At 48.4% G+C, this 220,834-nt stretch overlaps 3 protein-coding genes, 1 long non-coding RNA gene and 3 other non-coding genes across 8 annotated transcripts; 5 read left to right on the forward strand and 2 right to left on the reverse strand.

Annotated features, from left to right (window-relative positions):
* Positions 1–7,567: 7,567 nt before the first annotated feature.
* Positions 7,568–154,421, forward strand: FCHSD2 (FCH and double SH3 domains 2). Of its 2 annotated transcripts, XM_061351398.1 has the most exons (21): positions 7,568–7,902; positions 10,404–10,501; positions 37,148–37,193; positions 78,580–78,656; positions 80,388–80,532; positions 85,076–85,209; positions 86,412–86,466; positions 86,865–86,993; positions 110,040–110,162; positions 114,517–114,612; positions 115,629–115,700; positions 125,553–125,669; positions 127,474–127,578; positions 141,491–141,652; positions 146,530–146,664; positions 147,557–147,640; positions 148,979–149,156; positions 149,864–150,084; positions 151,112–151,241; positions 151,658–151,740; positions 153,587–154,421. In XM_061351398.1, the coding sequence occupies exons 1-21, from the start codon at positions 7,882–7,884 to the stop codon at positions 153,668–153,670; spliced, it is 2,295 nt and encodes a 764-aa protein (XP_061207382.1). In that variant the 5' UTR covers positions 7,568–7,881; the 3' UTR covers positions 153,671–154,421. The 2 variants fall into 2 exon arrangements, with proteins under 2 accessions (XP_061207382.1, XP_061207383.1); XM_061351399.1 differs by lacking the exon at positions 115,629–115,700 and having other exon boundaries at positions 7,571–7,902.
* On the reverse strand, positions 105,005–110,840 carry LOC133211232 (uncharacterized). Its single transcript, XR_009725152.1, has 2 exons — positions 110,429–110,840; positions 105,005–105,469 (listed from the first exon to the last, which is right to left on the reverse strand). It is a non-coding gene; the product is annotated as an uncharacterized LOC133211232 (long non-coding RNA).
* An 18,198-nt stretch (positions 154,422–172,619) lies between the features above and the next one.
* Positions 172,620–179,370, forward strand: RPS3 (ribosomal protein S3). The gene is made up of 7 exons (XM_061351427.1): positions 172,620–172,772; positions 173,944–174,074; positions 174,300–174,393; positions 175,566–175,660; positions 176,321–176,508; positions 177,808–178,004; positions 179,302–179,370. Exons 1-6 carry the CDS (start codon positions 172,743–172,745, stop codon positions 177,999–178,001), a joined length of 732 nt encoding a protein of 243 aa, XP_061207411.1. The 5' UTR covers positions 172,620–172,742; the 3' UTR covers positions 178,002–178,004; positions 179,302–179,370.
* Positions 175,841–175,987, forward strand: LOC133211234 (small nucleolar RNA SNORD15). Its single transcript, XR_009725153.1, has one exon. It is a non-coding gene; the product is annotated as a small nucleolar RNA SNORD15 (small nucleolar RNA).
* LOC133211235 (small nucleolar RNA SNORD15) lies at positions 177,212–177,359 on the forward strand. The gene has a single exon (XR_009725154.1). It is a non-coding gene; the product is annotated as a small nucleolar RNA SNORD15 (small nucleolar RNA).
* On the forward strand, positions 178,207–178,344 carry LOC133211236 (small nucleolar RNA SNORD15). Its single transcript, XR_009725155.1, has one exon. It is a non-coding gene; the product is annotated as a small nucleolar RNA SNORD15 (small nucleolar RNA).
* Positions 179,371–183,727: 4,357 nt separating the features above from the next.
* On the reverse strand, positions 183,728–189,158 carry SERPINH1 (serpin family H member 1). The gene is made up of 5 exons (XM_061351415.1): positions 189,002–189,158; positions 185,286–185,899; positions 185,012–185,110; positions 184,272–184,504; positions 183,728–184,111 (listed from the first exon to the last, which is right to left on the reverse strand). The coding sequence occupies exons 2-5, from the start codon at positions 185,866–185,868 to the stop codon at positions 183,809–183,811; spliced, it is 1,218 nt and encodes a 405-aa protein (XP_061207399.1). The 5' UTR covers positions 185,869–185,899; positions 189,002–189,158; the 3' UTR covers positions 183,728–183,808.
* Between the last annotated feature and the right edge of the window lie 31,676 nt (positions 189,159–220,834).

A 220,834-nucleotide genomic window follows, 5' to 3' on the forward strand; every position in this document is an offset into this window, starting at 1 on the left:
GGAAAGCACCAAGGAGCACCTCTTGGGTAGAGTTGGGAACAGTCACAGTCCAACGCTGGGATGGGACAAAGGACAAAGAGTGGGTCCTGCTCTAAACGGGCAGATGCCTCCTGCTTCCACTGCCCCTGATGCTCACGTCTGGTCATGAGCAACCAGCAAAAGAGCAGGAAAGCTGCCAACCCTTGGAGGAAATCAAACCCCACGAACCTGCCAAGCGTCCCTGCTCCGAGATATTTACTCTTTCAACGTGTTCTCATGGAAATTAATCCCAGTCTCACCCCTTCAGGTATGGCAAACATGAGAAGGGAGGAATGGGGAGAGGCCAGGACAGCAGAGCGCGGGGAACAAAGCGCTTTGGGTGTACCAGCCTGCACCGAAATGTGGTGGAACAGGCCCAAGCAGGACGTGGCAGGGCTCTATGGGCTCTCCTCCAGCTCGGCTGGACCTCCATCCCCCTGCAGCCATCCCCGTGCAGGATGAGTCCTTCCGCCCATGTTTAACCTGGAGGAGGCTGATTCATCCCCTGGGCTCCTGAAGAGCTACTTCAAGGTTCCTTCAATTCACACCAGGTTACAACAAGCTCCAGAAAAGGATGTGTTTCTTCCACTGGGGAATGCCAAACCATGCGAAAAGCAAGAAATAACGTGGACGGGGAAAAATAAGACCTTATTTGGTCTTATTTGGTCTTATTTTAGGTCTTGTTTTTCCCCATCCACATTATTTCTTGCTTTTCTCATGCTTTGTGAATCTTATTCTTCTCTATCTATTTATTTTCCTTTCTTTATGGCAAAAAATGAGAGCAATCTCCGTGCTTAAGTGTCTCCTTTTGCCTTGCCATGGCTGTAGGACGTGCGCATCATTCCCATTCGCATCCGCATGGCACCCCCATGTGGGGAAAGGCCGGAGGCTCCATCACCAGCCTGATAACTTTCCTTCAGATGGATGTGCAGAGATTTATGGGTGAAAGAAGGAAGAAGTGGACATAAAGATCCAATAATTAGGGGGAAATCCAAGGGTAACAGTGTTTGTGATGGAAAAGCAGCGCAAGCATCATTGCTTGAGCACATGGGCTGTTTTATCAACCAAGGTGGGACCAGGACTCAGCATCCCTTGTGTTTCACCGCATCCTAGGAAGCAAAGGGGTGTGAGGAGCACCCACAACAGATGCTGGGATACCCCCAGCCTGGGATGTGCTCATGGAAAGGCATCAAAAACCTGTCCCCATCTTAATGGAGCAGTGGCAAGGGCTGGATGAGCTGGAAACATCTGGAGGCACAACATGTGGAAGCTGGAAACATCTGGTTCTTGCACCATGACCTTTGAAGCCCTGGGAGAAACACTCAGAGCAAAACCATGGCTCTGAGAACCCCAAGCTCAATGTATGGCTTTACCTGTTCCTTGAAGCAGTTGGCTCCCACACTGGCTAAGACACAAGTAGGGAAGGGAAAGACTGTGCCACCCCCAAGTACATCATTGTTCATTATTATGGGTTATTTTGTTCTTTCATTATTTTGCTTTAATACACTTCCATTCATTTTTTCATTCTTTAGTTCTTATCTATTTGTCTGACTACCCATCTACTCGTCTACCTACCTGCCTATCCATCTATCATAAGCTTTTTATTTCTTATGAATTCCCATTTAATATAAAATATATATCCCTATATATTCCTTTTTAATGTAAAATATATTCCTATATATATTCCCATTTATTATAAAATGTATTCTATATATTCTTATTTAATATGAAATACATTGAATTCTAGAATTACAGAATCCAGACTGGTTTGGGTTGGGAAGGGACCTTAAAGCTCATCCAGTTCCAACCCCTGCCATGGACAGGGACCCCTTCCACTGGAGCAGCTTGCTCCAAGCCCCTGTGTCCAACCTGGCCTTGAACACTACCAGGGATGGGATATATATATATGTATTCTATATATTTCTATATATTCCTATTTAATATAAGTTATATATTCTTATTTAGCATCAATTACATATGCCTATTTAATATAAAAAACAGATTCTATATAATAGAAAATATACATTTTATACATTCCTATTCCATATAAAAATATCTCTGTCTCTCTCTATATAAATATATATACACCTATATATCCCTATTTAATATAACAAGCCAGCTTCCCAGTGGAATCAGTTCCTGTATCATCTCTGAAGGCCAAGGTAGGCCTCCCAGACCAGCAGCTCCTCTGTCACAGCCCCCTCCCGCTGTGGTTCCTATTGGAGAGCAGATCCTTCTGCCAGGAAACTCCTGCCAGTTCCATGGGCAAAACCTGATCCATCCTGGATCCGCTGATGGAAACGCAGCCAGAGCTGCCTCTTGCGTTCAGCACCTCCCTGGGATGCAGCAATGGGGCAAACCGCGCATGGTTTTGATCCCAAGAGCATCCTGGCAACCCAGAGTGCTTAAACGCAATGGGTTTTCCACACTCAACATGAGCTCTTTGTACTTGATGAGCTTTACATCCAGGAATGACGTTCAATGTGAAGGATAAAGAGGCACACGGGAAAGAGGTTGCATGGGAGCTGGCTCCGGAGATAGAATCATAGAACCAACTAAGCTGAAAAAGACCTTTAAGATCATCAAGTCCAGCTCTTAAATCAGATGCCTTTACATGGGGGTTGGCACTAAATCATCTTAAAGTCCTTTCCAACCGGAACTATTCTATTCGCTGTGTACACAATGAGAGCAGCATGAAGATGGACCCAAGTGGGGCTCTATCCCTTGGGATTCATCAGTAAATTTGGCTTTTATGGACATATTCTGCTTTTTTGGGGTGAGGGAATACACTCCTTTTTTCAGGTGGGGTTGTTACTATCAGCTGGTATTTGGCTCTTGGGGTTTTCGTCCTTCATGTCTCACCTCTGTTGGGGTTCCCTGGGTGTTGTAGATCAATTTGGGATGGTATTTTGTGTCTTCTTTCAGATGTGAAAGGAAATGAAACAGAATTACATTAAATTATGTTTTAAAAATTAATAATATCATTCAATGAAGATGCATTAAGGTAAAATAAAACAAAATGGAATGAAATTAAACTAAACTAAACTATATAAATAATTGGACACTGTTAAGATTGGGCTGGACAGGGTGCTGGACCATCTAGTCTAGGTCATGCTTTGCCCAGAAAGATTGGACCAGATGATCCTTGAGGCACATCCAACCTGGGATCCTGGGACTCTGATTCCAAGAAAATGAAATCATGGAATCATGGAATGGTTTGGGTTAGAAAGGGCCTTAAGCTCATCCAGTTCCAACCCCCTGCCATGGGCAGGGACACCTCACACTAAACCATGGCACCCAAGGCTCTGTCCAACCTGGCCTTGAACACTGCCAGGGATGGAGCATTCACAACCTCCCTGGGCAACCCATTCCAGTGCCTCAGCACCCTCACAGGGAAGAACTTCTTCCATAGATCTAATCTAAACTTCCCCTGTTATAGTCTGAACCCATCACCCCTTGTCCTATCACTGCAGTCCCTAATGAAGGGTCCCTCCCCAGCATCCTTATAGGCCCCCATGAAAGGAAGTGAAATGAAATGAATATCTTTTTAGAAGCTGTTTACTCTGCCTGGCTCCTGCCTTTCTCAGTTCATTCAATGCTGATCTCCTGCAAAATCCCATCCCCCTCCTCACTCCATTGTGGACCCCAGGGAACCAGATCCCCATTCCCACCAGCGCATCCCAGGGAAAAATGGAATATTAATGCCCTGAGGATGCTCCCAAGGACTCGGTCCCTCCAGAAGCGGTTCCAGGGATGGGCTGAACCTTTGCAAACAGACAGATTTACCAAACACATTCCACAGGATTTAAATCAAGACGATGACAAATTGTTTCCTGAACCGCTGGGGCACCGTTGTGTTTTGTTTGTGTCCCTCTATTTATCCCCCTCTATGGATGTCCTCAGCATCAGAAGGACATGGAGCTGTTGGAACAAGTCCAGAGGAGGCCACGAGGATGCTCAGGGGCTGGAGCAGCTCCTGTATGGAGCCAGGCTGAGAACATTGGGGCTGTTGAGCCTGGAGAAGAGAAGCTGTGTGGAGACCTCAGGGCAAGTTTAAACTTGCTAATGGGCACAGGGCATGGTCCTGCAAGAGCACCTCCAGGGCTCTGCAGGTTGTGTAGCTCAAGCAGATGGATGATGCTCACATCATTCATTGAGGCACCACATCAAACCAATGATTTAGATGGACTCTTCCCCGGAGGAGGAGTTGGAGTAATTACCAGCACTAAATAAACTACTAGCTAGAGGAGAAAGGAGAATTCAAGTTGCGTTTGAAGGGGTTTTCAAGTGTTAAAAGATGGTTAAAGCATCTTTAAAGGCATCGGGTCGGTTTCTGGGAGCTGGAGTAAAGCTGTTCATCAATAATGAAGGAGCTGGAGCAGCAGCGATGCTGGAGCACTTGGGAAAATGCAATTACCATGATTGCCTTGTGCTCTGCAAACTGCCCCGGTGATTTGCTTCAAGGAAATGTCCAAATGCACTTAACAGCTCAAAGATCTCATTGCAGAAGATCTAATAAGCTGAGCCGAGCAACCTAAGTACTGGGAGGGGAAAGGAAAAAGCAAGTCTGACGAAGGGCTTTTAATTCATACCCGTCAAAACATGGCATTGCATGGCTGGGAACATCACTTCTGCCTCCTGGGCTCTCCTGCATCCCACCGGTGGCTGCAGTGCTCAAGGGTTCTGCTTTGGTTTATTCATCTTTAGTTAAAAGCAACCTCCTGCAAAAGGCTCGTGGGTTGTGGTGTGCTTGGGTGCTCTGCTGGTGGGGTGGCCTTGGGGTGCATCAGGATTTGGGTGCTCCAGCTGCTGTCTCCAGGCTCTGAGGACAGAATTGGGGCTGGGTCAGCCTGGAGAAGAGAAGGCTCCTGAAGGGGAGACCTTAGAGCAGCTCCAGTGCCTAAAGGGGCTGCAGGAAAGCTGGAGAGGGGTTTGGGACAAGGGCCTGTAGGGACAGGCCAAGGGGAATGGCTTGAACCTGCCCGAGGGGAGACTGAGCTGAGCTCTTAGGCAGAAGCTCTTCCCTGTGAGGGTGCTGAGGCGCTGGCACAGGGTGCCCAGAGAAGCTGTGGCTGCCCCATCCCTGGCAGTGCTCAAGGCCAGGTTGGACACAGGGGCTTGGAGCAAGCTGCTCCAGTGGAAGGGGTCCCTGCCCATGGCAGGGATTGGAGCTGGAGGAGCTTTAAGGTCCATTCCAACCCAAACCCGTCTGGATTCTATGACTATGAGGAGGACTGTCCTTTATAACGTGAACTCCAGCTCAACTCCACCTCTTCCTGCTCCACTTTGCTTGGGAAGGCTTAAAAGTGCTGGAAGAAAGGTGATGGCTGCTTTTCCTCTGGTGCAGAGCACTCCCAACACCATGTCTGCCTGGTGCTGGGGAGCACCTCCATGGCAGCACGGGTTTCATCCTGCACCCCAGTGTGTGTAGCCAGATCCTGCAGTGGACCCATGCTTTGGAAGCTGGATGAGGGTGCACATCCTTTGCACACCCCTGCTCACATCATGTAACTGAGACGTCCTTTGCACATCTCTGTATGTTCTGTGCATCCCCTGCTCTCACCCAGTGCTCAGCCTGCACCCCTCTTGTGCACACCCCTGCACCCCCTTGTGCACCCCCATGAACACCATCTGCACCCCTGTGCACCTCCTTTGCAAACTATTCCCCCCATGTCCACTCTGTGCACACCTCTGTACCCCCTTGCATGCTCCTGCACCCCCTTGTGCAGCTCTTGCACCCCTGTGCACACCCCTGAACACCCTCATGCAAACCCTGCACCCTCCATGTGCACCTCCTGTGCATCACCGTGCTCCTCCTTTGCACACCCCTGCACCCACTTTCTGTACACCCTGCACCCCGACGTGCACTCCCCATTGCTCGCCTCTTGCACCCCCTTGTGCACCCCCTACACTTTCCCTGTGTACCCCTGTGCACCCCTCTGTGCGTGCACCCTGAACCCCTGTGCATCCCCACTGCACATCACTGCACCCCTGCGTACACCCTGTGCACATCGCTGCACCTCCAAGCACACTCCTGCACTCCCTTGTGCATCCCTTGCACCCCTGAACCCCCTTATTCAAACCCGGCACCCTCCACTTGCACCCCCCTGCACCCCTCTGTGTACATCCCGCACCCCCCCGTGCAACACCCCTGCACCCCCCAGGCACACCCTGGTGCACCCCGTGCATCATTTGCACCCCCCTGTGCACCCCCTTGCGCACACCCTGCACCCCCGTGCAAGCCCCTGCACCCTCCTGTGCACGCACCTTGAACCCCTGCGCACCTCCTTTGTACACCCAGTACCCTCTGTGCACCCCCTTGTGCACCTCTTACCCCTCCTGCACCCCCTTCACCTGTTACACCCTCCGTGCTCCCCTTACCCCTCCTGCACCCCCTTGTACACCCCCATGCACCCACTTGTGCGCCCCCTGTACCCCCTTGTGCACCCCCGTGTGCACACCCATGCACTCCCTTGTGCATCCCCCCTGCACCTCGTTGCGCACCCCCTTACACCCCCCATGCACCCCCTGTACACCCCCATACACCCCCTTGCGTACCCCTTGCACCCCTACACCCCTGCCCCATGCACCCCCTGTACACCCCCATGCACCCCTGCACCCCCTTGTGCACCCCCCATGCACCCCCTTGCTCACTCCCCATGCACCCCCTTGTGCACCCACATGCACCCTCTTGCGCACCCCCTGCACCCCCCTTACACCCCCCATGCACCCCCTTTACTCCCTTATACACCCCCCATGCACCTCCTGCACCCCCTTGCGCACCCCCTTGCACCCACTGCACCCCCTGTACCCCCTGCACCCCCCTTGCACACCCATGCACCCCCTTGTACACCCCCCATGCACCCGTTGCGCACCCCCTTACACCCCCCATGCACCCCCTGTACACCCCCATACACCCCCTTGCGTACCCCTTGCACCCCCCTTACACCACCCATGCACCCCCTTGTACACCCCCCATGCACCCCGTCCACCCCATGCACCCCCTTCCGCACCCCCTGCGCCCCCCTTACATCCCCCATGCACCCCCTTGTACACCCCAATACACCCCCTGCACCCACTTGCGCACCCCCTGCACCCCCCTTACACCCCCCATGCACCCCCTTGTACACCCCATGCACCCCGTACACCCCCCATGCACCCCCTTGCGCACCCCCTGCACCCCCTTACACCCCCCATGCACCCCCTTGTACACCCCATACACCCCCTGCACCCTCTTGCGTACCCCCTGCACCCCCTTACACCCTCCGCACCCCCCTTACACCCCCCCTGCACCCCCTTGCGCACCCCTCACCCCCCTCTCCTTGCTCCCGCGCCGCCTCCCGCTCTGCCCACGGGCGCCCCCCAGCGGCCGCAGCGGAGCCTGCAGGGGGCGTTCCCCCCTCCCTCCCTCCCTCCCTCCCTCCCTCCCTCCCGCTCCTCTCCCCCCGCCCCGCTCCGTGGTGGCCGCTCCCGGCGCTGGAGGCCTCGCCTCAGGCGGGCTCGCGTTCCCTCAGCGGGGCGCTCCCGAGCCGCGCTCCCTCTGCTCCTTCTCCTCCTTCTCCTCCTTCGCCTCCCCTCAGCCTCGTCCCCGCCTTCCCGCCGCCGCCTCCTTTCCCTCCCCGCTCCCGAGGGCCGGGACTCGGGACGCTGCTCGGTCGCTGCCCGTGAGGAAGAGGCGGCCTTTCCCCCCCCCCCGTCCCCGCTCCCCATTCCCTCCCCTTTTCCCTCCTCCCGCCGACCGGGACTCGCCCTGCACCGGCAGGGAGACGATCGCTGCCCGCTCCTCCTTCTCCTCCTCCTGCAGCGGGGGCCGCATCCTGCTGCCGGGGGGAGGGAATTGATGTGGAGACCCAGCGCAGCACCATGCAGCCGCCGCCGAGGAAGGTGAGGGCCCTCCCGGGGTGTGTGGGGGGGCTCTGTGTGTGTATTAGGGGGGATAAGTGGGGCTTGGAGGCTGATTTGGGGGTGCTGGTAGCCATAGGATGTGTTTAGGGCAGAGTGCTGGGGTCTGGGGGTGTAAAGTGGGGTGGATGAGGGGGTTCGAGGGCGCCGGTGGGGAGGGGGGCCGCAGGTTGGGCTGTGCTATGGTGGAGCATGGAGGGAGGTCGGGTGAGGGAAAACAAGTGTTAGGAGGGACAAGGGGGGTGAACTGGGGGTTGTGGGGCTTTGGGGGGGTGTTGGAAAAGGGAAGGGGGGGGGTCTGGTGTGGAGGGGAGCTCTGTGGGTATGAGGAAGGCTGGTGAGGAAAGGGGGGGGCAGTGGGTTTTGGGGTACCCCCGATACCCGGTGCTTTAGCTCCAGATGGAGGAGAGCAATGGCTGGGCAGGGCTGGAAGGGGGGCAATGACTGCAGAGGTGGTCCGGCGGCTGTGGGGTGCTATGGGGCTGTGTTCGGGGGGCTCAGCTGCGTTGGGGTGCTACGGCGGCGATGGGGCGGTTGGCTTGGTGCAGGAGGTCACGCCTGGAGTTGATGCAAGGATGCGGGGTATCCCGGTATGGCTCAGGATCGACCAGAAACGGGCAACATCTGTGTGATGGGAACAACCTGCAGACGCACCGGGGGGGGCTTTTTTGTGTCCATGGGTGCTTTGCTTTATGGGGGGCTGGTGTGGGAAGGGATGTAAGAAGGAACGTAAGATTTGGTGCGGCTTCTCTGCATGCAGGTTGTTCTCTGTGCGACTTGAGCCGTGGTGGGGTCTTGAGCTATGTGCAAGTGCTGAGCCATGGAGATTTATTGGTTAGTTATGCAGTGGTGTGGGGAGAAAGGGAGAGCTGCAGCCGGAGGAGCAGGTCTCAGGATGGAGAAGCTGCTCTTTTACAGGCGCTGTGGAAGGGAGTTCTGTGGCTCTGAGCTTGGTGTGTGTTGGATATTCTCTGCTGCCTGATAAGGGCTGTAACCATTCACAGCCTGATTTGTTGTAGCTCGATGGGGTTGTTTGAGATCTCGGATGTGAAACTGAGGTTTCTTGGTGAAGGCATTGCAGGGGTTTGCCGGGTGGAGACCTGTATAATAGCGACTGGGAGAGCTTGGGAAGGGAGGAAAGCTTGAGACGGAGAATAGAGAAATCCCTTGTCATCCCCAGTAGCCCTGGCAGGCACTGCAGGGAGCATCTCCTTGGCTCATTCCTCCCTCTCGACCTCTTGTTTTGCGGGTGGACTCTGCTTTTGTTGAACCAGTTCTCATCTTTATTTCAGTTTGCATTTGGTGGCTTATTTATGCTACATGCGTGGCATTCTTTGCCTATATTATTCGAGATTATTTCCATTACATGGGTCATCTTGTGTGGGTTTATTTATTTTGAGTAGGGTTTTCTTTTTCATATACAGATAAAACCCCCAAATGCTCAAAGTTCATGTTAAAAATAGACATTTTTTTTTCCTGCTTGAAGTCACATACATGTGATTTTTAACTATTTTTGATATCGTGTGAAAAATGTGTCTTTATATAATGTTGGCTGAAGGGTGCTGGTTGCTGGGGCTTGTTTTCAGTGTTAAAATTGAGGAGGCTTTTGCTGGTTAATGAGATCTAAAGGCTTTTTGCCCTGCTACTGAAAAAGAGGGAATTTTGTGTCTTCTTCCTCTGTGAATTCTTCACCTCTTCCTGCATTACAGTAACTGCTTGGCATTTCTGCCCTCCCGAATGCATAATGTCTTCAGGTCATTTTTTAGGCCGATATATGGATTCCCTGTGATCACTAGAGGGCTTAAACACCAAGACCTCTTGTTCTATAAAACCAACAACAAAACAAGCCCCAGATTCCCTTCCAGAATCCAGTCATTCCCTGTACCTGTGCCAATGGTGCTGCCAGTTATCAGGTTGGTTCCCAAAGTACTGAAATCTTAGCTTTGTGATCACAAGGTTCAAAGGGAAATGACACCAATACGAAAAACAAAAGGTTGACCTTCTGGAGCCTTTTAGAGAGGCTCTTTTGATGTGATGCACAACCAAAATCCAGCTTGGTGTTTAAGCTCTCTTTAAATGATAGCAAGTGTAGGACAGTTCAGTACATTTCAAAATGGGCCTGACTTGCACTGTAGTGCTAAATATGTACATTATAATGTAATTCCCCCCCCATGGCCTATTTTTCCTGGTTTTGGTGGGCAAAACTCTTTTTAATGCACACAAGCTCCAAGGTTTTGGAATAAAATTGCACCTTTTGGTAATGGTTGGGTCCTAAGCATGAGGTTCTTGCCATGTGCAGTGTAAGCCTGCTGGGGTGACAGCACTTCTTGAAATCAGCCTTTTTGAATGTTAAACTGCGCTCTTAACTCTGTGTTTGAAATGTGCCATTTCAGAATAGGTAGAGGGCACAAACTGTGTCTTTTTCTTGTTGAAATCATTTAAACTCTCCAGCAAATATATGTGGTCTGTGGTTTGTTTTGTAGGTGAAAGTTACACAGGAGCTAAAAAACATTCAGGTTGAGCAGATGACAAAACTTCAGGCCAAGCATCAGGCAGAATGTGAGCTACTTGAAGATATCAGGTAAGGTTACAGCAAATGCTACCAAAAATTCCTTTAAGGTCCAGTTTTTAGAAGAACATTGGAGTTACAAAACTCCAGGAACTGACGATGGAATTTCCTCTTTGGATTTCCTGCTTTTAGGCTGTTAAAGTTTTGACACAGCTGGAAATTATAACTGGAGCTAACACAATGCAAACCATTTTTTCTCCTCTTCAATGGGGGAAATGGTAAAAAAAAAAAGCCCCTGTCACAAACAACATGTGAAAAACGTTGGTCTTTTCAGTAATATTTCTCTGTAAAATAGACCCAGATTTTGATTTACCAGTTGTAAGAGGCTGCTAAAATGATGGAAATATCTTAAACCCACTCATGATTTATGTCTCCTTTTAACCAACACTTTTAAATAGATTATATTTTCTGCCATAAGAAACTCAAATGAAGATATTTCCATATAGAATTTAAAACTCTTCCCAGGTGAAGATCAGTAGGGAAACAGGACATAATTGTGAGGGTTTTAGTCTTCATTTTACCTAATGTGGTTGCTCCTTTTGAAGTTAGAAGTTTGCTTTTAAGAAAACACAGTGGTTGGGGTATTGCTTTATGTGGAAGCTTAATCATTCCATTTGGAGAATCAATTTCTAGGATGGCTCTTCTGTCGAGTATTCTGCAGTAAGTCCTGTGCCATCCTGCTCTGTCTGGCAGTGTATAGTCCACCCATTACTTATTTAAACAAGATGCCTTGCTCTATATTTGTATATAAAATGCAAATGTGTTGCCTTTGACAGCTGCTGGGCTGTTTGTCTCGCTCTCCCAGTGTGCTCTCTTCATAAATCACACTGTGGAGGCTTGAACCTTCTCTCCCCTGTTTTTCTTCTGTGGGTGTTGAGACACTTTTTTGTCTGGGCAAGATCACAGCATTCATTTCCTTCGATTCAAATGAGTGGCTGTGCAGTGTTTAACTACCAAATGCTGAGTAATAAGTAACAGACTGAGCCAAGGAATTCTTTTCCCCCTGGATAGAAACATATTTTTAGAACATCCAGATCAGGTACTGCTGTTCTAGTCCAGGTTTTATTGGCATTTCCTATTTTTCAGGCGCTCATAATCACTTCAGTCTGTGTTCTGCTGAAAGATGTCACAGGCATTATTGGCCTGTGGTTACAAAGCCAGGAAAACATGTGAAAATGCCAACTGAAAAATAGTTTTCTTTCATGTAATTTAATTTTTCTACAGTTAATTTATAAATTTGGATGTTATGGATTAAGAAACTGGGTTAATATATTTAATTCACTACTACAGTCACTAGTGTGCCTAGTCTGTCCAGTAGTCTTGCTGCGAGCAATCTGCCTTTGTAGAATTGCTGCCTGGATTTACAGATTAAACATTCCTTAAACATGGAATGATGTGATAGGATAGGACAGCTCTGTTGTGTCAATGATTTATTCAAATATCAGATAACAGAATAAGAGAGAACAAGAGAATTTTTGCTTAAAATTAATGCAAACTTGCTTTGTGATGCAGAGCCCTTTTAATTGCGTCTTGCTGGGAAGGGGGAGCTGGGCTTTGAGGACTTGGTGGTGTTGGTGCTGTGCTGGCTGGTGTGTGACACTTGTGTGAGACGTTGGGTGTCAACCTCATCATCCCATTACTGGTGTGTTTATGACTGTATTCAGAATATGCAGCCACCGTGATTCCGGAATGTTCCAGAAAGCAATGCTCCCTGGAACCACACACAGGATCTTTTTGTCTCTGGAACAGAGAATGATTTTTGTGGAAAGCACCCTGCTGTTATCCCAAAGTATTAAATTCTAACTGAAAACTGTTTATTTATCAAGGCTTGGGAGAATTTGGGTCCTTTCATAACACTGTTGGAGCTTTTGGGCACTGCAGGAGTAGGACTTTATACTCTTTCAGTTGTACTGTTTGGAATTCTACAAACTCAACTGTTGCAGTGGCAGCAGGGAAGTCTGAATGCGTGGCTTGCAAGCTAGTGGTTAAGTATGCATTTAAAATTCACATTTAAAAGTGGTAAATAATTAAAACAATCTCTGTATTTATTAGCATATAAATGCAAGTATTCAAATCACACAGACAATCCTTAAACCATATGATTTGTATGGGATTTAAAACTCTTAATTACATTTTTTCTATCATTTTAGTTCAGTTTTGTATACAACTAAAAAGAAAGGACACAAGGCAAAGATCAGAAAGTTCTCTTATGAATCCTAGAAGAACACAACCATTATGTAGTGTATTAACAGATGATTTTTGGCAGCCCCCCAGATCATAAGCATACTTGCCATTCCAGTAGCTTTGATATCTTTATGCAAAACTGAGCACTGCTTTAAATGTTTGTAGTTTGAAGGCTTAAACTATGTCATTTGGAGAGGATGAAGACTCAACTACTGTTTATTCCAAACAGGATTCTTCTTGGTCAGGGTTGTGGCTTATCATAGAAGGCTCATCTTTATAGGTGTAACTACCTTTTCTCCAGCTCCTTTGCAGATATTTCATAGCCTCGAGGGCTGCACATAACCAAAACCACCCTGTTTATTTAAAATATATCATATTTTTGAGTGATAATACAGTGCTTTGTATGCAAGGGTGTAGATTTGACAGGCTGAGAAAGTTGGGGCTGTTCAGCCTGGAGAAGAGAAGCTGCATGGAGACCTCGGAGCAGCTTCCAGTGTCTGAAAGGGGCTACAAAGATGCTGGAGAGGGGCTTTTCATCAGGGACTGCAGTGATAGGACAAAGGGTGATGGGTTCAAACTGTAACAGGGAATATTTAGGTTAGATACAAGGAAGAAGTTCTTTACTGTGAGGATGCTGAGGCACTGGTACAGGTTGCCCAAAGAAGTGGTAAACGTGTGGCAGTATTCAAGGCCAGGTTGGACATAGCCTTCAGCAACATGTTCTAGTGTGAGGTGTCCCTGCCCATGGCAGGAGCTTGGAACTTGATGATCTTAATGTCTTTTCCAACCCAAACCAGTCTGTGATTCTATGATGTAGGTCCTGGAGGCTGGGAAGAAAAGGCAACATATTTTGCTTGTGGAAAGCATACCTGGGACTTGACACAACTGTGTGCTGGTTGAGTGGAAAGCTTTAGTGGGAGTTGGACAACTTTTGACACAACACAGTATCTATTTAAAAAGAAAAACAAATATCCATTGCGGTCTTAACAAACTCCGTTGTGTTTCTCTTCTTTGTGGAAGCTCAGTAGCAGTAATGCTGAATTATCTTTTCATGACTTGACAAGACTGTAATACAAAATGTGTTTTGAAATGTGTTAGCAAATCAGTTTAAAAATACATCTCTGTCTCTAGGATCTCCGTTTGGCTTTTGGTGTTACATTGCTTCAGACTTAGTGACTGGGGAATTTGTGGAACAAGTGATTCAGGATGCTTGTAGGCTCATTGGCTCCGTTTTAGGCATGACATATGTTTATCTTCTGGAGCTCACTGAAGCTCCCATCCCCTTTCATGTGGCAGATATGTACTGGCATTGCTATAACAAGGTTCCCTTTCTGCAACTGTGCTGCAAAAGGAGGTTTTTCCCCCCTGAAAGGTAAATGTAGGTTTTGTTGCTGTCCACCAGAAATCCTTCCAAGTTTCTCTATGTCTAGAAGTTACTACTTCACTCTCCACACCTGCCTGCTTTTAGGCAGCAAGTTATTACAGTATATTTCTTTTCCAGGGGCAAACTGTGTTCTGAATAGCTGAATTTAACAGAGGTGTTGGCATTTTTCATAGGTTTTCTTTTGGTTTTAAAGATTGCTTTGTATGATGGTAGCAAGTAAGTCACACATAGTAGTCTGAAGTTGCCCATGGTTTGCTGGGACATTGGCATGCTTTCCTTTTGGGTGTGTGCATGTGTCTGCAAAAGTGTAAAGCAGATAGCCCATATTTTAAAGCTGTACAATCTGTATTTTAATTAAATTTGGTATTTCTGTAATGTATTTGTATCTCTTATATGCCGTGGACTTTAGAAACTTGCTAGGTTGTAGTTGCTTTACCTTGAAGGGTATCTCAAGGTCTGTTTTGTGTGCCTTTACAGTTTTTGCTAGATTTAGATTAGATCTTAGGCAGAAGCTCTTCCCTGTGAGGGTGCTGAGGCCCTGGCACAGGGTGCCCAGAGAAGCTGTGGCTGCCCCATCCCTGGCAGTGTTCAAGGCCAGGTTGGACACAGGGGCTTGGAGCAAGCTGCTCTAGTTTAAAGGGTCCCTGCCCGTGGCAGGGGTTGGAACTGGATGAGCTTTAAGGTCCCTTCAACCCAAACCAGTCTGTGAATCTGTGAAATGGCTTTTTAAAAGCTTGCTTGCTTTCATGTTTTGCCAGACAGAGTGAGGGTGTAGTTTAATCTGTTCTGAAGCCTGGATTGCTGCTGAAGGGGCAGCTTTGCTTGCCAACTGTTTCTCCTGTCTCCCTGTAGCAGCACAAGGATGGATGAGCCATGTGGATTAGGGAGATCACCCACCTGAAGTCAAACCTTTCCTGACTTTTCTCTCCAAAAGGGGTATTCTTTGGATAAATCTGTTCCAGCTTCCTGTGTGGCTGCACAAGTGCTGCTGCTACCATGAGGGCTACGAGGAAGAGTACGTGAGGAAGGAGAGGGAAAGCAATGTTGTACAGTAGCATTGAAGTCACTGAGTAACCACAGCCTCCCGCTCCCAATTCCTGCTGCTGTTTTGGGAACTACAGAGCTGGAAAGGCCTCTTTATTTGAGTCTTGGCTATTTTTTGCTGTCTGGATGTGTTGAGCTAATGTTGCTTCATTATTTTAAGTCTGTTGACTGTGTAGTGTGTTGAAAATAGATGTGAAGATTCCGTGACTTCTGGCTGAGATGGATCAGCAGTACAGTCCTTGCATTCGTTGGGTCCTGAATTTAGCTTTTCAACATTCAACAAAATTCAGAGTGGAAAAGGAACTGCCAAAATGGTAAGCTCCTCACCTTTGTGTGCTCCTCATCTGGATGCATCAGAACATCTCTGTGGCCTCCTCTGCACTCATTCAAGAGCTCCACGTCCCTCTTGTGCTGCTGCCCCAGAACTGGATCAGGGCTGCAGGGGGGGTCTCCCCTTCACGCAGCAGAGGGGCAGGATCCCCTCCCTGAGCTGCTGCTCATGCTCTGGGGGTGCAGCCCAGCACACGGGGGGGTTCTGGGCTCAGGCACACACTGAAGCCGGGTCATGGGGAGCTTCTCGCCCAACACCCCAAGTCCTCAGGGCTGCTCCATCCAGTCTCTGCACAGCCTGTGTTTTCTGTCTTCCATCCTCTGATGATTGCATCCTCCTGCTGATTAGTCAACTTGTTGTTTTGTTTTTCCTCCCAGACACTTAATCTCTTCCCTGATCCTTTCTTGATCCAGTTCTTACTTTGTGAACTTCAGTTGTTGGGCATCACCTCTGTTTCCAAGGTGCTTTTGTGTGTCATGTTCAGCAGTACCACTTCTGCTTGCTAGGGCTGTTAAGCCTCAGTTTACTTTCTAAGATGGAAGAACTTCTTGGGTCTTCCTTAACAATCTCAGCCCTCTCTGATCTCAGAGGCTGTTTCCCTGTCAGCTGGGCTGTCACTTCCCTTTGCTCAGCTGAGGCATAGCAGGATAGATGTGAAATGTGTGTGTGAGGGAACAAGGAACTTACTGGGGGTTTGTGCTTATGTGTTCAGGATGAGGACAAAGTACTTCTTCAACGTCTCTGACTTGGTGTCTCATTCCTGTCATAACAAGCCTTAAATGAACAGTATAGATAAGGAAAAAGAAGTATGAATGAATATATATCTGCAGATAGCTGGTTACTGCTAGTTTTAACATGTCATTTTATGTATTGAGTTATGCTCCACTTAATAGTAAGCTTTTGGTATGAATAAACTTTGTACTCTCTGCTGGAATTCAGCTGTGCTTCTGTAACTTCACTGATGATGTTAGTAGGTTTGTGATAAGGTTTACAGCAACTCTGGCTGTGAGTCAAGCTACTGAAGTAGAAACTAACTGCAGTTCCAGTTTTAAATACAGCAAATCTAATAGAGCAGCGACAACACAGATCACTTAACAGGTAATTGTGTTAGGGAATAGTCTCGTCACCGTATGGATAGTGCTGCAGGAGGATCAGTAACTGGGAAATAAAACTGTAGAACATTTATTTAGATACGTATACAGCCGTACATATTAGGGTGCTGAAAATTGAGGAGAAAACTTTACTTTTCCTGCCCTGAGGCAAAGGGGTGGTGAGGAGTTTCCCTTTCTTCCTGTTCTTCCTCCAGCTGCAGGGAATGCAGTTTGTTTGGATGTTCTTGAACCCTGTACTGAGCTCTAGAGCATGTTTGCCTCAGGCTGGTATCTGACAGGGCCCTATTTTCCATGAGACCAGGTTGCTCCAAGCTGGATCCAATGTGGCCTTAAACACTGAGAGGGATGAGGCAGCCGCAGCTTCCATTGTCCTTTATACTGCTCAGAAGCTCCTCCTTCATCACCACAGTTCCTTTTTCCTTCAAGGTCATTCAGTCCATTCACAGATGCAGTGCTTGCCTCTGGTGTTGGTGGCTTTATTTCAGCAGGAGCAGAGGGATTTTTGTGTGCTTCCAGCTTCTGACACCTTCAACCTACCAAAGTGGAAAACAGAATTAGGGAGACTCATGGAAACTTATGTACAATGTTGTTTGAGTCAGGCTTGAAGAGGATGGCTTTGTACAAGCAGTGGATCTACAAGTTTAATATTTTACTTTAAAGCTTTCCATTTTCTTAGGAATTGGTGCTGTTTCTTCCCTCTTGGCTTGTTCTTTCTCACTACTAGTGAGTATTGTGAGTTCCTTATTTATCCCCCCTCCAAAGCTCAGTTCAATAGCTGAGCAGAGAGCATAACTCTTTGCTAGAACACTAAATATATATAAATCTCAGAACTCTGGAGAGAACTCAGTGGTGTTACTCTGAATAATATTCCATATAAAGCTACCACAGGCTCTGTGGTCTGGGCACGTTACCTATAATTAGGCAGCGCTTTAATGAGATGCTCACATTCTTGATGGAATTAAAATCTGGGGATGTTTTGACTGGAACTGTTTGAGGGAAGCTTGGAATGTACCTAAAAAAACTGTTGCTACTGGGTGTGGAAGTCCAAGTTTTGAGCAGAAAAACCCAGGTTTCAGTATAAACACAGCCCCAGTGTAATGCTTCAGGCCTGTCTTGGCACAGTGACATTGAGAAATGGGCCACACTCCTTCAGTATTTGTTTTATCCCTGACATATAAAATGCAATACATCTTCTGTTTCACTCTTTCCAAGTAGCTTTAGTGTCGGGTGAACTGATGAAGGGGAAATCATCAAAAGATGATTGTTCTGAGGTTTTATAATAGTGTAAAAACCCCCCAACAAACCATTTCTCACATCAGAAAGAAACGGAATTTCTTCTCTCCATTTTAGCTTCAAGGTTTGCATTTGAATGAGCTTTTGTTTATTAAAGCAGTTCCAGCACATGCCATGGCAGTCTGATTTCTTTAAGGGCTTGTGTTTTTTTTAGGAGCTTTCAGGAGAATTCAGGCTTCTTACATTAGCTGTGAGCACTGTGCTGTGGTGTGCATTTGTCGTGGAAGGCAGGAAAAGGAGGATTCTGGTTTGAAGTACAACACACACTTTCTTTGCCAAAAGTTGCATTTTCAGTGTTGCCTCTGCTCCCTTTTTAAGAATCAATTCTTTAGCTGCAGAGAGCTGTGCGGGATTTTATTTCTTTCTGATTCTGTTTTCTGAGTCCTGTGTCCAGCTCTGGGGCCCCAAACACAAGAGGGACGTGGAGCTGTTGGAGCGAGGCCAGAGGAGGCCATGGAGCTGCTGCGAGGGCTGGAGCAGCTCTGCTCTGGAGCCAGGCTGAGAGAGCTGGGCTGGGGCAGCCTGGAGAAGAGAAGGCTCCTGAAGGGGAGACCTTAGAGCAGCTCCAGTGCCTAAAGGGGCTGCAGGAAACCTGGAGAGGGGCTTGGGACAAGGGCCTGTAGGGCCAGGCCAAGGGGAATGGCTTGAACCTGCCCGAGGGGAGACTGAGCTGAGCTCTTAGGCAGAAGCTCTTCCCTGTGAGGGTGCTGAGGCGCTGGCACAGGGTGCCCAGAGAAGCTGTGGCTGCCCCATCCCTGGCAGTGCTCAAGGCCAGGTTGGACACAGGGGCTTGGAGCAAGCTGCTCCAGTGGAAGGTGGCTGGAGCTTGGGGTTGGAGCCTGATGAGCTTTAAGGTCCCTTCCAGCCCAAACCAGTCTGGCACTTTACGAGTCTGTTCCTCTGCTATTGAAGCTGATTCTGTTTTAGTCTGGTTCATGGTCCATTACATTCTGTCTTGCGGGCACAGATTCTCAGCTTTTGCCTCCGCGAGGAGGGTGTGGTGGATAGCAGAGACACTATTACACCACCAGACCTGGTTTCTTTCACTGGAGTGTTCTTGACCGCATGTCAAGCTGGCTCAGAACAAGTTCCATTTATGCCGTGCTGAAAATACCCTCTGGCATGCTGTGAACAGTGACTGTTGGCAATGCTGATGTTTGTGCCACAGAACTGGAGTTAAATCAGGAAGTAAAAACTTGTCTGTGGTCCCTCATGCGAGTGGTGTCACAGGCTGGTGTTTCTGAGGCATAGTAATATGAAAGAAGATGCTGTTCTTCATAGGAGATGATGTGACTTGGAGAAAATGATGGTTGTTGTTGTATCAAGTAGTTTTCATATTTTTACTTTAATGTTATAATTGAGACCTGTGTGTATTTTGCATCTCGTAAAGGTCACTTGAACCTCATAGAGAATCAGGATCCCAGACTGGTTTTGGTTGGAAGGGACCTTAAAGCTCATCAGTTCTAACCCCCTGCCACAGGCAGGGACCCCTTCCACTGGAGCAGCTTGCTCCAAGCCCCTGTGTCCAACCTGGCCTTGAGCACTGCCAGGGATGGGGCAGCCACAGCTTCTCTGGGCACCCTGTGCCAGCGCCTCAGCACCCTCACAGGGAAGAGCTTCTGCCTAAGAGCTCAGCTCAGTCTCCCCTTGGGCAGGTTCAAGCCATTCCCCTTGCCCTGTCACTGTTTGTTCTTACAAAAGGTATCTTCAGAAACACAATATATGTTAGAGACATCTTTGGCCAGTCCTCTGATGGTGCATTGTGCACAGTTCCTTTTAATATCCAATTTTCTGAGTTCAGGTCAAGTCTGGCTTCATGGTCAACAGCGGATGGCTGGTCTCATCTCCCGTCAGGAGACCTTGAGAACTTTGTGCCTTTTCAATGCTGGTGAGTGGGATTTTTGTCCTCACAAACGAGGGAAAGGACATTAGCAGATCACAGGTCATGTAAATACATTTCATCGGGGAGGCAGAGGTAAAACGGGGTTTGGGTGGGGTTTATAGAGGCCAGTGTAGTGTGGTTATCTGGCCTGCAGAGACCTGTGTTACTGTGTTGATCGTGGGGATGAGTTTCTCCTGCTTCTACTAGACTCTTAACCTGGCTGTCATCTTCTATTACAGTTGGTGATTTTCATTTTATGATCCATGTGCATCTGATTGAGCTGAGCTCTTAGGTGGAAGCTCTTCCCTGTGAGGGTGCTGAGGCGCTGGCACAGGGTGCCCAGAGAAGCTGTGGGTGCCCCATCCCTGGCAGTGCTCAAGGCCAGGTTGGACACAGGGGCTTGGAGCAAGCTGCTCCAGTGGAAGGGGTCCCTGCTCGTGGCAGGGGTTGGAACTGGAGGAGCTTTAAGCTCCCTTCCAACCCAAACCAGTGTACTTTTATCTTCTAAACTCAGTGAGCTTGTTGAATCTTCTTAGGCACTTACTTCATTAGGGAAGAATGCAAAAAAAGGGGGTTCTGCATTCATATGTTTAAAAAAGGGCAAAACCTAATCAACCCATAGTCATTCCAGTCAAGTACTTGCAGTAAACAGAAGTGGTGTGTAATAGCTGAATGTGGTGCTTTGCTGCTTGGGTATTTTTTTTTATTGCAGCCTTTAAAATTTTAATAACTTTTTTCCAGAACACATTATAGGAACCTGTTAAGTTAAAGGCTTTTTATTGGATTCATGTTTGTAAGTGGTTGTGTTTCTGTCTGAAATAAACAGAGATTTTCTAATCAATAATTGAGGAATGAGAGAAAAAGTAACTAAAGCCTAAGGTATCGAATTTTAATTTTCCCCTTTTGTCAGCATTGCAGATTCTATTCTGTTTTTAAACTTGTTCTTAATATTCACAGATGTCCCTTGTCACAGTCTATTGAGTTACCTGAAGTGTTCCATTCTTCGTGCTTGTGAGAACATGGTCAAATCCCATCTCCAGTGGCTCCAAGCAGGTTATTCATGTGCATCTCTGTCCCTGTGTACTTCCTCCCACAACCTCTGTTAATGAGGGGGACAGAACATGTTGGTGTCTGGCTTGATGAGAAGAGCTCAGTCATTTGTGAGGTTTTAAAGATTTATACTGGTAAAGTCACTAAATATAATTATTTAGAATCATAGAATCTTAGAATGGTTTGGATTGGAAGGGACCTTAAAGCTCATCAGTTCTAACCCACTGCCACAGGCAGGGACACCTTCCACTATAGCAGCTTGCTCCAGGCCCCTGTGTCCAACCTGGCCTTGAGCACTGCCAGGGATGGGGCAGCCACAGCTTCTCTGGGCACCCTGTGCCAGCACCTCAGCACCCTCACAGGGAAGAGCTTCTGCCTTATCTCCAACCTGAACTTCTGTTTCAGTTTGAACCCATCACCAGTTGTCCTGTTGATACAGTCCCTGATGAAGAGTCCCTCTCCAGCATCCTTACAGCCCCCTTCACACACTGGAAGCTGCTCTGAGGTCTCCACGCAGCTTCTTTTCTCCAGGCTCAACAGCCCCAATGTTCTCAGCCTGGCTCCATACAGGAGCTGCTCCAGCCCCTGAGCATCCTCGTGGCCTCTTCTGGACTTGTTCCAACAGTTCCATGTCCTTATGGTGAGGACACCAGAACTGCACACAGTGCTGCAGGTGGGGGCTCAGGAGAGCAGAATAGAGGGCAGGATCACCTCCATACAATATTGAGCATAAAGAAGTTAGTTTTTGGCCTCTGCTGTATTCTGTTTGCATGTTTAGAGGGGAGGAATTAAAGGGAGAAGGCAAAGAACCAAACAGTCCACATTTTTTCTTGAGGGTATGATACTCTAAGCTGGTCTTAGATCAAAAGGGCTTTTAAAGATGTTTGAATAGAAGAAGAAATTAATTTGTGCATTTCGTGAGACATTCCTGGCAGTATTTGGGAAGGCTGGAAATTTGAAGAATGACTTGGAATTACTTTCTAAGGGTAGAAAAGGCAGAAGAACTGTGGTTTGAATTGAGAGCTTGAGAATGACAGTGATGAGGGCCTGAATGTTTTATTAAATAAAATGGACCCAAATGCCCAAATATTTTTCAGACTTTTAACAACATAGTAAAATGGTTGTTTTAGTAATTGAGAATTCCTACCTTGAAACATCACCCTATGTTGAATTTCTGTTCATGTTGGATGTAAAATCAAAGTTTGTCCATCCTAAAACCAGGCAGAGGAGAGATGCTGGAATGGCTTGAGGCTGTTCACTCTGGGGAAGAGAAGCTGCGTGGAGACCAAGGAGCAGCTTCCAGCGTGTGAAGGGAGATGCAAGGATGCTGGAGAGGGACTCTTCATTAGGGACTGCAGTGATAGGACAAGGGGTGATGGGTTCACACTGAAACAGGGGAAGTTCAGGTTGGAGGTAAGGCAGAAGCTCTTCCCTGTGAGGGTGCTGAGGCGCTGGCACAGGGTGCCCAGAGAAGCTGTGGCTGCCCCATCCCTGGCAGTGCTCAAGGAAAGGTTGGACACAGGGGCTTGGAGCAAGCTGCTCCAGTGGAAGGGGTCCGTGCCTGTGGCAGGGGTTGAAGCTGGATGAGCTTTAAGGTCCTTTCCAACCCAAACCAGTCTGGATTTCTGTGAGGTGTGAATTAACCATAATCTTTATAAAAGCAGCAATAAGCAGAATGAGGGTGTGGAGTTCCAGCAGCTGCTTTTCATACCAGTGGTGTCTCCCCAGCCTGGTTTTAGCCAGTCTTATCTCTGCCTGTACTTTGCTCCCTTCCAGCTGTGTTGCCGCTTGTCAGAGAGGGTGTTGATGGCAGCTGCTTTACACCTTGTTGTAATGTAATTGGTTCTTAGAAAGTTTTCTTTCATCTTCATCGATTTTGTGTGATTGTTTCTATCTCTGTGAGATCTAAGCTGCCTAAAGAAAAGGACAAGCAAATATAGCTGCTTAGTAACACCTAACTTGAAACAGATCCTGCTTTTGAAGTTCCTCTTCTTCTTGCCCTGTTCTCAAGGCTGTTAGCCCACAGAACTGTGTGAGAGGTGCAGGGCACAAGTGTTCACATTTTCCATACAAGATCTGCTACAGTATTTTTATGTTTGTATGGGTGTTGGAATGCTGGAGAGGGGCTCTTCATCAGGGACTGTATCAATAGGACAAGGGGTGATGGGTTCAAAGTGAAACAGGGGAAGTTCAGGTTGGAGATAAGGAAGAAGCTCTTCCCTGTGGGGGTGCTGAGGCGCTGGTGCCCAGAGAAGCTGTGGCTGCCCCATCCCAGGCAGTGCTCAAGGCCAGGTTGGACACAGGGGCTTGGAGCAAGCTGCTCCAGTGGAAGGTGTTCCTGACCATGGCAGGGGTTGGGACTGGTTGATCTTCAAAGTCCATTCCAACCCAAACCATTCCATGATTCTATGATTTGAAGCTCAGGCTTTTCTGCTGAGGAGGAGAACATAATCCATGCTATTACATGAGTCTTTCACCTGTAAGCTTGCAGAATTTTTGAGGCCAGTATCCAAAGACTGGTTAAAGTTGGTGTTTAACCTACGTGTGGCAGGAATGAAGTGACTTCACTATCTCTAACGCAGGGGGATTAAGTCTTATGTTTTCCGTTGCTCTGTAGCCACTACTGGGCTGTAGGCACACAAGAAATAGTATAAGTCTACGGGAAGATAGATCTTGAGCATCATCTAGTGTGTGGCTGAAGCCTGATCAAAGTGATCTTTAATTCTTTCTTCTTCATGTGATTCCCATTTGTGCTTCCTTTTCTTTCGGTGAGAGATTGCTCTCTTCCTTTTTGCCTTTACAAATGCGCCTGAGTGCGAGTAGGAGTGAAGATATGTTTCCTTTACTTGACATCAAGGATGGTGATGTTGTTATTCCTGATTTCCTGCAGAGACTTGGACTTCTGACCACTTGTATTGTGTGTCCTGCAGCCAAGTCACCGTTACCGCAGAGCTCTGTGTGCCAGAGGAATGCGGCTGTTGACAGTGGTCTTTGTTCTGGGGTTTGGGGTAGTCTTTTAAACACCCCAGGCCAGGATTGTGGAGCACGTTGAGCTTTGATCTTTCCCAGAAAGTTCGATTCCCTTAGCAGGGGTGCTTTGATGTTCTCTACTTGCTGAAGCTGATGAATGCCAACTCCTTCGCCATGGAGGTGCTCCATCCAGTTCATAGCTGAGACCAGATCTTTTCCACCAAAGGAATGTTCTTATGAATCCAGGCACATCCAAATATTGCTCTCAAATGAGCAAATACACCTCTGTATTGTACAAATTTATCTGTTGAAAAGGTCAACAAGGGGATCTTGCCCCATTTGCTGTGCTCTGGGGAGAACCCCCCTGCAGTCCTGATGCAGGTCTGGAGCAACAGCACGAGAGGGATGTGGAGTTCTTGGAGCAAGGCCAGAGGAGGCCACGGAGCTGCTGTGAGGGCTGGAGCAGCTCTGCTCTGGAGCCAGGCTGAGAGAGCTGGGCTGGGTCAGCCTGGAGAAGAGAAGGCTCCTGAAGGGGAGATCTTAGAGCAGCTCCAGTGCCTAAAGGGGCTGCAGGAAAGCTGGAGAGGGGCTTGGGACAAGGGCCTGTAGGGACAGGGCAAGGGGAATGGCTTGAACCTGCCCGAGGGGAGACTGAGCTGAGCTCTTAGGCAGAAGCTCTTCCCTGTGAGGGTGCTGAGGCGCTGGCACAGGGTGCCCAGAGAAGCTGTGGCTGCCCCATCCCTGGCAGTGCTCAAGGCCAGGTTAGACACAGGGGCTTGGAGCAAGCTGCTCCAGTGGAAGGGGTCCCTGCCCATGGCAGGGGTTGGAACTGGAGGAGCTTTGAGGTCTCTTCCAGCCCAAACCAGTCTGGGGTTCTATGATTTTTAGACCTCTTTTCCCTCTACGTTCAGCAGGTCAGTTCAGTGTTAGGCTGGATGGGGCTGGGCTCTGTTTTGCTGACAGAGCTGGATAGATGTTAGAAATGTTATGCCTTATCTTCACCTCACTGTGCTAGTGAAGTGCCAGGGCAGAGGCAACCTGTGTCAGCAACTGTGTTCTGCTTTACTATAGCTTTTAGTTTCATTCAGGAAAAATAAGTCTTACTCTACAACACTTCTGCTCCCCCCTCCAAAAGTGCTGTTTTCATAAGTGAATTTCCAATTTAGTTGTATTAAAAACTGATTCTTAATTCCCAGTTAAGCAGCTGAGCTGTGTTTGCCCTTGGGGAAGATTATCCCCTGCTGGGTTTCCTGTTCCAAGGTGCTAGCAACAAATGGTGCTACTGCAGGTTGTGAGCAAGACCAAGAGAAGCTGGTGGCAAGCAGAAAAGACTTCTCTCATACTCCTTCAAGTCTCTTTTCCAGGAGGCTGGTTGGCAGTAGACTGAAGTTGCTGCTTTTTGGGAAAAGGTTGATGTGGGACTCTGGGTTTTCTCTCCCTGGGGTAGGAAATGATCAAAGCAGAATTGGAAATGATTGGTTGTACTGGAAGAACCTTTCCAGATGAAGTAGGTAGAGGTAAGGAATGCTACCATTCCAGAAGAAGCTGAAGGAGGTGATCCTGCCCCTCTACTCTGCTCTTATGAGACCTCACCTGCAGCACTGTGTGCAGTTCTGGTGTCTTCAACATCAGAATGACATGGAGCTGTTGGAGCAAGTCCAGAGGAGGCCACGAGGATGAGCAGGGGCTGGAGCAGCTCCTGTATGGAGCCAGGCTGAGAACATTGGGGCTGTTGAGCCTGGAGAAGAGAAGCTGCATGGAGACCTCAGAGCAGCTTCCAGTGTGTGAAGGGGGCTGCAAGGATGCTGGAGAGGGACTGTTCGTTAGGGACTGGAGTGATAGGACAAGGGGTGATGGGTTCAGAGTGAAACAGGGGAAGTTCAGGTTGGAGATAAGGAAGAAGTTCTTTCCTGTGAGTGTGCTGAGGCACTGGAATGGGTTGCCCAAGGAAGCTGTGGCTGGCCCATCCCTGGCAGTGTTCAAGGGCAGGTTGGACACAGGGGCTTGGAGCAAGCTGCTCCAGTGGAAGGTGTCCCTGCCCGTGGCAGGGGTTGGAGCTGGATGAGCTCTAAGGTCCTTTCAAACTGAAACCAGTGTATGATTCTGTGAGCTGAACTGGGAGAGAAACACTTCAAGGATTGGCAGTGCCCTGGTGACAAGTGGCAGGAATAGGAGAATATCAGAGTACTTTTCCTTCCTTTTTTCCACCCAGCAGAGGCTCTACCTAGAGAACTGAGCAGCCTTCACTCCTTTTCTCACTCTCTCAAGGACACCAGATTCAGGAAGCTTAATTCTGTTTTCAGTGTCTCCCCTGTTGCTTCGTCTTAGTCCCATCTGTCCTGGGCATCAGATATGTGAGCTGAATACCAGGGAATGGGGCAACCTTTCCATGGCTTGTTCAGAGGAGGCGTTTGTGGTGGTGGCACCACTTGGTTTTCTATAGTATGTGGACCACAACCTCTCATAACAACGTAGCACGGAGTTATTCTATCACTGAAATGATAAGATGGTGGTGGGAGAACATGTGTATTTCAAAGTTCTAGGTGATGAACAGATCCCATTCCTGCATGCAAGGTACAGAAATATCCTTTGGAGGAAACCTGTGAGCAGTATTGTTTAAAGAAAGCTCTATGGAGAGCAGGAATGTGCTTTCCTGTTAGCAGACCTGCGTGTTGAGTAAGCTGTAGGTAAGCAGATCGGTTATTTCACCTGGCTGGTGGGGTGACAACCATCCTTAAACAGCTTAAACCCACTTTGGCACAGTTAGGAGAGTTTGCACTGAAGTGGCTGAGGTGTGGGCACATTCCCACTGCCTGTTGGACGTGTGGTGGTGTCTGGAGAGATGTGCAACAAACAGCAGCTGTTCCTTAACCAGCAACAGCTTTTCCTGAAGGTACAAATGGATTGGGTTGATCTCAGAGTGCTGTGATTGGGGTGTAAATGGTGTGTTGAGGGAGGGGATCCTGCCCCTCTGCTGTGTGAAGGGGAGACCCCCCCTGCAGCCCTGATCCAGCTCTGGGGCAGCAGCACAAGAGGGACGTGGAGCTGTTGGAGCGAGGCCAGAGGAGGCCATGGAGCTGCTGCGAGGGCTGGAGCAGCTCTGCTCTGGAGCCAGGCTGAGAGAGCTGGGCTGGGGCAGCCTGGAGAAGAGAAGGCTCCTGAAGGGGAGACCTTAGAGCAGCTCCAGTGCCTAAAGGGGCTGCAGGAAAGCTGGAGAGGGGCTTGGGACAAGGGTCTGTAGGGCCAGGCCAAGGGGAATGGCTTGAACCTGCCCGAGGGGAGACTGAGCTGAGCTCTTAGGCGGAAGCTCTTCCCTGTGAGGGTGCTGAGGCGCTGGCACAGGGTGCCCAGAGAAGCTGTGGCTGCCCCATCCCTGGCAGTGTTCAAGGCCAGGTTGGACACAGGGGCTTGGAGCAAGCTGCTCTAGTGGAAGGGGTCCCTGCCCATGGCAGGGGTTGGAGCTGGATGTGATTTAAGGTGCTTTCGAGCCCAAACCAGTCTGGGAGTCTGTTATTCGGTGAAACCTGGGTGTCGCTGTTAAGATGCCTGAAATGCAGCAGATGAGTGAGGGAAAAGCTTGGAGGTTCTTTCCTGCTTCAAACCGTTTTGTTAGCTCCAGGATGAAAGAAGCTGTGTGAATGATGGAATGTGTCTTGGCTTCTTCAGAAGCAAATGGGGATCAAAGACCCTCCTTGTTTTCCTGTTTCCTAAATACTCCTGGTAGACTGCTTGAATTACCATGTGCTGGTGTGTTTCTAGATAGGAAATACCTTGAATATTTTGCATCTGGTTTGGCTAAGTACCATTGTTGTATCTCATAGAATCACAGAGTCCCAGACTGGTTTGTGTTGGAAAGGACCTTATGCTCATCCAGTTCCAACCCCCTGCCATGGGCAGGGACCCCTTCCACTGCAGCAGGTTGCTCCAAGCCCCTGTGTCCAACCTGGCCTTGAACACTGCCAGGGATGGGGCAGGCACAGCTTCTCTGGGCACCCTGTGCCTGTATTTGCTTGGTTTCCCATTTTAAAACAAAACCTGATTAGTGCTCATTTTAAATACACTTAAGCTTCAAACCCAATCTTCATATTGACAAATGATATAAAGATATATTTAATATTGAATGCCTTTGGTTTGGAAAGGGGCGATGAAACAATCACACTCCCTTGCAGCTTCCTGGTTTTGATTCCTTTTTGTATTCCTCTAAATGGAAACCCCTTGTTTCAGCATTGCTTTGGGTTAGGTTGTCATGTTTCTCTGCTCACATCCACAACTGCTTGTACTTTGCTGAGACAAATAGCTGAAAACATTGCCTAGGTTTGAGGTTACAGGAGTTCTCTCTCTGTAGTGACAGAATTGATTCCCTTTGGCTCTGTTGCTAGTGGCAACTCATCCTAATCCCAAACTGTTCAGTGCTGTGATTTATGGGGAGTTTATGTTGTCTGGAATTGTTTTCTCTGTGCGTTGCTGGAGGGTCATTGTTCAGGCACCAGGTAAAGGTACTTCATGGGTTACAATAGAAGTAGTTTATTGTAGGTGGTGTGGACTCAGTGTTTTTAATGATGTATAAAATCTGACCTCAAAAATATGCTTAAAAGTGAAATTTGGGAGAAAATCGCTTTGTCATTTATGAGAGGTTTGTGAAGGACAAGCTTTTGATTCACTGGAAGCTTGTGCTGATCCAAACCACAAATGTCTTCTGTTTCAACTCCAGATTCCATGTGGGTTTGCACTGTCACACAGAGTATTTTGCATATGTATTAACAATTTTCTTTAAATTAGATAAATTTTACTGTGTTTTACATATGGGCATCACAGGGCTGGGCACATGGGGATCAGGTCTCCCTGAGCCTTCTCCAGCTGAACAGTCCCATCTCTCTCAGCCTTTCCTCACTGCTGCCCAGTCCTTGGATCATCCTTATGGTCCCTTCTCTGGACCCTCTCCAGCCCGTCCACAGCAGGACCCAAACTGAACCCAATATTCCAGGAGTGGCCTGACCAGCACTGAGCACAGTGGGACAGTGACACCTTTATCCCTGTGGTGATGCCCTGGTTGATGTTCCCCAGCACCCTGGTGGGTTTCTTTGCTCACTGTTCACTCCTATGGAGCTGGTTCCTCCTGGTCCCTTTCCCAGAGCTGCTCCATCCGGGCACATCCCAGCCTGTGCTGCTCCGGGATTGGGTTTTTGCAGGGGGCAAAACCTGACACTTGTCCTGTTGAGCTCCATCAGGTTCTTCCCAGCCTGTCCAGGTCACCCTGCAGGGTGGCTTCACCTTCCCAAGTGTCCCCTTCCCCACTCAGTTTGGTAGCACTGGCAAACTGTGTCATGATACAGTTGATCCCATCACCCAGATCACTGGCGTAGGTCACTAGGATATTGTATCTTTTATTTCCTTGGGGAAAACTGCAGTTTGAAAATGATGTGTGTTGTAGTAAGCAGTTTACAGAGGAGGGAAGAGCTCTGATAGGTTGCAGGATGTATGTTTGAATTGTCCATGCTTTTCTGCAAGAACTTTAGGAAGCTCTATTCAGAACTGCTTTAAGACTAGAGATAGTACAAAGAGTCTGTAAATCAAAATCAGGTTTCAAGAAAGTCATCTTTTATACTTGCAGTGAGCTTCCCTATGGGAAAACCAGCTGAATTTCTTGACTCAGCAAGCAGAGAGCTTCTTGATGTTACAAATGCTTGTGCTTTAAGAGTTGTAAAGATGCCCTTCGCACATCTGCTGAGATCAGGCAAACGTGGAGCTGATTCACAAGCAGGAAATGGCACTGGTTTCTCATGGTGGCTCATAGAGCTCCATTGTGGGCAGGAGTTTAGGCTGTGGGTGACCTCAGGAGGGTGGTTTTGAGTTTGGCCTTCTGGCCTGTGTGCTTTCCCAGCTGATGGAGCTCGGCCTATATGAGTGTGCTCTTGTTCAAAGCCTTGGCCTGGAGGCCACATTCACACTGCATTGAGATGTTTGTGGTGTAAGAGCTGCAAACTATCCATACTTGTCGTGGGAGGAAGGCTGGGATTGCTCTTAGGAATCCTGTCCAGACTTGGGCTTCCGTGACCACAAATTGACTTCAGGACCTGCGGACATGCTGCCATGAGAGCAGAATCCAGCTTGTTCATGCAGTTGGTGGGCAGAATCTCCTGGGAAGCAGCCAGGAAGGGGAAATATGCCTGGATTAATGGCTTTAGCTTAGATTTTCTAAGGAGGAGAGGAGCAAATCATCCCATTGTGTGGGAAGATGAGGAGTGTCAGCAGAAGCCCCTCAAGGTTGAGCTAGGAGGGAAAAGACAGGATATGGTGAGTGAAAATGATGGGCAGCAAAGGAGTGTTAAAGCTTTGCTTCACTGCTGAAGGATATCAGTTACACCTACAGCTGGTCAGGGCCATACAGGGAGCAGTATGGGAATGGGGGCAGCAGAACACTTTCAGAGGCAATAGGCAAAGATGTGTGATGACCTTGAGGGAAATTATTGCAGTGCTCAACGTTAATTTCTTCTCCCCTTGGTCTTTGAAGCCAAAATCTTCAGTGTTTAACATAGCATGTGGAAAGAAGAGCCAAGATAATGCTCTGACATGAATGTTGACGAATGTATTTCTGCAAGACCTGAGGGGGAAGAATTGCACATAAATGTCTCCATGCAAAAGGGCATGGTTGAGGATCTTGTGCTAATCTATGAGACAGCAAGTTGAGCTCGAGAGCAGACAAATGAAGCCAACCCAAAATCTAAGCAGCAGAACTGTGGTTGAACAGTGCTATTAACTGCTCAACACAGAGCAGTAACTTACTGTAGAGTTGCAAAGTCACTGGAGCAGCTTGCTCCAAGCCCCTGCATCCAACCTGGCCTTGAGCACTGTCAGGGATGGGGCAGCCACAGCTTCTCTGGGCACCCTGTGCCAGCGCCTCAGCACCCTCACAGGGAAGAGCTTCTGCCTAAGAGCTCAGCTCAGTCTCCCCTCGGGCAGGTTCAAGCCATTCCCCTTGGCCTGTCCCTACAGGCCCTTGTCCCAAGCCCCTCTCCAGCTTTCCTGCAGCCCCTTTAGGCACTGGAGCTGCTCTAAGGTCTCCCCTTCAGGAGCCTTCTCTTCTCCAGGCTGAACCAACCCAGCTCTCTCAGCTGAATATAGCTCTTTTTTTCATGTTCATTGCTGGATCTACTGTGATTTTCATAGAAGTTATGAATAAAAGGAGTACCATAAACCTGAAGACAAATTGTAGAACACCACCAGTGCTGTATGGATTTTCTAGTTACAGTTCTTTATTCGAAAAGCCTGAGGACTTTGCAGCAGACAAACTATTGGGGTTTCCTCAAGGGGCTGGGAAATACACTGTTGAGGAGACGAAAAAGGACTGCATGACCATTTGCAGTGGTAGCACAAAGCCTGAACCAAAAACGAATGCTGGTTTCACTTCAGTTGTTTATAGAGTGAATTCTGGACTCTTAAGGCCACTTAACCCCCTCCCACTGGACATGGATATCGTTTCTGTTTTGCTGTAGGTGGAACTTTGGAAATGCAACAACTGAACTTGCTTCATCTCACCTTGAGCTGGATGGTGAGGAGGAGGAGACTCACAGTCGTAGAATCCCAGGCTGGTTTGAGTTGGAAGGGTCCTTAAAGATCCACCAGTCCCAGCCCCTGCCCTGGGCAGGGACCCCTTCCACTGGAGCAGCTTGCTCCAAGCCCCTGTGTCCAACCTGGCCTTGAGCACTGCCAGGGATGGGGCAGCCACAGCTTCTCTGGGCACCCTGTGCCAGCGCCTCAGCACCCTCACAGGGAAGAGCTTCTGCCTTATCTCCAACCTGAACTTCCCCTGTTTCAATTTGAACCCATCACCCCTTGTCCTATCACTACAGAAGAGTCTCTCCAGCATCACTGTATTCCCATTCAGATACTGGAAGCTTCTGTTCCTTTCCCTTTTTCCCTACCAATGCCGTGTTTGATGAGCTTAATATACACCTAAGGAAGCTTCGAAAGCTTTCCAGCTGCCTGTCAGCTACTTGTGTTGAACCACAGAGCTAATGGTGATGTTTTTACATCGTATAGGCAGTGAAATGGTTCAGTGACTGCATTCCAGGCAAGGCTATTGCATTATTACATTTTCTGTACTCACAGGAGTTGTGCTTGGCAAAGGAAAAGCCATTTTTTAGTGTAATTATGTCAACTCCCCAACCTGCAACAGGCCCTGAATTTGAAGCTGTGGCCGCTTTGTGATGAAAATCACTTCTGATCACTCAGCCTCTGTTGTTAGATCTATGTAGTGTTAAAATTGCCCCTTTGAAGTGGCACATTGCTTGCTCTTGCCTTTGAAGAGCCACATGTGTGCTTACCTGGTGGAAAGGAGCCAACAGGAGACCCCTTCTTGTTACAAGTGTTTCTAATTTTACTAACCTGGTTTGTTGTACTCCAGCTTCTGAAGGCTGTCTATGGATAACTGTAGAAATCAGCGCTTTCCTGTCCAATAACATCCTTTAGACACTCAGAATATTATGCTTATCTTTCAAAACGCTTTTCTAGGGGTGATTCTATTTAGGATAAACAGGAAAACACAAAGAGGAGCCTCTTACACACAGCCTTTGCCAGTCTTGTCCTGAGGGATCATTTCTGTGGATGAATTATTGTTCCAAGTAGGTTGTCTTTGTCTCTGCTGGACACGGAAAGGGAATATTAATGCAGGTTGTTCCTGTGTGTATGGGTGTTCCTGAAGTACCTAATTAGGCACAGAGCTGCTGCTGTGCTGTTAACTCTGCTTTTATTGCTAACCACTGGCCTACACCGAGCTACAGTGATGATTGATGTTAGCTAAGGTGCTTCTGAATTCAGGGTTCTGTCTATGTCAGTGTCATACGTGTCCTGGAGTTAAAAACCAGGTAGAAATTCGCTTGTATGATACAGATTCATGATGGTGCATTTTCAGGTTAGTGGGGAAAGTGGGATGAGCTGTGGCTGCCCCATCCCTGGCAGTGTTCAAGGCCAGGTTGCACACAGGGGCTTGGAGCAGCCTGCTCTAGTGTGAGGTGTCCCTGCCCATGGCAGGGGGTTGGAATGGGATGATCTTAAGGTCCTTTCCAACACAAACCATTCCATGATTTCTATGGGTGACGTGGGCTGGCAGGAACCTCATGAAGGTCAACAAAGGCAAATGCCAAGTCCAGCCCTGGAACACTCCAGCCTTGAGCAACAGGTCAGGCTGGGGCAGCCAGTTGGGAATTTCAATGCCATCTTGTACATGAATATTTCAGGAGTGAGCATTCACCATCAGGTGCCTCCCCTGCTGCTCATGGGTTAGAATCTCTTTCCCTTGCTTAGAATAAATCCATCTCGTCGCTGTAAAAGCCATTTCAGATCTGTTTGGCTGTTGAGGGAGGTGGGGAATTGATATTTAACACTGCATTTTAAGTTGCTGCATGCAGATTTTGGTTTCAAATGTAGGTTGGGATATTTTGGAGGGGGCTAAACTGTATCTGTGCATTTATTCCCTGATAGATAAATGGGGCTTAGGTTGTTCAGTCGTGATTTTTGTCTCGGAATGGGACAAAAAAGGATGAACAATCCCAGTCTGTGATACATGACGTTGGGGTTTGAGTGTTCTGGGATTACTCCCAGAAATGAGAGCTCTGTTTTAATGTTTTTAATGGAAGGTTGTGGAGTGAGTGTCTGATTCCATCATAAAGAAAACCAGTTTAGTATTAGCTTGGATATCCTCACACAGCGTGTGCGCTCCCAGTGTAGATCAGAAGCAGGAGTTGCAGTGTCATCATTTTCCACTGGCAGATGTTCCAGCTGTCAGGAATTATTCTTGATCTGCTTTATGGGAAGCTGGAAATTTGGGATATTTCCTAATTCACTGATTCACCTCCTTGAGTGCTGGGGGATTGAGTCACTTTAAAATCAGTCACAATCTGCTCTGCAATTCTGAAGTGGATTTACTTCAGGAATTCTTCATGGGGTGAGTTCATTTTTAGACTCAATTTTGAAATTACCTTAATAGCTCATAACATAAAACCAATGGAAAATTATCTAATTCCTACTCCTTTTCCCCTGTTCCTGTTCTCATGGCACTGGGGCTTTACAGATCTGCCGCACTTCATGTGGCTTTCACTTATGGGGATGTGCACAGTTGGTAAAGCAAAGAGAAAACTACACTGGCTGAATGATGCTGAGAAAATGATTCTGTTATGGATACAGGAGTATGTATTAAAAGGGTTTAAACAATGGGTTTAGTTACCATCACCATGCAGTGTGTGTATGTGAAATTCCCACCTCTCATCACCTGTCAGATAGCACTGAAAGCATTGGTTCTGTTGCTGTGTGTTCTGCTGATGTGGGAAATCCACTCTCTGTAGAGCTGAGTGTGTTGTTTGCTCATTTCCCTGCTCCTTGTTTTGTTAGTGTGGCAGTTGGGAATGCCTTAGGTCAAGGTCAGTTAAAACAGGTGCTTTTCTGTAGTGTAACATTTCCAGATGGTTTGGATTTTATATTGTTTTGTACATTTTCTGCTGCTTTGCACAGGTGTGTAATATTCTTTTAATTACACTTTCTAAGCAATTAGACTGAATGTCCATAGCCAAAAAAAAACATAGAACCATGGACTGGTTTGTGTTGGAAGGGTCCTTAAAGCTCCTCCAGTCCCAACCCCTGCCACAGGCAGGGACCCCTTCCACTGGAGCAGCTTGCTCCAAGCCCCTGTGTCCAACCTGGCCTTGAGCACTGCCAGGGATGGGGCAGCCACAGCTTCTCTGGGCACCCTGTGCCAGCGCCTCAGCACCCTCACAGGGAAGAGCTTCTGCCTAAGAGCTCAGCTCAGTCTCCCCTCGGGCAGGTTCAAGCCATTCCCCTTGGCCTGGCCCTACAGGCCCTTGTCCCAAGCCCCTCTCCAGCTTTCCTGCAGCCCCTTTAGGCACTGGAGCTGCTCTAAGGTCTCCCCTTCAGGAGCCTTCTCTTCTCCAGGCTGACCCAGCCCAGCTCTCTCAACTCCTGACATTTCAAAGGAAGAGTGCTGTCCTCTGCAGAGCTTCTCTAGCTGCTTGGCCTTCCCAACGAACATTCCTTTGTAATCCCTCCAGGATTAGGCTCATTCTAGTCACACGGAGCTGTGAGCCATGGAAGGAGCTGCAGGCAGCAGTGTGAGGAGATGCTGTGGGTGGCTTGAGTTAAATCACGTATGTTGAAACCATTGGAATAATTCTTCTGAGTGTGACTTTTCCTTCAGGCTCGTAGCAGACTGCCCTAACACCAGGGTCTGTTAAAGATAGGTGCTTGGTTGCTCATTGGATTGGCAATAAAGTAGAGTTCCTTTTACATGGCAGCTTTTTGCCCTGATGGTGAGAATAAGTTTATTTTTATTGGGTTTCTTAGTTTTGAAGAACTTAAGTCAGGATTTTTCTGCAGTTTGAGGATTGTGCAGAGTATTAGATGGAAAATGCTTACAACTTATAGACACCAAATATTGCTGAATATTTTCTTGACAGGCTGAGAACGCTGAGGCTGTTGAGCCTGGAGAAGAGAAGCTGCGTGGAGACCTCAGAGCAGCTTCCAGTGTCTGAAGGGGGCTGCAAGGATGCTGGGGAGGGACTCTTCATCAGGGACTGCAGTGACAGGACAAGGGGTGATGGGTTCAGACTGAAACAGGGGAAGTTCAGGTTATATATAAGGAAGAAGCTCTTCCCTGTGAGGGTGCTGAGGCGCTGGCACAGGGTGCCCAGAGAAGCTGTGGCTGCCCCATCCCTGGCAGTGCTCAAGGCCAGGTTGGACACAGGGGCTTGGAGCAAGCTGCTCCAGTAGAAGGTGTCCCTGCCCGTGGCAGGGGTTGGGACTGGATGAGCTCTAAGGTCCCTTCAACCCAAAGCAGTCTGGGATTCTGTGACTGTATTTATTCTTTCTCACCCTCTTTTTAAGCATTCAGAGTCTTTAAATGCTTTAAAATGATTTTTAGGGGGGAAAGGGAATTCATGGTTTGCAGGATAAAGCTGATGTTTAGGATCTGCTCTCCAGAAACAAACTATGATCCTTTTTTGGCTGTCCAGTTCTGTTGTTCTCTGCACTAACTAATGCTTAATCTGTGAAGGGCTGCAATAGCAGGTATTAATACTTCCTAATTTAAAGGATCCCTAAGTACCATTCCCGCTTTCCTGCAGAGCCACTAATTCATTTCTTACAAGCTTTTCAGTAGCAGTTAGAGAACATTTTATTAGCTCATGGAACCAAATGTTTCCTTATATGAATAAACTTGAAATTCCATCTGGAACAACAATAAGGTTAAGAATATCCCAGCTTTGCCCATAAAATCAGGATACCCATGAAAGTGTTCAGGTTTCCCAAGTTAAGGAACGATGATGCATTTCTTAGTCAGACTTTTGTTTTTAGCTCTCTGCTCCAAAGAATTTTCTCCTGAGAAATGTGGCTACTTGAGCCTCATATTTCATCATGTTTTGTAATATATTTATAGCTGTCATAAAAGGATTCCTGTCTAAACTGTCCCGAGGTTAAATCCAGCTTTGTGTTTGGCTAATGGAGGGAAATGCAGTCACAAAGCAGTGGAGAACACTGGCTTCAAGGGATGTGGCGCCTCATCCTGCTGCTCCTTCAGGATTTACCATTATATTAATTCACCAAAACACAGATCAAACACCAATTCAAGTATTGTATAAGTCAAATGCCTTGCCAGTTTTCATTCCAAACCCCCATTTAAAGCACAGAACAAACGTTTCTAATTGAGGGAGGTGCTACTGTACAAGACATGTTCTTCATGCTGGAGCTTGCAGTCCTGCCAGGTCCAAGAGCTTGGTTGGGTTTGCAAGCAGATTTGCTTTGCAGGGTGTTTTGCAGTTGTAGTAGTAGGGCCAGTTGGATGCTTTTGTTTCAATCCTCCAGTGTAAACCTTTCAATGTAGCAGGATTTTAGGGGATATCTCAGGCTTCCAGCTTGTGATATTTGTTGTTACGCTCTTAAATTAAGTGGAATTTGTTTTGCATGAGGAGGGGGGGAACCCTCAGAGCTCCATATCCAGGTTCAATGTAAACCAAGTATCCTAAATGTTCTGTGATTATATCATAGAATCACAAATGCTTTTTGTTGGAAAGGATGTTAAAGCCATTCCCCTTGGCCTGTCCCTACAGGCCCTTGTCCAAAGGCCCTCTCCAGGATTCCTGCAGCCCCTTTAGGCACTGGAGCTGCTCTCAGGTCTCCCCTTCACACAACAGAGGGGCAGGATCCCCTCCCTGAGCTGCTGCTCATGCTCTGGGGGTGCAGCCCAGCACAAGGGGGGCTTCTGGGCTCAAGCGCTCGCTGAAGCTGGGTCATGGGGAGCTTCTCCTCACCCAGCACCCCAGGTCCAAATCTTTCTAATTAAATAATTGAATTTTTAGTATTTTGATTTATGTATTAATGGATTTCTTTTTTCCTTCTTTTTCAGAGCATTCAGTCAGAAAAGAGCAGCAATCGAGAAGGAATATGCACAGGTAGGTTCTAGTGTAATTTTGTTATCTATGGCATTGTTCTCTTGATGTAATTTCTTCATTAGGTCTATAGGGTTTTTCATTTACCCTTTCTGTAAGTCACTATGAAAGTATGTCTTGAAGCTCCAATTCGGACAGTTTGGCCTATGCAGGACTTAGACTTGTTCTGTTTTTTTTCATGGATGTTTTGACTCGAGGAAGTTCCTGTGTACAGAAACCGTTTTTCATATTATTCTTTCAAAGTGTTACAAAGCCAGGGACCTCTTTGAGGTTTTCTCAGAAGTTAGTGTGAAACCTGAGTAAAAAAGTAAAATCAGGTCAATTGGAGGGAGAGGAAATGGGTTCTGGCATCCTCGGGCCAATATAAATTTACATTCCCATTCTTCAGGAGGAGCAGCTTCCCATTCATCTGCAATAAAAGCAGCCAGATTTGGCCTCGTGCTGGTGATAGGGAGTGGAATGAATTCTGATTTGTTTGGGAGAAAGGAGGGAGGATTGATTTTTTCCTCCCTGCTTCCAAAATTAGAAAGTATCTCATAAGGGTACAGCTGCCTCCTTCATTTACAGGGAAGGCTCTTGGAGCTTAAGTCCAAGTCCAACAGCTTAAAAAGACATTAATTTCTTCTAAAACAGATTAAAAGGTGGATGAAATAGAAGCAAAGGAGCTTGTGGAGTTTAGTGTACCAAAAATACAACTGGGGATGTGCCTGATGTTACAGTCGTTGGGGTTGGGGCAGTGACAGAAGTGATGTAAAAATGGAAGCTGTTGCTTGGGTGTCTCTACCTGTAGTTTGTGGCTTGTTGAGTTAAGCCTCCTAGCTGCATCACCCCTAGGTCTGCCCAGAACAAATGCTGCTGCTGGCCTGACTTTGCTTCTCTGCTCTTGTGAGACCTCACCTGGAGCACTGTGTGCAGTTCTGGTGTCCTCAACATCAGAAGGACATGGAGCTGTTGGAACAAGTCCAGAGGAGGCCACGAGGATGCTCAGGGGCTGGAGCAGCTCCTGTATGGAGCCAGGCTGAGAACATTGGGGCTGTTGAGCCTGGAGAAGAGAAGCTGCGTGGAGACCTCAGAGCAGCTTCCAGTGTCTGAAGGGGGCTACAAGGATGCTGGGGAGGGACTCTTCATTAGGGACTGGAGTGATAGGACAAGGGATGATGGGTTCAGACTGAAACAGGGGAAGTTCAGGTTGGATCAGGAAAGAAGTTCTTTATTGTGAGGGTGCTGAGGCACTGGAATGGGTTGCCCAGGGAGGTTGTGAATGCTCCATCCCTGGCAGTGTTCAAGGCCAGGTTGGATGAAGCCTTGGGTGCCATGGTTTAGTGTGAGGTGTCCCTGCCCATGGCAGGGGGTTGGAACTGGATGATCTTAAGGTCCTTTCCAACCCAAAGTGTTCTGTGATTCTATGATTCTATGATTCAAGAGGATTTTGGTGTCTGTGCTGAATGCATTTTCTAGCCCTACATCTCCTGCAGGGGGGCTGAGCCCTCAAACTCAGCTGAAACCACTTTGTAAATCACATGAAATTTGCACTGAATTCAATCCAGATGTTGACAATAGTGCTCTGAGGATCTGCAGTTATTGCTGCTCCCTCCTCTTCCTCCACTGTACATGGACTGACATTGGCATCTATAGATTCCATTGGCAGTTGCACTTGATTTGATTCAGAGCAACAGTTTTTCAGTGACAGAATCAATAGATGCCTCCTGAACCTTTGATTAAAAATATCTGTTCTTTAGTGATTTTTGTAAGGATTTTATGTAATGGCATTGAATTTAAGATCCATTCTTGACACATTTATCCATTCTACACTGGCAATGTTTTATATGCAGCAGTCATTGCTTTTAGGGAATAGTCTGGATAAGCTGGAAAAATAATTACATTCTCAGATTCAGAAGGCTCAGTGTTAACAACTGAGGCTTTCAGATCCTTTCATTTAAACACCCCCCCCCTCAGCTTTCCAGCAATCCAGCTGCATCATTTGACATCCCTTCAATGCCTCCTTCTATGAATGAGGGCTTTGGGCTCGCTTCCTTGGTTTGCTGATAAGTGCCCAGTTCAGGAACAACGTTGGATGTTTCTTCTTGGGCCTGTGAAAAGGATTTCTGTGTTGGTGATGGTAATAAAATTCCACATCGAGCCTTGGTTTTGGGGGCGGGGGGGGAGAGGAATTGTGCTGCAAAAGAAATGTGAAGTTGGATTCATCAATGGGGGAATCTTCCTTTTAAACCTGTTCTAAAGGAAACTGGAGGTTTCTTAAGCAGGGTTTTGACATCTTTTCACAGATTCTGTCCAAAAGCCTCTTGTCACTCTCAGAGGACTCGGAATATTCTTACTTAGGACTTTTTGGCAAGTGAAAGAGATAAATAGTGGTGGATAGTGAAACCCAATTGCCCAGAACTGAATGCTTTGTTGGTTCAAAGAAGTTGTGTTCTGCTGCCCAGTGCTTGGTGCCAAGTTTCACTGCACAAAGTGCTTTTGTTTGGAGTAATACCTATACAAATGCTCATGAAACACATGGGGCAGTACTGGTAATTTCCTCAGGTATCTTGAATGCATGTGATGTATCAGAACCTGTATGTAAGTTACGCTACGGCTCATTTTACCAAGGCAGTTGGTTTCACTCGGTCTCTTCATCATATTGTATCTGTTGAAGTGATTTCAAGCTGGTTTCAGTGCTTATTATCTGCCTCGGGTGGGTTCTTCCCTGGCTTTTGTGGCTGTGCCATGGTATAAATGGGAGAAGCATCTGATGTATCAGCCTTCCAGTTGTGAAGGCCTTTCTGGATCTGTTGTGGATATGCATGGAGTGGTTTCAATGGTATTTTCAGTAGTGCATCATTAAATAGATGTTTGAGGCTCACCTTAATATTCAGAATTGAGAGCTTGAACAGGCTTTCATTTCCCATTAGCAGGATTCCTAGTTAATAGCATTTAAATTGCAGTTTTACAGTAGTATTATTAGCTGTTCCCATGATTAATAAGCTGGCTGAAATCAGGAGGCAGGAATACTCTTTTGTTAGCTGAAAGAGCAACTTGGTGAATGCCTGGTAAAACACTGTTTTCCTGAGCTTGTGAAGGAGGTAAAATGGTGTTGCTATTTCATCTCAGGTTGTAATTGCACCTCTGCTGTACTTTGTGTTATTCTTTAACAGTTTTAACACAACAGGAGCCTTTCACGGTCTGTGTCCCACGCTGGGAACGCATAGAGGGGAGATGGAGCTGAGCTCTTAGGCAGAAGCTCTTCCCTGTGAGGGTGCTGAGGCACTGGCACAGGGTGCCCAGAGAAGCTGTGGCTGCCCCATCCCTGGCAGTGCTCAAGGCCAGGTTGGACACAGGGGCTTGGAGCAAGCTGCTCCAGTGGAAGGGGTCCCTGCCCATGGCAGGGGTTGGACTGGATGAGCTTTAAGGTTCCGTTAACCCACACCAGTCTCGGGTTCTATTCCTGTTTTATCATCCTTTGGTTTTCGTCCATCTTTGGCTCTCATTGTGTTGGAGTAAAACATAACTGCAGGGAATCAGCATGGTCCACCTCTGTGAGTCTGCAAGTCACCTCAAAGAGCTAGAGCTGTGAAACATGCTCCCTGTTTCAGTGCACGCTAATCGGTTGCTAACTGTAATACATTAGCTGAGGGCAGTGAGAAAACCAAGTGGGAAAGTCCATTATGTGAGCTATATTAGAGCTTTGAATTTGGGCTGAGGAGCAAGGAGTTTCTGTTGAGCTGAAAGAAAGGAAAAAGCCACTGACTTACGATTTCTTTTCCTGCCTGCCTTTCAGGTGGTCAGATGAATGTTGAAGAGATGTGTGAGCTTAGTAAAAGCAGCTATCTGATCTGTGATCTGAGAGTGGACAGGTCACTGGTGTTGGTTCTTGTTGCAGTGAAACTTGATATATTTAAACCACTTTAAAGTATGGAGAAATAGAAGGTGGTACAGTTTGTACCCACACATTCCTATTGGCAGCTGTGAGTGAAGTGCAGTGTTATCACAGGATCCCAGACTGGTTTGGGACCTTAAAGCTCCTCCAGCTCCAACCCCTGCAATGGGCAGGGACCCCTTCCACTGGAGCAGCTTGCTCCAAGCCCCTGTGTCCAACCTGGCCTTGAGCACTGCCAGGGATGGGGCAGCCACAGCTTCTCTGGGCACCCTCACAGGGAAGAGCTTCTGCCTAAGAGCTCAGCTCAGTCTCCCCTCGGGCAGGTTCAAGCCGTTCCCCTTGGCCTGTCCCTACAGGCCCTTGTCCCAAGCCCCTCTCCAGCTTTCCTGCAGCCCCTTTAGGTACTGGAGCTGCTCTAAGGTCTCCCCTTCACACAGCAGAGGGGCAGGATCCCCTCCCTGAGCTGCTGCTCACGCTCTGGGGGTGCAGCCCAGCACAGGGGGGGTTCTGGGCTCAAGCGCTCACTGAAGTCAGCTCATGGGGAGCTTCTCCTCAGCCAGCACCCCAAGTCCTTCTCCTCAGGCTGCTCCATCCAGTCTCCCCCAGCCTGGGTTTGTTCTTACTAGCTCATTCCGTGTCATCTGCACAGAAAGCTGGCGTTCTTTTCAGCCTGGAGGATACAGAAGGTTACTGTGGCCTCAGGGAGAGCAGGAAGAGATTGTGGACTTTAAGGGTGGGTCCCTGCCTTGGTGACAAACACAAGGCAGCCATAGGTTGACTGGTCAATAGGCTGTTTTGTTAACCCATGAACCTGACTGACTTCTTTCTTCCTTGGATGGGGCTGTTAGCTTTACTGCTGTGGCAAATCTCCCTCTAGAGTATTCCTGTACTACTGACGCTGTTTGTCTGGGGTTTGATTTGTGCGTGTAACCAGTGACTTCTCTAATCAACCAGCCAAGACTATCAGTGAAGCAAGCCCTAAGGGTGGGGAAAAGATGTATTTTTAGGACTTTATCTTTTAGAGAATTAAGAGACTTCTGTATTCCAGATCATGTGAGGAAGGATTTAGTTGGTAGTAAGCACACATACAGAAAGGAGTTATTTCTCAGGCTTATCTTTTGATGAAAGTTGGCTCTCATTCCGTGGTTCCTCTGCAGAGAAACTTCCTCTTGTAGTAAATGAGGAGACTATGTAGAGATTTCCGTGCTGGGCAGGGAGATGAATGATTGCTATATCTGGATGTACTTGATAGCAGTTGGTTTGGAGACAGCGAATGCCTTTGAAATCCAGCTCTGGATTTGTTGAATTTGCAAGCTATCTGTAGGGAATGTTAGGAGAAATCCAGAGGGAAACCTTTCTGTCCATGAGCTTCCTCATGTCTGCAGGTGGCAGCTTTATCTTTGCTGTCTAGTTTAAGAGGCAGACAAAAAATCATTAAAAAAAGCCCTTTATATCTCTGAAATCTCTCAGTATAGCCCTTCTCTTGACATTTTCAATGTTGTTACTGCACTGCTTTACATCTCTTTACAAAGCCACATCCAGCCTGGCTCCCACTGGCTTCCTGACCGATCCCTGATGCTTCAGAGGCTCGATGGGCATTACTCAAAAGTCTGTCAGTAGTTTGGAGCCAGCTTCATTCTATTTAATCAGTAGTATAGCACAGAACTTCAGTAGTAGTAGGATTCCAGCCTGGTTTGGGTTGAAGGGACCTTAGGGCTCCTCCAGCTCCAACCCCTGCCATAGACAGCAACCCCTTCCACTATAGCAGCTTGCTCCAAGCCCCTGTGTCCAACCTGGCCTTGAGCACTGCCAGGGATGGGGCAGCCACAGCTTCTCTGGGCACCCTGTGCCAGCGCCTCAGCACCCTCCCAGGGAAGAGCTTCTGCCTAAGAGCTCAGCTCAGTCTCCCCTCGGGCAGGTTCAAGCCATTCCCCTTGGCCTGTCCCTACAGGCCCTTGTCCCAAGCCCCTCTCCAGGTTCCCTGCAGCCCCTTTAGGCACTGGAGCTGCTCTAAGGTCTCCCCTTCAGGAGCCTTCTCTTCTCCAGGCTGCCCCAGCCCAGCTCTCTCAGCCTGGCTCCAGAGCAGAGCTGCTCCAGCCCTCGCAGCAGCTCCATGGCCTCCTCTGGCCTCGCTCCAACAGCTCCACATCCCTCTTGTGCTGCTGCCCCAGAGCTGGATCAGGGCTGCAGGGGGGTCTCCTCTTCACACAGCAGAGGGAGAGAATCACATCAGTCAGTGGTCATCTGTCAACAGAGGTTTGGATTCATGCAGTTAGGGTACAAAACTAAGAGGAAAACTTGTTTTTCAACCTGGATTATGGGAAATATGTATTCATTAATGAGTAATTGCTTTAAATAAGTGTCTTTATTCCTTTCCATTTTCCTAAATAATCTCCTCTTTGGCATGGAATGTGTGTACATGATGTCAGATACCTCTGGAGCCTGGACTGTTTTATTGGCTTGCTTGAAATCTCAGCTTGGCAGGCTTTCCCTTTTCCAGGAGAGGATCCATACAGCTTCCCAGTCACTGCCTGATGCAGAGATCATGCATATTGATGACCTGGCTTGGTCCTTTAAGCCATGATGCTGAAGAATAATACATCAGCAGAACTTACTGCTTCCAGAAAGCAAACACCTGCTTGATCCCACCTTTGTATTATCCTCTCCTATAGCCCAACACCATTCAGAACACCAGGATATCAAGCAGAGGTTGAAGAAAATGAAGTGTAAGACTTTAGGAGCTATTCACCCCATTCTTTCCAACAAAGCATGGAGAATCAGTGGCTCTGAATGCTACAAAGACATGATCTGCCTCATTTCATAAATGCTTAAATAGACTATTGTGGATTTTAGAATAACTTGTAGAGACAAGTTGGACAAATCAGGTGTTCTAATGGGATTATCGATACAATTCTGCACTTGTCACAGCTCAGCCCCTTAGTGCACATTTTCCTTTTTTCCCCCCAAACAAGAAGCTATTTAGAATTCTCTCTATGAAATGTCCCTGTAACATTTAATATAATATACTTGGCCTGGAACAAAGGCTGTGGGTCTTCATGTGACATTCCAAACAATATTATCAGTGCCCTTCTCTTTTTATGTAGATTTTGCATTCAGTTCTTGGTGTAGTTTTTCTTTCTCCAAGAAACCCATGTCAGCATTTAAAGCAGGGGTTGGGAAACACCAGGTATCTGATTTAGGGCCTGTCTCACTGACAACACGTTCTCTTAGGTGGAAAACGAAAATGCCTTCAACTGAAATACTTGTCCATTTAAAAGGCGTGTTCAAAGGCAGCCTTTACAAACTGTGCAGCTTTCTGCTGCAGGCTTTATGGAATTCTTTAGGTTAACATAATATTGCCCTAAGAACAGAGGTGGACTGTCAGCTTCTGTTTTCACTGAAAACATCGAGTTCCTTCGAAAGGGGTTGCTAAGCTTCAACTTACACTATTCCTACAAAGAAGGCCCTTCAGAAAGAAACTGCAGGTTTTGCTGAACTGATGCAAGCCAATTTCTCTTTGCCTGCTTTTAGCCCTTATTTTTCTTTCCAATTACTGCACTCATAAGCATCCACTGCTTGCAGTTTTGATGCATGTGAGTGGTTCTGCTTTCAGATGAGGTGCTTTAGTCTTAAAAGCTGTTCCATTTTTTTACTCAGTCGTTAAGATTTAGTGAGCTGGGCTGTGTATCCTTCAGTCTGTGGAGTTCATACAAGCATAGAAGGGTTTGGGTTGAAGGGACCTTAAAGCTCATCCAGCCCCAACCCCTGCCACAGGCAGGGACCCCTTCCACTGGAGCAGCTTGCTCCAAGCCCCTGTGTCCAACCTGGCCTTGAGCACTGCCAGGGATGGGGCAGCCACAGCTTCTCTGGGCACCCTGTGCCAGCGCCTCAGCACCCTCATATGCTCTTTATGTGCATTGTGTTTTGTTTTAAATCCCCAAAGCTTCTAGGAAGAGGCCACTATTTGGCAGATGAGCATCACCTGCATCCCTTCCTCCTACTTCCTAGCACACCATAAGAAGTTCAAAAGTCGTTTGTCTTTTAGCTTTCTTCTGGTTTCTTGTTGCATTTCTGAGCTTTCTGAGCCCTGCATTTATTCTGGAGCCATAAATTTGCAGTAAAATTGTTTGTATCCCAGCATAACACTGCTTCTTTCCCAAATGAGCCCCTTCTCTGCTACAATCCAAAGGCCACAATTTAGAGTACAACCAGCGATTCCTGCGGTGTCTGGGAAGGGTGCTCTGGAGAGTGGGATTATAAAGAAAAGGTTTGTTTAAAGGAAGTAAGTCATGGATAAATAAAGGGATGTAGAGTTGCATTCCTTGTTCTACCCTGAAGTTCAGGTAGCTAATTCAGCTGAGGAAGTTTTCTGCAGTTCAGCTGGGTTTTGACTCTTTGGCAGACCAAGGTAATCCATAAGAGGTGTTACTACTTTCTTCTGTGGGGGGCTATAAAGAAATGTTTGTTTGCACCTTCTATACAGCAGTTTTGGACTCTCTATGACTCCTTATATTATAGGCAGTGATATTTCTGAGCGGTTCTTCTCACTTTTCACACCTCTCATGTTATTATACCTTAATTTTAGGAAGGGTAAGGTCTCCAGTTCTCAGCAGTTGTGATCCCAGCGCTTCACTTGACACCTAGCAGCGTGTTAGATGGATGTCAAGTAAACTGGGCAGTGCTTCTTGGCTACTCATAGAAGGGTTTACTTGAAAGGGTACAGTAGACATGTTTTTACCAATTTTTAAAAGCTATAATTCCTTCTTCCCCTTTGCAACCCTGCAACCAGACCTCTACAAACCAGACCGTGTTGACAGCTAAAAAAACCCCACAGAGAGAGAATGTTTAAGTCAAATGTACCATGAATGATGATTCAGTGTAAGACCTTATATACACAGTAGGAGATTTGTTCAGTTTTAGACAGATAAAAGGCCTTTTATCAACCAGTTCTGCCTCTTCTCTCAAGGAAGGGATTGGAGAAGGGAAATGTGAGGTTACTGAGGCCAGTGCAGGAGAAGAATCCAAGTGGTAGCTGCAAAGTAGTAAAAGATGTGGTGCTAATGTGATAAATATATTCTACAAGCAAAGAAGTCTACATGAGCTAAGGGAGTGAGTGCTGCTGGTGTTTGTATGGCTTACTCCTTTGGTAAATACGTAACTAAATTGCTAGGATTTATCTCTCATATAGAGTGGAAATTATAGGATCCCAGACTGGTTTGGGTTGGAAGGGACCTTAAAGCTCCCCCAGCTCCAACCCCTGCCATAGGCAGGGACCCCTTCCACTGGAGCAGCTTGCTCCAAGCCCCTGTGTCCAACCTGGCCTTGAGCACTGCCAGGGATGGGGCAGCCACAGCTTCTCTGGGCACCCTGTGCCAGCGCCTCAGCACCCTCACAGGGAAGAGCTTCTGCCTAAGAGCTCAGCTCAGTCTCCCCTCGGGGAGGTTCAAGCCATTCCCCTTGGCCTGGCCCTACAGGCCCTTGTCCCAAGCCCCTCTCCAGCTTTCTTGAGGATGTCATGCTCCCCTTGCTTACTGGATTGGTTTTACCACTGAAATAATAAACCCTCCTCAAGTGTTTTCTAGAGCACTCCGTGAAATTTCAGTGTAATTCAACATTTGTTTGCTGCCAAGGTGAAAGTTTTCAACCAAATAATGAATTTTTGGGGAAATTCAGCAAAACTGTTCTTTCCAGGGGGTTGGAACTAGATGATTTCAAGGTCCTTTCCAACCCAAAGCATGCTATGATTCCCTTCGCTGTAAAACACTGGGAGAGATGCGAGTACAGTTCCAAAGTACAGTACTGAATTGAAGCCATAATGTGGAAGAAATTTATGTGATGGTATCCTTTATAATTCCCTAGAATTCATGCATGCAAATGACCGTCCTAATTACAAGTGTGAAATAGTCAAGACATACTTGGGCAGTTTGGGTATTGCAATTCCAATGTAAGTGGTCATGGTGGTTTGCCTTCTTGATCTCAGAAACTATTGCGACTTAATGTAGTAGCGTTCACAGGTTTGTATCCTATTGGTTGCATCTGAGCAACTGGATGATCGTTTTTCAGTGTTTCCCATTAAAAGTGAATCAGTCTGTTCAATGAGCTTTATGTTGGGAGATATCCATGTCTATTAAAAGGAATTAACTTTGGGGCTTGGAGCAAGCTGCTCTAGTGGAAGGTGTCCCAACCCATGGCAGGGGGTTGGAACTGGATGAGCTTTAAGGTCCCTTCCATCCGAACCAGGCTGGGATTCCATGGTTATATCATAAAATAGGGTTTGGTAAGTTAGGGACATCACCATCATGAATATCATCATCGACATGAACATCACACAGGAATTGGAAATCCAGGGTAAGTACAGTGTAGGAACAAACCCCCTGCATTGATTTGCATTTTAATTTCTCTATGTAAAACGTTCCTTTCAGTCACCAAAGTAGTTCTGATGAGTGTATGGACTTAATTCATTATCCTGTCTTTCCTGCCTGCTGTACTCCCACTGCTGTTTCTTTCACTGGCAATACACTCAATGTTCTGCCTTTTTGCAGTTTCGAGGGTAGTTTGTCATATTTTCAACCCAAAGAAAAGCAGATTCCATCCTGGTTGCAAACAGACACTAATTGAGTAGGAGGAAGGCTGGAGATTCATGAACACAACCCCCCCCCAGCTCTGGTTTTCTTAGCTCTGATTGTGTTCAAATGGGGCTTGAAGCCTTTCTTTTTTACCTTCACAAACCATAAAGAGGGAATTTAAATTACAAAGAACACTTAGTAAGGGCTGGTCACATATTTTCTGGGATGAGAAATATGGGAGGTCCCAGGTTTCCTGGATTTATTTCTGCTCAGGATGCCAAGTACATCTGTGTTCGCTTTTTGATTGTCTGTCCAAATAGCCTTTCCCCATCAAATCCTGCTCCTTCTCTTTATAGTAGTGTCTTGAAAGGCATTTTCAGTCTGGGGTTGGGTTCTGCTGGTAATTTCTGTTTGATCAAGGTAGAGCAGAGCATCAGTGTGAATATGGCTGGAGGTGGGATTTGGGAGCGGGAATTCTTCTGTGTGCTTATGGAAGAGTCGTCTTCTGGATAAGAAGGATCCCACCAGTGCTGGGGATGCATCAGGGATGTCAGACTGAAGGAGAGGGGCAACCATAATGGGCAAGGGGTCAGTCATGAGGAGCGAGGAGGAGTGGCTATGAGGGGTAAGGGGTAAGCTGTGAGGGGAGGTCCAGCCATGAGGGGAGATGGGTTTGCTCTTAGTGACATGGTTTAGGGATGGACTTGGCAGGCCTGGGGGAGCGGTTAGATTTGATGATCTTAAAGGTCTTTTCCAACCTGATTGATTCTATGAGAAGAAGGATAACGCACTATCTACCTATATAAAAATATGCAACTATAATCAGGTATAATGATGGTACAATTTTTACTTCCATAAGAGTCTTTTATGGAAAGTAAACTTCTGGGATGATGTGCCCATGTTTTAGGCCTTTGGTTTTGAAAACATGCTGTAAACCTGCACAGGCTGCTGTTAGATGGATTGAAAATGATAGAGTAGAAAGCTGAACAAATTCATCCAGGCTGCGGAGGCTGTGATGGAACATGAATGAAACTAGAATGGTGTGTACCTCTGTAAAGCTAACCTGAGCTTTCCCTAGAGCAGTTCATGTATGTAAAAGAGTAAATGAGCATCTCCTGTTTGAAAGATCATCGTTCACCTCTACTTTTATGTCTGAAGTCAGAGAAGTGAAGATCTACAGCAACTGAAGGTATCCCCCAACACAAGAGGGACGTGGAGCTCTTGGAGTGAGGCCAGAGGAGGCCATGGAGCTGCTGGGAGGGCTGGAGCAGCTCTGCTCTGGAGCCAGGCTGAGAGAGCTGGGCTGGGGCAGCCTGGAGAAGAGAAGGCTCCTGAAGGGGGGACCTTAGAGCAGCTCCAGTGCCTAAAGGGGCTGCAGGAAAGCTGGAGAGGGGCTTGGGACAAGGGCCTGTAGGGCCAGGCCAAGGGGAATGGCTTGAACCTGCCCGAGGGGAGACTGAGCTGAGCTCTTAGGCAGAAGCTCTTCCCTGTGAGGGTGCTGAGGCGCTGGCACAGGGTGCCCAGAGAAGCTGTGGCTGCCCCATCCCTGGCAGTGCTCAAGGCCAGGTTGGACACAGGGGCTTGGAGCAAGCTGCTCCAGTGGAAGGGGTCCCTGCCCGTGGCAGGGGTTGGAGCTGGATGAGCTTTAAGGTCCCTTCCAACCCAAACCGGTCTGGGATTCTTATCTTCAGAGCTGATTTCCTGCACTCCAGCGATAATTACATATCAATAAAAGGTAAAAGTTGCTGGGTTTGGTTGTGTGTTTGTAATAGCAGGGCTTTATAATGGTAGAAGACTTGAGCTGCCTCTTCTCCCATCCCCTTGTTTCAGTTGAAGCTGTGATTCCTCAAGTGTTTTTCCTTGGTTGGCCACTTTGTGGAAGGTATTTCTAGGAACTTAGAAGTGCATTTCTAGTGCTAGGTGGCTGTTAGGACCAGGGTTAGATCTGTTGATCTCCAGAGCTCCCTTTCAACCTCAGCCATTCTGTGGTTTTATTTCTAAGCAATTAAAATATTAGGGATTTAATAGAGAAGTGAGCTGTGTTATATTTTCCTGTCCCTCTTTCAAATAGCTTGAGCTATTGCAGAGCTTGAGTGAAGCTTCTGCCTGATAGGGTTTGTGCAGACATGTCTTACTGGCTCTTTTGGCATGTTCATAGGTTCAAGAAATGAGGCCATGTGTTTTTAATGCTTTAAAACTTGCCTTTTACAATTAGGAGGCTGACAAGTTGAGGTTGCGCAGGTCATCTATGGGAGTTGGCATGGACCCCCTGCTTTGTTCTATTATACAGTAGATTTAAATGGATCTGTTGAAGATAGTCAAGATTGCCATGATTCTGTGAAGATTCAGCTTCCCTTTTATTTTACAAAGCAGAATAGACAAGGAGAATTCAGCTGCCCTTTTATTTTCCCTGAGAGCAATATAAAATACAACCTATGATGTGGGATTGGATAGATCCTCCTTGCTTTACTTCATGCACTACAGCAAAATGTGCTTTCATGAAGCTTGCAGTGTTTCAAATGCCTCCCCCCCTTTTGTTTTCATATAAATGAATTATTCTGGTACTGTAATACCTCTAAATAAGCATTTTCACACTGCTGATGCAGTAAGATTTCATATAACCACCAAGGTGTTTTTGCAGGTGTGAAAACCAGGGGACACACACAGAGGTCTTTCTGTTTGGAGGCAAACCAGCTGCTCGCAAAGGGCTTCATCAGTGCTGCAGAATTAATTGCTGGTATTAGTGCTGATACTTTTGCCCTGGTCTCTATTCATTGCATCACCTTCAATTCACACCCTGTGCTCTTAAGCAAAGTCTTCCATTGCAGAGGAGGGTCATGCAACATTAGGCTCCGGAGAGAGGTAAAGGAGTTTGATTGCAAAGAGAGGTGATGTTACTTAACTGACTGCTGGAATAGGTGGGGACTGCTATGTAAAACCTAAGTATGAGCTTTTCACTTCCTTCTCTTCCAGCCTTTTGTTTCTCTGGAGCTGTTACTTCATATTATGAGTGATGGCAGTGGAAAAACTGACAAAGTGAAACCCTTTTAGATTGCCCATTGGGACATCTGTGAAGGAAGGGACAATAATGGCACCAGCTGTCAGGATAGATAAAGCATCAATTGTATAAGCATATTTTCTTCTGTATTTCAGTACAAACACAAATTACCTCTTCTTGATCCTTTCTCTAAAACTACAAATGGTGGAAGATGTTTGGGTCAGTTGTATTATCCTTCTTTGTTCCGTCTCCTTTCTATGTAGGCTGTCTCCATTAATGTCTCTGCTCCACGTTATGGATGAGAATACTTCTGTTCTGCGGTTGTACAGACACAGCTGGGTACCTGTGCTTTCAGAAATCATGGAATCACAGAGTGGTTTATGGTTGGAAGAGACCTTAAAGCTCATCCAGTTCCAATCCCCTGCCATGGACAGGAACACCTTCCACTAGAGCAGCTTGCTCCAAGCCATTTTATGATCCTGTTGGAGTGAGTGCAGAGGAGGGCATGGAGCTGCTGCAAGGGCTGGAGCAGCTCTGCTCTGGAGCCAGGCTGAGAGAGCTGGGCTGGGGCAGCCTGGAGAAGAGAAGGCTCCTGAAGGGGAGACCTTAGAGCAGCTCCAGTGCCTAAAGGGGCTATAGGAAACCAGTCTGTGATTCTGTGAAAAAACACTAAATATAGCTAAAGAATGGAATTTAGCATAGTGCCTATTCCTGCATCCCACAGTGCTGAACACACAAGCTGATACCGTCAGCCAGGCTACCCTCGTGCTCACACCAAGTCTAAATTCCAGCGATGCTTCCTCAGCACATCCAAATCCTACCATGAATCAGCAGCATTTCACCATCCCAAACCTGGATAAACTCCAAGAATAATCAGGGAGAAACTTTGTGAAACACAACATTAGATTTACTCATTGAAAGAGTAAATCCCATTTTATTCCTGTTACGTACAACCCTGTGAGGGCTGGAGGTGGAATTTTACAGCTTGCTTAGGAAATGGTTTTAGAATCACAGAATAGTTTGGGTTGGAAAAGACCTTAAGATCATCCAGTTCCAACCCCCTGCCATGGGCAGGGACACCTCACACTAAACCATGGCACCCAAGGCTCTGTCCAACCTGGCCTTGAACACTGCCAGGGATGGAGCATTCACAGCCTCCCTGGGCAACCCATTCCAGTGCCTCACCACCAGTAAAGAGCTTCTTCCTTACATCCAATCTAAACTTCCCCTGTTTTAACCCGTTACCCCTTGTCCTATCACTGCAGTCCCTAATAAACAGTCCCTCCCCAGCATCCCTATATCCCCCCTTCAGACACTGGAAGCTGTTCTGAGGTCCCCACACAGCTTCTCTTCTCCAGGCTCAACAGCCCCAGTGAAGTTTTAGTGAAGGAAATCTCATCACTGTTTAGTATAAAGAGAGATATGTAAGCCTGGGAGTGTTTCATTTGTAACAGTCTATAACTTGAATTTAGCTACATTTACTGTCTCAGTTTGGAAGTTAACACCTACCTTCAGCTCTGTGGCTTACCAGAAAGAGCACAAATATCAGAAACTGAAGAAGTATTTCAGGAGGTGGTTTTCAACACTTCTGCCTTACCCTGGTGTAACTTCCTAATGGCTGAGACACAGAAGGGAAGAAAGCAAACAAAAACCTGAGATAAGCTGTGCAAATCTGCAGAGCAAAGCACTAAGATAAGGCTGTGGGTTTGGCATCAAGATCAATTTACTCGCACACAGCAGCAGCCCTTCTCACCACGCGCTTAAAGAAACGAAGCAGTCATGGCATGAAGGTCACTGTAAAAGATAACTGGTTCCAAGATCCAAGCAGAGGGGTGGCTTGAGCTCCAGGGACAGGCAGGACTTTGCTCTGGGACTCAGCTGGTGGGGATGTGTATGAACTGCTCAGAGACAGTGAGGAGCAACGGGCTGGTATCTGCTGATGACAGTTATTCACAGGGGTGAATTTAAGGGCTGATATCAGGGAAAGAATTTTAATGAAACTGAGTCACAGGATTATAAGATAATAAAATCCTAGATTGGTTTGTGTTGGAAGGGACCTTAAAGCTCATCCAGCTCCAACCCCTGCCACGGGCAGGGACCCCTTCCACTGGAGCAGCTTGCTCCAAGCCCCTGTGTCCAACCTGGCCTTGAGCACTGCCAGGGATGGGGCAGCCACAGCTTCTCTGGGCACCCTGTGCCAGCGCCTCAGCACCCTCACAGGGAAGAGCTTCTGCCTAAGAGCTCAGCTCAGTCTCCCCTCGGGCAGGTTCAAGCCATTCCCCTTGGCCTGTCCCTACAGGCCCTTGTCCCAAGCCCCTCTCCAGCTTTCCTGCAGCCCCTTTAGGAACTGGAGCTGCTCTCAGGCCTCCCCTTCACACGGCAGAGGGGCAGGATCCCCTCCCTGAGCTGCTGCTCACGCTCTGGGGGTGCAGCCCAGCACACGGGGGGGTTCCGGGCTCAAGCGCTCTCTGAAGCCGGGTCATGGGGAGCTTCTCATTATGTGCAGTTTTAAAGCATTTGGTGTGTTTAAATGGAGAGTATTTTCCAGTAAAGATGGGAGAGCATCTGGGGTTGTTCTGGGTGCGTGTGTCCAGCCCTGCTCATGTAGTATTGTCTTCTTTCTTTGTAGTTAGGTTTGACAATGCAGTGTCAGCTCTTCTGTAGGTATCACCTGTATCGCTTCTCTTTATTTTGCTCAGGTTTCTGATATTGAAATCTACTTTTCCTTCCCAGTTTGGGCACAAACCACCAGTTGTCCTCAGGAGCTTGTCCTTCACTCCTGTGCTGAGAAACATCTGGAGTCAGTTTTTCCTCAGTGGTTATATGGGCTGGGTTATAAATGCTGCTCTATTCAGGTTATCAGAAAGGCCAGTAATGAGTTTGCTGAGGCTAAGATAGGATTTCAGCTCTTTAAACCCATGGCCAGAGGCTACTGATAGGATCACAGGTATTTTTCTACCATTTAAAATAGAATAAACCCAACCTCAATGTAAGAAGCCCTGGTGCATGCTTCAGCCAGCCGCTTTTATCCCTGTATTATCCAAGCCATGTTTATACATGCACTGGGGTGTATTCCTGTACAAGATGTGTTTAATCAGCCCTCTCTGACTGCAAGAGATGTAGTTGAAATCAAAGGTCCCTCTTTAACCCTTCTTTTTGATACCAGGCTTTAATGTAGGGATGGATCCTGCTTTGGCATCGGTGAGGTGCCTCTGTGCCAAAGAAATCAAGGGTTTGACATACCTTAAGGTATATTAAATAGTATGTGTACAGCATTAATATATATAATACTCCTTGATTCGGCCTTTTTCCTCTCTCAGGTGTTTTTACATTTCACCTTTGTGTGTGTTCTTAGAGCAAACTGCATCTCCAGCTGTCTCCCTGCTCAAAATCACACTGTCATCAGCTCTGGATATACAATAAAGCCCAGTTTTCTATGAATTTCCTTTCACTGCATAGATGGTCAATGGAGCTGGTATCCAAGGGACTAAAGAATCAGAAGCCAGAGCAGCTTTTAATTAAATATCATGTGGAGAGGTGCCCACAATTCACTGCAGTGGGAGCAGAGAATGAAAATCAAACTGAAGAACCACCACCACTGCCCTTCAGTGTGTCAGGGAGATGGCTTTGCTTTCATGTGCAGATAAAGTGCCTGATCCTGGTAAAAACACTAAGACTCAGAGCAGGGACAGTGTTGAGAAGCTTTTGTGTATGTGGGGTTTGTAATCTCAGTACCAGTGTGACCAAATACAGAAGGCCCATACTAGGGAAGAATTGGGGTACAAGAATACATGAAGAAAAGTTATGGCAGCTTTTAGGGTATGGTTTAAGCAGTTTGGTGCCATGAATTGCTCCTCATTTATATCAATATCACATGATAGAGATATTTTAATCATTCCTGTTTGCATGTGGACTCATTCAGTCATCTGTGTGCTGCCGTTAAGGATGTTTTATTGTATGTATTTAGCAGGTGGTTCTTATCAGACTTTGTCTTTATGGTGCTTGATTTATCTGAAGGCTTTTCCATAGGTGAGTCAGTTTTTGGTCCTCTCTGGGTTTGCTTGCCCACACATTGAATATCTCAGTGAGTGAGTGAGTGGTTTTAGTGAATCCTCTCTTGCTATATTGGAGCTATTCTTACTATATAGGGGGTTTGGAGCGACCTGCTCCAGTGGAAGGTGTCCCTGCCCATGGCAGGGGGTTGGAACTTGATAAGCTTTAAGGTGTCTTCCAACCCAAACCAGTCTGAGATTCTATGAAGCTATAATACCGCAGTGTGCAGTGCTGGGAATAAAGTCCCATCTTAGGTAGATCTTCTCTGCTGTGAACCAGCACAATATTTGCTTTTAATTTGCAAATCTGCTTTTTCATCTGTTTATCATACTAATAAAATTCTAATTCTAAAAGCAATGAGATACCGTCTTTCTCAATGATGTTTCCTTTATATTTCACATATGTCTTGATTCATTTTTGCCTCTTTATTACTGCCAGTGTGTCTTAGGCAGTCTTCGAAATACTGACATCCACTTGTATAGCAACTGAAGTGTCTTGAGCAAAGTCTTTCTTTCAGCAGTCATGGAATTATTTGATCCAGGTTCCCGTGCTTTCCTTGTGTGCACAAGTGCTTTTCTGTCCTTTGCTGTGTTAAAGTTTGGCTCCTTGTTTGTGAAGCTCTGAAGTGCTGCACCTTTGTGTGTTAAGCTTAAAGAGGGGAGACTGAGCTGAGCTCTTAGGCAGAAGCTCTTCCCTGTGAGGGTGCTGAGGCGCTGGCACAGGGTGCCCAGAGAAGCTGTGGCTGCCCCATCCCTGGCAGTGTTCAAGGCCAGGTTGGACACAGGGGCTTGGAGCAAGCTGCTCCAGTGGAAGGGGTCCCTGCCTATGGCAGGGGTTGGAGCTGGAGGAGCTTTAAGGTTCCTTCAACCCAAACCAGTCTGGGACTGTGTTATTCTGGTTTTATTCCGTTCTCCCTCTTGCCGTATTTTGCCTTCAGTGATCCCATTCCATGCCCCTGAAGCACTGCCGAATTCCTGCATCTGGCAGACCACAACCTATCTGTTTACCCTGGTTGTTGGTGTGTGTGTATTTGTGTTGCGAGTGCTTCCAGGTAGGAAATCTGTTTCCTTCTGTGTTTTCACAGCACTACGTAAATTTGCAACAATATCTAAATGCTTCCTAATGACCCAAACCCTGTGGAAGTCAATTGAGTCCCAGCAGAGCTGCCTTTGACATCTTGTGTTCAGAAACACACCGCTTATTCCACTGAGTCAAAGTGAAAGATGCGATAAAGGAAGGTTTGAGTGGAGAGATGAGACCAGACTGCAAATGGGAAGCTTGCCCTTGCCTGAAGAGAAGTTGTTCTGCTGCAAGCCATTATCTAGCAGTGCTGATTTCAATATGAATGCAGTTCACTTGGGTTCTGATTCTAGTTGAGATCTTTGAAAACCAGATTTTCTTGGCTTTCCTTCACCAAAAGTTGGTCTGGATGCAGTTGCTGAAAACAAGACTTTGCAAAACCCATCTGCGTCCCCCCACCTCTATAGACAGAGCTCTCTTCTTTTCCCCTCCGAGCATTCACGTGAAGAGCATTTTCCTTTACAGAAACATGGGATTTTAGGCACACATTGACCGCAGTGTGTGAGCTACAGTCCTAAATGAAGGTAGTTTTATTTCTCTTTAATTTCCCTGCTTCATCTCAATTTTAAAGCTCGATTCGCATCTTTGTGTCTGGGATTCATTTGCTTTGGCACGCTGCAATGTCTCTGTCTCCCAGGAGCAGCTGATTATTTACAATGCATTTCTTTTCCCTCTTCTCCCTGTGGCTCATAGGGAAAGCCTTTCTCCCTTTACACAACTCCAAATAATATCCAAAGAGGAAAAATATTTGAGGAACGAAGAGCTCGGTTACCTGTAATGACCTGAAACTCAAACATGACTCACCTCGTACCGAGTCCAACACTGGTATTCACTGGCACGTCTTTGGTTTGCAGCATAGACCTTTGCATAATGAAGAGTGGCACTATCTATTTAGCTGGGTAGAAAATACTGGGCTGGAGGCCTGCAGTGAAAGAAGGAGTTGACAAACATATGTTCATTATATGTTCAATTAATCATCTGGGGTTTGTATGCCAAAAAAGGGGGAAGTGTGTTTCCTTTCCTCTCAGGTATGTGGATAATGATGTGAATAAGAGAAAGTGGCTTTTTGGATCTCATTTTAAGAGGGAATTTTATATATTTATATATATATATGTGTATATATATATATATGTATATTTTATTAGCATGTCTTTACTATTTGTTTGAATACACTCCTACTAATTTTTCTCAGTCTGGAGAAGAGAAGGCTCCTGAAGGGGAGACCTTAGAGCAGCTCCAGTGCCTAAAGGGGCTGCAGGAAAGCTGGAGAGGGGCTTGGGACAAGGGCCTGTAGGGCCAGGCCAAGGGGAATGGCTTGAACCTGCCCGAGGGGAGACTGAGCTGAGCTCTTAGGCAGAAGCTCTTCCCTGTGAGGGTGCTGAGGCGCTGGCACAGGGTGCCCAGAGAAGCTGTGGCTGCCCCATCCCTGGCAGTGCTCAAGGCCAGGTTGGACACAGGGACTTGGAGCAAGCTGCTGCAGTGGAAGGGGTCCCTGCCCGTGGAAGGGGTCCCTGCCCGTGGAAGGGGTCCCTGCCGTGGAAGGGGTCCCTGCCCGTGGCAGGGGTTGGAGCTGGAGGAGCTTTAAGGTCCCTTCAACCCAAACCACTCTGGGATTTGATGATAACCTCTTTTTATATTCTGAATGCTTTTTGTCCCTTTGTCAACACATTTTCTGTATACCTAAAAAGCCCATAATAATTAATACATAAAATCTCCTAAATGAAAGATGGAGCAGAACTTTTAGTAAAATCCACTTCTGTGCAGTCAGATACTTGGAGCCGGTCGTGATATTCTCATATGCAGAATAACCCCCAAAGCAATGCAAGTGCTGCCATGACCTGCAGGCATGCTTTAATTACAACAGGGGACGTGTGTGATGGTTTAGCCAGGCTTGCACATATGGTTTTCACTCCGAAATTCCTGATTATTTCCATGTACAGAGGCAAGTCTCAGAATAATCCCTGTCCTGTAAAGAGTCAGTGAATTGCACATGGCACTGACCAAGAATTGATAACTCCAGGGGGAGTTTGCAGTAAATCACGGTAAGTTCCTAAGGCTGTTGAAGGTTTTCCTCTCTCTGCGGATTCCCTCCAGAGCTGCAGTTAGTGCTGGCATCAGTGATGCTAAATGCAACCAAAAAAGTGTCAAGAAAGAAGATCTACAGTAAGCACAGATGGAAAGAGCCAGATACAGGAAAGAAAACAAAGGAGTTGGGGGGTGAAAGAAGGAATGAATGGTGAAGAGCTGTGGAACAGCATAAAGAATGAGATTATAGGAATGGAATGGCTGATCAAGTTTAGTGTAACCAAGCCAAAGAAAAGAAATAGAAATGGGTAAGTGAGGAGTTGCTGAGCTGAGAAGTGTTAGAAAGGTGCAGGGGTAGAAGGAAAATGAGAATTAAAGGATGGATCAGATGGTGTTGAAGCTATAGAAATGTCTGATTTGGGGAAGAAGGGTCAGAAGAGTGAAGTGAGTTGTGTCAAAAAGAGAACTCGGAAGTGGAGCATTTGAATTAAAGATGGTGGTGAAAGACAAGCAGTAATGGAGCACAAGGAAGCACACCTAAAGAAGTAGTTGAAAGATCTTTGGAAGGTCTATAGAGTGTTCAGAAGCCCATAGGTAGGCTGGTCCTGGAGGAGCTTCCTACGAGGAAGAAGGAGAGAGAAGAGTGGAGTTACTGGAAACATAAAGCACTTGATAGACTGGGGAAAGGAAGAATTGGAGTTCTACTTTAGAGCGTCAAAATAACCAGTGAGTAATTCCAGACAGGCAGGAGACAATGGTGAAGGCAGCGTGCATCTGATGAACACATGGGCAAGAGCCTTTCCTTACCACTTGTGTCTGTGAAGTCTGTTGGGTGAGGAAAATAGGAATCGTATCAGTGACAAGGAGAATTTTACTCATTTCTTTAAAGCAGTGGCAGAAACTACCAAGGAATTCTGGATTGATGGTCAGTGTGAAGTCTTTCGGTTGTTGGGATGTGAATGGGGAAGGGGAAAGGGTTGGAAACAGAAGTAGAGCTTGCGTGCTTTGGAAACCTGGCTCAGGGATTAGGTAGTGTTGAGGTGAAGCAAAAAGCAGCCTACAAAATGAAGTTCTGGAAAGCTAGACTTCTGAAAGTGAATAAATTGAGCAGGAGACAACTTTTATCTTTAATAACTCAAATTCCAGGCTGAAAAGCTGTGTCACTTTACTACAAGTGGAAGAGGTATTGGCCTTTAAATCCCCAAATATGGGTTATCCTTAGCACTGCCTCTATCAATTATACTCAGCCAACTTCAAGGCTCAGTGTAACTCTGATTGCTGTGTCTTTTGGGGATGGAATGAAGGAAGATTTTAGTGTGTTTCATTTGAGCAAGGTTAACCAGATGATCATTTCTTCTTTGAGTCCCCTGATACCAGTTGTAGAAACCTGGTGCCTTTACAATAAGAAGAGTAAAGAATACTAGGTAATTGAAGGCAAAATAGTGATTATTAAATCAAGTAGCACAACCTGTGGTGGTTGCCCTGCTTGTATGAAACCAGTTAGTGCCGTATATCACAGTGGGTTGGCTCTGGTGGATGTGCTGGATGGGGAATCTGCCCCGATAACGCAGTTGCCCCTGTACCTGGTGCTTTGTTGGAAGGGACAGTCTTGCCCTTACAATTAGTTATGCCTAACTTACAATTAACATTGTAGCTGCTGGTTAGTTTCATCACATTCGTTTGCCTACAGCCTTTTTTGTGCCCTGCTGAATCCTCTAGGAGACAGTTAGCACCTAGGCAGAAGGGTAAGTGAATTATTTAGATGAGTACTTAGGTGGAAAATTGAAATGTGGGAGAGGTGAAAAGCATTTTATGTAGAAATGAGTGATTTAAAGCTTGGGTTTTGAAGAACTGTGTTGGAAATCTAAGAAACATTCTTGTGCTTTTTACCAATATGTTACATATACTGTTAACCTAGTCTATATTGTGGTACGCTGTAGATTACACACTGCAGCAAGGTGGTGTGCTTTAGTAAAACATGATTAGTTTAATAATCACTGAAGGAATGAAGTGAAACAAATGCCTTTACATTTGCTCTGTGATCAAGATGTGGAAGTAGGAATCGATCCCTCCACAGCATGAAGTGAGACAAAATTCAGCCTCCCAGATAAGGAGATGATCTGCTGCCCATCCTTTACAAACCTCCTCCTCCTCGTAGTAAAGCATCCCGCAGCCCCAGCATTCACATTGATGTATTACAACAAGGAGAGTTCCCACCTTTAAAGGGCTTTGTCCCTCGGTAGAATACAAGGGAAAATGTAGAATAGCTGTGTATGAAGAATACATTTCCTGGGCTCTGAACTCCATGTCTGACCCCTGGATCCGCGCTCCCGTATGGAAATCACGTTACCGTTGGGATCGTTTCAAGCGCTGCTCAGCCACACAGAGCAGAAGAGCAGCCTGGTGAGAGGGGATGTGTTGCTATCTCCCGTTCACATTCCCTCCCTTCTTTCTCTTGGTTTGTTTTCCACATGAGTGGGAAACAATTGCTTCTTCCACATGGAGCCCTTCTCCTATTCCTGGGAAAATAGCAGGGAATAGGGAACATTTGCATAATCGTCTTTAGTGCTATTGTGGGCGGGCTTTGGATGCCTGCACGGAGCTGCAGCCTGGCCACCTGTCCAGAACAAATGAACTTAGCTTTTGTGGAACCTTATCTGCTTCTCCACACTGTTACGTTTGGGTAATGAATAACTCAATTGAAATATTATAAACCCCCATCGTTCAGGGTGTGTTTGGTTTGGGTTTCATCCCCCCCTTTCCAGGAGCAAGGGAGGGGATTTCCTCTTTCTCTCTTAAGCACAAGTATATTTTCAGGCTGGCTCTGCCATAGTTTTATAACTGCTTTTGTGAAATGATCCTCATGAATATTAATCAGGGGGGTGGGAAGGAGGAAAAAAGCCCCCCCCAAACCTCAACATGATTTGCATTTGTCCTTGGGTAAATGATACGTTAAGTGTTGTCTCATGGTTTCTAATGGTGCGCTTCACCTATGTGAAAGGAGTGAGTTCTGAGCAAAGGAGGAAGAGGACGGAAGGGATGGTGCTGAGGACCCCACCAGAGCTTCATCACAAGAGTTAAGCTTGCTCACTGCACACATCTTCTTGACTTTTGCATGGATGAATGTTATTTCTTGATCTTTTGTACCTCTGTGACTAAAAACATATAGAATCACCATATGGTTTTAGACTATAGACTTTACTATAGATTGGCTTGAGTTGGAAGGGACCTTAAAGCTCCTCCAGCTCCAACCCCTGCCATGACCAGGGACCCCTTCCACTGGAGCAGCTTGCTCCAAGCCCCTGTGTCCAACCTGGCCTTGAACACTGCCAGGGATGGGGCAGCCACAGCTTCTCTGGGCACCCTATGCCAGGGCCTTACCACATGGTAACAAACCCATCTTAATTTCCCTTTTTAAGAGGTGAAATATACACTGAGTTATTTCACGTGGCGTTGGTGCTTCTGCCATCCATGGTGTTGGAAGCACAAACTCCTTGTGCCACGTTTTGTTATCCATCAACCTTTGCCCTGAGCATGTTTCAGTGTACAGAGATTGTGTTTTGATTGCTGCATTATAAAGCAAACCAAACCCTCCCATACTTTTTTTTGGCTATAAATGGCACATAGGTTTACCCAGGTAATAAGATTTCCATAGTGCTTATTTACTTGAAAACGTGGATCTTTTACTCCCGGATGCCTCATCCCTGGCAGTGTTCAAGGCCAGGTTGGACACAGGGGCTTGGAGCAAGCTGCTCCAGTGGAAGGGGTCCCTGCCCATGGCAGGGGTTGGAACTGAATGAGCTTTAAAGTCCCTTCCAACTCAAATCATTCTCTGATTCTGTGACATTTAGGCTAAGTGATGATTACTGAGTTACTTATAGGAAGGACATGAGTTTTTTCTTCTCTTTCTTTTTTTTTCCATTCCAGTAGCACTTGAAGGAGATGCACTGAACCAATAGAACATTACTGTCTCTCTCTTTTTGAGCCCTTACTCAACACTTTGCAGTATCCATGGTATTTCTGTTTGCTGTTTGCTGGCAGCAGATAAGAGGGCAGGAAGATTCTATTGATCAGCAGCTGCTCTTGCAGTTACGTCCTTGAGACACGATGTACACCACGTACATTTTACTACCTTGTTTGCTTCTGTCTTGTTCCTGATACACGTGTACCACTGTGTGGATGGCTGTAGAGCTGCTCCCACTCTTGTACTTCAGTTAGTAAATCATTTGGTAACCATTGGTACACTTCCAGTGGACACTGTACATTCCTATTTACAGGTGACTTCGTGTCGGTAGTATCAGCTGTGCAACGTGTGAGTTATGGTGGACTTTGGCATGAAATCTTGTACCTTTAGCTATGAGGGTGCTGAGGCGCTGGCACAGGGTGCCCAGAGAAGCTGTGGCTGCCCCATCCCTGGCAGTGTTCAAGGCCAGGTTGGACACAGGGGCTTGGAGCAAGCTGCTCCAGTGGAAGGGGTCCCTGCCCGTGGCAGGGGTTGGAGCTGGATGGGTTTTAACGTTGGGCTTCCAACCCAAAGTAGTGATTCTGTGATTACACGTTTCTTTCTTCAAGAGAGGATGCTAACATCACTCCACTGTGTTTTGCTTTGCTATAACCCAGTTTCATTACAGTGGAAGATCATAGAAACCCAGACTGGTTTGGGTTGAAGGGAGCTTAAAGCCCATCCAGCCCCAACCCCTGTCACGGGCAGGGACCCCTTCCACTGGAGCAGCTTGCTCCAAGCCCCTGTGTCCAACCTGGCCTTGAGCACTGCCAGGGAATGATGGCAGAAGGAAGGAATCAATATTTAACATCTGTAAAGTAAGACAACAGGGAGCTTCAATCCAGAATTTAACTGCTTCAGCAGTTCCAATTTACCTTTTGATTCTGTGTGAATGGATGATTTATTTATGTACTTTACAAACCCATGAATGCTGTTCCTTACTATTACCCAGTTAAAAAAAAAAAAGAGCTATTTTGTTTAATTTGCTGTAATTTGTAAATCCTGAGTCATTACACTGTGTTTTCTCTGCCTGAAATGTGTTATTTAAAACGAAGCAAACTAGTGAGTTGGAAAAGCTGCTGCTGTTGAATTGGACGTAATTCAGTTTAGACCTTGTGCTGTTCTTTCTTGCTTTGCCTATTCCATAGTACCTGGAAACTGCTTTCACCTTCTCTACCTCTGTCCTCTGAAGACCTCAAAGTTCTCTAATTCTTAGTTGAGGTTTCCACTTTACGGGGTTCAGAGCAGTGTTTAAAGGGAGCAGTTCTCCATCTATGACTCCATTTGGAGGATTTAAAACCTGCCTGTTCAGTGCAATCCAATTCCTTTCTCCAGCCCTTATTGATGAGGTTTCCTAGGTTTTCCAGTTGTCAGCTTGCTGATGGGGCTTCAAGATTTAGGATGTGATGCGGCTATGGGAATCTTGCTCTTTGTTTTCCTATTAGGAGCCTGACCTCTGGTACCTCGTTTTAACATTAGAGCGGACTCTGGTGAATAATGGGCTGTGGTGAAAGTGCATCCAGCTGGAATTGCGCCTTGGGATGGGGGGGAGGGAGAACTGGGATCTTTAGATGCCATCATGAAGCAATTAGACAAGCTACTTAATAATTTATAGCTCCCTGTCTGAAGAGTCCTCAGCAGTTTGACTGAAGGGGGTTTTGTTTAACCTTTCAGGGCTTTCTGTGAAGCCTTATCTTGAGGTTAGACGTGATTTCCCTTTGAAGAACAGCAGAGAATATAAAACCTGTTGACTTTTGGCATCTATTAATTAATCCTTTGTCTTCCCATCGAAATATAACAGTTTGCTCAGAGCTCATCGAGCTGCGGTGGATTGTGAATGCATAAAAACCGGATGAAGCAGGAAAGGAACAAGCAAATTGTGTCACATACACGTATTAAGCCCTCCAGTTGAATTTGCTTGGAATTTTGTGACGTTTCTCATGTTCCATAACCTTCAATATTACATTAAACTGGAAAAACATGTAATGCTGGGGAAGGGAGGAAAGGAGATGCCTATCTGGTAGGTCATAAATCCTGTATGTTGGTGTTTCTATAAGGGGTTGTTGTAGGAAGTGATACAGACACCTCATAGCAAAGTAATTTCTAGTAGTTTAATATTTAACAAAATGCTGATTCCAAACTTCTGCTGCATGGATGAAAGAAAAGCTCACGTGGGTGTTCAGGTGCAGGGAATGAAGCTGTTTAGCCCCAGTTGCCTGAAGATCATACGAAGGTGAAGAGAACCACAGGTACAACCTAATTGTATGCGATAAGTACAACCTAACAGCTAATTGTGTAAAATACCATTTGCAAACAACATCTCCGTCGTCGTAAGTAAAAGAGGTTTTCTGGGAGCTTCTTCCACGTCTAAAAATGCTATAAAACTAAAACCTTACAGTTTTCAATCATTTCTGTAGAGAAGAAATACTTACAAAGCGCATTGCTGATGTTCTTGGATGCGGTGGTTCCATCTGCAGTCGTTGTGTAGCTCATGATTGCTGCTGCTGTGACTCTGAAATCATACAGACATTGTGGTGACCATAATCAGTAGTTGTTTCTTTCACTTACTCCACTTGTTGCAAGGGTATTATTCAAGATGTAGATGTGTGTTTTATATGGGGGTGTTGGGTGAAGAGAAAGTCCCCATGACCCGGCTTCCGTGTGTGCTTGAGCCCAGAACCCCACCATGTGCTGGGCTGCACCCCCAGAGCGTGAGCAGCAGCTCAGGGAGGGGATCCTGCCCCTCTGCTGCTCTCTGTTGAGACACATGATTCATATAGGGGAGATTGAGGAAACTGAGCTGAGCTCTTAGGCAGAAGCTCTTCCCTGTGAGGGTGCTGAGGCGCTGGCACAGGGTGCCCAGAGAAGCTGTGGCTGCCCCATCCCTGGCAGTGCTCAAGGCCAGGTTGGACACAGGGGCTTGGGTGCCATGGTCTAGTGGCAGGCGGTTGGAACTGGATGATCTCAAGGTCCTTTCCAACCCAAACCATTCTATGATTCTATGATTCTATGAATATTGAGGGGTTGCAGAGAGTTTTGTCCTTTTCTTCCTACTACCTCTACTTCAGACTTACCCAAAGTGAAGCCCTCTGAGATTGTCTGTATTTTACTTCTCACTATGGGGAGACTTCCCACAAACTACACACGAGCTGTTCAGGGTCTGACACAAACTGAGAAAAGCCACAGAATGGCCCATTTTCTGGTGGAAAAGAGGAAAGGTGCCATATGCTTCCCAGTCCTTAGCTGCCAAACTCACTCCTTCCCTATTGTGTTGGTGCGGTAGAGACCAGATGGTTCCTTTCCCCCAGCACCAGGCATCTTCTTGCTATTCTTAGTTGTCCTGTTTGTCTGATAATACCAAATCCCTGAGTTTCATGTGTGACATCTAGAGAGAGATAGAAAAATACATAAAGATGCATAGATGAAAGGTCTTGTGAGTGGACCTGTGCTGTGCAGTGATTGAGACCGAAGGACTTCATGTTGTAAATACCCAAAGCGAAGCTTTCCCTCTCTTGGGGCTTTTTCCTCCTCTCCCGTTTGTTTTCTGTGCAGAGATTAACTTGGTGATTTTATTTACTCATTTTTTTTCGCTGTTCCTGTGAAATTCTTTCTTCAGTGAGCAGGAAGGAAATGATTTTTCTTTCATCTGAATGAAGTCCAACTGAGCTGGACTCGGATGCTCTTGGCAGCCCTTGTAAGACTTGGCTTGCTTTGTAACTTCAGAGCAAAACCGCTTTCTAATAGACTGTTTTTCCCCTCAGTGAGTGCTTTGGCACCTGTAGCCTGCGCTGTGGAAGAGGTTTTCTTGCTACAGATGTTTGAACATGAACACAACCTTTGACATCTCTGCAGTAATTGCAACTGCCGGCTCTTCTGTCCTGTGGAAAACAGAGATCCCTTGATTTAAGGCACCAGCATACATCAGGAGAGCAAATTTACCCTTGGAAAGCTTAAAACTAGTAAAGACAGTCGAAGGTTGTGCAAACCTTACTTAGAATTGCACATAGTTTGTATGTCTGTGTTCTAGAGCCTCTCATCGTGTCTCTGCTACTGTTTGATTGTAGAAAGGGCAAAACGAAACCACAGTAAACCCCCTGAAATACAAACTGGGGCTTTTAAAGAGCAGGTAAAGGAATGGAGGTGCCATCTGACATGGTTATTGCATGACCTGTAGGATGCTTGAGGGAAGTGTTGTAGGAGTGTGCTTTGCACTGAATAATGCAACTGTTAACTTGTATTCAGCTTCCACTCACAGTTGATAGGGAGTCTTTGGAAGGGAGGGAGTTTGATGTAAAGATCCTTCACTGTGAACCCTGAAAATCACTGTGCTCTTTAAGATCATACATCGGTTTGGGTTGGAAGGGACCTTCAAGCTCACCCACTTCCAACCCCCTGCCACAGGGAGGGACACCTTCCACTAGAGCAGCTTGCTTCGAGCCCATTCCAACTTTCTGGATACAAGCTTGGTGGGAGCTTTGGAGCCACCTCGCTTAGGGAATGCTGGGGTCAGTCATCTCCTTTAGACCTTACTTAATGATTTGCAATGGTGTTGACGTGATACATTCATCTGGGATCTTCTCACTGCAGACTTTCTGCCGCTTCACAAGTAATAAGAGTGCTGCTGCCTTTCCTGCTCTATGTCCAAAAGCCCCAAAGGTTTTTAGTGAGCAGGACACATGATTTTCATGGCCCTAAAGTGGATTTGTTTTAATTGCTTCTCTAAAAACACCCAGCACAAATCAATTCTGCCGTAACAAAAATCCCTGCCACAATTATTTGCAGGGATAGAGTGAGAGAGGTTGCAAAACACAATTGAACCTGTGCACTCAGACCTTTGCACCGTTGAACATACGTAAGTCTCCTTAGGGTAAACCAAAGAACTAACTGCCTAAAGCTGCACGTAGCTGGGACTGCAGAAACCCAGCAGTGTGCCCAGGCAGCCAAGAGGCCCCCAGCATCCTGGCCTGGATCAGCACCAGTGCGGCAGCAGGGCCAGGGCAGGGATTGTGCCCCTGCACTGGGCACTGGTGAGGCCTCACCTCGGATCCTGTGCTCAGCTCTGGGCCCCTCACTGCAAGAGAGACATTGAGGGGCTGGACCGGGGCCTAATGGAAAGGATCTTAAAGCCCATCCAGCTCCAGCCCCTGCCACAGGCAGGGACCCCTTCCACTGGAGCAGCTTGCTCCAAGCCCCTGTGTCCAACCTGGCCTTGAGCACTGCCAGGGATGGGGCAGCCACAGCTTCTCTGGGCACCCTGTGCCAGCGCCTCAGCACCCTCACAACAACCTCACCTAGAAATAGCTCCCCAGTCCCTTTCCCTGCATCGATTTTCAAACCTCAGTAACCAGCAGAAGAAAGGAGCCTTGGGGTCTGCTGGCCTCAGATGTTGAAGATAGTGCTGCGTATGACGGGACTCATTTTACCTCCTCCGTGTGCTGTCTGGATCACCCGGCTGTTTTCCTTTGGAAGTCTAAAGCTTTGTTTCCCATCATCAGGATGATGATGCCAGAGTTTCATTGCAGATGTCAGCCTGCAGAGTTGTCTTTCTCATTCCCAGCAAACAGTGGGGTTGTTTGTTCAGCTGACACAGTTGTGCAGCCAAGGTGAAGCATCTGACTTTGTAGGAATATGCAGGACTCTGTCTCTTTGTCTTCTACCCTTAACATTTATAGCAGTCTTTTTCATACAGACTTATTTGTTCAGAACATACCAAAACTATCAATCTGGAGACAAATCTACTGGCTGAAGCAGTGAATCTGTGCAGAACCAGACAAGCAGCGGCAAAACTTTTCTCCTTGGCTGTTGTATAAGTTGGAAGAGAATAAGCTGGGGGATGGAGGAAGGGAAGAGGATATGAGCAAGACTTGGAGATGACCACTGCGTCACTAGGGCTCTAGGTACTCCCATGGCATCCACACAGGCAAGATCAGCCTGGCTGATTGGATGAGAGGGGCTTGGGACAAGGGCCTGTAGGGGCAGGCCAAGGGGAATGGCTTGAACCTGCCCGAGGGGAGACTGAGCTGAGCTCTTAGGCAGAAGCTCTTCCCTGTGAGGGTGCTGAGGCGCTGGCACAGGGTGCCCAGAGAAGCTGTGGCTGCCCCATCCCTGGCAGTGCTCAAGGCCAGGTTGGACACAGGGGCTTGGAGCAAGCTGCTCCAGTGGAAGGGGTCCATGTCCATGGCAGGGGTTGGGGTTGGATGAGCTTTAAGGTCCCTCCAACGCAAACCAGGCTGGGATTCTGTAAGTTGTGTAGCTTTACAAGTCAATGTCGTGGCTGAGATGCTGTTGCTGCTGTCACTAAAGCCAGGGAGCTCCTCTTGGCACAGTCATGCTCCTGAAGTTACAGAAATAGCTTTATACAATCTTCACTGAGTTTATCTAGGGGAGGAAGAAGTTTTTTCCTGTGAGGGTGCTGAGGCACTGGAATGGGTGCCCAGGGAGGTTGTGAATGCTGCATCCCTGGCAGTGTTCAAGGCCAGGCTGGACAGAGCCTTGGGTGCCATGGTTTAGTGTGAGGTGTCCCGGCCCATGGCAGGGGGTTGGAACTGGATGATCTCAAGATCCTTTCCAACCCAAACCATTCTGTGATTCTATGATTCTGTGAGCTACAGTTTTTTATCCTCCTTGTTGATACTTCTACATTCTGTGTTCAGTGTTAACCCCATATACATTTGTGTAAGTCCTTCTGGCACTCCACTAAACACTTTCAGGCTGACCATTAACATTAACTTGTATCAGTGACAGCTACTGAATTAGAAGTGGTTTTAAGGACATTTTGTACTGTGTTTTGGCTTAAACTGGAGGACACTCTCGTGTTTAATTTGTCTCTGCCACCCTTTTACGTGTTGATATCTGTGGGGGTTTCAATACTTAACATCACATAACTTGCCTGTTGCTGGACATTTACTGTCTTCAGGTTGTAGATGCTGATTCTCTGGTGGCTTTCAGCTGTGTTTGCTAATGGAAATACGTAGTTTTAACGTACATTGTCATCCTCCATCTCCTATCCTGAGCCTTTTAAACTCTTTTCTTAATCCCTTTGCTCCTTCCATACACATCTGTTTTCCTTAAATAAACTGAAGATGAACACATTTAATTTGGTAGAGTTCTGACACTGCTCAGTTCATAATTCTGCCTTTATTAATACTCTCAATCAGTGCCTGCCGTTATTACAGTCTTCATTTTCTTGTGCCACTGCTGCATGTTTTTAAAGCTGGTTTTAATTTCAACTTCCCATTTCTTTAATTTCTTCCTAAAACTCTTATTTCAAACCATCAAAACTCAGCTGCATGTATTTATAACCTTGTGATCAAGTGGAAGTAACATTGGGCGGTGGAATTTTCTTTAACTGAGCATCCTCAGTTTAACATCCTCCTTCTGCTCTCATATCTGTTTTTCATGTTCTATTAAAATCCACTTTCATACCATCTCTGTTAATCTCTGGTTTGGAAGATCCTGATTTTATTGTCACTAATTCTGTCTTTGGAGGAGACTTATCTAATACATAATCTTATCTTTGTATTTTCAGACAATTTCCAGGTTGTATTTGGAGTTTACACTTTCTTTTCATAACTTTCTTCACTTTTCCACTGTCTGAAGGGGGCTACAAGGATGCTGGAGAGGGACTCTTCATCAGGGACTGCAGTGATAGGACAAGGGGTGATGGGTTCAGACTGAAACAGGGGAAGTTCAGGTTGGAGATAAGGCAGAAGCTCTTTCCTGTGAGGGTGCTGAGGCACTGGAATGGGTTGCCCAGGGAGGTTGTGAATGCTCCATTCCTGGCAGTGTTCAAGGCCAGGTTGGACAGAGCCTTGGGTGCCATGGTTTAGTGTGAGGTGTCCCTGCTCATGTTAGGGGGTTGGAACTTGATGATCTTAAGCTCCTTTCCAGCCCTAACTATTCTATGGTTCTGTCATTCTATGAAACTTCAGCAACCACCAGGCTCTGAATTCCAGGATGTTTGGAATTTACCACTGTTGTACATCCTAACACATCCCAAATCAGGGAAGTGCCAGGTTCTGGTTTCACTCAGCAAACCGGTACTTGTGGAGATAAAGATAGGAAAGTGAGAAGCTGTTGGTGTTGGGTGTTTTTGCTCCAGCCTGGTGCTTTGCTATTTCCCACAGCTCTGGCTCATCATCCTTGTCTGTCTTTCTCTCCACCAACATGGCTCTCCCACTTTGATGGTGGGAGGGAGATGCTCAGCATTTGAGGAGTTCATAGAGCCTGTTTTGACTTGTTGCAAGTGATATTTCTCAGCAGTTCAAAGAGAAAGGTGTGCAGAGAAGAAAAATACCTTGACCTGACAGCAACGTTAGCTCCAACCCCACATCTGATGCCTTCAAAGTCATCTTGTATTGGTGGTTTTAGCTTGTATCCCTCAACCCAGCAGAAAATGATGGTGAGGAAGTGATACAGATCTCTCCCATCTCCTCCTTCACCAGCACTCTGTGTTTGGGTACGCGTTGTGCACACAACCTGCTTGAGATGAAAGAAGGATGTGGTGTTTGTTTCACAGAGGCCGTGTGAGACTGGTGGGTCCAGCAAGTGTGCAGGTAGTTCCTTTGCTGACTGAATGATACAACTCCTTTCTTACTATCACTTTTACACATGGTATTTGGGTTATATTTCACATAGGTGCCCCATCTGTGTTCAAGGCCAGGCTGGACACAGGAGCTTGGAGCAAGCTGCTCTAGTGGAAGCTGTCCCTGCCCATGGCAGGGGTTGGAGCTGGAGGAGCTTTAAGCTCCTTTCCAACCCAAACCATTCCATGATTCTATTACTTCAAATTTGTTGAACTAATCTGTCAGAATACTCTTCATAAGAGAGATCTGCAGGTAAAGAAACTTCCAGCAGTTACTTTTTGCCAAGGGATGTAGAGCACGGTGGTAATCTTTGGGTTAGGTATCTATTTTGGCCTAATGAAAGATCAGGAATATAATAGGTTAGAGGATATTTTGCTGAATAAATCTGACTTGGCTCTGGGTCCAGCCAGCTTGGCTGCAAAGGATTTAGTCTCTGATGATTTCCCATCTTAAAGCTGTGCGTTTTGCCTTTGAAAACTCCAAAAACCTTTGAATAAAGGGGCAAATTTACTGCTAGTTTGTATAAAAAAGTGCTGAAAGAGGAAGAATTCAGTTACAGATCACTCAGGTTAGTTTAAATTCCTAGAAAAGCATCACAGCAATAAATAGGAGTGATAGGAAAAAGCACTTAACCCCAGTTGGGTTAAATTCTTTGACTTCTTCTTGCAATTACAGGGTAACAGGTCTGTAAATACAGAAGGTGCTGGGTATCTCCTCCTTAGGGAGGTTATTGACTCTTTTCTTGTGATGGTCCGAAATGCATCCTAGGGAAGTGTGGATTGGATAAAAGGACAAAACTATGATGAAAACCATAAGGGAAATCATGTAGATATCAACTAGTTCTTTGATAAAATGAATGAGGTTTCTTAGGTCGTGTCCTTAAGCTGGTAATAGTCGGTGTTATCACTACAAGGTGGGAGGAGGGAGTAAGGTGTATTCTCATTGGATTTACTGATAGTGACTGGGGATGGGCAGCAGGTGAGTGCCAGCAGTGTTCAAAATCAGCTGGAAAACGCAGTGTGCTGTCTTTCAAGTGCTGGCGGCTGTATTCCTAGTCAGTTTGGACCAACTGGAGAAATGCCAGAGGAGAGCAGTGGACATGAAGGGAAAGAGAACAAGCAGCTTGCAAACTAAGAGTGGAAAATTGGGCTTAGAGCAAATCACAGAATCCCAGGCTGGTTTGGGTTGGAAAGAACCTTAAAGCTCCTCCAGCTCCAACCCCTGCCATCCAGGGACCCCTTCCACTGGAGCAGCTTGCTCCAAGCCCCTGTGTCCAACCTGGCCTTGAGCACTGCCAGGGATGGGGCAGCCACAGCTTCTCTGGGCACCCTGTGCCAGCGCCTCAGCACCCTCACAGGGAAGAGCTTCTGCCTAAGAGCTCAGCTCAGTCTCCCCTCGGGCAGGTTCAAGCCATTCCCCTTGGCCTGTCCCTACAGGCCCTTGTCCCAAGCCCCTCTCCAGCTTTCCTGCAGCCCCTTTAGGCACTGGAGCTGCTCTAAGGTCTCCCTTTCAGGAGCCTTCTCTTCTCAACACACTTCCAATGAAGTAATGGTTTTAACTCCTAACCTTAAGTTAACAAATGAACAAAACCCATTAAGGAGCAGAGAGTTGACATTTCCTTTGCTAAACCTGATTGCAAGGATGTTGTAGGTAATATTTAACTGCTGTAAATTACTTTTTCAGCTTTTCCCTTTGTTTTCCTTTGCTGTCTTTTCATGCTTCATATATATAAAGCAAAGCAGCTTGGAAAGAAATGAAAGAATGTAATGGTGTTTTCTGGAACTGGAATCATCTAATGGTAGGGAGGAATACCCCATCTCCAGGAAGGAAAACCAACGTGATTAGAGATGCATCATTAGATGCAGCTTTTACATGCCCCATCCCTGGCAGTGCCCAAGGCCAGGTTGGACACTGGGGCTTGGAGCATCTTGCTGTAGTGGAAGGTATCCCTGCCCATGTCAAGGGATTGGAACTGGATGAGCTTTAAGGTCTCTTCAACACAAACCAGTCTGTGACTCCGTCATTCTCTGATAACCAACCTTTCAGGTTGTTTCTGGGGAGTTCTGCAGTTAATGCTGCAGGCACATGAAACCCTCTTTCATCCCTGGCTTAACCACGTTAGAGGCAATGCAGATAAACAGCCTCAGCATGAGTTTGATCTGCACCTTTTATTACGTGTTAGACTGAGCTGTAGAAGCCCATGTGCTGCCTGTTATATGGTTTGTTGGCAGTTGGATTTGTGCTGCAGCACCTCTGTAGTCCTGGTCTCGTTGCCTAAGGCCCTGTGTAAGCTCTGAGCAAACTGATTGTGTCCAACAGTGGTTTTGTCATCAGCCTCTAATGTAAATGGGAGCAAGTCGCATCCTACATGGAACCCCTGCGCTGGGCCCGTGCTGGGCTTCATTCACGTTAAACCATTAAAGGGTTTATTGCATGTAGCTCTAGTAAATAAAATACCACTTTCAATAATCCCTGTGAACACTTGATGACTATCTTGGAATTTAATACCGAGCCTAAATGGTTCTGCTGCATTCAGCAGCTGGATCCTGAGCTGCATCTCCTGCTCCCACACGTTCCCTGCTCCCTGTCCAAATGTTTGCAAGGGATTGGCAAGGGAGTGGAATATGTTCCACGTTCCTCTCCAGGCTTGGGAAATGAAACATCTGTATGATTGATCAAACTGTCTGCTGCAGGTTTGGCACCGAGCGTGTTGAGTTGCAGTGAGTCGGGCTCATTGAAGCAGCTGAAGACATGTAAAATCGCAGTGATTTCAAAGCATCAGGGAAGCAGGAGCATCCAAAATGACTTGTTTGGGTTCACCTCACTTATTTCTTCATTTTCACAGCAGAATCGTTGTTCAGCATGGAGAAATGTCACATTAGTCAGTTCCTTGGGGGATTTTTCTTCTCTTTTTGCAGGGTTCTCAGTGCATGGCAGTTTCTCTTCATTCTCAACCAGTCTTACTCTATTACAACTAAAGTCATAGAATCCCAGACTGGTCTGGGTTGAAGGGAGCTTAAAGCTCATCCAGTTCCAGCCCCTGCCACGGTCAGGGACCCCTTCCACTGGAGCAGCCTGCTCCAAGCCCCTGTCTCCAGCCTGGTCTTGAACACTGCCAGGGGTGGAAGTCAAGGAAAGAGAGAGATGCTAAAGAGATGCTAAAATCCTCTTCCCTGTGGAGGTTTCCCCTGCCAGGAGAGCACTTAGCAGACAGAATAATGTCACTTAGTAAAGAAAATACTGTCAGAAAGCTGCTGTGGTGGCACATACCACAGAGACAGTGATCTGGAGGGTCAGGGGTCTATGTTTCAGTACAGCAAAAGCAGAAGTGTTACTGAGAACAGAACAAGGAAGATCTCATAGAAACGAGTTACATCCAGCATGAAGTTTAAGAAACCTAGAGAGGGGCTTGGGACAAGGGCCTGCAGGGACAGGCCAAGGGGAATGGCTTGAACCTGCCCGAGGGGAGACTGAGCTGAGCTCTTAGGCAGAAGCTCTTCCCTGTGAGGGTGCTGAGGCGCTGGCACAGGGTGCCCAGAGAAGCTGTGGCTGCCCCATCCCTGGCAGTGCTCAAGGCCAGGTTGGACACAGGGGCTTGGAGCAAGCTGCTCCAGTGGAAGGGGTCCCTGCCTGTGGCAGGGGTTGGAGCTGGAGGAGCTTTAAGGTCCCTTCCAACCCAGACCAGTCTATGGATTCTCTGATTTCTCTGTCCTTTTCAATTCCAAGGTTTTTTAGTGCAACAACAATAGCAGAGTGTAGAATTATTTGTAGAAATGAAAGGTATAAGGAGGGTGCTTTTTACTCTGATAAAGAGAAGTGATCCAAATGATGCAAGATACTGAAAGCACCTAAATACGAAAGAACACTAAATCTGGCCAGTTGAGAGATCCTTTTCAAACCTCAGTGTTACATCACCTATGCCTACCATGCTTCCTCAACTGATAATAGGTTTATGGGGACCTGGCTGTTGTCAGTACCACTCAGTTATTAAAGATCTTCCTGACCATAGCGGAGGGCTTGGAGCTAGGTGAGCTTTAAGGTCCTTTCAACCCAAACCAGTCTGAGGTTCATAGGACTGCTTTGAAAACCGTCATTAATATGGTTTTTTTAAGCTACATGTTTTTTTTATCAGCCATCTTTCAGTTTGGGACATAGAATCATAGAATGGTTCAGGTTGGAAAGGACCTTAACATCATCCAGTTCCAAACCCCTTGCCACGGGCAGGGACACCTCACACTAAACCATGGCACCCAAGGCTCTGTCCAACCTGGCCTTGAACACTGCCAGGGATGGAGCATTCACAGCCTCCCTGGGCACCCATTCCAGTGCCTCAGCACCCTCACAGGAAAGAACTTCTCCTTATCTAAACTTCCCTTAGTTGAACCCATCACCCTTGTAAAAAAACCCCCCCACACAACCAAAACAAAAAAAAAAAAAAAAAACCAAAAACCACCAAAAAAAACACAAACAAAACAAAAAACCAAACACCAACCATCCAACCCCCTTCCATGGACAGGGACACCTCACATTAAACCGTGGCACCCAAGGCTCTGTCCAACCTGGCCTTTGAACACTGCCAGGGATGGAGCATTCACAGGATTCCTGGGGAACCCATTCCAGTGCCTCAGCACCCTCACAGGAAAGAACTTCTTCCTTATATACAATCTAAACTTCCCCTGTTTCAGTTGAACCCATCACCCCTTGTCCTATCACTGCAGTCCCTGATGAAGAGTCCATCCCCAGCATCCCTATAGGCCCCCTTCAGACACTGGAAGCTGCTCTGAGGTCTCCACACAGCTTCTCTTCTCCACAATTGTCTTCTCTTGCTCCAGGATTTGAGCACCCATGAAGCTTTGCTGCTCTTTTATGCTCCTTCCATTGAGCATAACTTCATCTGTAGCTGTTGATTCCTCATGTGATGGATTGCCACAGTTTTATGTCACAGACATCCATCTGCCAGGCAGATTTGCAAACAGTTATATCCCCATCAATGTCAAATACTCCTTTTTTTATAGTGCAGCAACACAACATGTGGTGTTTGGATGGAGGAAGGGAAAACCAAGACATGGAGGAGTCTTCACATGAGTTCCAGTTGGGTTTATACGACAGCCAAGCCTTTATTATGTATTTGCTTTTTCTAAGTCTCGCTTAATGTATTAATAATGAATGGAGTCAGGAAGTACATCTCTTTGACAACTGGAGAGCAGAGGTTGCAGAGTGCTTGAAGGGGTTTCCAGACATTTTTGACCTCTTCTTCCAATAAGAATTGATTAAAGGCAGTGTACTTTCAAATCAATGGATTGCTATTGCCATTTAGGAAGTATTTATTCAACTTCCTCTTCAATTCAGTGATGTACACCTCAGACTGAAGGGGAGAGGTAGATCCAGACCTGTTGTTTGACAGCCATCAGAGAGCAGACTCCTCTTGTAGTTCCGGTGAAGTGGGGTTTTGTGTATTTAGAGTAAAAATTGGTTTAGTGTTTGCTCACTTATCACAGGTTTGAATCATGGAATCACAGAATAGTTTGGGTTGGAAAGGACCTTAAGCTCATCCAGTTCCAACCCCCTGCCATGGGCAGGGACACCTCACACTAAACCATGGCACCCAAGGCTCTGTCCAACCTGGCCTTGAACACTGCCAGGGATGGAGCATTCACAACTTCCCTGGGCAACCCATTCCAGTGCCTCAGCACCCTCACAGTAAAGAACTTCTTCCTTATATCCAATCTAAACTTCCCCTGTTTCAGTTTGAACCCATCACCCCTTGTCCTATCACTGCAGTCCCTAATGAAGAGTCCCTCTCCAGCATCCTTGTAGCCCCCTTCAGACACTGGAAGCTGCTCTGAGGTCTCCACACAGCTTCTCTTCTCCAGGCTCAACAGCCCCAACTTTCTCAGCCTGTCTTCATAAGGCAGCTCCTTTCCTTTGCTTGGAACATGGAAGTGCCCAGCACAGTGGGGCACAAGGTTCATGGTGGCTGGGGTGCAGATGCACCCATCTCCCAGTATTGCTTCTCCTGAAATGGGATTTTGAGTCGTGACACTCCAGGTGTCAGTGAAACTGAGAGGAAGGAGAGGTTTTATGCATTTACTCAACTTGGGCTGGGGATTTATGTTGTAATTATTGGAAGTAAAGCTATCAGTAATTACTCAGTGAAGCTCTGTCGTGTTCTGTAGTATGCTTGATTATTTGCCTTGGAAGGGACCTTAAAGATCCTCCATCCCCAACCCCTGCCATGGGCAGGGACCCCTTCCACTGGAGCAGCTTGCTCCAAGCCCCTGTGTCCAACCTGGCCTTGAGCACTGCCAGGGATGGGGCAGCCACAGCTTCTCTGGGCACCCTGTGCCAGCTCCCCATCAAGTGATTTTCCAATGAGTATCAAGGAAACATGTCCTCAAACAGTATGGAAATCAGGAGAACATGTGCATGGAATTCCATTCTTGGCTCTGTAGAAATACGCTGCATTGAAACATCATCATCTCAAGCCTGTACAGCGCAATTGATGTGCACGGAAGGGATCGTGCTCCATTGCTGTGGATGGAGTCGGGCGCAGCCAAAGGTTAAACAACCAGTTGACTTCCCTGCCTGAGCCCGACAGTGGTGGCCTTTGTTTCGCTACAGCAAAACAAGAAGTGTTATTGAGAACAGAACAAGGAGGAGCTCACAGGAAAAAGTTACATTCAGCATCAAGCTTAAGAAAGCAAAGCTGCGGGGCTGGGCTGATGCAAAACCACCCGGTTGCCTCCGGAGGTCTGGTGTTAGATGGCAACACGTGGGTTGTGTGGTTTCATCTGCACATGCTAAATGGTAACACCTCTGGCACAGGGTGCCCAGAGAAGCTGTGGCTGCCCCATCCCTGGCAGTGCTCAAGGCCAGGTTGGACACAGGGGCTTGGGGCAAGCTGCTCCAGTGGAAGGGGTCCCTGCCCGTGGCAGGGGTTGGAGCTGGATGAGCTTTAAGGTCCCTTCAACCCAAACCACTCTGGGATTCAAATTCAATACCTGTGACAGCAACTCTCTCACCCTTGCAGGGCTTATGAATTAAATGCTGCTGCTCTCTAAGCTTCAGTATGAAACTATTGTCACTGATTTCCTGACAGCATGCAAAGAGAAACACAGGGACTAAAGAGCAGAATTAACATTAATAATTAAAAATGTGCTACATTTTTCAGTCTCATGGCTGCTGTGAGTAACTGCCTAATCCCAATGCAAGAGAACTTCTGTAGTTCACTGATGACCGTGAAACCTTGAATGATCAAAGTTGGGGATTCCATTGTGGGCATATAAGTGTCATTTCATGGCTTCACACAACTCATGTCCTTACTTATAGAATCATAGAATAGTTAGGGTTGGAAAGGACCTTAAGATCATCCAGTTCCAACCCCCTGCCATGGGCAGGGACACCTCACACTAAACCATGGCACCCAAGGCTCTGTCCAGCCTGGCCTTGAACACTGCCAGGGATGGAGCATTCACAGCTTCCCTGGGCAACCCATTCCAGTGCCTCAGCACCCTCACAGGAAAGAACTTCCTCCTTATCTCCAATCTAAACTTCCCCTGTTTCAGTCTGAACCCATCACCCCTTGTCCTATCACTGCAGTCCCTAATGAAGAGTCCCTCCCCAGCATCCTTGCAGCCCCCTTCACACACTGGAAGCTGCTCTGAGGTCTCCACGCAGCTTCTCTTCTCCAGGCTCAACAGCCCCAATGTTCTCAGCCTGGCTCCATACAGGAGCTGCTCCAGCCCCTGCTCATCCTCGTGGCCTCCTCTGGACTTGTTCTAACAGCTCCATGTCCTTCTGATGTTGAGGACACCAGAGCTGCACCCAGTGCTGCAAGTGGGGTCTCACCAGAGCAGAGCAGAGGGGCAGGATCACCTCCTTGGACCTGCTGGTCACGCTGCTTTTGGTGCAGCTTGCAGCCCAGAAAGCTGAGGTGTGCATCTTCTATGATTCTCTGTGTGGATCTCAGAGTCCTTCTGGTTTCAGCTATTAACCTGAAACTCCTTAATGGTTCTCAAGAGGAACTGAAGTCAAACAAAAGGGGGGGGGGGGGAATAACAACCTTGCACTGTATAGTTTGCTACTAATACAGATTGATCACCTCTTTATATGTTGTCATACGTATAAAGATATAGGAGCAGAATGTCTGATGCAAGAGCAAAAACATACCTCTTTTAAACTTGTTTTTCCTTCTTTTAACAGAGCATTCAGAAACTGGCCAGCCAATACTTGAAGAAGGACTGGCTTGGAATAAAAGCTGACGAGAGAAGTGATTATAGGTAATTTCACAGTTGGACATCTTGAAGCTACTCTTTATAATTTCCATTTGTGTAATTATTTTGCTTACCTATTTAACACTGCTCTGCTGTAGTTAAAGTCATTTCTTTTCTTTGTGGTAGAGCATTGTCAGTTAAAAATGAAGCTGTTTTCCCCTGAAGTACTGAGATTAGGCTTAAATGGATGCTTATTACTGGAATAAAAGCAGGGCTTGGAGCAAGCTGCTCCAGTGGAAGGCATCCCTGCCCATGGCAAGGGTTGGAACTGGATGAGCTTTAAGGTCCCTTCCAACCCAAACCAGCCTAGAAATAATTCAGGAAGATTGGAATAGTAAAATGGCACCACGGGGCAACTGTATTAGTGCACCCTGTTGGGTATTCATGCTTAAAACTGAATCTAGTGGTGGCTTAGTGCCATGGGTTAGTGGTGGCCTTGGCAGTGCTGGGGAACGGTTGGAATTGATGATCTTTAAGTTCTTTTCCAGCCTGGTTGATTCTGTGATTCTCTATATTCTAGCACATAGCTTTAAGGTTAGAGTGAGAAGTATGGGAACCTTCTCATAGGAAAAGGCAGCAAGGTATTCCTCTTTAGGAGAGCATTCTTCATGCAGATCCCATCTGACAGCAGGGAGGAGGCAGAGCAAGAACCACTTGTTTACAAAACTTAGTTCCATTAACATGAAAGGTGGATCAGAACATGAAAGCAGAAGTGACTCAGTTGCTGAAAGCCTCCCCCCTTTGAATGGGACTTCTTAAATCTTTTAAGATACTGGATTTGAATCTGTTCTTTGTGTTATTCTGACAAGTTTTATTGCAAACAGGAAGAAACTGTTGATGGAATTTGTGCTTTGGGCTGTCAGTACCTTCACACCACTTGCATGTGGAAGAAACAAACTGCATTATCAGTCTGAAGCAGATAGAAAATGCTCCCATATCACACAGATCCCTCCTACCTGCAGTTTGCTCCCCACTCACAGCCTTTCATGCCATCAAATACACCCATAATGCCCAGAGGTCTTCTTCAAGTACCTGCCACCCCCGTGCTCCTCACCACCAGGTGCTTGGGCTCTGTGAGCTCCACCAGCCTTTCCTTTCTGTGAGCCAGGGGGAGGTCTCACCCTCTTTCCCCTCTCACCCTGCACCACCCTCTTCTTGGGCACTTCTGAGCTTTAGTGGTGAGATACTGGGGCCATGCAAAGCTCACTACACACCTAGGGATGTTATCTTGTTACACATGATGAAGGGACTACAGGTAACCGAGATAAAGTGGATGAGCAGTCCGTGAATGTTTGCTTAATGGCAAGATGCCCAAATCACAAATTCCATGATCTTATAGAAGATTGTTAACGTGCTATCTGGCTTTGCTGCTGGGGTGTGTAGGGTCTGGTCCATTGCAGCACCAGCTTCGACCAAAAATCATAGAATCATGGAATGGTTTGGGTTGGAAGGGAGCTTAACGCTCCTCCAGGTCCAGCCCCTGCCATGGGCAGGGACCCCTTCCACTGGAGCAGCTTGCTCCAAGCCCCTGTGTCCAACCTGGCCTTGAGCACTGCCAGGGATGGGGCAGCCACAGGTCCTCTGGGCACCCTGTGCCAGCGCCTCAGCACCCTCACCCTATGCTCACTGTAACTTCCCCAGTCCTGCCCTTCTTTTTTCCCTCTTTTCTCCTTCCTCTTCTTTCTTCTCCTTCCCCTTCCCTTCTTCCCACAACCGTTCTGTGTTTCCTTCTTTCAGGAGCATGTACTCCGTATGGAAGTCCCTTTTAGAAGGCACGATGCAGGTGGCTCAATCCCGCCTCAATATCTGCGAGAACTATAAGAACCTGATTTCAGAGCCAGCCCGGACTGTGCGGTGCTTTAAGGAGCAGCAGTTGAAGAAGGTACTTGTGCTTTGATAACTCCTTTCACCTCCTGGCATTTCTACTTGGTGATTGGCAGTCTTTTCCTATGGCACTTCTGTAATGTGTTCTTTCAGTCTCTTCCTGTGCATGTTGTTACAGAAGGAAATACCAGTTTGTCAAAGAGGGATCACGATTCAGAGCAGAGATTAAAACTGCTTGGAAATGAGTCTTCTCAAATGGGGTACACCTTGGGTCAGAGCTATCGCTGCAAATCTAACATCCTGCTGTGGCAGTGGGGTTTGTAGTGACAATTCCAAGTGGGTTTTGTTAGAAAGGGTTCTGATTTTGAGGAAAGGCGTAGCTTAAACCTGAAGGAATGACTGGTGCAATCACAGAGTCATAGAACTGGAGGTATTCTGGCTCTTCTAACACAGAGAGCCCCTCTTTCAGATATCAGTTGACTACCAACTATTCACTATATGAGCTTCCATCATGCACAACTTGATCATACAATTTGTTTCGACTTATACACCGAATCTATTCTGCAATAGGGAACCTCACTTTTCCATGAATTCCTGTGTTTATAAAGAAAATTGCAATAGGACTCAAGTGCAGAGCAGCAGAGTTTTATCCCGTGCTTTTTAGGGGATGGTGACTAAAAGTTCTTAGGAAAGAAGTGAACCTGTAAGCTGCTTTCCTAAGAAATTCCTTAGCTAAATATACCCATGGAATTGCGTGGCATGTCCAGTGCATCAAGAAACAGGCCAGAGCTTTCCAAAGTGCCCATCAGAAGCTGAGGATGTCATACAGGGCCCAAGTGTGATGGGGAAGGGCTGAGGGACCTGGGGGGTTCAGATGGAGAAGAGAAGGCTCAGGGGGGACCTGATGGCTGCCTCCAACTGCCTGAGAGGAGGATGGAGCCAGGAGGGGCTGGGCTCTGCTCCCAAGGAACAAGGGATGGGACAAGAGGAACCGGCCTCAAGCTGCACCAGGGCAGGTTTAGATGGAGCTGAGGAGCAATTCCTGCCCCAGAGGGTGCTCAGGCATTGGAACAGGCTGCCCAGGGCAGGGCTGCAGGCACCGGCCCTGCAAGGGTTCACACCCCATGGAGATGAGGCCTCAGTGCCATGGGGCAGTGGTGGCCTTGGCACTGATGGGTTAATGGTTGGATCAGATGAACCACTTCTTGGGGACCCCTTCTTTAAATTTATGTAAATGATAGAAATTCCTGGTTTTCCTACAGTTTTCAATTAGCAGAACAAGTTATTGCAGTTACCAGAACACTACTTGTGGTCCAAAGGATTCTAACAGTGGTACAGTTTTCCTACAACATGGAATAACCATCCACTTGGTAGTATTCATTTTCCTCCACAAAAAGTATAGGTTTTTATACATTACTGTCTAAATTTCACCTTTCCTTTGAATTTCCAAAGGAATAAATAATACATTATGCTGACCTCTATCCAGACAAAAGCTTATCAGCACTGAATTGCTGAGTCAGTAAAATACTTGTCCCATTACACTGGAATGCCCATCTGAAATGAAGTTCCTGTTAAAAGCAATGTCTCCTTCCAAGGTTGCAGCAGGTATTGAGTTGCTCTCAATGAGATCCCATCTTCATTTTCAAGATGTTGCCATAAACCTTTCCATCCTCCACTTGGTAGGATATAGAAACTTCATTTTATCCCCCCTTTTTAATACTAAACTGGAACCAGTTCAGAAAACCTCATCGTAAGTGGCTGAAAAACATGGATGGATCACAGGGTGACTCTGGAGCAGGGTATGAATGTGTCTCCTGTGGACCACATCCGACCTTGTAAGAAAACTGATCCCCTGCCTCCCAGGATACAGACAAAAGGCTGTTTGAAGGGCAGCAGCCCACCCCCTGCCATTATCTTTCCCTAGAGACCTTGTCAGCTTATCCCATAAGTGATGTGTGATTTCAGATGTTGGCCTTGGAAGACGTTCTCTTCATCAGGTATCTCTATAAAGACGATGTGGCCACCACTGAAGACATTTACATGGATCTCTGTCAGAAGACTGAAGGCAAATAGAATAAAACCACTCTATGTGGAGGGAATGCAACAAGAAACCACCTCTGTCACCTCTGAAACAGCTTTTTACAGTGTCTGCACAACCCCAAACCCCTGAACACCATCCAGTCTCCTAACACCATCTTTGGAGATGCAGCAGCCAAGATGTTTTTATGCTTTTAAAACCATCATGTTAACAACTGGGGTTATTTGATACTTTCATTTCTTGGTGCCAGCAGGAGACTTCAGGGATCAAAATACCAACTGATGCAGCAACCCCCCCCTCGTTTTGCAGTGATTTTAGGTCTCTGTCAGCTCTCCAACATACACACATCTTTCTACCGTTCGTTTCTCTATCCTACACTTGGGGGTCTTCAGAAACCCCCCACCATTTCCCAAACCACCCACCACGGAGTTGCCTCATGGAGCCTGGTGCTTTATTGGTCTGCACACATCAAACACTGGGTTTAGTGTGAACCTACGTGAATTTGTATGGACTTTATAGCCAGAAAGGAATGTGACATTTTGAGTGAGAGCAGAATTGTGTGGTGAGGAGTGATTTCTGTTGCCTCAAACAGAAAGCTGCTTTCTTTATGGGCTGGATATTATTATTATTAACAATAGTTGAATGCTGTGAAATCAAAGTGATGATGTTGGATTACATCACCTTATTCTTCTCAAAATGCTTGTAAAAGAGGTTGCATGTGTTAATAAGTAGTGTAATGAAAAACCTGAGGTGTTTAGAGGGGGTGTTCAATAAGAGAACAATGTGAGGCACCTGGACTGGAAGAAGAATACAGTCACAGAATCCCAGGTTAAGGCACCTCAAGGATCATCTGCTCCAACCTTTCCAGGCACAGCATGACCTAGACTGGATGCCCAGCACCCTGTGCAGCCCAATCTTAACAGTGTCCAGCACTGGGGAGTCACCACTTCCGTGGGGACATTATTCCAATGGCCGAGTGTTCCCAGTGGGAAAAGTTTTCTTGTGTCCAGTGGGAATCCCCCAGCAGTAACTTGTGCCCATCACCCTTCAGCTCTCCCATGGGACTCCTTGTCCAAAGGGAGTCTCCATCTTCCCTGCATCCCCCCTTTACCTCCTGGCACATGGATCAGGTCTCCCTGCGCCTTCTCTTCTCCAGCTGAACAGTCCCAGCTCTCTCAGCCTTTCCTCACTGCTGCCCAGCCCTTGGAGCATCCTTGTGGCTCTTCTCTGGACCGTCTTCAGCCCTGCCACATCTCTTGTACAGCAGGACCAACACCAAACCCATATTCCAGGAGTGACCTGGCCAGCACTGAGCAGAATGGGACAGCGACACCTTTATCTCTGCTGCTCATGCCCTTGTTGATGTTCCCCAGAACCCTGTTGGGTTTCTCTGCTCCAGCCACTCCCTGTTGATTCCTATGGAGGTGGAGTCCCCCAGAACCTCCAGATCCACACAGCTGGGTATGTGATAATGGTGTGAAAAGAGGTGAGAGCATGGGTCTGGTCTTTGAAGGGCAAAAAAGGCAACTTGAAAGACAAATTGCTTTCCTTAAGCTCGCTTGAGGCTCTTCCTCTGAGTTTTGCCTGGAGCCTTCATTGACCACATCCAGTCTGTAACATCCATAATTAAATGTAAATGCATTGAACTATCACTCTTACATGTACTTAAGCTCATTTGGGTACAAGAAAATCTTTACAAATCTCTTTTAAAGATAGTCTAGTTCAAGACATTGATAATTCACATTTGGTTTGTGGGCAAGGTCCTTTCTGCTTACCACGGATCCCTTCCCAGATACATACTTGGAAGCTGATAGGAATCAGCTCAGCAATCACTAAAGCATCCCTGGGTTATTCCTGCAGTTCCGGTTCCAAATCCAACCCACAGCCCTGTACCAGCTCCTGCACTCAAAGTTCACATTCTCCCAGTTCAGAACCAGTATGGTATTTTTCTGCTATTCCTTTGACTATTCTATTGTGACATTAAAATGTGTCTTGTGACATTGCTTGGCTTGGATGGAAAAAGGTTGGGGATATTTTCCCTCCTTCACTCACCCATTCTGCATTTTAAGGCTCTAAGTGAATGACAGTGATTTCTGATACATCCCTATTTGTTAGAAACCCCTCAAAATAGAGAAAAATAGGCTCTTAAAATAACTTTTTCCAGATTATTCTTGTTGCTCTGATGTGTTTTATGGGGCAGCCTTTGTCTTACACTTTAGACTGCAGAGAAGGAAGGATTAACCATTTTCTTTATCACCTCTGATAGCTTGCCATTGGATTTTCCCCAATTGCATTCCACTTATTTCAACTCATCGCCTCACCCAAAGCTTTCACAAGTTGAATATTTCATTTGTGAGTTATCATTGCATTTCAGTAGTCAAAGAGCAACACAAAGAAAGAAACATGGGTTTATGCACTGATCAGCTTTAAAAACACCATGGAGTGACTTGGAGATGGTGTCGTGCCGTCTAAAATGTAATCAAGAGCAGTAAAACCATGATGATGGCATGATTTGGAATGCAAAAACCCATTAATGCTTTGTTTCCTGCCTGCTTTTTTCCAGTGTGTGGACCAGTTGACGAGGATCCAGGCTGAGTTACAGGAGACAGTCAAAGATTTAGCTAAAGGCAAGAAGAAATACTTTGAGACGGAGCAGATGGCTCAAGCGGTGCGGGAGAAAGCAGATATTGAGGCCAAGTAGGTTGTTCTAATAGCATATGTATCAATAATTGCATGCATATCAAGCAGATTGGGACTTGTATTAGTTTTAGAAGGTAATTGCTTTCAATGAGCTTGGGCCAGGTTGTTTGCTTTCTGCTTATATACATTTCTGGAAGCATTTCATAGAATCATGGAAACCCAGGTTGGAAGGACTTCGAGTATAATCTGGTCCAACCTTTCCAGGCAAAGCATGACCTAGACTGTATAGTCCAGCACCCTGTGCAGCCCAGTTTTAACAGTGTCCAACGTTAGGGAGTCACCACTTCCCTGGGGAGGTTATTCCAATGGCTGCTTGTTCTCACTGGAAAAACTTCACTCTGGTGTCCCCAGGGGTAATTTGTGCCCATCACTCCTTGGCTTTTCCATGGGACTCCTTGTAAAAAGGGAGTCTCCATCTTCTCTGTAGCCACCCCTTAAATACTGGAACATAGAATGATAGGATCCCAGACTGATTTGGTTTGGGAGGGAGTTTAAAGCTCATCCAGTCCCAACCCCTGCCACAGGCAGGGACACCTTCCTCTAGAGCAGCTTGCTCCAAGCCCCTGTGTCCAACCTGGCCTTGAACACTGCCAGGGATGGGGCAGCCACAGCTTCTCTGGGCACCCTGTGCCAGCGCCTCAGCACCCTCACAGGGAAGAGCTTCTGCCTTATCTCCAACCTGAACTTCCCCTGTTTGCATTTAAACTCCTTGCCCCTTATCCTGTTGCTCCAGTCCCTAATGAAGAGTCCCTCTCCAGCATCCTTATAGGCCCCCTTCAGACACTGGAAGCTGCTCTGAGGTCTCCACGCAGCTTCTCTTCTCCAGGCTCAACAGCCCCAATGTTCTCAGCCTGGCTCCATACAGGAGCTGCTCCAGGCCCTGAGCATCCTCGTGGCCTCCTCTGGACTTACTCCAACAGCTCTATGTCTTTCTGACATTGGGGACACCAGAACTGCACAGTGCTGCAAGTGGGGTCCCACCAGAGCAGAGCAAAGGGGTAGAATGCCCTTTATTGGTGTAGTTCAGTGTACTTCGTAATACTTTCTGTGGTACTCAAGCTCCACTTAAATCTATACAAATAAAAATGAAGGCTTAAAGAGTCATTTAAATTGGTATTTTAAGTGAGGTGCAGTGGTCGTTACTCCGGCACATTTGTAGAAATGATATTAGTAATATCCTGTCATCATTTCTGTTTCAGGTCCAAACTTAGTCTTTTTCAGTCAAGAATAAGCTTGCAGAAGGCAAGTGTAAAGGTGAGTAGAAGAAACAGTGGTTTTGCTGCTGATTTCACAAGTTGTGGGACCAAAGCTGTCTTGCATCTTAGATGACTGACTGTTTGGAAGGTATATCTTTAGAGAAGGTGATGAGAGAAGACTCTTTAAGCAGAGTGCAGAATTACCTATGTCCATAAGGACATTCTTTCTAGTGGGAGATGTAACTGTTCTTTACAGATCACATGTGCAAATACAACTGTATGAGGGCAAGATACATTAGAAATCCCATAACCATTAACAAAGCTGCTAAACTATCAGTCCTTTAAAGCTTTGACTTTATTAATACATACATATGCATGTTAATTTACTGTTCATACACGTTTGCTCATTTAGCTTCTCATTAATGCCTATCTTTTAACTTCTATTTCTTGTTGTAGTTAAAAGCACGGCGATCTGAGTGTAATTCCAAGGCGATCCATGCAAGGAATGATTATCTTCTCACATTAGCAGCTGCTAATGCACACCAAGATCGCTATTATCAAACAGACCTAGTAAACATTATGAAGGTAAGGAAGCTGATTTTTATATATGGGAGTTGGGAAGTGTGAAAATACAGAAAGCAAAATGGGTCTGGAAGTACAAACTCCTGGGTTGCTTTGTTGAGTTTTCCAGTATGCTGGAATAGATGAATGCAGTGCAGGAGATGGATCCTGCAGTAGTGTGCAGGGTATTTGGGTACCTGTTATCAAACCCAAAACTAAGCACTCACCTTTATATTGAATTCCTGAAAGCTCACTTGGATAAAGGAATCAGGTTTGTACAACTAAGAGCTGTATTTGCCTATTGTAGTTCACCTCAAATAAGCTGGAAATGGTTTAGTTGCTCAATAACATATCCCATAATCCTTTTAAATGTCCACATACCTGATCAGAACATTTCTTTATGGCATGATTAATGAAAATACAACCATTATATCTTGGTTTCAAACCATGAGTTGTAGAGAACAGCAAATCAAAAGTGATGGTGTCACAAAGTCAAGCCAAGATACTTGAACTCATAGGAAATTACATACTTAAAAAGCTCAAATATGATGGCTTACCCTTTCTTTTTTTAATATCATCCTAAAATTACTTAAATGTACATATCTTAAAATGAGATAGTGACAGAAAACCTGTAAAATCTACAAAATCAGCTCTTTAAATCCAGTTCACCCTCTCTGTAGTTGCACTTCATACATTGCCATTTGCAAAGTTGATTTCAGGTTGCTCTCTGCACACTATTTCCAGGTGATGCAATCAGACACAGCACCTTCAAAGCCTGTAATTTGCATTTCAAATTGCCTTATTGAGTAACCATCAGTGTGTTTTGACAAATCCCTGTATTATCAGCATCTTTCTGCATCCTGGGGGAAAAAATGGTGATGGGAAAAGCAGGTAACTGAAGGAGAAAATGAGAGCACCAAAAAGGAGCTTCCAAGGGACTTTTATATGTAATTCCATTATATCTTGACTAATTTAAGCAATGCCACCTAGAGTAAATCCTAGTGTTACAAATTCATTTATAAGCCTAGTACATGACTTCTTAGAAGGCTTAACCAGATCTGGGTATCACAGAGGCAATGCAGGGCTGGTAGTTCTTGAGGCATCATCCTGTCTTTGCTCGGTGTATATACGTGGTTGTTCTTTTCTCTTAGTAACCCATGAATATTTGTGCTGACTAAATGTTCAGTGCATGAAAATGGTTATAAAGTATTTCCTTATCACAGACAAGGTAAAGTTACTCATTGATGCCTACATAATTCCAGGCTTAGATGCATGGTTTGTTGTCATCCTTTAATGCTCTTATTTGGATGTAATGCCAGAAGTGAATTTAATATTTTCACAACAAAACAAGCAAAAAGGACATCTGACATAATAAAAAGGTGAGGAGATAGCCTGGGTAAAGTCCTGCCAGGCTCGGGTGGGTTATGGGTTGCTCTCATCTCAGGGCATTCCAAGATAATCCCTGCAAAGGCATTCCTGTTTCCTCTATGTCTGGCTACATTTTGTGTGCACTACAGACCAAGTGTGTAGTAAACTAGGTGGGATCTTCATCTCATTTGAGTTTCCATAAGCACTTGTGTCTTTTGGATGGTGTGAGCCCTCTGTAGTGTGACATTAGAAACCTGCAGGAACGTGGGGTTTTAATAAGCTGCTATAAAACATCAAACTAAAAATGACTGTTTCTGAAAGACTGAGAAATGCAATCATGGAAAACCAATGGGAAAAGTCATGCTGGTGCCATTCACCTGTGTACATGCTGTTGTCCATGTTCTGTATGCACTGGGTCCAGTTCGTGAAGTCAGTGCTGATCTGTGGTGGTTTCTTTACCCACTTGCTGCTTTCCCTCTTATCCAGTCCTTTCTTTTGTAGGACTTCTTTTGAAGCTTTATTCAAAGTGAACCTTTCTTTATTTCCAAAGGAAAGCAACCTGGTCTTCTGTATAAATAATTGTGGCTCACTGAAAAGCAAAGGTGCAAGTGCTTTCCTTGACCCATATTACTTTAGAAGGACCACGTTCAGGGGTCTTTTTCTACATCTCTCAGACGTTTCTAGTATCATGTCCTGTGGAAATGGGCTCCAGCTGCTTTCAGCCAAGAGCTTTAATGTAAGTTCAAGTGTAAACTGCTTGAATATAAACAGCAGTGTGTAATCTGGTGCTAAAACCCACCTCAATGTGGCCCAGCCTTTGAAAAGGGCTTCAGGAGGGGCCCTGGGTATTAGAGATGAAGAAACCCTATATCCCTATGAGGCTGATAAGACAAGTGCAGTGATGAATGGAGGCAATTCACACATAGACAGATATGATGTGGTGGGAATAATCAACATCATTTTCTCTCTAAGAGGGAAAATGTCCTTCAAAAGGAGGGGATAAGGGTGATTCATCTGCTTTAATGTCTTGGATTCACTGGGAGGCCTCAACAAGCTTCCCACTCAGTCTCTGCTTATGTAAAAGGACATTGCAGTGGGGTGGTGAGGGTTTTCTCCTAGGTTAATAACTGATGAAGAGATACAGAAGATGTGGGATTAAAGTAAATACTTGAGGTTTATCAGGGAAGGAGAATTGCTGGCGAGGTTCTGGTTTCTCTCCTCCTGAAATGTGTGTGGGAACCACCCTTCTCAAAGCACTGAGAGAGTGATTATGTTATTTACCATAATGATTTAACATAACATCTTCCAGCATCTCCCTTATGAGGAAAGACTGAGGGAGCTGGGTCTCTATAGTTTGGAGAAGAGGAGACTGAGGGGTGACTTTATTAGTGTATATAAATATATAAAGGGGGAGTGTCACGAGGATGGAGCCAGGCTCTTCTCAGTGGCAAACAATGATAGGACAAGGGGTAATGGGTACAAACTGGAACACAAGAGGTGCCACTTAAACTGGAGAAGAAACTTCTTCTCAGTGAGGTGACAGAACACTGGACCAGGCTGCCCAGGGAGGTTGTGGAGTCTCCTTCTCTGGAGCCATTCAAAACCCGCCTGGACACGTTCCTGTGTAACCTTATCTAGGTGTTCCTGCTCCGGCAGGGGGATTGGACTGGATGAGCTTTTGAGGTCCCTTCCAATCTCTAACATACTGTGATACTGTGAAAGAGTATGGAGAAGGAACTGAAGGGAGAGGTGGTGATTTGAAGACGGTGAAGAATCACAGTCTCAGAGTGGTTTGTATTGGAAAGGACCTTAAAGCCCATCCAGTCCCAACCCCTGCCACAGGCAGGGACCCCTTCCACTGGAGCAGCTTGCTCCAAGCCCCTGTGTCCAACCTGGCCTTGAGCACTGCCAGGGATGGGGCAGCCACAGCTTCTCTGGGCACCCTGTGCCAGCGCCTCAGCACCCTCACAGGGAAGAGCTTCTGCCTAAGAGCTCAGCTCAGTCTCCCCTCGGGCAGGTTCAAGCCATTCCCCTTGGCCTGGCCCTACAGGCCCTTGTCCCAAGCCCCTCTCCAGCTTTCCTGCAGCCCCTTTAGGCACTGGAGCTGCTCTCAGGTCTCCCCTTCACACAGCAGAGGGGCAGGATCCCCTCCCTGAGCTGCTGCTCATGCTCTGGGGGTGCAGCCCAGCACATGGGGGGGTTCTTGCTTCAAGCCTTTGCTGCCCGGTCATTCAGTGTCGTTCTCTGTAACCAAATACAAAGCTTATGAGCAAGAGACAGTGATGTCTCAACGAGTGTTGACCAGGCAAAAAAGTAGCACATGAAATTAATGTTAGAAGGAGAAAAGCAGTCAGCTGGGGAGGAAATTGCTGCCTACACAATAAAGACCACTGAATAGCCATTACCATTATGAAGGAGTTAGTAGAACTGGAAAATGGACCAAAGGATAAGGAAATGGACACTTTGTCTGTTAAATGTTTCTAATCCTTCCTCTAGGCAACATCACTAGGAATGAGGTATTTTGGAAGGGGATTAAACCTGTTCTGGGCAGCACAGTTCTTGTTTTAGTACCTTGAGTGGTGGTGACCTCATGCATGCTGTAATACGGTTGTATCCAAATGAAAGGTGTTCCTTTATGTATTAACAGTCTAAAAATGCACCTTTTATCTTCCTATTAGTAAGCCCTCAGGTATTCTTGTGGTAGTGGCCACCTTGCTATCTTTAAGTATCTCTCCATTTAGCTGCAGTGGAGCTGATACCTCTTCTCCTGTTGGAGCTCTGCAGGCCTCTCCACACCTTTACTTCATATCAAGTGTTTACATAAACTCCTCACATTTCATCTCCCTTCCAGCCCCTTTGGAGTTGTTGCTTTGTTGCAGATGCTCAACAGCTTCTCTTGGTTCTCTTTGAGTGAGGCTCTCAGACAGAGCTAAGCATTCCTGAAGCATTCCCTTCTCATACCAGCTGCCCCATGGAAAGCAGACTGGAAGATTGACTTAACCGTGCCAAGTGCAAGGTCCTGCACCTCGGTCGGGGCAATCCCAGGCACAGCTACAGGCTGGGCAGAGAAGAGATTCAGAGCAGCCCAAGGAGAAGGACTTGGGGCTGTTGGATGATCACAAACTGAACATGAGCCGGGTTCAGTGTGCGCTTGAGCCCAGAAAGCAACCGTATCCTGGGCTGCAGCAAAAGGAGCGTGACCAGCAGGGCAAAGGAGGTGATCCTGCCCCTTTATTCTTCTCTCGTGAGACCCCACTTGCAGCACTGTGTGCAGTTCTGGTGTCCTCAGCATCAGAAGGACATGGAGCTGTTGGAACAAGTCCAGAGGAGGCCATGAGGATGCTCAGGGGCTGGAGCAGCTCCTGTATGGAGCCAGGCTGAGAACATTGGGGCTGTTGAGCCTGGAGAAGAGAAGCTGTGTGGAGACCTCAGAGCAGCTTCCAGTGTCTGAAGGGGGCTGCAAGGATGCTGGAGAGGGACTCTTCATTAGGGACTGCAGTGATAGGACAAGGGGTGATGGGTTCAGACTGAAACAGGGGAAGTTTAGATTGGAGATAAGGCAGAAGTTCTTTACTGTGAGGGTGCTGAGGCACTGGAATGGGTTGCCCAGGGAGGTTGTGAATGCTCCATCCCTGACAGTGTTCAAGGCCAGGTTGGACAGAGCCTTGGGTGCCATGGTTTAGTGTGAGGTGTCCCTGCCCATGGCAGGGAGTTGGAACTGGATGACCTTAAGGTCCTTTCCAACCCAAACCATTCCATGATTCTGTTACTTCTGTACAGAGCAGGTCAGGATTGCTGAGTGGAATCAGCAGCATCTCAGACATCATAAGCCTTGGTTATTTGGTGTCTGCTCTTCCAGGATGGCTTCTGGGAAGTGGTGGTTAGCTCCACTCTGTAGACAAGGTGAGGTTTCTACAACCACCATCTCCAGAGCAAAATGAAGCTCGAGGTCCAGTTTCATTTCCAGTTGAGTTTGTTTGAAATCAGGTGCATTACCTCAACATTTAGATCAGGAAAACTGATGTTGTATGCGGCATATGTCTACATTTTAAATGATTTTTGGGCTGGTTTTCAGTTACTCAGTGACCTGCAGATAAACCCTTTCTCTAAACAATACTTCAGAAGGTTGCTTGTTTAATATAGTCACCTTCAGAGTGGAAAAAAAAGTATCCCACCTCCCTGCCTTCAAAAACTCCCTGCTCCTCACATTAAATGCCACTTCTAGCATAGAGCTGTTAGAAATCATGTGAAAAATGGGGAGATGGTAATGCTCTGCTTTCAAAGGCATCCTTCTGCATTGTGTTTTTACATCCTTTGTCTAGAGCAGTTGTTTAAATGGCATTTAGGTATAAAACAGTGGCTGGTTGGTTTGGTACTGCTGCTTCGGGGTGCATCAGTGTGGATTTCACTTTACTGAGTGTGCATTTCATTTTATTGAGGGGTGTCCTCAGGGGTTGGTGTTGGGACTGATCCTGTTCAACATCTTTGTTGGTGCCATGGACAGTGGGATCCAGCACCCTCAGCAGGTTTGCTGATGCCACCGAGCTGTGTGGTGCAGGGACACTGGAGGGAAGGGATGGGATCCAGAGGGACCTGGACAGGCTGGAGAGGTGGGACCGTGTGAACCTCATGGAGCTCAACCAGGCCAAGGGCAAGGTCCTGCCCCTGGGTCAGGGCAATCCCAGCACAGACACAGGATGGGGGAGATGGGATGGAGCAGCCTGAAGAGAAGGACTTGGGGTGCTGGGTGAGGAGCAGCTCCCCATGACCCAGCTTCAGTGAGTGCTTGAGCCCAGAACCCCCCCGTGTGCTGGGCTGCACCCCCAGAGCATGAGCACCAGGTCAGGGAGGGGATCCTGCCCCTCTGCTGCTATTTGTAAAGCTGCTGTTGGGAAAGCATTGAACTGTCAGTATCTCCCCTTTGGGTTCCTTCATGTTCAGGAGGAGCCAGCATTGGTTTTGTTCCTTGTATCTGATTAGGAAATACCGCATTGTGCTGTCCCGTGACAAATGAATCACAAATACACATTATGGACCAATGAAGTGTAGGCAACAACTAAACATTGTCATTGGCAGGGTTCCTGGTGACATACAGCTTCTGAGAGTTTTCACTCATTCAGAAGATGTTTATTTCAAAGCATTTTTATGCAGAGAAGAAGTAAATGATTCACTCTGCTGGGTTTGCAACTGTGAAGGCATCCCTCAAAACAGGGGTGCTTGGAAAGGAAACATTAAATCTTCCAGCATCTTAGAAAGAATTGCTTCTGTAGTGCCATCCTAGATTATTCATTACACAGGTAGATAAGAAAGAAAACCATTCTAGATCTCCCTTTAGGAAAGATTTTAATCCTACTGCCTTTCCCCCTATATATAGAACAATACAATCCCAGAGTGGTTTGGGTTGAAGGGAGCTTAAAGCTCATCCAGCTCCAACCCCTGCCACGGGCAGGGACCCCTTCCACTGGAGCAGCTTGCTCCAAGCCCCTGTGTCCAACCTGGCCTTGAGCACTGCCAGGGATGGGGCAGCCACAGCTTCTCTGGGCACCCTGTGCCAGCGCCTCAGCACCCTCACAGGGAAGAGCTTCTGCCTTATCTCCAACCTGACCTTCCCCTGTTTCAGTCTGAACCCATTACCCCTTGTCCTATCACTACAGTCCCTGATGAAGAGTCCCTCCCCAGCATCCTTGCAGCCCCCTTCACACACTGGAAGCTGCTCTGAGGTCTCCACACAGCTTCTCTTCTCCAGGCTCAACAGCCCCAATGTTCTCAGCCTATCTCCATACAGGAAAGACTCACATGGACAAGACTGTTCCAGGCTGAGCCTGGGGGTGTTTCTGAAGGCTGGAGGCAACCTAATTGAAACCGAGGTAATTCTGATTTAAATACAAGGAAGAAGTTGTGCCATGAAGGTGGGCAGAGAGAAATAGGGGCTTGGGGAGGGGAAGAATGTCCTACCTTGGAGACATTCAGAGCTTGACTGTACACAGCCCGATGTGCTTGGCCCTGCTCGGAGTAGCGGTTGAACCAGGTCTTTCTTCCAACCTAAATTATTCTCTGATTCTGTGAAATAACATTTCCTGTTAGGAAGATTCTGCTTGGGAACCCCTAACTTGGAATCACAGAACCCCAGGTTGAAGGGACCTCATGCATCATCTGCTCCAGCCTTTCCAGACAAAGCATGATGTAGACTGGAAGCCCAGCACCCTGTACAGTGGGACAGTGACACCTTTATCCCTGTGGTGATGCCCTTGTTGATGTTACCAGCACCCTGATGGCTTTCTTTGCTGCAGCCGCTCACTGTTCACTCCTATGGAGCTGGTTCCTCCTGGTCCCTTTCCCAGAGCTGCTCCAGTCAGGCACATCCCAGCCTGTGCTGCTCCAGGATTGGGTTTGCCCAAGGGCAGGACCTGACACTTGTCCTGTTGAGCTCCATCAGGTTCTTCCCAGCCTGTCCAGCTCACCCTGCAGGGTGGCTTCACCTTCCCAAGTGTCCCCTTCCCCACTCAGTTTGGTGCCATCAGCAAACTCCATCAGGAAGCTCTTGATCCCATCACCCAGATCACTTAAGAAGATACTGGGCCCAATATTGATCCCTGGGGGACTCCACTAATGCCGGGTGCACAGTTTCTGGTTGCTTTGTGCCATTAGCTGGAGTAACTGTATGAGCCAACAGCACCAGAATAGTTACGTTGTGATGAACCTTGTTTTCTCTGTATTAGCATTGTTGGGAGTTTTTATGAAGCCGAGATGACATCTGTGTTTTCAGCACCATCATCCATCACTTTTACCAAGCACTTTTAATGATCATTTAAAACAAATGTAACTACAGGCTCCAAACATGACTTGTACAAATGGGATTCAGCTGAAGCTGGCAGTGTTTGTAAGAGTCACAAATCCCAGGCTGTGGGATTTGGGTTGGAAGGGACATTAAAAGTCATCCAGCTCCAACCCTTATCTCCAACCTAAACTTCCCCTGTTTCAGTTTGAATCCATCACCCCTTGTCCTATCACTGCAGTCCCTGATGAAGAGTCCATCCCCAGCATCCTTGCAGCCCCCTTCACACACTGGAAGCTGCTCTGAGGTCTCCACGCAGCTTCTCTTCTCCAGGCTCAACAGCCCCAATGTTCTCAGCCTGGCTCCATACAGGAGCTGCTCCAGCCCCTGAGCATCCTCGTGGCCTCCTCTGGACTTGCTCCAACAGCTCCATGTCCTTCTTGTGTTGAGGACCCCAGAACTGCACACAGTGCTGCAAGTGGGGGCTCACCAGAGCAGAACAGAGCAGCAGGATCACCTCCTTCAACCTGCTGCTCCTGCTTCTTTTGTTGCAGCTCAAGTTACAGTTGATCCACGCTTAAGGACTAGGTGCTTTATAATAATAATTTGATTTATGCCCCGAAAATAATCAGGTGTGTATGGCAAATGGTTCTTTCCTTGGTGACTCTGACTTGAAGAGTAGCTTGACATGGTAGCTGAATGCCTTTGATGGTCTCAGGGATGTTATCCTAGCAATAGTTGGCCACTGTCCCCTATATAAATAAGAGGGTAACATTTGCATGACTCCGTATCTGTGTAGCCTCCAGACCAAGTAGAACCACCATCATCACTGTAAGAAAGCACTTGACGTACACGTTATTGTTTTCTGCTCTTTAGAGTGATTTAGAAGCACCCAGGGAATTACTTTGTTATAACAGAGATTCTGTCCCAAATAAGAAATAGCATTAAGAGAAAATAAGTTTGAAGTCACTGGAGGTTTCCATTTACTTCTATAAATCTCTTTTCTTAATTCAGCTATTCTTTTCAGATCCTGTCATGCTCCCTTTTAAAATGCAGGGGGAACTTCTGTAAGTGAAAGAACTATTGTTTCACTTCCCCTTCTTGTCAGCTGCAAGCCACAAATATACTGTAATTACAATTAAACCAGCCAGAGATTGCTTTATCTACAGTATCAGATGGGCCCAGCTACTTTCTTTTACAGTTGAGGAGCGTGTGTTTGCTTTCTCATGTTCATTCCAATGAATGGAGAATGAGTGAAGGGAGGCTGTGGCCCAACACCTGATATGAGTGATCCAGGAGATGCTCACTATGGGCTCCACAGCAGCTGATACCAGGCTCATTGCCCTGCCAGGACCATCAGTGTGTGTGCATACATACACATGCACATGAAGCCCTGGGGAGATTAAATCCTTTCATAAGGCTCTGTCTGTGGTATTATCATCCATCACTGTAAATTGTTGACTGATTAATACAAAATAGTGCTCTCTTGTTTAGGGCTTTTCTTAAATGCTTTTGTACCACACTTTTCAGTTGATAGCTAATATCTGCTTTGGAGAACTTTAGCTCCTTCATAGTCTGTTGAGTGTATGCTAACTGCACTTCTGACCATTTATATTCATAGCATCCCAAACTGGATTGGGTTTAAGGAACCTTAAAACCCATCCAGTTCCAACCCCTGCCATGGGCAGGGACCCCTTCCACTGGAGCAGCTTGCTCCAAGCCCCTGTGTCCAACCTGGCCTTGAGCACTGCCAGGGATGGGGCAGCCACAGCTTCTCTGGGCACCCTGTGCCAACGCCTCAGCACCCTCACAGGGAAGAGCTTCTGCCTAAGAGCTCAGCTCAGTCTCCCCTCGGGCAGGTTCAAGCCATTCCCCTTGGCCTGGCCCTACAGGCCCTTGTCCCAAGCCCCTCTCCAGCTTTCCTGCAGCCCCTTTAGGCACTGGAGCTGCTCTAAGGTCTCCCCTTCAGGAGCCTTCTCTTCTCCAGGCTGCCCCAGCCCAGCTCTCTCAGCCCAGCTCCAGAGCAGAGCTGCTCCAGCTCTTAGGGCATTTACCAGCTGGCTGTGAGGAAGCATTTACAGGGAAGTGAAGAGCAGCTTCCCAGCAGGATGACAACCACTTCTGGTGGTATTTTTGGTGCAACCACAAGCAGGGGAAGTTGAGATGCCCTGAACGAGAAGTGCCACTGCCACCTCTAGCTATGGAAGCGGTTCATATCATCATCCATCACGTTGCTTTTCCAAGCTAACTCAGGTTAAAAGACTGTGTCTGGATCAGAACTCTTTCTGTTGTACAGATGAAAACTGAATGATGTTCACGTTCCCCTGATGACGGTCTGCTCTATCTCACCTCATGTTTAACCACAGTTAAATGTGGTTTAACCAATTCCTTGTTTAAGCATTGGGTCCGAAAAGGCTGTTTATTTCCAGGGGGCTGAGTATTTGTTCCTCCATGGGTGGGGATTGTGTAGTGAAAGACAGAGCCTGATGCATAAATCAGGGCCACTTAATTATCCTAGAACGAGGATCATTTTTCATGGGATAATAAAGCTATTTCTTGATAATGCTTCTGCCTTGTCAGCGAGGTTTCTTTTGGCATTTGGACAGAAATAACTTCAGGAATGGCTTGATGGTGAAGAAATGTAGTGTGATTTCACAGATGCTCATGACAGGTATTTCCTGGCTAGGAAAGTCAGGGGTGTATTTACATGAGATGGGTCACAGGAGGCAGTGATTGGAGGAGACTTGGGAAGGGACAAAGGGAAATCATCAGGATGCTGGAGAGGGATTTCACCAGGGACTGTAGTGATAGGACAAGGGGTGATGGGTTCAAACTGAAACAGGGGAAGGTCAGGTTGGATCTAAGGAGGAAGTTCTTTACTCTGAGGGTGCTGAGGCACTGGAATGGGTTGCCCAGGGAGGTTGTGAATGCTCCATCCCTGGCAGTGTTCAAGGCCAGGCTGGACAGAGCCTTGGGTGCCATGGTTTAGTGCGAGGTGTCCCTGCCCATGGCAGGGGGGTTGGAACTGGATGATCTTAAGGTCCTTTCCGACCTTAACTGTACTATAATTGTATGATTCTATCAGTGATGGACGGTGGATGCAAAGCACAAGAACAAGGAGAATTAATGGAAAGCTAAAAGAAACCCAAAGTCACTGCTAGGAAGAGGGCACAAGGAAGGGTTAAGGGGATGGAGCTACTCCCAAATCCGGGCAGTCTCATTGAGAAACCTCATTGAAGCAGTTAATGGAAAACTTTATAACACTTTCATTTCGTTTCTTATTTCTTTGGGGCTCTTTAAGGACTTTATATCAAAGCTGTTGAGAGTTTGGATCAGGCTTTTTCTGTCCGGTGTCATAAACACGCTCGTTTAGAACAGGAAATGAAACTCTGCCATCGTGTTTCAAAGCCGCCCTCTAATACAATGAGAGCGGTTCCCGAAATACTTGGCTGTGGCAGAAGCAGCCGGCATGGCTCCGGGAGGCAAAGGCAAGCTCAGGAAGCACCTGGGGAGTGCTGGTGGGGAGGCAGGTGGAGCAACGTCAGAGGGTTTGAACTGGAAGCATGCGACATTCCAAGGTTAGCACTCATGGACACACGTCCAAAACAGATCATCACGAGGGTTTGTTTTTAGCAACTCCGCATTCGTTGAATCCCAAACTGGTTTGGGTTGGAAGGGACCTTAAAGCTCCTCCAGTCCCAACCCCTGCCACGGGCAGGGACCCCTTCCACTGGAGCAGCTTGCTCCAAACCCCTGTGTCCAACCTGGCCTTGAGCACTGCCAAGGATGGGGCAGCCACAGCTTCTCTGGGCACCCTGTGCCAGCGCCTCAGCACCCTCACAGGGAAGAGCTTTTCCCTTATCTCAAACCTGAACTTCTCCTCTTTCAGTTTGAACCCCAAATTGAGAGTGTTTTCATAGCATATGGCTGGCATAGGATGAGATGCTTTTTATTCTTCTAGCTTCAAAATCTTTGCTTTTCTTTCTCAATATAAGTTCCTTTGGTGACGGTGGAGGTCACAGCATAGGTGGATGGATGCAGGTTAGGAGCTGTCATCACTGTCAGCCTTGGGTAAAGGCTGTTTGAGCTGTATTTTTGGCACAGTCCTTAGAAAGCTTCCTTGCCTTAGAATTCCTTCCTGAAGTGGAATTCAGGGCTCGTGCTTATGAGCCTTTATGATACTGCGTGCTCCAAAGGCATCACACAACTTCGGGTTTCAGCTTCTTTGGGCAGGTCAGGCCTCCATCAGCAATAAATGGGTGTGCAACAAGTATCAGAAGAGAGAACTATTCCTTCAGTGTGAGCTTCACTGAAAGGAAATGGATGGAGCTGATCCATGTGGAATTAGGCCACAGAAGAGCGTTAGGAGCAAGAAATTCCTCTTCAGCGTTTACGGATTGCTAGAGAGACAAGTGATTGGAAAGATGGCTCAAAGCTCAGTCATTGAGGAGGAGGAGGAGGGGGGATCCTGCAGCATGATTCCTGCATCTACCTGCTGGTTTTCATAGAGAAGATAAATTCCCATCTGTTCAAGTTGTCATCTCTGCTAAAAAGGCTTTATAGCAGGATAAACATCCTTGTCATGCAAGGGATGCAGATATTCCCTACCAGATGAAGATGTCATTATCCCACTCTGCTCAGCGCTTGTCAGGCCACCCCTGGGATGCTGTGCTCAGGTTTGGTCCTGCTGTACAAAAGGATGTGGTTGGGCTGGAGAGGGGCCAGAGAAGGGCCACAAAGATGGTCCAAGGGCTGGGCAGCAGTGAGGAAAGGCTGAGAGAGCTGGGACTGTTCAGCTGGAGAAGAGAAGGTGCAGGGAGACCTGATCCACGTGCCAGGAGGTAAAGGGGGCTGCAGAGAAGATGGAGACTCCCTTTGGACAAGGAGTCCCATGGGAAAGCCCAGGGGTGATGGGCACAAGTTACTGCTGGGGGATTCCCACGGGACACAAGAGGAAAATGCTTCCCAATGAGAACACTTGGCCATTGGAAAAATGTCCCCAGGGAAGTGGTGACTCCACAGCTTCGGGCACTGTTGAGATTGGGCTTTCAAAACCTTCAGGAAGGTTTCAATGCTGATGTTCAAGGCTTTTAATCTCCCATAACTCAAAGTTATAGGACCTGAAAACGATGTAAGGATGCCTGAAGAAAATACATTTGAATGAATCAAGGCAATAAGCTGATTTTTCGGTGCCTCAGGTTAACTGGAGGAGCTCCTTTCGACTGAAGTATAGCAGTATGTATGTGGAGCTGGGCAGAAATCAGGTTTCTAATTCAAGCTAAGGAATATTAGAACTAAAGTTTCTTAATTGCTCCTATTAATCAAGTTGTTCAGTGCTTTATTAGACCCTAGAGTGGTTCAATTGAATAGATAAGAATTCAGTTTAATAAGAGATATTTAAAGGAGATAGAGTCCTAAGGAAGAGATGGATGAAAAAATGATGGCAAATCTGAGCGAAAAGCAGCTTTGTTCTGAGGACTTCTTCACAAGCATTCGTGGCTGTGTATGGCCAAATAATTCAAGTTTTAAGAAATGACCCACTTCTGTCATGTTTCACTCTTCCCCATGGGCATTTATGCAGAGACTTTGGACAAGGGCTCGTGTATGATGAGCTTTAAGGTCCCTTCCAACCCAAACCAGTCTAGGATTGTAGGATTTTCAGTTTAACAACAGTTATAGAATCATAGAATAGTTTGGGTTGGAAAGGGCCTTAAGCTCATCCAGCTCCAACCTCCTGCCGTGGGCAGGGACACCTCACACTAAACCATGGCACCCAAGCCCTGTCCAACCTGGCCTTGAACACTGCCAGGGATGGAGCATTCACAACCTCCCTGGGCAACCCATTCCAGTGCCTCAGCACCCTCACAGTAAAGAACTTCTTCCTTAGATCCAATCTAAGCTTCCCCTGTTTGAACCCATCACCCCTTGTCCTATCACTACAGTCCCTAATGCCCCCCCAGCATCCCTATAGCCCCCCTTGAGATACTGGAAGGCTGCTATAAGGTCTAGTGTGATTTTCATTTGCTTCATCAAATAAATCTGTTGACCGAACCCTTTCCTGCTCCAACACAGGCTGTTGTTCCCAGTTGCTCTTTGGATTTATCACTTCCATATGGTTTTCTTTTTCTTGACGTGGGTTTAAAGTTACCTTTCACTTCCAGCAACCTGTTCAGTGGCCAGGCTGTTCAAAGATGCTCACAGCACAGTTTTAGTGATGGCAATTCTAAAGACTTCAGTAAGCTCAATCTATAGCTGAGCACTGCCCAGGGAGGTTGTGAATGCTCCATCCCTGGCAGTGTTCAAGGCCAGGTTGGACAGAGCCTTGGGTGCCATGGTTTAGTGTGAGGTGTCCGTGCCCATGGCAGGGGGGTTGGAACTGGATGGTCTTAAAGTCCTTTCCAGCCCTATTCTATGATTCTATGGAAAGGCCAGAGCATGTTCCATAGAGTGAACCCTCCAATCCTAACAAGGCACTTTACTAAAGGATTACTAAGACTCTTTGCCAGTCATCCTCATATGTAATGCCCAAAACAAGTGAAACTATTTTCGGGCATTGTTGTCATCCACACCAATGAGCCCCATGTCCTGAAAAGGCGAATGGCTGCGAGTCACAGCGCTGTGATTATTGTCATCATTATAGAATCACACAACAATGAGAGAAAGCCTCTGGAACAATGAAGGGAAAAACATCACAGGACTGTGCCAAAGGTAGAGCAGCTGCATTGCAGCACTGAAGATTAATCCGTGCTTCCCAAATACCACTCGGGAATTCCACGTGCCAACTGTGCTTTATGACTTTAGTCGTCTGTTCTTATTGGTTCCCAGAGGAATCGTGCTGATGGTTTATGGATGCAGTCCTATTAGCACCAATGGGGGAGGAGAAGGATGGGTTTTAGTCTGAATTCTGTAATTAAAAATACTCTGGAAGGTTTGTTCCTTTTAAACAGATTCCCCCCACCCTTGGCACAAAGCTTGGCACCAAACCCCCCACATTCCAAGCAGTATTCCTGAACGAGCATCAGTGGGTTTATGGATTGTATCGTTCTCACCAGAAGCTGGCAGCAGTTAAGAAGCTCCTACTATTGATACATGACAGTGATGAGTAAAAAGAATCAACAGAAAAGTGAACACAATGGACTCTGGTGATGTTAAACTGGCTTTTAATTAAATCACTTCTTGAGCTTGGCCTCATTACTTTCCCCTCCTCTCCCCCCATTATATCATGATTAAACAGGGGAAGTTCAGCTTGGATACAAGGCAGAAGCTGTTCCCTGTGAGGGTGCTGAGGCGCTGGCACAGGGTGCCCAGAGAAGCTGTGGCTGCCCCATCCCTGGCAGTGCTCAAGGCCAGGTTGGACACAGGGGCTTGGAGCACCCTGCTCTAGTGGAAGGGGTCACTGTCCATGGCAGGGGTTGGGACTGGAGCGGCTTTAAGGTCCCTTCCAACACAGCTCTATTACTCTATGATTCTGTTAATATTGTCATTAATTGTACTAATCCTGTTTTTAAAGGGACTTTGGATTGGGAGAGGGTGATGGCCATCTCCTGGTGGCCATTCTGTAGTCTTCTGTGTTCAGAGTAGGCTTCAGTTCACCAGCAACAAAGGTTTTGTCATTAAAAACAATGACCCTGCCCTAATGGAAAGGAACAAAATGATGTGCAGAACAATCACCAAGGGACTAATGAGACCAAACAAAGGACTTGCAAACAAGCCCAAAACCATTGCCACTAGAAAATACAAAGCTCTGGGGTAGGGTAAAGTGCAGAGTGTGTTTATGAGCCCCAAATGGCAATGTGAGCAAACAGAAGGCAGGGCCCTTGCTGCCTTCTAGTGTTTATTGTTCCCATGTTTGCTGTGATGAAAGCTCCTTCCCCAGGTTTGGGGAGGAGGAAACTTGCAGAGTTTATTCAAGCATTGTGCTTTCAAATGGACACTTTGCACATCTTGAAGCCTCTTTCCTTGTGTTACAAGGGCTTTGGACAACGGACTGTAAGGACAGGCCAAGGGGAATGGCTTGAACCTGCCCGAGGGGAGACTGAGCTGAGCTCTTAGGCAGAAGCTCTTCCCTGTGAGGGTGCTGAGGCGCTGGCACAGGGTGCCCAGAGAAGCTGTGGCTGCCCCATCCCTGGCAGTGCTCAAGGCCAGGTTGGACACAGGGGCTTGGAGCAAGCTGCTCCAGTGGAAGGGGTCCCTGCCCGTGGCAGGGGTTGGGACTGGAGGAGTTTTAAGCTCCCTTCAACCCAAACCAATCTGGGATTCCTTAACTTCCTACTTCAGTGTTGTCATCTCTGCAGGCACTACAGAGTTGTTCCTACAGAGCTACAGTGACTGAGAAATGCAGAAGCTTGCACTAGGTTCCTGTCAGCAGAGAGGTGCTTGCTGCAGGGCTGATGTTTGGGGATGCTTCTGGTGCTTTGATCTCGGGTTTGGTGGTGATTTATATATAGTAGTCGCATTTTGTTGACAAAATCAGACCTGATTCATGTTACGATGTTCTAATGGAGAAAGCAAGGTTGTTCAGCAGCGACAAGAGCTGCAGTGATGGGAGGATTTAAACAGAAAAAGACTTAAAGGCAGCAAGCTCTTCCTCTCGATTCAGACATACTGATACCTAGGATGAATTACTACCAGGAGTCAGCATTTTGAAGGGAAAATGACTACGGCACGTAACTGTTAACTGGAAAGGATGGGTTTTCCTGACCTTCCTTCCTTTCTTTCCCGATGTCCTTGGGAAATGCAGTTCTGTATCACTGATCTGAATACTGCTGAGTTTGGCAAAGCCAGCTGACTGGAGCTGTTGACTTTATTACTTCTGGGGTTTAGATGAGTTTTTAGAGTGCTCCATCCTTCATTGTCAAATAACATGAGATGATTCTTGCTCTCTGCTCACTCTTTTGAGACCCCCCCTGCAGCCCTGATCCAGCTCTGGGGCAGCAGCACAAGAGGGACCTGGAGCTGTTGGAGCGAGGCCAGAGGAGGCCATGGAGCTGCTGCGAGGGCTGGAGCAGCTCTGCTCTGGAGCCAGGCTGAGAGAGCTGGGCTGGGGCAGCCTGGAGAAGAGAAGGCTCCTGAAGGGGAGACCTTAGAGCAGCTCCAGTGCCTAAAGGGGCTGCAGGAAAGCTGGAGAGGGGCTTGGGACAAGGGCCTGTAGGGCCAGGCCAAGGGGAATGGCTTGAACCTGCCCGAGGGGAGACTGAGCTGAGCTCTTAGGCAGAAGCTCTTCCCTGTGAGGGTGCTGAGGCGCTGGCACAGGGTGCCCAGAGAAGCTGTGGCTGCCCCATCCCTGGCAGTGCTCAAGGCCAGGTTGGACACAGGGGCTTGGAGCAAGCTGCTCCAGTGGAAGGGGTCCCTGCCCGTGGCAGGGGTTGGAGCTGGAGGAGCTTTAAGGTCCCTTCCAACCCAAACCATTCCATGACTCTATGATCTGTTGCTATGCTTGGGATAAAATGCATGTAAACTTATATTCTTCGCCTCTCCTACATCCAGAAGGATGTCTTAAGAGTAAGAATTCCTATTAAAAATATACCTGTTACTCTTTGTACCCCAACCTTTCCTTTTTCATTCCTTTTCATATGCTGAAGCTTTTGCATATAAAAATTCAAACATTTGGAGTCTCATTTCCCAAAATCATCCAACTGAATATTCGCAGACTGTCCCATCTGTGGGCTCATGTTGTTTAATTAATGGATTATAGGGGTAAGTTTTAAACACAACCACTCCAAAAGCTCCTCTCACCATGCTTCATATCTGCTTTCTGTTTAGAGTACTGTTAAAGAAATACAGGGTAGAATATTGAGTCCCTGTTGCAACTGGGTTACAGGTTGATTTCAAACCACCAGAGATCAGGGATAGATAAACCAGGGTTTCTGGTGCAAATGAGAACAGGGTGGTATAAGAATGTAATATTCATTTTTAATAAGATGAAATAGAAGGTAACATCTGTGACAGGGATCTCCCTTCTCATATAGGGATTTGCTTTGATTGAAGAGGGAAATAAGTCCCATTACCCTCATGCAGTGCCATTGACTGCACAGCACTGTTATCACTCCCCAGACACAATGATTTTTGTTCACTTCAGTTAAAACCTCTCCTTATCTTCCCCGTTTCAGGCTCTGGACCGGGTAGGGTAAGGGCAGCTCTAATTTTGTTACGTGACCTCCACCCATGTAAGGAAATTCTTTGCCATCAACATCAGCTCTATTGTTTCCGGCAGAGCCGTGGCAGCTTAGGAAGCAGTTTCCAAGGTTCTTCATGCTCAGCACAGGCAACATCGGCTCAGGTGAACTGTTGAGTTGAAGCAGCCCATGCAAGGAAGGGTGTTTTCACATGGATGCTTGATTTCATCCATGCTGGTTGTCTCATGGAAGGTTCCACAGAGGGTTAGGGAGTTTAAAAACATACATGAACATAAATACCTGTGTTTGAATATATAAAATATATTGACTATAGAAATATATATATATTTCTAGATATCTATCTCTATATATATTTTATATATATATTTGTATTTTATATATATTTCTAGATCTATTCTATATATAATCATTATAATATATAATGTATAATGTAATATATAATACATAATCTATTGTAAATATATTTATTATATATAAGTATATATTTTATATATAAAGATCTATTTTATATCTAAAATATATAAATGTACATTAATATAAATATATATTTCTGCATATGTTTCTAGAAAAATATATTTTTTTCTAGGCAATATGTATTGCAAAATATATATATTGCAAAATATATATAGGCAGTAAATATATATATATATATTTCTAGGCAATCATAGCATCAGAGAATGGTTTGGGTTGAAGGGACCTTAATGCTCATCCAGTTCCAAGCCCTGTCCAACCTGGCCTTGAGCACTGCCAGGGATGGGGCAGCCACAGCTTCTCTGGGCACCCTGTGCCAGCACCTCAGCATCCTCCCAGGTCCAATTTGAGTTAATGTGTAGGGTTTCCTATAGAAATACACTTTAGTTTGCTTGTGTATCCACTGCTGTTAAGTATCACTTCTTCCCAATCCTGATTTCATCCATTACCTTGTAAAGCTTGCACTCAGGTGTGGGAAGGATTTTTGCACCTTTAACTCGACAGTTCCATTGTAAAGACATTATTTGCTATAAATCATTGACTTTTATCTACCCTTGGAAGTTGTAATTGTGTGGTGCTTTGTATTGTCTTAGTACTGATGTCAGAGCTGGCTTTTAATAAAGAAGAAAACCTTGATTTCCTTCTGAGGTTGAAAAATAGACAGGTTTTCAGTGTGATTGTAACCCAGTGAGTGATTTACTAATCTTTGGGGATTCAGAGAGAGAACAAAAGCCATTGTAGAGGAATAATATGGGCTGGGCTTCTTGAAACCCTTCTTTTTCCAGTTCCCCCTTCAAAGCTGTTTGATCAGAAAACCTGAAAAGGCTTTGTGTTTCCAACGTGAATGGTGATGTTGAGAGGTTTGGGTCAGGTGTTTGTAAGTGAATGAGATTCAGGCGATGAAATCCCAGAGGAAATGTCTTTATATCACGTAGTTCAGCGAGTCAGACCGTGTGTTTTAATATTAACATGTGCAGCTTCATACAATACTGGCCATTTATAGACGGAATAACCACATTATCACTGAAAGCAATGTGTAAGCAGGCAGCTCTGTGCCCTGTAACTGATGGCATGTCGCATTCGCTGTGCAATGAGTGTTTGTGTGTTGGAGCTGAAGGCTGTGTGGAGACCTCAGAGTAGCTTCCAGTATCTGAAGGGGGCCTATAGGGATGCTGGGGAGGGACTCTTCATTAGGAACTGTAGTGATAGGACAAGGGGTGATGGGTTAAAACTGAAACAGGGGAAGTTTAGATTGGATATAAGGAGGAAATTCTTTCCTGTGAGGGTGCTGAGACACTGGAATGGGTTGCCCAGGGAGGTTGTGAATGCTCCATCCCTGGCAGTGTTCAAGGCCAGGTTGGGCAGAACCTTGGATGCCATGGTTTAGTGTGAGGTGTCCCTGCCCATGGCAGGGGGTTGGAACTGGATGATCTTAAGGTCCTTTCCAACCCTAACTATTCTATGATTCTATGTAGCTCTGGCTTCTCCTGGCTCCCAACCACGCCTGTGTTGCATCGTGTTGCCTTTACTAACTTCAAATCTGTCAGCTCTTAACAGTAATTAAGAACTTCATCATACTGAAACCACTTTTAATTAATGAATGGAGAAAGGCTGTGACACACTTTCCACATGCTGACAGATTTGGGGGTTCCTGGTGGTTTGACATGCCTTTCTTTGGTGCTTTTTCTTATGTATCTAAAAGGGCTTCAGGAGACCTGGAGAGGGGCTTGGGACAAGGGCCTGTAGGGCCAGGCCAAGGGGAATGGCTTGAACCTGCCCGAGGGGAGACTGAGCTGAGCTCTTAGGCAGAAGCTCTTCTCTGTGAGGGTGCTGAGGCGCTGGCACAGGGTGCCCAGAGAAGCTGTGGCTGCCCCATCCCTGGCAGTGCTCAAGGCCAGGTTGGACACAGGGGCTTGGAGCAAGCTGCTCCAGTGGAAGGGGTCCCTGCCCATGGCAGGGGTTGGAACTGGAGGAGCTTTAAGATCCCTTCCAACCCAAACCAGGCTGGGATTGTGTGAATCACACCACACAAGTACCAACTTCTCTCCACTGACTCTATAAAGAACTGAGAGTGACAAACTCCAGTGTATGCATCCGGGCTGTCGAAGTCTGAAGTTAAATGATGTGAACCCTCCTGCTGGGTTGAACATAAAATGAACATATGGGCTTTACACAAAGGTGGGGGCGAGCTCTGAAATACGGGTTTGTAGCACACTGGAAGGGAAAAATCACAGCTGCTTTGCAAAACAGCATTTAGAATTGCTTTGCCAAGCTTCAGCTATTTATTTACATGTATTAGCACAACTCGAGCCTGGTGTTTGGGCTGAAAAGCTTCAGAAGCAGATACACTCTATCATAAAATCTCCAAATTGTGGTTTTGGGGAAAGCGCAACCAAGCTTGGCTTTTTTACCATAAAATCATAGAATCCCAGCCTGGTTTGGGTTGGAAGGGAGCTTAAAGCTCCTCCAGCTCCAACCCCTGCCATGGGCAGGGACCCCTTCCACTAGAGCAGCTTGCTCCAAGCCCCTGTGTATAAGACAGCCGAGCTGTTGGGACAGTGTGTGTTTGGTGTGAAATGAAGTGTTCTGGAGATGGGATGGTAACTTGAGCACGTGTATAGCCGTAATGCTGTGGGCTCATCCCTCCAGCTTTGTAAAATAGAATCATAGAACCATAGAATAGTTAGGGTTGGAAAGGACCTTAAGATCATCCAGTTCCACCCCCCTGCCATGGGCAGGGACACCTCACACTAAACCATGGCACCCAAGGCTCTGTCCAACCTGGCCTTGAACACTGCCAGGGATGGAGCATTCACAACCTCCCTGGGCAACCCATTCCAGGGCCTCAGCACCCTCACAGGAAAGAATTTCCTCCTTAGATCCAATCTAAACTTCCCCTGTTTAAGTTTTAACACATTATCCCTTGTCCTATCACTGCAGTCCCTAATGAAGAGTCCAAGCATTTTCATCCAAGCATCCTTTAGTGAGGATGTCTGTGTGTTAATTAATGTAATCAGGTTGTTGCTGTGGCTCTGTGCTGATGGGGGGAACTTCTGTCGCAGAAGGAGAACCATTAGTTCCTAATGATTAGTTAGTTCTGTTCAGGGCCTGTAGTTATAGGATGAGGGGTGATGGGTTCAAACTGAAACGGGATGTTTGGGTTGGATCTAAGGCAGAAGCTCTTCCCTGTGAGGGTGCTGAGGCGCTGGCACAGGGTGCCCAGAGAAGCTGTGGCTGCCCCATCCCTGGCAGTGCTCAAGGCCAGGTTGGACACAGGGGCTTGGATCAAGCTGCTCCAGTGGAAGGGGTCCCTGCCCGTGGCAGGGGTTGGAGCTGGAGGAGCTTTAAGGTCCCTTCAACCCAAACCAGTCTTGGATTCTGTGATTTGTGTCTCATTCACATATGTCTGTTAGCCTGGTCTTTAACACTGGGCTTGACTTTGCTGTAGGCTTCCACAGTTTCACCCTTTTTCTCTCCCTGAGTCTTCAAAATGATTTAAATAGGCAAATACAGTGTTCTATAGAAATGCATTCTTGACTCCATTGAAATCTGATACACACTGTTTCACTGAGTATACCACTCAAATGGATATCTGTGAAATCTGGTATCATTAAATACATAGAGACTATGTAGATAACTGTATCCAGAATTGAACATTTAAATGGAATTATCATTTCACCTCCAGTTTTGCAGGTTTAAGGCAGAACTTGCGTTAAACCAATGTGTAACCCAGGCCCTGCGATGTGATTTTCCAGTTCTGGGTTGAAACAGGGCTTTTGAGCTTGAACTTCACTATAACTGTTCAATTTATGATAACTTTTTGTGATGTATTTGGGATTTCCATGTACAGAAGGGTTCTGGTGTGCTGATGTGAAATGTTTTAACAGCAAATAACTGTATTTGAATGATAAAGATGTTGTGCATCTTGGAGATGTCATTTGGGGCAAGGAAGTGCTTTGAGGAGAAGCCCCATATATATCCTTGTAGTTACTAGGTGCCTTCCTTGACATAAATCACATCTCCTCTTCTCCAGACCTGACCTCACTCTTCTGCTATGGCTGTATTACACAACTGGATGGAAATCATTTAATAGGAGGTGATATTACAATGCTCTGTGGTGCCATCTAATGGGCCTGAAGCACTGTCATTCCTGCTTGTCAAAAAGGAATGCCATCCACCAGACACTATCCAAGACTAATAATTATAGGTGAATGTGTTAGAAATAATAGTATGAGCATCTTAAAACTCTAAATATGAATCCTCATAAGTCACATACAAAAGCACTCTTCTTAATTCTCTTAAATCCTTCCCCTCCTGCAGGCTCTCGATGGAAATGTATATGATCACCTTAAGGATTATTTAATGGCATTCAGCAGGACTGAACTAGAGACATGCCAAGCTGTACAAAACACATTCCAATTTCTACTGGAGACTTCCAGCAGGGTAAGTTGGAACTGAATGATCCTTTGTAACTGAATACTTGGAGCATATATGACTTTCCCAGGCTTAGGATTTGCTTCCAGAATAAGGGCAAGCCTGAAGGCTCATTATTTTTGGTTACTTCTGAGTGGTATTCAGTTAAAAGAAATGAGACAGTTTTCCTGGTGGGAATTTTTCCTCTTGCCACCCAGGATGCATTCTCAGGAGTGCATTTACACAGTGCCCATTCTTTATAGAACAGCTCTCAGGAGATGTTCAGCTATACTCACTACGCAGCTTTGGAAAGAGGAATGGCAGCTGAGAGTTGTGCACTGTGTGATGTGGACCCATGTTAGTCATCCCTCCCATCAAATCCCGGTGAAACAGTTTGGATCATCTCTTAATAATTGCCTGTCAACTTAAATACCACAATATTAGAGGGTTTGTTCTCCTTTGAATTAGGAATGACAAACAGAGAAAACAGATCAGAGCCTTGTCGTGAGCATGGTTTGTTTGCTTTGTCAAGCAGCCAGAATAAGAAATACATGATCGCTTCCAGGATGATTTTGATACTTGGATAATTCATCTGCCAGGCTAAAAAAACCCCTAATACATGGAATAGCCATTGGGCTCCAACTGTGGTGCAGTCATAATATTCCTTTATGTGTTTACCTGAACCACCCACACAGAAACAGAGCTCATTTATGCAGGCTGAGAACATTGGGACTGTGGAGCCTGGAGAAGAGAAGCTGCGTGGAGACCTCAGAGCAGCTTCCAGTGTCTGAAGGGGGCTGCAAGGATGCTGGGGATGGACTCTTCATCAGGGACTGCAGTGATAGGACAAGGGGTGATGGGTTCAGACTGAAACAGGGGAAGTTTAGATTGGAGATAAGGCAGAATTTCTCTACTGTGAGGGTGCTGAGGCACTGGAATGGGTTGCCCAGGGAAGCTGTGAATGCTCCATCCCTGACAGTGTTCAAGGCCAGGTTGGACAGAGCCTTGGGTGCCATGGTTTAGTGTGAGGTGGCCCTGCCCATGGCAGGGGGGTTGGAACTGGATGATCTTCAGGTCCTTTCCAACCCAAACCATTCTGTGATTCTGTGATTCTAACTCAGCTCTTCAAAGAAGAACCATCTTCACAACAGCCCTCAGAAGAAATTTCCCCCTTAAGCAACAATCCTTAGTTATAAATGAGAACTGTCATTGTAACAGCAGACTTGGGTGAGTGTGTAAGTCCAGCAAATAACACCTTGGAACATTTTGCACCCTGTATTTGACAGCTGTTAGAAAGAAAAGGCTCCTCAGCAGCAGGATTAAGCAACAACTTTCTCAAAGAGATTTCCTGTTATTCAGAAATTAAGTCAACATTCTCACACAGTTTCTTTATGAAGTCAATGCCACTTGACATGTTAAAATAGAGTTAAAATCAAATGTGAACTCTGTACCATACACAGTCCGAAGGCGTAGTCAGGGACGTGCCTAAATGGTATTTGCTGCCCTAAGGTTGGTGAGGCTTCTTACCAGAAACATCATAGCAATGGTATTGAAAAGAGCCAGTGGAATTTCAGAGGATGTTCCAAAGAAAATCCAATTGTTTTCCAAAAGAGAAGCACAAGTCTTGAGTAAGACTCTTCAAGTGAAAGTTAAATTGCATTAGTGTGACCAGCAGGTCGAAGGAGGTGATCCTGCCCCTCTGCTCTGCTTTCGTGAGACCCCACTTGCAGCACTGTGTGCAGTTCTGGGGTCCTCAACATCAGAAGGACATGGAGCTGTTGGAGCAAGTCCAGAGGAGGCCACAAGGATGCTCAGGGGCTGGAGCAGCTCCTGTATGGAGCCAGGCTGAGAACATTGGGGCTGTTGAGCCTGGAGAAGAGAAGCTGCGTGGAGACCTCAGAGCAGCTTCCAGTGTCTGAAGGGGGCCTATAGGGATGCTGGGGATGGACTCTTCATTAGGGACTGCAGTGATAGGACAAGGGGTGATGGGTTCAGACTGAAACAGGGGAAGTTAAGATTGGAGATAAGGAAGAAGTTCTTTATTGTGAGGGTGCTGAGGCACTGGAATGGGTTGCCCAGGGAGGTTGTGAATGCTCCATCCCTGGCAATGTTCAAGGCCAGGTTGGACAGAGCCTTGGGTGCCATGGTTTAGTGTGAGGTGTCCCTGCCCATGGCAGGGGGTTGGAACTGGATGAGCTTAAGGTCCTTTCCAACCCAAACTATTCTGTGGTTTTCATATGCTGAGTGTTAGAGAAGCTCTTCCCTGTGAGGGTGCTGAGGCGCTGGCACAGGGTGCCCAGAGAAGCTGTGGCTGCCCCATCCCTGGCAGTGCTCAAGGCCAGGTTGGACACAGGGGCTTGGAGCAAGCTGCTCCAGTGGAAGGGGTCCCTGCCCGTGGCAGGGGTTGGAGCTGGAGGAGCTTTAAGCTCCCTTCACCCCAAACCACCCTGTGGTTCTATGATTGGAGATGACATGGATGATCATCACACCCTGGTCAGTGCTGAGAGTCATGTGAAGCTGCAGGTGGTTCCTCCTTTAGCATGTTGTGACTTTCTCTCTATGGGAATTCCCAGTGTAGGCTCCCTGTGAACCTTCCCTGTGTGTTTTCCACACATTTGACTGTGTTTGTGTTCACCTGCTCAAATGGGTGCAGTAATTATGTACTTCACTGTTTCACATGAGCACATTATAGACCCTGGAGGACCATTTACTTTCTTTAACTGAAGATTCATTTCTTACAGTTCAGTTTTCCAGCAACACAAGCATCAGCGTTGTGCTTCATTGGAGAACAAGTTGTATTTACCACTGCACATAGAGTATAATCAGAATCCATGCTCACACACAATGCTGCTATTTCGGGATAAACACCATCCTTATTATATACTTCTGTACATTGAAACCCTCACTTTGCTAATAGCTATTTATAATTTCATGCTGTTATTTCTGTATTTCCATCAACTGAAGCAGAAAATACTCTAGAGTTCTTCAAACAGCACTGCTGTATTTTCATGTTGCCATCACTGAGGTTTTCTTTGTAAATATGTGTAAATTGTGACATAAGAGAGTGTTTGGGGATACATGTCACTCTGTCTGAAATGTATCATTAAAGAAATTTGGGAGCTGAAGGAGTTTTGGGTTAGTAAAATGCAGCTTTGAGAGTTTCCTCTGAAAGCAATTGCCTAAGAGATGAATTTGATAACTGATTTTGTATGCCTCATTGCAAAGAGGCTTTTCAGCTCTGGCAACTAATAATTTGTGTGAAAATCAGATATTTCAGCTGTAAAAAAGAGCTGTGCACACAAAATTAGCCACAAGAGGAGAGAAAAATATTTACGGTAGTGGCACCACATAGTCCTTACTAAATAGTTGGGGCTTTCCCCCAGTTTGCCTTTGTATTTTTCATGGGTTAATGGCAGATACAGAATCATAGGATCACAGAACAGTTTGGGTTGGAAAGGACCTTAAGATCATCCAGTTCCAACCCCCTGCCATGGGCAGGGACACCTCACACTAAACCATGGCACCCAAGGCTCTGTCCAGCCTGGCCTTGAACACTGCCAGGGATGGAGCATTCACAACTTCCCTGGGCAACCCATTCCAGCGCCTCAGCACCCTCACGGGGAAGAACTTCTGCCTTATCTCCAATCTAAACTTCCCCTGTTTCAGTTTGAACCCATCACCCCTTGTCCTATCACTACAGTCCCTAATGAAGAGTCCCTCTCCAGCATCCTTGTAGGCCCCTTCACACACTGGAAGCTGCTCTGAGGTCTCCACGCAGCTTCTCTTCTCCAGGCTCAACAGCCCGAATGTTCTCAGCCTGGCTCCATACAGGAGCTGCTCCAGCTCCTGAGCATCCTCGTGGCCTCCTCTGGCCTTGTTCCAACAGCTCCATGTCCTTCTGATGTTGACAATACCGGAATCATGGAATGGTTCGTGTTAGAAGGGAGCTTAAAGCTCCTCCAGCTGCAGCCCCTGCCATGGGCAGGGACCCCTTCCACTGGAGCAGCTTGCTCCAAGCCCCTGTGTCCAACCTGGCCTTGAGCACTGCCAGGGATGGGGCAGCCACAGCTTCTCTGGGCACCCTGTGCCAGCGCCTCAGCACCCTCACAGGGAAGAGCTTCTGCCTAAGAGCTCAGCTCAGCCTCCCCTCGGGCAGGTTCAAGCCATTCCCCTTGGCCTGGCCCTACAGGCCCTTGTCCCAAGCCCCTCTCCAGCTTTCCTGCAGCCCCTTTAGGCACTGGAGCTGTTCTAAGGTCCCTCTGCATCCTTTTATTTCATTCAGGGTTCTGCAGATTTGAGCTCTGTTGGAAACACTTCCTCAGTTCACTATACAGCATGTTTTTAAGTGTACAAAATGAACCTAAATGTCGCTTTCTGTTTGCAGGTGGTGAGGGATTACAATCTCCAGCTGTTCCTACAGGAGAACTCAGTGTTTCACAAACCGCAGCCTTTCCAGTTCCAACCAAGCGACAGTGACACTGTAAGAACCCTCCTGGATTCCTTCATTTCTTTGTTCTTGCTCTATTTTGATGAATGCTGTTAGAAATGAGCAAGAGAATAACGCTCACTGGTGTTCCCCTCTGGGCTAACCTCATCTATATTTATGGGAAAGCAAAGGAAGGTGACCTTGAGTCCAGCAGCTCTGCTGGCAGTAGGTGGGTCATCGTAACAGAAGCATCAAACAGGCTCCCTGTCATGCACAGAAGAGCAGGATCTTTTTGTGCTTCCAGATTGTGCCTGCCAGTCCTGTGTTCCTCTGCTTTCGGTGTAATTCCTACTACATTTTGTTACCTTATTATCATGCTGCTGAGGTTCTCCTAATGCTCACTAACACTGTTTTACAACGTATGTGATGCTGTGCCAACTAAGTGTCTGTATACCTCTAAATTACTCAAGGAATACCTACATACACGTAACAGAAGTAACTGATACAGAAAGCACACTGTCAAAGCATTGCATTCCAAAATACCCTCAGAAAACGCTATTTTGGTGTATGTGCTGCCCCCAAATGCCATTCAAATGGAGTAAATCTTAGTATATAAATACATTTCCAGCTAGTACTTTAATACAAGTGGGTTGTTGATGTCCCACTCACATTACTGAAGTTATTTTAAGAAATCACAGCTGAAAATAAGGCTGGATCTTTATAAAAAGTTCAACTTGTGCAGCTTTTTATTACATGAATTCATTAGTAGGACTTGGAGAGCAGTCTCCTGATCTCCCGTTCAGGTGATTAAGTTCAAGAACTCTCTGAACAGATACATAAGAGTGATTTTTCCAGACATCCTCACATGTATAACACAATTCCCTTTGTCTTTCCATTGTAACAGACTGTGATTTTGATTTTTCTTCCAGCTCCTTTGTATAGAATGAGTTATTTCCCTACAGTTTAACCTTGTTCTTTACCCAGTGAGCAGAACCTTTCTAACTGTCTTTGCCCTGCTGTCTAACCTTCACTGCTGTGTGTTTTCCTCCTTGTGCCATCTCTGCATCTAGAGTTTTAATGCAGTTCAACTGGTGGATATTGAGCCCTCACCTGTCAGTGCTATGAGAATGACAATAGCAGAGGTATATGTAGTATTTATGATTAACCTTTGTGTCCTTGTTGCATGTGGCTTGGGTTGCTGAATTTACACTCCCATAGAGGTGGCAACAGAATGCATAAGATATGTGTGATACATAGGATCATTGAATCATGGAATGGTTTGTGTTGGAAGGGACCTTAAAGCTCATCCAGTTCCAACCCCCTGCCATAGGCAGGGACACCTTCCACTAGAACAGCTTGCTCCAAGCTCCCCATCCAGCATGGTCCTACCCCATCCAGTGTGGCCTTGATATGGATGGGCACCTCAGTTATCCTTTTAGGACTCCATTTTAGACCTGGGAAAACATGTTCTCAGTTGACAGGCCTCCATCATTCATAATATAATAATGCATCATATATATATAGACACATCAAATGAAAATAAAAAGCTTTTTCCACAATGAGATTTTAAGTTAAAGGAGGAAAAAGCGATTTAATGGTGTTATTTGTGGGGATCAGGCGCACACTTCCCTTCTGCACTCACACAGCACATTGTGATTGCCATTCTAATGTTTTGGGGGCATGAATTAAAATTTCACAGCTCCTGATAGTGATGTGTGTAATTGGTTACTCCTCTAATGTGACTAGGGAAGTTGTAGAACAACTGGCAGCTATTAGTATGTGCTGATGAAATGCAGCCCTATTACTAATTTAATCCTGTTCTTTATCCAGAGAGCTCTCCCCATGTCAAACAGAGCTGTAATTCATCTTGTTCAAACTCTTCAACATTAAAAATTACATGATTCTTTGACATGCTGCTTGTGTGGTCTGATAGCAGACACGTGAGCTGCATGTACTGCTTGACTTCAGGAGACTGCAGAGCAGTGAATGGGTCGTTCATAGAATAATCATAGAATGGGTTGGGTTGGAAGGGAGCTTAAAGCTCATCCAACCCCAACCCCTGCCACGGGCAGGGACCCCTTCCACTGGAGCAGCTTGCTCCAAGCCCCTGTGTCCATCCTGGCCTTGAGCACTGCCAGGGATGGAGCGTGGGACAGAAAGAGCTGGGCTTGTTCATCCCAGCAAAGGGGAGTCTCCAGGAAAACCTTATAACAGTCTTCTAATACCTAAAGGGGCTGCAGGAAAGCTGGAGAGGGGCTTGGGACAAGGGCCTGTAGGGCCAGGCCAAGGGGAATGGCTTGAACCTGCCCGAGGGGAGACTGAGCTGAGCTCTTAGGCAGAAGCTCTTCCCTGTGAGGGTGCTGAGGCGCTGGCACAGGGTGCCCAGAGAAGCTGTGGCTGCCCCATCCCATGCAATTTAAACCATTCCATGTCTCTAGGCCTCTCAGTACCTCTTCACTTTCAGTGACTTCTTCACTTGGCTGACCCACTTGGGCTGCAGAACGACTGCAGTTCTTTATGGCCCTGCATGTTTCTGAGCTTCCAGCTGCTTGTGCTGTAAGCAGTTCTCACAGCAAGAAAGAAACTATTCAGGCTTCTTTATGATCCATGGAATTATGCTCAGCTAAAAGGGACCTACCTGGGCACCAGCAGGTTCGACATTCCCCACTATTAATCACTAAATACAAGGCAATGAGGGATTTGCTCAGGCTATGAATTTTTAAGGCATTGTGTTCCATTGAAGAACACTGATCAAGCATTCTTTTGCCACCTATTCTGTTTGTAGATGATCTGCAGAGATTCAGTTGCTTTTAGTTTGTGTGGTTTATGCATGGTAATTTCCACACTGAAGACTAGCACTGAAAGGAATGTAAGTAGAGTGATGAATACATCTAATCACATCCTTTCCAAGAGCAAATCCTGGCCACTCTACAAGCTGAATACCTGATCACTGTGATGGGGGTCAAAGTTTGGAGCATTTCATGGCACTTGAATGGGATTGTGAGTATTGTAGGCAACAGGAATAAGCAATATGGATGTGGAACTCAACTCAGTGCAAAGCTCTGAATGCTATTGTACCTTCTAGTTTTACATTTTCCATCTCAAATCTGCATTTAGAAGGGGAGAGCTGTGGCTAAAAACTAATGTTGACTGGATGGCCATGAAATCCTCGAGTCAGGTACAGATTGCTCCAACAGTTCCATGTCCTTCTTATGCTGGGGACACCAGAGCTGCACACAGTGCTGCAAGTGGGGTCTCCCCATAGCACAGCAGAGGGGCAGGATCCCCTCCCTGAGCTGCTGCTCACGCTCTGGGGGTGCAGCCCAGCACATGGGGGGGTTCTGGGCTCAAGCGCTCACTGAAGCTGGGTCATGGGGAGCTTCTCCTCACCCAGCACCCCAAGTCCTTCTCCTCAACCTGCTCCATCCAGTATCCCCCATCCTGTGTTTGTGCTGGGATTTCCCTGACCCAGGGGCAAGGCCTTGCCCTTTGCTTTATTGAACTCCATGAGGTTCACACTGTCCCACCTCTCCAGCCTGTCCAGGTCCCTCTACAAGGAAATGGTTCAGCAAGAAATCACTGGTTAACTCCCATTTAGATCTAATAAATCTAATAGACAAATCAGAGTGGGCCACTGCAGTAAGGTGGAGAACAGAAAAGAGTCTCTTGTACTCCCTTCAGCCTCACAAGACACACCATTCAGCACACGCTGGTCCTCCACAGGGGCTGCTGCTATATTCAGTGTCGTGACAACTTAATCACCCAGCGTCCTCCCACAAGGCAAGCATTAAGTCCACAGGAATCTCTTGTGTTGGAGCGTGCTGTCCCCATGCCTTGCAGATAAGCCCTGGCCATAAGAACAGGGCAAAATCCAAAGGAAATGAGCCAGCTTTTCTCTGTTTCCTGTTTGGAAAAGAGGTTTTTTTCCTTGAACTGCCCGTTATCGTGTGAGAAAAGCAGCCCGATGACAAAAAGCCTGTCCATGGTGAGGGGGATAATGGCAACAAGAAGCTGACACTAAACTTTTGAGGTCCTTTTCCTGTTGTTTTATCTGCATTGCCTGTGACCGTAGTTTCCCCTGGATGTTAACTGATGCTTTCATCCTCTTTGAGCACGCAAGTACAAACCGGAGCCAGATCTGATGTGTGTGGCAGCTTATCACATGAATAAATGGGGGTTTCTCACTGAAGCTGCAGAAAAACAACATCTCAGCACGTTCAGTGGAAAGTTTTTGGTGTTTCACCCCTTGTTATTTGGGTATAGAAGTTTAATGGATAAATTGGGACAATAAGGATGATTTTCATTATCATATGCTGAGCATCTTGTATTTCTGAGCAGCTTGTATCAGGCTATGTGATAGAAGCTATGTAAGCTCTACTTACAGAAGGGCATCGGTCTTGCTTGTGCCCAGCCATGTCTCCTCAGCTCTGCAAGTGCTCAGGGCTTGGAAAGTGAATGGAAATCACTGCCCAAGTGGGAATCATCAGGTTGTGCTTTGTCAGACTTCACTTTTAACAGGTTTCTGTGCACAGACAGAGATGTTTACACAGGTCAGCATTGACTATTGAATGTATTTCCATGTTTAAAAGAGATTTAAGACTTATTTAGCATTTGTATTCTATATATTTAGATCATATTATACATATATGCATTATGATTAAATATTTTACTATTCCTTATCTAATTATTGCATATAAGTATGTTCAATATAAATATTTAAATATAAAAGGTTTATGAAATATAAACTGCTAGTAAGAATTAATCCCTCACCTAAGTAAGCCCAGCCTAACAAGTTCAGAGGATGCCCTGATTTCTCTGTATTTAGAATAGTCTGTGCTTCCAATACCAGACCAGAGGAAGGTGACAGGTTTTAATTATAGCTTTCTTGAAGCTAAATATATATAGATATATAGATATATAAAAAATAAGATTTAATTTAATCAGTGTATAAAGCATTAAGAATTACTGAGGAGGAGAAATGCAGCCATTGAGGTAAAGAAATGCTCAGTACATTTCCTGTATGATTTCATACATCTTGTGTGTGGACAACACAACTAAAACTGATTTTACTTCATTCCCCCATGCCCCAATTGTTGTTACAATGAGGACTGAGGTATAATAGTCATAATTGAGGCTGATATTGAAGGTTTAATTGGAAGAAAAAGGGGAAGTCCGTGCCATAGAGTTAATGTCTTATTGTGGTTGGAACGTTAACCCCATTTCTGATTGATTTCAAGTATAATGAGCTGAAACTGGCTCATACCAAATGGATTTGATTGTAATTTAGAGACCACTGTGTTAGTATTCGCTTCTTTTAGAGTCAGGAAACACTGTTGAAGCAAAGCTCTGCATCATTTCTAACAGTGAGAGCAGAGAGCAGAGGTAATACTTGAAAGAAGTGGCCACTTAAGTAATAGATCTTTGTGTATATCACATTGAAAAGATCTATGAAATACATTTCTCTGTGTCAAAGTTGATTCTAAAGGTACTCCTTTGTCCCTTTGGATCCCCAGTGGCAGCTTTTCCGTGTTTCTAGTTATAATAGAACCCATTATAAGATTAATAAGATAAGATTAATTATGAGGGTGAGAATGGAAGTTCACTAATGAAAATACACATACAAAATTAGTTGCAGTGAGTATCATAGAACCCCAGACTGGTTTGGGTTGGAAGGGACCTTAAAGCTCTTCCAGTTCCAACCCCCTGCCACAGGCAGGGACCCCTTCCACTGGAGCAGCTTGCTCCAAGCCCCTGTGTCCAACCTGGCCTTGAGCACTGCCAGGGATGGGGCAGCCACAGCTTCTCTGGGCACCCTGTGCCAGCGCCTCAGCACCCTCACAGGGAAGAGCTTCTGCCTAAGAGCTCAGCTCAGTCTCCCCTCGGGCAGGTTCAAGCCATTCCCCTTGGCCTGGCCCTACAGGCCCTTGTCCCAAGCCCCTCTCCAGGTTTCTTGGCGGCTGCTATAAATAAGATTAAAATTAAAGCTAAAAAATGCATGGCTTTTGCTCTCTACTGTATAAATGACCCCTTCTTGGTACAAAACCATCAGTCACTGGGAGCAAAAAGCTGTGTTAATCACTAACACATAACAAAAAACAGTACTTTCAAGCTGCTAGTCTTTAAAAAACACCCCAACCCACAGAGATGGGCAAACCCCAGAGCTACAACCATTACAGTAACCCTGTCCTAACGTGTTGGGCATCAGCTGCTACAACACTCCCATGTGCATAGAATGTTCCAGTAGAGATTTCAACCTAATAATGGTCAGTGACCCCCCCCAAAATAAGAATTATTGAAGAAGATTTAATAATAAGCAGCCCCCTAAACCTCAACTGGATGAATTATTTTGTATGGTTGTGCAACTGTTCCTTTGCTGGGTGCTTGCAGCAAGGAGAGTTTTTTGTTGTACTGGATGTCAGACAATAGCTTCAGGATTTGTGGGGTTTTAAGCATTTTGCTATAGGAAATCTCTTTAGTAGAATCATAGAATAGTTAGAATTAGAAAGGATCTTAAGATCATCCAGTTCCAACCCCCTGCCATGGGCAGGGACACCTCACACTAAACCATGGCACCCAAGGCTCTGTCCAACCTGGCCTTGAACACTGCCAGGGATGGAGCAATCACAACCTCCCTGGGCACCCATTCCAGTGCCTCAGCACCCTCACAGTAAAGAACTTCTTCCTTATCTCCAATCTAAACTTCCCCTGTTTCAGTTTGAACCCATCATCCCTTGTCCTATCACTGCAGTCCCTGATGATGAGTCCCTCTCCAGCATCCCTATAGGCCCCCTTCAGACACTGGAAGCTGCTCTGAGGTCTCCACGCAGCTTCTCTTCTCCAGGCTCAACAGCCCCAGTGTTCTCAGCCTGGCTCCATACAGGAGCTGCTCCAGCCCCTGAGCATCCTCGTGGCCTCCTCTGGACTTGCTCCAGCAGCTCCATGTCCTTCTGATGCTGAGGACACCAGAACTGCACACAGTGCTGCAAGTGGGGGCTCACGTTTGAGAGCATGAAACGTGACTCTTACTACTGCTTTTTAGCTATGAGTAGTGTGAAAAACGTCATTCATAGTCCTTCCTCCCCCCAAGCAGTGTTGAGCATGAGGTTGAACTTGCTTTGCACCACTGACACGCTAACCCCTTATTTTCACCTCTGTAAAAGAGATGGCTGTGAGTTTTAGGTGTGTTTTGTGTCAGTGATTCGCATGCAGTAAATATTCACTCCTTTTTCCCCCTGGGTTGAACTATTTTAGTCTTCAGCTACAAAATTCAGGAGCTTTTAGGCTCAAGATTCAACTTCTTTTTTGCTCTTAAAGCTGTACATGTGCCAGCAGCATCCAGATATAACAGCTTAACTAAGAGAAACGGTGCGTTTGACCCTGTCTTAAGGCATCTTCTGCACCTGCAACAACATTTCAGACCACAATGGGGAAGCAACATGTGTCTACAACCTAAATGCCTCTGTTAATTTAAGAAACAGCATCACTGCTTTCTAAGCTGGAGTCATCTAGAACTTTCTCTTGGTTTACTGATTGAATTTATAGCACTAAACGCTGCTTTCACTGTAATCCAAACCCTGAGAGAACAGCACAAGGTCCATCTATGTTTAGCTCCGGGTTTTTTTGCCTCTTCCTTCATTCCTTGGCCATAGTAAGTGGCTTTGCTTTCCCACTTTTTTTGGGAAGAGGTTAAATTGAGTCATTGGACAGCTGGACATCTTGCCAGCACCAAGTTCCAGCCCTGAAAACACTTAAGTGCTTTATTTAGTAGAGCAGGTTATGAGCAGACACTTCAGTTCCCCACCTTTTTCCCAATGATTCTGATTAAAGAGAAATCTCTGCTTTTAGCTCCTGTCTTCATCCCTGTTTAAGTGGCAGTTGGTTCCTCATTTCTCACTTGCTGCACCTCTCAAGCCTGTCTTTACCTGAGGTCGCAGATGCCTTGGGTCATCCTTGAGGTCCTCCTGAAGCACAGGCTCTTCCATGCCAGTCATCTTGATGCTTATAAGCTCCTCTGCTTACAGCTTCCTTCAGAGCCACCTTAAGAGCCTGCAGCTTGGTCTTCACAGGGCCCTGAAGGCTCTCCCCACCATACCAGCTCCAGTTATTCAGGAAGCACTCCAGGTCCTGCTGGGATGAAAACCTTTCTCCTTGCACTGTCTTCAGACCATGCGTTTCCACCACGCACTCTGCTCTTGTCCTGCTTAGGAGCCCTTGTTTTCATCTTCTTTCCCATAAAACTATATTTGCCTCCAGACCTTGTCTCCTCCTTGTACTTTTGGTTTCCACACAGACCACAGCTCTAGGTTTCTCCCCAGTTTTATGTTATTTTTAGACCTTTAAGCAAGGGTGAGGCCTCTTTGGTTGCAGTTCTGCTTTATGAGTAACTAATAGAACCAGTCTGATCCAATAACAGTCCTCTTCTGGTTTAGTACGCCCCTAGGAGCAGCCACAAAGTTTGCATTCATTCTTTCTGGTCAAGTGCTTTTGATAAATAGATTAAACACCCAAAACACATATGGGGTAATGCAGAAGGTTATCAAGTGACTGAAGTCTGTATTGTTGCTTAATGAAAATGAGATGCTGGGAAGGACCAAGACTAATGGGAACCCTGAAAATTCATCATGAGATGTCTTATAGAGGAGAGGCAATGTCAACCCATTCTGCTCAGATTTGCAGCTGGTTATGACTCAGATGGAAGCTATGGAAGGAGCTGAATATGTTCACTCCAATAAGCTGAGGGAAAACTGAGCTCTCATGTTATCTTAAGGATTGGATCTGCCTAAATGAATCCATGTGTTTGGCCTCTACGTTTTGCAGTGACCTGCTGGAGTAGCTTCATGTAGGTAATTAAAGAGGTCAAACAGTAATGAATCATGGAATGGTTTGGGTTGGAAGGGACCTTAAAGCTCATCCAGCTCCAACCCCTGCCACAGGCAGGGACCCCTTCCACTGGAGGAGCTTGCTCCAAGCCCCTGTGTCCAACCTGGCCTTGAGCACTGCCAGGGATGGGGCAGCCACAGCTTCTCTGGGCACCCTGTGCCAGCGCCTCAGCACCCTCACAGGGAAGAGCTTCTGCCTAAGAGCTCAGCTCAGTCTCCCCTTGGGCAGGTTCAAGCCATTCCCCTTGGCCTGGCCCTACAGGCCCTTGTCCCAAGCCCCTCTCCAGCTTTCCTGCAGCCCCTTTAGGCACTGGAGCTGCTCTATGGTCTCCCCTTCAGGAGCCTTCTCTTCTCCAGGCTGACCCAGCCCAGCTCTCTCAGCCTGGCTCCATACAGGAGCTGCTCCAGCCCTCGCAGCATCTCCATGGCCTCCTCTGGTTGTGCTCCAACAGCTCCATGTCCTTTTTATGCTGGGGGCCTCAGAGATCCTAAAGCCACTTTCTCCTTGCTTGCTTCTACCATTGGAAATCATCTCTCTTACAACCCCTCAACTCTGCTAGCCCAAGCTCTCTGACAGGAAGAGGATGAGGAAGGATAAAGGCTGTAGTCACTTTTGATGAAAAGAAGCTTAGCTGAACAAAATGAGCTAAACTAATTTTTGCCTCATTTTCAATTAAATCCTCTGATAGGATGTTCACAAAGGTTGGTATTATTGCCTCTCTCGTGAGGACAGCATAATCTGAAGGGGATTCTTATGAATCTCCCATTCAGTATCACTTCGGTTTGCATCCTTTGCAGCAGTCTATTCCAAATGAAATTGTCTTCCTTCCTTGACACAAATCAAGGCACTTCACCTTCTGAAATACCTGATGACACCATCCGTCCCTTCTTCTGCATGACTGGAGGCTTCACACCTAGCCTGAAAAGTATTCCTTGTCTTTCTATTCTCTTACCCTTTTCCTGCTGGCTAACCTTGAATTTCTCCTTCCTAAACTTCTTTTTGGATCATAGGATCCCAGGCTGGTTTGGGATGGAAAGGACCTTAAAGCCCATCCAGTTCCAACCCTGCCATGGGCAGGGACACCTTCCATAGAGCACCTTGCTCCAAGCCTGTCTTCCTCCAGATAACAAGTGATAGGATGAAAGGAACCGGCCTCAAGCTGCACCAGGGCAGGTTTAGATGGAGCTGAGGACCAATTCCTGCCCCAGAGGGTGCTCAGGCATTGGAACAGGCTGCCCAGGGCAGGGCTGCAGGCACCGGCCCTGCAAGGGTTCACACCCCGTGGGGACAAGGCCTCAGTGCCATGGGGCAGTGGTGGCCTTGGCACTGATGGGCAGCGGTTGGACTGGGTGAGCTTAAAAGACTTTTCCAACCTAAGTGCTTCTCTGATCAATGCACTGGGGAGTGCACTAATGGAAACTGCAGAAAGATTTGGAATGATTTCAGTAAATAAACGCTGGGAAGTCTGTCTTCAGAGTTTCAAATGGGTTCTGTTCAATCTGGAGGCAGTGGAGGACTACTTCATCTTGCTTTAGCTGGCGTTTATTGAAGGGGAGGATAATGGAGCACACAGTAAAAGCAGGCATAAGATGAAACAGTATCAAGAACGTGATTTGAAATCGAAGTTGATGTTTTGGAGACAAAATTTTGGAGCACAAATTGCTGTTCTAAATATCGGATGGCATTGAGATTGAATCCCAAATTACAAAGAACAAGCCTAAATGGCCCATTGGTTCCCATGTAACCATCTTTGCTTCCTATAATGCATGTATTCACTGTATGGGTGAAACTATGTTTTTGCCTTTATTCATCATAAATGGCTTCCATTGCAGTAGAATTGTCTTTGGTGTTCAGTGTCTGCTTGTCCCGAGGCCATGTGAGTTGTGGACTCTAGTGAGCTTTGATTTGGTTTCACTGTTGGCTTTTCACAACATGGGACCACACAAAGTTCATAAGGAGCGGGGTTGTGTTTGTGGAGTCTTGTTTAGTATGAAACAAGATCCCAGGCTGATAAATGTTACCCTATAATATAAAGTTATCCTATCACTATCATCTTCTCTACAGAGGTAGCCCTGGGTCTGTGTCATGACTTGTGCTCTTGTTCTCTGTTCCAGAGTCGACAACTGGAATCGGAAACTGGAACGACTGAAGAGCACAGCCTCAACAAGGAGGCTCGGAAATGGGCAACCCGAGTGGCCCGGGAGCATAAAAACATCATCCACAGTCAGCGGGTAGGTTGGGGGAACATTCCTTTACCCGTTTCATTCCTTGCAGCTTCCCTGCATAGAGGAGGAGCCACTGCAAGCACTAAGGAATTAGTTTTATCTGTTTTCTCTGGCATTTTCATCATAGCCTTTCTGGGTATGATACACTCAAACTGCCAGGTCAGCAGCTCAGTCAGTTTGATTCACAGAATCCCAGAATCGTTTGGATTGGAAGGGAGCTTAAAGCCCCTCCAGCTCCAACCCCTGCCACGGGCAGGGACCCCTTCCATAGAGCAGCTTGCTCCAAGCCCCTGTGTCCAACCTGGCCTTGAGCACTGCCAGGGATGGGGCAGCCACAGCTTCTCTGGGCACCCTGTGCCAGCGCCTCAGCACCCTCACAGGGAGGAGCTTCTGCCTTATCTCCAACCTGAACATCCCCTTTTTGCATTTAAACTCCTTGCCTCTTGTCCTATTGCTACAGTCCCTGATGAAGAGTCCCTTTCCAAAACATAAATGCCACTTCCTTAAACACTGAATCCCAGGTTGAGGGGATCTCAGGGATCATCTGCTCCAACCTTTCCAGGCAAAGCTTGACCTACACTAGATGTCCCAGCGCCCTGTCCAGCCCAAACGTAACAGTGTCCAACACTGGGGAATCACCACTTCCCTGGGGAGATTATTCCAATGGCTGCTTGTTCTCATTGGGAAAAATTTGAGCCATTCCTCAAACCACCCATGAGAATATAGTGAGGAAGAAGCAGGACCAGGGAAGCTGTTTACCATCTTACCTGTCTTCTGCTGCACCTGTAGAATCATAGAATCCTGGAATGGTTTGGGTTGGAAAGGATCTTAAGCTCATCCAGTTCCAACCCCCTGCCATGGGCAGGGACACCTCACACTAAACCATGGCACCCAAGGCTCTGTCCAGCCTGGCCTTGAACACTGCCAGGGATGGAGCATTCACAACCTCCCTTGGCAACCCATTCCAGTGCCTCACCACCCTCACAGTAAAGAACTTCCTCCTTATCTCCAACCTGAACTTCCCCTGTTTCAGTCTGAACCCATCACCCCTTGTCCTATCACTGCAGTCCCTAATGAAGAGTCCCTCCCCAGCATCCTTATAGGCCCCCACTTATGTCATTCCATAGCAGAAACCAGCAGTTGTAGCTTCAGGCAGAGTGTGTTAACAGGGGCTCTGAAACTCTCCTCAGAGGAAGGAGAGAGCATCCTAGATTCTGGTCCTAGCACCTGATTCTCCTTCTGCTCTTTCCCCAAAGACTCTTTAATACAAAGCCTATGAACAATCACTGAAGCAGATTTGCATGTACCTGGTGACAGTTTGTGCAGTCACATGTGCTGTTCTACAGTCAGCATCCATGTACATGAACCTAAGAAACCTCCAACGTGTCTTCTGTGCTCCAGCAAATCCTCAGGACACAACATTCCTGCAGATGCAGCACACCCACTTGGCTTCCCCTGCAACAGGACTTCCATTAGCAACTTCCCTCTCCAGATGCTCTTCTTCATCCAGACATGAATCTAGAGCAATTTAAATGTGTCATTATCAACATAGAGATGAGTGGATTCATACCACGATACCGTGGTTTTGTGAAGATGCTGAGGTGTTCCTCTAAGTGGAATTTCCATGTGAAATACTTTATTTAAGTGATATTTTGCCTTGGTCATCATCTTGTTTTCCTGGAACGGACCATCAATGGTCAGCTCACCATCTAGTCAAACAATGATTTCCCTGACATCTCATTAATATTTATCATGTAGATGGTTTGCTGGCATTGACTGCATATGGGATGTGTTTTCTTGCTCCTGACAGACACTTGAAGAGCTGGAATGCCATGGGCCTGTGATGTCTGAGCAAACCCGAGCAGACCTGGAGCAGAAAATAGATGAAGCCAGAGAGAGTATTCGCAAAGCTGAGGTAAGAAGGAAAAGCTTTTGCCATGTTCAGCTTCCTGCAACAGAAGGATTTGTGTTACAGGTCTTTAGTTGTGTTTAGAATCATAGGATCCCAGACTGGGTTGGGTTGAAGGGACCTTAAAGCTCCTCCAGTTCCAACCCCTGCTACGGGCAGGGACCCCTTCCACTGGAGCAGCTTGCTCCAAGCCCCTGTGTCCAACCTGGCCTTGAGCACTGCCAGGGATGGGGCAGCCACAGTTTCCTTGGGGACAGGAAACTTCCTTGTGTTTATGGAAATGTAAGCTTTTAACATCAAAAATCAGGGAATTTTAAGTGGGTTTTTTTTCCCCTTGATTTTTATACTTCTCAGATCACAGAATCAAGTTCATGAAACACTCGGGATTAGAAGAGGGATGTTAAAAACCCTCCTGATGAACAGTGATTAAACTTGCTCCCTTTTCTGCTCTTGTGTAAAGGTCAAGAATCTCTGAATTTAGGGGTTTTGTCTTAAATAGACATAAAGCAATCTCAGGTTTACTGGTTTCCTTCTGCTTGAAGGAACTGATACTAGAAAATAGTGATGATATCTCTTACCTTGATGCTTTTTGGCTTCTAGAAGCAACTGCCACGTGCTGCTGTGCTTCTGTACTAGCATTTTTTGATACACATAGTAATTTGTAATGTCAATGGGAAAACATGTGAAATAACCTTTAAATCTCTTTCTGCTTCTACTGTGAGGTACCTTTCAAAAGGCTACAGTGATTTATGAGGCCTGTTTTGGGTTCAAGTCTCAAGAAGAGATAAACCAGCCTCATACTTGACTGCTGGTGTCGGGTTGGTAAAACCAAAGTGGTTTCATGGCCAGTGAGTCAAGAAACCTATCGCAAGCAACAGGAACTGAGCTGTTAGTTTTCAGCTGAGTTGCTTAATTAAAACTGTAGAGCAACTGTAATTGTTTCAGCTAAGTGCTTCTCATAGCACCAGATACTCAGAGTACCTGATGTAATTACAATGTGATTTGCAGTTCAAGAGGTTAGAAAATAGAGAGTGAAATTACTTCTGCTGCTGTGATGTTAGGTGTTCCTTTAAAGCAAATCCAGATTATATTCTCTTATAAGAGTGCTTTAAGTGTAATAGCCTTTTTGACTCCACTCTTTCAAATAGACTGTACTCCAGTGTACACAGAGTTAATGATTAAATATGTAAGGACATAGGGAATGAGAATGAATGATAAAAGCAGCAGCAGAAAGAAATCAAATCAGGATAAGAAGTTGCAGAGGAGAAGATTTGCACAAAGAATATTATAAGAGTAACAAATGAAATCAGTCTGGACCTTAAGTGATTGCAAGTCTTAGGAATGTATGATTAATGGGACTCAATAAATCAATGGAAAAGCGAACAGAGAGATGAAATGTTTCCTGGGGGAGGTGGTGGAGAGGAGAATAGACAAGGGTGATTTTTATTTGTTGCATTCTGGAAAGAACCATAGAAACAACTGGATTGGAAAAGACCTTTAAGATAATCGAGTCCATCATCAAAGGTAGGGCTTTGATAGGAGGTGCTGCAATAGTAGTGACCAAGGAGGATGACCACGGTAGAAAACAGGCTTTGGCCCTGTATGGATCACAGAATCCCAGACTGGTTTGAGTTGGAAAGGACCTTAAAGCTCCTCAAGCTCCAACCCCTGCCATGGGCAGGGACCCCTTCCACTGGAGCAGCTTGCTCCAAGCCCCTGTGTCCAACCTGACCTTGAGCACTGCCAGGGATGGGGCAGTCATCTCAATCTTCCCTCGGGCAGGTTCAAGCCATTCGCCTTGGCCTGGCCCTACAGGCCCTTGTCCCAAGCCCCTCTCCAGATTTCCTGCAGCCCCTTTAGGCACTGGAGCTGCTCTAAGGTCTCCCCTTCAGGAGCCTTCTCTTCTCCAGGCTGCCCCAGCCCAGCTCTCTCAGCCTGGCTCCATACAGGAGCTGCTCCAGCCCTTGCAGCAGCTCCATGGCCTCTTCTGTAGGTGTTTAAACCACTTCGTGACTTTTATACATTGCCATATAGTTTATAATATAGAATTCATTGTTTGCAAGAGTAGCCAGTAAGTGAATTCTATAAGCTTTTTCCTTGGGGTTATAATTTCTTTCAGCTTCACCCCTTCTTTGCCCCTACTCCTCTAAGTGGCCCCATTCAGTAATTTCAGGGCCATTAATTAGACACGAGGTTTCTGCACACATCTAATCTCTAGAAGAATAAACGATGTAAGCTTTGAGCACAAACATTTTCCTTGGTAATGCAATTATAATTCTTTCCAGTGTGTGAACACCAAACATTTGCAGCATTCCTGCATATTTAAGTGCAAGTGATTAAGTTGGAATTACTGATGGTTGGGTTGGGGAATGGAATTTGGGCTAAAAGTTACGGTCACTTATTTAGGTTATAGGGGAGCTGTGGATTTGCCCTTTCCTTGACCCACTGCACTGCATTTGGGTCATGGAGGTGCAGCTGGTAAATGAAACAAAGCAAAGACCCCCCTGATTTAGGTCAGAGCTTCAAAGAGGTCCTTCTCATGGTAGCAAGTAGGGGAATAAGGTGTCTGGAATGCTGTCAGGAGCCAGTGATCACTTGTTGGAAGGACCTGGCTTAGGAATCCTGGAATCACAGCCAGGTTTGGGTTGGATGGGACCTTAAAGCTCATCCAGTTGCAAAGCAGGAAAGGAACCATTTCATAGACTTCATTTCTTCTTTTCTGAAGGTCAGTTTGATGTATGTCATTTATAAAGTGAAACAGGAAGAAACAAGTCCCGGAACGTGCAAAGACCCATTCATTTGATTTACATTTGCTGCTGTTACTGAGGATATGGTATTCTATGGTTGCCTGACACCATCCATGGTTGCACCCTGTGTGAACAGTGCAGAGTAATTTGCCCTTTAACATTAGTTAGCTCCTTATCACCTTGTCACATTAAATCTTAGCATCTTCAGAACAGTGTGGGTGCTGCTGTGGTTGAAACTGGAAGCGTAGCTTTGTTCTTGTGCCATGTCTAGAGGTGTTTAATGATAACATATATGTTGTTACAAGAAAACAAACTATTTTATTGGGAAGGTACCGATGCAGCTTCACTTCCAACTGCAACAAGTATTAGTTGATGTCATGGAATCATAGAATCACAAAGTGGTTTGGGTTGGAAGGGACCTTAAAGCTCATCGAGTTCCAACCCCCTCCCATGGAGACACCACCTGCTCTAGTGCAGCTTGTCCCACCCCAAAACTCACTTGGTTTCAAAGAAAGTGTTAGACTACAGCTGATAATACCTCTGACAGTGGCAGAGCTCCACAACTGACTGTGGTTAATGCTCCACCACGGAGTTTAGATCCAGAGGAGCTCCATCCTTGTCAGAACAGCCTTTCACCACCACTGTGTCAGGGCTGGATCTTGATGAGGACAAGCACTGAGAGCAGTGGATGCTTGTTTCAATGAAGGTGGCACATTCCAGGCACCAGCTCTAAAGGAGATCAACACCTTTGAAATTCATTGAGTTGAGGACATCAACTGTTGGTGCAGCTCCTTTGCGCTTACTCAGACTCATGTAACTGAACTACAACTCCTGCATTTTAAGCTTTCATTTTTGAAACTAGTAGAATCAAGAATCATAGAATAGGATTGGAAAGGACCTAAGATCATCAGTTCCAACCCCCCTGCCATGGGCAGGGGCACCTCACACTAAACCATGGCACCCAAGGCTCTGTCCAGCCTGGCCTTGAACACCACCAGGGATGGAGCATCCACAACTTCCCTGGGCAACCCATTCCAGTGCCTCAGCACCCTCACAGTAAAGAACTTTGTCCTTATCTCCAGTCTAAACTTCCGCTGTTCCAGTTTGAACCCATTACCCCTTGTCCTGTCACTACAGTCCCTAATGAAGAGTAAGGAAGGTTCAATCAGCTGAGTAGATCTAATTTGCCTTGAAGTAGCTTTTTGTTTCTCCACTGCCTGTATCCCTTTATCTATAAACTAATGGAGACAAAAAGCTACTGTCTCCACTGATCTGTGTTGCAGAAATAAGGGAAAACGGAAGTAGAAGTTGCGTTCTTGTTTCTGTATCCTTCCTTCAGCCTGCATCCTGGATGCTTAGGCTGAGTTACTCGAATTCTTCCTCTCGTCTTACTCTGTCTCTATCAAACTAAAGACTCTGATGCTTTGATAGCCCAGCGGGAGTCTCCCAGGCAGTAAAGTTGGTCCCAAAGCTGACATAATTCTTCTCAACGATGATGGGAGATTTCCCATTTGTGCTCAGGTCTGTGCTCGAGGAAGGTCTTGGGGCCTCCACAGCAATTAATCCTATTTCCACTTAATTATAGGGGGATGCATTTTGTCTCCTCATTAGGATATCTATAACTCTCAGGAGAGTCTTTGTACCAGATAAGATTTGATTAAGACTCATTATGATGCTGTTTACTTGGTTTGATGAGTTCAGAAGCTTAGGTCCATTTTTAATTGTAAGAGGAGGGCTGTTTTCTCCCTCCCTTTGTATTTGGCTATGAATATTTATCACTCTGCTGTGATAACAGTTGTGTTTGCTGGCTGGGCTCCTGTTCTATCTTAGGATGTAATCTATTAATCATGTGCTGCATGTGGTCCTACCTCATCTCAAGTGGACATAGCTACGTTTCAGCCTGTTACATGTTCCTCCAGTTGAACACTTCAAGAGTGCTGTCCTCTGCTCCTAAGCAATGTGAGAAAAGCTAATTCCATATGCTCCATGGCATGGAATAAGGCTGCCAACCCCCAGAAAGCTGAATATGTGAAATGTCACTTGCTGCTCTCTATGGCTTTGCTCTGGAAACATATGCTTGGGAGAGCTGTGCTGGGTAAACAGATTGCCTTCTCCATATGAGAGCTGTTGGAGCCGTTCATCTTTCCGGCTAAGAAGGCTGGGAATAGCCTGGAAAAATGCCACCGAAGTCCACAGGTTGGGGATGTTCAACTCTTAAGGTAAAAAGCAGTTTAGTGAGGAGAGAATGTCGTTGGTGAGAGGGACATCATCAGTCTGTGGTGTTACAAAGATGTGTAAGTCTTTGTACTTCATCAGATAGCCATATCCAATCACTGAACATGGAGAGAAGGCTTCAGTGAGACCATGGAGCAACTTCCAGTGCCTAAAGAAGCATTTTAGGCTGGAGAAGGGCTTTTTACAAGGGCCTTCTCCAGGCTGCCCCAGCCCAGCTCTCTCAGCCTGGCTCCAGAGCAGAGCTGCTCCAGCCCTCGCAGCAGCTCCACGGCCTCCTATGGCCTCGCTCCAACAGCTCCACGTCCCTCTTGTGCTGCTGCCCCAGAGCTGGATCAGGGCTGCAGGGGGGGTCTCCCCTTCACACAGCAGAGGGGCAGGATCCCCTCCCTGAGCTGCTGCTCACGCTCTGGGGGTGCAGCCCAGCACATGAGGGGGGTTCTGGACTCAAGCGCTCACTGAAACCAGGTCATGGGGAGCTTCTCCTCACCCAGCACCCCAAGCCCTTCTCCTCAACCTGCTCCATCCCATCTCCCCCATCCTGTGTTTGTGCTGGGATTGCTGTGCCCCAGGGGCAGGACCTTGCCCTTGGCCTGGTTGAGCTCCATGAGGTTCATATGGTCCCACCTCTCCAGCCTGTCCAGGTCCCTCTGGATCCCATCCCTTCCCTCCAGTGTCACTGCACCACACAGCTCGGTGGCATCAGCAAACCTGATGAGTTTTAGGTTTGGGTACGTATATTTTATGTACATTTCATTCTCTGCCTAGAATTTGGGTACTTTATATTCAATCCCATTACCAGTAGAGTGGGAACAACTTCTTAAACCCTAAATGCTTCAGTACTGCTCTTCTCTACTCTCCATCTCCTTCCCAACCAACTGCTTTCTGTGTTTAGGGATTTCTGATGTTTCTGTATGCTTGGGCTTGGTCAGACTCAGCCAGGTGGGCTGGAGCTATGCAGGTGGGCTCTTCTCCATGAACAGCTGCACCTCTGCTTTCTTAACCTTGGCATTCCCTTTTGAGACACGTTATCTGTGTCAGTGTTTCATTTCCTGTTTGCTTCACCCCAACAGACTCGTTTGATTTCGCTCCATGTGGAATATTTAGCATATAAATTAACTGAGTTTGCTGTAATATGTGTCGAACCTTGCTGCCCATCCTCCCACTTAAAACCCCAAAGTGTTGAAAAGCGTCATTTATTAGCTAATTCCCTTGTTGGTGCACAAAAAGTGTTGGGTTTGGGGATTATCATGGAATCAGACTGGTTTGGGTTGGAAAGGCTCAAAGTTCATCCAGTTCCAACCCCTGCCACTGGCAGGGACCCCTTCCACTGGAGCAGCTTGCTCCAAGCCCCTGTGTCCAACCTGGCCTTGAGCACTGCCAGGGATGGGGCAGCCACAGCTTCTCTGGGCACCCTGTGCCAGCGCCTCAGCACCCTCACAGGGAAGAGCTTCTGCCTAAGAGCTCAGCTCAGTCTCCCCTCGGGCAGGTTCAAGCCATTCCCCTTGCCCTGTCCCTACAGGCCCTTGTCCCAAGCCCCTCTCCAGCTTTCCTGCAGCCCCTTTAGTCACTGGAGCTGCTCTCAGGTCTCCCCTCCAGGAGCCTTCTCTTCTCCAGGCTGCCCCAGCCCAGCTCTCTCAGCTTCCTGTGATTTGGTCCCAACCTGATGAGTTCATACATCAGTTGGTTCCAGGCTGTTGCCAGACTCGCTGCAGTCACAAGCAGTGACTGAGCTTCCCCTGCAGCCCAGAGGTAAGTGATTTTCTCTTGGCTGTAGAGAAGACAAAGCAAACACAGGTTGGAGCAGAAAGAACATCCTTAACTGCTGCTTTGTTCTGGCATCCTATGGCCTGGATTTACAGTACTGCAGTCAAACACTGCACAACTCAAATCACTGCAGGTCTCCCGTGCCAAGGCTGAGCTCAGGTTTGTGCCTCAGGCATCAAAGTTTTAGGTGAGCTGTGTTGGATTGAATTTATCTTTTGAACTGGGGTGGGTTTGGCATCACCCAAACATCCACAAGGCACTGAATTTCATGGATTATTTAATGCATCCCTACTGGAATAGCACTGAGCTGTGATTTAAAACCGGTTTGCACCAGGGGGCTTGCATTGCCTTCTGAGGCATTTTTGGCATTCCAATGCTTGTTTTTACTGGACTGGTAGTTCCTTCTGTCACTGAGGAAATACTTCTGCTCACCCCAAATTTGAAGGATACGGTATTTTTCTTTAAGGGAATGATTTCATTTTAATACATTTTTAATCTTAAGGAGCTGAGAATTTAAGTGAGAATGTTTCTAAATGGAATAAAAAGAATGATAATATCTTTTCAGAACGTTTTGCCAGAACCTTTCCATGTTCCTTTCTTCTTAGGTAAAACAGTTTGCCAAATGAGCCTTGCTGACCCACTTAATGGTTATGTTCTTGCCACTAGAAAAACACTGCAGTGAAATAATGTATTTCTCAGAAAAGATGGTTTAGATCTACTTATAATCCTAATTTAATGTGGTTTTAATATCTGAACATGCTTATAAATGTGACCCTTGTCTAAAAGAAATAAATCTGAGTTCTTTCAGAGAAAAGCTCCCCATGACCTGGCTTCAGTGAGCGCTTGAGCCCAGAACCCCCCCCATGTGCTGGGCTGCACCCCCAGAACGTGAGCAGCAGCTCAGGGAGGGGATCCTGCCCCTCTGCTGTGTGAAGGGGAGACCTGAGAGCAGCTCCAGTGCCTAAAGGGGCTGCAGGAAAGCTGGAGAGGGGCTTGGGACAAGGGCCTGTAGGGCCAGGCCAAGGGGAATGGCTTGAACCTGCCCGAGGGGAGACTGAGCTGAGCTCTTAGGCAGAAGCTCTTCCCTGTGAGGGTGCTGAGGCGCTGGCACAGGGTGCCCAGAGAAGCTGTGGCTGCCCCATCCCTGGCAGTGCTCAAGGCCAGGTTGGACACAGGGGCTTGGAGCAAGCTGCTCCAGTGGAAGGGGTCCCTGCCCGTGGCAGGGGTTGGAGCTGGATGAGCTTTAAGGTCCCTTCCACCCAAACCAGTCTGGGATTCTATGGAAAAGTGGGCAGGGCAGTGGCGTTCAAGTGGCTTTATTCCAGATCCAAAAGCCCAGGGAACATGCAGCAGGGAGAGATGCACTCTCTCTTTGGGCACATGTTGGTCCTGGTTATGGTCTGCACCTTGAAAAATCATGGGAAATAAAGGAACCCTCTTTTCAGGAAGAACCCATTGAACACTGACCTTAACAATCCTCACCGGGAGCACTGAAGGGGCCACGTTAGCTGAGCTTTGCTGGATTTCTCTGCTTGCTTTTTAGCCCAATGCTTTTATAACTGACTTTAAAAGGCTTGTAATGAGGTGTTTGTGGGATGTGAACAAACCCTTGGTTTCTTGGAGGCCCTTTTCTCTCTGGGAACAGACCAGCTATGTCATGCGTTCTTGCTGGGTTTGGTTTGCAGGACTTCCAAAGGAGTTGTGCAAGCTGTAGGTCTAAAGCCTTTGCTTAATGAAGCCTGGAACAGTAAATAAACAAAGCTATTCCTTCTCCCATGTAGAGCAAGCATAGGTATGTGGGAAATAGATAACAGCATTTATATCTTTGAAGAGACTGGGGGGTTTCCTTTTCATCTGCTTATAACCTCCCATCAGCTAAGGCAGTAGAAGAGCAGGAGCCACCCAGAACACTGTCAATTCTGTGGGTGGCTGAGGCGTTTTCCATCAGTGTTAAGTCCTTAGCAATGAAACAGGAATGGGTAAATAGGAGCTGTAAATAGGAATTTCACTATTAAATAGGAAAATATTTGTCCTACAGTGAGGCTTAGTAACAGTGAGATTTCGGCAGCACCCAGATTCTGGAATTCCAGCATTCCTGAGCTTTCGAAACACAGCTGCCTTCCTGGAGATGCTTAATACTGCTGGGAATGGAAGTGCTGACTTGACTTAACATGTTGGACTTGATCATCTTCAAAGTCTTTTCCAAGCTAGTTCATTCTGTGGTCCTGTTTGCAAGTCTATGAGCTTCTGGCAGTGGAGGTCACTCCATCAGGAAGCATGGCACGTGGGGCTGCTGGAGGCTGTTTGGTTGAGAGGGAAAAATCAAGGGATAAAGCCTTATTTAGTTCTTATTTGCAATATATTATGAGGGAACAAGGCTTTGAGAGCGTGTGCATCCTCTCCTAAGGGTCCTGTAAGCAGTGTGTGGTTTTACATTGTAATGCAAAGCTGTGGTGTGTCCCAGAGTACACCGTGTCTCTTCCCATCTCAATGCAGCACTTCCTGGCTCCCTTCCCACCTCAGAAACCCATAGACTGGGCAAGCTGGAGTTGGCATTTTTGTGGGTCCCTCTTGCTGAAGTCACAACTCCATTGCATAAACCTCACCTTGCAAAGGGAAGACTCTACCTTGTGCTTGGGTTTACTTAGATAAAAGCTTCTTGGGTGACCTGATGGTGGTGAAAACACCAGCATCTCCTCTGGGTGGTCCCTTGTTTCCCTCTGAACATTTTATTCTGGCATAAGGAAAGCATCAAACTCAGCTAATTTAGACATAGTGAGAGCTGAGTGAAGGGCTTGTAGTTTTAATCATAGATTCATGGATTCCCAGCTTGAGGGACCTTAAGGATCATCTGCTCCAACCTTTCCAGGCACAGCCTGACCCAGACTGGATGCCCAGCACCCTGTGCAGCCCCATCTTAACAGTGTCCAGCACTGGGGAGTCACCACTTCCATGGGGACATTATTCCAATGGCCAAGTGTTCTCATTGGGAAAGTTTTCCTCTTGTGTCCATTGGGAATCTCCCAGCAGTAACTTGTGCCCATCACCCCTGGGCTTTCCCATGGGACTCCTTGTCCAAAGGGAGTCTCCATCTTCCCTGCAGCCCCCCTTTACCTCTGGCACATGGATCAGGTCTCCCTGTGCCTTCTCTTCTCCAGCTGAACAGTCCCAGCTCTCTCAGCCTTTCCTCACTGCTGCCCAGCCCTTGGAGCATCCTTGTGGCCCTTCTCTGGCCCCTCTCCAGCCCAGCCACATCCTTTTGTAGAGCAGGACCAAACCTAAGCACAGCATTCCAGGGGTGGCCTGACCAGCAGCAAATAGAGTGTATTAAATCCATACTTAACTGTTCCTATGTGAGAATGAAGTTATACTACTGTCTAGTTGGGGTTTCTTGCATTCTTATAGGTAGGAAGCTGTTAATCCTGGTCTACCAGCAGTATTATTTAGGTTACAATATATATGTATGCTTGTAAATAGTGTTCAACATCTTTCAAGTGCAGGCCTGACCTAACGCTGTGAAGTAGTTTTATGGCTTGTCTGCAGTGGAATGAAAGTCAAAACAGTTGTGGTTTGGAACAAACATTTGTTAAATATGAAGGCTACTATGTGTAGATAGAGGGGGGGGTTAATTCCTTGGATTGGCTTGGTACCTTGGATTGCAAACTCCTGTCTGATGCTTTGCAAGTCCAGTCAGGGATCTTGGAGCAGCTTGTTTATTGTAGTTAACAACTTAGTACAAACAGCACGCTTTACAACAGGGTACTAACACGAAGTACAGATGTTTATGGCATGCCTGGGCTGATGGTTGGTGCTGTTGTGTAACTCAGCCTAATTGGGAATTGCATAATGAGGTAAGACAGGAACGCAGCGAGGCTGGTCCTGTCCTGGGGAAGGCACATGGAAAGTCCTTGTAATGTAGTATCATAGAATAGTTTGGGTTGGAAGGGACCTTAAGCTCATCCAGTTCCAACCCCCTCCCATGGGCAGGGACACCTCACACTAAACCATGGCACCCTGTGCCAGTGCCTCAGCACCATCACAGTAAAGAACTTCTGCCTTATCTCCAACCTGAACTTCCCCTGTTTCAGTGTGAACCCATCACCCCTTGTCCTATCACTACAGTCCCTAATGAAGAGTCCCTCCCCAGCATCCTTGCAGCCCCCTTCAGACACTGGAAGCTGCTCTGAGGTCTCCACGCAGCTTCTCTTCTCCAGGCTCAACAGCCCCAATGTTCTCAGCCTGGCTCCATACAGGAGCTGCTCCAGCCCCTGAGCATCCTCGTGGCCTCCTCTGGACTTGCTCCAATAATGTCAGAATACAAAGATGAATTAGGAGATGGCACCTTACTGCACAAGCAGATGCATACACGGAGGCAGCTCAGCTTAGTAATATTCTAAAACAGGGAGTTTCTCTTTACAAGCTAGAACAAATGACTTATGTTGAGCTGCATGAAGTCCATCTATGAGAGTCCCACAAAACAAGCACAAGGAAAGGATGATGTGTCCACTTGATGCTGCAACTGAGTTGGAAGGATCTGCCTTTCAGATGGGGATGCTGATGTGTGGCTCCATCTTTGGCCTTTGTACTCATTCTGAAGCAGTGTTCTCTGAATCTCGGCTGCTGTACTGTGATGCAGATAACTGTATTTTACTCCTTCTCCTCTTTTTCTCAGCTCTGTGAACAGTATTCACAGCTCACATTAATCATTCACCTGAAGACCATTTGTGAGAAGTGAGAACTTCACTTGGCTAAGTGGCTTTGGCTTTTCCCATGGGAAATACTTCCCAAGCTCATCCATTCCTTGAGTCTCTGTACCTAATTATATGGGGGAGTGCATGCATGCACCAGTGCCCATAGGGAGATACCTTTTAAGTGACAAATTCCACTCTAAAAACTTACTGCTTTAAAGAATCACCTGTCTTCTAAAGGGAATTAAAAGCAATGCCCTCAAAAGTAGTTTTATTGTTTGAAACAGGTTTAAAGACATCCTTGCAGACAGCTTTCAAATGAAAACAGATCCATGTTTCAGGGTTTGCCTGAATGAAGGTTATAGTCGTTCATTTTCTGACTTATCTTCGTAATAGAGAGGTGATCTTGAAGTGCAGGAGCATGTCGAAAACAAGAAAACCACCGCTGTCAGTTCACCTCAGACAAGCTTTTGTACAGAGTAAGAATGTGAGTTGAGAGGGAGGAAAATCTGTGTAACACCAATTGGTGTTTGAATTCACAGTCATGGAAGGGTTGGGTTCCAGCAGCTCCACGTCCCTCCTGTGCTGCTGCCCCAGAGCTGGAGCAGGGCTGCAGGGGGGGTCTCCCCATAGCACAGCAGAGGGGCAGGATCCCCTCCCTGAGCTGCTGCTCACGCTCTTGGGGTGCAGCCCAGCACATGGGGGGGTTCTGGGCCAGGTCATGGGGAGCTTCTCCTCACCCAGCACCCCAAGTCCTTCTCCTCAGGCTGCTCCATCCGGTATCCCCCATCCTGTGTTTGTGCTGGGATTTCCCTGACCCAGGGGCAGGACCTTGCCCTTGGCTTGGTTGAACTCCATGAGGTTCATACAGTCCCACCTCTCCATCCTGTCCAGGTCCCTCTGGATCCCATCCCCTCCCTCCAGTGTCACCGCACCACACAGCTCGGTGGCATCAGCAGACCTGCTGAGGGTGCTGGATCCCACTGTCCATGGCACCAACAAATATGTTGAACAGGATCAGTCCCAACACCAACCCTTCACCAAGACATCACTGGTCTCCACTTGGACATCGAGCCGTTGACCACAACTCTTTGAGTGCAGCCATCCAGTTCCTTATCCACGAGTGGTCCATCCATCAAACCCACTGTACACATCCCCTACATAGTCTACTGTGCTTCAGGCACTAGAGAAGCAGCACTTCCCCTCTAATTTCTGCTTTAGACCCACCTATCTTAGGTGAGTTTGCTTGGTTTCACAGTGCTGTTAACTTGATGGGTCACTGCAGGTAGCAATGCAGTAGTAAAGTGCCTCTGATCCCTGTGGAAGGGGCTGGAAGGGTGAGGAAGGGCATGAAACTTCCCTGCTTGCTCAGTAACATGCTAAGAAGGAAGAACACTGTGAAAGGAAATGCAGGGAAGGCTCAAGGGTGGTTCAGTGGGTTCCTGTGGTTGCCTCCATCAGTGACTCACTAAAGGACTAAATCACTTGGTTTTTGTTCCTCTGGTGAGCAAGTGCAAGAGGAGGAGGAGGAGGAACAACAGGGTGATGATCATGATGACAATGGTCATAAATAACCTCGATTTTATTCCTATGTTTGCCCCCCACTTCCTTAATTGCTGTTTGGAATTCTGCTTTTCTTCTCTTTTACTCCTGGATTTCTTCATGCTACCCTTGCCCTTCCTCCTCTTTAGGCTGATAATAATTTGGATCAGGGTGGTGGTTTGCCATAAGTTAGGGAAAGCCTTGGCTCCAGCACCACAGGAGCATGCCAGGATGCTGAAGCGCACCCAGCTGTCAGAAAACCTGCATTTTCCTTCCGTTCCAGAGACAAAACTCATGGAGCTGTTCATTGCAATGGGAGACTTCATTCTGGAATTACTATAATACTCTTGTTTCCATAACGAATGAGCTTCCTGTGATCTCTGGGAAGTGCTGGTGGAAAAGAGCCACATTTTGGGGGTGCTGGGTGTGTGTATCACATTGGGTTTCCTTGCGTATCATAGCCCACGGCGAGGGGTTGGAACTGGATGTTCTTCAGGTCCTTTCCAACCCAAACCATTCTATGATTCTATGATAGGCAGTTTAGTCACCAGCTGAAAGAGGGCTGAAGTCCAGGGTATCCCTGATTTTAAAAGCCCTGTGAAATGTGGGGATTTGTCTGCTTTCTTGCCCTTTGGAAATGATCAGCACTAAACCAACCACTAGAACATGGGAGTAGAAACTCAGCATGAACTAATAGATGCTATTTTCATGGAATCATAGAATGATTTGGGTTGGAAGGGACCTGTGGGATCCTCCAGCTCCCACTGGTGAAGGTGGCTGTGCCTGTGCTTTTACATCTCTACAACACCATCCCCTGTCTCTTGGCTCACTCCCTATTCCTGCAGGCAAGGAAATGAAGAGCCAAACAAGTGATGTGAGGATGAGGCAATAACACATTGGGATCTTGAGAGGGCTCTGACTGGTGTCTGTGTGTTTCCTCAGATAATAAAGCTGAAAGCAGAGGCTCGTCTGGACCTGCTGAAGCAGATCGGGGTGTCCGTGGATACGTGGCTGAAGAGCGCCATGAACCAAGTGATGGAAGAACTGGAAAACGAGCGCTGGGCCAGCCTGCCCTCAGTGACCAACAATGGCTCTTCACACCTGGTATGGCCTCCATACTCTCAACCTCACCTTGGTTCCATGTGGCTCTTTCCTAGTTGCAATTCCTAACTTAATATTGAATAAACCCCCAAATTCATCATAAATCATTGAATCAAGGAAGGGTTTGGGTTGGAAGGGACCTTAAAGCTCCTCCAGCCCCAACCCCTTCCACGGGCAGGGACCCCTTCCACTGGAGCAGCTTGCTCCAAGCCCCTGTGTCCAACCTGGCCTTGAGCACTGCCAGGGATGGGGCAGCCACAGCTTCTCTGGGCACCCTGTGCCAGCGCCTCAGCACCCTCACAGGGAAGAGCTTCTGCCTAAGAGCTCAGCTCAGTCTCCCCTCGGGCAGGTTCAAGCCATTCCCCTTGGCCTGGCCCTACAGGCCCTTGTCCCAAGCCCCTCTCCAGCTTTCCTGCAGCCCCTTTAGGCACTGGAGCTGCTCTAAGGTCTCCCCTTCAGGAGCCTTCTCTTCTCCAGGCTGCCCCAGCCCAGCTCTCTCAGCCTGGCTCCAGAGCAGAGCTGCTCCAGCCCTCGCAGCAGCTCCATGGCCTCCTCTGGAGCTGCCAGTACCAACAAGGAGAAGAGAAACTGCTGTAAGACCTCACAATACATTTATTTTCTCTCATCCCTTCCATGGCCGGCGATGCTGAGCTGTCACCTTTGGCACTAGAACCAAACCCATGTGTTCCTCTTCACCAGTAACCAAGCAAAATAAAATTCCTGAAGGTTTGGTCAATTTGCCTCAAATAAATCTTAACTTTTCTGGTTTTCATACTTTTAATATTTAACAAAATTCAGAGGCTTTTGCAAAGTCTTGGTTTTCATGTGGATACTTTCCTAACTATAGCCTTCATACCGGGTTAAAACTACTTCATTTATACTTTATCTCCCCTTCAGATTAATCTTCATCTTTGGACACCCAGAATGTGTCTTCTGGAGAGCAGAACTTGCAGGGGGAGCAGGGATGTGGTTTTTCTTTGCACTGCAGATGATTTGCTTCCTTTTGCTGCCCACCTAAAAGAAACATCTCCCTTTCAGCAAGAATGTGGAATCTGCACACACAAATTCCTGCTCATTCCCATGTTTCTTTGGTGTCTTCTTGGTAATGGTGGCAAAGACATAGAGGGAAAAAGGGGGTTTGGATGTAGAGGTGTTATCATCTATGTCAGCTTTAGCTCAAAGAAGTGGGCACTGAATGGAGTCTGAGCACATGCTTCCCAAATCCTCTCTGTGCTGTCTTGAGGCTGTTGGGATGTTTCTCCAGGGACCCTGTACAGAACTCACACACAGTGACAGTGATATGCAGGAAAGGTTGTTGTAGGCACTCCTCAGTGTAGTCTGTCTCTGCTTTATTCCCATGGTTAGTGGTATAATTAGAGATTAAAGCTGTAGTATGCAGATCCATGCTCCAGTCTTCCCAAATCCCAAAGGAGTTCTTGTGCTGAGATTCCTTTCAGATCCTTTCTACATGAGGAGATGTTACATAGCTCTGTTCAATAGTGCCTTTTTCCCCTTTCTTCTTGTACTCCACCTCCTTCACTTCCCCTCGTGCACGTTGGAATGTGCCCATTGCCTTGTTCTCTGTCTCATCACACATGCCAAGAGCCAGCCCTGGAGCCAAGCCCTGCGCTAGTCCCTGGTGAGCCAGCAGATGCCACAGAGTGGGAGGCTAAACTCTGAGCCTTCTTTTCCCCTTTGACACTGACGTATGCTCCTGTGTGAAACCAAGGATGCTGTTGACCTTGGCAGGCAGCTGGGGACAGCAGGAGATGGAATTCTGAGAAGGCCAAAGACCAGAATTACGCTGCTTGCAGTTATTAGAGGAATTACTGCAGCGTGTCACAAGCAGCAGTTTCACTTCAGCCTTGAAGAGGGAGCAGTGTTCACTGCTCAGAAACCAGGAACCCCCCTCCTGTATGTGGTACCCAGCTCTTGCTCTTTGATCCAGTGCTGGCCAAGAGAGTTTGTTCAGCAAAGCTCTCCATGTATTTCCTTGTAAACAGTGAAAAGGAGAAAGGAAGGTCAATGCCTGCATTACTACAGTAATGTAATGAGCTGAAGAAGTTGATATCCCATTCCCTCTCCAGTGGGGTGATTTTGTGATAGAATCATAGATCCACAGACTGGTTTGGGTTCAAGGGACCTTAAAGCTCCTCCAGCTCCAACCCCTTCCACTGGAGCAGCTTGCTCCAAGCCCCTGTGTCCAACCTGGCCTTGAACACTGCCAGGGATGGGGCAGCCACAGCTTCTCTGGGCACCCTGTGCCAGCGCCTCAGCACCCTCACAGGGAAGAGCTTCTGCCTAAGAGCTCAGCTCAGTCTCCCCTCAAGCAGGTTCAAGCCATTCTTGGGCTGCATCAAAAGGAGCGTGACCAGCAGGGCGAACGAGGTGATCCTGCCCCTTTATTCTGCTCTCGTGAGACCTCACTTGCAGCACTGGGTGCAGTTCTGGTGTCCTCAACATAAAAAGGACATGGATCTGTTGGAGCAAGTCCAGAGGAAGCCACGAGGATGCTCAGGGGCTGGAGCAGCTCCTGTATGGAGCCAGGCTGAGAACACTGGGGCTGTTGAGCCTGGAGAAGAGAAGCTGCGTGGAGACCTCAGAGCAGCTTCCAGTGTCTGAAGGGGGCCTATAGGGATGCTGGGGATGGACTCTTCATTAGGGACTGCAGTGATAGGACAAGGGGTAATGGGTTAAAACTTAAACAGGGGAAGTTTAGATTGGATATAAGGAGGAAATTCTTTCCTGTGAGGGTGCTGAGGCACTGGAATGGGTTGTCCAGGGAGGTTGTGAATGCTCCATCCCTGGCAGTGTTCAAGGCCAGGTTGGACGAGGTCTTGGGTAATATGGTTTAGAGCGAGGTGTCCCTGCCCATGGCAGGGGGGTTGGAACTGGATGATCTTAAGGTCCTTTCCAACCCTAACTATTCTATGATTCTATGATTCCCCTTGGCCTGGCCCTACAGGCCCTTGTCCCAAGCCCCTCTCCAGGTTTCCTGCAGCCCCTTTAGGCACTGGAGCTGCTCTAAGGTCTCCCTGGAGCTAAAATCATCTGTGTCAGCAGCAATTATAGGATCATAGAATCATGTAGGCTAGAAAAGACCTTTAAGTCCATATATATATGTGTGTGTGTGTGTGTGTATGATGATCTTGATCTTATATACGTTTTCATACCTTTTTTCATATGTATAATCAAACTATCTCATCACTTTCTACCTTCATTTATTCTTGTCTGTGCTGTCTCATACCTTCAGTGTAACTGTCTCATGTATTTATTCTTTGCCTGTGCTGTCTTTCATCACTAATGTGTTGAAAGATGAGTTTTAGGAAACAAGCTGCTTCATTTTCTGTGTCATTGATGCTGCTTTCCCTCTATGCAAACAAATCCATTCAAGGAGGTTGAGCAGCCCCCACACTGAAAATGAAAATGTCATTTTCTGCCTCGTGTTAGGAAACCAGGAGCAGATGTTTTCTGAAAGACTCTTTCTAGACACGATACACTCGTTTCCATGATGTTTCTTGTGGCTGTCAGCTGGATCAGCTCCTGCTGCTGGGACATAGACCATGCACAGCAAAAGGCAGTTAGAAACCAGAGAGGGAAACCTTACATTTGCCATAGTTTTCTGCTTAGTTGGGAATACATCAAAGCAGAGATTTGCTGTTACAGCAGCATCCATCAACACATTCAAGTAGCAACAAATCAAGCCTGAATCATAGGATCAGATAGGTTGGAAAAGAACTTCAAGTCCAGCCTTTACCCAGCATTGCCAAGTCCATCACTAAACCATGTCACTAAAGGCCTCATTGAAAATGTGAGGGGAAAATAATCATCTGAAGGACCAGATTTTAGTCTAAAAACTGAAACATTACAGATTCATCTGAGTTGGGAAATGGTGAAGTTTTATGCTTTTCCAGCCCAGGTCTAGAAGAGCAAAGATGCTTCAAAGCAAAGGTACAGCATCACCTGGTTTAGGGAGGCTGCCTTTAGTCTCAGCCTAACTTTGTGCTGATTTATGAGCCCTCCGTGAGGAATACCAAATGCACTCCCCAATCTAAAGGAATATATAAAGGGAAGATGGCAAATACAAATACCCCACAGCGTTGCCTTTGGTTGGAAGGACTGGCCTGCTTTCACATGAGAGGAAAGTGTTCATTGAGGATGTCATCCAGGCAGGAGGCCAAAGCAGAGCTCATGGCACTGCTGCCCCAGCTACCCTTATGGACACTTGGATTTTTCCAGTGTCTCAAGGTTCTGTTTCAGCTTTTACCCTTAGTTTTTAATGATTCTTTCTCTAAGGATTGTTGCTTCTTGCCCCAAGCCCATTGTGCAGAACACACCAGTGAGAAGCCGACTTTTCAACTCTTCAGCTCTTATTTTTGTGACTTCCACGTATTTCCATTGAGGCTTCACTTCAGACTCCTCCTCACAAGCACATTCAGCTTTAGTAGCAGAATCTCTCCGTCAGTGACTCCTTTTCCCATTCAACTCTTTGCTGTGCCTCTCAAATTGCATCTCTAAAGGACGTGAGTCCCTGTTTATAGCTTATAGGGAATAAATAACTGCCCATCAGTGTGGCTGGAGCTTCCAAAGTCTTCTCTGCTTCTTTTTAAATCCACAGTGCTTGAATGAGGGAATACATCTGAGTTAGGCAAAGATGGTGGCAGCTCTTACTCTTTTCTTTCCCTGTATTTGCTTTATTTGATGACTTTCCTCACATTATTTGGGAATCCTGTTGGATATTATTTAGTCATTGGGTTTTTTGTCCAGTTTGAATGATCATAAATAGTAAAAAACACACTGAAAGATAATGATCAATTCGTTTCCATTGTTATTCCCTTTTCATTTGAGGGTCTGATGCCAAATTGCATTTGTTTTAACAGGGAAATGCTGATGCAGAGAAGGAAGAAGGTGAAGAGTTTGAAGACAGCATGGACGTGTTTGATGACAGTAGTTCTAGTCCTTCTGGTACTCTAAGGAATTACCCTCTCACCTGCAAAGTTGTTTATTCATACAAGGTTTGTGAGTTACCTTTTTTGTGTTGATTTGATCAGAAAACTGAATTCTGCAGCAAACGTAATAGATGTAACTGTGCTTATGGGACTTGAATAGGATCACCACAGAGTAATAGACTGGTTTGGGTTGAAAGGACCTTAAAGCTCATCCAGTTCCAACCCCCTGCCATAGGCAGGGACACCTTCCACTAGAGCAGCTTGCTCCAAGCCCCATCTGGTGTCAGTGTGAGTCAGTAATTAAATATAGCTAGCTCCTAGTTGTGAATATCTGCAGCAGTAAATTCCATGCCCTTGTGAAACACATTTAAACTACACTTCAGCACAGTCCTGACGTCTGTTCCCTATTTGCAGCTTGCAGAGATGTCCCTGCCTGGCTTCAGGGCCAGCAGCTGCGTGTCTGCTGTTCCAACCTGTTGTAATTCCTGTTGCTGAGCCGCTGGGGCTGTAGTAGAGATGCCTTCTCAGTGTCAGGCTGCATGACAAAGCTCCTCTTTGTCCTGTAATAGTGAAACCACCATTCATGAGTTCAGGCTTTGCTGACAAACTGCATTCAAGCTGTTTACGTCTGCTAGCACTGCTAGGTCAGTTGTAAATCACACCACTGTGGAGCCAAAGCCAGTGGCAGACGTGGAGCTAGAGTACAGAGTAATTAGAGATCCCAGAGTAAATAGGGTTTGACATGCTGATGCTGTTCAGGGTGCTTCTGTCTATCCTAAATGAAACAGGGCCTTGTGAGCATCAGTAAATGTGTAGAAGAACACTTATACTGTGTTTTAAACTATGCTATATCATGGAATTTTCAACATCAGCTTTAACAAAAGTCTGGATGAGAATGTTCTTTACACTACCTGGCCTGCACACCTTGATTTTCTAATCTTCTTGTAATATACTTCAGGCTTCTCAGCCAGATGAATTGACCATAGAGGAACATGAAGTGTTGGAGGTTATTGAAGATGGAGATATGGAAGACTGGGTAAAGGTATTGGTTTTTTGAGATTGCTTTCTTTTCATAGAGTCATAGAATAGTTAGGGTTGGAAAGGACCTTAAGATCACCCAGTTCCAACCCCCCTGCCGTGGACAGGGACACCTCGCTCTAAACCATATCACCCAAGGCTCTGTCCAACCTGGCTTTGAACACTGCCAGGGATGGAGCATTCACAGCTTCCTTGGGCAACCCATTCCAGTGCCTCAGCACCCTCACAGTAAAGAACTTCTTCCTTATCTCCAATCTAAACTTCCCCTGTTTCAGTCTGAACCCATCACCCCTTGTCCTATCACTGCAGTCCCTGATGAAGAGTCCCTCTCCAGCATCCTTGTAGCCCCCTTCAGACACTGGAAGCTGCTCTGAGGTCTCCACGCAGCTTCTGTCCTCCAGGCTCAACAGCCCCAATGTTCTCAGCCTGGCTCCATACAGGAGCTGCTCCAGCCCCTGAGCATCCTCGTGGCCTTCTCTGGACTTGTTCCAACAGCTCCATGTCCTTTTTATGTTGAGGACACCAGAACCGTACACAGTGCTGCAAGTGAGATCTCACGAGAACAGAGCAGAGGGGCAGGATCACCTCCTTCGACCTGCTGGTCACACTCCTTTTGATGCAGCCCAGGATACAGTTGGCTTTCTGGGCTGCAAGGGCACACTGCTGGCTCATGTTCATAGAGTCATAATAGAATGGTTTGGGTTGGAAAGACCTTAGAGCTCAGTTCCAACCCAGGGAAGAGCGTCTGCCTAAGAGCTCAGCTCAGTCTCCCCTCGAGCAGGTTCAAGCCATTCCCCTTGGCCTGTCCCTACAGGCCCTTGTCCCAAGCCCCTCTCCAGCTTTCCTGCAGCCCCTTTAGGCACTGGAGCTGCTCTCAGGTCTCCCCTTCAGGAGCCTTCTCTTCTCCAGGCTGCCCCAGCCCAGCTCTCTCAGCCTGGCTCCAGAGCAGAGCTGCTCCAGCCCTCGCAGCAGCTCCATGGCCTCCTCTGGCCTCGCTCCAACAGCTCCACGTCCCTCTTGTGCTGCTGCCCCAGAGCTGGATCAGGGCTGCAGGGGGGGTCTCCCCTTCACACAGCAGAGGGGCAGGATCCCCTCCCTGAGCTGCTGCTCACGCTCTGGGGGTGCAGCCCAGCACACGGGGGGGGTTCTGGGCTCAAGCGCTCACTGAAGCTGGGTCATGGGGAGCTTCTCCTCACTCAGCACCCCAAGTCCTTCTCCTCAGGCTGCTCTCAATAATTTCACTGTGACTTTCAAAGGCAGAACTCGGGACAGGAGAAACATTTGGACTCTTTTCAGAGCCATAAGCTAAAGCAGAGAATATTTTATGCCCCTCTTTTCACAGGCACGGAATAAAGCGGGTCATGTGGGGTATGTGCCAGAGAAGTACCTGCAGTTCCCAACGTCCAGCAGTCTGCTGAGCATGCTGCAGTCCCTCGCCGCACTGGATAACAGATCACACACCTCAAATAACTCCACGGAGGCTGACTTGGTCTCAGGAACCCTGAATGGAGACTCCAGTGGTAAATACCAATAAAAAACTAAACTCTGTATCAACCTCGTTCTCAAAGGATTCTGCATGTTGAGGTTGGATGCTGCGTATGAGAATGTCTCCTGTTTGACCAGTTTCTGAGTACAACTCTTCTCAGTATTTATCTCTCTCATATCAAACCTGCATAATTTATCTGTCTCTCAGAGTTGAGATTAACTAAAATTAAGGAAAACCAGAATCAGAATCCCAGCCTGATTTGTGTTGGAAAGGACCTCAAAGCTCATCCAGTCCCAACCCCTGCCACAGGCAGGGACCCCTTCCACTGGAGCAGCTTGCTCCAAGCCCCTGTGTCCAACCTGGCCTTGAGCACTGCCAGGGATGGGGCAGCCACAGCTTCTCTGGGCACCCTGTGCCTGCGCCTCAGCACCCTCACAGGGAAGAGCTTCTGCCTAAGAGCTCAGCTCAGTCTCCCCTCGGGCAGGTTCAAGCCATTCCCCTTGGCCTGGCCCTACAGGCCCTTGTCCCAAGCCCCTCTCCAGCTTTTCTGCAGCCCCTTTAGGCACTGGAGCTGCTCTAAGGTCTCCATGGATCCAAAACCATTTGATTCAGCAATTATAGAATGCTGTTGCTTGGAAAACCCCTTTAAAATCATTAAGTCCAACCTTAAATGTATGTATAGTGTTGGGTTTTTTATGCCTGTGCCAATTATGCTTTTATTCTTTCTCTTCCATCCTTCAGTGTGTTTTGTGAAAGCACTTTATGATTACGAGGGCCAGACGGATGACGAGCTGTCCTTTCCGGAAGGAGCCATCATCCGCATCTTGAACAAGGAAAATCAGGATGATGATGGCTTTTGGGAAGGAGAATTCAACGGGCGCGTTGGGGTCTTCCCATCAGTGTTAGTTGAGGAGCTGACGGCCTCAGAAAACGGAGAGACTCCGTGGATTGGAGATATTCAGGTAGGTAAAGAGTTGAGGGGTTGGATTGAACGTGGGGTATGAGTTTGTTAGGGTGGGTTTGCGATGCTCAAAGCTTTGCTGCTTCTGGAGGGGAAAAAAACCCAAATTGGGACCAGTTTAAGAAAGAAACCCCATAAATAATACAAGCAAAATAAATCAGAACCAATATAAGGAAAAACAATCAAATCAGAACCAGGTTAAAAGGAAAAACCCAAACCCTGAGTGCTTCACTTTGGGTTTCTTTCCCAACCTAATAGTGCCCAACTGATGTATTTTAGCAAGTGTAATGGATTTGTGGATAAAGGCAAGTTTTTGGGTGGAAAGGGAATGAAGCCAAGGAGGAAATTCCCAGTCTACTTCCTGTAAGGAATTTATGGCATTGACTGAGACATCAAATGCAAGCTGTCTCTCTCAGCCCTCATTTGATGTTTTCATACTGAAGTCTGTTCTGTATCCTCTCAGTCTGGAAGGACAGAGTGCTGTCAAAAGTGAATTGCAGTGATTTTTGCCAAAATAGCCTCATATTTTATTCTTAATACTAGAAAATCAGACACTTTCTCCTGTGTAATTGGGCTAGAAACTGGATTTTTGTCTTCCCTACAAGGTAATTTCTCTGCTACTTTTATCTTTTGATTGGGGCAGACCATGAAAACTTCACTTTTACATGATGCATATGATAAAACTCACAATCTTGAAGCTTTTGTGTGAGAGGCACACTTGGCCAAGTGACTTTGCAGCTGACCTTCCCAGCGTCTGAATTACCTGGGAGAGGATGGAAATCTCTGCTCAGTGGCAACCTGTGATTTAACACACATGCAATCACTGTTGGATATCCTGGTTTTCCTCCTCAAAACCCTGCCTCACAGCACTTTTGAACACGTAGTTTACCTCCAGGTGAAAGCTCTTGTGTACTGATGTGTCAGTTCTAGTGGAGGGATGTGTCAAGACAACTGGCTGTGCCTGGAGGGGTAGATAAAAGCTGTTGAGGAGTGAGGTTTGCTGCAACCCCTGTCTCCTCTTCCCACAGGTATCCCCAACTCCAAAGCCTAACCATGCCCTTCCACCGCTGCCCCTGTACGACCAGCCTCCCACTAGCCCCTACCACAGTCCGGATAAACGAGATTCTCAGTACTTCCCCAGATCACCCTCAACTAATGGTAAGAGATCTGAGGATGGCCAAAGAAACAGTTCAGCAAGATGCTGAGGGGTTAAAAGTGAAACAGGGGAAGTTTAGGTTGGATCTAAGGAAGAAGTTCTTTACTGTGAGGGTGCTGAGGCACTGGAATGGGTTGCCCAGGGAGGCTGTGAATGCTCCATCCCTGGCAGTGTTCAAGGCCAGGTTGGACAGAGCCTTGGGTGCCATGGTTTAGTGTGAGGTGTCCCTGCCCATGGCACGGGTTGGAACTGGATGAACTTAAGGTCCTTTCCAACCCAAACCATTCTATGATTCTCTGTTTAATTTTGAATGGTCCTGTTTCATAGTGGGGGGGGGGAAGAAGCTTTTTTGCCACCTGAAGTTCATTCAGTGACATTGAGGGGCTTGGTTTTGATGGGTTGTTCCTTCCCCCTTCAGAAAACAGCTTCAGCTCAGAGTCCCCTGGATTCTCCCAGCCTCCACGAGTTCCTCCTGAAAGTTCCTATGGAAAACTGCGACCTGTGAGTTAAAACCAAAGACTGATGTTCTCTTGAAGGTGTAAAGCCAAGTTTAGGTGAAGCAGGATGGGTGTGTTCAAAGCAGGGGGGTGATGCAGCACTGATGATCTGGCTCTCCGTGTTCTGGGGATAAAATTACTATGTATTAAAGCGTGTTATCTCAGATGAAGACTGCAGGGGAAGGTCTGTTGACTCCCCTTTGATAACACCAAAGCTGTGTCCAAAAGCTGGAGGACACAAGAGCTCTTTGAGATGAAGTAAATGCCAGAACAGAACAAAGCTGCACTTGTTTAAGCACTTCCTCATTGTGTTTAAAGATGCCCTTGAATCTTACCCATCCCTTCTCCTTCACCTAAGCTGCTCTTCCTCCTCTGCCTTTAGAGTTGTAATACCTCTGTGTCTCTGCATGAGACATGTAGATTGTGAAATCTAACCTGTGGGGAAATTACATCTATAGTGAGAGCAAAATAGGTGGTAGGCAATAAACTCAGAGTGCCTTTGCAGGCATTGGGAGGTTATTTCTGGCCTTGACACATAGAATAACCCCTGAACAGAGCTAGAAAAGGGGGTGAATAGATGCCAGAACCATTTAATTCTATCATTTGTACAATCCTCCTCCAGTGTGCCAGCAGGCACATCTGCTTGCCAGCAGTCTGAGGTAATGTGTGGACTCCATTGCATTCCAAACCCCTTGATTTGAGAGGTTTGGATTTAAAGGTCTGAATTATAACATCTATACACTCTGTTTTGTCTTTGCTCCCTCAAAAGAGAGTGAAAAGGAAAGGAAGAATTTAATCCCTTTAGGACTTGCAAACTCCATCTCCTAGGGTTAACTTCGAAATCAAGGTTGGGATGGTTTCAAAGTCCTAAATCAAATCATATTCAGTTGTATTGTCCTGGCATCCTCAACAGTTGCACAAAAAAGAGCATTTTGGGCTATTCATAAGTTATATCCTCATCATTCCAGCTAGTCAGTGAGTTACCTTTATCCACAAGGCAGAGGTAATGCTGCATCATTTAGCATTTAGCTATTCAATTGAGAAGTTTCATGTTCCCTTGCAAAAAGATGCTGATTCAGCTTTCCCACGTAATAGCTTTATATTTCATGAGTTTCTTGCAGTTTAGTGTCTTTTCAGGATATTACTCCAGTGTCATGCCTTAATTGAAAGGATCTCTGTTAGTTTTGCATTTTAAATATGCCTGGTTTGAAAATACTGTGTAGTTTATTACGTTATTGCTCCACAATTTATGTTTTCCATAGCAAGTCATTCCAGTGTATTCTGCAATCACGTGCCAAAACTCCTGCCTGCAATGCTGTTAGCACTTAAGATAAGCTCTGTCAGGAGCAGTAATAACTTTATTGATGTGGCAGAGTGTAAATATAGCATCAGATTTCAGGTGTGTATTGTTCAGGTCAGGGATTGAGTAAATACCAATAAGCCACTTAGATGCAACAAGACGTTGTTGTAGCTCCCAGTCCATGTGAGTTCCAGGCAAGGGCATCATCAGGTTTCAGCATTTGATGTAAGATCCAAAGTGTATCCCAGGTTTAGGTACTGAATTATCCATGGGTGCATGCAGAATAAGTGGGATACTTCACTGTTGGGAGTGCTAGTTATCCTGGAGGAAAACCACCTAAGAGTAATGACAAGTTATAGAGGAGAGCCTTGATGGCTTAACTGGGGATAACTGGACCTGAATTCACCTGGTTTCTTGCTGTACTTCTGTTGATCTTCATATATAACCTGTACCTTTGCTTCATCTGGAGGTATGAGCCTAAAATTGCTGGTTTAGTCTATACAAGCTCTGAAATACTCTGATAGTTACAGGCTGGTTCTGGCTGTTTCAGGTACGAGCAGCTCCACCACCCCCAACACAGCATCACCGCCGGACCACAGAGAAGATAGAGGACGTGGAAATCACCCTGGTGTAACGATGGGACTAGTTAAGTAGTAGTGCTACAATCAAGACCAAACGTGATATTTGGTCGAATCTCAGTTTTTAGGCACCTTTGCATGATGAAGACTTTGACTAGAACAAGAGATAGGGAGGATTTTATGTGGCAGTGACCTGGTGGACTCCTTCCCGCAGTCATGACTCTTTCGTGCCTTTTGAGTTTGTTGCTTTGATTTATATACATCATTCTTCCTCTCTTAGCACAAAGCAAGACAGGCCAAACAGCGAGCAGAGGATTGCCTTGGAGCAGGTTTCTCTCTTGGCTGAAGATGGTCAGTTTTTATACGGAGGCTGAAGAGAAAGAGCCTCCTTCATGCAACTTAGTCATAACGTCCTTCGACCACGTGCATTAGTACAGTATATTACTGTTGCCATAGGAATGTGTTAAAAGATTGTCAATTCTCCAAGTAGCATTCACTTTGTCTGATTAGGGATTAATCAGATTTGCAGAACGAAAAGAAAGGGAACTGAAAGAAGTATAAACAGAGGCTGGCTCCTCTTCAATCCCCTTGCAGAAAGGAAGAAACAGGCAAAGAATCTTCTAGATGAGGCAAACTGATGCAGACCATACGTTAATGCACACCTCTTCAATGATGAACAGTTCAGCTGTTACGTCCTTCGTATTCGTATTTATGCAGTACATTTAGGAATAGAGTATCTAATATGGAGGTGCTGAATTAGTAGCAACATCTTGTTCCATAGCATAAACCAACTGGTAGAAAAGTTAAGTGAGGTTTTTGTCTAGATCTGGAAATTGAGCTTCTTTTTTTCTTTTCTTAGCAGATTTTGGGGGGTTTATGGTTTGGGTTCTTGTTGCCCAAGTATTTGGTCACTCTTCTCCCAGTTATTGCCGTGTGCTTTATTATCCATCGTTAGCAGTGTATCTTTGGCATCAGAACATCTTAGGAGTTACGTTTAGAGTATTTACATGCATTAGTTAGTTTTGGCATTGGATGGTCCTATAGCATATTCCCACATGGACACCCATTCATTAGCCAAAGCCAGGGAGCCAGGAGAACCTCTGGCTCCTGTGAAGCCTTCAGGCCACCGTGGTGGCCAAGACCACAGTTTTCAATTGCTCTTATAGGCAAGAAATAGAGAGTAAAAGAACTTCCCAACCAATTCTCGAATGAGATCTCTGAAAAAGGAACCTTTTTGTTCTTGAAATGGTCGGAGGAGAGGGGAAAACTGGAGGAAAAGGGGTTTTCTTTATGAGCTCGATGATTTTCAGCAATCTCCATCAGATCAAAGGCATCATCCCAAGGCAGGGGTTTCTCAGCTGTTGTAGGGGTTCTGTTGCTTTTGTGTCTTCATTTTCTTTCCTAAGCCAGTATGTTCTCTACCTTTACTTTATTAACAAGGGCTATTTTTTGAGGCTGCATTTACAGAAAACAGAGAAAAAAGCAACCCACCTCACTGGGTTTTACCATACCCTTCGCACATACTTGTCAATCCCAACCCAGGCTGTTTGCCAATCTCCTTTCCCAGTGGGATCTCGAACCTAGAGCGGAGCTGGTTGAAGAAACCCAGTCATGGATCAGTGCTGAGATCAGTGCCTATCCAATGAAGTCTTTCCCATACGCGTCGTTCTTTTGCACCTCTTGTCCTGTTGATCTGTTTGAGGTCTTTTTATGTGTTTTATCAAACTTATTCTTAAGTTTAAAGAAGAAAAAGAAGTTTTTAAAGAGAAAAAGGATTTAACTGTTTGCAAACCATTTGGAAAGCTTCACCAAGCAGAAGAACAACTATTGCCATCGTAACGTTCACCTTCGCTTTCTTTGGCCAGTTTTTCCTTGCGTCCTTCATCCCTGGACTTTCCAAACAGCAGAAAGCGTTATTTAAAGTCTCTTTTAGTTGTATTTTAAGATATTTTCTGTAAGAGCTGCTAATTTTATTTAAAAAAGAAAAACAGACAAAAAAAAAAAAAGGAAGAGAAGTTGTACAAAGACGCCTCCTTTTTACCTATGATTTCTTCATACAGGGCATGTATTGGACGTCTCATCGTGTACAGCGTCAGTACACTGAAAGCATAGGTGCAAGATGCTTTCTTTATATGGGCTGTAAAAAGTTTGTATTTATTATGTATAAAAAGTTGAATAATAAAAAAGTGGAAGTAAATCCATGACGCAGGAACCGTTACACAAGGTTTGGGCATCGATCCAAGGGGAAAACCAGGAATTTGGGGACGAAAATGGACATTTTCTTGGCTGTTGCTTCTGTGATTTATGCTTTTACGTAGAAAAGTGAATCTTCTGCTCAGAAAAACCCTTTTGCACCACTTAGAGTGGTCTTTCACCATCCCTTTAAGGTGGTATTTATATGAGGGACTAAAATGATGCCCTAAATGAAGAGCCTGTAACAAAGCTCCACTTAGCAAAAGAATTGTTCAATTGCCTTGATGCAATTAGGGTAATTGCATAACGAAAGAGAGGGATTGATGATAACTCTTCACTGTGATTGTCCTTTAATAGGCTTGATTCGCCTAATTGTGTGAGGAGAATTCCTGCTGCATCCAAAGCCCTCGAGCATTAGGGTCCCTTTTTTTTCCCTACATCCCTTATCCCAAGCCCCTCTCCAGCTTTCCTGCAGCCTCTTTAGGCACTGGAGCTGCTCTAAGGTCTCCCCTTCAGGAGCCTTCTCTTCTCCGATGGCTGTGCTTCCCACATTGTCAAAAGGGAAAATGAGAATTTGATGGAAGTGATGGGGATTTGTGATAAAATTCACTACATATTAATTGTGCCAGGGTTTCTGTCTGTTTGTTCCATGGGAATGTTTAAAGGAACCCAGGCACGCGGGTGACTTCTTCCCATATAGCACAGGTATCTCTCACTGTTAATAGCAATTCAAAAGGAAAACAAACCCCTCACCTTCTTCTCCACATAAAGGATCTTTTGCTTCTCTGCATAGAACAGAGCACTGGCTACTCTGCAACACATGCAGATCTCAGCATGGCAGATAGCTCCCTTATAGAATCATAGAATAGTCAGGGTTGGAAAGGACCTTAAGATCATCCAGTTCCAACCCCCTGCCATGGGCAGGGACACCTCACACTAAACCATGGCACCCAAGGCCTCGTCCAACCTGGTCTTGAACACCACCAGTGATTCACAGCCTCCCTGGGCAACCCAATCCAGTGCCTCAGCACCCTCACAGGAAAGAATTTCCTCCTTATATCCAATCTAAACTTCCCCTGTTTCAGTCTGAACCCATCACCCCTTGTCCTACCACTGCAGTCCCTAATGAAGAGTCCACCCTTCTTCATGTGGATCTCCCCAGGAAGCCTGGGAGAGGAGCTGCTGCCATGGAAAGAGCCCTTTCCTCCTGTGTCCTCTCTGTTGGCACATCTGCCCTGCATAAGACTGATGGGAGGGATGGGGGGAGTAGCTGCTCCCTCTATCCTGCATCAAGAGCTGAGCTCGGGGATGCTGAGACTTCAGTTCCAGACACGGGGAGGATGGAGAAAGGGGTAAAAGGAAAGGAAACATCACAGAACTCAGGGATGCAGCACAGAAGAACGCAGCTGGGAAGATGCTGACGTGCTCACTGTACCGAGGAGTTCCCTACTCCAGGCATTCCCCCGGGGGACTGAGGATGACAGATGCAGGAGGAGGATCAGTGTAGCAAGCGTGCCTCTGCATTGCAGGTCAGTTCAGCTGGTAAATCAAAGCACTGCAGTGCTCGGGGCTGGACTGGGGAAGGTGGGAAGGCTCCGTGGTGACTGGAGTCGAACTGGAACAGAGCCCTCTGTTCCCAGCAATGGGAGGGTGATGCTGGGTTGAACACAGCAGCATTTGTGTGTGGAGCTCCTATGGTCGTGTTCCAGCGCTGCTTCCCGACACAAGCAGAACTGAAGCTGCAGCAGGGCAGGCAGCAGGTAGCAATGCTGTTGGTTACCATGCTGGAATGTGCTTTGCATCCCAAGGGAAATCGCAGCCCTTTCCCCTCTCCGAAATAGAACCTGGAATTACCGTGTTGAGCAAACCATGATTCAGTTTGTATCAGAGCAGAGCCGGGCTGGGGTGGAATAAAGACGGGCTGAGAAACAAGAACTTACCTCCATAACCCAGACCTCTTGTCTCAGAGGTTCAGGATTCCAGAAGCTCTTCCCTGTGAGGGTGCTGAGGCGCTGGCACAGGGTGCCCAGAGAAGCTGTGGCTGCCCCATCCCTGGCAGTGCTCAAGGCCAGGTTGGACACAGGGGCTTGGAGCAAGCTGCTCCAGTGGAAGGGGTCCCTGCCCGTGGCAAGGGTTGGAGCTGGAGGACCTCTGAGGTCCCTTCCAACCCAAACCAGGCTGGGATTCTATGGTTCTATACTTCTCTGTGCCCCTGCATCCTGCATACAAAGCAGTGCCAGCATCACCTGAAGATTTCTCTTTATAGAGATAAATCTGTGTCTTACCATGCTGCATAGTGAAGCACCCTCTGTCATAGAATCATCGAATAGTTTGGGTTGGAAAGGACCTTAAGATCATCCAGTTCCAACCCCCTGCCATGGGCAGGGACACCTCACACTAAACCATGGCACCCAAGGCTCTGTCCAACCTGGCCTTGAACACTGCCAGGGATGGAGCATTCACAGCCTCCCTGGGCAACCCATTCCAGTGCCTCAGCACCCTCACAGGGAAGAGCTTTTTCCTTATCTCCAACCTGAACTTCCCCTGTTTCAGTCTGAACCCATCACCCCTTGTCCTATCACTGCAGTCCCTAATGAAGAGTCCCTCCCCAGCATCCCTATAGCCCCCTTCAGACACTGGAAGCTGCTCTGAGGTCTCCACGCAGCTTCTCTTCTCCAGGCTCAACAGCCCCAATGTTCTCAGCCTGGCTCCATACAGGAGCTGCTCCAGCCCCTGAGCATCCTCGTGGCCTCCTTTTTATGCTGAGGACACCAGAACTGCACACAATGCTCCAGGTGAGGTCTCACGAGGGCAGAATAAAGGGGCAGGATCACCTCCTTCGACCTGCTGGTCACGCTCCTTTTGATGCAGCCCAGGATCCGGTTGCTTTCTGGGCTGCAAGCGCACACTGAAGCTGGCTCATGTTCAGTTGCTCATGGACCAACACCCCCAAGTCGCTCTCCTTGGGCTGCTCTGAATCTCTTCTCTGCCCAACAGACATGAAATGGCTTTTATCCCACTCCCAAATCTTTCCCTTTTATGAATGGGTTTTGGTGTAGAATTTCCTTTTCCCAACGCAGACCCAAGAGCAGTTGCTCCTGCTCTGGTGTAACTTTTGTCTCCTGTAATTGCTTCTCCTTTTTCCATTGTTTGTATAGAAAGGAGTGAATTTCCAGGTGTGGTCGCATTGGGAATGCTGAGAGCAGCTCCTGTAAATCCCACAGCACAGCCATTTGTCTTCTTCACTGAGCTGAATCCTGCAGAATGGGCCAGCTCCACCTTCACCTCTGTGTCCTGGGCAAATGACTGCATTCATTCATCTCTCTGACACCGGGGCCTCCTTCCTGCTTACCATAGGGAATGATGGAGAGGTGGGATGCAGTCTGCAGGCACTGAGTGTGGATAGGAAACAACAACTTGGGATTAACTCGCTCAGTGGAATCATAGTTTGGGTTGGAAGGGACCTTAAAGCTCCTCCAGTCCCAGCCCCTGCCATGTACAGGGACCCCTTCCACTGGAGCAGCTTGCTCCAAGCCCCTGTGTCCAACCTGGCCTTGAGCACTGCCAGGGATGGGGCAGCCCCAGCTTCTCTGGGTAACACGGAGTAAGCATGCATGAGGAGAACTGAGAGGCTGGGTGATGAAAAACAAGGATACAGCATTGAAAATAATGAGTATTCCGGTCTTAATTTCCCATCCTTTGTCATGGCTTCTTTTTGGAGCAATGTCACTGTATTGCTCTATGTTCATGTACAGTAAATGATTTAAAGGGCCAGGGAAGGGCAGCATCAGGTATTTCTGATATGGTCTTGATAGGACAAAGGGGAATGGCTTGAACCTGCCCGAGGGGAGACTGAGCTGAGCTCTTAGGCAGAAGCTCTTCCCTAAGCCAGGTAACAGTCACTTGCTCAGGCATGAAAGTGAAGGAGGCCTCAGAGCAGGGTTCAGTGACAGCAAATGGAGCTGCAGGGCACCTTGTGCTAATGCAGGAACGCTGTGGCACCATCACATGGAGGCCAGTCCTGAACAGACTCCCTCTGCCAGCTCAGATGTGTCCACTGTGTCAATGGGCTCAGATCTGTGCCACCAGGATGGGGTTTATGTGTCTGTGTCACTCTAATACATCCAATAGGTCTTGCACATCCCCTTGGTGGCAGCCTGAAGGGCTGGTGTGAGTCTGTGCCGTGGGCTGTAGCTGGTTCAGTGGAGAGGAACCAGTGCTGGGGCTGGTGCAGCTTTGTCTTGGGGCCAGGTCTTGGAATGGTTTGGGTTGGATACCCTTGGCAGGGACCCCTTCCACTGGAGCAGCGTGCCCCAAGCCCCTGTGTCCAACCTGGCCTTGAGCCCTGCCATAATATGGAAGGCCAGGAGCAAACCAGGACACTTCACCTCTTCCATGAGCTGGGTGGAAGCCTCTTCCATGAGTTGCCTACCCCAAACCCTCATGAGCATTGCTGGAAGCTTCTGTCTCCCCATGGATCTGAGGCTCATGAACCCCCCAAGTCCCCTGGGGACTCCTGTTTCCCCCTGGAGCCAGGGACAGGGAATACCACAGCTCCAGGCTGCCTGTGGGGAGCTGGAGGCCATGGACAGCACATAGAGATGAAGACCTTTTGTGTATGGAGCCAGGAAGTCCTCAGTGCCTCTTTGGGCTTCTTTGCCCTAATGGGGACCCTCTTTTGGGTCATGGCATCCAGTATTCACAGGTTTGCATCCAGGGTTTCTGAAACAGTGGGGATTTTTTTGCCAGAATTTCCACAGAAATTTAATTCCAAATATTATAAACATTATAATATTATACATGATATATAAACATTATAATATCCATTATAAACATGGATTTTTGATGTGTTGGACTTAGAGAAAACCACGTTTTGAGCATCCCCCTGGTGAAAAGCCTGCACAGATCTGCAGCAGGAGCCCGCTGCCACACAGGAGCTGCATGGTTGTAAGTCTCAAAGTGCTGAATTCTCCACCTACAGTGACATTCGAGGGATGGGAGCAGAGGAGGGAGGTGGCCGGCCCAAGCAGTGCATCAGTAAATCAGCCCTCCCCTCTTGGATGTCCTGTACCACTTGGCTCCTCAAGGTCTCCCTGCACCATAAATCACTGCCGCTTCCCTCCGGTGATGCTCCTGCATCCCAGCTCCTGCAGCAGGGAGCCATGCTCAGTGCCAATCCACTCCATGTTCCTGGGGGAGCAGACCCACATCACAGCCATTCTCAGCCTAGCACCAAGTGTTCTGGAGGTCAGTGTGAGTTAGTACCCAAGGACACCGGCAGAGTGGGATTGTTGTGGGATAACGAGTGGGATAACTCATGTGCATCCAGCAGGGAAGTGCTGCTTTGGGAATCACCTGACTGAGCTCAGCTGAGGATGAAGAGATGATTCATTGATTCCAAATCCTAAGCAGACAGAGGTGGAGGTCATTCTGGGATGCTGGGGGTGTTATTCCAACAGAACAACAGGATCAGTAAGACTTCATTTATCTATAGCCCCTTAAGACAGTTGTGTTGTGTTGTGTTGCAGCTCGGGTGGTTCATGCAGAGATGTGAATAGCTGAGATGCTGAAAACCAGAGCTCCTTGATGGCAGTCACTTGGTGTGTTTGCTGGTTGCTTGTTCCCTAAAGCTGATAGCCCCCACACTGCAAACACTGGTTTGAGCTCACCCTTTCCTTAGATACATTGAAAACAGGGGGAAAGGTGTTAAGTTTAAGCTCTGCTTTTGCATTCTGGTCCAGTGTTTTTGCTCTTGATGGGTCTCTTGCAAGGCTGATTAATGCCCTATAAAATAACCTTGTGCTAAGGGCCCTTTTATCACTGCTGCTCTCTTGCTGCTCCTTGGAGGTGGAGACAAAAGCAAGGAGCAGGTTATTGCCAGGCTGCTCACGAGCAGCATCCCCTGCGCTGCCGCAGCATCACTCCCTGGCCTGAAGCATCCTGCCCACCCCGTCTGGATGAGCAGGGCTTGGAGCTGAGCCTGCCAAAGCACCAGCTCCACACAGGAGATACACAGGGCAGGCTCAGCCCCAGACCCAGCTGGTGCTGGCACCTCAGGGTGTTTTGCTCCATTAGGCCTGGGGCTGTCCTCATGCCAAGAGCCATTGGAAGGAAGCACAGGGTGGAGGTCAGCCAGCGCTGGATCTGAAAGCTTCCCAAAGGAGCCCTGGGGTTGGATTACAAGTGAGGAGGATGCTGCTTTGAGGCCTTCATCTCCATTCTCTGCATTGCAAAGTAGTTTGGCTGCCCCTAGAGCAAAGAAAGAGGTGACAGAGCTGAAAGCTGGGGGACCAAGGGCCTGGGCATCGATATCTGCCCTTCAGTGACTGCTGCAGCTATATCAAGGCACTTTGTTGGTGCTTGCCCCAGTTCTCTGGCTGTGTTTTAAGGTGTTGCCATCCCTGATGGATGTCTCCAATGAGGAACGTTGCTGATTTCTGTCCCTTTCAGACCTTTTGTGGTGGTGCTCCCCACCTGCAGTCTTTCACCATCATGTCTGCTGTCATTCACTGCCTTGCAGTCAGGCTGGGATGAGCTCTGCTCTTCCCTCATTCTGCCTTATCTCCAACCTGAACTTCCCCTGTTTCAGTCTGAACCCATCACCCCTTGTCCTATCACTGCAGTCCCTAATGATGACCCCCTCCCCAGCATCCCTATAGGCCCCCTTCAGACACTGGAAGCTGCTCTGAGGTCTCCACGCAGCTTCTCTCCTCCAGCCTCAACAGCCCCAATGTTCTCAGCCTGTCAAAGTCTCAGCATCCTCTGTGCTGTTCCTCACTCAGCAGCCACAGGAGCAAACCCAAACCCACGGCCCTGCTCTCTCCCCATACCCAGTGCACAGCTCCCTGTGTGCGCTCCCACATCCGTCCCACAGCATCCCGTGCTCCCCACATCCTCCTCCCGTGTCAGAACCACAGCGAGCAGTTAAAGCAGGAGGAGTGCATGGAAGGGCAGGTAACGGCCTTGTCTCGGTGCCTCCAATGCAGAAGCACCCACAGAGCATCATGAGATGTGTTCCACAGGGGAAAGCAGCCACCTCCTGCCCTCTGCTGCTTTCCCGGAGCTCCGGGGCTGATTAAGAAGCACTTACTTAAGCTGATGGGTTTCAAGTGATGCTACCGAGGGCAAACGGCTCTCTTGGAAGTGCCCATTAAGGTTTCAGTTTCCCTGCGTGGTGCTGGGGTGTGAGCTGCTGGAATGACCTCTGCTGGCAGCCAGCGGCTTCATTAAATAGTGAAGAGCTGAAGGGAAGGGCACAGCCAGATCCTCATTGCGTTTCCTGGTCCTAAAGGAAGCATCAGTGATGTACTCCTGTGCTTCAAGACCTTGAAGTGAATCCAAGCAGTGAAGGAACACCTTGTGTGACCCTGCTCTGGTGGGTCAGACACTGCTCTGGTGGGTCAGACACTGCTCTGATGGGTCAGACCCTGCTCTGGTGGGTCAGATCCTGCTCTGATGGGTCAGACCCTGCTCTGATGGGTCAGACCCCGCTCTGATGGGTCAGACACTGCTCTGATGGGTCAGACCCTGCTCTGGTGGGTCAGACACTGCTCTGATGGGTCAGACACTGCTCTGATGGGTCAGACCCTGCTCTGGTGGGTCAGACCCTGCTCTGATGGGTCAGGCCCTGCTCTGATGGGTCAGACCCTGCTCTGATGGGTCAGACCCTGCTCTGATGGGTCAGACCCTGCTCTGATGGGTCAGCCCTGCTCTGATGGGTCAGCCCTGCTCTGATGGGTCAGACCCTGCTCTGATGGGTCAGACCCTGCTCTGATGGTCAGACCCTGCTCTGATGGGTCAGCCCTGCTCTGATGGGTCAGCCCTGCTCTGATGGGTCAGGCCCTGCTCTGATGGGTCAGCCCTGCTCTGATGGGTCAGACCCTGCTCTGATGGTCAGACCCTGCTCTGTGGGTCAGCCCTGCTCTGTGGTCAGCCCTGCTCTGATGGGTCAGACCCCGCTCTGATGGGTCAGGCCCTGCTCTGATGGGTCAGACCCTGCTCTGATGGGTCAGACCCTGCTCTGATGGGTCAGACCCTGCTCTGGTGGGTCAGACCCTGCTCTGATGGGTCAGATCCTGCTCTGATGGGTCAGGCCCTGCTCTGATGGGTCAGGCCCTGCTCTGATGGGTCAGACCCTGCTCTGATGGGTCAGACCCTGCTCTGATGGGTCAGACCCCGCTCTGATGGGTCAGGCCCTGCTCTGATGGGTCAGGCCCTGCTCTGATGGGTCAGACCCTGCTCTGGTGGGTCAGACCCTGCTCTGATGGTCAACCCCATGGGTCAGGCCCTGCTCTGATGGGTCAGGCCCTGCTCTGATGGGTCAGACCCTGCTCTGATGGGTCAGACCCTGCTCTGATGGGTCAGACCCTGCTCTGATGGGTCAGACCCTGCTCTGATGGGTCAGACACTGCTCTGATGGGTCAGACCCTGCTCTGATGGGTCAGGCCCTGCTCTGATGGGTCAGACCCTACTCTGGTGGGTCAGACACTGCTCTGATGGGTCAGACCCTGCTCTGATGGGTCAGACCCTGCTCTGATGGGTCAGACCCCGCTCTAATGGGTCAGACCCTGCTCTTGTAATGCCTTGGGGATTGCTGCAATTGGTGGCTTAAATCCAGACAGTTTCTGGTGCAGAACTTCTGCCTTTGCCCATTTCTGACTTTAAGGGGGTTCATTTTCAGGCCTTGTCACTCAGAAGCTTTAACCATGTTCTCCCATCATAGAATCCCAGACTGGTTTGGGTTGGAAAGGACCTCAAAGCTCATCCAGCTCCAACCCCTGCCATGGGCAGGGACACCTCACACTAGCCCATGTCACCCAAGGCTCTGTTCCTGGAGATCCACACACACGTTTCCAGAGCCCCATTGCACCCTTAGCATAGACCTGAGCTGTTCCTGCCCCTCTTCCCATCCTGCTCTTGGGTTCCTTTCGCTGCAGGGAAGGAGATGGGATTTGCCACCTTTGCCTGCAACCCAAGCGCCCTTTCCCATCCCATCCCATGGGATCGTGCCACCTTCCCTCTGCTGCTGGAAGCTTTCCTGCCCTTGGTTCCCTGTGTCCTTCCCAAGCCAAGGAGCAGTGAACCCTGTGTGTGAAGGGTTTGCAAAGGGGCCTTTAAATGTGGCCCTGAGGCCTGCTCCTCCCAGTGTTTTCCCATTCCATCCCACCCTGCTCTTCCTCGTGCTGCTCCATGTGAGATGGGGCTCACCAAGCAGGGTTTGGGTTCCCCATGAGGCACCCGGCTCCTCAGGGATGCTGTTCCTCAGCTCTTCCAAGCTGCTGGAGAGGTGGGAATAGCTCGAGGAGCACCAGGAGATGCAGTCCAACTCGAACGGGAGCGGCTGCTCCAAGCACGGCAATAAGCTCTGGTCCTCCAGCCCATGCAGTGAAGCTCCCATCAGAGGCAGGCTTCACAAATGCTTTATAAGCGGGGCTTGCAATCCATCATAGAACCATAGAATGGTTTGGGTTGGAAAGGACCTCAAGATCATCCAGTTCCAACCCCCTGCCATGGGCAGGGACACCTCACACTAAACCATGGCACCCAAGGCTCTGTCCAACCTGGCCTTGAACACTGCCAGGGATGGAGCATTCACAACCTCCCTGGGCAACCCATTCCAGTGCCTCACCACCCTCACAGTAAAGAACTTCTTCCTTATCTCCAACCTGACCTTCCCCTGTTTCAGTTTGAACCCATCACCCCTTGTCCTATCACTGCAGTCCCTGATGAAGAGTCCATCCCCAGCATCCTTGCAGCCCCCTTCACACACTGGAAGCTGCTCTGAGGTCTCCACGCAGCTTCTCTTCTCCAGGCTCAACAGCCCCAGTGTTCTCAGCCTGGCTCCATACAGGAGCTGCTCCAGCCCCTGAGCATCCTCGTGGCCTCCTCTGGGCTTGTTCCAACAGCTCCATGTCCTTCTGATGTTGAGGACACCAGAACTGCACCCAGTGCTGCAGGTGAGGTCTCACTCTCTCTGCTTCAGTTACATTCCAGGAGCAGTCTCCATTTGTTTAATGCAGCATCTCCCATCCAGTCCCTCTCTGCCCCGGGTTGCGTTTTGCAGTGGTACTTGCTGGGCGAGTTCATTACCTCTGCGCTGTGCCTGGTGCTGGTGCTGGCTCTAGGGGTGGGCATTGGATGGTTTTCCTTGCCTGGGAGCTTTGGATGGGGTTTGGTCCTTGGGAGGCTGGGACAGGCATCCTGTGCCTCAGAGGATGGCGATGGTCCAGGCTTGGTACCCCTCACAGGCCATGCAGAGGCAGCAGCATCCTGCAGGTACAAGGCTGGGGATGTGCATTAAGCTGCTGTGCCTTGTGCCCTCATCCTGGGTAGGCAGAGCTGATGGAAACAAGTCTGAATGATGTGTCCTATGGAGCCAGGCTGAGAGAGCTGGGCTGGGGCAGCCTGGAGAAGAGAAGGCTCCTGAAGGGGAGACCTTAGAGCAGCTCCAGTGCCTAAAGGGGCTGCAGGAAAGCTGGAGAGGGGCTTGGGACAAGGGCCTGTAGGGACAGGCCAAGGGGAATGGCTTGAACCTGCCCGAGGGGAGACTGAGCTGAGCTCTTAGGCAGAAGCTCTTCCCTGTGAGGGTGCTGAGGCGCTGGCACAGGGTGCCCAGAGAAGCTGGGGCTGCCCAGAAGCGTTTCTACCCTTGGCTTCCTATACCTGTGCTCCTGGCTCCCTCCTCTGGTCCTGGCAGAGCCGGGATGCAGCTCCCAGCCCGCAGCAGGGCTTCAGCTTGGGCTGAGATTCCTGCTCCAAGCTCTGTTTCCCATAGCAGGCACCTTCCCCTGGGACCATCCCATTGCAGGGGAGCTTCCTCGCTGCTGGGAAACGGCTGGGAGCTGACTGGCATTAAATCCATTTCTTTCCCCCCTCCTTTATATGGTTTGGTTGTTCCTGTAATAGTGAGCAGCAGCTTTCCGGCTGCTGGGGGCAGCTCTGTCCTAGCAGAGACCATCTCAGTCTCCTCCTTGCCATTCCCATTCCTCAGGCCTGTGGCTGATCTGCTGAGCCCATCGTGGCCCTTGGCCTGGCATCACCGATGCAGGAGTCCCTGTGCTGTCAGGTACCTCATCCTGCTTGGGAACAGCATCCCATGGAGACCATCTGTCAGCCTCAGTCAGAAGCTTTATGTGCACAGATCCCTTGAGCAGCCACCCTTTCCTCCACCTCCTGCTGCCCATAGCTGCAGGGGGAACAGCTCATGTGCAGTGAAAGGGGGGATTTCAGAGGCAGGAATGATGTTCCTCCAACACCCCAGAAAGCTTTTTGGGGATGGAGGTGCATCCTGAGAGACAGAGCTCGGAAGAGAGGCCATAGTGAGGGCTCAACATCAAGGGGCTCCTTGGGGGTAGATGGACACAAGGTCTGTGCTGAGCCTGTTGAAATCCCCCCATAGCATGGCCCCAAAAGCTCTCACGGGGGGAGAATCAGAAGGAATGGGATGCTGCTGTTCCATCCTGGTGGGTACCAGCTTTGTATCCCCAAATCCCACTGGTGCCTGAGCTCCAGGGATCACAGGGATGAAGCTTGACCTCACCTCCCTCCCTGCCATGGAATTCAGTTTGCATCTTGCTCTGTGTGCAGGAGGAAGAGGCTGGATTGGGATGCAGCATCCCTCCCTCACTGGGGAATGGCTGTGTTGGTGCAACGGGAAGGGCAGGTCCTGTGTTTGTGCCTGTACCCATGGGTCCTGGTGTGGTTTGGATGACCCTCAGGCTGTTCCCTGATGCTTCATTCCCTTGCAGAGCCCCCCCAGTCCTTAGGTAGCACAGGGTCTCCCTGGGGGTTATTTTGCCATGTGAAGACAGCAGCAGCAATGACAGCTGGGGCCATTCCCAGCCAGGATATTTGCTCCTAATGCCCTTTCACTGGTACCCACAGAAAACACAGGGTATCCCCAAACCCAGCATTCCAGCAAGCCAGGAAAGCCGCTGTCTTCCCTGGCCCCTTCACTGCAAAGGGCTGCCAGCCCCTCCTGGATGCTCTGAACGGGAGCCAGCTTCCTGGGGAGAAAACACTGGGATGTGGGTTTAATGGAGCCTGTGCAATGGCCTGGGGCTGCCATAAACCATGTTGCTGTCTGGGCAATGAAAGGAGCTGCGGGGAGGCAGGACAGCTCCTGATTCCCAAACCTGCTCCAAGCTGGCATTCCCACAGCGAGGAAACCTGCTGCTAACCCCATGGCACCTGCAGCGAGGACACAGGGGTTCCCTGGTGCCACCAAATGCCATGTCAGGGGGTAATATCCCCACTTCTTTGCCTTTGCTGCAGCAATCCCAGGGGGGTTTCCATCCACTTGGACCTTGGGAACAAAGGGAACCTCTTTCTGGCCCCACAGACCTGAGTGACATCCATCCATCATGGGATTTATGGATAGTCCTGCAGATCCAAGCCTTAGTGGGGCCGGGAGGCCATTGGGATCCTTTGATTTTCCAGACTTGATTTGAGGGATATAGGCACATCACAGCTTTTTGGGATGCTGCAGGTCTCCCTTTCAGCAGGGATGGAGAAGGGAGGAATTCATCCCCTTCTGGCTGCAAACAGCATCTCGGAGCATCACCGTGTATCCCTGGGAGCCGGCTGGAGGCAGGGATGGATGGAGCAGAGGGAGGAATCCCACATTGCTATTTGTGGAAGGCACTGAAATGTTCCCGGCTCCAAAGGCTGCAGTTTGGAGCCCGCTGGCTTAGTCTGGGGGGGAGCAGGGACATTCCCGTGCTGCCTAACGCCACCGAGGCCCCTGCTTTGTGCCAGGGTGCAGCTTGACCCCGGCTCTGGGTGTCGATGCTGACCCTGAAACGCTGATACAACACATAGTTTCTCCTTAATAGGGCATGGAAAAGGGGATGCACGTCAAGGCCAGGCTTTTTTGCTCATGTTGTGCCTTTCCCTGTCTTTATGTGATCCAGAAATACATTGGTTGAGCCTCTCCTGGGTAAACTTAGCCTAAAAATACGAGATGATCTTGGGCCAGATGCTTCCTGCTCTGGAAGTATCGTGGTCCCAGGCTGGAAGCCAGCAAACAGAGTGGGGTTTGTGGAGGTTGGAAGGGTCGTTCCTTCAAAACGGTCTGAGATCCTGGTGAATCTGTTCAGAGACATCCCCAGCTCCTGGCCTGCTGGGCTGGTGTGACTCTGGGATGAGGACCTCCAATGCAGATGTCCCCTCGCTGTAGTGATAAGACAAAGGGGAATGGGTTTAAACTTAAATAAGAGAGATTTAGGTTGGAAACAAGGCAGAAGCTCTTCCCTGTGAGGGTGCTGAGGCGCTGGCACAGGGTGCCCAGAGAAGCTGTGGCTGCCCCATCCCTCAAGGCCAGGTTGGACACAGGGGCTTGGAGCAAGCTGCTCCAGTGGAAGGGGTCCCTGCCCATGGCAGGGGTTGGAGCTGGATGAGCTTTAAGGTTCCTTCAACCCAAACCATCCCATGGTTTTATGATCCAACTTGGCACAGTGCTGGAGCATGGATTCCCCAAGTGCCATCCCAAACCTCACCATCTCCATGGGCTTTTGAGCAAGGTGTTCCTCCCTAGCCCCCTCCCCATCCCCATCCCCATGCCCTCTCCTCAGTGCTCACAGGCTGCTGTGGAGCTGGGCTGGGGCAGGGAAAGAGCAAGGCTTTAAATAACCTCCTCTAGGATATATGTGTTTGTGTTGGATGGTTCCTGGGAGCCGGTTGACAGCCGAGCTCCAGGAACATTGGGATGGGCCAGGGAAAGGGGGAAGGAGGGAGCTCCTCATAGCCTCTGCTGCAAGGGAAGTGTGATACTGCACCATGGTGGAGGGAAAAGGGAGCTTTCCTTGGAGATCAGATGTCTCCTGCTTGTTTTGTGTCTCAGCGATGGGGAAAGGTCACACACTGTTGCTGCGCTGGTCCATCCAGATGGATTGAGGATGCTTGAGGTACATCCCTGGCCTGTTTGCTTTACTATCTCCTGACTATGTGGCTACTCCATCCCCCTTTCCTACCTGCTTTCCTCCTGGACATCCTGAGCTTCCACAGCTCCATGCAGCCCAAAGCTCCTCTGGAGGATGAGGCTCAGTGGCTCCCTCTGAGGGGTGGGTTCAGAAAACGAGATGAGCAGCAACCTGCAGGCTGAAATGGGGGCACAGAGATTAGGGTGCCTTACACCCAGGTGGATTTATTGCCAATATAGACCTAGATGAAGCATTCAGTGGTGATTTCCACAGCACTGGGAAGGATCAGCACCTATCCCACCATCTGGACATGAGCTGGTTTTGTCTCATCATGCCCAGGGATGCAGATGGAGAAGAGCACCAGGAGCCCACAGAGTGTGTAAGCAAGTATTTCTGTTCACATTAAACCAGCCCAGTCTGAGCCCTGGGCCCTTAGGGCTCCTTAAATCCACCCCTGGTCAGCCTGGCTCCAGCCTGGCCACAGCCACAGTCCCTGGGGAAGAGATGGGAAGACATTGATGGAGTTGTGGCTCCTCATTTTGGCCAAGAGGAATTTTCCATTGGGAACAGCACTGATGGGGTCTACAGGCAGTAACTGGCACTTGAGGAGCATGGGGATGAAAGGAGAGAGAAGGATGGGGCCCACTGGGGTTGGTGTGTTTTGGCAGCCCAATAGGGGAAAAAGTGGGAGCAGAGGACAGCAGGAACAGGAGCTGGAGAGGGAGATGGGGGTGAGGAACAGAGTGTCCTGCTGTGTCCCTTCCCTCTGGAGAGAGCACAAGGAGCTTGAATGGTGGATGGGGTGGGAATGCCAAGCTTGGATCAGTCCAGAGAGGGGAAGGGGTTGATTGAGGGAAGGATTTGATGGTTGGACTCACTTCAACGCAAGAAGAGCGTTCAGGGGGGACACTGAATGTGTCTGCTCCATGGGCTGCTCTCACCGGTGCTCCACCAGCCCTGGACCAATGAATCCCTGCGGAAGAGGGAAGAGAGAGGAGAGGAATGAAACGAAGCTTTTCCCACCCTGGCAACCGTCTCCACTGACATCTAGTGGCAAAACAAGGTGAGGAGGGAAGCTGGGTCCTCAGGGACTGCTGCTCCCATAGGCAATGCTGGGGTGGGTGTTTGAACATGTGTTTTACCAGTGCTGTACTGGTTATACTGGGATTCCCTGCGTGGTTTGCCTGGCTCCATCTCAGTAGGGCAGCAAAGTGTGGCTGGAAAACATGAGCCCCCAAACCCCATCGTTGGTGTTAATGAGGCCCTGGGGGGGTTTAGACAAAGAGATAGCAGGAGGCAAAGCTCAGCGGGGCTCTGGATGTGGCCATCCCATACAGGAGACAGATTAAACGGCTGGACCATGGATGCAGAGCTGGTGGTGGAGGTCCCACTGCGCTCTGTCCTTCCCTCAAGGCTTGGGACCAGCTCCAGAGCAGAGGCGTCTTCACCATGCTGTTCCCAAAGCAATTCCAATTGCTTCCCAGCATGTTTATGAGGACCTTCTCTTTGCTCATCAATGCTACATGGTCCAGCCCAAAACCAGCGGTGGTGGCCAGGCCATCAGTGGCAATGCCTCTTGGTGGGAATGGTGGCCATCAACCTTCTAATTTCATAGAATCATAGAATAGTTTGGGTTGGAAAGGACCTTAAGAACATCCAGTTCCAACCCCCTGCCATGGGCAGGGACACCTCACACTAAACCATGGCACCCAAGGCTCTGTCCAACCTGGCCTTGAACACTGCCAGGGATGGAGCATTCACAACCTCCCTGGGCAACCCATTCCAGTGCCTCAGCACCCTCACAGTAAAGAACTTCTTCCTTATCTCCAACCTAAACTTCCCCTGTTTCAGTCTGAACCCATCACCCCTTGTCCTATCACTGCAGTCCCTAATGAAGAGTCCCTCCCCAGCATCCCTATAGCCCCCTTCAGACACTGGAAGCTGCTCTGAGGTCTTTGCTGTGACTGACTGAAGAATAAAGGTTAAACCAACACAAACAGCCCATTACGGCTGTTGCTGACCCCCTCACCTCCACCTGGCCACGAGCCATGCTCCCGTCACCTCTGAGGTGGCTGCAGTGCTGTGCTCTGTAATACCAGGTATAGAACCAGGTGAATTAGAGTTAGAGCCATAAAATGGTTAGGGTTGGGAAGGGCTTTCAAAGCTCACCTGGCCCAACCCCTGCCCATTGCAGGGCCATCCTCAACTAGACCAGGCTGTCCAGAACCACCTCCAGCCTGGCCTTGAATGCCCCCAGGGATGGGGCATCCACCACCGCTCTGGGCAACCTGTGCCTGTGTTTTACCACCCTCATTGTAAAGGATTCCTTCCTCACATCCAGCCTCAATCTCCCTCTTTTAGTTTAAACCCATCACCCCCCATCCTATTGCAACAGGCCCTGCTAAAAAGCCTTTCCCCATCTTATAGGCCCCTTTTAAGAATGGCTGCTCTAAGGTCTCCCCTTCAGGAGCCTTCTCTTCTCCAGGCTGCCCCAGCCCAGCTCTCTCAGCCTGGCTCCAGAGCAGAGCTGCTCCAGCCCTCGCAGCATCCCCGTGGCCTCCTTTGGGTTCTGGGCTCAAAACACCGCGGATTGCCCCAACCCAAGGGCCGGACATTGCCCTTGGCCCCACTGAGACTCATGAGGTAGCGGCTCCAGTATGGACCCCTGAGGGACACCACTTGTCACTGTTGTCCATCCAGACATGGAGCCATTGACCACTGCCCTCCGTATCTCTGCAGTTTATCACCCTGTGCCCGTTTATACCGGTTTTAGAGCCGGTTTAATGCCGCCTGTGTGCGTCCATAACAGCCTGGTAGAGCCGGAACCCCCCGGCAGCGATAGGGTTAAGCCTCCCCAACATGGCGGTGCCCCAGCGCACCGGGAAGACTACATTTCCCATCAGCCTCCGCTCGCCACCCCACGTGACCCAGACGGCCCAATGGAGAGCGGCGGAAGGCCGATATAGCCCGCCCTAAGGGCCCGCTCCCTCCTTTCCGCCGGGCGGCGCGGCTCAAGATGGCGGTGCAGATCTCCAAGAAGCGCAAGGTGAGGGCAGCGGCCCGGCTCGCCGCAGCTGCCGAGCGCCTCCATATTGGCGGGGTCGTGTCGGGGGCGGCCGCGGGCCTCGCCGGGGCGGGGCGGCGGCGTGGGGATGGCGGCCGATGCGGGAGGATGGCGGCGGATGCGGCGCGGAGGCCCGGCGGGGAACATGGCGCCGGCGGCGGGAGGCCGGGGTGAGGCAGCGTGCGGGGGCCTTGCGCGGGTGCCGGTGTGAGGGGTTCAGCCTTGGGTCCCCACACAGCCCCACGGGGGGCTTGCACAGGGCTCTGGGCTTGTGTGCACAACGCAGGCAGGCTGGAGTGGTGCTGGGAGCGAGCAGTAGTGCTGGGAGCTGAGGAGCTCCCATAGTTTTCCCTCCTTCATAGTGGGAAGCGTTGGGAGTTACGTGACTCCCGGCTTCTATGGGTCAGAGGAGCCTGGACAGTGCGGGGCTCTGCCTGTGCTGGAGAGGGAGGGAGGCCTTGGCGCTGTCAGGGTGGAAGTGCGAGGACCCTGTGGGGCTGGTGAAGGGATGGGAGCCCCTTTAATTTGAGGTTTATGCGGAATCAAAGCACTGTTGCAGGACCCAGCAGTGAGGTGTGATGTCAGCCTTCGGCGTGAAGTGTGGCTGTACCGAGGGGTGCACCAGGCAGTGGGGGAGGTTCCTGTTAGACTCAGAGTCCCAGACTGGTTTGAATTGAAAGGGACCTCAAAGCCCATCCAGTTCCAACCCCTGCCATGGACAGGGACCCCTTCCACTGGAGCAGCTTGCTCCAAGCCCCTGTGTCCAACCTGGCCTTGAGCACTGCCAGGGATGGGGCAGCCACAGCTTCTCTGGGCACCCTCACAGGGAAGAGCTTCTGCCTTATCTCCAACCTGACCTTCCCCTGTTTCAGTCTGAACCCATAACCCCTTGCCCTATCACTCCAGTCCCTAACGAAGAGTCCCTCTCCATCATCGTTGTAGCCCTCTTCACATATTGGAAGAAGTGACTTGTCTATGGGAATTCCAGGGAAAATGCTTTTATTTCTCCCCACTGCTGCTTCTTTTCCATGGAGGGGGAGGCATCAGGTCTGCAGGATGATCCCATGGATGGATGACTTGCTCCAAGATGGGAAGATGATGTGTTCAGGCTGAGCTCTTGAAAAGAGCTTGACTTGGTCCGTTTGGTTTTCAGTTTGTCGCTGACGGCATCTTCAAAGCTGAGCTGAATGAGTTCCTGACTCGTGAACTGGCTGAAGATGGGTACTCCGGAGTAGAAGTCCGGGTCACTCCAACCAGGACCGAGATTATCATACTTGCCACCAGGTACCTGAGATCCTGCTGTTGACACATGGGTCCTGTGCACGGCACTGTTGGGGATGTTGCTGCAGGCTGGAGCTTCAAGTGGTGACTGTTATGGGAAGCAGATCCTGAAGTGATCTCTATTGCTACAGCAGTGTTGCAACCCCTGCTCAGTCTGGAAGCTCTTTGGGACGGTTACAAGCTCTGACTTGGAGGCTTTTCTCAGTCATTCTGTCCTTTCTTTCCCAGAACTCAGAATGTCCTGGGAGAGAAGGGCCGCCGCATCCGGGAGCTGACAGCTGTCGTGCAGAAGAGGTTTGGATTCCCTGAAGGAAGCGTTGAGGTAAAACTGTCTCTGTTATAGCAGTGCAAGCGGGTTGTGCAGTTTGCTTTGTGCAGTGTCTGGATGGTGTCAGCTGAAAGGGGGCTTGACTTAAAGATAACTTGGATCGTGTTTTACGTGCTCTCACAAATGCTTTGCTGGTTGGGGTGCTTTGAGTGCTGTCACTTTGGCTGGGTTTCTCTGATTTCCCAGCAAGGATGCAGATAAAGCTTTCTAAATTTACTTGTAAATATGTTGTAGAATGTTGTTGTCCCAGTATTGAGGTGAGAACTAGTGTAACAGCATAATGTTTGATGGTTGTACCATCACCCTTTCTGAATTCATAATGCTTTTGTCTTTATACTGTTCTGGTGCAGAAGTATCTCTGAGATTTAAGTATGATACTGTAATAAAATAGACTTTAAAGTGACACCAGACCATTGACTGGTCTTCTAATGTCTGAAGTTTGGTGCCCTTACTAATACTCTACTCTAAAACAGATTAGTGGCAGGGGGGAATGTGTTGTCTGGGGTGATGTTCACATTTATTCCTGCTGGGCCAGTGTTGCTGGATCACATTATACAGTGAACGTTGCTGATTATCTCCAGCAACCGCTTAAATAGACTGCATGGCACAAACCCTCACAGAGCACATCATGATTTGTCAGCTCTAGGAATATCATGTGCATGAGTTTGAACGTTTGCTTCTTATGAAGCATCAGATTTTGGGCTCTTGGAGATGTTGGATTAAATACACCTCGCGCTCAAAGCTGTCAAAAGTCAAACTATTTCTTAAGTTGGGTTTTAAACCTTAAGCAGACTTATGTAACTGAGGTGTTGTAAAAACAGTCCTTGGGATTGTCTGGATACCTCTGTCCCACGATCCCACATGCTTTGGAGCTGTTTGAAGCAGCAGCTCTTTGACACTGCACCATGGAGGTTTATAAATAGTCTGCTGACTTTCAGTGGAGTCTTGCTGGTGTGTCTCACCTCTGCCAGGAGTAGGAAACTGGCACCAAAGGAGTTAAGGGTGTGTAGAGTCCAAGGATTAAGCTTCTACATGTAAATGTGGGAAGACTAACTGAACTGGGTGTAGAGGATGGAGGCATGGAGTAGTATGACGCTCCTGTGTTACGAATTGAAAGTATCTTGAGATACATCCCTGTTCCTGAGTTTACTTCTCTTCCTTTGTAGCTCTATGCAGAGAAGGTGGCCACGAGAGGTCTGTGTGCAATCGCTCAGGCAGAGTCCCTGCGGTACAAGCTTCTGGGAGGCTTAGCAGTGCGTCGGTGAGTGGAGCAAGCACAGTGAGGAAGTGTGCAAGCCGAGTGTGATGGCACAGTGAGGAAATGTGCATAAAGCTTGCAGTTACTTCCCTGTGAATAAATGGGTGGAGGAGTGAAACACAAATCTCAAGCCTTCTGGCTGAATTATGGTTCAGGTGACACTTGGCCTTGCTGCTTAGATCCCTTCGGTGATGATAAGATGACGAGTCAGAAGTGGGTGCCTCTTGATGTGGTATCTCTGCAGCATCATGTTCTGTGATGCTGCATGTGGTTCTTCAGCAGGAGCATCCTGTCATCATTGGTTGATTTAGAGGCATTTGTCTGAGAAGGGATGGGAAGCTATGCTCCTGATGTGGCTGTATTAGCTGCCTCAGCTGTGCAGCTTTTCTTATGTCACTGTGCTTGTCACTGTTCCCACAACCTTACAAGGACCATAAGTCAGAAGAGCTGTGTTTGACAGTGCTAAAACAATGTGGAGAGTTCTGCTGCTTTGTGGAGCACTGGCAGAACTTGGGGAGCAGGGGGTTATGTTCAGAAGGCTTCCTACAAACAAAAGTAGAAGTGCGATTGCCTGTGCTTGAAACCGGGATAAAATAGCTCCGTGGAGCCATTTGGATTTGGCAGACTGGGAGTAACCCAGTGGCTGTTGCTCTCTGCCTGCAGAGCCTGCTATGGTGTCCTCCGCTTCATCATGGAGAGCGGTGCCAAGGGCTGCGAGGTGGTTGTGTCTGGCAAGCTCCGAGGTCAGCGAGCCAAGTCCATGAAGTTTGTGGATGGTTTGATGATCCACAGTGGAGACCCAGTGAACTACTACGTTGACACAGCAGTGCGTCACGTCCTTCTCCGGCAGGGTGAGTGCACGGGGTGCAGATCCCTTTTGTAGCTGTGCTGGTTCCTTGGGTTGGGCTTCAGAACCAGAAGATCTCAACTGTGGTATCCCATGCCTGCAGGTTGGAGGTTTCCCTCTCACCTGTGGGGTGGTAGCTCGCATGGTTTTGATGCACCACTGATCTGGCAGAGTAGTTCAGTTGTGCTTATTGTTCAGACTCCAAAAAACTGTTTTCCTGGCCTTTTGCAACTAAACTCTTGGTGTGGACTTTGCACCTGACATCTGAAGTAGAACTTTGTGTTTGGGAGTGGGAAATGAAGAAGCAGCCTTCAGCAGACAAAGACTTGGGTGTTCATCCCACACCCACTTGTGTAGTGGTGGGGTTTGAATGGTTCCAGTTGAGCACGTGGCTGTCACTTGTATCCTGTGGTAGTAAAACAACTTGCATGAAACACAGGTTGACTGAACTTGAACTGTTGGCAGTTTGAATTCTGGCTTTCTTGGCTCCTAGGGGTAGGCAGACAGAGCATTGGAGCTACAAGATGCACAAAAAGGCCAAATGCAGTCTTCCCCTATAGCTGTGCCCTGGCCAGTCTTCCCAGCTCAACCAGCCAGGCCTGCTTACACTTGTCCTTCCACCTGCTAAAACACACAACTAATGCATCTTAGTTGTTGCTTAATTGATGCAGGGGTAGTAGCATAGCCAAAGCTCTTCTCCACCTTCCTTTCAGTGATGATCCGATGACGAGTCAGAAGGGATGTCCTTGTGTCATTGCAGCCTGTTCAGTGCCATGTTCTGTGGTGCTGTGCTGAGGCTGCCTTGGGCAGGATGTCCTGTTCATTGGATGATTTTGAGGCATTTGTCTGAGAAGGGATGCAAAAACCCTCAGTGCAGCTTCCTAGGAAAGTGAGTTACCCCAGGAAGGACAGGTTTAAACCAGGGTAGGCATGACTTAGGGATAGAGCATGTTTTCATCCTAGTCCCAGGCTGAAGTTAACAAAGGCAATGAACTGGATAAAGATAAAACATGCTGATTTAAATTTGGAGTAATGGAATTTCTGAGCTTTAGCACATTCAAGGCCAGGTTGGACAGGGCTTAGGGCCACCTGGTCCAGTGCAAGGTGTCCCTGCCAGTGGCAGGGGCCTGGGACTAGATGGTCTTAAGGTCCTTTCCATCCCAAGCCATTCTATGATTTGTGTTAATCAGCTTGCATCTTAGTGTTGTCAGGGGATGGTTTTGGTGCAGAAAGCATGTTTTGTGGGGTTTCTCCCTGATAAATGGGTGCTTGATATTTTGTATTGTCCTGTCACTCTTTACAGGAGTACTGGGAATCAAAGTAAAGATTATGTTGCCCTGGGACCCAAGTGGAAAGATTGGCCCCAAAAAGCCTCTTCCAGACCATGTCAGCATCGTGGAACCCAAAGAAGAGATCTTGCCCACCACCCCCATTTCAGAGCAGAAAGGTGGCAAACCAGAACAGCCAGCCATGCCTCAGCCGGTCCCCACTGCCTGAGGGGTAAGTGCCTCTGTCTGTGTGGTGGGAGGCAGGTTTGGGGAAGATCCATGTGGAAAGGGTGACATGTCACCCAAGAAAGGCTGTTGGGGGGGAAAAAGGTGCTGCCTTGAACCAGGCAATGTTCAGCTGGACTTGGTTTAGAGTGTTGCCCTGGATGAAGAGGGCATGGTTTAAGGCAGGCTGCAAACCAGCTAAGTACACCCTTCAGTGAAGATGAGATGACGAGTCTGAAAGGGAATATCCCTGTGCAAGTGCCCTGTTCTCATGTTGTGTCCTACAGCATGAATTTGGGGACCTTGGATCACAATTTGATTGACTTAGAGGCATTTGTCTGAGAAGGGTTCAGTGCCTTGGGTGTTTTCATGTTAACGCGACTGCTACCAATGTGCAGTTGACAGCACAGGGTATCTATCCCAAAGTGGGTGCCATGGGGGGTATAGTTGGAAGCCAGTAACATTGAGCACAATGCTTAGGCTAGTTTTGTAAGTCAATAATGGCAAGTTTGAAACCCTCTCTGAATGAAGAGCTTCTAAGATGGAAATAGATGGCTTGCAATTGTCTCAAGAGCTGCTCTGAGTTGTTCCCAGTGAACAAGTGCAATTTGCTGGCTTTCTCTGAGAGCAGCAGGAAGGAGAGGGCCTAAGGCTGCTTCCAGATTCCTCAGCTGCTGTTGAAAGCAAGGCTGTGGTGGTCTGAGTGAATGAGGAGCTCGTCTTCATTTTAAACCCCTGATGAAGAGTCCCTTTCTGGTGTCCTTGTAGGCCCCCTCCAGCATCTGATGGGAACCTTCAAGGATGCTGGAGAACGGACTCTTCATCAGGCACTGTAGTGATAGGACAGGGGGAACGGGTTTAAACTTAAATAAGGAAGATTTAGGTTGGATATAAGGCAGAAGCTCTTCCCTGTGTGGGTGCTGAGGCGCTGGCACAGGGTGCCCAGAGAAGCTGTGGCTGCCCCATCCCTGGCAGTGTTCAAGGCCAGGTTGGACACAGGGGCTTAGAGCAAGCTGCTCCAGTGGAAGGGGTCCCTGGATGGCAGGGGTTGGAGCTGGAGGAGCTTTAAGGTCCCTTCTAACCTCTGTGATTCTATGGAGCTGGCTTTGTGTGAGCAGGCAGAGTTCAGGGAGTTTGCAGGGCTCCTGTGGGGAAAAGGGGATCATTGGCTAAAATGCAGGAAGTGAGAGACTGGAAATCATGGAACAAACATGGGATCATGTTTGTTCAGTATTTGGGGTAGGAGAATGGTTATGGGAAATAGCTTGCCACCATCTCACTCGGTATTCTGTTTTTTATTGTAGGGTTTGTAACATCTGCAACCAGAAGCTTGACTGTCCTGAAAACATCTCTTAATAAAATCAGAAAAGACAGTGTTTGTGGAGGTCCTTTCTTTGTTTCCCAAGATGTATTCCAGGAAAGCCTTGCTCCACTTTTGGTATGGAAGGAATTCTCTTGCATTTCTTCCGGGTCGTGTTACCCTTTTGGAGTGAACTTAGGAGACCCTGATCTAAAAGTGGGGACAAAATGCTGATGTTTGGTAGAGCTGGAGCCAGCAGGCTGGTTATTAAGAGGGTCATGGATAACATGAGCTAGAGTAGTGCTGGTACCTCTTCACTTCCATGCCAGTCCCTTACTCCGAGGTTTCCAGAAGAGGGAGCTTTTTATCAGTGTCCAAAGCAGTCATTGTAGTTTACACCTTTGTGGCTTCAACTGAAAGTGTAAACTGAAGTGTTACTGTATTCTCCTGAATGCTTTTTGCACCTCTGTACATCCATTTATTTCCCTTGGCACTGAAAGGATGTTCAGTGTGTGACTTTGAGGCCTATAGACCACACAGGAACATTAGAGCTCCTGTTAGGGTCAAGTAACCTTTGCCTGGTAGAGATGGGGAGTGGACAAACTCCTGAGTAGGTGTTCTTACACAATAGCTGGGGAGAAGAAGTAAGTGTACACTCTTGAGTTTCAAACCTGTCCTAAGCTTTGAGATGGAAAGAGATTGAAGCAGTTGGGGAAACACTTGTCGTCCTTTGAGGCTTGAGCAGACAGTCTGTTACTTCTCACTGTATTAATAACTGGCTTTAATTAGCTGTAGGATGACATCGTTAAGCTGATAAGAGATGACAAGGCTACCTAAGCTGTTGAAATGTATAGTCTGTATGCAGGGATGTGTTTCCACCTCTGTTCTATTGCTGTATGAATGTAGTTGTTCCTGTCTGTTGTGGTGAAGCTAAAGCCTGTAGGTTAAAGTGGTGAGACTGAGCATTTGGTTAAGTTTCAGGCAGGATTCTGGTTCTGTCAGCACCTTTCCCACTGTGTTTCTCAAACTCCAGTGCAGTAATGGGAAGAGCCTGTTACACACACCCTTAGAGATCACGTTGTGTGCAAGATCAAGACTTTCCCCATTTAAGAAACTCAGAACCTATTTGCTGCATTAAAACCTACAAATCTGCAAACTGCATTGCTTGGGAATGGCTTTGACAGCCAGATGGCCGTTTTGGGGAGGCTTCTGTGCAGGCAACTGGAATTCCAAAGCGACAGTGTCAGGAAATGCTGTCTGGCAGCAAGTGTGGGTATGTGAGCCGCAGCCTGCCTGTTCCCAGCTTCTCTGGCAGGTCTCCTGTCAAACAGTTGTGCTTCCTCAGGGTGTAGGAGAAAGTGATTGCAGGTTTCTGTGCACATCTTTCCATGGAAAGCTTTTAGAAGAAGTTACTCTTAAGTGTTAAGAGTAAGCAATGCCAACATCAAATTTTGACTTTCTGAATAGGAACTTGGATTTGGAAAGCAGTTCCAAAAGGCAAGATGACAGACCAGTTTTGTCACACTATAGGAGCAGGAAATGCATGAAAGCTGGAAGCAATAGAAGAGTGCAAGGATTTGCATGTTGTGTCTAAATTCTAGTACATCCCAATATGTGAGATGATCATCAGCTAGGGGTTTCTCCTGCAGTCCTCCAGTGAGGGCTGGCTCCTGGAGAGTATGAGACTCCAACTTGGTCTCATGGTGCTGATCACTGGTAGCATCAAGATGTTCATTTGCTTGTAAGACCAAGAGATGTGCAAGTAGTGAGCTTAAGAGTTAGGATTGTGTACTTCTTTTCTTACTAGATCAGTCATGTGAGAAGTTGAGGACATCAAGGATTTATTGCTCTGGTGAGATTTCCCTCTGGAGTCCTGTGTCCAGCTCTGGGGCAGCAATACAAGAGGAATGTGGAGCTGCTGGAGTGAGGCCAGAGGAGGCCATGGAGATGCTGCAAGGGCTGGAGCAGCTCTGCTCTGGAGCCAGGCTGAGAGAGCTGGGCTGGGGCAGCCTGGAGAAGAGAAGGCTCCTGAAGGGGAGACCTTAGAGCAGCTCCAGTGCCTAAAGGGGCTGCAGGAAAGCTGGAGAGGGGCTTGGGACAAGGGCCTGTAGGGACAGGCCAAGGGGAATGGCTTGAACCTGCCCGAGGGGAGACTGAGCTGAGCTCTTAGGCAGAAGCTCTTCCCTGTGAGGGTGCTGAGGCGCTGGCACAGGATGGCCAGAGAAGCTGTGGCTGCCCCATCCCTGGCAGTGCTCAAGGCCAGGTTGGACACAGGGGCTTGGAGCAAGCTGCTCCAGTGGAAGGGGTCCCTGCCTGTGGCAGGGGTTGGAAATGGGGGACTTTAAGCTCCCTTCAACCCAAACCAGTCTGAGATTTTAAGAAAAGCTGACCTAATACAATTCCGTTGATCGACATGTTGTGTATTAAGTGTTATTTTTTTGTCCCTAATCACTAGATTAAGCCAAGTGACTTGGATTTAAGGATGGCAAAGAGCCTTTCCAAGCCTTTTTTAGGAGTATTTTGTCTCCATCCAAACTGTTCAAGTGACCGAGGCTGCCAGGGCTTCATTGAAAAAGTTTTATTGCAAAATTAGACAACTGTCACTGTGTGGTACAAGAGACAACAAAAGCCATCAGACGCCTGCATCCACATGATGCACATTATTCACAACGTCCCACAGTGTGTTCCTGCCTTTCCCACCCCTTTACCCCCCACCCCAATCCTCCAGCGTGTGGGTTTCAGTGCGCTGCTTCTCACCAGGTAACATCTACTGTACACCCTGGGCTTCAGGCTTGCTGTGCATTTGGGTATATCCTTGTGAACTGCTTCCTACCTCCCAAAAAAGCACCTGGGAATATGAGCTGGGAAGGGGCTAAAGGACAAGAATCTCCCATTCTGGCTGGCTTGGATAAGGAATTAAAGCAGATAAGCTTGTGTAAGCTTGCAAACCTCGAGCATGCGTGGCCAAGTACAACCTGGGGCATAAGCTGCTGAATTTTTGCTTGTAGGAAGCACCTAATAAGAGAGTTGCTGGTTTTAACTTAATAAATAAGTGGAAATAGTCCTGTTTATGGTCTGAGAAAGTGCAGTATTGGGCTTCTGTGAGGAACCTGACAGCAAGCACATGGGCAGGGAAATAAAAGGGAGAGAAAAGCAATGCAGTTTTGCTCCTTGCTGGGTTTGAGTTAACTGGCACTTGGACTGTAATGGATTTCTCCCAGTCATCTTATCATGGTTTGTTTGCAGTGTCTCTCAGTGCATAGCAACTTCATTGCTCATGGGATTATATCACTTACTTCCTTAAGTATTAACCTGATATCCCTTAGAAGATAGGAATAGCCTCCGAGTCTAGGCTGGAGTAGGCTGTGAAACATGCTCTTTATCAAACATAAATAAGAGTATAACTATGAATACATTTGGTTTTCAGCATGCTGTTACCCAGGACAGCCATCAGGGAGCTAAAGCATCATGCAGAGGAGCTTCAGAAAAGTGTCAGGCAATGGCAACTCTAAAAGCTTTGTATTTAAGAACCTCCTCCAATCCCTTGGCCTGCAATAGGAGCTGACAGCCACCAGCCCTGCTTTAACTGGGACCACCTTTGCAGTGGTAACTCTGATGCAGAAGCACCAAGAGGAGTGGAGTTCCTCAGTTTGCATGGTACAGGATGTTCAATTCCAGATGCTAGCCCAAGACCCCCCTGGTGATCCCCAGGGGTGTGCAGCAGAGCCATTTCTGTCATGTAGAGTGCTGAAGGGACCTAGCTTTGCTCTTAGGGGTATCAGCTGGCACCAAAGCCACTTCTCTGTGAAGTGTTGAGCAAAGCTCTGCTTGGCTTTGCAGTGAGTGTGCTAGCTGTGGAGCTGATAGCTTACTGCAGATGGAGTCATCCAGAGCAGGGTTAGGCAGGACAGAAAGGCACAACTCCATGCAGTCTCCATTCTTACATGCTGTCAGGCCCTGCTCACCTCCCAGGACCACAGAAGAGGACCTTAGAATTGCCCCTTTGTGCTCTGTTATATACCACTGAGAATAGAAGAGGGAAACAAGGAACAACTGCAGAGCAACCTGAGCAGCTTTGGTGTGGTGCCACATAGCAAAGGAGGAGAAAAGCAAGCAACAGAGCTCAATGTGCAGAAGCATTTGAGATGGAAGCATGAAGGGCTTGTGCCTTTGTAGAGCTGGTGGTAGCAGCAAGGTACTTAGCAGGAGGCCTAACTAATGCAAGGAGGAGGTAGGCATCAGCCTGAGCATCGCAGCTGGGATGGTGCATGCCAGTTCCTTTCTGCTCCTGGTGACCCTCTTGTGCCAGGCTCCTCTCTGGAGGTGGGTTTGTGCAATAGGTATTTTGGGGTGAGGTAAAGTGTATGCTGGTTTCTCATCACAATGCACCCTGGTCTGAATAGCACCCATAGTTCGAGAAGGATACAAAATAGTGTTTCCCCTTTTTTGAAATCCCCCCACTAAAAAACACACAAACCAAAGCTCTTGGGGATAAACCCAACCCAACCCAACTACAACTCATCACGCATCTTGTCTCCTTTGGGCCTCACGAGCCTGCCAATGAAGAGGATGGAGTTGGTTTTACTGTCCTTGATCATGAAGATGAAGGGGTGGTCAGCATAGAAGAGCTTGGGGTTCCTCATCTCCTCTCGGCCATAGATGTCAGCATCGTATGGGTTCCCTTCCGTGTCCCATTCCAGAGCAGCAGCATGGAAGACATTGGACAGGTAAAGATCTTTCTTGCCAGAGATCTTTGATAAGTCAGCCTTGGTTTTGTCAATGGCTTCTGTCAGACCCAGATCAGCCAAGTGTTTCTAGGAAAAGAGGTCAGAGATGACACAGTGCAACCCATTCCAGCCATGGTTACCCCAGCCCCCAGGTGACAGGCATACAGAGCCCATCATCCCATTATCTTCTCTCCCAACCCAAAGAACTCTCAAGTCCCAACTATTTTCTTTAAGGACCTCCTTTTACCTGAAGGTCGTGGCTGACTTCCAGGACAACTTTAGGCAGTGAGATGGCCACTGATCTCTTCTTCATCTTGCCAGCCCAGGTCTTCAGCTGCTCCCTGTTCAGCAGCTTCTCAACCCTCTCCAGAGGCTCCACATGGTTGGGCATGATGAAGATCATGCTGGAGAGCTTGTGAGCCAGTGGCATCTCCACCACCTGGAGCTTCTCTGTCTCATCATCATAGTAATTGTAGAGACCTTGAAATCAGAAGCAGGAAATGGTGAGATGAGGAGCAGAAGCAAAGCTCCGCACAACCTTGGTGTGAATTCACCCTGGATCGGTAGGGAAGCGAGCGTGAACACTGTTTTGGGAACTGGTCCACTGTTATTTGAGTTGGCAACAACTCCAAACTGCATCTCATTTGTGTGCTGAGCTGGGATTTACTCCTAACAGCCAAGCACCCAATAGTAAACATGGATTATCTCTGCCCACAGAGACACTGAGTCAGCAGAACAAGCACATCCAGTTTTGTCCTCTCACACTTACTACCCATAAGGAAAACAACACTGGAAGCAGTTGGTGGAAAACCAAGTAACAGAGCAGAAACCTTAACTCCTGTTGGTCTTGACACAGGGATGGAGGTCTGCAACTCACACTACCCATAAGGAAAACAGCATTGGAAGCAGTTGGTGGAAAACCAAGTAACAGAACAGAAACCTTAACTCCTGTTGGTCTTGACACAGGGATGGAGGTCTGCAACTCACCTGTACGGTGCATCATGGGGACCCCAACGGTGTAGGAACGGGACACCATGAAGCCACGGTTGTCCACCATCTTATGATGGAACTTCTCATCCCAGTGAGCTACAGGAGGGAGAAATTCAGCGTGTAAGAACAGGGAATGGGTGGTAGTTGCATGCACAGTCCCTAACTACTTGCTCTGAAAGAGAACATGCCACCAGTGCATGCAGGACTTGGGCTGCTCTCTGTTGCCTTAGGTTCTGGGTCACTTAGATCAGGAATAGAAGGTAGAACTCACGCTTGAAGAACATGGCATTGACAATGAGGGCTCCATCAGTCTTCTCCACATCCTTGGTGACCTCTGGGAGCTTCCCATCCGTGGTCTGGGCTGCCCACTCATTAATGGATTTCAGGGCGCTCCTCTTGTCTCGGAAGTTGATCTTGGAGTGCTCGTAGTTGTAGTGTTTCTTGCTGTTCTTCACAAAGTCATCAGCAAAGGTGATGGAGGCCGGGCCATACAAGCGGTTCCCGATCTTCCAGGTGACATTCCGGGCTGTGCTGTTGCTCACCTCATTCAGGAGCTCGGATAACCCACTGTGGACATAGTCATCGTTGAGCTTGTCCGCACTGAGCACCGCCTTGGCTTGGGATGCAGTTGTGGCCTTGCCCCCAAGAGACACGAGGCCAAGGGAAGAGGCCACGACCACGGGGGACAGGAGGATGTTCTCCATGTCCTTGTCCTTCGCCATGGCATGGTAGAGGTTGAAGGCCAGAGTGGTGCTGCGGTCAGCCAGTGTTGTTGCCTTGTCGCTCAGCTTCCTGTCCTCCGAGGGCACGGCAGCAGCGAGGCCGCAGAGAGCAAGGACCAGGATAATCCACATGGCTTCAGCAGCACCCGACGCCTCTGAGGACCTGCTGGGCAAGAAGAGCTCCTGGTCAGCACAATTCAAGCCCTTCCTGAGCATTCAGAGGCTCTTCCAGTCCAACCCACAGTGATAGCCAGAGCATCTGCATCAACGCTTCACTTGGGGTGCAACCACCCCAAGTCCACACTGGGCTTTCCCCATAGCAACAGTTAACCTAAAAGAGTGCAGGCTGTGCCCTCGCATGCACAGCCCATGTGTTTTGAATGAAAGCTTCATTTTTAGGCAATCTGACTCTATTACTATATCTTCATGGGCAGTAAAGGATTTAAAGAGGGGCAAGGGAAAGGAAGGAACGGGTCTGATATGGTCTTGATAGGCCAAGGGGAATGGCTTGAACCTGCCAGAGGGGAGACTGAGCTGAGCTCTTAGGCAGAAGCTCTTCCCTATGAGGGTGCTGAGGCGCTGGCACAGGGTGCCCAGAGAAGCTGTGGCTGCCCCATCCGTGGCAGTGTTCAAGGCCAGGTTGGACACAGGGCTTGGAGCAAGCTGCTCCAGTGGAGGGGGTCCCTGCCGTGGCAGGGGTTGGAGCTGGAGGAGCTTTAAGCTCCCTTCAACCCAAACTAGTCTGGGATTGTCCCAACAGTAGCAAGTCAAACCTTTGTCCTGGTCAGAAGCTAGAATTGGGGTGTTTCTGCTGGCCAGGACCACACAGCACAGTGCGGCCCCTGAGGCCAGGGGCTACTGTGGTCAGTGTACAGCAGGGGTTCTCCTCTTTGGGGACCTGAGCTCGGTACCCAAAGTACTCAGCTTTCTAGACACTAGATGGAGCACATGAGCTTCCACCAAGCTAAGGCAGAGGGGGGCCTTGAGACGCTCCAACACTGTACGGTCAGCTCTGTCCCACTAAGTTTTGCCTGTACAGCTGCAAAGGAGGCACTGGGACAGCTGAATGGGGTGGACCCCTCCTTTCCCCCAGCAGAGCCCCATCTCTATACGTTCATGCATTAGGTTGATGCATCTTACCACAACACATGTGCTCCATCCCTGTGAGGGCTCAGAGCTACAGCTTCATAGAATCATAGAACTGTTTGTGTTGGAAGGGACCTTAAAGCTCCTCCAGCTCCAACCCCTGCCATGGGCAGGGACCCCTTCCACTGGAGCAGCTTGCTCCAAGCCCCTGTGTCCAACCTGGCCTTGAGCACTGCCAGGGATGGAGCATTCACAACATCCTTGGGAACCAGTTCTAGTGCCTTAAATCCAACCTGAACTTCCCCTGTTTCAGTCTGAACCCATCACCCCTTGTCCTATCGCTGCAGTCCCTGATGAAGAGTCCCTCTCCAGCATCCTTGCAGCCCCCTTCACACACTGGAAGCTGCTCTGAGGTCTCCACGCAGCTTCTCTTCTCCAGGCTCAACAGCCCCAATGTTCTCAGCCTGGCTCCATACAGGAGCCGCTCCAGCCCCTGAGCATCCTTGTGGCCTCCTCTGCACTTGCTCCAATGGGAGCTTCGATGATCTCCACAGTGACCAGTCCCAAATGCCATGTCCGAAAGCTCTCTGGAGCTCCCACCGCTTACCTCCAAGGCTGTAACGCATCCCCATTCCTTCCCTCCCTCCACCCTGCTCACAGCAAACCTTCCCCACAGCAGCTCCTGACGGGTTAAATCCCTCCTCCATTCCCAAAGGGAGCCTTTGGGTGACCTTCTCCTCCCACAGACTGCCTCCGACCCAAGGCTATGGTGAGCTCTCACTCCTTGCTCCTCTCCTCCCACCCTGCTCCAGCCTGCCTTCTGCATGCAGGGACACGAACGGGCTGTCCCGGGGCAGCTTCAGGGTTAACGGCAAGAGAGGAAGCGAAGGGCCCTCTGGGATTACATATGGAAGGAAACACGCAGGCAGCCTGAAGGAACCCGAGTGCGCAGTTGCACCAGGGACCCTTTGCCAGAGCAGGGATTATGTATCCTCAGAGATTCATATCCTAAACTCCTTTTAGGAGCAAGCCGTCTAGCGAAGGGAAGAGCCCTCCCGGCTACTGAAGAGCAGAGATTTGTGCAACAGGCTCAAAGCTGCACTTTTAAGGTGCAGAATAAGCACTTCAAGGTTTTTCTTTGGTCTTTTTTTCTTTCTAAGGATACCTTGGAACTGTTTCCTAATGAAGCCAACGTTTGCCTTTTTCATTCTGAAAGAGAACAGATACATGGAGTAGTTCCCATTCGGAATGGGCAGCCCACAGCGCTTCCATCCTCAGCTTAAGAAGGGTTCATTACTTCAGAGACCAGCCCGAAATGGGTGATGCAGTGCAGTGGCACCAAGAGGAATGCTGCCCATCCTTGGGTTATGGCTGGGATTAGCACTGGATCCATTACCCAGGCTGGAAATGGGGGGAATGCACAGCCGATAACACCCTCTGGAGTGCGTGCAGCCCAGCCCCCGGATGGGACGCCCTGTGCCAACGTGGCATTCCAAAGACCTCCTTAGGATGTCAGGGACTTGCTCTGCTGGTGGGATTCGGAGGGGGCATCGCCCATGGCAGCCACCCGGAGGCACAAACCCCTGCGAGGGCTGTGTTTCACCCATGCCCAGGATGGAGCAATGCGTGCAAGAGAGCAAAAGGCCATTCCCGTGTCAGCAGAGGGATGCGACACTTTAAGGCAGGCAAAGGCCAGCACTGGTCTTGCAGGGAGGCTGCAATGAGCTCTTATCATGTGCTGGGCTGGTGGCCAGGGTCCCGGAGGCTCCCAGGCTGAGCTGTAACCGGAGCCGGAGCCGTCCTCCAACCAGGAATGCTCTGGGACCCTTTGGACCAAGCCAGCGCTTCCTTCATCTCCTTCTTCACCTTTCAAAAGCTTCTCCAGGGTGCAGCCTCTGCAGCCCTCTCTAACCACATAAAGATGGTGATGGGGGGGTGTCTTTTAATGCCTTTTCACTAAATACACCCAGTTTGTAGGGCAGCCTGTCCCCTACCCCCCTAACTCCAATACAACCTACCCGCGATGCACCCCTATGCAATCACACCCCATACACACACAACCTCCCTGCCCCATGGGAGCAGACAGGACCCCAAAGTGACCCCATCCCGCTGCAATCACTGCTTGGCCACATCCCTGCCTGAGCATCACCCGTACCCCAGGGTACCCCCATTCTCTCACCTGCGGGCTGGGGCGCTGCCCTGCGCGGCTCCCTGTGCACCTCCGGGTCCCGCGGACTGGGGTATATAAGGGGTCGGGAAGAAACTTCTGGAAAGTTGGGAAAAGCCTCTTCAAAAGCGCTCCGGGAGGAAGGGGAGGATCGGATTGAGGACCCGGGCCAAGAGCCAATGGCGGGGAGCCGCGGCGAGGAGGGGGGGCTGCGGGACGCGCGGTCCTGCTGCCCGCCCGCCCGGGCGGAGCTGAACGGGGACGGGAGCGGCGTTCCTGAGATAAAGCCGTGTTTGTGCGGGGCTGTGGGCCCCGTTATCAGCATCTTGTTGTTGTTGCATCCGAGGGCTGGAGCAGCTCTGCTCTGGAGCCAGGCTGAGAGAGCTGGGCTGGGGCAGCCTGGAGAAGAGAAGGCTCCTGAAGGGGAGACCTTAGAGCAGCTCCAGTGCCTAAAGGGGCTGCAGGAAAGCTGGAGAGGGGCTTGGGACAAGGGCCTGTAGGGCCAGGCCAAGGGGAATGGCTTGAACCTGCCCGAGGGGAGACTGAGCTGAGCTCTTAGGCAGAAGCTCTTCCCTGTGAGGGTGCTGAGGCGCGGGCACAGGGTGCCCAGAGAAGCTGTGGCTGCCCCATCCCTGGCAGTGCTCAAGGCCAGGTTGGACACAGGGGCTTGGAGCAAGCTGCTCCAGTAGAAGGTGTCCCTGCCCATGGCCGGGGTTGGAGCTGGGTGAGCTTTAAGGTCCTTTCATTCCAAACCAGTCTGGGATTCTATGGACATCACCCTGCTCCCAGCACCTCCTGCAGGTGCCTGGTTGTTGGCACAGGAGGGGGGTGATCTGTGCCAGAGCAGTCACAGGCAGCAAATAACACTCCCACCTGATTCAAACCACATCTTCCCATCTCTCAGATGCTCCTGATTCAGTGATACCCTAGAGGACCTGCAGTCATCGAATCAGAATGGTTTGGGTTATAAGGTACCTTCAGAGCTCATCTAGTCCAACCCCTTGCAATGAGCAGGGACATCTTCAACTGGCTCAGGTTGCCCAGATGCTTTGCTGTGATCTGATATCCAAGTTACCAGCAGCTGGGGGCCTTCCTCATATTACTGTATCCCCAGAGGCTGCTTTTCCATCCCTCTCTCCATGTGCATTAACACCCACTTCTCCTTTTCCCCATCAGCTGTGCTGAGGGGTCAATGAGCATCTTCCCCACCACATCTTCCCTAATTCCACATTTTCCCCTGTGCTTCACGCATGCAATGAGCAGGTCACTTACTTACACTCTGTTCTCCACTGTATCATAACACAGTGGCACAGTCCTGCCTGGCAAATCAGGCAGTTTAGAAAGGCATTAGGGCAGCAAACCCAGCCCCAAAGTGATGCTGAAGGAGTTAAATGCTCATGCAGACTGCCTGGCTGAGAGCTTACAGCAAAGTATGTGCCATAGAGAGTTTCTGTGCTGAGTCACAAGTCCTGAGCACCACTCGCATTTAACCCTGGCACATTTTAAGCCAGCATGGGATATTTCTGATGGCAGTCTGGGATGCAGAGGTCATCTAGATCCTGCCCATTAGATAAGCACCATCCTCATTGATGGTTATGTTAGCAGGATGCTGCAGCATTGTGTTTGCCTGATGTTTATGTCTTCCCTTGCTTCTAATCACCATGTAATCTCATTCACCCTTCCTCATACTTTGGCTCTCCAAGTTTCCCCACTTGCCTTGGAAGACAGGTACCAGCAGGTTACTACCTCTTGTTGCTATATAGAAACCAGCACCTGGCTTGGGATATTCTGTCCTTAAACCTGGGTTCTTGTCTTGTGAGCACCTTCCATCAGGATCATCTCATCTCTCCACTCTCCATTCTCCCACACAACTCCAGTCCACTCATTCTAGAAGATGGCATCAAAAAGGGACATCTTCCTCCTGCCTGAACCATTCAGATGATGCCAGCTGAGTAGAGACTCCATCAAGGAGAGGCCTCTAACCAGAGTTTTCCACCAGCTGCAAGACACCAGCTCCCCAGCACCCAAACAGCAGCACAGAGTGTGTGCTTGTGTGTGTGTTCCTGTGCTGGTTTCACTCACAGCACGGTTTGCAGCACTGAGACCTTGATAACAGCAGGAGCAGATAACGGGAGGTTTGTTCTGCTCACTGGGTGTTCCATCCTGGCTGGGAGAAGGATTATCCCATCCAACCATTCCCCACAGCCCCGCATCCAGCTCTGGGGCAGGAGCACAGGAGGGATGTGGAGCTGTTGGGGTGAGTCCAGAGGAGGCCATGGAGATGCTGTGAGGGTCCTGAAGGGGAGACCTTAGAGCAGCTCCAAAGGGGCTTCAGGAAAGCAGGAGAGGGGTCTGGGACAAGGGCCTGTAGGGCCAGGACAATGGGAATGTTTCCAGCTGGCATCTTCCCTGGGCATTCTGCATTCAGGCAGGCACCTGATGCTGCAGTCTTTAATGGTAATGTGCCTGATGGCCTCAGAACCCCGATGTTCAGGGATTTGCTTCCATCTGGGAGTGATTCAGTGCGAAGGAGAGGTTAAAGTACCTTAAGCATCGTATTTTGTGTGTATTTGCAGCACTTTCCCATCTTTATATGTACATAAATGATCAGAACGTGGTCTCAGGGGTTTAACAGCACATTTGGTGCTTTATTACTACATTGCCACAGTATAAAAGTGAATTTGCTGATGGCGAGCAGTCAATACCCGCTGACATCTCACTGTTGTGGACCAGAGCTGAGGAATGAGAAAAGCTCCTTTAAATTCCAGCCTCACTGGTTTCCATTGCCAAGCTCTGCCTTGCTCCACCTTCAAACCCTTCCCTGTAACTACTTCCCATGTAAGATTCCTTTCTCTTCCTATCAATGATATAAACTCTTAAGCTTTCACTCTCCATGTCTTTCGATGCCTCCCAGCACCAAACCCCTTTGGCACAGGGCTCTGTGCTTCAGTCCTTTAAATGGCTCCATCTCAAACCCAGGAATTTGGAGTTGGATAAAAATAGTTCTTTGTGATTAAGCATTAGGATACTGCAGCTTTTGGCCTGATTTTTGAGTGTATATTCCCATTTCTTCCCTTCTATCACCAAACACCCCCCAGGGAACTCAATCCTCAGTGCATTGCTGCAGGTCAGCTGCAGTAAATCCACACTGATTTCGATGCAGGAAATGAGTGAATCCCCCCCAAACCCATCAGCAAACAGCTTCATCCGGACCGTAAAGATCTTTTTCCAGGGTAAAAGTGCTGGGAATGGGGCTGCTCTGCATTGGGGGGGGAGAGCTTAGCTGCTCCCGAGTGACTTGAAGTGCAATAGGGCTTTGCAGTTGCTCCCTGCCCCCACAGTGCCACGTCGGAGATGCTCCAGCAATGGGATGCGGGAAGAGGACCGGGAAGGGGGAGCGATGCTGGGAGTTGCCTCCTTCCGTCTGCACTGCTCCTGTAATGAGAGGGCCCGGCTGCCAAAAGACACATCCACTGCTCCAGCCCGGCTCCTCCCCTCAGCCGCCCACACTCGTGCATAGGGAAAGACTTGGATTTCTTTTGTTGGGAGCTATTTCCAGCGTGGTTTTGCTCCCTGGGGAGCTTTTGGGTTCGGGGGGGGGGAGTAGATCTATTGAGTTATAACGTACTTTGATTTAAATCCCCCCCAAACGTCGTTGGATGGGGCTTGGAGCAAGCTGCTCCAGTGGAGGGGGTCCCTGCCCATGGCAGGGGTTGGAGCTGGAGGAGCTTTAAGCTCCCTTCAACCCAAACCATTCCATGATTCCATGATCCCTGGGCAAACCAGACTGGGATTTGCAGCCTTGTCCCAGTGCTTGGGCCGGGTGTGTGGGAGCTGCTGGGGTGGAGGGCAGGGAGATCTGACTGGTGTTGGGGGTCCTACCGCCAGCTCCGTGCCCAGCTGTAAACCATCTGGATGTGCTGTTGTGGTTGTTTGGCTTGTCTGGTTTAAAGCATAGAGGGTTACTAATTCACTTGATTCTATATTAAGGGAGCAATTTCCTTCTACAGAGGCAAACCCTGCAGCCTAACAGGCTCTTTGGGCAGAACTCCTTAAGTACAAACTCCAGCAGCATCCCACATTCAGCCTTTCGGGTAGGCTGCAGTAGACCAGGACACTGACCCTCATTGGAATCCCAGCCTGGTTTGGGTTGGAAGGGACCTAAAAGCTCCTCCAGTCCCAACCCCTGCCATGGCCAGGGACACCTTCCACTATAGAGCAGGCTGCTCAGTGGCACTGTCATCTCTTAAGCTGCCAGGAAACAGCACTGGTGCAGGATTTCTGCTTCCCAGCATCAAGCGTGGTCTGTGGTAGCAATGGAGGCGATTTACAGAGCAGAGAAACTCCATCCCTGCTTGTACCTCTCAGCTTTAATGGGGCAGGGGGCTGAAGCTGCTCACTACATCCCTCACTTAGGAGCATGAAGCTCTCAGGAGCTCACTTTGAACCTGATCCCTGGTCTAAAGGACTTTAACCCAGTCCTTTCTCATGCAGTTGCATCCACAGGAGGCAGATGGATCCAATCTAAAAGGCAAATTAGACTAATTAGTTCCAGAAGGAGATACTGATGGGGAGGGACTCATCATCAGCAACTGCAGGGATAGGATAAGGGGTGATGGGTTCAAATGAAACAGGGGAAGGTCAGGTTGGAGATAAGGCAGAAGCTCTTCCCTGTGAGGGTGCTGAGGCGCTGGCACAGGGTGCCCAGAGAAGCTGTGGCTGCCCCATCCCTGGCAGTGCTCAAGGCCAGGTTGGACACAGGGGCTTGGAGCAAGCTGCTCCAGTGGAAGGGGTCCCTGCTTGTGGCAGGGGTTGGGGCTGGATGAGCTTTATGGTCCCTTCCAAACCGTTCCATCCCATCACCTTCTTCTTACCCAGTGAGCAGGGATGGACAGTGGAGGTGAACCGGTGTACGTCAGCTGGAGGGACCAGTCTGGGATCACCTCCCAGAGCCATGGGAAGAGCCACAGGAGCCAGCCAGCATCATGACTCTGGTCGCAGGTGAGTTGCCAATAGCAGTCAAACACCATGGCCTCACCTGCAGGCAAATCCCTTGTGTTGGATGAGGGGTTCTCCATGCAGAGCCAGTCAGACCTCACCTGGTTCTCTGGGTACCCACATGCAAAGGCCTTGGGGTGGATTCTGCTCCTCTGCTCAGCTCAGGGTTGATGCTTCAATCTTCCCTTTGCAGCATCCTCCTTTGCTGCTTGTTCAGCTCAAGGCCATCACCCCATCAAGGGTGATGATGTCTTTGCAGGCAGTGATTCAGGCAGAATCACAGCCCTTTTTCCCCATTCTGGCTTGCAGCCATGTCCGGGTCCCAATTTGGCGGGAGCAGCTTTGAATAGGCAGCACACAAAGGATGGCAATGAAGCTGAAAGGCTGAATGTCCCATGGATCCATGCCCTGGCCTGCTTGAGCTGCAGCAGCAGTGAGCCAAACTCATCTCTGCTGTTCCCAGAGCTGGGGATGCTGGTCCATGGCATTTTGGGCGGCCACAGGGTGGGTTTGTATACCCTAAAGGTGCAAATCCAGCCTTTGGATGCACAAACCCTCTGCCAAGCACTTTGCTTCTTCAGCAGGTGTGATGGAGGAGAGTAAGGAGCAGGGAAACACACTGTGATTGCTGTGGAAAGGGGGGAATTCTCCATCCGTGGTATCTGGCAGGTATGCTGTGATGCACCAACAAGGAAGGAAAGCTCAGTGAGGCCACGGCTTCAGCTTTCCCACAAGGCACAGAGCAGGGAGGCTCCCTTGATCCCAGTTTGTAATCCCTGCTTAATGCTCCCAGAGAAAAGTTCAAACTCCACAGGCTCTGCACAAGGCAGAGGGGGGGAATTCCTGTGGTGCTTTCGGGTGGAACGAATGACATCTGCATGGCCCTGGGGGAGATCCAGCGTGGGTGATGGGAGGTTGGATTGCAACCCCAGCATCCCGTATCCTACAGGGGCTGGGATATGGGGAGAGGAGAAGGGGTCCTTGTGGACAGGCAGCAGTTTGCCATCGGGTGTCCCCAGCATGAGAAGGACATGGAGCTGTTGGAGCAAGTGCAGAGGAGGCCATGAGGATGCTCAGGGGCTGGAGCAGCTCCTGTATGGAGCCAGGCTGAGAACATTGGGGCTGTTGAGCCTGGAGAAGAGAAGCTGCGTGGAGACCTCAGAGCAGCCTCCAGTGTCTGAAGGGGGCTACAAGGATGCTGGAGAGGGACTCTTCATTAGGGACTGCAGTGATAGGACAAGGGGTGATGGGTTCAGACTGAAACAGGGGAGATTTAGGTTGGATGTATTCTATGATACATCAGACAACAAGCTGGGAGGACCCACACAGCCACTGGGTCCCGTGCTCTTCCTGCACTGATACAGGAGCTCTGCTTTGGGGTCATGGCAAACCAATAGGACTCATGACTACAGGGAACCCTTTCCAGGCTGGCTGGGTGAGCTGCACGCTCCTCCCTCCTGCCTCACAGTGACTGGGACCATCTGGAGCTATCCTAAAGTCAAGTTAAAGAGAAAGGGAAGTGGTGACTTCTGCAGCCACGTCATCACCATGAACACCCAAGGTCACCTCAAGGGTAGGCTGCGAGAGCAGGGTGAGCCCAGGGATGCGGGATGTGGGATGCTGTAGCTTCAGTTTCCCCACTATAAGGAGCTGAGGCAGGCAGCAAGGAACATCCTGTTCGGAGTTTTTAACCCTTTATTACCATATATGAGCAGAGAAAGCCCAGGAATGGGCGATGGATCTGCTCAGCGTCATGCATGGAGCGAGGCTGCGAGGGGGAATCTCTGATGTCTCGTTAAAGCTGACCTTTCCTCCTCTGTGATGTTAAAGCTCTTCCTGGCTGCCTGCTACGGGGACTTTAAAGGGCTGAGCTCTCTGCCTCTCCTTTAAATTGAGTGGAAGCTGTCAGAGAGCTGAGAGAAGGAACAGAACCGCATCCCCTCCCACAGAGCAGGGCGTTTTGGCCTTCCCGTAAGGAAACGGGATGTAAAAGGAAACCATTCCTCTTGACGGAGCAGAAACGCCCCTAAAATGGTCCCTTTCTTGGAGAGAGATCCTCCTCCAGCCAATCTTCTGCTTCCAGCACAGAGCAGGGCAGGGGCGGGCAGTGGGGTGGGTTCAGCATGTGCTTATGGACATGTGTGTGCACGCATGTGCAGTCACACGTGTATGCAGCACACAGACCCCAGCGCCGCCTGCCTCACCCCTCGTAGCGGTGTTCCTCACTGCTGGAAATCATCCCCAAACTGGGGATGGGGATGGGATGCGGGAGCTCAGTGCAGGCCAAGGCTGGGGCTGAGGGGGTTCTGCTGTGGTTTGGGCTTTGGATGTGCTGGATGCAGGCAGGAAAGGAGGAGGGGAGAGCTGAGCCTGAGCACAGACACGAGGCACCGGGCACAGCTCCAATGGGACCGAATGGCATGTGCGTTTCTCATCACCCACGTGCTGAGGATGCGGAAGCCAAGGGATGCTGAGGAAGGGGCTTGGTGCCTCTTTGTCTTCCTCCTCTCCCAGAGGCAGCACAAAAGCTGATCAGAGACGTACAATAGGAGAAGGGGTTTCCTCCTTCCCCGTGGCCAGGGCTCTTGGTTGCTGATCCAACCACCTGCCTGTGCTCATCTGATGGGACTGAACCGGTTTCGTGCCTACATCTGGGTTGCTGCACCTTTGGTTGGGATGACACTGGTGAGGCACTGGAATAGGATAGGATGACTTGGTGAGGCACTGGAATGGGTTGCCCAAGGAGGTTGTGAATGCTCCATCCCTGGCAGTGTTCAAGGCCAGGTTGGACAGAGCCTTGGGTGCCATGGTTTAGTGTGAGGTGTCCCTGCCCATGGCAGGGGGGTTGGAACTGGATGAGCTTAAGGTCCTTTCCAACCCTAACTATTGATTCTATGACACACGGGGGGCAAATGGCACACGGGTCAGGTCCCTTCACATGGGTCAAAACTGGGTCCAGGACCGTAGCCCTCATGGCAGTTCAGGATGTGTCCAGTCTCCAAGGCCAGGGGACTCATAGGATCATTGGATCCCAGGTTGGAGGGACCTCAAGCATCATCTGCTGCAACCTTTCCATGCAAGGCATGACCCAGACTGGATGCCCAGCAGCCTGTGCAGCCCAATCTTAACAGTGTCCAACACTGGGGAGTCACCACTGCCCTGGGGACATTATTCCAATGACTGCTTGGCTCTCATTGGGAGCAACTTCCCTCTTGTGTCCAGTGGGAATGTCCCCAGCAGTAACTTGTACCCATCACCCCTTGGCTTCTCCTTTGTCAAAAGGGAGTCTCCATCCTTACAGCCATCCTTTAACTCCTGGCCCATGAGGATGAGGTCCCCCTGAGCCTCCTTTTCAGGGGAGGATTGAGCACTGCTGGGGACAAGGAGGAGACACTTGAGGGTTTCTTTGCTCCCTGTGTCACACTCAATTGAGAGCCCCCCAGTTGAGCTGCATTTGGCTTTTCCAAGCTTTTTTGGTCCTTTTTTAGCAACTTTAGTGCCACTTCCGATGTGTGATGGGTACATGGGATCACACAAAGTGTTTCATACGTTTAACCATGTGTTTCTGCATGTTTGAACTTCCTTCATCCCAGATTACTCATTCTGCATGCAGAACCATTAGCAAAAAAGGGATGACTTTTATACATCCCGATGCATCAAACCCCACTTACTGCGCCAGCAGGGAGCTGCAGGATGTGTTTTCCAGCTCCTGTATGGATTCGCAGTGAAAACTTGGCAGGAAAGAGGTGGAAAGCAGGATTGATGGAGAGTGCAGGGAGCCCACATGATGCAACCCTGACGCATTCTTGCGGAGCGATGCCTGCTAGTGTCATCTTTACAAGGGCCAGAGCATCCAGATGTCAACGGCCTGCATCCCTCCACACATGAAAGTCTTTTCCAGGGTCAGATATCCAGCCTGCCCAGAGTGCTGCCATGGCAGGAGGGCTGGAAAACTGGATGAGCTTTAAGGTCCTTTCCAACCCAACCTCTTCAGTGATTCTATTGTAGAGCACATTCGTGCTCCAGGAGGAATTATGTTCATTTGAGAAGCAAAAGCCACTCTTAGAGTTCCGTTTTCCTTCTTTTATAACCCACAGGGAGGAAAGCTGTTAATCATCCAATGAACTTTCCTCTATTTCCCATTTTGGAATTAACCATAGGGATGTAGGGTAAAGTCTAGTCTAGAAAGGTTTTTATTCCTGGTCTTCCCATATAGGTCTAACAGCTCACAGAAGTATTTAGTTGTGAGCATAGTCAGGCATTCAGGAGATGTCTGTGGCTGCACTGCTGCAGTAAGAACAGCAAATAAGGGTCCTGGAGCAGGGGAAGCTCCGTAGCTGTTCCATGGGAGATGGCCGTGGTGATGCAGGGCTCAGCATCCGGGAGCTGAGTCACACGAGGGAAGATCTGACTCATCCCACCTGCAGGTGTCCAAGTGTTTGTGATCAGAAGGAAGTTGTGGATGCTCCATCCCTGGCAGTGCTCAAGGCCAGGTTGGACACAGGGGCTTGGAGCAAGCTGCTCCAGTGGAAGGGGTCCCTGCTCATAGCAAGGGATGGAACTGGAGCTTTAAGGTCCCTTCAGCCCAAACCATTCCATGGATCCAAGCATTTGATGAAGTTGTGCAAGGCCGATGGATCTGGTTTAAGACTTGGGGAAACTGAGGCACAGAGAGCAAGTCGGGGGCAGAGCCACAGCCAGGCATCCTGCACCACTGGTTTGTGCTGCATTCCCTCTCCTGAATGATGCTGAGCACTTCCTAGGGGTTCATAGAGGCATCTTCTCACTCCCTGGACAGATAATCTGCCTGCAGGGCTGGTACCCAGGATGTTGGGCTGCTCTTTGCCACTTGTGCTAAGCAACCCTGTGACTACCCCAGCTCAAATCTCACCCAACAGAGATGGATCTCATGGCCAGGCAGGCTTTGTGGTCCTCACAACCCCAAAACAGCCCTCTCTATCCTTGTCTCCTCTCCCGGTTTCTGGCTATTGTGTTATAAACCCCATGCAGGAACAGGCTCTTGCTTTGTGTCTGTGTAGCCCCTTGCAGCACAGGACCATGATCAATGGTCTTTTGGGCATCCTTCTCCAATGGCGATGCCTGCGTTTTGTTGTAGCCAAGGCACTGATTCCCACAGTGGGAGGAGATGCACAAACTGCCTCTCTTTGCACCTCCAGCTATAGGGCTGCCCAAAGGCAGTCCCTGCTCTCAGCCCAGCACACAGCATTAAGCATCTCTTGTGCAGCACCCAGGGCCTGACAGGCTGGAGGAGGCATCGGTGCTGATGGATTTGGGTTTGCACACAAGGTCTCTTGTTCAGCCTGGGGCAGAGGTGGTTGGTGTGGGAGAGGTGGGGTAGGAGGGTTAGCTGAATGAGGAGCCTTGTTTCATCCCTTCAGGGAATGCTGGATCTTTACCAGCCATGCACAGCTTGGATGCAGTCCTTAAAACCATCTGTACTTGTGGACTCTTGGCTTTGACAACAAGACCCGCATCTCCATGCGCTCACTCCTACTTTGGTACCCAGGGGGATGCTGTGCTTAGAAAGACATGTGTGAATCGAAGCCTTACCGATGCCCTTCTCCTGCATGGATCTGGCTCAGCCCCATCCAGTTGGGGTTTATTTCAAGCTCCTTTGCTGCCTGAACATAGCAAAGAAGCAGCAAGGAATGAAAGGCAGCTCCTGAGCTTTGAATAGGTCAGGACTATCAAGGGTTGCAGTTTACTTAAAGGGAAACCCTCATATCCTAAACTCCCAAGGCCACAGGTTGGGTTTGGCCATACCCAGCTGTGGTTATTGTTGACTGGTTTCCACTGGCAAAGCCATGTGCTGGCCACACAAAAGCATGGAGAAACTGTAATTTGCACATTGTATAATATGTAAAGAAGCCAAATTCGCTGCCAGGTGGAGAGAGACGGCTGGGAGACCTCCAGATCCCAAATCCCAGTTTCTGTTCAAGCCCAAAAGTGGTTCCTGCCCCAGCAGCCTCCTTTGGTGAGCATTAACCTTCCAAACAAGCATTTCCTTCATGGTCCTCCTCTAGGAGAACTCCTGGCACCTCTTCAGACACACAGCATCTATGTGGAAAATCCCACTGACATGGGAATCTGTTCTCAGTGGACACACTCATGGTGAGGGTTTGCAGAGCAAAATGCATTTGGTGTCTCCTGTTCACTGTTCATGAACAGCCTCCAATGCCACATCTCCAGGGAAGAGCTTCTGCCTAAGAGCTCAGCTCAGCCTCCCCTCGGGCAGGTTCAAGCCATTCCCCTTGGCCTGTCCCTACAGGCCCTTGTCCCAAGCCCCTCTCCAGCTTCCCTGCAGCCCCTTTAGGCACTGGAGCTGCTCTAAGGTCTCCCCTTCAGGAGCCTTCCCTTCTCCAGGCTGCCCCAGCCCAGCTCTCTCAGCCTGGCTCCAGAGCAGAGCTGCTCCAGCCCTCGCAGCAGCTCCATGGCCTCCTCTGGTCACAAGATCATGGCCCTTGGGATGGGCCCAGCCTCATCTCTGGGGCTCTGAACCCATGGGGGGGTTGATGGGGGCTCCTCACTGATCTGAAGCTAAGACTGATGAGGTTGGCAGGTGTTGGATGATGGGCATGGAGGGAGCTGTTTTCTCCTCCTTCCCCTGCAAGCCAGGGGGGCACCACAGTGCTGTAAGTGTTGGTGGCCTCAATGGCATCTGCAGAGCATCATCACCCTACACAATGCATGTGGCTTCCAAAACAAAGCATGAGATATTTCCTATGTGTCCATGGTTTAGGCTACGTGGAGACCTCAGAGCAGCTTCCAGTGTCTGAAGGGGGCCTATAGGGATGCTGGGAGGGACTCTTCATTAGAGACTGCAGTGATAGGACAAGGGGTGATGGGTTCAGACTGAAACAGGGGAAGTTTAGATTGGAGATAAGGAGGAAGTTCTTTACTGTGAGGGTGGTGAGGCACTGGAATGGGTTGCCCAGGGAAGCTGTGAATGCTCCATCCCTGGCAGTGTTCAAGGCCAGGCTGGACAGAGCCTTGGGTGCCATGGTTTAGTGTGAGGTGTCCCTGCCCATGGCAGGGGGTTGGAACTGGATGATCTTAAGGTCCTTTCCAACCCAAACCATTCTATGATTCTATGATTCTATGGTGGGAAGGGTGACCTGCTATAAGTGGAGCTCTATTGATGGAGAGGGAGGTGCACAAACCCATTGCAACGTTACAGGCAGGGCTTGGGGAGAAGGGGAGTTTATGCCCCCAGGTCATTCCAGGAGATGGAGTTCATTGTTCACTGGGGACAAGTGAAGTCAGACGGGGTGGTTTCCTTGCCAAAGGAGAAATCCACAGTCCCCAATTTGAAGGAAACATTTTGGGCCTGTATTTGCTTCATTCTTCTGCAGTGATAAGAGGGTTTAATGGAGCCTTGGTGACCGTGTTCAGACAAAGCAGCATAAAACAGATGAAAGAGATGGAAACAAACTCCCCCATCCAGTTTTCAAGCACATCCCAACTTCAGGGCTATCATCAGTCCCTGTGGCAGCACCTACCCTGGGGAACTAACTGTTTAACCATGATTTTCTCCCTAATGGCAGCTCGTAGAACAATTGGATCTGCTGGGGGCAATGTGGGAGGCATCGCGAATCCACTGAGTCACCATCACCTACCTCTGAACCAAGCAATTCCCCATTACCGCAATGGGGATGGGAGGATGAGGCACGGTGCTTGCAGGAGGGTCTGCGGGCACTAAGGAAGGGGCTATCAAGTGGGAGGTGGGTCACTGGGTGGGGAGATACCCAGAAAGCCCTGCAGGAACCATCTTGGGTACCACAGAGCTGATGGAGAGCGGTGCAAAAGCCTTGTGGGCATGGGAAGAGCCGGGCATCACGGCACCATGTGATAGTGATGGTACAAGGGGGAATGGCTTGAACCTGCCAGAGGGGAGACTGAGCTGAGCTCTTAGGCAGAAGCTCTTCCCTGTGAGGGTGCTGAGGCGCTGGCACAGGGTGCCCAGAGAAGCTGTGGCTGCCCCATCCCTGGCAGTGCTCAAGGCCAGGTTGGACACAGGGGCTTGGAGCAAGCTGCTCCAGTGGAAGGGGTCCCTGGAGTTTGGGTTCCAACCCAAACTATTCCATGATGCTGTGGTTCTGTGACCCCAGGATATGCTCTCCAGCAAGTCCCATAGGGCCTCTTTACCTGTGTTTCCCCATTAGCTGGAGAACCCCAGTGCTCTTGCTTAAGATAAAGAGAACATTGCGTGCTTTGGTGTCACCGCTGCATCATCACTGTCCTCAGGGGTCAGGTCAGTTAAAAGCCTCCCCCAGCCTTTCTCTTGGCCATCACAGCCCCAATCCCACGCCCTGAATCCTGCTCTGGGAATACACTCCTGGCTGCGTGTGGCTGCAGCTGACAGCTTCCCATGCTTCAAGGAGTGCCATAAAGCCTCAGGAACCAGCACAATCCCTGTGCTGCTGCCCCTGAGCTCCCGCTGACCCCTGCTGGAGCTGGTGCCTGCGCTTGGGAGAACAGTTTTCCTTAGGAGAACGCTCCAGGCTCTGAGTGTCTCCATGGGAAAAGCTGCGCCAAGGCGGAAATAGAGGGGTTTAAAAATAGCAGAGACAGAGGAGATGGGCTGGGGAGACTCAGCATAGAGATGGGGACATAGAGACCGAGTTAGCGCAGTGCAGCACTGATTCACACCGTGTTTGTATATGGGGGGTGAGACCCCAGCCCTGGGCAGGGCTTTCCCCCGCACACACTCCCCCCATGCCCATGGCACTGCTGCCTCTGTCCCGAGGGCTTCCCTATGGAGCACGGCTCGCACCCGGCATCCCCGTTCTGCTCCCACCCCAGCGCATCCCGGTCCCTGCGTGCGGAGCTCGGGGCTGCAGGACCCCCCCTGCCGTGCCCTGGGGCTGCGGGAGCCGGGAGCCGCTGCCCTGCGCTGGGGGCCGGGCCCCGCTCCGTGTCCTGGGCTCGCTGCTCCCTCCCCTGCCCGGCTCCTGCACCGCGGCCTCCCCAGCCCCAGCCCGCAGCGCTGCGGGGCCGGCACCCACCGGGACCAGCCCCGGCCTCGGGCTGCCCCGCACAGCCCCTGGTGCTGCCGGGGTGCGGGGCCTGCAGGGCGCAGCGTGCGGCGGGGAGAGGAGCTGGGAGCGCCCATGGGCAGGGAGAGGGGGAGAGGGGTCGCTGGTTCCATGCGCTGCGGGAATGATGCTGCTCCTCCAGGTCAGTCCTGCCGGGGCAAGGAGGAGAGCGGAGCAGAGAGCAGCGGGGCCCGGCCGCAGGTGGGGTTGACCTTCCTGGTGCAGGAACTGGAGCTCAGGGGCTCATGGATGTGCACTGTTCCCTTCTTGGCCCTGGGATCGCTCTGTAGAGGGGCTGTTACTGCTCTCACCCATGGACTGCAGTGACAGGACAAGGGGTGATGGGTTTAAACTGAAACAGGGGAAGGTCAGGTTGGAGATAAGGAAGAAGTTTTTTTACTGTGAGGGTGCTGAGGCACTGGAATGGGTTGCCCAGGGAAGCTGTGAATGCTCCATCCCTGGCAGTGTTCAAGGCCAGGTTGGATGAGGCCTTGGGTGCCATGGTTTAGTGTGAGGTGTCCCTGCCCATGGCAGGGGGTTGGAACTGGGTGGTCTTAAGATCCTTTCCAACCCAAACCATTCTGTGATTCTATGAATGAAGGTTACTCCTGCCCAGCATCTAGCAGAGGGGGGCACAGATGTCACAGATGCACAGATGCCCTGGGGCTCTGCATTCATCTCCTTTCCTCATTCATCTAGTAAGGAAGACACCGAGACCCTGCAAAGCATCACTTCAGATGGGATTTATTAGGGTTACCACTACAAGCAATGACAGTGCAGATCACCCCATGCCCCTCGGGATGCTGAGGACCCCGAACTGGGCAGCATGAACGGATGTAACACCAGCATGCAGCACGCCGGGAGATCCTAGATGTCTTTTCAGGTCAGTGCTGCTGTTCCGCGAGAGGGCAGAGAGAGGGAGTCCTTCTCCTTCTCTCCGAAGCGACTGCAGGATCCTTTCCTCTTGAAGAGGGCTCCCGAGACTCCTGAAATCCCAAGTTCCATGAGCGCTCCCTGAACCCCTCTTCTTTTTCCCATGCAAGGAGGGCAGGAGGGAGGAAACAACAGGGATCTGCAGGAGAACCTTGCAGGAAGAGTGTGAAACAGGAGGGACTAGGAGCATCTCTCATATAATATCATAGAATGATGACAGACTGGTTTGGGTTGGAAGGGACCTTAAAGCTCCTCCAGTCCCAACCCCTGCCACAGGCAGGGACCCCTTCCACTGGAGCAGCTTGCTCCAAGCCCCTGTGTCCAACCTGGCTTTGAAGAGAAACATATTGCCTTCATCCTTGACTGCTATCAAAAGCACAGAGGCTTCGTGCTGGGTCCCTGATGATGCCCCCATGGCAAAGGGTGATGCATTGGGGTCAGGCAGCAGGAGCTGTGCAGGAGCCAAAGCACAATCATAGAATCATAAAACCAGAATAGTCAGGGTTGGAAAGGACCTTAAGATCATCCAGTTCCAACCCCCTGCCATGGGCAGGGACACCTCACACTAAACCATGGCACCCAAGGCTCTGTCCAACCTGGCCTTGAACACTGCCAGGGATGGAGCATTCACAGCTTCCCTGGGTAACCCATTCCAGTGCCTCAGCACCCTCACAGGGAAGAACTTCTGCCTTAGATCCAATCTCTGGATATCCATGCTCTGGAGCCAGGCTGAGAGAGCTGGGCTGGGGCAGCCTGGAGAAGAGAAGGCTCCTGAAGGGGAGACCTTAGAGCAGCTCCAGTGCCTAAAGGGGCTGCTGGAAAGCTGGAGAGGGGCTTGGGACAAGGGCCTGTAGGGCCAGGCCAAGGGGAATGGCTTGAACCTGCCCGAGGGGAGACTGAGCTGAGCTCTTAGGCAGAAGCTCTTCCCTGTGAGGGTGCTGAGGCGCTGGCACAGGGTGCCCAGAGAAGCTGTGGCTGCCCCATCCCTGGCAGTGTTCAAGGCCAGGTTGGACACAGGGGCTTGGAGCAAGCTGCTCCAGTGGAAGGGGTCCCTGCCCGTGGCAGGGGTTGGAGCTGGAGGAGCTTTAAGGTCCCTTCCAACCCAAACCAGGCTGGGATTCTGTGAATGGAGACTGAACATTTTATAGCATCATAGACTCACAGAATGGCTTGGGTTGGGAAAGTCCTTAAGATCATCCAGTTCCAACCCCCTGCCTTGGGTTCCTCAGTGCCCCTCAAGCCCTGAGCTCTTCAGTGCATGATCTGAGCTGACAGCCCCAGTGGTGGTGGTGCAAATGCCAGCAAAAGCTCCTGACTGACCTGAGAAACCCCTTCAGCTCTGACATGAAGCATTTCATGCTCGGGGAATGGATATTGGGAATGAAACAGCAGGAGCAGCTCCTGCTCACGTCCCCTCCTCTCCTGACTTGGCAGTTACCAAAGGTTAGGAAAATCCCTGTGGAATAACTCAGCCCTGCTCTAACAACCCCTTGCATTGGAATAACCACTGAAACCATACGTTTTACACTATATATATATCCAGGACAGAGCCATTCGAGCCTGTCATCATTATTACAGCTTGTCTATGGTGATTTACCCTGCATCCGAGTGCCTATGAGCACATCTCTGGGTGCCTCACACTCCCCTTCCTTAAGGACACGGTGCTTCCTGCAGGGATCTGCTGCAGGAAGAGGGCATTAAAGGCATATGGTGTTCACTGACACAGCTCCGGGGCTCCCCTTCCAGGGGGGATCTGCTTTACCATGAGGTGGCAGCTTGCCCAGGGAAAGCCATTGCTGCATCCTGCCTTGGAGACAGCTGGGATGTATTCTGGAGCCGGATTCCTGCTCTGTGCCATAGGGAGGTGGGATATGAGGTTGGGGAGATGCGCCAGGGTGTGCGTTCACACTTCAGCATCCCTCCTGTAGCCGCTCCAGCACTGCATCCCCAACCCAACCCACTGAGGCTCTGCCTTCCCAAAGGACCTGAAACCAGGGCATAGAACCATAGAATAGTTCAGGTTGGAAAGGACCTTAAGATCATCCAATTCCAACCCCCTGCCATGGGCAGGGACACCTCACACTAAACCATGGCACCCAAGGCTCTGTCCAACCTGGCCTTGAACACTGCCAGGGATGGAGCATTCACAACCTCCCTGGGCAACCCATTCCAGTGCCCCAGCACCCTCACAGGAAAGCCCGTTTCCCTTGGGAAGTCTTGTTCCACCTCTAAACCTTATGGCCTTTTGCTTGCAAACACTTTATTTCCATCCTCTTGGCTCTCCCATCTCTGTCCTATAAATGGAAAGGCTTAGACAGCCACTGCTGCACATTTCGGGCTGTGTGACCACGGGATGGATTGAAGCAAACCCAGTCAGATGATCTATCCCAGCACACTCATTAAAGGAATTATTTTCCACTGACATTCAATCTGTGTCTGCACAGGGATGGGGGCAGAAAAAGGGTGAGCTGGTATGTGTTGAATAGCTGGTGAATGGAAAGCACAGCAGTCTGCGTCCCAGGAGACAGGGCATGTCTTTGTCATACCCATATCACTGCCTGGTACAGTCCTTACCAGGGCCTGTAGGGACAGGCCAAGGGGAATGGCTTTAACCTGCCCAAGGGGAGATTGAGATGAGCTCTTAGGCAGAACTCCCCATGGCAGGGGTTGGAGCTGGATGAGCTTTAAGGTCCCTTCCAACCCAAACCTTTCCATGATTCTGTGATCCTAAATCTCTTCCATACGATGCACAGCTCACACTAGGAAGCAAGCCCAGTTGGCCATGTAGTAGATGCAGTCTTGGGTTCATTTCCTAGCTGCCTGAGCTCAGAGATGTTTCAGCCTCTTCTGTTTGCCCCAAATGGATGCTCTCATTTCGGTTGAATTGACACGGAGTTGCCCCACTGTAATCTGAAGCCTTGAAGTCTATAACTTGCATAAAGAGTATTTCTAAAGGGATGAGGAAATACTAAAGCCCTGCTGAAGTTCACTTGACATGCCACACTAATAGTATATAAGGAAATACTAAAGCCCTGCTGAAGTTCACTTGACATGCCACACACAATTCCTGCAGCTTGGATCAAGAAGAATCAAGTCAACCTGTAGTGAGTGCTATTGATGGGTTCTTCAAGGCATGGCAGGTTTGGAGAGGGAGCATTGATCAATCACTTGCTAAACACCACGCAAAGGTGATGCTGTTGATAGGAAGAAAAGGTCAGTGTTGTCTTGGGATGCTTGTTCTGCACGTAGTCCTCTTGCAGTCATGTACTTGGGGATGTAGTTGTGCTGGGGAACCGTTTGCAGCCCAGTGAAGATACCAAAACAGGGGAGGGACCAACAAGCGACTTGGAAAGAAAATGATCGGGAATATTGGCAATCAGGAAAATGGAATTTCTGGGGAAAGATGGATTGAAGTGGGTCCCTTCCAACCCAAACCAGTCTGTTATTCTATGATATGACTCCATCCCATGAGTCATGGGCTGTGGCACTGTGGTCATCCCTGGATGTCTCCTTAACACATGGCTGGACCCGTTGTCTGTGCACATGCAGCTACTCTGAGCTTGCAAATAGACTTGGGGTCCCTTCATCATGACTTACCCATCAGTGGTGACCATCACCAGGACAATGCACATGAGGTGTTTTGATGCCCAGTCCCCTAACCCTGGCAGCAGGGCAGAAACAGGGACCTTGGGAGCCTCTTGGACACGTCCCTGCACAGCTCCAGACACCTGGGACCAGAGAAGGTCTCTGCTTCTTGACAATTGCCGGTGATTCCTCCTTGTTGCTTTCCCTGGGGCTGGAGCTGGAGCGCTCCCATGGAGGCCATGGGGTGAGATGGAAATTCCTGCTGGGAATGAGTCACGCTCCTCATGCCTGGAAAAAGCAACCCCTGGCAACTGCTTCCCATCCTGCTGCAGTGCTGGGAGGGGAGAAGGGCTCACCAGTTCCCTTGGGATCACTTTTTAGTTGTTGGCTTTCCTTTGTGTTTAATGGGATGCACGGCAGGGCTGAGCATCCCCTGGGAGGCTGAGAGGGGCTTTGGACAAAGGGCTGTAGGGACCCAAGCCATTATGTGATTAAAGCCATTCCCCTTGGCCTGGCCCTACAGGCCCTTGTCCCAAGCCCCTCTCCAGGTTTCCTGCAGCCCCTTTAGGCACTGGAGCTGCTCTAAGGTCTCCCCTTCAGGAGGTTCTCTTCTCCAGGCTGACGCAGCCCAGCTCTCTCAGCCTGTCTGTCGGGGAGCAGAAGAGCTGGGACCAAATCCCATAGAACTGCCCCATTCCTCACCACTTTGCACCATGCAAAACACTTATTTCTCTTCCTATCTTGTAGCAAGAGACAGCCTCATTGCACAGACACAACACCAAACTGTTTGCTCTCAACCACTGATAGCCAAGCACAAAGGTTTATCTGCGCTGCTGCGCCTTGAAGCATCCTCACGGCCTGGATGCAGCACTTGTGGTCCCATAGAAGCCAAAACACTCCTGCCTAAACCCTCTCTTTGTCAACCAGCCAATACCTGGGATGGTTTAGGCAGAGAGGGAGCAGCATTAAACCAGCTTTGAGCATTTTGGTTCTGTGATGGAGCTGCAGAGCATAATCTGTGCTTAACTCCACTGGGGCTCAGGATGGGTGCACCAGGAGGGTAATGAACCCCCCCAAGGGCTGAAGCTCGGGCTGGTGGCTGGAACTTGAGGAAATCCTGTGAGTTTCTAATCTTAGGCTGCTTTGCTTGGGGAGTTTATATCTTTAAATAGAAAGGCTTAAACGGGATTGACTCCTACAACCCCTCTGCTCTGGACTGGGCTGTAAGCTTTAGTGGCCAGCAATGGGCACGGGCGCTGCGTCGCAGCACATCCTTTCTGTGAAGGGAAAGCAAGGTTTAGGTGGGCTCATCTTCTGCTGTTTTGTGTCACCCAACCAATTTTGGCCTCAGATTCAGACCCACTCAATAGGTAGTAGCAGCCTCTGAGCCTTGTGAAGCTGGGCAGGTAGAGAGGAGTTCTAAATGACACATAAGGGAAAAGCTTGAATAGGAGCACAACCCTTTATGAGACACTAGAGAACCCTCATCGCAGAAAGCCCCTATGGCCAGAGCCTATCCTGTTTTGACTCAGTTATACCACGGGTCCAGAGCATCCCTCACTCTAAATAGAGTCCAATATGCTACTGAGCCCATGGTGGAAGAAGAATGCTCCAGAGATGCTATTGCAAGGATGGTTCTAGATGGGTAAGGCTGGAGGCTTCACCTCCAGGTAAGACACTGGAGTTCCTAATGGGGTCATTAATTCCAAAGAGCTTTATTAACAGAGTCATTCAATGAGGCAGGAAAGGCAGAAAAAGCCTCTCAGTGTTTAGAAATCACCCTGCTGAAGAAATCACATCCATCCATCCATCCATGCAGTGCAGGCTGCTCAGTTTGGTGCTGAGCAGGTAACGTGGTAGCTCCATCTGGAGACACGTCCCAGCTCCGGGCATCCCCTCTCTGTTGCTGCACGTGTCCAGGCCTCTCTGCAGCTTCTCCTGTCCTGTTTGAAGCCCATGTGAGGCGGTGAAGGAGGGAATGGGTGCTGAGGGTGGGTCATGGAAGAAAAGAAGGGTGATGGACCCATCGCTGTAGCTGCTCCATAGCCCCAGGCCATGATTACCAGACCATTGAGCAGCAGAAAAGCCAACTGCAAAGTAAGTAAGATACAGCCCTGGCCATGGAGGAACTTGAGACTGGGTGCATCTCTCTGACGTTGTCCATCTGCCCGTACAAGAAGCGTGGCACACACCTGGATTGCAGCCACACAAAGGCACCCTCATCACGGGATCTTCTAGGGGGAAATACCTGGGATGCTTTTTAAAGCTTCTTTGTTCAGTCTGGAAGGGAACGGCTTGTTCATCTGCTCTGTCTCCTGTACAAAACAGGTCAGAGAGTGGTGTCCCCCCCTCTGTTTGCAATGGCATAAGGGAATATCTTTTTTGGGATGAGCAGTTATCTATCTGGATGGCCTCAGCACCCTCACAGTAAAGAACTCCTTCCTTATCTCCAACCTGAACATCCCCTGTTTCAGTTTGAACCCATCATCCCTCATCACTGGGGAGGGAATGCAGGTTTCTCCATCATTTCCCATAGGACTTGCAGTGGGTGGTCCCACACTCAGGAGCTTGGCAGCCTTTTCCGTGGTGCTGTTTGCTGCAGAAAGCACTTGCTTTTATCCCTGTATGCAATAATCATCTCCTGATGTCTGTGCTGAGATCTGCGATTGGGACAGCCAAGATCCCTGACTTCACAAGGTCTGTGCTGCCACCACCCTTTGCAGACCCCGAAGCAAGACACCAACCCTGGCTTTATCCATCCTCTTCCTCACCTCTATGAATCCTTCTTCCTAAACCTATCCCCATCCCTTCTACTCAGCCAGAAGAGCATGTCCTGGAGGCCAGGTCCCACAGGGTGTTGGATGATGGTTGGCAAACCATTCCCATGCTGGGCAGCAATTCCCAGACCAGGTCATCTCATCTCTCTGTACATCCCTATCCAGAAGAAGAGTCAGAGAATCATAGAATGGTTTGGATTGGAAGGGACCTGAAAGACCATCCAGTTCTAACCCCCTGCCGTGGGCAGGGACACCTCACACTAAACCATGGCACCCAAGGCTCTGTCCAACCTGGCCTTGAACACTGCCAGGGATGGGGCAGCCACAGCTTCTCTGGGCACCCTGTGCCAGCGCCTCAGCACCCTCACAGGGAAGAGCTTCTGCCTTATCTCCAACCTGACCTTCCCCTGTTTCAGTCTGAACCCATCACCCCTTGTCCTATCACTGCAGTCCCTAATGAAGAGTCCATCCCCAGCATCCTTGCAGCCCCCTTCACACACTGGAAGCTGCTCTGAGGTCTCCACACAGCTTCTCTTCTCCAGGCTCAACAGCCCCAATGTTCTCAGCCTGGCTCCATACAGGAGCTGCTCCAGCCCCTGAGCATCCTCGTGGCCTCCTCTGGACTTGCTCCAACAGCTCCATGTCCTTCTGATGTTGAGGACACCAGAACGGAGTCCTTGCAGTACCCCAGCCTGCCCCTGCTTCCCCACCCTCTGATGTGTGTGCAATACCCTCTGACGTGTCCCCAAGGCACAGGGAAGGATGCAGGGAGCGCTTTCTTCCTCCTACCGCCCAGCCTTGGAGCACGTGAGAAGTCCATCACTGCTGAGAGATTGTGATGAGTCAGCATTTGCACGTGCTGAATCACTGCAGGGAGGTGCAGAGAGCAGGGGGGGGGATGCCCAACCTCATGGGAAGTGTAAATGCCCCAGGAGGATCTATCTGAAACCAAATTCCTATTGATGAAACCCATGGAGCTGTCAAGGGCAGGGCACCACCTTGTCAGGCTGCTTCATGTCCGAGCTCCCAGTGCAGTGTCAAGCTGGGTAGACGTCTGTGAGAGCAGGGGAAACAAAGAGCGTGTCAATACTAGATAATGGGATCAGATGGATCCTGATGAAGTTTGCTGATGGCACCAAACTGAGTGGGGAAGGGGACACTTGGGAAGGTGAAGCCACCCTGCAGGGTGAGCTGGACAGGCTGGGAAGAACCTGATGGAGCTCAACAGGACAAGTGTCAGGTCCTGCCCTTGGGCAAACCCGATCCTGGAGCAGCACAGGCTGGGATGTGCCCGGCTGGAACAGCTCTGGGAAAGGGACCTGGAGGAACCAGCTCCATAGGAGTGAACAGTGAGCAAAGAAACCCACCAGGGTGCTGGGGAACATCAACCAGGGCATCACCACAGGGATAAAGGTGTCACTGTCCCACTGTGCTCAGTGCTGGTCAGGCTGCCCCTGGAATACTGGGTTCAGGTTGGGTCCTGCTGTGGACAGGCTGGAGAGGGTCCAGAGAAGGGACCACAAGGATGATCCAAGGACTGGGCAGCAGTGAGGAAAGGCTGAGAGAGATGGGACTGTTCAGTTGGAGAAGAGAAGGCTCAGGTCCACAAAGCAGGGATGCCTTTTGAGTGTAACTGGTCCCCAGTCCAGCACTGATGCAGTCTGGATCACTCTTCCTTAGGTGAGGATCCCGCTGAGCGCGTGTGATGGCTTCAGGCACGGGTTAGCTCAGGACTTCATCCCTGGTTCTCAAAGCAGGTTTAAGATTTGAAGGTGAGAGTTGCAGCATGGGCAGGTCTTACATGCTGGATACCCTTGCTGACACCCCCTGCACCCTAATTCCATCCATCCCTCAATGAACAGCACAGAGTGGACAGGAGGATGCTTTAATATACATCCCTAAATCACCTTCTCTCTTGCCAAGCACTTGCTGGTGGCAGGGATGCTCCTAACAGCCTGAAGGAGTCCTGGTTATTTCTATCAAGCTCTTGATTCCCTCTCCCCTTTCTTTCAGCCATAAAATGGGAACAAAATGAGCTCTTAGGTTCAGGAGGAACAGTGAGGGGAGCCTTTCCCATCACAGGTATGGTGGGAGCTCATCCACACCATGGCAGAGCCAGATCTTCCTCCAGAAGACCTTCCCCTTTCATCCTATGTAGGAGTTAACCCATTTGGTTCTTCAGATGTGGCTTCCTTTCTCTTCATCCTCTCCTATTGCTGAAAATCAGGCCACAGGCAGGACAAGGATGCAAGACAGGGGTAGAAACCCCAAAGAGGTTTAGGTTGACTTCTGCTCTCATCAAAGTTCAATGCTCTCATCACGCTCCCTGTTCTGGCTCAGGTCAGTAATAGAACCATGTGGTCCTGGTGTTATATTTTCACCTCCATTTCCAGCTTGAATGGCATAAAATTCCAGGTCAGGAAGAGTTGGAAGAGCCACCCCAGGAGTTTCTGGTCTTAGGGTCTCTATTGCCTGTAACAGGAAATGCATTTATGGTTCTTGCTCAGAGCAGAGGCCAAGCAGGGAGTGAGGCTGGAAAAACAAGGGGTCATGTTGGAGATTCCTCTTTTTCCTTCGCTTCACTCTGAAGTCAAAACACATCTCAAGCTTGTTTGGGGATTAGCAGGAAAAACCCCATCCTGATGGGAACCATCTGTGGCCGGGAGATGCCGGCTGCTCCCTGCTTCCCACCCAGCACGCAGATGCTGGTATGCGGGGTGTGTTCCTCTCCCAGATATTATTCCTCTCATCCCCATGCTGCTCAAAGGAATCCCAACTATTTAAGGAGGCTTTACTCCCCTTAGGAGCCCTGCATTAAACAGCAGCAGCTCATTACACCTATATAACATAATATTTGCTCTCCTCATTACAACACCGCTGCTCGGCACAGCTTGCTGGTGGCTGCTGGTCCCACAGTGTAAATACTGGAAGCCTCTTTGTTATAACCTTTCCACCCCAGACGTTACCTCATGTTCAAAGCAAATATCTCGTGGCCTTTCCAACCTGTCCTGCAAAGCAGGAGGGGAAATCAGCCCCAAAGAGTGGAGATGTCCTTGCTCTGCAGCTGCTGGGAATCATAGAACCATAGAATGGTTTGGGTTGGAAAGGACCTTAAGATCATCCAGTTCCAACCCCCCTGCCATGGCCAGGGACACCTCACACTAAACCATGGCACCCAAGGCTTTGTCCAACCTGGCCTTGAACACTGCCAGGGATGGAGCATATATATATATAGAGAGAGAGAACCACAGTGATTGCTGCAGTGGTTGCTAACCCAATGTGGGGTTTGGGGTGTTTGACACTGGAATGGAACTGGTTCTGGCTTGGGTGATTGGTAATAGGAGGATAAAGAGGGGTGTTTACAGCACTGGAGATGCTGGAAAAAGCCTCCTAGCCCAAGAAGGAAAACTCAAGACAAGGAAAACCCAAGACCAGAAGGAACCCAGGATGAAACCAGCTAAAGAGAGGGCAGGTCTGGTCCTGGGAGGCAAGGAGGAGAGGCTGAATGTGCATCCCTGCTCTCACCGTGCTTCCGGCAGGCAAGGGGGCTGAGATGCCTCCTGCTGGGATCAGCTCTGGGCAGGTTGAGCAGGAAGCTGGAAGGCAGACGGGACCAACAGGTTCTCCATGCTGCCAGTGCTGCCAGAGCCTCTCAGTGAGCAGCTACAAACCTGGTCTGGGATCCACCCCCTGCTGAAGAGTGAGGCACTGAGCGGAGGTGGTGGGGCATAAATGGGGCAAAAGGAGCACTTTTAGGGGCTTTTACAAACCGGGTTTGAAGAAGGACTTTGGTGGGTGTCTGAATAGCCAGGGCGTCTTCACAGTGAGTCCAGACCTTGCTTGGGAAATGGTTTGGACTCATTACACAGGTAATGAAAGGAGCTGTAGGTCTTGCCTACAGTGGCTTCCTGCTTATCCCTCTAGGACAACTGCTGCGTTGAGAGTGGGGACCCCCGAGTCATTTCAATCTACCAGGATTTATCCTACCTTTTTACAAGGGCCTGTAGGGCCGGGCCAAGGGGAATGGCTTGAACCTGCCCGAGGGGAGACTGAGCTGAGCTCTTAGGCAGAAGCTCTTCCCTGTGAGGGTGCTGAGGCGCTGGCACAGGGTGCCCAGAGAAGCTGTGGCTGCCCCATCCCTGGCAGTGCTCAAGGCCAGGTTGGACACAGGGGCTTGGAGCAAGCTGCTCCAGTGGAAGGGGTCCCTGCCCGTGGCAGGGGTTGGAGCTGGAGGAGCTTTGAGGTCCCTTCCAACCCAAACCAGTCTGGGGTTGTGTGACTCAGCTCATGTTTGCCCCATGGAGCCCATCAGGAGTTGGCTGGAGAGAAGGACGCTGCTCCTACATCATTATCTCCTTCCCACTGGGGAAGGCAGGAAGTGTCCCAGTGTCCCAGGCACATCACAGGGGATGAAGGCAAAATGCCTTCCCTCTCTGATGCTAGCAAAATCCATCCATAAGACACTGGCCTGTCCCTGCAGCCGGGGGTGGAACAAGGGATGCTCTGACACTGCTTCGCCCAACCCTGCTCTGACCACAGGCTGGGAACAGTCATTGCTGCTCTCCTCAGCCCTACCCATCCTTCCTGTCTTGCATCCCTAGCAATTTGGGTGGTAATTGCTGAAACTCCCTTGGGTTTCACTCTGCCCTAGCACCACAGGACCCCACGGACAAGGAGCCCTTGGAGCTAAGTGCTGGCTCAGGGAGTGGATTCCTTGATGTGTCAAGGCCTTTTGCCTCCTCCTGCTGTTTCACACCTATGGCTTTGATTTCATCTCGTGGAGTACAGGTGCTGCCTGAGGACTCCAGGCTTGAACACAAAGGTGAACTCGTGTAGTAGTGAGTGTGGCACATCAGTGATGCGAGCAGAGCAGCAAGGCAATGGGAAGAGTGATGTGGCCTCGGTTATTAATGTGGTGCTAGAAATCTCCTGGGAAAAGTCTTCCTGGAGGACTGGATGTGGAGCTGTTGGAGCGAGGCCAGAGGAGGCCATGGGGATGCTGCGAGGGCTGGAGCAGCTCTGCTCTGGAGCCAGGCTGAGAGAGCTGGGCTGGGGCAGCCTGGAGAAGAGAAGGCTCCTGAAGGGGAGACCTTAGAGCAGCTCCAGTGCCTAAAGGGGCTGCAGGAAAGCTGGAGAGGGGCTCTTCATCAGGGAACGTGATGGAATGAGGGGTAACAGTTATGAAGTGAAAGAGGGTAGATATAGATGTGATATAAGACATTCTTTACAATGAGGGTGCTGAGGCGCTGGCACAGGGTGCCCAGAGAAGCTGTGGCTGCCCCATCCCTGGCAGTGCTCAAGGCCAGGTTGGACACAGGGGCTTGGAGCAAGCTGCTCCAGTGGAAGGGGTCCCTGCCTGTGGCAGGGGTTGGAGCTGGAGGAGCCTTAAGGTCCTGTTGTCCCAAACCATTCTGTGACCCTATGTAATGCTGTGCACCAGAAATGGAGACGGGTCCTGCTTTTCTAGTGGGGCTTTTTGGGGAGACATTGAAGTTTCCAAGTCCACCCAACCTTCAGGCAACATCAGCTCTGACGCTGACCCCTCCACTCAAAATCCTCTCCATAAGCCCAGGCCACCAAATTCTGGTGCTGTTCTGGAAGGAAAACTCATCTTTCCAAGATCTTATATTGAGGCCCTGATAGGCCAAATAGTCCCCAAAATGCCAATCTTACTTTAGTAGAGGAGTTTGCTTGTGCATAGTGATGCTCGGACAGCTGAGATGAGATGCACACACACACAAGCTGTATTTCACCCATGAAAAAGCAATTTACAGACGAAATTTCTACAAACCTCTGCAACAGCATCATGTAAAGACACATTATATGGTATCAGGAAGAAAATCCATTGCTGCTTCATTAGGTGGTGGTGAAAGAACGGATTCCCATTGCGTTTTGTGGACAATGAGGGTTTGAACTCTGGGGATTTAATTTCAGCATTGTTTGTGCAAACACGCTCCAGCACAGAGAGCTTTAACCAGAGGCTGTGATGGGTCTTTCATTACAGCCTGTGGATAAAGCCCCTGTTATGGGGTCACAGAACAGAGACCTTCAAACCCTGCATCTCTGGGATGGAGAGGGTCGGAAAACTGATGTTCCCCCTTTGCCTTGCTGAATAAGGGAGGCTTTGTTCAGGGATGCAGGGATACAGGTCAGGTCTGTGGCACAGCCACTTGCAAGAGATATTATTTCACCTACCTGCAAGGAAGCTATGAGAAGAATGTGGCAGGTTCCTCTCTGTCTGCAGCAATGGAGAGCTATCCCCCAAAGGTGGTGTTAATATTAACTGGCCCAGTGCACATCTATGAAAGGATCGATTGTGTTCCTATCTGTGTTTATATGGAAACAGCACCTCCAAAGTCACGCTAATGTGGCTAATGCCTTGCACAGGCTGGAGCAGGTGAAAGTTCTCCCTGTATCCATGATGGTGGTTGTCAACAGAGATAGCTATGTTTCTGTGTTGGCACAAGGAGAATGAGCCCTAAGCTCAGACCTTCCCATGCTGGGGGATGCGGCTGCACAACAAGAAGCCTCTGATTAATGGTTCAGCTAAGAGAAAAGAAGGGGAGGGCAGGCAGGGAGCAGAAGGGAACAATGCAGCCCTGTTTGCATGGGGAGCAACTTGTGGGAGCTCATAGAATGCTTTGGGTAGGAAAGGACCTTAAAGCTCATTCGGTTCCAATCCCCTCCTATGGGCAAGGACATCTTCCATAGAGCAAGTGCTTTAGGATGGCTGCGATGGGAGCTCCTCCAGCAAAACCCACTGGGATTTCAATGCAGGCTTGGCCTTCACACTCATCCTCTCTGACTCTTCGGGCCAGATGGTATCAGAAGCATTTTTGGCAAAGCTCCTTCTCACAAGGGCAGGGGAATCTTGCTTCACACAATGACAAAGAGATTTCTTTCCTTGCTGTTTCAGCCACATTTGTTTAGCAAGTGGACCACATAGAGGAAACACTGTTAAACACAGTCATTTTGACTCATTAGCTTTACCTGCGTGCCCTCCAGTTCTCATGATACATCTAAACACAGTCTGGCAGTGGCTGGGTAGCTATACCCACCTACAGCTAAATGTGTGTTTCAAAAGAGGAGTTGCAGGCTTGAAATGGTCTCCTTTGCCACCAGTTATGTATTCAGGACTGGGTTTTCCTCCCTTAAACCACCTTCATTCAGGGAATCACCAGATAGTGGGGAAGGTGCTGGTTAAATGGCATTAAAAAAGGGAGGAAAAGGATCCCTGGTGATGCCTAGATGTTCCCTTCTGGGAGCAAAGAGCTTCAGTGTCATCTTAATTCATCTCTTTTCATATATAACATGGTGTATAACCATCTTTGAGTGCTGCGTCCTCCTGAGCCTTGAGCACTGAGGGTGGAATAGCAGCACAAAAGACCTGTCCCATCTGTATGGTCATTGTCTGCTTGATGCTGGTTTGTGTGGCTAGAGGAGATGGAAACTGCTTCTTGGTACCAAGAAGATGCTCAGGTGGGTCTTAGGGATGCTGTGACGAGTGCTGCTGGCTGGGTCAATGTGCTCCATCACTGTCCACTAGAGAAGATACCTCCCTCCTTCAAACACCATCGTGTGCACACCAGATGTATTCCCTCTGCTAACAGCATGTGGCTGTAGCCAACAGGCACGTGTTTCATGAGTGAGGCCAGCTGCAGACCATAGGTGGATGGGGGGTGAGATGCTTGCTCTAGCTCCTGCCCCTCAGCTGAGCTGGGACCCACTGGTCCAGGTTTAAACCCAGATACTGGTTTTACTGCTCCACTATGAACAAAGCCATGTATGTCTCCAGCACTCCTAGCCCTTTGGTAATGAAGGCTGATGTGGGAGTCTACATGGGATGTTGCACTAATGCCTGCCTATTATTTTTCCCCTGGAGCAGACCTGTATTTATCCTAAGCTTCATAATGAGAGCAGGAGCTGAGGGTTACAGATGGCTTCATTACTTCCAATTGTGTATTTAAAGTGGGGAGAAAATGGCAACTAATAACAGGGCAAAAGCTTGGGATACAGGACTGAGATTTGCCACCAACTTGGCTGTGGGTACCCTTTGTGGCAATGTGCAAACCCTTGTCAGTTGTCTGCACAAGGCCATTCAGCGCTTTCCACCTCATCTCCAGCCAGGGGGCCATGGATAGACTGATGGGACCCATGTTTCTCCTTCCAAGCCCTTTGAAGGGCTGTGGTGCCAGTCCAGGCACTGTTACCATAAGATATTGGTATAGGGGAAGATCCTTTAGGGTTTCTAGAGGGAAAGGAGAACACAGGGAGCTCTTCATCCTGAGAAATCTTGATGGAGACAGATGTCCCCATCCCTTGTCACTGGGCCATCATCACCACAAAGACTCCTCCTGCCTCCTCCAGATCTCGTCTTTTGACCACCAACTTCTCCCCTTCCTCCATCCTTACATCCTTACAGCCGATGCTGCCTGCAACCCCCTGTTTGGACCTTACCTAAGCTTTATCCTTACTCTTTTCCATGGGGCTCACAGAGTCACTTGCTGAGGAAGTTCATACTTTGCTCCTGAGGAACCGATCTGGGGGCTGGTGATGGAGAGGCCACCACGTGGGGAGATGGGGCTGGGGCAGCCAAGATGATCAAACCCTGGTTAACCTTTGCTCAGGTGTGCTCCACCTGCCTGTTCAAGGGCCTGACTGCACCCTTCAGATATGACAGAAGGGAAAATGCCTCATGTGACTGACCTGATAATACACCTTCAGTCATGTTCTGCCTCTCTTTAAGTGAAAGAGCCTATATTTAACTACCATCCTGCAGCAGAGGAGCACCTAGTTTCCAATGAAGACATCAAATGGGGAGACTTTCCCCACTCATTTCTCCTAACAGCTAAAATAAAACACTTGTTTGTCTTCTCATCTGACTTTGTTGTTGACTTCCTGCCGCTCGCTCTATGTGAAGATGTGCTCAGGGCTAATTCTGTCCTGATGACATGTCACAAAGCATTTTATTCCGACGGCGGGGATGGGATGCAGGAGCTGACTGTAATTCCCTCTTCCAGACTATGCCAGGACAAAATTAGTCCTTCTTGGTTTTATCCATCACTATATGGACCATCAGAAGTGAGAAGCTTCCATGCTGGAAGACTCCAGTGCAGTGATGAGAAGAGAATAAGGGTGGCTGGGATCTGATTTACCTGCAGCAATAATTCATGCCAGTGACGTTCCAACTATTCAAGTGCATTCATCTTATCTCCTGGAAGGGCTGTGGGGCTGCTGGTTAACCTACCATGGAGCAGACAAACAAAGCTATCGTGCAAACAGGCAAAGTGTTTCCTGCCTTAGTGGCCAAACAGTATCTTCATCTCTAGTTGCTGGGTAACACCATTCACATGGGTTAGGTATAAGGAAGCTCTTCCCTGTGAGGGTGCTGAGGCGCTGGCACAGGGTGCCCAGAGAAGCTGTGGCTGCCCCATCCCTGGCAGTGCTCAAGGCCAGGTTGGACACAGGGGCTTGGAGCAAGCTGCTCCAGTGGAAGGGGTCCCTGCCCATAGCAGGGGTTGGAGCTGGATGAGCTTTAAGGTCCCTTCCAACCCAAACCACTCTGGGATTCTATATTCATCCCCAGTGATCTCTTCAGGGCTCACCACTGCTGCAGGGATGGATGGATACGTTGCATGGCCTTGTAATGAGCAAAATAAATGAAGGAGAGGTTGAAATACAGAGGATGTAATAGCAAAATAACTCTGCATGTTCTCCCTGTAAGTGTTATTATAGTGAAATAATTGTGCCTAAGGGGACGCTTGCAGTCGGCACCCTCCTTATACTTATTAGGAACACAAAGGCCTTGGAGAAAGAGTTAGGGAAAAGCACCTTAATGAAAATACTGGCAGCACAAACACAGGAAGGCCCAGCTCTCCCTCCTGTTTGCCCTGCATTCCTTGAGTATTTGCATGGAAAACAATAGCATGTCCCTTACGGCTTCCTTCCCCTTGCCCAGGGCTACCTATGGGGCAGCTGCGATGGGGATTTACCTCCCACCAGCCCTGCACAGGCAGGCAGACAGGTTTTGGCTCACTTCCTGCCTGGATAAATATGGACTTGCTTTTCTCATGCTTCGTGTTCTTCTGAAAGACAGACAGAGAGCATTGCAACTCCCCCATCCTTGCTCAGTGCCCTCCATCCACACACGGCACTGGTTTCATCACCGATGAATTAGGTGTTCCTGGCTCTTCCCCCAAGAGCCAGCTATGGGGGAATCCTTTGTGCTTTCTCCATACCCTGTCTTGTTTTCCAGACCTTCCCAACCCTGAGCAGAGAAGCTGTGGCTGCCCCATCCCTGGCTGGGTTCAAGGCCAGGTTGGACACAGAGGCTTGGAGCAAGCTGCTCCAGTGGAAGGTGTTCCTGGGGGTTGGAACTGGATGAGCTTTAAGGTCCCTTCCAACCCAAACCAGTCTGGGATTCTATGAAATGCAAGAAGCCAACATCCAAACCGCTCTGATATACTGGGGATGAACAAGATACCCTGTGACACTGA

This window comes from Neopsephotus bourkii, unplaced genomic scaffold (assembly GCF_033783945.1).
Source record: "Neopsephotus bourkii isolate Nb327-2 ecotype Australia unplaced genomic scaffold, CSIRO-AGI_Nbou_v1 NB_580, whole genome shotgun sequence".
NCBI classification, from domain to species: Eukaryota; Metazoa; Chordata; class Aves; order Psittaciformes; family Psittacidae; genus Neopsephotus; species Neopsephotus bourkii.

Excerpts from the sequence above, each read along its gene's own strand:
- RPS3 (XM_061351427.1), top strand. The coding sequence starts at position 172,743 with ATGGCGGTGCAGATCTCCAAGAAGCGCAAG. Across the intron at positions 172,773-173,943 it reads AGATCTCCAAGAAGCGCAAG|TTTGTCGCTGACGGCATCTT; the intron begins GTGAGGGCAGCG and ends TTTGGTTTTCAG. Across the intron at positions 176,509-177,807 it reads TCACGTCCTTCTCCGGCAGG|GAGTACTGGGAATCAAAGTA; the intron begins GTGAGTGCACGG and ends CACTCTTTACAG.
- FCHSD2 (XM_061351398.1), top strand. The coding sequence starts at position 7,882 with ATGCAGCCGCCGCCGAGGAAG. Across the intron at positions 7,903-10,403 it reads TGCAGCCGCCGCCGAGGAAG|GTGAAAGTTACACAGGAGCT; the intron begins GTGAGGGCCCTC and ends TTTGTTTTGTAG. Across the intron at positions 127,579-141,490 it reads AGAGTATTCGCAAAGCTGAG|ATAATAAAGCTGAAAGCAGA; the intron begins GTAAGAAGGAAA and ends GTGTTTCCTCAG.
- SERPINH1 (XM_061351415.1), bottom strand. The coding sequence starts at position 185,868 with ATGTGGATTATCCTGGTCCTTGCTCTCTGCGGCCTCGCTGCTGCCGTG. Across the intron at positions 185,111-185,285 it reads CAATGCCATGTTCTTCAAGC|CTCACTGGGATGAGAAGTTC; the intron begins GTGAGTTCTACC and ends TCCCTCCTGTAG. Across the intron at positions 184,505-185,011 it reads CCCCATGATGCACCGTACAG|GTCTCTACAATTACTATGAT; the intron begins GTGAGTTGCAGA and ends TCTGATTTCAAG.